The sequence below is a fragment of the Rhea pennata genome, chromosome 11 (genome assembly GCF_028389875.1).
Source record: "Rhea pennata isolate bPtePen1 chromosome 11, bPtePen1.pri, whole genome shotgun sequence".
Classification (NCBI taxonomy): Eukaryota; Metazoa; Chordata; class Aves; order Rheiformes; family Rheidae; genus Rhea; species Rhea pennata.
In genome coordinates, this window is record NC_084673.1 from 16429182 (window position 1) to 16708048 (window position 278867).

A 278867-nucleotide genomic window follows, 5' to 3' on the forward strand; every position below is an offset into this window, starting at 1 on the left:
AATGAATGCATACTGAAATCTGCCTTCTGTGGCACTGTGAACCCTTCTGTACTCCTTGGGGATGGCACTAGCACCCTCTGCTGTCACTTAGCAGCACAGAAGTCTGCTTAAAGCCCAGAGCCGCTACTGTACACAGGGAACTTCAGGGACAGCTTTCCAGATCCTTCACTGAAGACCAAACCATAAAATCTCACAATGATGTTCTGCAATGAACTCTGCACTTCAAAGCAGCTTATTTTCAAAGACAGTGATTGTGTCTGGAAATTATAATGATTTTTTTAATTTAATTTAATTATTTGCACTGATAAAACACCTAAAAGCTACACATGGACAACTGGAAGTCAAAGCCATTCTAATATGGCTACCAGCTTTCATAAAAGGATCATTAAATCACTGCTGTTTCAATGTTTCACTTAAAGCCCCAGTTTCTAAAGTCTTGTGATTACATGAGACTCAAGTTTTGATTTTTCCTCTGTATGTTTTTTGTCCTCTTGGTTGCAGAGAAAAACTTGAAAATATTCACTTCCAAAGTCCAGAAAGCAAGTGAACACCAAACGTAGTAGTACACGATTCTCATATGCTTTTTTTAAAGCAATCTCCAAATGTCTTAGAGCAGCTGGTTAGCAATACTGAAACACATTCAGAGGAGTGTCTACAAGGCTTTCTGAGACACAGGAGTGCTGGCCTTCAAGCCAAGTCACAAACTGTAGGAGCAGTAGCTCCAGAACAAAAGGAGGGCCATCAGCTCATATGACGGCTTTTTAAACTCCCACGGATAGATTTAGAAAAGCTCTCGAGTTTGTAACCACAGCTTCTGAGCCGCTGTGTTGATCAGTCCTAGGCCACACAGATTAAATTGTCTCAGAGTAAGATCTATGCAGTATATCCATACAGAATGTCTATTACGTCCAAGGCCTTATTTTTTATTCTCTCCTTAGTGAATGAGGAGAATTACTCTTATTTTCCCAGAAATTATATCACCATCACTGATAGCAGTGTTTAATAGTAAACCAAATACAGGAATGGAATACAAAAAGGGTTCCTTCAAGGCAAGATTTAAAAAAACATATATACATATCCAACATAAAAGGAACAATCAATATTAAAATCAAAAGCAACAAAGGAAAGAGATATTTTAGTATCATCTGCAGCACTTTAGGTGATGGATCACAGTCCACACTAACAGAAAGAGAAGAAAATTTGCAGAATATGGGAAAGCACATGTTTTACAGAGGGTCAGAGAGCTTGTGATGGGATGTCAGGTGTACAAAACTTCAGGAATCAAAGTTTAGTATGTTCCTTTACATTGCACTCATAAGTTTCAGAGAAATACAAATACTTTTGTCCTTTGCAAGAGAAGATATGCTTCTTAAAATAGAGAGAAACAAGTAGTAATATAGGCCTAGATTACCAAACTGATTGTGAAACCCTTAATCTTTCTGGTGTTAATATAGATAAACAGAATCTATAGCTTCATAGGACCTATATGAATAAGTTTTTGCCTACATAAAGAAGTTTCACAGTCTAGCTCCTAATTAATACTATGTTCAAATTTCAAGAGCTATATCTTTAAATTCAGGCCAGAATTATAAGATTGAAGTCCTGTTAATGAGCTGGTCTGAAACCAAAATTTTTCCTTTGTTGCTGAACTTATCAATATTCCTTAAACATACCCACCAACTTGCTAAAAACAGTTCATCAGCCAAGTCAGCCTTCAAAGTCTGCCTTGACTGTAAATAAAATCTACTTTATAAATGTGCAATGCTGCAAACAATGAAAAAGGACCAGTAAGTATCACTACCATTTAAATCACTACCATTATTTTCCAAATATCTTTTTCAAATGTCTGCTCCCCTCAAAGTCAATGGCAAAATTCCTGTCGATTCAGTGACCGCAAGGCTAGGCTCCGAAAGAATAATCCTTTCCCAGATGAACATTTTTATATAGATATTTAGTTTTTGGTTAAAAATTAATGAGGCAAGGAAGAAAGCAGATGACCTTTTCATCACTAACAGTAAATATACCTGTCTAAACACACAGCAACATGATCATTGACAGGAGTGGTGTTTGCTGCAAACAAAGATACCACCTTCTGGAATGCAATTATTTCCCATCCCTAACACACTCTTTAGGAGAGAGAACTGGTTGAAGAATTTCACACAAAAAATAATTGCCTTTTGCCATAATTAAAGAAAAGATTTATACACACACATACACACATATATGGCCCAAACTCAAATTATCCCAGATTTCCAAAGGTGTAACTAAGAGCAGAGTGTACCCTAGAGAGTGGTGATTTTCTAGTGTGTGGAAGAGAATAGGAGAAGGGTGCCTCTGGGCCATTCCAGCAGCCATCAGTGTACAAGGCCCAAGGCCCTAGGCCCTGACTTTACACCACTTGAAAAACAGAATCATTCCAATTCACATTGCTCCTTGGATCCTATAACTGTCACAAAAGAGATCCACGAACAGTCAGAAGCAAGATCAGGCTGCCCATCCCAGAGCATCAGATAGAGAAGTGTTATGACATCAATGCCCATGAGTCATGATGTGCCAGTGCAGAGCACTAAATCTATTTTACAGCACATATTTTCCTATCCAAAGCCAAATTTCACAAAATACTGTATGGTTTCTGGAAACTTTATAAATATATTTTGAAACAGAAACATTGAAAAAGCCTGAAGCATGTCTTCTTAGAACATTGGTGTCTTTTAGTCAAACATGTAAGTATATAACAAATTGATAAGGTATTTGGTAGTGGGAAATGCTCAGCTTCCTAATACTTTAGATTAAGCCATCAATGGTATTTCTTCATTGTGTATTTACACGTAACAGTATGGTCAGAAGTTCTAAGGTTCTTATTTCTCAAAAATGGTCACAGTAAAGAATGATTAAAAGGACCTAATGCAGCTATTGGCAATACAAAGAAGAAGGCTCAAGTCATTTGCTATTGTACAATCTGGGGCATTTCACTCCATGCTTTGGCTTTCTTCTTGGCCAAGGATAGCCATGGTGGTTCAGCAGGGTTGCATGATGTTATTGGCAAGTTAGAGGAGTGTCTTGTTTCCTTTTCAATAGCAGGAATCATAGATGCTTCCTGAGCAACAGCTCCAACTTGACCTGCCAACAAGAAGATATCCATCATTCATCAGAAGGCTAAACAGTTAAAACTCAATTTCTGCCAATAATTTGTCCCTCTCTTTCAAGCAATCATTCTATAGTCCAGAATGTCTGTGACTCAAAAGTCAGAGGAACTGCTAATTTGGTATGACTAGCACTAGTTGGTCCAGCTGCAACAATGGCTAGGACTAACTATTGCAACAGAAAAGTTGATTCTAAACTGTCAGTGAATAATCTGCCCTTAAAGGAATCTCCTCCTGAGGCCCAAGAGATGAGCAAGTATCCGATTTCTGATACATGAAGTAATTTCAAATTCTTCAAATGTGTGAAGATTATAGCTCCAGATATTCTTGCTATTCATATTCTAGGCTAATTTCTTTCTTTCTTTTCTCCTTTCCTCTCACACTTGGGGCTGCCACGACAGCACACAGCAAGGAGTTTCACAGGCTTATTCTGCTCTGTGAGTGCAAGAAGATCTAGAAATGAGACTCCTGAGCATGCAGGAAAATGAAAACTGAGTATCTGCAGGGTAAGGCTCACTATAGGGTTAAATTAACTGGTGTATGTCTTTCAGCATTGAGAAGTCTAAAGATTTATTTTTCAGTCTTTGCTGCCAGCGCAAATATTCTTATTCCAGCAACACTGTTAAGTACAAGGTCAAATCAATGCTTTATGTTCTTGGCTCTGTAAACCAAGAAGGTGGGATGCTTGTGGGGCTAGATGTTACTTTTCATGCAGCCTAACACAAGCCTGTCATCCTCAGAAAGGAAGGAGGAATGCAGATAACATTGCTGGCCTCTTCCACCCATCTTGCTTGAAGATTTTCAGGCTTGATGTCTTCAGACAGACTGCCTGCGATGGGGCTTTGCAGAATGCAGCTCTGAACAAATGCAGCTCTCATCTCTTGCAACACAGTTCACAAGTCGGTCTATGTTGTGCATCCTCTCTCCCTCCATTCCAACCCAGGTGGTATTATATCTCTATGTAATAAAGCCAGAGCCTGGGAAAAACCCAAACATTTTCTCATACCTGATTAATCTATGTGAGATATGTGGCAGACAAGATGAAGCTGCTGTGCTCCAGCACAAGAAGAGAGGCCACATGGCAACTTAAGCATTGTCAAGTTCATGAAATTAGATCCTGCTTGAATTTAAGTTAGTGAAAAACACCCATCAGCTTTGCTAGTCATACCCCTGGGCAAAGCCATAGAAGTTCCTACCTCCACTCAGGAGGTCTCTGGCTCATTGGTAGTTCTTTAAGGGCACAAGCTACACTTAGGACTACTGGAGAAACTATACTATCCAGTAAGAAAAGGCTGCAGCTCCCCATATGCAGTACGTTCTTCAGAACTGAACTTATTTCTTACTGAAAATCTGATTTTGGAAATGGATTTGCACACTTTGGGAGAATTTCTTCCTTGTAATTAGCAAAAGTGAGTCTCAAACCCTTCTGCATGTTTTCAACAGCTCAGGGTAAAACAAAACCCAAAAATGGTGGCACATGCAAATTTGAGGGAAGACAGGCTTTGTGACAAGCTTCCCCGTGCTTAGGGTGAAATGAGAGAAAAAGAAGAGACAAGCTAAGTTATAACATGGGTTGCTATGCAGCAATAACAAAACAGACACACTCAGTAAAGTAAGGATTTGATTTCTTGAAATTCTCTTCCAAACTTAGCTGACCTTGGGTTGTCTTTCCTCTTTCCACTGTGTGCATCACACACAAAACCTCAACTATACATCAAGGGAGAAAACTGCTGACAGTTCGCATGAACAAAAAAGATCCAAGTTAGTATCTCCTCTGGATAGTACACCTACATCCTTCTCATCACCAGCATCTTCACCTAGACAAATTTCTGTCCGCACTAATAGGAACAAAATCTGAGAGAAGAGTTTACATTTGGGATTCCTGCTTTCCTGTTCATGTGCTGACAGTGCTGAATGTTAGCTTAGCAATAGGGCATGATTTTCTGAGTAGCTGAAGAGAAGTGATATTCTTAAACATCAGCACTGGTCAGACCTGTTGGCAATATTCAAAGCGTGGAAGACTAGAATATCTCTATAAATTCTACCCCTGGAGGGGAGGAAACAGTCACTGGATGTCAGGAAATTAGGCCAGTTCTTGGGAAGAGGTGATACAGAAAAATTTTCAATGCTGCTGCAAGGCTCACAAGTGGTACGAGTTCTAGTAAATGAGTAGCAGTGCAAAGCCAAATGTCCCCGCAGTACACAACTCCACTTTGGATTTCCACTGGAGGCTACTTGGCCTCCAAGGTTTAGATGATTCAACACAGAGAAGTACAACTTGTTTGTGCCAGCCTTCCAAGGAAAAACTTCCTTCTAATCCAAGTAAAAATGTTGGCCTGTTTACTCTTCATCCCTCCCTTTGTGCTTGAAGCCATAATATGAAGCTGGCCTGTAACTAGAACTATTTAAAAAAATGTATTTTAATCACATACACACACACAGTTGGGCTGGCAGCTGATATTAGAATCTTTCTGGTGATGCACATCCTCAGCTGGTCAGCTATCTGTAGTAAGGGGAGAAGGTTTATTTCATAGGACCTGTAGGTTCAAAAAGGGATGAGACAATAAGTCTATAAACAGATACTACAGGGAGCAGGTAGGGATGTACACCCCCCCAACATGCCTAATGCAACAATTCTAGACACTGGTGGATTATAAGGAGAAAGGTCTGCAGAAAGTGATCAGAGGCAAGTGCTCTCTCTAGACAGCATCTCTAACTGCCAGTGTCAGAGACAGGAACCTGGATTAGATAAGCCACTGCTCTGACACAGTGGATCATTTCTAATGTTCTTAGGGAGCATCTGAAATCAATAGCTTTCAGCTAGCACAGTATGCTTTTACAGCTGAAGAACTGACTTATCTGTACCTGTTGGAGCATGTCTCTGAGGTTTGGCACCACACTGAGTACACAGGGCAGAATAAGCTACAGCACAGCAGTAGCCTTGGAAGAGGCACCTGAGTCACGATGTCTGAGTCACACTCTTACAGTCACAGAGAACAGGGCAGGAGAGGGACCATGCAGTCTGTCTGTTCACCTGAGGATGGAGCTTATCCCACCTGAATTATTCTTGAAGCATGTTTAACTAAACTCTTCTCAAAAACATCCAGTAATGAAAACTGCATGCCTTCCATAAGCAATCTGTGCTGCACTTCACCACCCTCACTGTTAGAAAGTTTTTCCTAATGTTTAAGCTAAACCACACTTAGACATTTTAAACCCACACCAGGCATAATGACTACTCTCTTCCTCTTTGCAGCAAATTAAGTCTTCTTCTCTAGACTAAATAACTCCACTCCCATCAGTACTTCCTGGCTGACTGCAGGTCTAGAAGACCTGACCTTTTTCGCTGCTTTCTTCTGGACAGTCTCCAACTTCAACTGCTCCCTGGAAAATACTCTTTAGTACTGACCTCTACCAATAGTAAATCACCATACTGTTTATATACTCCTTCATGAGCTGACAGTAGAGATAAAGTTCTTCATTCTCCTTCTCTGGCAAGCAAGCAAGGCAGTGCATTGCCTTATACGGAAACCACTGTCTGAACAGGCCTTCTGTAAAAAATATGCTGATTACCAAAAAGGCAGCAATCTGCCCCCCTGCTGCCCACCACCTTCACCACTTACTGGTGAAAACTGTAGCCACTATGTAAAGACATGGACCAAAGAGAATACCTGCTGCAGTGGACACACTGGTCTTCATTTGCAATTTCTTTTCCTGAGAGCTCAAGCTTGGAGGTGTGCTCTTCTTCAATATGTTCTCACTAGCTTGCTACAAGAGGGGGAAGAGGAGAAATGAATGCAAATGAGGAACCCATCAGCCACTTGCACTCAGAAAGTTTGCTCTCAGAGTCCTGGCAGCACGTTCAAAACTAACTGTACGAGTGCACCAAAATCCAGTAAAGGATGGCTGGGAACAGCCTGCAGGAGGGAGGGAGAGGGGGAGAAAGAAGACAGCTGTTATAAATACAGGGTTACTGTACATGCAAGTGGGTTATCCTCTCCATCTCACAGATGAGGAAACTGAAGGGCTTGCCCAAGCTGCACAAGAAATCTATGCAAAAGCCAATGGGAAGACCAAACTGTGGGTACACAGCCTCTGGGGCAGTGCATTGTATGCTGTCTGTAAGTCACCAATAGTGGGAAAGCTACTGAAACTCACAGCAGCTCTCAGGTTGCCTGAACACATGCTGGGCACCAGTCAAGCTCTGAGAAGGCTCGGCTCTGAACAGTGCAAGGGAACAGGTAGAAGGATCCAGCTCTGTTACTAACAATTGATTTGCACACCACAGTCATGTTTGTTAATTCCTTTGCATCAGCTGTCTGCTACAAAACACTTTAGAGCTCATCTGAAAATCTGTCTACGAGTAGTGCTAATAACCTGCCCAACATAAACATCATTTTGAGCAATTTGCGCAAATACCCAGGCAACCTGGTGCAGGATTCACATCCATGCAACATTAGTCTATACTCTACCTCCTCTCGATCCACTTTGGTCAAAGCTTTGTCTTCAGCTTTATGTTCTTTGGCAAGAGGGTGGCCCTGGAAACCCTTTTGTTTTAGTTTTGCCATGGAGACCCAGGCTGGTTCAGATGAAGCAGTTTCCAAATGTGGAGAGAAGATTTTTTCTATTAAAAAAAAAATCTGAAGTGAAGAAGGAATTTGGGTCAAGTCAGTCTAAAGCTAGTATTTTGTGTTTTAAATCCTTCAGCATCTGTAACATCCTTTGAACAGTGTGGAGATAAAATTACCTTCCCTGATGCTTCTGTCCTTGGCAATAACTGTTTTTCTGTTTATTCTGGAGTTTTTGACCTAACCATGCTCCCCTTTTAGTCAATGGCAGAACTCCCACTGAGACCACTGTGAACCAGGTTTTGCCTTTGAAGTAACATCCTTACATTGCAGATTAAGTGAGTATGATAATCATTATTTTTTCGTGTATGCAATAAAATACAGGCTGCCTTTTCACTTTTCAAGTATTTTAACCCAAATGATTGGAGAAAAAAAATACAATTCCTATTAAGTTTTCAGCTGTCACAATCTGAAAAAATAGCTACAAAACAGCAGCAAGTTTTAAAAAGTGACGTAAAAACTCTAGTTGTATGTAGGTCATTCCCAAAACATTTCAGATCCCCTCAAGCTATTATTCTGTGGTTATTCATGCTAGAATACACCACTCATTGAGATAAAACTAAGAATTTTCTTGACTGGTCAAATTATTAAGCCAATTAAATTACAGTGCTGATGAACTCAAGACTGAATTTCATCCCAGTTCAAGAGAGTTCCTATCTTTTCTTTGCCACTCTGTCACGGGTCTCAGAAGGCCACTGTTTTCTACAATGTTTGGATAAAAACAGAGTATAAATACCTGGAGGTTTACTGTCATTTTGCTTCTTTACCACTTCTTCAGATTTTGTTTTGGGAGGATTTTTGTCTTCTGGGAAATCAGATTTTTTAACAAATGATTTTGTGTTAACAGGAAGGGCTAGAGATGGCTTCCCAGGGCCAACTGATTTCTGATCCTCATTGACTGAAACAGAAGAAATGGTGGGAGCAGCTGAGGGGATTAGCTTTGGAACCTCCGCACGGCTTTCACTCTGGTACTTCAGTAATGAAGATGTTCTCCTTAGTCTGACCCCAAATGGGTTTTCAACATTTTTTACTTCATGGTCAGCCCACTCCGTGGAAGAATTCAACTGCAAGTCATTGTCCTTACTATCTCGATCAAATCTATTGGAGTTGTTTTTTGCAGACTCCTGTATGACAGCACCAAAATGCGTGCGCTCTTTTGTTATTCCTTCAAACAACTCTGGCCTTACAGGGGAGGTTGGGGAACTTCTGCTATAAGAATCTTCCTTTGAATTTGAACCCCCTGAGAGAGATCTTTGCCATGCTGGTGCAATAGTAAATCTAACTGGTTTAGCAGCAGCAGTCTTTAGTGGAGTTTTTATATTTTCTTCCAAAGATTGCCTCTCTCTCATTGTTTTTGTGTGAAAAGCTGTACTGCTTAACTGGTACTCTTTATTGTCATCACTAGAAGAGAAATTACTCTTCAAGCCAGACAAACTTGAGGAGGCAAGACATCCAACGGAAAGTTTTTCAAAGGTGTATGGGGTGCTGGTTTGTTGACTGCCTTCGTTACCCTTCAAAACAGGACAAGGTATTTCTGCTTTGAAACATACATCCAATTTACTGGGGGGCAGCATGCAATCTGCTTCCAAAACAGATGCAGCAGCATCTGTTTTTGTTTCTGCACTGCCTTTGGATGACTGAAATTCCATAATATCACAAGTTTCTTTATCATTTCTTGTTCCTGAACTGCTTTCAGGATTCAAAACAGCCACTGCCTTGATGTCAAAATAAAACCCTGAATTAGCTAGACCAACCTGTGAAATGTTCAGCGCAGGATCTGATACAGAGTGGATGGAGTGATTTTCACCAGCACCCAGGCAAGTTTCTACTTTGCCAGTACATGGTGGATCCTCCTTTTCCCAGTCTTTGTCCTTTTGGTCCACAGGTTTTGCTGACAACCCTTGTGCAACATCTGCCAATGTATTTTTAGCTCGTGTTTCCATGCCATTGCTAAACAAGTCACCTGTTAGTATGTCTGGTAACAAAACAGCTTCTGCTTTAATTTGTTGAGATTTTGGAAATGCAGACACTTCAGTATCGGTATTTTCCTGATGTAATTTCAATTCACCAGCAGATTCATCCAAAGTGTACGGCACCTCTGCCCTGTGATGTTCCTCCACATTTAGTGGAGAAGCTGCTTTATTCTGATGGTCCGTGTCTGGAAGGCATACATCCTCTTGCAACAAAGCACAGAAGTCTTCTGCCATAAGTGTGGAATTGTGAGAGTCAGGAGCAGCATCACTGGGTCTTGTTACAGCCGGTGTCTCCTTAGAATCATTTCCCCTTGCACCATATTCTGCCTGGGCTGATAAGCCTATATTAAATAAAAGAGAAGTGTGCACTTTAAGGTTACAGTTTAACAACCACCTATATCAGTAATTCCTTCTAGACAGTGTGGTCATTTAGCATGAGTTACCCCTATTTGGCAGCCATTACAAGGCTGTTAAAAGTGTATTTAGAAATGACCTGTCCAGCTGAGGAGACTAATACCTTGTAGATTGAATATATCTAAGCCTAGGAATGATTGAATGTTGCTGTCTGCTGAACTTGCATCAAATCAGTTGATCAGCTGTCTGCTGAACTGGTATCAAATCATTTTCAGGGCTGCTGAACTTCTGGACAGCTGAGATGTGTCCGCACACAGTAAGTCTGAAGAGTTTGTGGAACAGCCTAAAGGACTACTGTGGTACAGGTGATTTGTATGTGCAGAGTCAGACCAGCATCTCATCTGGGGAGTGGGTTTACTCTACCTCAACAATACAGTGTATGTACAGTGAATGTAACTCTTTCTAGGCACCTGGATCCAATGAGCTGCACAGATTTCTGGCTGGGAAATTCAGGATAGAAGTACAACAGCAAGTGACAGTCATAACTCACACCTTCAAGGGCACCTCAGGTCTGTGATATCTAGAATGGCATTTCTTGTTTTTTCATGGAACCTTACCTGAAGAACTGTACCTTTCAACACTGAACTCAATCTATGTTAAATGTATTGGGAATCACAGGTAGTACTGCACACATCTTATACAGATCTTTCCATCAGCTGATCTCGAAGCCCTTTGTGAATGAGCCTTAAATGCCCAGCTTCCAGATAGATGATATTTGTGTGCTCCATTTGTCACTCACTCCTCTGAAATAGCAAGAGTCCTCAGTGTCCAGCTGCTTCACATACAAATAGCAGGCACTAATCTCCTGGATTTGAGACCCTTAGTATCTTGGAGTACCAGGTCCCAAGTCTGCCTTAACAACAAAGCGCCAGCATTCCCACTATACTGTAGCATTACTCTATAATGCAATGCAAAAGATAAAAGTTTGCATGTCATTTTGGAGAAATTTCAGTTGTTCTTAAAATTTACAATTACAATTGTTTTACTACTGACAATCAGCTATTATTCAAATAATAAGTGAGAGAGGTAGCTGTGGAAGATACAGTAAATATACTAAAGTGAAATTACGCATGGAACAGATATAATGCTGAAGAGTTACATTTCTGAGTTTCAGTGAAGTCTGGCCCCAGTCAGTGAGATCTAGCTGCCTCTGTAGCACAAGAACTTCTGAAAATACTATCGTCACCTAATTTCTTTTTTAATGCTGCCCTCCGAGTTCACCATTCCGACACCACTGTGTTGACTGGAGCACATGACTTTTTCCTGCTTACACTTCAGCAGGCAGGATTGAGTTTATGATATAAAACCAAAAAGGTGCCTAGCTTTATAGCATTTTCACTGTCAGCCATACGTAGAAGAGTTCAAGCGATCAACTTAGTAATTCACAAGTCTGCATTACCTTCCCAATCACTTTTATGCTGGTCACTCTCAAGAAATTCTGTTGAATTTCGCTTCTTCTCAGAAGCTGCAGGAAGACATGCTTCATTTTCCAGCTGATCCACCTAATATGGTGCAATAAGATGTTCTAGTTAAAGAATTATGAAAAGAACTTGTATTTTATACACACACACACACACACGTTTATGAATACACAAAATATGTAGACATAAAATCCCCATACTAGAATTTACCAACACTGTGGGTAATGTGCTATTCCAATTAAGAACTTAGAAATCACCCATGTTTTAAAATGTCAAAGAAAGCCCACCGATCTCTCTTGAATTTCTGAAACATTCTGGGATTAATATATTTTGAGGAAATGAGCATGTTTTTAAGGCACAGCCCAAGTTACCTGGCTGCATAGAACAGAGCAAGCCAGACACACTATCATCAATTCTAGTATCTGTGATTGCCACTCCACAATTAGCTTTTCTCCTTCAGCACTATGGTTACATCAGCTGCAGCACAATGAATATCCAGCCCAAACTTTTAAGAAAGCCTCATTCTGTATTTCACTCATCCTGAGTTTTCCTCCCTTCCTTCCTCCCAAAGTGCAGGATTACATCCAGGGTACTTCTAATTCAAGGAAAGATTTTCATACAGAGGGGGACATACAACATAGAAGGGTTACCCCTTATTTCTGCTTGACACTCTCTTCCCTCTGGCAAACTCTGTTTCCACAGTGTACTTCTAAGAAGTGCTTCACCCTAATTTCTTTCTTCCAGAAGGCTCTTCATCCATTACCACTTAGATTTTCTCTCTTAGGCCCCCAAAGAGAGCACAAGTCTTCCTCCATTCACTACTTTAATTCATCTGAACAACAGATTCCCATATGGAGAGCTACATCACTTTCCAAGGCTTTTTGCTCTTTTCTTTGGTATACAAAATACTAAACTAAAACTAACCTGAAATTAGAAATAGGCTGAGGCTTTTTTAAACTGAAAACTGGCTTTTCAAACAACAGGAGTATTTTTACAAATGAAATGTCACCTAGAATTTTTTTGATCAATAATGAAAAAACAAAGTTGCGCTTTAACACATCTCTGGTGAAACTGAAGCAAGTTTTCTGGTTTGATGGAAATAAGGCTGTTTCCTCTCTTCCAAAAGAAGAAGCAAAAAAGTACAGAAACATGGAGAAGGAACAGAAGTGGACAAAGAAATATTTTTAATTAAAAAAAAAATCACATCCATTTCCTTCTGCACAGTGTTTCTTCTCCAAAAAAAGACTTACCTGGGTTTGCTGGTTCTTGCTAGCAAAGCCTTTCTGTTTCCGGGGGTTTATGGCAATCCTGTGCCTGGCTGCTGAGGTGTCCAGGCAGCCGAGGGGACTGGCAGGAATGGTGAAGTCAACAGGAAGGAAGCTGCGGCCTCTTGAGCCTGGGGCCCCTAAAACAGCAGAGGATGAAGGACTGATGGGCCTAGAGGAATCTCCAGAAGTTATCTGTAAAATAAAAACACATCACTATTCGTTTTGCTTGGCTTCCCCACACTTCTGAAATGGAAGCTTTTGCTAGCTCAATCCATTTCAAAAGCCTGAAACGGCTCTATTTCTCAATATAAAATCCTCACGTTTAACAGTCATGTCTAATGTCACCTCTGCAGAGCCTCCAACTCCATTTGGTGTGTTTAGCTGTAGGTTACACAGAAGAGGGAAATTCCTCTCCCCTAGTAACAGCCTCAGCTGTCCTTCCCAATTCTCATATGAAAAGTCATTTGCAATATATGTGTGCACCAGCAGGAGACACTGGTGCAGTTTTTGTAACTGCCTTTTCATCCTGATAATGAGACACATTGCAGGAATGAGTTATTAAAAAGCCACAAATGTAGGATGGGTATTTGCTCCTCATTAGTTCTAAGAAAGTTACCATAGCCACTTTGCTCTTTGAATACCAACTATCCTAGAAAATTCAAATGCTTCTCTCCAACAAGTAGCCTAGAATCATCTTTTAGACAAAGTGATGTGGCTCGCACCCTTATAGTCACACTGCTCTGAAGAATCAAACTGTTGTAGTCTTAGAATACTCTATCAAAATAAAGAATTGGCAGAAATGTTTGAAGAGAAATCCCTAAACGTGCAGTTTGACTGGTTTTGTTACTGGTTTGAAATGTAGACCAGATTTGCTGGAACATTTGCAAAATTACTCAGACCTATCAAACAAGCTTCATTCAACACAATATATTCACTATTTTTCATGGCTTTGGCCATGAAATATATTAGCTGTTCACAGCTGTTCAAATATGCTTTGTATTCAGATTTTGGCTTTGTTTAAGCTTAAGATGTAACACAGGGTTTAAAATATATACAAGCTGATGAAGTTTCAAAGATAACAAAAGTGTCTCCCCATCTGTTCTACAAAAATTGTCTAAGTACATCGCTTTGTGTTTAAGAAAACCAATAATTAATTTCCTTACACTCTATTCATTTTTTTAAGTTTCTAGATCATAAATAAATCACAACAGAATGCATTAGGCCAGATACAGATCTCTTTTTCACAGTATGTAATTTTTTCATGAGATGAATGAAGAGCATGTTTAATAAATAAGCTAACTATAATTCTACAAAACTAAGAATAAACTTGTAAGGATCACTAGAACTTACAGAAGTAACAACAGTGTTCCTTATCTCTATATATAGGTTCTTCTGATTTCCAATTTTAAAATAATAGTTATTTAATATAAAAAGTATCTAAAGACATATCTGAACTACTGTCATATACAGATGGCAAAATCAGCTGTTATGTTTGCTTGTATAACGGTACCCGATTTTGCAAGCTGTCTGAACTAGTACCACCTGCATGAACTGCGTTTCTGCTTTATATGTAGGTTTCATAGTTCCTGCTTATTTTAATCCTGCGAGACCATCCAGTCCTTTACAGCCTCTGGCTTTCATTAAAGCCTGGAGAGTTTAGGGTTTACACTACAGCATTGTATAGTGCATGTATACCAGCTGAAGATCTGCTTCTTGGTGATAGTAAATCTGTCATTAAAGGAACTTAAAGTAGAATTTTCCCTTAATTTCCCTTCTCTACTGAGGATTCAGGAAATTTTTCTCTCAGCACTAACCGAAAATCAGTATCTTCTCTCAAAGTCAGTGATGCAGAGACAAACTCTCCATCTTAGTGACTGAATATAAGATAAATTTGGGATTCGTTGATTATTGTGCAGTTACTAGAGTCTACACTGGAAAATGGTACAGCTAAGAGGGACATTTCGTAAAGTGAGTTTGTGCTAAGAAACTTTCTTCAGCCTCACACGATGAGGCTCTGCTTTGTTTTTAATCAATCTGTGCTGAAGATGCCAATACGGGAGTTAGATTTTGGTAAATGCTATCTGGTAAAGGTAGTGTAATGCTGGTTAGTGTCTCTGTAAAGTCACTTGGTGCTGTCTTTGAGTGACAGCCTCACATTTATCTTTCTATCACTCAGAAACTGTGTGTTTATAAATGTGGAAGGCACTGAGAAGTATTGAGTGACACATCAGGGCTTCTCAGACACAGCAGCAGCATGAAGCTCTTGGAAAACTCAGAGAAGCAGCACAGAAAAGACATCAAGTTACTATCATCTGCAGCCATATCAGTACAGTGGTAAAAAGTAAACCACTACACTGTGTGTAACTTATGATTAAATCCACTTTTTCATTTACTTAAACAGCATTGTTAAATAGAACAATTAGTGTCTATTTCTTGGAGCTCTTCACCATTTTCTTCATATTTTGGAATGAGGTTATTCAGTTTAACAACCCACATTCTGCTAGTTCGAATCCTGGTATTATACGAATAGTTACAAATGTTATTACAAAAATGATGATTATTTAGGATTTTTTTTTTAATCTTGGCAAGATTTCCACTAAGCCAATCTGCTGACTAAGAAAAATATTTGGGTAAAGGAAAAAATGTCATAGAGACTAGCCAGACTCCTAGTGAGTTGGGGAGAACAAGGAAGAGCTTTTAAGTAGGGGAATTCTATGCAACATGGAATAGAAAGAAATCTTCCTCCTGTCCTTCCTTTTCTTTCTTACAGAGGATGAGGACATAAGACAGAAAGAGCTCAAAGACTTCAGAACTGGGAAGAAAAGGGCTGCTTAATATTGTAAGGAACAACTAGTATACAGGTTTGGAAAATGGAATATTTCACTCAAAACATACAATAGGAGATGAGTTAATGATAAAATATGTATAAGGAAGTTATTAAAAATAATGGCAATGAAAGTTACCTAAATCACTTAGGCCTCTAGAGCTGTCTGACTAACTGTCTACTATAAGAAGGAATATACTACTATATCTTTCTACCCCAAAAGCAACTGAGCTAAGGATGACTGAGCAGGACCTCAGCCACAGGAAAACTGAGCTGGTCTTGCCCAAAGGCTGCTTTCTCACTTCTTAGAGACTGGCCAAAAGGCGAGGGAAGGAAAAGCCTTGTTAGGAGAGTAGTTGCTGCTAATAGTTTGACCCTCAGGATGTGGCCCCTGGTTATCAAGAGGGAATAACCTAGGTACCCTGCTACCTCTCATCTCTTTACTTGCAGGCTCCTCCCTGCTTCACAAAGGGTTAATTTGTCCTCTCTCTGGTGAGTTTCTCAGACAGGGAAGCTGTATGGAGGACAGTAAAGCTTGGACCAAGATGACCCACAGTTGTTCTGGACCCACAACATTTCCACTTCTCAGCTAAATGGCAGGTTAGATTGCTCATACAATGGCAAGTGCTACCCTTTGAGTTGAACCAGCTTTGTCAGAGTGGTGGCTGCCTTTGGCAGGGGCATTTGAGGTCCCCATTGGCAGAGCTGTGGTCTGATGAGTCTTTCAGATATTATATCAGTGTTGGAGAGAGGGGGCAACAAAAGCAAAGCTCACAGGTCTGCCTTGAAAGCACAAGGTAGACAGGAGCTCAGCTCAGGTCCATGCAGCAGAGACAGTCAAGGTGAAAGGTCTTCTATGCTCTTCTCCAGAAGCATCACCTTTATTAACTGTTCCAGCTTGGTCAGGGAAGAGACTGTTGGACTGACAGCAAGACCTGATGTTTCTGAGGATCTCTCATAATCCAAAGCAAACTGCAAATTAACCCAGGCTCTTTGCCCATGGAATACCTGGTATTGGGAAGGGCTGATCCTGCAATTAGTTCCAGTGCTGAGAGTGAAGCAGGGCATTACTCAGCAGCCACTGCTGATGGGTAGGTACTATTAAGCTATAACTACTTTGGGCATTTGGGTCTGGAGTACAGAAGAGAAAGTGAATTGCTTTCCTGTGTTTGTGTCCTACTACCTTGTAGGTCTGTGACACCATGTCCAACTATTTTGGTTGTGTAACTTTAGAGTCATATTGCATTACAGAGCTGGCTATGCTATTCACACAAAGCACTTACCAATAGAGTTCTGTCTCCCTTATGTCACCCACAAAGAGGTTTCAGTTATTTTTTGGATTTTTATTCAAAATTCGAGAGGTACATTTCAAGTATCCCTGTATCTACTACAGACTGTTCATGAACTGTTTGCTAGAATATATTCTACCCAGAATAACTTAAAAAAATGCTGTATTGGCTCCACACAAACACCACACATACTGTCTCAGGAAATTTTATTAGGAGGAGGAATAGCTATTTACCTGTTCATCTTCACTGTCTGTCCCGCCTAAACTCAAAGAGCTATGACGCTGAACAAGGTTGGAAGACTGTGGGATAAAACAAGGAAGAGGGTAAGTCAAGGGAAGTAACACACAGCCTTATCTGGGACTGAATATACAGTGATAATTATGAGAAGATACAAGAGGAAAGATAAAGGGTCATTGCAAAGTCCCTGCCTCACAGAATAGTTTCATTCCTTCATTGGATCAGACATAGAAAAGAGGAGTTTTATCCTGCTAAGAGATACACCACAAAGGTTGACTACAAAGAACAAAAGCTCTGTGCTGATATATACACCACAGGACAATATACTTTAATGGGGAATTGAGCCAATGTATTTTTTAAAGTTACTTTAGCTTGTTGTTTTAAGCAATTCAAATTTTTAAACGCCATCAGTGCAATCAGGACCTGTTTTCACCGTACACGTAAGACTGTCACTTTCTTGCTGATTCAGCTAAATCGCTCTGATTCTGAGCTATTTCATTCCAAAAAGAATAATTGTTTCAGATACTCCTACAGCCCCCACTATTTTTGTTTTCTTCACTAGCTTTTAAAAACACTAAATCTCTTCTATTTTTATGGGTGTAGGAAACTGCCAACCTCTCCACTTTGGAGCTGGAAGACATGGGAAGTTTGTCTGTGCAGTGCAGGTACCTCAACTTCTGGCACTGGAAGCAGTATAGTCACAGTAACACCATACTCACCCCTGGATACTTCACTTTTTGTGCCTTCTGCCATATGGACCTGCCTGCTGAGACTAACTTGACCAAAGGCACTCAGAGTTGCCATAACAACTGACCTTCCTCTTCCTTTTCCTCTTGGCTTAACGAGAGAGCTCACAACTGCCACAGCATAGTGCTACATAGAGCCATAGAAAACAGTGCTCAGAAGGGGTATTTTGTAAGGCCAGTTCCTAGATAACTCTCTCAGTGATGAGTCCACAGTCCACCTCAGTAATTCATTCCAGTTCTAATTGATCCTCACTAGAGGATCAGTGCCTCTGTGTCTGCCAGACTTCAGGAAGCTTTTAAACCTGAAAAGAGTTCATTAGTGGAAACAGACTTTAATGATCAAAGAATTATGCTCATTCCTCATTGACAAATGTTTATCTGAAGTGGGTAACTCTAGCAGTATTCTACACAAACATCATGTCAGAGTATGGTAGGCTTGCATAAAGGAAACTGAGTAAAAATGTCATTAAAACACATCTTAATGAGTGCAGAGGTTTTATGACAAACAAACAGAAGGATCTCCCCCCACTCCAAACAAATTCTCTTCTCTGTGCAGGAGTTCACTAAAGTGATGTAACACTTATACCTTACGTGCTGAATCTGTCAGAACTTCATGAAGGCTTGAAATATCAGGAGGGCTCCTAGGTAATCCATCGTCTTCAGAAACAGCACCTGCATCTTCCATTTTCCTTCCAGTTATAACAAGAGGAGGTGATCCAAGCCTGATGTTCTGCTGCAATTGAAGCTGCAATTAAAAAGAAATTTAAAATACTGTCTTTCAATGGCATTACCTGTAGAGGACATTTCAGACACCTTTACCCAGTTACTCAATTAACCACACAAAATCTCCTGTTAAAAAGAAGTATATGAAGGAATATGCCATCTACATAAAATAGTCATTAATAGCTTGTAATTAAACTTCATTTAATCACGTTCACTAAGAACCTATCACTAGAGCTTGGTTTCTCTGTAAAACTAAAATAAAACCAATTTTATACAGTAAGTTACCAAAGAAATTTCACCATCCCAGAAAAAATTACACCAGTTTAACTTAGTTTGAACTTTAAAAATTCTTTCAAATATAAACAGTTTTTAAATAATTACATGTACCAGGGTGACCAAATTGTCCCACAAACTATTGCCAGTCAGCAGTTCCCATCCCCAAGTTTACATGGACAGCTCTTCCAAATACTGAGAGCTTGTCACTGGTCTCTCCCACACAAGTAGCTGGGTCCTACCTCTTACACAAAGTCAGTTTAATTCAATTCCTGGTACCCCAACAAACTGCTTACTAATTTTCCCCAGCATCACAGCCTGGTCCTGTCCACAGCAAGAAAGACAATGGCAGTCAGGAATGACTGTTTTAAAAGAACTGTGGAGATTCTTTTCCAAGATTGCATAAAATTGCTCTGGCAGGCCCCTATCCTAGAAAAATAAAACAAAGTCTACAACCTCACAAGCAGCCAGATGTTCTCTCAAACTAAAAAAATCTTACATCTCAGGAAACACCATTACTAAATGTCTTGGCTTAAATCTTTCAGCTATGTCAAAGCTGGAATCTTTGTCTCTCAACTAAAAACAGGTCATCTGAATACTCCCAAGATAAATGTGCAGACCTATTTTTTCCTGATTCTTTGCTTATTAAACCGGATTTGAAAATTCTAGGCCTAATTCTGTGCTGCTCTTCAAGCAATGCATTCATTTACATCTCTGCAAATTAGATTTCAACGGCTGTCATTCTTTCTCAGCGAGACTCACTGTGGAACATAGTTCCTACAGCTCTAACTACACAGGAAGCAAGATAGCACACTGTCAGCCTTTTATCCTCCAGTCTTCTTATTGAAGCAGCTCTCTTGCCCTCTTATCCACAACAATCTAAGAAATATCAGCAATACGATCTGCAAAAGCAGGGCTGATGACAAACTGCACAAAGATTGCAATACATGGTCGAAACAAGTAAGACATACAACATATCTGCACACTTCACAGAAAGCAAAATATAGGAAGTAAAGTTTGCTTTCTTCTCTTTTCACAACTGCCCATCTTTCATTATTAAATTTATTAAATGCAGACAGCAAAGTGTTCTGGGAGAAACTGTTGAATTTACAGTCTGTCTTCTATTGGTAAAGTTAATTTACATTGCTAAGAAAACATCAGCTTTTATTGGTGCTTGGCTTTTAATCTGACAAGACTCAAGTTGTCTTTTATGATTATGGAAATAGTGCTAGCAGTATTATGCAGTGCTAGCAGTATTATGTTGCCATGCAGGATGCTGCATGGTTGAAGAAAGGGTGCATTGGGCTGGTGACAGCATGGAAAGAGTTTCTCCAACATAATCTGTCATGTACAAACATAATTTCTCCTGCTGCTCCTGTTGTTACGCAAAAAATACCCTGAATTGAAGCTTGGCCTATTTTGCAGTTTTATGGGGGAACAAGTCCCTCTGTGCATCTTCTATTACTCAACATGTGATGCAAATATATTTTGCAGTAAGAAGTTCACACTGAGCAAAGAAAGAATTTGAATGGTCTTTGGCTGCCTTATCAACAGTTTGTTCCAGTCCCTGGAAAAACCTTAAACTTTTATCTCAGTGCTCTGAGCTGGGCAGCTATTTGAATGCAATTAATATAACCAACAGTTGATAAACGAGCTGTCACAAAAAGAGTTCAATGTGTGCCTTGGAAGAAGGAAATGACCTAGCAGAATACACTATCTGCTGCTGGCAGAGATCAAAAAAATAATGATATAAATAAAGCTGTCACTAAGAATGCCCTGATATAACTGTCATCCCACACACTTACACAGCCCTGGTGCTAGCGTGTACTGTGAAAACATTTCAGCCAGAATTGCAAGAAACAAATGCTTTTATAAAGAATAACAGTGTAAGGGACACACTGAGGTATAAATAAATGGCCTGCACTCAAAAGCCATAGCTATGAAGTAAAAAATGGGAATCCCAGTGGAAGAGGACATATTTATTAAGGAAAGAATCTAGTTCATGGACTCCTGGAGACAGGTCACAAGCACACTGTGGGACCTTGGCCAGGCTGAAAGCACCAGGAATATCCAAAATGTGGCTTCCAAGAGGCTGAATAGATTCAAAAGCAGCAAATTTAGCTTTAGACGCATCAGTCAACAAAGTCTTAAGGCATATGGCAGAAGAATCAAACAAGAAACATGGACAGAGTTTTCTAGGAGATAGCTAATAAAAAGCAACAGCATGAATGAGAGAAGGTGTTCTCACCTGTAAAGTTTTCACTCGTCCAGGTATGTTTTCCTGAGATGATGTGTCAGCTGACACACTTCCTGGTGAAGATTCAAAAATGAAGACACTGTCATGGGACAAAGCTTTGTGTCCCATGCTTCCTTTGAGCCTGAGATGGAAGGAAGAGTGGTCAATGTACTAGGTACAGTCTTCCAAAACTTCCTTTTACCACTTCACTTGGGCAGAGGGATCATAAAGAGACCGAGGTCAGATGCATCTCATTTCATTTCACATTTCTGTAGATTAGATATCTGAGCTAGTCACTGCCCGCTCCCTTTACACTCAGAAAGGAGGACAAAGCACTTTTTACAAGGGTGATCTAATGTAGGTGTCTGTTTTAAGATGGACTTAGTATCTGCGTTGAACACACAGGCCAATCTCTGTGACTATAGAGGGAGCCCAGAGTGGTTAGGTCAGATGCTGAAGTCATTAACTGGATGCATCTCCCAATAAAACATGCCTACCACACAGTGGAAGGAAAGTGAAAAGTGTCCATGCCACAAGCATCCCATGCCCTCCTTTGGTAGCAATTTGCTCAGCATGGGATGTTCATAGTATGATCTCTATAGCCTGATGAGAGCTATGAATTTCTTTTTCCCTTCTTGCAAATGCAGGCAGAAAATGTAATTCCACCACATTTGCAGACTTGATTCAAATCTTCTCAGGTCCAGCAACAGAGTTTTGCCCACATTTATCACAAAGTACATGGCTGGATTCTGAGCACATAAAAAGAGGCAGACAGGACAAGTGTCCAAGGTCATAGTTACATGCCTATCTATGACCATGTTAGAGAACCCAGGTAAGAGATTCCTGACCTGTTTCTATGCTCTCTGGGTGTTCAGCAGAGTCCAAGGGAGATGAGTTCCCATTATAGCCATTAACCAAGTTGTAATCAACTGAGATTAACTGGAGTTCGACTGTTAGGTTGTGCAAAGCAAATTCTGCATGAGGAGCATAACAGAAAAGACTCCAACTCCTTTATTCACAAAGTTGCACCAGCGGTGTCTGTGCACTGCTTTATCCAAAAGATCACAAAGATAGCTTATATCAGGATTTTAAGCTAGCACTTAACTGGAAAACAAAAGGGAGTACTTTCCTGTTGTTGGCTGCCAGCTTTGTAACTCACAAGTTACAGGGATTCCTTTGCTCAGTTGCCTTGCAGGCAATGCTCATTGCCTCTAGAAGTTTGGCCCAGGATAACAGAGAGTGATTAGGAACGAAATTCTGGCAAGAAAATCCTAGTAAGTCTAACATTTTTCTTCAAGAAATACAGATAGATGAGGTCTGTTATTTGCCTAGCCTCAGATTCTCTCTTTAATTTGGAAGCAAGCCCTGGAAGACAGTGAACTTTCAAAAAAGAAATAAACCATGTAAAACAAACAAACAAAAAAACAAGTCTTTTTTTCCTCCTGCATCTCCCTTCCTTATCTCTTTAGAGACATCTCCTTTGTCTGATTGACCAACCCTCCTTTTACCACAAAAGTGTTGGTCAATGAGCGTACAGTTACATGATGAGTCATAGTAAGGTAAAACAGTTTTGCTCTACAATTACGTCACATTCCAAGACAATCTGAGCTCTTTCTCTCGCTGCACAGGCCACAGCTCATGCTTCCTCCCATGGTACATGGGTTAATTCCTGTGTTACTTTACAGGGTATTAGTTCTACACACTGGAAAACATACGTCTTATTTCATCATTAGAGTGAATGGAACCATCCCATCTTTTCCTGTGTTTGATTTTAAAGAGCCCTTTCCAGCATGAAAGGCACTCTATACAGGCAAGATAACATGGAAATAATTTTACTGCATTCAGAAAGACAGCGTCACTTAAATATTTGTCACAGCAAATAAGTTATGTTCACTACTCGTTCACGTATTTTTTTTACTTATTGCACAGAATGATTTTAGCATTAGCAAGTATTAACCCTTTCAGTTGGGGATTTCCTCACTCCACTTACTTAGAAGTCTCTAGCAATAAGAGCTGAGGTTTTCTTGCTCTTGAGACTGCCAGTACAAGAGCTCTTTCTCTCTTGCTGTCCCTCCCTGCATATGTATCATATACATTTGCAAGAGAATTACTGTATTTTCTTCTGGCAGTGGTAAAAATAGAATTAGATCAAGTCTGCAATTAATTGCAGCTTTAGCACAGATGAGCCTCCTACATACATTCATTCATGTGTAACTCCAGGCAGTGTATTTATATTTTTGTTGAAGCTAAAGATGCACTGTTAGCCAAAATCCCAGATGTTTTAGCCACTGTATTTCCACATTGATTTCGCTATACAAATGCTTAATTCATCTATGTGCAGTAACACTCAAGCTGCGGTGACTGTGGAAATAATGGGATTCTAAATCCAGCCATAAAGCCCCTCCTAAATGCATCGAGGCCTCTGCTATCTTCCCCTTCTCATTGCTACAGCCCCACTCCTTCTCCTAGTATTTTACTTTTTTTCCCCCTGACTCAAACAGTTCCTTCAAGCAGCCACTCTCCCCAAAACAATGATAGCCTGCAAGAGCACTGAGTGTATATTACAAAGACAAGGACAATTTACATATTAGCCCCACAGCTTTTTAACTGAAATAAGATTTTGGGGGACTAAATTCTCCACCACGTCAGTTCTTCTACCCATTTAATAACATAGAAAAGAAGCTTACAGCACATGCTTTAATTTTGTTATCTAGGAGATTTTTCCAGTTCTGTTCAAAACTCATGCCTCTCTGAAGACAAAGAGGCAATAGCAAATAACGCTCGCTTGCCCTTCACAGATACCCAGTCCCACTGATTCCCTGCAGCACCATGATATCTGGGCTTCTGAAGAAGCCTGCCAGCCCTCTGGTTCCCTTCATATCTCTTTGGCTGTTACAAGAGCATTGGGCACATCTAGAAGTTTGGTCTTTGGTTAGCATTTAGAAAATTTAAATTTTAAAAAGCTTACATAGTTTTAAAGAAAGAAAATCGGTGCTTCTGCCTCAAAAACAAACAAACAACGGCATTGTTTTAGAATTGGTTTTGGTATTCTGCATGTCGAGAATTACACAGCTCAGTGCTACAAACCTTCACAAGTTATATTTCCACTGGCTTCCAGGATCAGGTCTTCCAAAGGATTAGATTGTTTGATCTCTCTAGGAATTTACAAAGCGTGCTCATGCCATGCAGGGTCTGGACATGACGGTGTTTTCAAATAGCATAAACATACCCTTGGATTTTTTTTGGATAGCCCATTCAACTTTACCTCTAAGGGAAAAACAAGAAGGGTTTTACTAACTTCCTGGTCTCTGGTCTTGCAAAACAATTAATAATCACTGGAGGATAGTGTGGAGGTAAACAGCAATTGGACTTGAAATACTTGGTTAAGGGTAAGAGAAACAGTTCTCACTCACACTGCCTCGGGAGCACACAGCTGATTTTATGCCAGATCCCTCCTATGGGCTCATGGGTAAGGTTAGTGGTTCCTAAGCTTTTTGGACTGGGTTAGTTGAGTCACTGTAATTCCCCCTTGCCCCAAGGGACTGGTTGTGTGGTCGGTCATTCTGCTAGTGTTATGCTAACAAGCAAAATAAAAAGATTGTTGTTTCCCTAAACCCAGATCATTTTCACAATACAGTTACATAAACACAATAGAGAGGGTAGTGAAAGGTGGGGCATGAAGTCACAAGCACCCTTGAGAAAGAAAGATCTTTAACCTGCTCCACCAGAAGAAACATAGGGTCCAGTCACACTGAATGCCATATTCATGATGCATCACACTTGGCAGCAACACTGATTTCAGCACCTCCTACCTCAGCCACCCCTTTGTGCTCTATACCACAGGGACATACCCATCAAACATGCCCTCCTACAAATCACTGCGAGCCCTAAGATATGGCCAGTGTACTGTCACAGTCAGTCAGTCTGCAGCCCCACAACAACCTGAGGCCTCAGCTATTCAAGCAAGAGACCATGCTAACATGGGGGAGTGGGAGGGAGAGGCTCAGGAAGATCGGAAAGCAGCCAAATTATAGGCTGTAAGATACTGCTTCATGACAGCCTGTTTCCCTAGCTAGAAATAATACCCACACCCTTGGCAAGGGACATTCAGAGGGTCATCCCACCTCAGATTCAGTCAGAGATGTGTAATGAAAGTATTGCTGTAGCTTGATGGTCTACAGTTATGAGTGAAGCAATGTTAGCAGGGCAAGCTAATAGTTTTTATTACTCTAATTTAAAAAGGTTTTTGAACAAACATCATTCAGGAACCAGAGAATTGCTTTGAGATTTGCAAGGTTCCTTCTGCAAAATCTGCATGAGTTGCAAACCTCAGTCATATGCACAGTCCTTCTTGGGTACCTGGTACAAAACTAGAGGCCTTCTCGTGTAACAGATACCTAAATGACTACATAAGCAAGTTAAACTAAGTAGCAATCTCATACCAGGAACATACCATAAACGCTTTCTTTCCCTTTAATCCAGCCATGACAGAGGGCACCGATTACAGTAAAAACCAGCAAAACTTCACATGTATTCTGTGCTAAGACTACTCAATCATTTCTTTCCTGCCAAGCTGCTGCTGGTCAGACCTGCCAGGACAGATTTTTAAGCGCTAAAACCAATCAAAACAATCTGGGCTATCTGCAGTCTTACAGACTAAGAGGTTGTTTCACCCCTGCCCTTAGCTGCCCTCCCCCTCCTCTCCATACTGGCTTTTGAAGGACATAGCAAAGAAAGGAAATTCCTCAAATTCCTTCATCAACATTAGGGCTTGTTTTGCACAAACTTGGACAGAGGTTGCTGCTAAGGGGCCAGCTCACGCTTTCATCCTACTGTGGCGAGAGGTCTGCTTTTATTTATTTATTTTCCTTCCCCACTAGCTTACCCAGCCTCCTTTGGTGAATGAAGCACTGTGCTGTCGAGCACAGAGATGCTGACATCGCTGCTGGACTGGCTGGGTTTTAAATTACTCTCACCCCTAGGAGCTGGAGGCTCTTTCCTTTTCTTCTTGGCAAAGAAGTTCTTGAAAGTCTGAAATTTGGACTTTTTCCTTCCTGCAACATGAAAAAAAATGAAAATTTATGGAAACTGGAGGTGTTGCTTAGCTTGGAGAATATCTCCTAAACTCTGGAGAAAGCCTACAGACAGTCACGGGCTAGAGCAACCCATTCAGTTCCACTCAGCTGCTTTGTAAATAATTCAATGCTGGAGTCCAGTGAAAGGTGAAGCAGCAATTCATAGATTTGCTGCCCACAAAGCAACATAACCATTAAGCTGACAATGGTGGTGCTTGCTTAGGTACCAGTTTATTAAAAAAATACATATAAAGAATGTATCTATCTACAACAGTGATCATGCAATTCATACTTAATTCATTTTCAGCAAAGCAATTAGTTTAACATCTTAATGTCTTTAACTCTTAATATCTAAGCTTGGTTTAGTTCTGTTTCTTTCTTTATTCAGTGCTATAAGGAGTCAAAATTTGAAGAATATTCAAAATTTGGCAAAAAGATTCAAACTGGCAAAACTCTAAAACCAAAAGATCTGTTTCCATACTAAACTATTATTCTAAAATAAAATCAACAACTCCCCCAAGGCCAAGGAGCGAGCTGCTCTTAAATTATCATACTCCTCTCCAGGACATGAAACCTTCAAGTAGGGCAGGCCTAAGAACACAGCTATAAATCTGTTAATCTGACTTCAGATTTTTCATTGTCCAAATGAAGAGAAATGCAAATAGAAAAACAATCAGAAACACAATTGACTTCTTTCATGTTTAATAATTTAAGATACCTTACATTTTTATTAATATTTTTTTCAGCACACAAGAGCTCCATATTATTTATTATAGACATTGAAGGGTCAGTTTGGAGTGGTTTGGGCCAAACTGTTGGACTAAGACCCTCGTGACTGACACACACACATATGCAGACCAGTAACATCACTGGGTACCAGAGCCAAAGTCATTGTTCAATTAATATTTTAAGGCAGATGACATAATAAATGCCCACAGCTGGAGGATTCCTTCATAAGCAAGGCATTATTTCAACACAATTATTGTCTTCTCCAGCAATGATTTAGTCGTCAATGCTCTGTCTTAATGTATGCCCTGTACGTGTAGGGATCTCTGCCAAAGGGCCTTATCTGGGCTGAAACCACACCACAGGCAGCTGCACTGTGCCTCGGACAGTAGCCACTCTGAGAATTAAACAATGATGCTGAGATCTGCTCACCCGGCCTCCACTCGCTCTCCGGACCCGCATCAGCACAGGCATCAGGGCACGCAGAGATGCTGCCGCACTGTACAGCAGGCACTGACGAAACGGCTGCCCTCTGCAGAGCAGTAGCAACCACAGAAGAGCCGCACGATGCTTTGCCAGTGACTTGGGCTGTCACTGCAACCGAATTATCTTTCAGACAGTATAGAGCAAAATCATCCATGGATGTAGCACTCCTCTAGAGGGGTTCATCAATTTATCAGCTGAAGATCTCAAAGGTGTTTACAAGGCAGTTAAATGAATTAATACACTCATAGAAAACATACAGGATAAATTGCTTGCCTCAGACTACAGAGATGAGCTCAAAGCTTTTGGGTTTGCCGAGACCCACATGGGGCTCAGTGAGTTTCACAGTGAGCACTCCGTAAGAGCTGATAAGAGAAGGCAGGTCACAGAGCAATCAGAAGACCATACTGGCTCTCAAAGAAATCTAGTGTGTTGAGTGTCCTTCAGAGAGTCTTTAGAAATGCCTCCCTACAACTACAGCCACTCACATCAGCAATTAGACATCATAAACAATATTCTTCCAACAAACCTGACAAAGCTGAAGTAGTTTATTTTAGATGAGCAAAACAAAAAATTTAGAAGTCTCCTGAAACAATGCCCCAAAATTATCAATCCAGTAACATCTGCTACAATGATTCAAAGAACAAAATGACAGACTTTGTGCATGCAGAGAACTTTTCAATTTAAAGTTAGTCTAAATGAAAAACAAGGACATTATTATGCACCCTGGGCAATCATCAGTGATATAGGCAGCAAACAAGTTTGATTTTAGTGCTAGTATAACTGATGGACTTAATCAGATACTGCTATTTCCAGAAGAAATGGGGGAATGCTCACAAAACAAACAAAAAACAGAAGTGTCCCTAAGGACATTTAAGAGAAACAGCCATAAGTCTTACCACACACATACACAAAAAAAAAAAAACAACAAAAAACAAAAAAAACAACAATAAAAAACTTTTTCAAGGTACTACTCTGAATACTTTCTGGATCGAAAGTGTTGCTAAGTTTAGAATGAAGACCACTGCAAGGATGCGCAAAGAGTGCCAGCGAGTAAGCCGCAGCTGGCATGGGACAATGCTCGAGTATCACTGTGCAGCACGCGGTCCTCTAATGCAGACACACCAGCTACTTGAGTGCTTTCTCCAAGCACTAATTCATTGTTGATGTGCAGGGCATATCCCCTCCAGCAGCAACTCCTCCTCAGCTGCACTCTGCCCAGCTGCATGCCTTCAGCTGTTTCAGATGAATGAAAAACAGGAGGTTTCCCTGCAGCTACAAAAGATGGGCAGTTGCCATATTATTACGCAAAAAAGATAAAATATCACTACGAGATATTTTGTGTTGCAACCAGATGAGAACTGTGGAATCATTTCTGCTCTGTGCAAGTACTTGGCAGTAAAGACGCAGTTCAGAACCGCGGTGCTCATAATAGTTTACTGCTGCAAATAGTTGTGCACTAGCTTTGTATGCTGTTAGAAAGATGCCATGTTTCACATAAAAGTGCCTATGTTTCAGTGCACTGTGAGGTACCCACCATAGCACAAAATGGTAGAGTGCCCTATGATGTTTAGGCTAATAATATAAAAGATGATTTTATTACTTAAAGCAGAAAAAAATTCCTTAACAAAAATCCAGTCAAAACAAAGAGAGAAAATCCTAGCTCAGGCAACTATGCCTATTGTCCATTCTCCCACTGATGAATGATGGCTCATAATACTTGAACACTTATTCTCAGTTTTAAGGCATTCAAAATTAAAGGCCACTGCCTTTAAAAAGCAAAAGCCTTCCCAAAAATGAGTTGCTTATTGTAACTACAAGTTATCCCACTATAACAGAAAAGGAGTAAGAGTAGGTATTTGTCTCTCTTTTTAAAGTTTATTAATCTGTGAGGGTTTTTTTTAACTGATTTAACTGTTCGTGTAATGTACACAGGGAAAATTAGCGTATGCCTTTTTGCTCATAGCATGGTTCCTTCCTATAACAGGATACGAGAAAGATGTTTTCCAGTGCAAAATTGAGATTGTAAAAATAACAAAAACTGACAAGATTACTCTAAAACAGAGGGAACATCTGATCTGGGAGCTCAATAATCATTATTTAAATGAACTAGTTCATTTAGAGATCTTCTATACTTTGACTTCCTAGAGGTATATTCAGGACACATTTACAATGCTTTTACCAATAAAAATGCATAATTAAAAAAAAATACAGACAAGATTCTCAAAAAAACCCACAAAACACGATTCTGGATGAACAAGCTTCATAAAAGTATTCAGTATTGTCAGATGGGCAATAAAATCATAGAATTCAGCAAGGCTAATGTTGGGTGCCGACAGTTTTTGGACAGTGAGCTTGGTCACTGCCATCATGAAGGAACAGCATGCACTCTAAATACTCTACTGATAGTAAGACAATAAGGCAAACCCCAAGAAATCAAACTGACTGAATTGTGAAGACTAGGAATTTTTGCCTCCAAAGGCCTTTGAATTCCAGGCCAACTAAACCTATAAAGAGGATGATATGAGGTAATTCTATGTTGCATGGAAGTTAACAAAAGGTAACTCTGGCTTCCAAATCAGCTATACATTTAGACAACAACTGCTTACCTGTGCATTCTTCAGCTGTATCTCCCGTTTCAGGCAACTGTACGACATCTGCTGGTGCTGTAGCCATGATATGGTCACTGAAATAAAGATGACAGCATCAGTTAACTTTTAGTCCATCTTCCCAAAAAGCTATGGTCCCACCCAGCACAAAGAATGAACATCACTGGATCTCTTCTAAAACTGCCTTCCCAAATGCATATCATAAACAAGGCTTGCACACTTATTTTGTTCTTCAGTCACAGAGCTTTTCCTCGTTCTTCAGTAACACTTATTTATCTAGCCAATACTAACAAATCACTCTCATTTCTCACCAGCATCTCTTTCTTTTTAGGAAATCAGGATCAAAGTTTGCATTAAATGAAAGAAGCCATTAAACACATCCAGAGACTGTAATGCTTCCCAGTCCCAGAATAATGAATCTTTATGATTGCTATTTGCTAGAGTGACAGCTCCATGCTACTGTAAAAAACATCTTAAGTAAGAGCTGCACTGCTGAGAGTTCACATAGTACAGTGTCCTCACAGCAGGCACCAGACTAGTCTGTCAGCATTATAAAAATGAATTAAGCATCAGCACTGAACCATTATCCTGAGCTACGCTACATTTGTGGAAGCCAATAGATCAAATTTATTTTGGATCCAGTGCAATCAGCTTTTAGCCACAAGCTTTGAAACCTTATCGCAAGCAGGGCTATTGATCAACCAAATTAGCTGATGGCATCATCTTCCTCCCTGATGAAAACAAAAGTTCAGTCTAATTTTAAAATCATTCAATGTTAACTGGCTCCACTTTGTATTTTCCAGGACTCCTAAATGGGTGCCTGTCAGAGACAAAGGAATTAAGCTACCGACCACAGGAGTTACAACAGAAATGTCAAGTTACAGTGGAAACGTGACAGTCTAGCAGGGCAGCTCACAAACACTGCACTTTGTTACGGGAGATAGCCAAGTGATACATTTACATAGTTAGCAGCTCCAGGATGCTGTGCCAGGATTTAAAGAGTAAGAAATCTTTATTAATAAATGAAAACACTCAGAAACAAGTCCTGCTCCCTTTTCTGCATACATTCCATAATAATTTTCTCCTAAAAGTAGTGTAACAATACTGAAAAGGTATCTCAGCAGCAAGTAGGATTACAATTTTATATTAATTTGGCCAATCAGTAAACTCCTGTATTTTCTTCTGTATCACCCACACCTCCTCTAATCTGCCATGCCCAATGGTGCTAGTACTTCGGTATGAATCACAGATATCCCACATGCTCAGATAACCTTAAATCATAAGGTGCACAAAACCAGTTAGAGGCAAAGGAACTGTTGAAATAAAGGCCACAGATGTAACAGAGACAGGGCTCCCACAGAAAAAGAGAGCCTGGAGTAAGCTTTCCCTCTACTACCACCACAGACATACAAATTGCCACGTTGCTGAACTATAGATAGACCAGGAGGAGAGGGACTGCTGTTCCCTCCTGTTTTAACAGATCATCCACGAGCTGTGCACATAGGAGGGCACTAATGCACTCTACTTCCAAACAGTCTCATCTCAACCTGCTGAAATCAATGAAGGAGTCATTACAGAGACCAGGACTGACTATCTTTTCTAAAAAAGGTGCACTGAGGATGTTTTTGGAACAGTTGTAGACAATACTGATAAGCAATAAGAAATAAAGCTTTTAAGATTTTTTCTTTGGGATAATCATTATCATTCAGCTCTTCTCCCTCTTTATTCCATGTCTCATCAATTATGTCTGGAAATATAGATATTTCCTGCATATTTTGATTAAAGTGGTCATCAGAAGATTTTCACATTGGCTCCTTCTCTGTATTAAAAAGAAATCTGGTTCAAGTTTTTTCCACTCAACTTTATGTGCCATGCGCAGTGGTTACATTAGACTTTCCCTCAGGAAAAGAATAGTGTATTTGAAATGAAACATCAAGAAAATACTCAACAAATTTGCAACGGCAAACTGGCAAGTCCCCAGACTTCAGCTTATTGTCACATAATACACACAGGTCTGACATTTGGCTCATTTACATCTCTAATTTCTGCTTTGCCCACCTTAAATTAAATCAAAGCCAGGCACAATGTTGATTTTATATCCATCTTTGTTATCACTGGCTCTATGTTTATTTAAATTGCTCCATCATCTCAGCTTCTTACTCGGAATCCTTCCAGCCCTTGGAGAGATTTTGACTGCTGTGTTTATAGCTGTAAGCATCTATTTTCATTTGATATATCTTCTTAACAATTAACTATAATTGCAAAGCCATTCAGCTCCAAGGCAGTCTCTTTAGAGTCAAATCAGCTCCTGCATTAACTCGGTTTTATAGTTGGGCTTTCTGAGGCATATAGAGGTCAAACATCATTTGCAAAAGTGCATCAGGAGTCTGTGAACGTGGCCCTTTTAGGGCCCAATGGCTTGGTGCCTTTTTGTACATGACAACAGTGCCATTATTGTCCAGAAAACTGAAGAGTGACTTGAGTAAGGGAAGCCATCACAGAGTTTTCTGAGCTTTAAGTCAACAAATATTAAAATGATAAGGAAAAAAAATACAACAAAGTGTAAGTTCCACCGTTAAAAGACTAATGAAATACCTTAAGAAAAGTTAATATTCACACAATGTTTAGACTTCAAATGCTGGTTGCAGCATCTTGCACTTTACAGAAAACAGCTAGTAAAAGTTCTGGGTAACAAACTCTAGACTAGAGATCAATGTAATGGAGAGAAAGAGGATGAAAAGCCATCAATAGAAACACATGTGAGTGCACAGGCATGAAATGATCGAACTCTCAGGCATTCACCAATTCCAACCCCTAATGACAACTGACAGATGCAGCACTGCACATGGTCAGCGTGTATCCATGCCATGTTTGCTCAGTTCAATCAGCAGTACAAACCATGTGCACCCTGCAAGTTTTCCCATAGCACTACACCACGAGACAAAATCTTAAACAAATACGGTATGCGTATTGATTTTTATTGATAAAAATATCAGGTCAAATAAATGGCCTTTCGCAGCAGCATTTCCAATATTCTTTGAGCCAGGAGATGCTCAAGGACATCTGGGAAAAGGAGCTCATGGAGGGATGAAAGAGATTCTCTCCCTCGGCAGGGAGCAGTCACAGGAGAGCAGTAACAGATTGACAGCTACGGCCCAGGCAGCAGGCAGGGTTGTCAAGTCCCAGTTGCTCTTTGTCTCCCAGTAGACGTGCAACGGTAGGCACATTTGCCCATTCCACAACTTTCTAATCCTGCTCTTACTCCTCCTTCACACAGCATTTGTGATCTCTGCCTATGTACAGGCCTCCTACTGCTGAGATACTGTACTGCTGAGTCTCTGCTAAACACCTTAAAAGCCAGATCTAGCACTGCCCAGTAAGTTCCCTACTGGAATTCCCATGCAAGGCTGTGGAAAAGACTGAAAGCTTCCTAAGAGCAGCAAGGATTCTGAACACAGTGCTCATCTCTCTCTGCACAGGCAATGGGCTAGATTATCCAACCTACAAATTAATGCAACACTTGCAAATAGCAGAGTTTTCCTGTACACCTGCAATTAAAACAAGCTTGACATTATTGGATCTAATTAGTCAGTGGAATTTGCAATGCCAGGAAGTATCTTAAAGCAATAAAACTCCTACAGAGTTGCAGGGATTTCTTTGTTTTTCAAAGCAGGCAACAGGAGTAAGTTAGCAATCAACACTGTGCTCATCTGATCTGATGGTTTAGATATATGCTCCCTGCTATCCCATACACAACTTTCATTAATAATCCTACCATGTTGCACTCAGCTGGAGCTCTTCACTTCATTAGAGGAATTAATGAGTCCTGGAAATACTATCCAGGAACAGGGGAAATAATCTTGTCTCCCTTTTACAAACCAGGGCAGCTGGACAGGTACCCAGACTGTCCCACAAGTACAGACCGTGATATGGCTAACACCATACAATCCCAGCACTGTGCTCTGACCATTCCCCCCTGCTCAGCAGAGTACAATACTTGAACATGTATATCATGTGTTGAACACAATCTCTAGAAAGAGAAGACAACTTCCTTTCACAGCTTGGTCTGTGTATTCAAAGATTCCTGCGAAGTTAATGTTAAGTGCAGAAAACTGAGTCTCATACAAATGCCCAAGACTAAAAGAAATGTTTCTGCTCAGCCTCAGAAGACACACAGCCTTCTTGAAGACTATGTAGGAAGAAGATGAAGCAGAAAAGCTGGAGACTCTCCACAGTAAGCAAGCCTTTACACTGCCTTTAGGGTTTCTTTTGTCTTAGTCTTATCCTTCTGCATGAGCCTTCTGGAAAATCCTGTGAGAGAGAGTTCAAAAGAGATGCTGACCTCTGAGTAGCCTTCTCCATAACAAATAAATGCTTGAGGAAATAAGGATTTTGGAATATGTAGTACTGCATTTGGTTAGCGTCCTGATAGCCTAAAGAAAACAATTGGCCAAAGAGGTGACATTTTGCCTGGAGCTTTGAAAGACCATTTTCCTTCAGGCAACAAACATCATCTGAATGCAAGCTTATGATGGATCAGCACAGGGAGAGTCACACCACTCATCTGGTCCTCTAGGTCACCACCCTGCAGCCAGCCTCCCCCCCAAACACACTTCAAGTTGCAGCAGGATGCCAGGGAAAGCCCTTCTATTTTTCCTGAGCACTGAGTTTCATAAAAACGCAGGATGAAAGAAGCTTTACGATTCCTATCACATTCTTCAGGAGAAGTGGACTGACAGGTTAAATTTTCACTTAGTCTTATTAAAACACGTTAGAGGACTTTGTTCTGACAAAATGTGGTTGGTTGCTTTCCTCCCTGGGAATCCTGCAAGCTAAGGAACTATCAATAAATTTATTACTCCAGTGACAATAACTGAGCCAAATTCTGTCTCTGCAAGTTCTCCCTCTGCAATCCCACTTCAGAGACAATTCTGAAACGACAGCAGAACCAGCAAGATTCACATTCAAATTTCAGATCCCTTGAGCTTATCAGAAACTGAACCAACAAAGCTCCCATTGCTCTCGGTGCAAGGAGCCGAGCACGCTGCACTTCAAGGCCCACATTCAGGGCACGCGCCGAATAGCACAGGATCCCGCAAACAACTTCCCTGAAACACTACTGTGCAGCATGACAGCGGGTGCTGGGATCTGACCTTGCACAGCTGATCTCATCATACTTGTCTACAGCACAGTGTTTCTGGGACAAAATTTCCACAGTTTTGACCAGCTGGTCAGCTTTACCGGGGCATCCCTGCTAGATCATAGCTGTTTTAAGCAGGCATAAGCAAATGGTGCAAACAGAGGTTTACACTAGGACTCTCCTTGTCCTCACTGGCAACAGCGAGCAGGGGGTGCTTACAAAGTTAATGAAGGTTGGGTTTGTAACCTCCACAGCAAGAGGGAGAGTTTAAGAGAGTTTAAGGCCCTTTTCCACAGATTGCAAATAATACAGTAGCTATCAGGCAGTCTGGATAAGCAGCCTGATGATATTTAATATCAATAAAAATACTCTCTCCCAGGATCAAACAGCGGTCATAATTCCCCGTAGCATCAAACAACACTCAGCTCCTACCCTTGCAGAGATACCCAGAGCAAACAACTGCTCACGTAAGAGACTTACTCACAGCTTTCGCGCTCTGCGTTCAGACAACATACCCTCAGCCCTCCGTCCCAACACCTTCACTTCCCAGAGGAGGCTCACCAGAAGACAGGTCTCACTGTGTGGGACTCCTTTTACTCACAGTCAGCTGAGGAGCCTGTCTGACAGCGGTTCTGAAGGATTTCTGCTATTCAGCAGTGCCTGAAGTATCATATGCTGCCCTCCCAGTGAGTGTGTGTGCAACGCTAATGGAAAGCAGCTGGTGGGCTGAAGCAGACTTAAAAAAAAAAAAATGTAACAGGAGGAAATGCCTTTCATACAGTCACACAGGCTCAGTCTGTAATTGTGCGAGAAGCCAAAAGGATAAGAAGGGGGAAGGGAAAATGAGACCAAAAAAAAAAAAAAAAAAAAAAAAAAAAAAAAAAAAAAAAAAAAAACATTCGCAAGCTACCACAGAAAACAGAGTGGTAATGCATATGCTGTTACCAGTCCAGGAACTGGGAGAGTAAATGTCCCTGTCCCCTGCATCCTGCCCCATCTCCACAAGACTCGCTCCTTCTCAGCAATTGTGTCATTTGCTAAATCACTGCAGAAAGGTCTCCCTGCATGTGGGAACACGACCACAGAGTATATACGCAGACTCATAGTAACTTAACCCCGGGGAAGGTACCAGAAGCAGAGTAACTGTTAGTTCATATTCAGCTGGCAAGACTGAACTGAAGTCCAAAGCACCACGGCTTTGCAACACTGGGCACCCACACCAGACAGATGCTATTCCGGGCTTGCTACCTCAAGCAGCCCTCATACCCCGATTAGTCTGCAATGCTTCTTAGCGTGACCTTGTGCAGTTCCTGTCAGCGCAGGGATCCCTACTGCAAGTTTGCATCTGCCCAGACAACATGCAGAGCAAATATATACCTGTAAATAAAAGGGTAAGTAAAATGCTTCTGATTAGCCTACTTCCAGTAACAATTTATAGCTTAATTTTTTCCATGCATTTCCTAGTCTGCATAAATCAGGAGAAACATGACAGAACCTTGCTCAAATCAAGATTGGTGCTAATATAGTCAGCATGTAAGCACAGGCAAGAGCTCAGCCAGTATTTTGGGCCTAGACAGCCTCCATTGTAAAGCAATGTATATTTATTGACTTCGGTTCAGTTGCATCATTTGGCATCAGCATAGGAATAAGTCAGTGCTTTTCCTACATAGTAATCCCTTTTCTTTAAACTACCACACTAGAGAAATTTCAGGAAACAGCTGGAATGAAGTTTTCCATGCTTCCTAAAAAGAATTAAAATAGCAAAGTCATCCAGTAACCATACTAAGGAACTAGTACATTGCCAGCATTAGGAGACTCTCTCAGACCTACTTGACATGGATATATTTGGAATAGTTGGGGGCTGGGAGGAAAGGGGAACATGCATTTAAAATTAACATGAATATAACCAAAGACTGCCTGTGTCAGTTAGGGAGTTACACCCAGTAAGCATTACTGCCTTTGGAAACAGTTTCCAGAGCAAATCAACAGGAAATGTCAAGCCACTATCTCTAAACAACAAACATGCCCCACGCTAGCACAGTCAAGATGCCAGAGAGTCAAGCAAGGGAATAAAAATAAAGCTTACTGTCTCTGCCTCGCCATCTGTAAATTTAACAAATACTCTTCATCTTCCATTTCAAACCGGGGGGGGGGGGGGTCAGCTTATCTCCCCACTGTTTTCTAAATTATATGTGCACTTTCTACCTTCTCTCCAAGCCCCTAATTCCTATTGTTCCACCTGTGGCCTCCCAGGATAAAGGTGAATTACTGATGTTCAGCCTACAGTATTAAAAGGCCCCAGGAGTTCATGTGCTGCTTCAACAGAGTCAGTGAAAGGTAGCTAAGAAAAAAAGTCTACTGCCAGCTGGCCTCAGCATGCTCCACAGGAGCTTGAAAAACTGCATGTTTGAGAAAACGCTATGGAAATTGTCAGTGTCTGCAAACTGTGAAAGAGTAAATCATCAGTTTAGACTACGAAGTATTTGAGACAGAGCTCACCTTTTATATATAGCTTAGCAGACAGAGACTACTGGACTGGTACTCAGCAGAACTGGCTATTTTCCTTGGCTCTGTCACTGGATAACAGGGCAAATTACTGGACTACTGAGAGCAGGCTTATTTAGTTATTATCGCTCAGCTTTGAGTTTCCTCACTTGTGGAATTGCAATCCTTGGAATATTTGCAATCCTTGGAAAACCTGAAGAGCCCTACAGAGGAGCTAAGCACTACCACCCAAGGAGAGACTATTACAATAGAGTCCTACCAGTTGACACTGCTACCAAGGGCTACCACTGTACAAGTAATAAATAACAAAAATCATAAAGTTTTTTAAGAGTGGCCTACATACCTGCCATGGCCCTGTATTTGAATCTCAAATTGATTTCCAAGATCTTATTCACACAAAATCAGAAAAATCATTGTATCCTAAGCCTGAAAGAAAGACTCTGGAGATCTTTTTAGCAAACTAAGCTGTCTGACCATTGCAGGGAAGATGGAGCTGAAACAATAGCAAGATGAATGCCAGAATTGAAATGTGACCTCAGGGTATGTCAAAGCTTTTATTTTTTTATTTATTTTCCTCCACCCCCCTCCGAAATGGTCACTTATCCCTCAATTTATGGGTTAAATAATAGCTTTAGGATAGGAAAAAATAAAAAGCTTCAGATAGATCAAACTGTTCAGGTCACATCTGATTCCAAAATGATTTAATATAGACATTTAGCACTCAAGAATTCAAATTGCACTGAAAAGACAAGAGGCTAACAGAAACTTTAAGGGCTAACTATTATAGACGTTCACTCTGAGGATCAAACTGTCCTAAAAACAGTCAGACATCTTTTGGCTTAAGAAATCAAATAAAATGCAAGCTTTGTGGTTTCAGAAGCTGCCTTTGGCAGTGAGGTTGGGAAATCTCTCTCGTCTCCAAATTCTGCTAGGGCAATATCTACTGCCTGTACATGCACAGAAATAAAAGCTAGGCCAGCTCCCTCCTATGTTGAAATACACTGTGTCTGGAGGGAGAAACCCCATGAGCTTCCACTGCCTGTGAGTATTTCTGGAATTCAGACCCCGTTTGGCTGCTGATCTTAGCCAGAGCCACAAGAAGGTCTAGGGCAGCTTCTAGGCTTACAAAAGCAGCTCTTCTTTCGAGCTTTCTTGGAGTTTTAAGAGTCTCACTTCTTTGCTCTTAGGGAAACCTTCTGCTGTCCCTGCTCCCCTTTCCTGGCTACTCTCTCCAGAGCTTCAAGTTAGCAAGCTCCTGAAGTGCACACTTAACTTGAAGCACACAAATCACTGATCACTCATGTGTTTAAAGCAATGCCCAAGTCATTTCTCTACTGGAAGTATTTACTGACTTGTCTTTTTAGTGTGAGCAGCCACTTAAGTGGGATTCTACTTTTCTGAGATTCCAACTACAAATACCTCTCTGCAAGTCATGCAAGCCTCAGCATCCCCAAAGATGTTGTAAAAGAAACACGTGGTCCACGCTGGCAACTTCATGTTCATTGTGTTTAGTTTTTCAGACTTCAGAGCAGTCAAGAGAGACATAGAATCTCAAATCCCTAATCCCCAAAACTGAGGGTTAAATTCAAATAGGAATTATAATGCCTGGGGGGGGGGACATTTAAGCTGGCAAAGAAGGAAGTAGGGGGTTGAATTCGCAGAGTAAGTGAATACAGCTGAAGTAAGAACATCTGAGCTATTGCTGGTTTGCACCAATGGAGAATCAAACTGTGTCAAACCTGTGTTTTGAAGGAGGCAAAAAGCACTAGGGAGCAGAGGGGTAAGTAACAGCAGAAAGTCCCAGGAAGAAGACAGAAAAGATAATAAGGACTGCAAGAAGGGCACTGAGGCAACAAGGCACTGAGGAAAAAAAAACATATGGGAATAGACATCTGTAAGGTCTTAGCAGGCCAAGAGATGCAAGGAAGGAAGAGAGCAGTAAGACAGTTGGCATTTTTGAAGGAAAACAATGAAATTTCAACTTCTGGAATATTCTTTTCACAAAGCTGAGAGGATCAAAAGTGGTTTAATTGCTAGAGCAAACCAGCAAACAAATCCTCTGTACCTCCTTCAGATCTACATTGTTCCACATATAGAGCTAGTTTGATGATTAACACCACGTCTACATCATATTCTGAGCCAGAGTGTTCAAAATACATCCCATTTGCATCTGAACTACCACGTGGAGCTGAACTATGTTTTTAGATGAGTGATCTTAGAAGGCCTGGCAAATGCACACAGTTACATATTTCTTAGAACGAATAAGCATAAGTGAATTCGTCATGAATAAAAGTCAAACATTTAGTTCACTAATTAGCACCAGACCCCTGGAGCTCTAAGGCCAAAAGCAACAACCACCACAAATACGAAGCTGGAATGCTGCCTCAGCTCCAGCATGGATGGTTAAAAGGCAAAACCAGGCAGTTTTGCCTGCACAGCAAAGTTATCCTGCTCTGACTGAAATTACTTTCCCCTCTAACAGCAACAAAGATACCAGGGGGCTACAACAGGATTACAGAACACACTATATACCACAGGATACCTGAGTACCAGTACATCTGCACATATGCACCAGGATGCACTGATGTAACGACATGATGGTATGCGTGGCCCAGGCCTCAGCTTTTCCACGTAGATCACATTGCAAATGCTGAGCTGTTAGCACAGTCCTGACTCTTAACACAGTGATGAGCTGTGACAGCTCAGCATCTGCAAGCAAACTCAGACAAGATATTAAATGACTGACTTTGTTCAAACAGTGACTCCCACAATGAAGCCATGAAGGGCCACCTGCTCTCTCAATACAAATATTTATTAATAATAAAATAAAAAGATACAAAAAGATCTGCAGTTAGTATTTGCTGTATTCAAAACACTGGCTATCTCCTTGGTCCATAATAGTTTTACCAACCTTGAAAGTGCAACAGATTTAGCTCAGACCTGTGAACACACATGATTTGAGTGCAGTCTTTGGTAAGCATCTTTGCAACCTGTGCTCAACTGTTTAAAAGCACTAACCCTTAAGAGGAAAATAAATAAATAATAATAAAAAACAACCTTCCAAATTACCTCATGTTTTTTGTCTGTCTCCCCACAAGCAGATTCATCTCAGAATTACCCAAGTTTGGTTGATAATCAGCTCCAGCTCCCTTACACCACTTAGGTTATCTACTGGAAGCACAGCTTGGACCCAGTACATTTTTGTCATAAGTATACATAGCCAAATTTCCGCTTTTAAGGCCAAGTCTAGGTCTTCACATCACAGCTTTAAACTTTCAAGGAACCTTTGTACAAGAAGGAAATGACAAATTAATCTCTCCAGATGGCTGGAAGGGTACAAAGCTAGAAACTGATCAGTACAAGTTTCTGCTTAAGGAGAGAACAAAAGGCAAAATTATGACAAGATGTTTTCACGGCTCAGTCTGGCAAAGTAAGATAGACGAAAAGCTGACAGCCAAATGTCGTGTAAGAGTGAGAATCACATTCAAGGGATTGTCCAAAACTGAGAAGTTTCTGCTCCAGTGCAAGAGAAGCAGCACAGGCAGTATTACAGGTGCTCATAGTCAGAACCTTGATGGTGGGGAAAGGGCTGCTCTGCTGAAGCCAACAGACAGGCACGCCTGCTGGGAATTCCTGTTTTCAGCCAGCAAACGCACCACATCACTGTGGCTGCTAAAACAAATATGGTCCAGAGAGAAGCACAAACGGAGTGAGAAGAACTGAGAGATGTGGAGTGACTCTGGCCATGTTAAACCTCGTCTGAACTTCTCACACAGAGATGAGTCAAATGGAATGAGTCAACGCACAGGAAGAGCTGATCTTTTGTTAATAATACAACGCCATTGTACTGACCGTGCCCAACCATCTGCAGTACCATGGCTCCACCACCTCCTGACTGTTTTTGTTCACTTTCTCCATTTATTCTTGTCTAAGAAAACAGAGTTTAAGTTTGTACACATTTAATACCAGGCAGGGTGGTGAACAATCCCTGTGGGCAGAAGACAGAATGCCCACCAACTGCCACATACAGGAACAAGCTCAAAGGTTGTGTATTCAAAGATTACGAGAGAGAGTCATAATGCCTGGGGAGTCCTTTCAGCTCAGCTCACCCTCTCTGACTTGGCTCCAGTTACGAGAACTCACACCCCTTCTCCCATCCAACACTTCGCCCTTTGCCCTCTGTAAGCCCTTTCTTGAAACCTGCTGTTGTCACCTCTGTCTGGATCCAAGGATTCTCTCTGCTCTGGTGAATGTGCTTTCCTGGACAGAAGCTACCTTTTATCCTCAGATATTTTCATCTTTTCATCTCAAAAAAAGAAAGAAAAAAAAAGAAAAAAGCTGTTAGTGAGTGACTCTTGTCTTCACTGGGAAATGTGTTGAAGAGGTGTACAAAAAAGTCAAGTAAACAAATATATTTCAGAATTTCAGGACACCTAAGTGTTCATGGCAAGCATTTCATCTCACCAGAATGGGTCAGCTGCACAAACAGACCCCAGATCACCACGGGACCGCAACAGTAGCTCCAGTAGGTACTGCCAACAGGTGCCTGCCCCAGCTCTGGGGCAGCACCCACTGACTCCAAACTGCATTGCATCCTGAGACCTGCCATCCCAATTGAGCCTAGGGGCTGCTGATGAGCCAAGCCCAGGTACGCAGGGGGACCCTGCAGATGGGGATGGCCAAGGAACTCCATGTCTCACTTTAAATGGTCCATGAGCCCTGTGCAGATGCTCTCAGGGCTCCACATCAGAACACGTGCCCAAGAGCAGAACCTCGTGCACTGCGGAGAGTCAGCAGATGCAGCTACTTGGGCCCCGCTGCGATTACGCAGCTCCAAAAGTGAGAGATGCTACAGGAAGCGAACGAGCTGCTGACAGAGTAGAACCAACAGTTTTGAACTGCCCCTCTTCCACACGGTGCCAAGTTGCTACTTCAGTAGCCATCAGCAGTGCTTTAAACCCCTTCCAGTTCACTTGCTGGTGTCAAAACTAAAACAACAGCTGTTTGCTATGGATGGGGAACCAAAGGCTCTAAGGAGCTTTATGAATATAAAAGCTGTAAAAAAGTTTATTATGCACCTAGGATGGAGGGTCCCCCATGAGTCTCTCCAACAAGCAGGCTGGAGAGCAAAGCCTCTCTCTCCAACAGAGCAGGAGAGGCGGGAAGAGTACAGAGAACAGTCATCTCAGCTTAGCTCACTATCAGTCAACTAGGCAGCACTATCCTATCTTTGCAATAATCCCAGCAAACTCTGAAGTCTCTTTCTGACATTCACCTGAATAAGCAATAACACAAGGTATAGTAATAAAGCAACAGCACCTTATCTAGTAAACAAATTCTACAAAATGTCTGGTCATAACATCACTTAAAATTTGCAATGTCTTTCATCTCAGAAAATATAAAAATGTATTGAAAATGACACTGATACACCTTTGATCAATTGTTTTAACAAAATGCTGAATTTGCCTACAAGGTAAGAGCGCATATCAGCATTTCTTGATAATTTTGGGCTGTAAGTAAAGAATACAATATCTCATTGGAAGTGCAGAGATTGGCACAGTAGAACGTACTCAAGTTGAAATACATCCTGCTTGTGAAAGGCACCATGAAGTCTTGAGTGACCACATTAAGTACAGTCCAGTTAAATACATTTTCTTATAGTCTGTTACAGAAACCATTTCTGAGCTGGCATGCAAAGTCTTCAGCCAAATATTTTATAACTTCTAACACACTGTATCTGTCTTTGGAAATTGGCAGTTTGCACTGACCATCAGTGAACCTTAGTATTCAAGCAACCACATTTTCAGTTCACAACTATGCATTTGGCTGGTATCAAACGCTGAAAACCATTATGAATAGATTTCTCTCAAAGCTTTAGCCAAGCACTTCATCGCGGGCCACGACAGTCCTTCCTGACATCATACTAGGGCCAAGCACAACGAAGTTTTGCAGCAAGGATGAGCTATGAACTTTTTAGAACAACCACCACCTGGGGTTATTCAGGTTGCAGGTGTTCATTAAAGAGAACACAAAAGCAACCTACCACATTTATTTCAGTGGATTGGCAGCCAAGCTTGGGGCTGCAGTGAAGAATTAGCTATATAAGGCTTTTTATTTTTTTTTTCTTTTCCCCCTATGTGACATTTCTTAAAAGAGCATGAGCAAAGCACAGGGGCAGGATTGACTGTGGGGGAGTGCAGATAGATGCGACAGCAGCACAGCAGAGAAAATACCCCAGACAGCTTTTAAAAAGCCCAGGTACTTTAGCTACGTCCAGCAGCTCATAGCCCTTGATGGACCCTCCCCCAGCTGCTATGGCAGGTTTTACAGCTTGTGCTGAGCTCTATGCTGTTTTGGCTAAATCGTTACTGGTACCCAAGCCAAGTTTAGAATATGAAAGTCACTTCATTCCAGAGTGATTTTCATTCACAAAACCAACTAGCTCCTCCTGGCAGAGCATCCTTGTGCGGATGCAAGGAAGCTATTCCAACGACCCTTTCGTCCAGGAAGACAAACTCTTCATGTCAAATTACCAGGAAATCTCACCCAAAATGAGGTGCCAAACACCACTTTTAGCAAATGTCTTCGATTTGTTTTAACTGCCAATAATCACAGCCAAAGCAGAAAAAAAAATCTGTAAAGGCCACCAAGTATTAATAATTGCATTAACCAACCTGGGAACTTATCACACAGCTGAAACAACATGTTGAGAAATATAATCTGAATTGACACCCAGTGCTGAGACCTAACTGAAGATTAACGAGAAAGAAGAATTTGTTAGAGAAAATAAAATGATCCTTATTAAACAGGTAAAGATCCACCAGGAAAGAAGTGATCATATGCCTTATGAAAAAAGTATCATCTACCCATCCTTTACAGCTTCTCCCACCTTTCCAAGTTTGCTTTAATCTCATTAGATGCTAGAAGATATTGGAGAAAAACAACTTAGCTAAATGAAACAATGTAAATTGATTTTCTCTGTCAATACAATAAAATACAAGTGCCAACCTCTCTGCCTTTATCGGGTCTCATTCTCAGCAATTTTTTAGTTGTGATCACATCATATCCCTCTTTCCAAATATTTAGAGATCTCTCATACTCTTCAAAATTTCAAAGGAGAAGAGTCAAAATGGGATGGAAATGCTAACTGAAATACAAGGGAATCGAGTGCCTTTGAAAATCTGTATTTCCATCAAAGTAATATGAGTCAAATTGTTGGTATGAAGGATACAATCTTTACATGAGGGAGAAGGAGAAAGAGTGAATTGACAGCTTCATTTTTGAATTGGAGTATTTTTTCCTCTGCTAACAAGGACTTCATCCACCCATTTAAATATCATAATTCATATCTTAAGCCCCAAGATACTATTTTGAAAGTCTTTTTCCCTCTCTTCAACTCCATAGTGTATGCAAGAATAGAGCCCTCTACAGTCTGCTGATGCAAAACATTATCAAAAAACAGTGCTCAGCTTTTGCAGCCGAGAATTTCATTCCACTCCTTAGCAGTGAGAATGTCAAAGGAAAAACAAAATGCATCTTCACAGTTGTTTAAAGCACAAATACAAATATGCATTGTCCCATCCTCTTCTCCCTTTGCAACCTGCTCCAACAGAACATGACAGTGAAGCAATCAAAATATTTATTTTAAATAAAACCAAATCTTTCAACAGGGAGCAATTACAGAAACAAACCTCAGGTTGCTTATACAAAAACTGAACACATCAAGATCTCAGAGAGTATATAATGCCAGATTTGTAGTGGAACATTTTTAAAAGTCAATGTGCATTTCTGTATTTCTCTTTTTATTTGTCAATATATAATCAATGCAGCTAATCAGTAAGGAAGAGGATATTTTTTTCTCTTGCTATAATTAGACAAAAAATGGTTCTTAATTCCTTTTACAATATTTAGTGTTTGCCACTGGACTTACACCTGTGAAGGAAAAAACATGCTCAATTTTCATTAGTTTGGTATTTCAGTCAGAACTGATTTTTTGCACTTTTGTACTCAGGGTGGTACCTCGGGATCAAAGCAGGAGCACTTTGTTCAGAGCTGCTGATGCAGTAGAACAGAGACAGAATTTTAAAGTACTCGCTAGACTCAGCTCACTTTGGGAAGGTAGAGGGAGGGCTTAGCATGGCACTTACTTTTTACTTTTCAGGCAACTGTAGAATCCAGCCATGGTCCTTCCTGGGAGGCGTGCGGGCATTTAATTCATCCCTGTGTGTGGATGCCGGCACAAAGACTCTGCAGCTTCGTATCCTGCTCCCCAAATGCCCACACACACACTCAAGAAAGCCAGCATGCCGATGCAATCACCAGCCAGATAAAGTTCCTGATCTGAGGCCCTCCGACTCTGCTGAACTGGGTCCAAGGAGGGCTGTGCTTGTTCCATAAATGGTTATGAATTGTTAACTCCCCCTTTTCCTGTCTCCTTCCAGCTCTTGGTAAGCACAGCATCCTAAGTGTAAAATACCATATGGCATTTGATTCTGTCTCCCTGTGGGACTAATGAGAGGCTTGGTTGTAATTATAATGCTAAGAAGCCCTAAGGAGTATACTGTTATTTTTAAACAGAAAAAGGCTACAGAAAACACTTGCATTGTCTCCGAGAAAACCATTTGAATCTGCAGTCATTCCCTGCACATAAGGGGTGCATGGGACCTTCCAGAACAGTCATTATCCAGTCTCACTGTAAATCACTATCTATTCTAACAAGCTACTCTGCACATTAACAGAAATACTATATCCCTGCAATATTGCAAGGGAAGAAGCTATGGTCTTTATAGTAGCCAGCACACCTATATTAGAAAAATACTGCCTGGTGGTGCCCTCTGATGATGCACATAACGGTACTGTTCCCTTTTTACTCACGACCATAGCTAAGGGGGCTCTCATTGGCTGTGGGGGGGGGGGGAACACCTGCCACTTAATGCTGGGCAGCAGCTACATTCATTGGGGTCACCCAGGCCTTGGAGCCAACATAGCTGCACACATTTCTGACATTACATTGCATTAAATCTATATGCAAATGAATTTGCATTGTGTTTTATCCATTTGCAAAGAGCAGTTAACAACCCCTGGTGAGGAAAAAGCAGAGAGGTAAGGCAAGATACTGCTTGTGCTCCCTGCACTGGGGAGCATCAGCAGCCAGCAATAAAGTGTTAGCCTGTTCCTGCTGCATGCCTCGGTAAGAATCTCAGCTTTTGATTAATATTTGATTAATATGCATATATATATATATAATATATGCATATTTTAATGCAGTAAATTTGTAAAGGTAAGGTACTGATTCCTAAAAGATCAGAAGAAAAACATTCCTATTTCTCAGCTAGTACATGATATTTGAATACTTGGATCTGGCAATACAATAAGAAAGAGTATTATAAGAGCATTTCTAATGAGTTCCTCTTAAAAGTGCTGACTAGCAGGACTAGATCTGAGGAGGACCAGTTCTTCTGGAATACTAGAAAAAAATATTTTATTTTAACAGCCCAATCAGAGGCTGTTAGCCTTTTCCTCAGAGAAACATGACATTTGAGAAATGCACCTCTGGAGGAAGTCTCCTGCAGCCTGGCTTAGGAGTTCCATAGCCCGCTCTGTTAGGGCAGTTTTATAATGGTGTAGAAATTTGAAATCTATGAAAGGACAAATGATAGTAAATATACGGCCATCATAAACAGGAATAAAATCATATTCAAGTCTAGTTCCCACTTAGCAGAAAAGAGAAAGCTTCTACCTACAGCCAACTTCAATGTTTTCCATAGAAGAATTGCAAAACAATTTGACCTCAAGTGGATAGTTTCTTCTGCCTCTGGAAAAGACAAAGCAAAAGTGCAATAATAATAGTTTCAGTTTTACCCAAATGAGTTTCATTGTTGTCCTGAATTACCGCATTTGACAAGATGACACCATGCTGAACTCCTAACTCAAACAGGCAAAGGCTAGCTAGAGAGCATTAGACTCCACTCAGCAGAGAAAGCCCACAAGAAAAGGTCAAAATCAAGACTATGGTTACAGGGTAACAAGCACGAAGAAGGAATTCCCAGAGACTGCTAGGGAAATGTTCTGACTGGCTTGAGGTACAAAACCTTGGATGTAGGATTTAATCTAAAATCTGACTGGCATTTAGTTCAGAAAATGCTGCCAACAGAAACATTTATAGTAAAAAATAAAGGAAACCTCATCAGAAAATCACATTTGGATTTAAAAGCAAGAGAGATCAAATGGCACAAAATCCAGTGGGAAGGCCCAACCCCTAAATCCAGTGGTAAGATGTAATCCTCGTGGCTTTGGAAGAATTTCATCATTTTAACTGATGTAGAATGGGGCCCACAAGCTTCAGAAGATTGTATTTTTTGCTAAACATGAAAGAGATTCCCCCCTTCTACCCACTCAAGATATGAGCTTCACTTTCAGAATGTTTCTTTTCTTTTCTTTTTTTTTTTTTTTTTTTTTTTTTTTTTATTTTATGTTTTTGGTCATGAAATTACTTACTTGAACATGTAAATCTTCATCTGTTAGTTTTCGTTTAGGCCAAACACAGCCCCATTCCCAGGAGCCGGCAGTTTAGCAATACACATTGCACCATGTAGAAAGACCCTTACTTTCCAAGAAGCACAGACTGGTAAACAATCATTAAAAATAATTACCTCATGTTAGGATTTAATCCTTTTTGATTCTCTATCTTCATATCAGTCTCAAAGCCACTTCATCGTAGCATTTATTATTTACTGCTCTGATTCCTCACCACTAGCACAGCTCCACGTGGCTCCACACTGAGCTTTTTGAGTACCGATATGAAACCCTGCATGCTAGCAAATATCGCACCTCTCAGATCAGTGGTAAAGCAGAGCAGGAAAGCAGTGACGTACCCAAAGTTGTGTAGCCAAACCGGGCAGAGCTGCCATTAGCTCTTCTGCTTGTGAAGTACTAAAACAAGTGGGCTGCTCTGCTGCCAGTTAATTAACTAAAGCTGCCCTCAGTTTGGAAGGTAAGTGAACACCAAATAACCACAGAATGAAGACTTCAGCAAAGCAGAGATGGTTCCTTAAAGATATGGAAGTGGGCAGGTTTAGACACCTGGATGCTGAATCAGATCTGGACTTCCTCTAAAGTCCATGGCTTGGCTTGATTGAAATAACCCAGTTTAGGCCCGTTTCTAACTGCAGATATGGACTTCTCCTTTACCTCTTCAAACTCACTATCACTGCTCTCTCTCGACAGCCCAGTATCGCATTAACCCTCTGGTGGTCACAGTGCAGACAAACCTGCCTTGCTTTGTCTTATGAGCCTGCATGCAGGACCAGCAGCCCAGGCAGCAAGCTGCCGTTCCTCAGGGGAACTGGCACAGACGAAGGGGCAGCGGCACAGCTTCCAGTGCCTGTTAAGTTTCCCAACAAGTTTCTTAATTTCTCCAAAGGGAATGAGGGAGGCAAGTCTGAGCAAGGCTCAGCAACCTATTTTTTGAGTAATGCTTGCGTTGAAATATACGTCCTAACTCTGAGAACAAGTTATTTTACAGGTGCTTTTACCTGCATCACTGCAAAAACGACTTTTTCGAAGTAACCAATGACAATCAGCAATCTAACGAGGGAAACTCAAAATGAGCCAGAAACACTGGCATGTTTCCACAGTCACTTCCTACACATATACACGTACACAGGGTACATGCCAGCAGCCTGTCAGCAGAAGTGTTAGGAGCTACACACATCATCAGCGATTCAGAATATGTTTTGTGTCCAACAGATCTATTGCTTTTCTTGCAGTCTCTTGCAACTAGATCTCTAAGGAATAACCAAATCTTAGCCTCCTCTGCTCTCAGCTAGCAAACACTTCAAACTCCTCAAAATGGCCATTTGAAGCTGCTTGTGGGTAAGTTCAGGGCACATACACAGTGCAAAGCAGCAGGGACAGACCACAAGATGCCACTGGGAAATCCCACAACTTACCAGTCACTTTAAACGTGGCCGTTTGATTATTTATCTATTTATTTTCAAAAAAGGACTGAAGTATCATCTGAATTTTTCAACAAGTAAATATGGGGGCAGAAGTAAGAAATCTACAGTAAATTGATAGACCCTAGCATTTCAGGTTTCCAGTATATTTTGCCATCTCTAAACTGACTTCCTATTCAAAGGGCAGACTTTGGTCTCTCATTTTTAGCCATTAGCCTCTGTAAAAATCCAGGTTAATTCCCCCTCTCCCAAACACTAACAAAGTCTTGTTTTGACTGCATTCTTCTACTAAGTTTTGCTGCTATGAAAAACATGGTTATCTAATAGGAATTAATTCACTGGAGGAGCTTTGTAGCCCCCCGTCGCCATCACCATGGCCATAGGGTGAGCTGTCTCATGCACCTATCTATAAGAACGTGGATTTTACGCAATGAAGATCCTGCACATTTCTTACATGCGAGTTGCATTTGGACCCCTGCAACATTTTGCACTTAAAGTGTGCCTACATTGCACAAGGACACATCAGGTAGGGATCTCCTAGGAAACCTTCACAGCATCAGAGCACACACCGCACCACACCACACAGACCCAGGAGTGGAGAAACACTCTGGTGTGCATCTGTGCAACCTGGAGAGCAAGCTGGCGTGAGCACCACAGCTTGCACATCAGCAGTTAGTCCACCCCCCAACAAGGTGGGCTGTCGATGCTCCCTGTCCTGGGGTTACATGAAAGCCTCGGGTTGTAGAGCAGGCGATGGGGCTAGATAAGCTGAAGTAACTAATTCTCCTCCTCTCCACCTTTCCCAGCCATGGCCTGCCTGAGCACCACCTGATGCCCTCCTGCACCCCTTCATGCAGCTGAAGCTATGTAGCTGCACAGATCCTCTGCTCCTTTTACAGCAGGACTACTCTACCCTTAAACAACTGACATTTTCTATTTATTTGTGTATCTCTGAAAAAATAACCTTGCCCACCGTCTGGACATCAAATGAGGTATCTGAGGTAAATCCAGCAGCTGAATTCAAGTCTAGCTTCCAGTCCTCATGTCTTCACCAGCAGGCAAAGAAGTCAATGTTAATTGAGAACTTTCAGACCAGATTTTACGCTTGATCTTGCCTAAGTATTTTTATAAATGTGACATTCCAGCTGAAGTGCATGTAGAGCACTCCTTCCATTATAACCTGTAATAAATCCTGTATGAAAGAAATACTACAAGTCACTCTCTCTGTAAGTCATACCACGGTTCTCTTTGGATTCAGAGGATTGCTTTACTGTGTGCTAACATAAATGTGACTATAAGGAAACACGTTTCTGAAGCAGAAACAGATTCAGCTTTGTTTCAAGTGAGATTCCCTGGCTGGCAAGTGAGCCTGGCTCAGGAATTTTTAAGAGAAAAAAGCCTTCAATACTAAAGAAACAACTAAACATGCCTCACTTAAAAGCTGCAGTATCAGAGCTTTAAACAAACTGGGTTGGAATCAAGCACAGTATTCTGTGGAAAACAAAGAAGTGGAGATAAGAGGATTTCTGCCTTTGAGAGTTTATACATCCATCTGTGATTAATATTAGGAAGAAAATGAGGGTAAAATCTATCTCTGAAAGTAGAGAGCATAGTCAGGGGCCCATCTAACTTGTACTGTACCAGCTCCTAATTCATGTATATGAGCCTGAGGAATTTGCCACAATACTTGCTCAGGAATCTAATTGCTGTATGTTAATCTAATTATATCTGTTTTTACACTTTGTCTGCAATGTCTGGGGTTTGGAGTTAGTTTTATTGTTTTGTTCTTCACTGTTAGAGGAGTTTCTGCAAGATCCTTCAATAAAAAGAGTATTTTACAGAAAGCAGCAATACATATGATCTCTTTGATTCCAGTGTTTGGTAATTCTGCGTATGAATCATTTTTTTGCAGTTTACCACAAACACACTGTCTCCATCTCTGAGGAAGGAGTGAAGATAAAATTCAGCATGCCATACCCAGTGCATTACTGAATTCTAAAATACAGCCAAAAAGATACTGGTATTCTAGATCTGTCCTCTCTAGTTTGTGCCTCCGTTGCATCTTCACAGTCAAACATAAACTCTTCCTAGATTATGTGGAGATGAAGGTCAGGCCATGTGTCATTCAAAAGGTAATTTCCCCTAGCTTTGCAACAGGATCACAGATGTAACCTCAGACCCTGGAGTCAGAAAACATAAATTGCCAAACAAGTAATACAGAGAGAGAGAGAGAGAGAAAGAGAGAGAGAGAGAGAAGTGTTTGTTCTACATTTTACAAATTTCCAAGGATTGATTTGCATATAAATATGTAACTTATTTACAGAGAAAATACCAGCATCTCTGTATATGCAGACAGCATAGCCAGGATGCACTCCCTCTGACATATCTACTTTTTTTTTTCCCCCTACACAAATCAAAGTTTTTAATGCATCTGAATGAAAAGTGGAATACTTCTGACAGAGTGGAAGAGCTTGGTATTTTCTATTAAAATGCTAGCATGGTCAATATTTTATATACTGGGAAACTGTGGCTCTTTTGCCTAAGACGGATAGCACAGAAGTTGAACAAAGGAGCACTATTTCCACACATTCTGACTTAAGAAAATAGTATATTAAAAAACATTAATTTCCAACAGCACAACTTTTCCTTCTCAGTGTCCAGGCAAACACCAATATGCAAGACCATCTGGAAAGAAATGTGAGAACACAGTATGTAGCTACAGACACATGGATCATTGCCTAGTCTAGATGAAGAACATCGGAGGTAACAGTTCCTGAGTCTAAATAAATATCCTAAGGCAACTTGAATAATGAATTGCATTCCTACACCTCATTCTTTCCAAATCCATCTCTAGAGACAGATTCAGTCAATGTCCTTGCAACACTCCCACCAAGCTCTCTTGGAGACAGATCAGACCTGCATTGCAACTAATGCCTGTGCTGTGAATAGCAATCAGGTTTAATGACTTCCCAGGTATATTAGTTTTCCACTAACATAGACCTACCTCTTCAACAAAATTACTCTCGATTTATTTGTATAGGTATAAGCAAGAGGCATATCAGGGACTCACGCATCCGGAATAATATTGCTAAAACCATCAACATCCTGAATTTCAACTGCCATTGAAATAAAAATTCAAAAACAAAGGTCATCTCAGATACCATCTCACTGCCTGTCAGCTGAAGTAATAGTAATAAGGGAAATCTTGAAAGTACGGTTCTGGGGAAAAAGCTGCCAGACTCCAGTGCTTACAAACACCAGGCTAAAGATAAAGTGACCATCAACCTCCAGAAAAGGGCAGGGAGGTCCCAGAATGTCCTGCCTGCAGGTGTTATTGCTCTAAAGGGAAACGAACAGAAAAATAAGAGTGAGGAGTGCGTATTATCGACATTTAATGCAAATTTGTAGACAACAGTAATATCTTGCTTTCTTTGTTAGTTTCCGTCTGTATAAAGACGCAAAAGCGTTGAACCTGGTTCATTTCATAAACTGCAAAATTAAGCAGTACATCTTGAGTAATAACAAATTACCTACCAGTACCCAATATCTGCAAGATTAATTAAAAGTATCAGACTCTGTACTCTTCTGCATAGAATATAGTATTACTCCATTCTGCAGATACAGCTGGGAGAACTGAGGCAGAGTAATTCAGTGACTATTCCAGAAACCATAAACTAAGACTGCAGTCAGAGTTCCTGGTGCCTAGAACTGCATTTAGACCATGAGTCTTTCCCCATCCTATCCCGCTCAATAAGGACAGCCAGAAAGAAACTATAAGAATAGGCACTCTATAAATATCTAAGATAATTTTAAGTTTACTAACCAGCCTTCTGCCGTGGGAACTTTTAGGATCACCAGCATCAAAACTTTGGGTTAAATTAGAAATCAATAACTCCACCACACAATTTAGCCCCTTCTGTCCAGAGTTTTAAAATCATCACATAATAAAATATACCTCATACTGAGCCAATTTCACCAGAGGAGTCCCACACCACAGCAGAGTTTCTTGCACAGCAGCCCGATGCATTACTCATATTCAAGTTCTGGGAATCTTTAAATATCCGCAGTTTGTTCCCAGTTGTCTCTTAAATATGCTGGCATTGTTCCCATCATAATGGGAAGGGAAAATATCAAATAAATATCCAGAGACAGGAAATATGCTACTTGCGGAAGAATTGTACCTAAAACCGTTGAATAAACTATGGTTCTGAGTCACCAAGTCACTTAATCATATGCTTAAATTGGATCTCTGCTTGGTCCTTCCCGTTCCAAAGGGTATAACCACACATCGGGGCATATACCTAAGCAATGTGCTGAGCTGACAGGTCTGCCTATCATCTCCAGATGAGACGTATCTGAAAAAGCTGCAGAGTCACTGACAAACTTAAGTCCATTGCCTCAGTATCTTTGTGCTTTACCATGGAGATTAGGTGATTCCTACAGTTTTCCTAGCACCTACATAAGAAAACAAACTCAGATCATAGAGACTGATGTAACTCATATTGTCTAGCATAGCACCAGTTACGTCCTCAAGGGACTCTGTAGCACCCGGAGACAAGCTAGTGTGAAGTCCAAAGACTAGGTATGCTTGTTCTGTCCTCACAGACAGCTCCCCTTCATCAAAAAATAATAAACAAGCCTTCTGTTTATTAAGGACTGTTTATATAAATGCAAGTTACTGACTACATAGTATTTAAAAGCAACAAAATGTTGCTTGAACTAAATTACAAGGTGAATTTACATTGTTTCTAGATCACAAAATACCTATATTGCAATATTTTCTTACTGTCAATGAGACTTAATATGTCACTAAGACAACTATAACCAAGTACAACTATTTATGAGACTTCTGAATAATTTCTCCTAGACTGTGCAAAGCTTTTTCACCATAAATTGTTATGTAATTGCTTAATATAATGGAACTTCAGTAAAAAGACATACAAACAAAATACCATTAAATGCTGCGGAATAATACTGATCATTCATAAAAACAATATTATTGATGATACGACCATATTTTTATTCTGAGTGGAATCAGTTACAAAAATAGCAAATATGTCATCTTTGAAGAGATATGTACACATGTAACACCCCTCTCACCAAAATAAAAAATCCCTTCAAAATCCAAACTATTTTCCCTTTGGAGAAGTGAGAGCACAATGACTGTACTGATGCCGTGTAGCATGTAGTAGAACAAAATCCAACTCGCACCCAATGGCTGTGTTCATCCCTCCTGCAGGATGAATAGTAGCAACAATGGCCACAGTTTGGAGGACAGTGGAGAGCAAGAAACGTAATCACCAGAATAAAAGCATATAATTTTCCCTGTATTCATTTTTAAACCCATTTACATCCACAAAAATTGTGGTGATATAGCTTATAATACCATTTCCTCAGACTCACCACAATAATAATGGGTGGTTTTCTCTTTCTCTCTTTCCCTCTAACATAGTTTTACACTACTCCTAATTAAAAAGATAACATAAAACCATTTACATTGTCTAGGAGCTTGACAAATCAACTAAAGTAAGAACTTCTGAGATAAATGATAGTCTTTCCTAGATTCCAATTTCTTGCTTTATGCTAATTTATTGTAAGAATCTTAACATTTTAATGTGTTTTCTTGTATAATAAGACATCCCTTTAACTACTGCAGAACCCACAGCTTTAGGAGTTTGACACTTACTAAATCCACTCTTCAGTCATCACAGTAGCAACAAAGTAATAATACACAAAATATAGATCCCCAAAAATAAAATGTGCGTTAAAAAAATAAATGCTTGAAGAAACACATGCTGGCAGTGAACAATGTGTGTATAAACAGTCTAATGTACATCTGCTCATGGTATTGTTATTGCTCCTGAAGTCTAAAGAGTAAGCAAATATGTTGCGTTGTAGTTTTGCAGTTCACTCTCTGACATGGAACTGCTGCATGCTATGTCACTTTCAAAAGGCTCAAGTCCTTAAAACTTTAAAAGCTTTATGCTTTTAAGTATAGATAAGGTCTTTCTTAATACAGCTGTAATGAAAGACTGAAGGATTTTGGAAAGGTCTTTCATTGTGTACAATACAGAAGGCATTGCTGAAATGGGATCTTCAGCTGACTTGACTTTTCTAATGGGAGGTTTTCAACATGCCCCATTCTCTATAACATCACATTCCCATCTCCCTTGTTTTAAACCAAAATTTAAAGACAGTTATATATATCTACAAGCTCCCCATGAGACATTAAATCATCTCAGACTCAAACATAATACACAGCTTAAAAAAGCAACAGAATCAAGCAAGCGCCTTTCACACACACTCCCAGTTTGTGGCGTGTTCCTGGATAATTATACCATGGGAGTATAGTTAAAACTCACAGGGAAGCTCTTAGACCATCTCTCAGATGTTAAGTAAACCACACAAGCTACCACCCTTGCTTTCTTTTTCTCACCTCTTTCACTTCCCCCTAATAACACAAAAAAGGTAGCATTCAAAAAACTGGATATAGGGTAAATTCAGGAGAATTCAAAAATCCTACTACGAAAGGAAATAGGATGAAGTGTTCTAAACCTTGCTCCTCCTTGTTGTTACCAGTGATTAGGAACATACAAATGATCTCTTAAACTATGTCAGGATAAATCTTATCCTGACATAGAGAGGAAGAGCATTAGACCCCTGCTACCTGGCTGCAACCATGGGCAGCGAGTCAGCAAAAGGCCTGAAAAATCACCGGTTTGCTAGATACCATGGTCCAGCGCAAGACAAACGCCCCCAGACCACATGGTTTGGGCCACAGCTACAGCTCTCTAAGTTAGGAAAAAAAGCACTCAAAAAAGGAAAGATTGGCAAAGTATCAGCCAAACTACAGCAGCACTGACCCCCTGTGTGCTGACAGGTATCTTTCCCATTTAACCCAGTGAAATACAAAAATGTTCTTGTAAAGTATAAACTAGGGGAAAGGAAAGGTCACACTCTGCTGTATACTGTAACCTTTTCTGGCAAATTTTTGCAATGATATTTAACAGACATCTACAAATAATAGCAACCTCCTTTATTAGTAAATATTGATGAACTTTAATGAGATACATGTTTTGCATAAAGAAGAAAGGGCTGAACAGCAGACAAAGATCAGGTGTTTTCAAAGAAAAGCTGGGAAAGCAGGAGAGGCTGTGTAACTCCTTGACATACCATCTTGCTGACATCAGCTCTAAGGATGGTGTCAAAACTGTAAGCAAAATGAAAGTATGTACACTAACCTCCATTTTCCCCCATAGGCTTTTAAGTAGCAATATAAAAAGAAGTTGTGAAATAAGACTCTCGTTACTTCCTACAGTTTTAAGGATTCAGAATAGTGCAGTCACTATTCAACGCTCATGAGCCAGCTACGCTATGAGATGGCTTGAACAAGTGGGTATATTGCATATAATAATATCTGGGGATCTCTTCAGTTTTTAGTGAACACTGAAAGATCCTTGTTTCAAACTTTGCAGTTGAAAATGTATTTTAGCGGTTTTGCCAGTTTTGGTTGGTTAGTTTGTTGGAAGAATGTTTACAGTCTTGCAGAGTTGCTTGGGTCCGTGAGCTAAGACCTGAGGAGGTCTCATGAGATTTATGGGGGATCTGCAAGAGTTAGCAACAGTGAGGGAGAAATATTAATTAAAATGATCCTTCTTATGACTGTCAGCTGCAAATCTCAGTGTCTGCTGCTTGCCAAAGAGCTGGTTTCAAGCCCTAACCTGCAGCACTCCCTCCATTGCGCATATAAGCTATCAACCAAAGATGTGGAGATAAACATCTCCAGCTAGAGAAAACATGTTTTGGGTCTGTGCTTAAATTATACAATAGACTGATCTTAAACAAGAAGTGACATTTTTCAATAAATGTATCAGAGGAAATGATGGGGGGACAGGACTGCTTTTCTCCTAAAACCAACGGCAAGTAACAAGTGCTCTGATGAAATTCAAATGGCATCTATGCTTGTGGCATTGGCACTGCTTTTGAAAGCTATTTTAGATTTTAAAAGTAGAGATATGTACATATACATGACTCAACATGATGCTGGTGCCATTCCAATAGTCAAGCCACTGATCCTGGGCCATATCCAAAGCTCACTAAAATCAGTGGTAGTCTTTCCACTGAGTTCAGCTCTTCACAACTTACATTCGCAGTCTGATGTACAACACAAGCTTCAGTCACACTGCTTTGAGTCCCCTCTTTGACTCATTACACAGCTTGATGTTCATGTTATGTAACTAAAGATATTCAAGACCAACCACGTCGCATACACTGTCTGTAGTATAAACACAAGGATTAGTGAAAATCCTCAGGAATAATAAAATAAATCAATCTCTCTAGATTGCTAGACCACTGTGCACTTTCTTTTATCTTAGAGTTCATACATATATGTGCACCTTTAACAAAATTCAGCAGTATCAGATACAGTAAGCATTCTGATCAAAGTTTTAGTGGCATTGAAGCAGAGATTAGGCAATAATGATTAAAGAGTGTTTGTAAGTATTAAATATATTAGACTTTCTCCCATGTACACATGGAATGATAATACAATATTGTTCACTATATGCTCATTTTCACAGCTGTTAAAACTAACCATCTTAGCTGTTCCTGCATGATCCCAATATTTGCATTTGTAGCTTGTGCTGTCTTGTGGAGCATTCTAAATAAATGGATTATAAATAAATGGACCCGTATTAAAGCACGGGTCTTTGGACAAAGCACAAGTTCTCATTTCTTCATTCACTGCCACATAACTTTTTTTGGTAAAGGGAAGAGTAGCTATGCCTTTTTCTGCAATAAATTCTCTGACTGGTAAATTAAGACGTATTTCTATTGGAGACAAAAATTTTGAAATGGAAGCCAATTCCACTAAAACTTTTTATATTGTAAAACTTAACTTATGCTGGTAATGTCTCTGCTTACGTGCTCGCAGAAAGACTAGAAAGAACAGCTAGCTACTTTCCAAATATCTGAAGACAGACAAAACCCTGTATTATAGATTCCAAAGGACAAATAGTTTTGAGCCATCAAATCAGCACTGGGCATGTCTCCGTCTCTTTGGTCACGGAAATCTGAGACACTTCCCTTTCAGAAAACTTCTATCCCTTGTTTTATGAAAACACAAGCAAACAAGAGGAATAGTCTTTCAACTGACAACTACTTTCTACTTTTAAAACCTGAATTTAATTTTGGTTCCTGTAACATCAAAGTTAACTTAGTTTTGCATAGTGGAAAAAGTATGTTGAATGCATACTTCTAACCACATCAATCTGTATAGACACTAAACTTGAGTCACTTCCGAAGTCCAGGTAAGAGGAAGTGCTTTGTACCTTCTTATAACACGGTGAATTGGAAGTGAGCCCACTGAATTTTGCAGATACAGGATAGCTCTGTGAGGCCTATGAGCCTTGCATTCAGTCTCTGCAATGGGGCTGCATTTCTCAATGAGCACGTAGGAGCCCCGTCCAGAGAAGTGTTACTGTCTTGATCTGCTGGCAAGTCACTGACAAACATTCTCCAGAAATGTGAGCAATTTCACTAAGTTAGCAAGACTTTTCAGGTGCAATGTTCTTCAGGAACTGGCCTGAAACACTACTAATGTATTGGCATATGCATTATATGGCTAGAAATCCCAAACCAATCTACCGAGCAGAGAGTGATTCCATATGTATGAACTGACTGGATTCATTTTTCATTGTATTTGCTTTCCAGCAGCAAGACTAACAGATATTTTATTTCCCATCCTGTAACATATCTGCAAACATGCTGGCATCCTAGTTATCATTTACTGTATGGTGAGCGTGAGAGAAAAAAGGAAAGAGAAAACTCACGTGCATGAAGGTTTTAAAGGCTCCTAGCAGTACCGGCAGCCTTCTGCAGTTTCCACCGAAGGATAACAGGCAGGGTGAAAGCCCCGCAGTGACACCAGTCCCGAAGGCATCAGCACTCGCCTTTCCCGAGCGCCCCCGGCTCGCGCCAGCACCGCGCCGGGCGGCGCACGCTTCGCCCCCGCTTCCAGCAGCCTGCGAGCCCCAGCTCCGCAGCCGCGGACCGCACCAGAAACGCCGCCAGGGCGGAGGGCGGCACCGGCCCCGCGCCGCGGCCCCGCTCTCGCCTCCCGCCGCCGCCGCCGCGCGCGCCCCCGGGCGGCTCGGGACGGGCCGCGCGCGCCGGCGCCCGCGCTGCGCCTCGGCCCCGGCCACCGGGACGGGTGCGCGGCTGCGGAGCAGCAGGAATCCCGCACCGGGCACCGCGCAGCGCGCCCCGGCTCGGCGAGGATTTGGGGAACGGCAACACGCGCCGCTTGGGTAACTCCTCTCCGGCCCTTTACCTGTAACAGCTGAGTGATGAGCCCGAGGGTCTGAAAGAGCCTCCTGTTGAGGGCGTGCATGACTCGAAGGAAACAGCCAGGGTGGGAAATCAATGGAGTGCTTCCTTCACATGTGTGTGGAAAACTGGATTCCTCTGGATTCACTACCTGGAGAAATAATTCTGTGTCAAAACCAAGAATGATGGAACTATCTTCACATGTTCGATAAAATCAGACAAAGATAAAAGGAACCATTTGCGGAACAGACAGAACTCTGGCTTGCACCTGGAAGTGTATCTTATCAAACTAGACATCTAAGATGATTTAGGAAAAAAAGCAAGAGATATTCCTTCCACATGTCTCTCTTCCCACTGCTGCTTTTTTCTCTTTACTCAGTCCACCACTTTGTCTGTAATGCTTTGGGTTTGTCAGAGCAATCCTCATAATCAATGAGGAATGTCAGAAGCAGATTTCAGCTAAATAGAAACATCACTCTAACTGAGATGAGAATCCATGCCTATCTTGTTGCATTTCCTCAACTGAAAAGGTGCAAGTTTACACAGAGAAAACTCTGCTATCATAGTTTATTCTTCTAAGCTTTAAAACGATTAACATTGAAGTTGGTTAGTCAATTCACATTGAAGCAGACTGATCCGTTCTGAAGCGTAACTGGCACTCCCCTACAGTGGCAGGGAAATAACTTGTGCCGTAACGCCTCAGGGGAGTTGTGACACAAGTGAAGATGGCTCACACATTCAGAAGTGCTAGGTGAACGTCTACAGTGCAAGCAAAAATCAGCAAAAAAATCAACACACTTACAAGCACTGGGTATCGCTTCCCCAACCAGCACTAAGGGAGAACAGTTGTTAATATTTTCTACTCTCCCTAATAGTGCTACTGACTTGACTTGATCTGTGAATCATAGATTGGCTTAGTTTCCTTCATGTTGTCCAGTTATTTTCCATATATAAAACCTGGCTCATCTGACCTCCAAGCAAATCCAAGAAGCTATTTTCAGGAAGTGCAGGGATTTTATTGACCCTTTCACTATTAATCAGTGTGTTTTCTAAGGATACAAAGGCCGTTATGTTGCAAGGAGCACACACAGACTTTGTTTTCTTTTTTTCCCGTCTCTTCCAGAAGTATCTACAGCTTATCTAAGTTGTTCTGACATCTGCTGCCTTTCATAAAAAGAGCCCATACTGAGACTTCATACCAGAATTTCCACCTGTAGTTAAAAGACAGTGAGATTTCTCCAAAACTTCCCAGTGTGGTTGCTGTACATACTGACCAAGCAAGTGTTCCTGTTGCAGAGACTGTTGGCCCTTTTGGCGTGACTGAACCAAAAGCCATGGCCCTTGCAGCCTGCTGGACAAGTCAGTAAGAAAACTCATGGCAGGTGTGGCTGGGGAGAAGATTTGGGTTGCAAGCTTGCATCAGTCTCTTACAGGGGCAAGAAGTTCTCCAGGATGCTTCTCTAGTTGAGGGCTTTGCCTTTACAACTCCCCTTTTACATACTTACAGGAATGACAGGATCTTGATAGCCTTCAGCATAGTGTCATCTTCACATTGCAAAGTTTTATTTTCTGGCACTTATCTTGAAGGGGGAAGAAAGCAGCTAGAAAGTCAAAAGATGCAGCTGAAAACAAGCAGAAATGTCACAGAAATGGAGTAAATAAAATAAAAAATAAAATAAAAAATAAAATAAAAAATAAAATAAAAAATAAAATAAAAAATAAAATAAAAAATAAAATGTCCAACACAAAGACCATCTAGATGGTCTAGAGGACTTGATGCAATTTAGAGCATTCCTAGGCCAGATGCCAGCTCTCCACACTTGGAACAGATGCACTCTATCAACTGCTTAATATGATGTCTGCTGCCAACCTTAGGAGTATATTTGACCTACTAGACCTCTGCAGATTAGGGAGTGGCTTTGTTTCCTTGGTGTAGGTAGATACTGGTGCATAAAGGGAGAGTGAGATTACAGCTCCTCATCATTCCTTTTTCCTTGTTAGTAAGTTAAATTATTACCAGGCAAAAGAACAGGATTCTCCCATGCCTGCCCAGTACTTTAAGAGCTTTTTTAAGAGCTGCAAGGCTTGCAGGGACATATAATACCTCTATTAGACCAGCTGTGAGAAAAAGGCAGATACAATGAAGCTTGTCCATTTAAATGCATTAGATGGTCTAATAAAACATGTCTCTAGAAGGCTTGAACTCCTTATGTCCTCATACAGTATATTCAGCCTTGCTTTTCTTAGTTTCTTTCCTCCGTTTCCAGAAGAATCTACAGACTCAGAGAGGCCATTGGGCCACAAGGCAACAACCCCTCTTTATGGCTCTTGATGCTACAAACTGTTTGTAATGCACTTCTGTGCTATTTTACTGAAGTGGCTCAAGTTGTTGGTGGAAGTTATGGATAAGACTTTAGATTGACCAGAAAAGATTTAATTTGCCAGTAGTTTTTGCTTGTCACTAGTTCTCAGCAAACTCAGAGCCAGATACACCTCAACTCTACTTCAGAAATCCTGGGTCCTTGCAGATCAAATTAAAGCCAGGAACAGTCCTGACGACTGGTAGGTCCAGGAATCTGTTCATGAACAACACAAACTAGGCATCAGTGTCATTGCAAACTCCTGAAACCTTTCTTGGCAGTCACAGTTTGAATTAAAAATATCAGTCAGGTCAGGTCAAAGAATTATGGTGGAGGACCATACAGACACTAACTTTTATCATGAACACAGCTGCCTTTTGCAGAATCATTAAAAGAACTCTTGCAAGTAATAAAATTGGTAAAGTGGACCAGATATCATTCTTTGCAGTGAGAGAACATGAGGAGCAAAACCAGCTGGCAACAATGGTGCTCACATACCCTGGTTATCTGAGCCCTACCGTGGTAAAATACATCATGGGCAACCTAGGCAAAGCATGCTTTGTTTAGAATCATTAAATATGCCCTGAAAGATTCCCTAGATCTAATTCAAGTTCCAAAGTGCAAACAGATAAAGCAGTAAGGTGAATGCTGGAGTACAGTAGAGCTAATTTGGCTTTACCACTACCAGATTTATGCTGGTTTTCAAAAAGAAAAAAATAAGCAGAAATATTTAAAAATTGTTTAACTACCCTGATTTGCAAGGAGATAAAAGTTATCTGAGTTCCAATGCTATTTTCTTTGATTAGTATGAAGAAGGTTTTATATTAGCTCTCCTTTATCAGGTCATCTCATGGATGTTGTTAACAGAATGTCTCTATGGAGAAAACTATTATTGTTTGTAGAATGGCAAGAAAAATTGTGTGGGAACATAATTAATGCCTGTGGTATTTAACTGGAGCAGAGGTTAACTCAGTTCTGACTAGAGCCTCCATTTCACTTAAAGGAATTGCCAAATAAGCCTGCTAACAAGAAATGTATTGCAAAAGATCCGTGAATGTAAATAAATCTGACTGAGGTATCATAATTTTTTTATGCTCACTTCTTTTTAAATATTTGTTCTTACCTTTTTTTTCCTCTTAAATAAGATGCAGTTGAAGCATATGCATATTTCTGAATACGTTGTAAGGTTAAGAAAATGTTTGAAGTTGTGCAACCATAGGTTGTAGTACTGGTGCTTGTGCAGCAGATAAGTCAAAATACTATCAATCTTGGCAATATTTCCTGGCCCTTCTTTATCTAAGAATGAACTGTTCTTGCAGAGTTTCTCTAGGGTACTCAGCATACACATAGTTGCTTTTCCCTCCCTTCAGTGTCTGGTTCAGGGTCAAATTCAGGGTCAGGGTTACTTGTTTCGGAGTTTGGGTTCTTTCTCTCGAGCAACACATGTTGTAAAGAACGAGAGAATACTCTCACACTGTATTTCTGTTTGTACTGTGTCTGTCCCTACCATGGCACAATGAAGCCTGACAGTGTCATCTCCACACCGCCCAGAATTAGGTGCTATCTGAATAATACGGTTTTTGCTTTGCATAACTCTAAAAGGTAGGAGATTTATCTAGTATCCTGCATAGAAACAAGATCCAGACCTACCTTCTTACCAAATGCAAATCTCAGGTCAATGAAGCAATGAGTTTCTCAAGCTACACAGCAGATGGAAGCAGACGCACGCAACGCAAACGGACCCATCAAGATCCAAGTGCTGGTCAGTGGAAACGGGGAGCTTCCCCGGCCGGAGAGCGGGGGGACGGGCAGGGCGAGGACATTTGAACCTGTTCCTGCCGGGAGGCCTGGGGTGTACCCCACAAGGCGCAGCTCTTCTAGCGGCAGCCCTGCGGGCCCACGGGGAGCTTAGCTCCTTTTCTAACGCTGAAAATTAGGAAACAACTGAAATGCACTGCTTTGGGTTTCACTTAACTAACTGCCCTGAGGGCAGGTCCGTTTAAAAGGGCCCTTTTTTCCCTGAAGCAACCCCGTGAGCCTAAGCTCTGGCGTGGGACCGAGCTCGGCGGGGCTGCCCGTCCTCCCCGGGCGCCCTCCCGGGAGAGGGCAACGGCTCCACCCCACGGCGCCGGCCCGGCTCTTCCCGAGCCGCGGCCAGGCCGCGCTCCGCCGGGAGGCCCCCTCAGCCCGAAGCACCGAGCCGCCCGCCGGCTCGGCACGGGCAGGCTCCGGCAGTGCCGACACGTTTAGCTATGGAGGGGGGGGGAGAGGGGGACAATGAACACCGTGATTAAATAGGGGGAGCGAGCTCCCGCGACTCCAAGTTTTCCTTAATCAAAAGCTCCCGCTCGTTCCCCTCCCCCCGCGCCCCTCAGCGCCGACCGCGGCGCCCCTCAGGGCGCTGGGGGGGGAGGGGCGCGCGGCCGCCGCCCGCCCCTCACGGCGCCGCCGCCCCTCCGCGCGCCGAGGCGGCCCCGCCCCCCCGCCCGGGCCCCGCCCCCCCGCCCGGGCCCCGCCCCCGCGCCCCGCGGGCCCCGCCCCGCCGCGCCGCGCTGCCGCCGCGACTCGGAGCCGCCGCACCGCGCCGCAGCGCAGCCGAGCCCATGGCCCGCGAGGAGGCGGCGGCGGCGGCGGCCGGCGAGGAGGCGGCGGCGGCGGCGGCGGAGGGGGGCAGCCTGCTGCTGGAGATCGTCGGCTCGCCGCTCAACCTGAGCCTGCTGGGGCTCTGCCTCTTCCTGCTCTACCAGATCCTGCGCGGCGAGCGGCGCGCGGCGCCGGCGGCGGACGCGGACCCGCCGCCGCCGCCCAAGATGCGGCGCCGCGACTTCACGCTGGCGGAGCTGCGGCCCTACGACGGCGTGCGCGACCCGCGCATCCTCATGGCGGTCAACGGCAAGGTCTTCGACGTCACGCGCGCCCGGAAGTTCTACGGGCCCGGTGAGGGCGGCCGGGCCGGGCCGGGCCGGGCCGGAGCGGAGCGGAGCGGAGCTCGCTGCCTCGCCGCGGCGCCGCGCTCTGTTGCCGTAACGCGTCGTTACTGCGCGGCCGGCGGCTCGGGCGCTGGCGGCCGCCCCGTGCCCGCCTCGAAAGCTGCGCGGGGTGTCTGATGTGGCGGCTGCCCACGGGCTTGTCACGGTGTCCGGCTCGCTGCTTTTCTCCAAACGGAGAAGCGGGACTTGACGTTTTGTGGAACAGCTTCCCCGGGAAGCGCGGAAGGGGCCCTGCTCTTGATAGATCCCTTAGGAGGAACTTCTAATGTCAAGCTGCAACATGGGGTGTCTCCATTTTCAGCTTGCCATGCGAGCAAGTTACTAATTAATGAAGTTTAGCAAGAATCTGCCTTGGTATCTTTGATCTATCATGAATTGCGTGTTTTGGTCATCTGAGTTCATCTTGCATTTTCAAAGCTGCTGCTCCCAAATCGGTAGTTTTTTGTCTCTTCCATGTTCTCAACGCCAAGTCATGCTTTAGGTTTAGGTGCTGCTTGAATGGCTCAGTTCTCTAAGTCAGGAGCAACTCCTAGAAAGCTTCCATTTCACCCCCGATTTACAAATCCTTCCGCTGTTCCCTTTGCCACGGACACGGCTCCTGAACTACGTACATATTCTGCCTTTGTGTTCCACACGCTGTTGGGTGGATGTTCTGGCAAACTCAGTAGCTCTTTCTGTGATTTTGTTTCTTGCCCTCTTCCTGTTTTTCTTCTTTATTACCAAGCAGAATAAAACCTAAAAATATTTCAGAAGTTTGAGACACTTCTTGACACTCAGCTCAGGGTAGGAACGTGCCGTCTGTTTTGGTTTGGGGCCTCTCATCCTGGAAGATGATAAACATCTGTCACTTCTGTAATCATGCTGCCTGTATTTTTATTTTAAAGAGGGCCCGTATGGGATTTTTGCTGGAAGAGATGCATCCCGAGGCCTTGCCACTTTCTGCCTGGATAAGGAGGCTCTGAGGGATGAATACGACGACCTCTCTGATCTCAACGCTACACAGCAAGAGACCTTGAGGGACTGGGAATCACAATTCACTTGTAAGCAATTTAAAACCTATTTACAATGAAGTAGCTAACTAGTGTGTAATAAGAGAAGCAAAAAGACTGTCATCAATTTGGAAACTTTTCTTTTGATTGAGTTAATGATTCAGTATTGCTTATTATCCTAAATACTAGTAGGATTACTGCAATTTAAAAATCTAAGGGAAATGTCATGTTTGCTCTCTGCTCTCCCTCCTTGCCCTCTTTACAGAACAGTAGGAGAGACAGAAATACTGTTATAGGAGAAGATTTGTAAGACTACCAAAATATTGGCAGGAATTGGAAGCTGAGAGCATGCCTCTGATACTATCTTAAGATTCCATCTATAAAGATAATTCAAATTTACTGTTCCAAAAATGATGATTATGTCCTGTTTAGCTTCTCAGAAATTAGAGTAACATTTTATTTACTACTACTTGTTTTCCTTTGAGTCTTGAAGACTGTTTAAACTAATCCTTTTCCCCTTTGAGCTCTTCATCTATAATATTTTTATTCCAAATAAATTATTCTGCATGGCCTGACAGGTGGCTGGGTCAGGTCCACAAACAACTGTATCCAGTTGACTTTCTTCCCCTAGTAGGTAATCAGGAATAGACAAATGCCACCTCTGTGCTTGCAAGCAGCCTGATCACTACCATACTAATGACAGCCAGGCTGGGAGAGGGAGAAAGGCAACTTTTATGCTTGAGATGATTGATCTAAAATTAACAGGAAAAAGCTACTTTTACAGTTGCCTTTTTTTCTATGCTTAGTATTAAAAGCTTAAAGAAAGGCAATTCCAACTGTTCTATGTGGTATGTCTCAACATGTATGTGTATAAACATATTCTGTACCTGCTGCTCAAAAAAAGATATATTTTAAACCACAGTTCTGGGGAATTTGCTGTGTTGAGCAATTGTACTGAGGGTATGTGCATAAGGTACAATGGGGGTGGTGGTGGGGAAGTACCTATTGATTGAAAAAAAGCTCCTCTATATCTCATGTGGCCTTTTAGGCCATTTAAGGCCTAAATCAATTGAAGGGATTATTTCCACTCAGATGAGACAGAAAATAAAAATAAAATAATTTTAAAAAGTATAGTGTGTATAGCTTGTATAGTGGGAATCAGGGTCTTTTTGTTTTTAAATCTAGTGTCCAGTATTAAAGATTGAGTATCAGTGGTTGGAATGGAGCTTTCCCCCACATAATGGCATTAGCGTCTCAGTCCTGACCTGATGTGCCCCTACTATTTTGGCTCTCCTCTTGTCTTGAACAAGGCTGGTAATCATGCCACACTGAATGGTTATGATGCTAACAAGTATGTCCCAGAGACCAAAACTTAGGTCAGAAACCAAGTATCTGACCTAAACTAGGATTCAAATCTACCTTTCCAAGAGTCAGGCGCAACAACTTCTAGTGAATGCATTCCACTCATTGTGTTCCTAGCAAATTCGACAATTAATTGCTTTAAATTCTTACTAATTGCAGTAACAGTAGTAAGATGCGTATTTTAGTTTTGCTGAACTTGACAGATGGGCAACAGCATAGCTTTCAGTTCTTACATGTATATAATCTTGGTATTTTCAAATGTTCAAAAAGAGATGCGTAAAATAAGGCAGAAGGCTTACCAGTTGCATAATTGGATAACAGACTCATCTTTATCTTTGTGAGAGTTTTTTTTTTCCTCACTGAATATTTACAACATACATTGTGAAAAATACAAACCTTTGAAAGCACTGTGTGAATGTATGCACAGGTCTGTGTGTGTGCATGTGCAATATATAACATAAATATTCTAAAAATGACATACTCAGCAGACTAGCCTTGACATTGACAAGAGAAATAACGTACTCCATTATTTTGTTTCTTTAGCTGGCTGAATCACTCATTTTAGATGTGTTTTTATTCATTCATCTTCTGGCTTAGGCAATAAACTGAGCGTTATATTGCATTCACTTTGCATATATTTTATACCTGTTGCAACGTGAATAGTAGTTCAGGTAGTTTGTTTGCTTTTTTTTTTCCCTGTTCTCTCCCATTTGCAACAAGAAGCTCAGAGGTGTTTTATTACAATGCAAGCATTTTGTTAATCCAGAAAACAGATATGAAGGGTACAACAAGTATGTGTTCACAGGAAAATGACTGGGATTCTCTCTCTCTCTCTCTCTCCCTCCCTCCCTCTCTCTCTTCTTTTTTTTTTTTCTTTTTTTTCAATTATCAGTTAAGTATCACCATGTTGGTAAGCTGCTGAAGGAAGGGGAAGAACCTACTATATACTCTGATGAAGAAGAAAAAAATACTCAAGATGGAAAGAAGGAGTAGAGAATGTAGTGAGGAACAATCCATTTTTGTATCTTAAATGATCAATTGTAACATTCTACTTCTGTTTTACAAGTTCCAATCACAAGAATTACCTTACAAAAGGTCCAGGGTTACAGCAAATTGTGTTTCTTTTCAAATGTTTCCTTTTCAAATTCAGTGGTAAACTGGTCAAAATTAAATGTCTGTCTTCCTTTAACCCTGCATAATCTGAAGTATGCACAGAAATTGTTTGTGCAAAAGTAAACTGCAATTTTTGCAATAAAGGACTATTACTGTTTTTCTTCTGCCACAATTTGTGCAGAGTAGGTTGAAAGCCGAAGCTTTTTATTAACAACCTAGTACTGTGGCCACAAGCACAAGAGGATCTTCACATACAGAACCCAAATTCCACTAAATTTGGTTTAGTGTTAGCTTTTCCAGGATCTAGGCATTGGGTCCTAATTCTAATTTCCTTTGGAAAGAGACGCTATATTATTTGTCCGTGGAGCATCATACTCATTTGTGGTACAGTATAATTCAGTATACTATCAGATAATTTGGCTTTTTAAGGAGTTAAAAAGAGGCTTAAAGATGAAACACTAACTGCTTTTTAAAAAGCTAGTGATTTTTGAGAGGCTAAATTGCTTGGAGACTTACAAAATTAGTAAGGACTGATGAATACTTGATGTATTCAGTCATGCAGCTGGATTAACATTCTTTGTTTACTTTTAAAGCACAGCTAAAGTATTACAAAGGTTTAGACATCGAGTGTAACTGGGCATCCCCTCAAAAAAGAGATACCATGAAGAGTGACTCAGGAGGATGACTATCCACTCACATTTACTCTTAGCAAAACTCTACTGTGAATTTCAACAAAATGAAAATAAACAGTGAAAATCACCTGCTATTGATTCTTAGGCCTACTGTATGGTCTATAAAAAGACTTGCTGGTATGGCATGATTAACAAGTGCTCTTGTACATACAGCTTTGACCATAAACATTATTCTGCTAGTTAATGCAACATGTATAAAACAAAATAACATAGCATAAGCTGTTTCTGTGTCAAGGCTTTTGTTACTTTGGAATATTGCCGTTAAACAGAAACGGCAAAATCTCACGCATAACCAGCAACGTTATACCTGGGAGAGCTGATCTTTGAATTACTTCTTACTTGCTCTCTTAGCTTACATCCATGCTTAATAATTGGGTTTGTTCTGACTCTGTAACCAAGTCTGATACCATCTGGGTAGATGATTTTGACCTAGGAAAAATGTAAACATTATCCCTCATCATACAAAATATACCTGCAAACCTTTAGCAGGAATTTTAAGGAGAGAACTAATGATTTGTTGATCTCTTGTAAGTGTGTTTCTTGTCCAGGTGATTTGTTGTGGGTATCTATTTGGTATAGTTCCCCTTATCTGGTTTCTCTGTTCCAGCTTTTCTGCTGAGTCACTTCAATTTGGCAAGAAGACCAAAATGATGAACTGCATCCTAAGAGGGGAAGCGTGTGAACTAGGCAAATTTGTTCAAAAGTAGACGGTATTCCATAATAGCAGCTCTCATAAATGAGTTAACACAATATGTTAAAGTGCCTGAGACCATCTGTGGTGAGAACTGATAACTTTCCCATCAGTTCTAACACTTTCATGGCATTTTGTCTTTTGGTCACACTGGGCCTTCAAATGAAGAGTGCAGTTGTTTGGGCCAGATAGCTTGCATAAAGTGTTACTGTACGAACTACCTAATGAAGGTCTAGAGACAAAAGTAAAACTAGTCATAACCTTTGTGTTGCTATTTTACTTTTAGAGACGTTTATACTCTTTGAAAACTACTTCTAATGGTTTTACCTCAAATCAGAAATGTGCTTTTATTTGTTTAACGCAGAAAATAAAATTAGTCTTGCATACTGGTCGCGTTTGTTTTTATTTATTGCAACTAAGTGTGATGCTTAATCCTCTCCCACTGTTTCAGGTTTTAGATAGTCTTTCTCCAAACTATTCTGTGTGCATTATCCAAAGCATAGATTGAGTATATGTTCATGCTGAATGCCTGCAAATGTGGTTCAGTAGTATATACTAACTTCAAACTGAACACTAAATATAAAACTTGATCAGTTTCTGTAAGTAAATGTTAACACTGTGGAGCAAAACCTAGAACTTTGGAAGGCTGTGATGTAGTGGAACAAAACTAGGCTGTTATCTACCCTTCAGTGGACTAAATAATCTGGATCTTAGTCTATAGCATATCCTGAGGAACTGAACATTATTTTAAGCAGTGATCTGTGTATTGCCAAACAAAGATTGTTATCCATCACAAAGACTAAAACAATTTAAATGGCAGAGTGCTCAGAAAACTGTGTACAGTAACACAAGACAAAGCTTAATGTTAAGCACACATTCCTCCTGGGGAAAAAGTATTGTGCTTTGGATAAGACCACTACTTTTTTGAGAAAACAAAATTTATTGTGAAGGAAGGTGCGAGTCATTTCATGAAGTAGCAGGCACACTTTTTTTCTAAAATGGTGGAAAAAAATGGACATCTTCTACCTACTTTTACTCTTTGTTCATTGCAATGTGATCCCTTTCTTTAACAGTGACCCGCTGCAATGACTAAGCACAAAGAACTATGCCAGGTAGTTTAACGGATTGTACATTAACCAAGTAGGACATGATGACAGACTAAGAGTAGAGACTGTCAGCAGTCTCCCACAGCTGAAGTGCCAAACACCAGTGACTGTGCATGTTATGTAGGCATACGTGAGGAGCTCTAGGACAAACGAAAACAATCTCATTTCCAACCAGTTGTGGCTTACTGTGAACTGCTTTGTAAAACTCAGAAGTGTCCTTAATCTGGACTCTACCTGCTGTTAATTACCTTTACTAGCTCTTCTATCTGTTTCAGTTATGTAAGAAATAATTCATTAACAAATGATTACAACAAGAGGTATGTGAGTGGTTTTACTAAGGGCGAGGTAAAAGGTGAGGTATTTCAATGCATTGTCTGGAATCACTGGATTAAGAAGAAAGCTTTGTTTTAATTGTAGTATTCTTGTATTTCAAGCAGACAGTCCAGTATAGTACTGGGCATTGTGTATTTCTGCTTGAAAAACAACTTAGGGGATTTTAACTCAGGATTTTACTTCAGCATTCTGAATAAGGTACAACAAACCAACTAAGTACTGCAGCTAACAAGCTTAAGTTCAGGCAGCTCTCCTGAGAAGACTTACGTTCTTACTACCTCTGCTAAGCATTTTCGTTAGTTCTGTGCATAAAGACAGAAAAACAACAATCTCTTGAAATAGCAGCTGAGTACAACAGCGTAAGGACAGTGGAAATAAGAAAAGATGTGAAAATATGCAAGGAATATTACACATTTCTGATACTGAGCTATTTGCTTCTTTTAATGTATCTTTTCACATAATAAATGTTTGAATTATGTCTGATTTTATTCTTTACATTTGATAATTGAGATGTGATGTTTATTCCTGAGCACTACGGAAGTTTAATCTACGAAGCTATGTGTTTAAGGAGTTCTACATCAAACTGTTAGATGCATCTTTAAAGATATGCCTTCAGTATAATAGAACAAAATTGCACCAAACAGTCCAGCAAATGGAAGGATGGGGCTCAAATTAAGTGTACAGGTAAGAAAAGTGAGGAATTAATATTAAAATACCTGAGAACAGGTTCTAAATAATGCCACCTATAAACAGAAAGGAAACACAGAAGTTATATTTCAGTATGAAGATTACACTGGTATCTCACATTTTAAAGTGTTCATGTTTTATTCACCAACACAAGGTTTTACACTGGATGAGAACTTGGAGATAGAGGATTTGCTTTATTAATTTCAATCAATATAGGTGAATGCAAGAAGCAATTACAGAATCAGTGTATTTATTTGTTACTGAATACTGTGACAACATGTTGGAAAAAAAAAAAACACCGGAAATTTACAGTGAAGGAAATTTTTAGTTCCTGCTCCCTTAAATAAAGAAGAACCACTTCCTCACCTGCAAGTGAAAGACCGTCTCATGGGAAATGCGTATTTATGCACACAGAACTGTCTAGAGATCAGAGGGGGAAGTTCTGTCATTTTTTTTAATCTGTAAATATTGCATAGAGAAAAACAGCCTTGGTATGTCATATCAGTGCAACTGACACATTTTACACGGTCAACAAATACAATAATCGATCTTCATTACAACTGTATAAAATACTAAAAAGCAGACTAAAGACGGGCATAGATGTTCTCCAAAATAGTCAGAAAATATTTTTGTCATGAAAATAAGATCTTTTTAGATAAAAGTAACAGATTAACAGTACTTTGTCTAAGTAGCAACCATTTGTCATTCATGATCCTGAAAAGGCACTCAACGTCTGAACATGTGAACAGAGAAGACAGATAAAGCCTGGCATAGAAGCCTATATAAATCACCAATATCGAACACAGTAGGGGAAAACCAGTCTACCATGAACAATTACAAACTTTTTTTAATTACTATTTATTAGAGCAGAAGTCACAAACATGGGTAAGATATGGTATAATGAAGGCAATATCATCACATTAATTCAGTATATTGACATGTAATAAATAAAGCATACTAAATGAAAGCTGAAATAATCAGTGTATTCAACTTAGAACTGGTCCATCTATATCTTCCTAAGGGACTTTGTCCAAAAGCAACGGTGGCCGTTCTCTAAATATAGCCAGCTGAATAAATACGGATATAACTCAAGCTCTTAAATTGCGTTTTCACATTTTTACCTCCATGCAGCAGAAATTTAACAATATTCGACATTTCCTCTGGAAATTATTTGTTGGTTAACTCATACTAAATAGCTATCTCACTGCATGTACCTTCGAAATGGCACATTTTTGAAATGTTGTGAACAAACTTTCAACCTGCATATATGGGTGGGCTGTCAACATGCTGACAAGCATTCCCCTTTCACTGTCCAACATTCAGATCTTTGCTTAGAATATCCTCACTCAGATTTCCAGAAGCACTAAATCCAGTACAAGTTTAGTGAAATCAACCCTCCCAAAGACTAGTAATCTTTTGGAAACATCTCTAGAATTGTAAATTGAAAATAATTTTCCAGTGTGGGTTTTACAGAAGATGTTTTTTTTCGTATTTGGAAATCTATTACTCCCCGAGTGCGTATAAATGTCCCCCACATTTTACAGTCCCACTACTGTAACAATCTGATTGAGGCGGCACTTTTTATGTTTGCTTTAGGATTTACATATCTGTGTTTCTTCCAATGACTCATTGCTACCAAAACTGTAACTTTGATATATACATTGAACCCTAGATTTAATCTGGGTACAACTTCAAGATATCAAATTGTTACTTTTCAAATTCTTAGCAACTGGTCCACAAAAGTTAGTCTGGCCATGGGGAACTTTTTGGTCCTTTGTTTTCCAGAAGGCAGATAAAAATTCTCGTATTGTGGCTCACTGCACCAGTCAAATTATTCTAGTCCTCCATACAGAAGGAATTATCTAAGCAAAAAAGCCCCGATATTTCAGATAACTTTTAATGACTAAAGGACTTACTTTCTCCCACATCCGTGGGTAATTACATAGCAGCTGTTCAGCATCCTCTTCCAGGTTCTGCTCCACAGAAAGTATCTGAGCAGGGGTTGGTCTGAATTATCTCAAGAGGAAAAAGAGGGCATCCTCTGACATCAGCATCCATCTCTCTTCTCAGTATTAATTTCCTCTCATCTCCTGTAGATAAGTATGTGTAAAAGTTATTTGAAATGAGTTTTTTAGGATGGAAAAAGGAAAAAAAAAAAAAAAAAAAAAAAAAAAAGGAGGGGGGCATAGGCAAATAGCTGCAAGGTAGCTGCCACTGAATTGAAAGCATAGTAAGTTGAGACAAGGCTATGAGGAGGAACAATATCCAGAAATGCAGTAATCCTGGATAGAGATCAGATGACTGCCTATATAAAAACTCACTCATTTCAGACAGTACTTCCCACCCAGAAGTACCACATACTGAATTGCAATCTACTAATCTTTTCCAAAGTTGCTCAACTCCCAAACAATACATTAACTCAGCATATTATTTTGAGTATACCCAGGCATGTATTTTGCCCTTTTAAAACATGCCAGATTGTTAGCATGCGTGTTATTAACAGAATAACCACCCATCTGTCAATGCATATGAGAGGGGTTTCACTGTCCAACTGCCTGGAAAAAAAAAACTGAAGCTGCTCAGTATTTCTTGCTAAACTGACGATTAAAAGTTTTGTAGAGCAGTATACCCTTTTACACCATGTTTACATGTTCTGAAACTTTTTAGAACACTTACCACATATCACTGCAAGAACTGTGGCAACTAACCTCACCTGCCAGAAACCTATGCCTAGCAAGTTCAGTAGCCTTGGCTCTGATAGCTCTCCTTCTCACCTGCCCTCTGGAGGGTCCCCTGAAGTGGTGAGCCATCACTAGGGGTAACGTCTTCTGGTCCTGCTGTCACTGCGGAAAGCGTTTTGAATTTCATTTTGTTGTTGAACATTTTGTTACATTTTCTTTGTATCTTTCTGAGTGACTCCAGTTGTATGCAACTGTCTGTCTCTGAAAAGCCATATTCATCAGATAAAAGATTAGAAGAGAGCTTTTTTCTCTTTTTCTTCTTTTTGCGAGCATTTCTCTCCTCTTCCCTGGATTGTCTCTCATTTTTCTGTCCTTCGTGTCTTAATTTACTACTAGAGCGCTTGCATGATTTTTTAAGCTTGTGTTCACACTGCCTTGTCAATCCCTCACGGGCAGAATTAGAACAGAAGCTACATTTGCTGCATTCCTTTTCTTGACCTTCCAGGGCTACATTTTTAACATAAACCAGTAATTTTCTCTCCCCCTCTCCTGGGAGCAAGCACCCTTTATTACAACTGCTGTGAATTTCTTCACACTTTCTCTCTGTTCTCTTCACTGAACCACTATGTGCCTCACCAAAGTACTCTGAGTCACTGAACTCGTCCAACAAATCCTTTAATCTGTAAGCAGATCTACACATTTTGTATGGTACAGTAACTTCATCTCTACTGTCTTCTAGTTTGAATTCCTTATCATGACTAACAGTAGTGCCATCCAAGAAACGATTCAGTCCAGCGTGTGGTAAGTTATCAACAGTGAGTGAGTCATTCCTCTGTACTTGTAATTTTTTTGCAAGCCCACTCGCACAGGTCTTGTTTTTCAACACTGTGTCTGTTGATTCAAATTCCCCAACTGTGATCACCAGTCTATAATTATCATCTTTACTACAATTTCTCTGGTTGAGGTTTTGCACAAGACTCACTTCTCTGAAGTGCTGACCATGTTTGTTACTCAAGCTGATCTGAAAACCACTATCATCATCAGACACCACTCTCTTCCACCAGGACTTGCTCGCAGTGCTTTTTGGCTCTAAGCAAACACGTGCATAGCTCGGTGTCTGATAGTAGTTTAATAAATAATGGATAAATTCATCAGTCTCATAGACCTTTTGCTTTTTGCAGCCGTCTTCATCAGACGCTGTCTGCGTGTGAACTACATTCAATGTTGGGTAGTCCCTTCTATCGAGAGATTCGATGACCTTGCAGTCTTGCGTAACTGTAATCAGTAAAGATCCACAGCCAAAGGAGTTGTACGCGTCTCTGCCCGTCAATCTGTCAGAACTCAGGGCTCTAGCTGGATCATTTAAAATTGTCCTGACTATATGACAGGTGGACGCACATAAGTTAGTCACATCCCCTTCCTCACTACATAAGGTGCTACCTTTTTGGGTTAACTGACACGTAAACTCTTCCTTATGTTTCAACTCTTTGTGCGTATGGCAATGGGAGTTTATCTCTTCCTGATGTATGTCTTTTAATGTTGTTTCAGGAAAAGAATCGTCCTTCCTTAGGCCCAACGAAGGATCCACTTTTTGACTTGCCAACTGTGCAAAATCCTTTAAACAAAAATCAGGAAAAGGATTATGTACATTTATTGAGAAAGAGAACTATAAAGAGCTAAACTGCAAACTCATATATATGCAGCTCTACAATCAGAAAAAATATACCAATATAATTGAAGGATAAATCTGGCTTAATTCAGAGCTTGATCATACAATTTTGCTATTCCTAATTCAGGACTAAAGACATCGCCTCAGGCCGCAGTATTAACTAAGATAGTCGTCCTTTCAGCCAATTCATCTATCTCACTGCAATTGTATAAGAAAGTATTTACTCTTTATTTGATTATAGCATCACAATGTGTTGTACACAACAGTAAAATTACTGTACTTTTATAGCTAAAGTATTTTATTACGAATAATTAAATTGTTTTATTATACACTGTTTTAATGGCTCCAAATACAACTAATCTAAAGCTTTCTGACTGATGAAACCATGGAAATAAAAGTTTATTAAACACATCACTTTCACAATTAAGATGTCCCATGTCAGATGTTACGAGGCCCTGAAATTCATGCAGAATGGCAAAGACAGCCTCTGACTTCAACTTGTCATGAATTACAGTCTTTTAAAAACTGTAAACATTAAGGATTAGGGGAAAACACCTGCTTGTTAAAAGCTGCTAGCAAGTTTTGCTTTAGCAAATAGTGAAAACAAAGTCATGTTAGCACCCCTGAGCTTTCATTTAAAACAACTGTTTTTGTTTTGTTTTGTTTTTTGTTTTTGAGTCCAAAGGAGTAAAACAAGCCTCCAGTCATGAATCTATGTGCAAAACACTCAAATTTTTATCACTCTTTTGCTGAGTCTTTCTCACTCTTTTGCTGACTCTTTCTCAAAGCATTAGCTGAATGCAACTGAGATACTGTTGGCCACAAGAGAGACTACTAGAAATGAAAATGGCATAATTTGTACCAATTTAATTCTGTTACTTGCAGTCCTGAGACAAAACCAGTAGATACTGTTCTCCTGCATCTCGTCCCCTAAACTCCCTGTTTGCAACGCTTGATCAAGACTAATACAGTCGATACAATTCTTCCATTCTTATTTCTACTCAGCAATGACAAGCCCTCCAACATGCATCAAAGACAGAATTTTCTGGGCGATATCTCAGTACCTTTCCTCTCAGGGCAAGCTGTCCCAAGACTTAGACCTCAGGCCTTCTTAGAGTTCAGTCAGCCCCAAGGCATTCTTTTTACTAGCATCAAGCCATCAAAATCTGGTGATTTCTTCAAGCTTTAATAAATATCCTTCAAACTTAAAAATAGTTAAAAAAATATTCTTACTTTCACTCGGTTTAACAGCACTGTAAGCAGTCTGAGAGACTCCACTCTTCTCTGAGCTAGCAGAGATTTCCTTTCTTCCCATTCAGGCATATTCTCTGACCACTGTTGTTCTTCAGCTGGTACCTTCTGCTGCTTTGGGGGATGTTTTTCATCTCGATCTATCTGTCTCTCTTCTCTCCTCTGGAGCTTAGCTTTCTCTTTTCTCTCTTGAATCTTTTTTTCATCACCACGTCTTTTTCTAGGTAATTATCAATACGGGACAATTTAGATGACACTTGTTTTACATTTTGAGCCTTGGGGGGATCAGATGTAGGTGTCTGAAATGCTAATAGTAAGCAACCAGTCACCAAGAATTCGTATGCCGCTAACAAGAAATCTTGGTTTCTAGAATAACATGATAAAAAAAAAAAAAAGGCAAACATGGCACACAAGTGACACACATCCAACCAATGCACACATTTAGAAAGTTCCTTACTTTCTCTCCAAATGCGTCATACTCCAGGGTTTTTATTACAAGCATTCTCAAGAAGATAGATTTAATCATTATCTTTTATCCAAGGACACAACTAGAGACTGATCATTTGGACCTAATTCTTAAGTTAACAAATTTCCCCTACAGATCAGCATGAGGGTGTCATTTGAGAGATTATCTCCACTATCCTAAAAATTCCAGCTGAAGCTGTTAAAAGCCTTGCCTTGCAGAAAACAGATATACTATACAACCAACATGCCACATCACAGAAAATTCCAGGATATTCAAGGCACAAAGTGTTTACATACATGTTTAAAAATATATGTTTTTGAAGTAGCTGAATATATAAAGGAACAGCAGAAAAATAGTATTACTTTCAGAGATTTAGCATTTGAGTTGGTATGTGCAGTATTGTAAAATTTTCAGTTTGGGTTTTTTTTTGTTTGTTTGCTTGTTTGTTTGTTTTTAAAGAGATGTAGATGTGTAACTCAACTGATTACTGGTGATAGTTTAGGATGCAATCCAAACATACTCTCTGTAGAGTTAAAACCTCAACATACTACTATTACTCAAATACAAAATTTTAAAACACTGTCCTGTGCTACAACAATAATGAAAAACAACATGTAAAAAGGGACAGAGAAAAAGATGGAAAAGCATTCACTTCAAACTTTGGACCTTCCAGTCAACTGGGAGGCACATAGAAAGGTTTATCACGTTAATTTTACTTCAGGGCATAATGACATTAATTTTTCATGTTACAGCACAGGACAATACAAAAATCCCACTTCCACAATCTTAAGCAATCAAGTCTCACAGCAGTTTGAGAGCAACAGCTCTCAGATTTCACTTCAAGTCCGTAGAATAATCCAGGCCGGAAAGGATCTCAGGATGACTCCAGCCCAGTTTCTTCCTCGTAACCCCTTATCTGATGCCTTATTACTGAATTATCATGCTGCTTCTTTTCTTCCTAGAGTAAAATATGAATTAGGAACTATACACAATAACACTTCAGGTTCTCTGACTCATGTTTCCTCAACGCCTGGATTTTTACAGTAGCCATACTTTTGGATTTTACTGGCAATGGAACAGCGTAATAAATCCGAAGAAAATGGGTCACTAAAAATACACTCTCACCTTTCAACTACCTTTCTTTCTTTTCCCCCCTTTCGTTTGTGCTCTTGTTCTTGCAACTTAAGTTTTTCCAGACTTCTCTCTTCTATGCTCCTTCACTAAAACGTCTGGTTCTATTGAAAGTCACCTGTCACAGAAGAAACAGAATCAAACTTACCAGTCCAGTTTGGCATGTATTTATACAAGCACAGACAACCTACAGAGATGAGAGGCTGCAGGTGACTAACCCATATTGCTACATCCACGTGAAATTCCTGGTGCCTGGGCACATAAGAACATGTCTTCTGAAGTTCACACCAAGAGCTGCCAATCAAGCTCAAACACCCCACTCACAAATGTCACCTCCTGCTGTGACTTTGGGGCTTACAAGCTGACACTATGCCTTTGGCTACAACCTGTTTCTGGCATGCTCTTCTGGGGACTCAAAGTTCAGTATTTTCAGCAGAGAGTTCCTAGATTATGAATTTATGCCGTTCTTCTGCCAAAACTAGAGTTCACTTACTTTCAGAGCAGTATCTTTTGAATCAGATGTTTGCTTACATAATAAAACCGACTGATAAATGCAGCACACATTGACATAATCCATTTCAAATGCTCATATGTGAGCACATTAAAAAGAAAAAAAAAAGTATTCTAGTAAATTGCATCTTGGTGCATCTACCCTAGAACAAGTAACGCGAAGCATTATTTTCAGCACAAAGATATTTTTCAGTGTCACAATTTAGAAAGTACCCACTGGACAACATACTGAAACAGGGTACATCCTAATAAGTATTTATTAACAATTATGCCGCTGAAATGAATTTTTCAGATTACAAGTCTTTTATATAATGTCATAGTAAACATAGCAGTTAAATGGATTCATTCCTCAACAAACTTAAGTACATAAAATGCTGAGAAGACAAAGGATATCCTTTACTAGCTGAGATCTTATCACCTATAAATTAGGTGATTAAGTGTTGCTGATACTTCATGTTAAACAACATGAAAAACAAAGTATCTTTCAAAGAGTCTCTCCAGATCCTGAGCCTCTTTCTCAATTTCAGTGCCCATCAAACCAAAAAGATTTACAACCTTTAACTTATGCACAAGAATTTTTCAGGAAATCATAAAGTAAAATGCCATCTTCAGATTAAAGGACTGAGAACTTCAAAGTTTGCAGTGAGAGATTAAAAAAAAAGCAACATACAACCCAATATTGGTACATACAAATTGAAGTATTTACATAAATAAATAGACCAAATTGGTGTTTCATAACCTTTAAGGTTAAGAAATATGCAATCCCTCATCATGACTGCGGAGCACAAACACACCACAGCTTTGTTGACTAAGTAGTGCACCAAAAGAGTGCATAGTTTCTGAAGCAGTGTACCCACATCCTATCCTAAAGGACACCTTTCAACTGTAAATTCCCAAAACAAACATCCATTGCTCAACTATCCTACTCTAGTTAGTAGATCACATAGTTTCACTAAACAAAATCTTCTGTCACTTGTTTAAGTAGCTTCTGAACATGCAGGACACCCACAGGGTTCTCAAAGACTTATTGAATTAGAGACTTTTTGGCTAGAATCTACCCAGCTGTTCCTAGCCAGATAAAAAAATGATAGTTTTTATTATGATACACTTGGAAAAAGAAAATCAAAAGCATCTAAATATGTAACTTCTAATGCTTTTTACCTTTGTGTTACAAGTCGATTTTTCCATCGTCCCCCTTAAGCATCATTCCTACAAGTGAGCACATAGCTTTCACAAAAGCTGCATACTCTTGGAGGTCTTTTAAGGCCTTTGTACAGTACCAAAAGTGGAATGATGTACACTTCCTCCCATTCTTTCTTCTCTGTAAGGTTCAAGCATAGAATACCTATGTTCTTAATGTTTCCAAAGTATTCAAATACCACCTTAAAGGGATCAAATAGTGAAAAGCCAAAGGAAGATGCTTTAACACAAACCATTTGCCGGGCAGCCCTTCAAAATGAAGGCAGTCAGGAATATCACCACTTCGTTCAGTATTGTCTTTACCCATCATCCCTCTTTTACTCAACAAAGATGCCCACTCTTACTCAGTTTAAGGGTCAGCATGTGCATCAGGAGCCATCACTTTCCAGCCATCTGTAAAACCATTTAGTTTTATCACCTTTCAGGCAGTTTTTCCTTAAGTTTGAAGATCAAACTTTTAGTTTCTGCCTCTCTCTCAAAGTGAATGAAATCTGGACAAACCATGTTCTACAGCTTGTCCATTGCTCCCCGCCCCAAGAGACTCTGGACAACATGGAAACACCACACTGACAGGCAGTTTGGCTACTGGCTCAAGGTACAGATGCTGAGAACCACAAAGCTCCAAAGTTTTGGAGTTATCACACAAGACAGTGATTGCCATCGTCTCCAAAGCCCTTTAGGAAAACAATTAAATCTCCCAAAATAATTTTACTTAAACAAATTCTGAACATTTGGTCATATTAGTTTTTTTAGTTCTCATACAAGCAAAGCAAATACTTTCTTGTTAAGACATCCAGGGTATTACAGACCTGAAAAATTCAGACCTCTTAAGAATCATTTCTATCCATTGTTCTTTGGGATAAAGAGCTACTAATGCTATCTGTAATTATCACATCAAGATTTGAGGTGCAGCAGGTTAAAACATCTAGGACACCACTGCTGAAATCTGTAGAAATAGACATGAAAGTCAGAACGAAAAAGGTCTCGTGTGCCTAAAAGCTTGGTCTTTGCAATCACATCTTCTGCTGAACCCAAAAGGTATTATCCTGTCCTCATAAATCTTCCTTCACTTACATCCTTGCACCACAATGGCTACAACTGCATTCCTACTGCTGCAATAAACTATCTAAAAGCAAGTCCAAAATTCTCTTCACAGAATCGCCTGTAAATAAATGGCAGTGGTTTGGCAGTGCAGTACCATTACCACTTTCAAGTATCAGAAACATTTCTCATCAGATGACTGCGTACAAAGCAACAGAATTATTTACTGGCTGATCCACTGAGGCTTGCTGCTCAGCAATATGGCCATTTAGTCAACCCTGACACACTAATGCACTGCTAGATGAATTTTATATTTTAACTGTGCCAGTTGATAAGCCACAGGGAATGTGACATTCTGCCCCCCTACAAAATAATTATCTCCTTATAGCCCTTCTGTTGCACTTATAACATTAGGGAGACATTTGCCTTTGCACTACTGTTTACTACTATGATAACTGAAGACTCAACTGTCCTTTGTTACCTGTGAGTCTTTCCTTGCTGATCACATGTTCTGATAACCCTGATATTTACTTTAAAACAAGGTGTTATTTAAATGCTGAAGAAAGAATCAAAAGCAAGCACTACAAATACATGGAGTAAGAGCACCAAAAAATGCTTCTACATTCAAGATACAGACCTGGGACACTACAGATCTGTCATCAGTTCCCAGCTCTGTTGAGGAAACCCTATGAAGCCCAATCTTTTTTTTATGCTTCAGGATCCTAAAACATTGCGGTATTTTAGAACAGATTCAAGCTGATTAGAAGCGGAATAGAAAACCAGCTCACTTGTGCTGCCTGTACTGTATTCCACACTGATCTTACCCTAGGTACATGGTACTGAACCATTGTATTTGGCTAAAGCATCTCCTCCAAGAAGGCACCTGGTCTTCATTTGAAAACACCAAGATACGAAAATCTGCCACTTTCTATGGGCAGTCTGTTCCACTCCCTACTCGCATTCACCCTAAAAAAGTTCCCTATTTTCAATTTGAAATGGAAGCCATTTCTAGTCATTGACTCTTCTTAAGTCTTCCTGTTAGATTCACACCCATAAGCATCTACGTTTTGTTATATGCTGTAATTCAGCACATAACCTCTCAACTATCTTTTGATATAAAATATATGGCTTGAGCTCTTTAAGAGCTCTCTTATGGTCTCTCATTGCAAGGCGCTTTCTCCAGCCCCTGAGTAATTTTTGTCACAATATTCTAACACTCTCCAACTTTAAAACATATGAACCCTAAAGCCACACACAGTATTAATTTGATCAATGCCATACACAGAGGAGAATTAACTCCTTTCAGCCTACTCCCTCTTCCATTCCCACTTTAACGTTCCCCCAAAACACTGCAGTGGAAACTCAAGTTGTTGCTAACATATTACAGTAACCCTTTCACAGCCTCAAGGAAAACCACATAGATAAACCAGTAATTCATTTGAATATGAAACTGATTTTTCTAAATATCTATATAGTCCTTCCCATATGCAATTAATTATCCTTGAATCACCCTAATATGTCACCTAGGTTCACGCTTTAAAACAAAATTAGACTCCAAGGAATCATTAACATCTTGACAATATTTAACATAAAGCACAATATTTAACACAAAACCCATAGAGCACATATGTGTAACACGCAGTTAGTAAGAATAACTCAATCGCGAAGGAGCCACTCGTGTTTTCTCGCGGTACGGCTAACTCGAGCGGCCCTTACCACCCCCAGCTCCCCGTCCGGCCGCTCGCTCCACGCCCGGGGCCACCGCAAACGTGTTCCGAGGCTAAGCCATCCACCGGGTCAGCAGCGCGGTCCGGCTGGGAGGAAAAAGAAAGAAAATATATGTACACACACGCGCGCGCGCGCGTATACGCGCAGAGAGGACGCGCGTCCGTCCCGCTTCGCCCGGCGAGCTGCCGGCGGCCCAGCGCGGCCGCGCAGGCCTGCGCGCCCCCCCGCAGCAGCACAGGCCCGGCGCTCGGCGGCCGCTTTGAACGCGGCCTGTAACGGCGGCGGGAAGGGTCTCGGGAGGCCCCGGGGCCGGGCGCGCCGCCGCCGCCGCTCCGAGCGCCGCAGGGCAGGGCGGCCCCAGGCCAGCGCGCGGCGCCGCACGTGCGCGCGAGCCGCGGCGGCGGAAGGCCGAGCGGCCAGGCCGGCCCGCCCCGACGAGGAGCCGCGCGCCGCCGCAGGCCCCGCCGCCGCCGCGCTCCCCCCGCGGGCGCGGCGGCCCCTCCCGCCGCCGCCGCCGCCGCCGCGCCCTCCCACGCTGCCGCCGCCGGCCGCCCCGCAGGCCGCGGCGAGCGGGCCGGCCGCCCTTACCGCTCCGGCCGCCGCCGCTGGCCGCACACACTTCCGGGCGGCCCTGCCCGCCGCCGCCCCCCGGGGCGGAGCGCGGCGCGCGGCGGGCAGCGGCGCGGCGCGGGGGGAGCCGCCTCTCGGCGCGGCCCCCTGCCCGCGGCGCGGCGCGGCCCGCTCCGCCCGCTCCCGCGGTGCTGCCGGAGGGGCCGGTGCGGCCGTCGCGCGCGGGGGGCGCCGGGCGCCATCTTGTGCCCGCCCGAGGCGGCGGGAGCTGCCCGCGGCGCCCAGGCCGCGGCGTTGCTCGGGGCTGAGGGTCGGTTCCTGAGGGAAAACTGATGCGGAGAAAACGGGCCCTGGGCTGAACCGCAGCAGCGGGGCCGGTGAGTGGCGCTGCCGTGGCCGCGGGTGTCCCCAGGGTGCCCCCTCCGCTCTGCCCGCCTGCTGCGCGGCGCCTCTGGCCTCTGCTTGGGGTGTATATTTAATATAACACAGCGAGAGAGTCGTTCCCTCTGCAGGCGCCCGTCCCCCTCGCTCAGGTACTGCGTGGGCCTAGTTACAAGGTTTCACGATGCTATCCGTAACAGAAGGTGTTTATCCTCATCTCTGAAAAGTGCAGGGTTTTAGCCTGAGCGATATATACGCAGCAATTAACATCTGCTCCCCCTTCCCCATTTATTTTAGTACTAGTTTGCGCACGTTACTCCAGTGGGAACGCGATGCCTGTATCTACCTGTGCAATACTACCGTCCCCTCCCCACACAGAGCAGCTCCAAGGGATGCCGATTCTCTCAGGTAAACAGGTTAAAGAATTTTCCAGCACTTTTTTATTATTCCTTTAATGCCCCCGAGGAAATTCGCTTTTGTGCAGTCATCAAGTATACTCTCAGTTTTTAGTTTTTCTTTTTTTATTATTATTATTATCTCTTGCAGTTTTCCAAATGCAATTCTAAAATAATACGGTGTGTTTTTTTTCTCCCTATTTTTAAAAACAGATATTATTTCTTTTCATGTGAAACAGCTGAAGCACAGCTGTAGGTATGACCTTAAGACATGCACAAGATTAGGGTTGCAGGTAGAGGTGTGCACCAAGAACCTCCTTTCTCAGATGATCTAATTGCTAAGTATCAAATTACAACCTGAGAACAAATGTTAAGGGTGTATTTAGCGTGGGAGTCTGTCTCTCAAACTTTGTTTGCCCAAAAGCGTATCTGCATATTCTCGCTATACAAGTTCATGTAATAAAGAACACTATCTTTACCCACAAAGCTTTATTTGGTCTCGTTCTCTCCTTTGTGGTTTTGCATCCCCTTGCATTCTGAAGATTTTTGTGGGAATCTCTATTATACAGTGACATTTGCTTGCATTTTTCTTGCTCCCTTAAAAGATAAAGCTGTGTTTTGATAGTACAAAAGGTTAAATTTCAAAGATGGTGTCTCACGGTTGTGTACATTTTTCCTTTCTACATATACTCCTCCAAAACTAAACAGGCAAATTAGAATTTGGTAATAGTTTGCAGCTCATATTCATTTATTCAGTACCTGCTGTTTTTCCAAAGATGTGATAAATTGAGAAGCTTTTATGTTTTAGCACATAAAGAAATACTTAATGCAGCCCAGCAAAGTTATTTCTTACAAGATCTGAGTGTGGGGTAGAGAAATAAGAGATAAGAAAATATTTACTAATTTAGTAAAAATAAGCTGTTAATATTTTGGTTTTCCTAGTGTGAAGGAATTACAATTCAGTTTTCCAATTTCTTTGGCAATTATTTTGTAACAATGAAATGCTAAATATAAAATAGCATTTTTTTTTCTTTTATATTTATCACTATTGAACTCTGCCACAAATATCTATAATTCTTTTGTTGCTAGCCCAATGGTTTTGAGCCTTTCAGTATGCCTTTCTTAGGCTTATGACTGATAAAAGAATACAGTCTTCTCTCTTAAGCACAATATATTCCAATCCAAAGTTGTCACATCTTAGTATGTCTGCTACCAGACTTACCCAAATTCATACAATGCTTGCTGATTGCATAAAAACAAAATTTCTTTCCTGTAATTATGCAAGTTATATGTAAATGTATTTAATATTCCATATTGCAGAGGGCAAACTACTGGAAACTGTGGTCTTTTGCCATTGCAAAATAATCCTGTCTACTAGAATAGAGCATGTTGCGGGAGAAATATGGTGAATGAACATATCAGAGGTGCATGTCTCCTCTGTGAATGAATAGTATCAGAGGTGTGTATCACCTCTGGAAAAGGAGAGCATAAGAATTGCTATTAGGGAAACTATTCTAGCAGCATTCTCATGTTGAGAACAAGGCCCGTGTAATTTCACCTGAATCTGCCACATCTGATACAGGCTGATAAAAGGAAATATTTCTGCACAGATAATACGAACGTGGAAGTCATTGCCCCAGCAAGTCTGTGAGACTAAGCATCTTGCTTCAGAAGGGGATCGGATGTTTATAGAGGCAACAAGAAAATCTGGGGTTGTTTTGCAAATACAATTTTGAGTCAACATTAACTATTGTGTTTTATTTGCAAAGCCCAATGACTGAGAAGTTACAAAGAGATCTTGAGTAGTCGTAATTATCCACCATCTCCCTCGTGCAGAATAATTGTACTTTTCTGTGCAAGCTGCTGTTTCAGGCTCTGTACCATCTGTTACCTGCCCAGATTGTACGGGCCCTGGATCTCTTCTGTTCCTACAAAAATTACTTAAAACTGGACACCTAGGAATGAGGAAATCCTGCCTGCAGAAGTCATGCAGTTTAATTTAGAGTGTCTTTTAAGATCATTCTAGGTAAAATAGTGCAAAGGATTGTGTAGAGACAGCTCTTTGATTTAGTCTCCATTTATTCCTGTTTAGCTGAGGTGGATCAGAGGCACTATGTGAATCATCTTTAATGCACAAAAGTGTTCATACAGAGATTGCAACAACATAACCTACTAGGTTTCAAACATTCAATTTAAAACTTTGCAACCAGTGCATGTAGACTTCAGGGATGGGCTAGGGAAGATAATGATTTGGGAAAGCTTTGGCCATGGAAGGAATTTAGGTATTCCAAGTAAAGATCTTGGATGTGGTTCTGCATGTGGCTTGGTAATGTCCTTCCAGGAGCTATGGTTGAAATGTTACATACTGCTCAGGTAAACAAAGAACTAAGATAGTTTTCCGTTATTGGACTATATATAGCTACTTTTTGATTGTAGAGTCTTTAGGAAAAATCTAAGCTCCATCCTGTATTTAATGTTGAAATAAAACAGTGAAACCTGCTCCCAGGGACAGTAAAAAACACTTACATAGTTTTGGTTCATAAACAAACGTGATGAAACTTTGTGTATTGCAGATGGCTGTCATTGCAGTTTTGACTCATTACACTAATTTGTGGACTGTTGAAACTTTTCTCCCTAGATACTGATTTTACCAGTTGTGGTTGAGAAGCACTCACCTGCTTTAAGTACTATGTTGCCAGAATCAACTGAATGGTGTGTGGAATACTGCCATCCACTGGTTGGCTGCACAGAAAACTCATTGAACTTAAATTTTATTTAAGGGAATACCTGAAAGGTATGATATTTGTGTCTGTGTGTGTGTATACTTTTTACATGTTAACATGTTTACATGTTAAGCGACATGCCAGGACTTTCTAATCAGTTTATTCCACAACAAGGTGGTCTCAGAGATACTTTGTATATAGGTGGGTGAGTTTTACTTAGGAAAAAAAAACACCCCCCCCAATACTCCTTAGTCCAGCAAATGAGTTTTGATTGTAAGGAGAATTAGTTTGCCAGACCATGATCTGTCCAACTTAAGAAAATGTAGTAATTGTACAGAAAGCCCATAATGCACAATCTTACTTGATATGATTGTTTTATAACAGTGTAATTTTTGAGCTACACTTAGAATATGTATTAGTGCTCATAATTCTAGCATGAGTTTTTTATTGTAGCCATAGAGATTGTAGAAGATTCTTAGTTACTTCCTGTTGAAAATCTGCTTTACAAACAGCAAAGCCAGCTGTCACTGTTAGTTGCTGTTAGTATGAAAAAACAGGCTTGTGATTAAGTCACAGGAGTGGGAGTTTGAGCGCGAGGTTCTATTTCTGGCTCAGTCACAGACATCCTGAGTTATCATAGGCAAATCTGATCATTTTCACTATCAGTCATATGGACAGGCTAGTCTGATTGCTGGAGGGGCTTGCTGTCCCAGCCCTGATGAAGGAGTGGACCCAGAGCATGTTGTACTTCAGCAATTGCCAGTGACTGCCAGGAAAGCGGTGCCAACTGAAGACTTCAAAGCATTGCAAAATTTAGAGCTGTTCTAACTAGTACTCAGGGATGGCACAGGCAGAAAAGTGGGTTTCTGTCAGCCTTATTCATTCTCCCTCTCTGATCTGAGAAATTTCATGACAGATTTTGATCATACGTTTGTTAGGTACTGAAGTACCCAAGGAAAACAGTTCAAAAGCAGAATGTAATTTAACTTATAAGAAAACAGGAAGCTGCAACACCACCTTGACTAATAAAATTGGAGTGTGACAAATTTCAGTGTCAGGCGTGATCCTGATCTTAGCCACACCTACATTATCCTGAAGCAACTCATTGATAATGACCAAACTATTTGTAGAATTAAAAAAAAAAAAAAAAAAAACACTAACTGAAAAGACTTGATGATGTTTGCTCTGCAAAGCCTATGTTGAGGCAAATTTCAAAGGCTGAATGAATGATTAAAATATGCTTATATAGTAATTCAGAATTATACTGATCTAGGAACGAGAAAAGTTAATTAGTAACTACTTTAAAGATAACTAATATACATTTTTCTTTGTTAACTATAACTATGCAAGACAAGATGTAAAGAAATATCTAGTAATATTCTAGTACAGAAAAGCTGTTTTCAGGATAGCTCTTATAATGGACTTGATTGCTTAAAAAGTATGTTAAATGAAATTCTTATTCAACTATGGTAAGAATGTGTCTTTATTTTAATAATGAAAGAGAAAAAAAGCAAATCAGTTCCCTTTGCAAAAAAACAATACAACAGTGAATCCTCAATGATTGCAGCATTGCACTGGTTTGAGAGATACAGAAAACTAAATAGCACAAAAACAGTATGAATTTGATTTGGCTGTCAGAAATGGCAAAAAAGGCACAATTTAAAATATTCATTTTTAGTAATCTCAGATCTCGCTGGTGACATCCCTTTATGGTTGTTTTTTTAACATGACTGGTTTTATTTTGGCAGGTCCCTTTACAGAGAAAAAAAGTACAACGGACAACCACCATCTTCTCCATGGATTAGATTGTACTTTGAGAGGCTGAGGTCATCTGCTGATTCATTTTATCAGCCAGAACAAGTATGTAAAAGCTCAACCAAAAATGAGTAATGGAAACAGGAAGATGATTTGGGGAAAAAAAAACTGTGCTCAGGAGGAATCTTAAGTTTGTCTTGTGTAAACTAGCAAGGAAGGCAAACCGCCAGAGGAGACATCACCCTGTTATAGTTGGAAGCCTTCTGTTTCCAAGTGATATTAATGCATAGCAAGTTTATACTCATTTATTCTTGTTCTGAATTTGTATAGCTGAGCTTTCTCCCCTCTCTGGTGATTAACCACTTTCCTCCCGCTAAGCTGTTATAACACCCTGTAAAACACAACACCATAAATAGTTGAGTGCTCTGGCAATTAGAGAAATGTCTTTTAGCTCTATGGATCATCAGCAGAGCATTCTTACCAGAGGTGGGCTGAGGGACACCTCACACTGGAAAAAAAGGTAACAAATGTAGGCTAATTAACTTTTTTTTTCTTTTTTAACGATGAGAAGCAGAGCAAATGTCCTTTTTTGCAGCAAATCTCGGCAATTGCCCTTTTACCAGCCACTGCCAGCTCATTCCCCAGGTCAGTGCCTGTATCTCCTTTCTACCGTCTTCCCTCCCCTCCCCATGCGTGTTTTCCCCTTTTCTCTGGTAGCGCATCCGCAGAGCGAGAGCTAACAGACCTCGCCGATACTATTAGCTGAGGATCGCTGTGTTCCTCGCTGCCAGCACCAGCGCGCGGCGCTTCAGAAGCAGCCCTCGCTGTGTGGGAGGCGGCGTTTTGGGTGGGGAAGGCGGTAAAGGTGTCGAGCGGGTGCGTGCGATACCACAGGCGGGGGAGGCGCCGCGGGCAGCGCCGGGCCGGCAGGGCGCGGGGGCGCGCGGAGCCCGCGCCGCGGCCACGGCGGCGCCTCGCGCCACGGCGCCCCCCGGCGGCGGAGGGCGGCGCAGGGCGGCGCCGCCCCCGCGCTGGCCGCGCCCAGCCGGGGCCGGGGCCGGGGCCGGGGCTGGGGCCGGGCGCAGCGCGGCGAGCGCCCGCAGAGCCGCCGCGCCGCGCCGCGGCCGGGGGCCACGGCGGGGGGGGCTATGGCCACCTGGAGGCGGGACGGCCGGGTGACGGCTCTGCAGCGGCTGGGCTGCGCCGGGCTGGCGGGCGCGCTGAGCCTCAGCCTCACGGCGCCGCTGGAGCTGCTGACGGTGCTGGCGCAGGTGGGCACCTGGCACTGCCGGCGGGGGCTGCGCGGCGCCGGGCGCTGCCTGTGCCGCGCCGAGGGCCTGCGGGCCCTCTGGAAGGGCAACCTCACCGCCTGCCTCCGCCTCTTCCCCTACAGCGCGCTGCAGCTCGCCGCCTCCCGCCGGTAAGCGAGGCCCCGGCCCCGCTGTGCTGCGGCCGGGCGACCCGGCTCCTCGGAGCCGCGGGGCTGCGGCCTCACTTCTTTCTTTCAGTTCCATCTGAAAAGAAGAGGGAAGGGAACGTGAGAAACTTCGTCGTTTATATATGTATGTTATTAGTCTCTGGCTTGGCTCTGATTTCGGGTTTGTTGTGTGTCCCCTCTTTTCAAAGACACGAGCCCTGGCTAGTAACTTTGCTCTTTCGTTTATGTAGGTTATAGGGAGCCTAGTAACTCTTGCTACTGGCATTCTAGTGACTGCATGTAACGTCGTGTGTGTACTTCCAATGATGAAAGCTTGGTAGTGCCTTAAATCTCTTCCACTCAGCCAGAGATTCCTCCAGAAATGAAGTTACAGTGCTATCTACAAATGTGACTGTGGCATCTCTTCTTTGCAACCTATTTGCTTTGTTAACTTACAGTTTTTCAAGCAATTATATCAAATGTGTTTTTATTCAAGAAAAGAATAGCTTAACAAACTCATGATTTGAGTCTTTTTCCTGATGTTAGACAGCTACTGTTGTGCTATTTTGGTAGTTTTGAAGTTGATATATGACATTATTTGTTTTAAAATCTCCTTTTTGGATAATACACAGCCATTTGATTAATGTAAATGATAGAATGACTGCAGCAAGACTGTCTGATCAGTGTGGAGCCTGAACTGTTTCTCTAGAATTGGCTTTTTGCTGCTGGTATTTTTTTCAGGCTTTGAAAAGGTGCTCTGACTATTTGCACGCACCAGCATGTTTTGCCAGTTTGAGAGGTTGTGGGGTGTTTTGTTTGTTTGTTTGTTTTTAAGGTCAGCTGTGTGCCTGGTGTGCTCTTGACATTTCTGCCCAGCTGGCAGATGGGTTATTCTAGTTCGTGGGTTGTGCGGGGTGGGCAGAAGCATGGGCTCAGCCTGTGCTGGCCAATCAGGCCCGCGGCAGCTCTCGCCTGGGCTGACGCTGCACGCCCTGCTGAAGGGTTTGTAGTTCGTGTGGCTGAGCAAGAATCATTTTCCCAGCGCTGCCTGTGCTGCCCAGGCAATGATAGACAAGGCTATCTTGGAATCAGGAAGCTCTGTTGTTTCCTTCTGCTTGCAATAAGTACAGTGGTCAAAAAAGGGCTAAGGAAAACAACGGTGTGGAGGCAGAACCAGTAGTTTAAATATACTTACTTAAGTTCCCTAAAAAGTCAGCGTTGCACTAGTCTATACAAGCCAATTTTGAGCAATGAATTTTGAGCAAAATAACTTGATTGTTTCTTCAACTTGAAACGCTCTATATTCGCTTTGCAAGATCATGGTTTATGTCTCTAGTTTGCTCAGTGAGTTCTCTTGAGTTACAAGTAGAAGTAGGCTAGCTACCAGGAAAATTAAGTAAAAGCTACTTAGGCATGTTCCCTGGTTTGTTACTTGCTTTTTTTTTCCTAGGGGAAAATTTGTATACAAAGGCAGGAAAGGCAAGTGAGAGAAGTGTTACACTGTAACTTAAATGATAACACTAACCTCGAAAAGATGTGGGATGATGAGAAAGTTAGTAGACCCTGGAAAGGCAGCATAGAGGGAGCCAAACTGGCTGTGAAAGGGGTAGAGATTAGCTTACTTTGCACTCTTCCTGCTGCGGTTACTGTGTGTAGGCCCAGTCTTTCCTTGCCACTTTTAAATGTTATCTGGGTAGAGCTCAGAGGCACCCCCCCACACACACAGAAAAATCAGAATTTGTTGACTCTAGAGAATAAAAAAGACACTTAGTACAAAAAAAAATATGCGCTTTGCTTCTGCTTGCCTGGTGTTTCTGCTTTGCACTCTGTCCAGGGCACAGGACAAGTAGATGCAGGGATCTGTCATGCAGTAGAAAATGCACACTTGGATGCGAAGAATATCAGCTGAGCAAGAAGTGACATATAAATCTTTGCAAATTATTTTGTTCTAAATAGTTTAACATTACGTAGCCAAATGTGTATCTGCTGTTTAGGCAGTTTAGCTAATGCTTCAGAAGTAGAATAGTAGGTTTCTTTACTTGCTGAGACTTACCTCTCAACTCTTTGCTTGCTTTTTGCTGCCTCTGTGACGCTTTTCAATGATTTAGGAGTCTTCTACATATATGGAAAAGTCTTTCTGTGAATCACAAATGGATGAGTTGTAGCTTAGCCTTTAAAACTCTATGCTTTACTCAGTAAATTCAAATTAAGATTTAACCTCCAGAGCATAGTAGTGCCTACACACAAGTCTTCTCTAGGTGAGTATCTTTGTGGGTCCTCATGGTCTAATATAATGAACAGAATAATGTTCGGTTCACTTCAGCCCCTCAAAAAGGCTGTGAGGAACTTATCTGTGTATTTCTTGTATGATTATGTTGACTAGAGGATGGCCTTGTAGAAGACTGGGTCATTTCTGTGATCATCAGAGCATTTCTTACAGGTATTTTTAAGTTACGGTGATTTTCATCCTGTAAGTAGAAATATAGTTGAAGATTCTACAGACTAAAATGACTTTGAAGTAAAAATCTTTTAAAGGGAAGCAAATAAGTAAATCATTTGAGCAAATAGTCTCCAAATATTTGAAGTGGGTTTTTTTGTTTTGTTTTGTTTTGTTGTTGAATTGATGCTCTAGACCTCCAGCAAGGTACTGGAATTTAGGCTGTGTGAGTTCAATCTGTGTTGTGAACTGTGCTGCAGGTAGAGATATGCTAGCTGCCTCTAAAAAAGCTAGTTCAGATACTGAAAGTATTTTAGGTCAGTAACACTAAAAGCTAAGTAAATTGCATTTGCAGGCATCTGTATTCCAGTCGCTGACCTAGCTGTTACTCTAACTTTCGCGTTTCTGCACTTCACTGCAGAGTGGCTTTACCTTGTGCTCAGTGCCCAAATCTCTCCGGGCTCTTAGCCATGCCATTCTGACTGTGCTCATGTTTGCACATCCACCTGTTCTGTTTCACGGAGGTTCTGATGCTTGTACGGTGTTATACAGTATAATGAGGTTCTCAGATAAAATACGTGTTGAAATTTCAAGTCTTACTACTGAAGAAGTTTGTGGAGAAGAGCAGAATAGTTGCATCACAAATGAACTGCCTTCATTTTTTCTTTTTTCTTTTTCTTGGTACTGTGATTAATAGTATCTCTTGTATGTGTTTATTCTAGACTTGTTACGCTTTTCACGGATGAGTTGGGTCATGTCTCCCATTGGAGAGCCATCACAGCAGGAAGTCTGGCTGGCATGTTTGCAACCATAGTGACTTACCCTACTGATGTAATTAAGACACGGCTCATTGTACAGAACCGACTGGAACCATCTTACAAAGGGATTTTTCATGCTTTTTCCAAAATTAATCATCAAGAAGGATTTCTTGCACTCTACCGTGGTGTTTCACCAGCTATATTAGGTAAGATAATAATGAGGAAAATCATATTTTTGAGCATCATTGCACATTGTTTTTTGCAATTATGTAATCCATGTGTTTAATTTAAAAAGTGAGTAGTAATATTGTTCTGTAGAAGGTATCTAGATTTACAAGCACAACAATACTAATTACCCTTGCTGCAACTGTATTGTGTCAAATTATGACTGAGTGCTTAACATTTGCATATGCTAAAGAGTTAAACAAAATGTTCTTGTCCATCTTTTACAGATCTAGTTGTACTCAGCAGGATTTCCTCTATTTAACTCTTTTTAAAAAATAAATAAATAAAGCTTCCAACTCCTAGGCACAAGAGTGTCTCCCTGGGTGTTTGGTGAAACTTGTGTAAGCAGTACCAGTGTAAGCAGTAACATATAAGTGATGTGAAAGACGAAAAATTAACATTTTTCTGTCTTTAAGTGACTTCTTATTTATTTATTCTCTATAGCTTTTAAAAAATACATAGCAATGTATAATCTCGCTATAAAATTGATGAGAGCATGAAACAAGCAAGAGAGGACAGAAGCATCCCTCATCAGTTTGACTGTAGGTGCAGCTCTGTTTACCTGTACGGCTGCTAGGATTGGGTTGGGCTAGAGAAAAACTGTGACCTGTCTTGAGACCAAAGCAGTAAGAAATTCTGACCAAATATGCAAATTAAGAACCTTGAATAGATGCTGAAATATGAGTGTTTGAGTGAACTATGTGTTAGTTTGGTTTGTGCAATGCAAGATGTAAACTGGCAGTGGTTCTTGCCATCTGTTCAAGTTATGTGATTAGCACCTGATTTCTTACAGTACTGTGTGCTCATGTAAGCCTTCTCTGTCTCATTTGCTTTCTAGGTGCTATCCCATTTTCTGCTGGGTCATTCTTTGTTTACATCAATCTGGACAAAATCTGGCAAGAACCCATAATTCATTTCACACCTCTTCAAAACTTTATAAATGGCTGTGTAGCAGCTGGTGTGGCACAGACACTTTCTTTCCCCTTTGAGACTGTAAAGAGGAAGATGCAGGTACAGAACATCCTGGTTACCAGTACTTTGTTATATATACTTGTTTCAGGTGTTTGGGGCAAGACTAGCCAGATGATCTTGACTTCCATTCTGTTTCTCTTACCAGTGGACTACAGAGGCTTGGGGAGGGGGAAGGGTTGGGTTTTTTTTTTTTTAAGTCTGAAAATTCGTTGTTACGCATGTGCTGTTGTGTTTTTAATATGAGTTCAAGTACTACCATGGGATATATATTTTTTCTTGGACTCTGGGTCTTCAACTTTATTTCTCTTCCTCTTCGAAGCAATTCCATCAGATCCTCGCAGCTGAGAACTGGCAAATGTTCTGTGACATGCAGGAGTTCTTGTCCCCTTGGTGGTAGGCTGGATGAAAGAGATCCATCTCATCTCCAGGATTTTTTGTGTCTGCTGTTTATGGCTGATGTGTGTAATGGCAGCCACAGGAAACTTGCACAGTTATTAATTCTGCAGGGTCAAAACTATCCTCAGTCGTCTTACCTTCAACTGCTCTGATTAATGGGCAACTTTCCAGTTGCTGGTAGTGTCGCTTTGCTGGAGGATCAGCGCTGTTAGAGTTGCTACATCATTATATATAATTTTCCTGCTTCTTTCTCCTGAAAGATTAGTAATAATGATTTTTAAAAAGAATATTTCTGTCTTATTGACATAATTAATTTTGTATTTTCTTATTTTCATTCAAACTTCTTCGGCAGTGAACAGCTGACTGCTCTCTGGCTATGGCATATGAATTAGTTCTTTCAGTGCAGTTGATGAGATGGCAGGTTTATGGGAACCTTTCGTGATCACCTCCTGAAAGCAGTTATCATTTGCTATGGTAGCATTATAGATCTCTCCATCAAGTGCCAGCCTGGTTCATAAGTATCAAGCTAGCAAAAGGTCAGGGAAACTCTGAATTCCCCTCTCCTACTCCCAGGGTTCTCGTTCCAGACAGAGCTCAGCCCCAGTGGCACAGAAGCATCCATTCATTGCCCTCTGCTCAGGTGGTAGCACAGGACCTAAGCTAAGGAGAAGAAATGTCTTGTGTTGGACCAACTCATATAGCTGGAAGCAAGATAAGCCATGCTTTAGACTGAGCTCTTTCAGCAGGTATCTCATAAACTGCCTTAGGTGATGAAGAAATTTTGAGCATATAAATTTGAATCTCTTTCCAGCTATATTAATTGATCTAAAAAAGCAATTACCTCTTGTTACAAGTCCTCCTTTTCTTTATATCTTTAGGCTCACAGCAACACTGCTGCCCTAGAGAATAAAGAAAAGAAATACATTTACTACGATGTTTCCCTTTTAATTTTTTAATTTCATTACATCAGTTTTTGGACATTTGTTTTTTGTAGTCAGTTTAAAAGTAACTTTCAGGTAACCAACGCAATGTTGTAAAGCTCTGTGTCCAGGTTTGTCTGGCCAGGTAAGTGAAGACATGAAACAAGCCTAATTTTTGTTTTCCTGCCACTAGGCTGTGCTATTTCACCAATGGCATGCTTAAAACATCTGACTGGGGCTCAACTGCATTTAGCGCCCAAAAGTATAGGAAATGGATCTATGGAAAAAATGTTCTGAAAGGCAAAAAGGTTAAACAGAGTTTTTTCCCCATAGGTGCACTGCAACAATTGCATAGCGATTTCCCAAGCAGGGAGAGACACCCCCGTTGAGTAATTCATTCTGAAGGCATAAGACAAGGCAAGGCTATTTCAAAAGAAATAGCTGCATAGGTATAAAAACCCATAATTCTTGGTTTGGTATTGGAAACGAGGTAATTCACAGAGGCTTGTCCACAAATGAAACCTCTTGATGATCCCACCCAAGCTGATACTGAGGGGTCGTTAGAACTCATGCGAGGTAATCCAAGAAGTTTGGTTTTTGCTGTTATCGTCACAGTATGGCCCAGCCTTACAGGGATCAACCCTGCACTGCATTCACTTGCTGGTCTGTTTGACCAGCAAGTTTGTTGGAGGCACTGCAGTTTGCTGTGGGAACAGGCTCAGCAGAGGTGGTGGCTGAGGATGCTCTGAAGGCAGAATGGGATGTTCAGTTCACAGGGTGGTGTTCAGAAGAGAGAAAGAATAGCACCAGAATGGGTATCATGAAAGAAATACCTAGAATACCTAGAAAGAAATAAAGTAAAGAAGGAGAAAGTGGAGCTTTAAGACATCTTGGTGTTCTGCAGAAAACACAGGAACAGATACCATTCATCAGAGGTTTTGTTTTGTTTTGTTTCTTTAGCTATCTTGTTCTGGTGAGCCTCGACTTAGTGATTCAGTTTTCTAGGTAATAAAGAGAGGGGCCTGCTGAAGCCTTTAACCCAGTGCAAGTGCACTGCAGTGCATGTAGGGGAATGCTGACTTTGTTTTGAAGCTCTGGACATGAGTTTGGTGAGTGAAGAGGAGCCCAGAATGCTGTAGAGGTCAGTATAAATCCTCCTTCTTCTCTCTCTTCCATCTCACTGTTCTGACAGATGGAGATGGTATATTGCCAAAGAATTTTCTTCCTGTGAACTTACTGGTAATGGGGAACTAGGGAGTTGTAAGGCAGTCCCAGGAGCTTCAAAACGGAGAGACTAGGTCATAAAACAGTCTTCTCTGATCCCAGGATTAAGTACAGGCCTATGCTCAGAACACTCAGATCCAGATCTTGGCCAGACGTGCTGGGCAGCCTTGGGCAAGTTAGCTCCATCCATCTCTTTATCTAGACAATACTTGAATATGTGTTTACTTGATAACATGTTTACATAGACTAGAAAATAAATTCTGCTGTGGGAGGGGAGTAAGGTGTTATTTCTAACCTCTGTCGTAGTCACTTTTTTCCAGCCTTTCTCATCTTACATAGTTGAGTCCTACACTTCTGATGTCAGCAGCTTCTGTCATTGACATTTGTTGGGAGTAGGAGTTAACTATCAGTGAACAATTCTTCCTCTGCATTTTGGTGATGATTTATGATGTCACATTTATTCTGTAATCATGGCTTCTTCTCCCTCTGGTATTAGTATTATCTTTACCATGTTTACATTTTTTACAAAAATGATACGTTTGCTAAATATACTTGAACAGGTTTCTCTAAAAATGTTAATTAAAATGAATGAATCTTAACACGTATGTGAGCCCTCTTTGTTGTGATTATCCTAATGTTATTCCTTTGTCTTCCTTTTTCCACTTTGCTCCTGATTGGCATGTTAGAGAATGGAGAGGTACTGTATGCATGTTTTGGCATGGACATATGGCTTTTGTTGTGCATCTGTAGAAGGGGATTAGTGAAGGAGAGGGTTGTTCAAGGGGATATTCTATATTGAATGCTTTCCTGACTCACTTTCATGCTATATCAGCTTTGGAACAAAAACTTACTGATCATTATATCGTTCTAGCTGCTTGTTATTCCTTGGCTTTCCTTCCTCAGTCACAATATTATGTTCTTTGTTTAACCCAATGTCTAAGCAGTATTCAAATACTGTACTTTTACATTGCAGACTTATGCATACAAGAACACTCTCTTTTTACCTTTTTGCAGAGAAATTTCTGACTATAACAGAATCTGGATCTAAGGGAAACATTGATATTATGCTCCTACTTTCCCACATCATCTTATTGCCTGTGATTAGCTTCATAGATCTGCCCTGGCATTTCAGCAAGGAAAGATGAGTTTGGGGCTGTTGTATGCCGTACAGAAGGTTATAATTAGCTTGATGCTGAACCTAGGCTTGTGCAGAACTGGAAATCTATAAACATACAAGTGGTCAGTGCAAACCCAGCACTTAGGTTTGGCATTTCCCTTTCTTCATGTGACCCTCAGTGTTGGGCTCAGGGCTGGGAACTTCTTAGCCTTCATTCCAAATTGACATTTGACTTTGGCAATTTTGTAAGGCAAAATGTACCAAAATGGCTCTAAAATTTTGCAGATGCTTAGTCTACTGTACAGATAGTCCTCACCTCCTTACATGAACAAACTGTAGCTGTGTTTGCAGAAGCTCACTCCTGTGCTCATATTTTGCTGTTACAATTTATTTTAATCAGTGTAACTAAAATTAGCTGAAAATCTTCCTTTCCAGTAAATGCTACTCAGGGATAGCTTTACTATGAAATGCTTGTAATCTAGAATAAGGATACTTTTGCTTACTGCAGAATGCAGCATATTTCTGGTGTTGACTGCACAGCATCCTTATGTTGTGAAGGCATCTCTCGGGGGAATATGTTGTTCAGTAGTGTCTGATCTCTCTGTTTTAAAATCCAGGCTGTGTATTCCCTCCCCTGCCATGAACAAACAGGCTCTCTGTTCTTTGTTAGTGTGGGCTGTTGTCATGCATCACCCAAGAAGTGGTGTTTTTTCAGTGACAAACTGAATTAGGCTGAGGCTGCCTATCTTCAGTGTGGGTTTGGGTTTTTTCTTTGATGCTTTGAGACACAAAATGCTCTGCATGTGTGAAATTTGTTGTAAATGATGTAAATGTTTTGTGTTCTCAGTAACCTTGAGAAAACTGAGCAGTCATTCCCTCTGTGAAGTCTCTTATTTAAAGTAAGCACATTCTTGTGCTCTATATGACACGTTTGTAGTCTGAAGTCAGTTAAAGGCAACTTTTAAGTCTTAATTTAAAAGCAGTCTTCTAGCTGTGTTTTCTGCATGATAAAAGTCACTCTAGCAAGAACACAGTGGCTAGGTTATAAACAAAGCTTTGGAAAAGAAAATTATGTATGTTCATTAGAAAAGTGCCTTACCTCTGCTGAAATAAGGAGACTGCTCCTGTGTTGCTTCAACATGGAGCAGAGTGCGCTCCATCACCGGAGACAATCACTGATGCTGGCGTGGCAGCCTCTGAAAGCTCCCATGCTGTAGTGTCCCTGCTGTTTGAGAGATTTGTGATCTTGTCAGCTGGGAATATGAAAGTTATTAGAGTCGTGACCCCATTTAAAAATAAGGAATCCTTTTTTGGGTCATGTGGTTCACACGCCATCTCAAAAACATACGTGCACAGAGATTGTGCAGGGAAAGCATTTATTAGTGAACTGCATGGGAGCCTGAGTATTAAAAACTTTCAGAGGTGAAGCCATTTGACCACACAGTAAGGCAGATTCCACAGTATGAAAGCAAATAATGAGCAATATGACTACTTTTACTCTGATTTCATGTGGAAGTGAGGTTTATGTTGTTACTAGCTGTCTGTCCCTGCTCCCAGTAACTTTTGATCCTGCTGCCAGCTTCAGCTGAATTTGACAGAGAAGCAAAGGTTTCAGAAATATTAAGTTCCTTCAAGTTTCATGAAACAAGTCCCCACATAGAGAAGAAACTCCAGAATTAATTTGACTGAGAGGGATTCTGTAGGGTGAGATCTTACATTAACTGACACTAGATAACCTATTTGGGGAAGAGAAGTTGTCATGTGCCAGACACAAGAAAAATTCCAGTGCAAGCTTGCACCTTCCAATGCCTGGCTCAGTCAGCTATGAGGGGCAAATCCATAGGAAGCTCATGTTAATACTTGTTGTGCTCATGGGGCTAATTGTTACCTTAACATACTGTGTAAAATGGATTACATAAAACATTGTATTTTTACTAAGAAAATGGCTCACCAAGCAATCTTTTCTGTTTGGTCCCATCCTGTTCATTTGTATACCCCACTCTGTGTATTTCAGCTGGAGTTGGACTGTGCAATTCTGTTTCCATATACATGAAAAGATACTGTCATCTTCCAACCCTCCCTTGCCCTGAGATGGGGTAGAAAGGAGTTCTGCATGAAAGGTCTAGTTGCCTCCTGGTGTGTCACAGCATGCTTCAGGGTACGTACCTGAAACATGTTTGCAGTGTTATTGGAAGGACTGCCCGATAAGCACTGTGTTTTCCTTCTTCTGTGTATTTGCAAAATGATAGAAGATATTCTATCAATCTGCCTCTTCTGCCTCCTTCTTCTCATGATCTCATTTTTATCTTGGTACTTGGGGCCAGGATCCTACATTCTGGCGTACTTAAACTTGGAGTCAGCTTGACTTCTTTGATTACTGACAAATATAAGATAGATTTTGGAGTGTATTTTTGGTGAAAACATTTCCTTCCTCTTTTCTATTAAGCTGTTTGCATTCAGCTACCAACATTCTTTATTATTTTGTTGATGTTACTGTTAAGATATTTTATACTGCTGTCTATGAGGCTACTTTGGGAAGTTCCCAGTACAGTGACCAGTCAGGACATAATGCCTGACGAAAACTACCTGAGCATAATGTGAGCTTTGCCTTCTGTAAAAGCTTGGATTAGTTTTTGTCTGTCTGAACAAATCTCAGAGGCATTTCTCTTAGATCCCCAGTTTTGCACAGGAAAGAATCACGGAGGCTGACTGCCCATGGAGTTGAAACACTGAGCAGTGCCACTGAAAAGCTGGATGAGACAGAAGTCATAAATTAAAAATCAGTGGTGAAACTGGGCTGATCTAACAGTCAGGTCTGCCTTGTGACAGCTTGTGCTACTACTAGTGATCTTTAACCGTGTTCATCCAAGGAGCTGTGGTGTGATAAGTGTGTAATACTTGCTCTGCGGTAGATTAAGGCAGTAGTTTAGCACTGCAGCGTGATGGTCTTTGGAGAAGAAGCGGCAAAGCACACTACCCATTTGAAATGCAGGAGGGATGGAGGAGTGCGCAGTGTAATTGTTGCTTTCCCCAGATACTGAAGTGCAGGCATGCTCCCATTCCTAGACCTGGTAGTGCTGGTTAAGTGTAACTGCTGGACTTTCACAGCCCCCATGGCTCTGTGAGTAGTAGTACAAGTGAGAGCTCTCTAATCTTCTCTGAGGCAAAGGAGATGGGTTATCTCAGCTCACCTCTTTTAACTGGGTAACAAGTCCAGGTGGCTGGGCCTGACGTGAGTTAGGGCACACTACTGTGCAAACACAACTGTTACAGCATAACTTTCAGCAGAGAAGCAGTAATGCTTCCAGAATGACGACTGTCACTGTTGTTTCCTAACACCATTGCTCCTCTGTCAGCTACGCAGGAGATCCTTGTATCAGTTTGGAACATGTCTATGTTTGGAACAATGCTCCTGTGACATATGAGATGATTAATTGTGTATAATACTGCATAAGTAGGAGCTTAAACTTCATGGACACTCTCTTCTTTTATATCAGGTTTATTTTGATTTGATGTAATTCTGTACCTAATCCACATAAGGCCAATGGAATTAGGTCCATTGTAAAGCCCCAGTCCTGTAAAAATAATAACATTTGTCTCAATTCCTATGCAGTCTGCAGGAGATGTGGGAGCTAGTATTGCTATTCCCAGTGTGGAGTGTTGGACCAAGCATGCTCTGCCTAAGGGTTCACACCATTAAACAAACCAGTGCTAACGTGCATGAAAATGGTGTACTTGTTTGTAAGGATTGAGCTGAATCATCTGGCACCACACAGAAGTGTCCATGCAAGGGATTTGCGCTGCCTTGAGGAGAGAAACATCCATAATCCATATTGAAGATACCTTCATACAACAACTGTTAAAAGCAAAGAAAACTTAGGTTCAGCAGTAAGGGAGAGATTCTGGGACAGACCATGAAGTCAGAGGATATAGCAGGCCTGGTCATAACCTACTTAAAGGTAGGAGTTAAACTTGTCCTTTCTGGTCACTCAATGTCATTGATTTCAGCAAGGCAAGAAGGATTTGGCCCTAGTTCAGGTAACAGAGGAAAGGACACAGTTCTAGAGTGCAGGAACCTGGAGGTCAGCTGCTCTACTGTAATGCTCTGGAAACGATTGCCTCCTGAGGCCTCGTCATCATTTACCTTCCTATGTGCCTGAATACCTTTGGTGGACTTTATGTTCCAGTCCAGGGGTAAGTCAGCATTACTAAACCACTGACACAGGAAAGACAGTGGCTACCACTTCAGGCTGTCCTACAGGAGAAGGGCTTGATTTGGACAAGATTATGCATGTATTTTTTCAATATTAATCCTTATTTATATTTTAATTATTTCTTATTTGAGTGGAATGAAATATTCTTTTAAGCCTTTTGTTTTTGCTTGGATTAAATGTCTGTTAAGCACAGTGGAGTTACCTGGAAAAAATCTGTAGAATTTGTCCTTGAGATTCCTTTGACCTAGTTAGCCTGTTGGATGTGTCCTTATAAACCCAGACTATAAAGACTTCTTATTTTAGATTCCAGATTAAGAGAGTGAACTCTTGAGCTGTGTTGTAAAGTGCCTTCCTGTGCTTTTTTAGAATTGATCAGAAGGGCAGGATACCTGAATTTATTGTATTTGGAAATAACAAAGAGCACTTGTAAGTAACAAGTGATTTTATTCTGTCTGCCCATCAGAATAGCTTATCTGCTGTGGTAGCTATCTACTGTTAATTGATTTGACATACTCCCCATGTCAATAGTACTGCATGATTAAAAATAGCAAAGCTTTGTGTCAATAGGGATTTTCTGAAAAAGAAAGGGGAGGAAAAAAAACACTTGAACTGAGAGGGAAGTATTTCCAAATTAGCCTCTGATTACCTGTAAACTTAAGGAGGAATTCAGATAGTTGTAAACCAAGATGTCCTGAATTGCAAGTGGGGATTTTGTACCTGCAAAGCTCTAGACACATACTCAAGTGGCCCAGCCACTATGGCTGCGGGTCTGAATCCTGCTGTCCCTGTGGGACTACTGCGAGCCTTGGAAAGATTCAAATGATCGATCTTTTGATGGGCACCATTCTCACTACAGTGAACTATATTCATCCTTCAATCCTAAGAGGAAGAGGGTAGGCATTCAGGGCTAGAGGAGGTCATTAAAAGGGATTACTTCCCCAAATGGCACTATGTTGTTATGGCATTCACCTCAAACCGCAGGCCATAGCAGAGATGGTGTTTGAAGAATCTTCACATAACCACTAACTTTTTTCCCTTGAAAAGAGTTTTGTCCTGACACTTCACCCTTGTTTAAATATCTTGTTAATATATAAAAAAGTGAGCTAGACTTCAAGTTGTTTTCTGGTTATTACCCGGTCCATACATAACTTTATCTCTTGGGTTTGGATGGTCAAAATAGAAGAGACTGCTAACTTTTGGGATGTATCTGACTAGATACTGACTAGATTCAGTGGCCTCTGTGTACTAAAAAGGTGTTTGTATTTATGAGAGAGCAAATAGAATTAATTCTATGTCTGATGTGCTTTAACCATTTAGAGGACTAATCACCCATCAGAAGTAAAAAGAAGATTAGCAACTTAAACACACTGCTGCTGTGACTAACAACTTGGTGCTCTGTGTTATCAGTGCAGTGAGCTGTGCAATATCTCCAGCCTTCCGCAGCATGAGACAGCCGTAACTGCAGGAGAAAGGAAGTCCTTAAAAATGTTCATAACATACAGGTTTCCGCAGCCCATAGTGTCAGGTGGTGTCAAAACAAAGAAGTTGAAGCTGCTCTGAGGTGCATGGTGTGAAACATCTCAGTCATAAACACAATCTTTTTGATATGAGATTAGCCATCTGATTTGTATGTCACACTAGGTTTCTGCCAAACCAGGGCAGAGAAACTAGTCCGATCGGTTTGGTTAGTTCCATTTTCTGGCTCTTGCTTTGTAAGGCGGTTGCAGGCATTCCTGCATTGCAGACATGCTTAGATGATACAGAACCACCCAAAACCCACAACCATTTTTTCATTAAAAACAGTGCCAATGAAACACCTTCCTATTTTTTTCTTTCATTAATACATTCTAACTTTGCTTAGTTGTGTTCCAAAAGACTCAATTTTTAACTTCTACAAACTGATATACTTTTCACTTTTCATTTTACAATAAGTGATTCGGAGATTTTATGGACAGTTATTCAAATATTGTGTCTAAGGTCTTAGAAACGAACTGCTCCTGTACAGCAGAAAGGTCAGCAAAGCATATTTCACCCCACAGACTGAAATCTTGAAAATGGCTGTAGCCATGGTGAATGTTACTATAAATAATCTTTCAGTAAATGTCTTAAGAGATCAGTGTCTGTGGGCAAATTAGAAATACGGGTTTTCAACTTATCTGCATCTTTTTAATATTCTTCTGGATATTTTTGCTATATGCAAAATCTTACTGAAATCAGCAGTGTGCTTGTAGCCTGTGTTTGTGTTGTATGCGTGAGTGCTGCAATCAAAACTCTTTGATATGTGCCTTTGCAAAATATGTGCAGTAACTAAGGGGATTAAGTTAAACTCTTGCAGTTAATTCTTGCAGGTCATGCCCTGCCTATCACAAAGAGACTTGAAAAAGGAAGGGAATCATATGTTCAGCAGCATTTCTGCTTTTCTCGAGCATTTGAAAAAGTTGTCCTCCTTCACTGCTTGACTGCTTGTAACTGCCTTTACCAAAAAGGCTGATAGAACCTGCCTGACAGTCCAGAAGCAGAACAGTGCTTTGAGCCCAGCTCTCCTGTGACTGGTGGTGTGTTTTTAAGGGTGCCTACATCATCCAGGTACTCTTCTAAGCATCCCTGGTATTTATATCACCATTCTCAGTGGAACTGGCCCCTGAGGTCTTGGTGGTAGCACTCAGCTTCTTTTCCAGTACAGTCGTGAGAGTCTTTATACAGGAGTTTCTCAAGATGTGAAAAATGATTTCTGTCTTTCTCGCTACTTGATTTAGCTATTGCTTTTTAAACCCTCATACTCCTTAGGTAACAAAGTCAAGCAAACAGCTGAGCTTCCTATCCCTACAGCAAAGGACCAGAAGTAAGATGTGCATGATTATCAGCTACCAGACTAGCATCATTATTGTAAACTTTCTGTAAAGGCAGGGCCAGTAATACTGCAGAATAACAAATCCAGTAATGTCTGTCTCTCTGAACCCTAAAACAAGACTATGTTCCATAACTATGGGAGCTTGCACCACAGGAATTATGGAAACAACTTCAGCCCTGTGGAGTTAGCGAGATCAATATAGCCACAAAGGGGGAAAGCCATTAGAACAATTAAACTTCTTATTCCCCTCAGCATATGAGCGCTCACTGTTACAGATCAGATGCACTGGTGAACAGAAGCAAATGCTTCTGTTTTTTTCCTCCTTAAGTGTAGAAGACCTTGGATTAAATCCTAAACTCTACTCTTGCTTGGAATAAAAGAGCCAGGGCATGATAAAGGGCCAATGATCAAGAGGGTACTGGATCAGGATGTGCTGGAAGTCCATTACCTTCTCTCCCAGTGCAGACAGCTGCAGATTGCTCTCCTCAAATTACTTCCAAAGTCCTGTCAGAAGGAAACCATATGATTTTACCTGCAGTCAGAAGTTTATCACATGCACTATGTTCATGCACAAAAAATGTGAGAAAAAACATTTAAGAGAAACCAGATATTTGCAATTAGTTCGAGGTGGATTTGTTTCTGTTTTTTCTTTTAGCTTTAAATTTTAGCAGTGGATTTACCAGTAATACAAGGGGATACAACAGCATTAAGCCCAATGTACTTCCCCCTTGATACTGACACCTTACATACTGGAGCATCAGTTTTGGTCTGTTTCCATTTCCACCATCTAAAACAAGCTGCCAAATATTTGAAATGTTATAGCTCAGGCATCTAGAAAATGTTACGCCAGTTGTCAGTTTATAAAAGAGGCTTGTCATAGGCTTAGCACCTTTGAGAAGCTGTGGGTTACTTTGGCCAAACAGAGGAATAGTGCAATGACACGTGATGTTTTAGGTGAGTGAGGGGATAATGATATCCATATTCACCCATCAGGTAACTGTACAACTCCTTCTCTCTCTCTCTCTTTCTCTCTCTCTCTCTCTCTCTCAAAAATTTCTGTGCTGTTGTAATCTAGTTTACACATGCAAGTTATCAGTGTGTCTCCTGGGGTCCCCTCACACTCCTCCCAGAGAAGTGTCACTTGCCATGTGTACGAGCCAAGCCCTGGTTTGCTCATGCAAAGTGAACCTGTGGCTTCATGTGCTTAGATGGATGAGGATGGGATTATTCAAGGTCAGGTTATCTTGTCCATCCTAACACAGTAGGAGATTAATGAAGGATTTTGCTGTTAAAAATGATCCACTGCACTTGCCCCATGTGAACAGAGACTGTCTATAATGCAGCTGGAAATGTAGCTGCAGTCCAGCAAGATGTCCCCAAACTGACTTTAATCTGTCTGGATTAACTAACTACGTAGCAGAGGTATGGGAATGTGGGCCCAGCTGCTCACCTACTGTCCTTGTGGGGTTGTACAGCCCGTGCTGAAGTCTGGGCTGTGCCATTGCTGCTGTGCTGTTACCCTCAGCCCAGAGTGCAGGTTGCCCTCCTTGCTGCAGTGTGGATGCAGCCTGAGCTGCAAGAATCAGGTCAGCACGCTCTCACATCAGGATCGGGATTACAGGAAGGCACTGTGGTGTCTGGGCAAACCCCAGGCTTCCCTCTCTTGGGTGCTCCACTGCCCGTGACGTGAAATGCCTCTCCCCAGCCATGAGCAGCAGGCAGACTTGAGCCTAACATGTCTTGCCACTCCGCTTCTGGTGGTTTGTCTGTGCAAGGGCAAGATTTGTTTCTAGTAATGAAGTGACACAAAAGGAAGCACTGTGTACAGTTACTGCTCTCTTGCTTTCTCCTACCTGTCAGGGACTGGATTCCTTCTCTTTGCTGATTGCATTTAAAGGTGGAATAGTTTATTATTTTGAAGTATAATTGATTAAAGCACGATAGGTTGACAAAAGAATCCAGATCAAGCCATTGAAACCTGGCATAATGTAAAACATTCCTTTCCTAACAGAATAGAGGAAATAATTATTTTTCTTTACTTGATTTTTCCTTTGTTAGTTTTAAATCCCCTTGGGTGTCTCTTGAACAGGCACAGAGTCCTTGGCTTCCCCACTACGGAGCAGTTGATGTCCATTTTACTGGCATGATTGACTGTTTCCACCAAACTGTGAAGAACAAAGGTGTGCTCGGACTTTGGAGCGGACTCACACCCAGTCTGCTCAAGGTGAGGTTTTGTTTTCATCCCAAACAAAGACTGTCCTGAACTAAGCAAGACATACTGTCTGAGGGCTGGGGTTATAACATATATGACTTCTCTCCCTACTTATTAGCAGCTTATTGATGGCAGAGTCTGTGACAAAACTGGTGTAATCTCAGGCAGGTTATAAACCAGATTTATAATATTTTTATAAACCGGAACTTAAATTTGATCATATTTTCCCTCCTGCAATCTTGGCTTCTAGATGTCACTACTTCCATCAAATTCACTGGAATGCCTTTAGAGAAGGGAGTGCTGCTAACACGCAAGCTGGGGAAAGGATGAGGGATTGCAAGTGATCCACTTATAGTAGCTAAACACGTTCTGCTTTTCAGCTGATCTCCAGTAATTTGCCATGCTTTTTCTGGCTGTAAAGAAAATTGCAGTAGTACAAACCACTTCCATGGGAGTCCAGACTAATACTTTTGATCTGTTGTTTGTAGTGAGCTAAGAGGACATGCATATCAGTTACTACAACTCGTGACCAATTAAAAGTGTGAAATAAAACTTGGTGGCCTAAACAGGAGACAATTTACGTAAAACACATTTTAGAGTGCAGCAGAAGACAATTGCCACCTGCAAGTCAGCTAATGAGTGGTAGGGGAGTAACATGATTGATCATGCCTGGCCCTACCTTGGCTTGTATAAAGCCACAAAGCAGCAGAACTGCTGATTCTGCATGGGGCAGAAGAAAGAAACTGTTAATTCTACTGCATGCAGAATAAATCCCAAATTCCATATTAGAGTTTGCTAAGGTTACTAGGATTTGTCTAGATATTTTAAAAGCTGTGTTAATTTACAGGCTAGCATAAACCTTATGATATTGTTCCTTACAAGATCACTGTAATTAGTTATGTATAAATAGTGAACTCCTACTTTTAGCGTGCTGCAGGTGCCAGCCTAATTTGAGATGAGTCTCTAAGTTTATATAAATCAGCACAGCTCTGTTAAGAAACTGGATTAAACAGGAAGCTCTAGCAGTTTCCTTTGTAAAAACATTTAAACTAAGAACACTGTTACTGATTCTGACATGCATTATTATGTTTGTTTTTTTGTATCAGATTGTCCCATACTTCGGTGTAATGTTTAGTACCTTCGAATTTTGCAAGAGGGTCTGTCTGTACAGAAATGGTTATATTGAATCTCCTTTAAGTTACAAACTAACTCCCGGAGTGGATCAGAGTTTACAGCCTCAAGAACTGCGGGAATTGAAGCTCCTCCGCAGAGGAAACTTTGAGCCAAGGAAATCGGCTTTGGAAAACTGAGATCAGAATGTCCATTGCAGATATGATTGCCTTTTTTCATCAAGACATGCTGAACTACAGGTACCAGCATCTCAGATTATATGGTTTTAGTATTGAAACACTAGCATCAGGAATGAATAAATCTTGCATCTCATTTGCTGAATAGATACAAGCGATATGAATATGAAATGTACCTTGAAGAGGAGAAATGCAAATAGTTTGAAAACACTATGTTATTGGAATTTGAAATGAGCTTATTTTAGGTGCTTTTCAATGCTGAATAGTTTTTTTTAAGATAAAACCACTTGCAGAGAGCAAGAGAACTGAGATGAGAGTACAAATTATATCTTCAAAATATTAGAAAAATTCAAATACCTTTGTTGAAGTAGTTTGAGATACGATGTTGGCAAAAATTGTAAACAAACTAGAATACATGCAGTGTGTGAGCATTTTTACTAAAATCTCTGTTAACGATATCACGTGGACAAGGCATTCTTCTGCAGATGGAGAACTAGCCCCAGTTCATTCACACTCCAGAATCTCTTGGGAATAATAATTTAGTATAAGTCTTGGTATAAAGATAAAGCATGCTGCTGCAGCTGTGCTTTTGCTAAAAGAGAACTGTAGTATGTGAAGTGAACTCTAAAACACTGGAATGACAATCTGAAAGACTTAAGTGCATATTAGAAAGTCTTTCCCCCTTTCTCCTGCACTGTTACTGCATGTAGGTGAATTATTTCAGGTTAAATTTTTGTTTTTCCTGAAATCCTTTACATTAATTATTTCCTGAAAAAATGCAGTTCTTAAATGTGTTAGATATTTCAGAGCCAAGACCTTGTGATGTTTTTTTTCAGTATTTGTTCTTAAAGCTCTATTTTTATATTAAACTATTACTTAGTTCCTGTGTGCAGACCTAGGCCTGTTGTGCTGCTCAGACCTTGCCTGTAGAATAGCACTGTGCACACAGCCAGGGATTTTTCCACTTCAGCTATTGTGATCTCAGAGTCACAGCACTGATGTAGATACGAAGCGCCCTGCAGCACCACTAGTTGATTGCCTGTGTAAATGCAACTCAAGCTTCTAAAATGTCTAGGGAGCTCTCAGGCAAAAAAAAAAAAAAAAAAAAAAAAAAAAAAAAAAAAAAAGCATCTTGGTGTTATTTTCTACAGAAAGTACAAACTTTCTCTGTGCACTGTTGCACCCAGCTGCCTCTTCCAGAGCCTCCCTAGCTCCACACCCCCTCTCCCTGCCTTGCTTTGCATTTGGGCTCTGTTAGGCGAAGAGGAGCTGAATAAGAACAGTGATGTGGACCTCTCCTCTCCAAAAGGGGGAAGTGGATCTCGCATGTAGAGATTTAGACAGGGCCAGAAGTATCTCTCAGGTTCATTTGTAGAAATACAGCTAGGGAACTGCATCACTGTAGTGCCTTCTGATAGAAGATCTTTAAAATTCTGTGGCCATGTGAGCCCATGTGGACCTTGTGCGACACATCCCGCTGGCCCGAAGCCTGCCGCAGGCCCCTCTCCCCACTACACTCTTTCTTAAGAAAGAAACACCCTTTTAGCATCCTGCTGTGTGGAAATAACTAAATCCCATGAACTGCTTGGTTAGGCCAGGTCACAGCAAAATGAGACTGTGGGAGCAGTCTGTGACTGTGTGGAGAGGTTTGCAGGAGGATTTGGGCCTAGTTGTGAAGACTGACTTGCACCTAACTCTCGATGTTGATGTATCCTGCAGCTGAGATCTTGCAGTATCCCTGTGGCAGGCTTGTTACATGTTCTGCTATGCTGGCATTTCGTGATGGTTTGCTTCTCAGAGAGAAATACAGTGATAGCAAAAATCTAGATGACAGCAGACCTTGTGGCTCATGCATCAAATTGAGGCTGTAAGTACTATCGACTCTCTTTTCAACCTACTGTGCCTCAGTTTCCCTGTCTGCACAATGCAGACAATAATGCTGAGATTTTTGGTTGCATGAGTAAGAAAATGAGATTTATTTGAGATGTGCAAATAAGGAAATGTGACTTGGGTCACTACTAGAATGAATTGGGGAGGAACTGATTTATTGAAGTGTGTCCTTACCTGGTGCAAGCATACTGATGTTGCTGATGTTGTATTTCCATGTAGATTTTTAAGTGTTAGTGATATGAATGTTTGCTCAGCAATTCAAACCTGATCAGAGTTAAGTGGGTTTAAAAGTTACCTCTAACTTGCTTCTGATGTGCTAATGACACCTTTGTATTGTAATGTATTCCTAAGACCTATAAATCACTTATTAACTGTTTATCAACCGAGCCTCAGCATTGTGTAATAATATCTACTCATGTGAACCCCCCCAAAGTATAACAGTAGAGTGTTTAACGCAAAGTGCTGAAACAAAGTGCTTCAGCAATGCATCGCTACCACAAAAATGTAAAACGGTGCAAGCGGTGGTGCATGACTGATCCCGACTCCATGAGTGGTGCCCCCGTGACGAGCAGCGAGATAACGTGGCTGAAGTTCAGAGACAGCTCATAGGTAGGTGAGCTGTAGCGTCAGGTGGGGTTTGGTTGAGCCACCCAGTGCAGGAGCTGGGTGAGCTGGGGTGGGTTATGTATCGTACCATCTCATCGCGGCCGAGCGCAGCCGCCTGACGGGCTGCCTGGTGCCGCGGATCCCAGCGCCGTGATCCCAGAGCCTCCCAGAGCCCCGCGTGCGGGGCGAGGGCGATGCCCAGAGGCCTCCGAGAGCAGGTCCCTGCCTGAGGTTCAGTGTGACTGCTGGGTCGGGGCGGACCCCTGGATCCCGCCCTGCGCTCTGCCCGGAGCCTCGGAGGGCGCCGAGTGTCTGTAACTCTCGCCTAAGCCGTGGCCTCGCTGCCGGCCCTGCCGGTGCGGCACCGGCTTCTCTGAGCCCCCCGGGGGCTGGATGCGTGAGGGCCCCCCGGGGCTGCCGGCTCCCCCCCTCCCTTCCCGGGGCTGCCGGCTCCCCCCCTCCCTCCCCGGGGTGCCGGCTCCCTTCCCTCCCCCCCCTCCCCGGGGGTGCCGGCTCCCCCCCTCCCTTCCCGGGGCTGCCGGCTCCCCCCCCCCTCCCCTCCCTCCCCGGGGTGCCGGCTCCCTTCCCTCCCCCTCCCTCCCCGGGGCTGCCGGCTCCCCCTCCCCCTCCCCGGGGCTGCCGGCTCCCCCTCCCCCTCCCTCCCCGGGGTGCCGGCTCCCTTCCCTCCCCTCCCTCCCCGGGGTGCCGGCTCCCCCCCCCCTCCCCTCCCTCCCCGGGGTGCCGGCTCCCTTCCCTCCCCCTCCCTCCCCGGGGCTGCCGGCTCCCCCTCCCCCTCCCCGGGGCTGCCGGCTCCCCCTCCCCCTCCCTCCCCGGGGCTGCCGGCTCCCTTCCCTCCCCCTCCCTCCCCGGGGGTGCCGGCTCCCTTCCCTCCCCCTCCCTCCCCGGGGGTGCCGGCTCCCTCCCGCCCCCCTGCGGCGGCCCCGCCTCGCGCCCGCAGCCAATGGACGCGCGGGACGCGGCGGCGCGGCGCTGGGCCCCGCCCCCTGCCCACGTGGCCTCCCGCCCCTATATAAGGCGGCCATTTCGGCTGCGCATCCGTCGCCGCAGCGCCGCTTCCCGCCCTGCCCCGGCCCGTCCGTCCCGCTCCGCTCCGCTCCCGCCGCCTCGCCCGCCGCCACCGCCCGCCATGACGGATGCGGCCGTGTCCTTCGCCAAGGATTTCCTGGCCGGAGGGGTGGCGGCCGCCATCTCCAAGACCGCCGTCGCCCCCATCGAGAGGGTCAAGCTGCTGCTGCAGGTGAGGGGCGGCGGCGGGGGCGCGGGCGGCGGGGGCGGGCGCGGGCGGGCGGCGGCGGCGCTGACGGCGGCGGCGGCTCCCGCAGGTGCAGCACGCCAGCAAGCAGATCGCCGCGGACAAGCAGTACAAGGGCATCGTGGACTGCGTGGTGCGCATCCCGCGGGAGCAGGGCGTGCTCTCCTTCTGGCGCGGCAACCTGGCCAATGTGATCAGGTACTTCCCCACCCAGGCGCTCAACTTTGCCTTCAAAGACAAATACAAGCAGATCTTCCTGGGCGGCGTTGACAAAAGGACCCAGTTCTGGCGTTACTTTGCGGGTAACCTGGCGTCCGGGGGCGCCGCCGGCGCCACCTCCCTGTGTTTCGTCTACCCCCTTGACTTTGCCCGAACCCGCCTGGCCGCTGACGTGGGTAAAGCGGGGGCTGACCGAGAGTTCAGTGGGCTCGGTGACTGCCTGCTCAAAATCTTCCGCTCGGATGGCCTTAGAGGCCTTTACCAAGGCTTCAATGTATCCGTCCAGGGCATCATTATCTACAGAGCTGCCTACTTTGGCATCTACGACACTGCAAAGGGTAGGTGGACTCAAATTAAATTGAAATAGAGATGCTGGACTGCAGCAGATCTGTAACGTATTTCAGCATGTACTGCTGGCTCACCTAGTGTCCTCATGCAAAACCTTCTCTCCCCTAGGCATGCTTCCTGACCCAAAGAACACCCACATCGTCGTCAGCTGGATGATTGCTCAGACAGTCACTGCTGTCGCTGGCTTGACCTCCTATCCTTTCGATACGGTTCGTCGCCGCATGATGATGCAGTCTGGGCGTAAAGGAAGTAAGTTGCTGCTCCTTGTGTAGGGAAGTGTAGGGCATCCCTGAAGAAACCACTAGTGGTAGACTTCAGACAAAAGCAGAATGGTTTTGCTTTCAGCAAGACTTATAGGTATCCCCTCTGCTTACAAACAGTACAGCATGAGAGGGGCTGCAGAAACATAGGTAGATGTTAGGCAGGAGGAACAAATGGATCAGTCCACTCTGAACTGCTGTAAGGTTGCATGCACAAATAAGACTTCTATCAATAGGCAGTAACAGCAAAATTTGCCCAAGGATGTTGCAAACTAGTGTCTCTTGGCCAAGAAGTTTCTCATTGCACAGCCAGCCAGGCCATGCCTGCAATAGGTGCTGGGTCTGGAGGTGTTGGTGTCTAGCATCCTGCTTGAACAGGTCCTTCCAGTGTCTCTTAGGGGTGATGCAGCTGCAGCGTATATCCTGGGACAATATCCTCTAGTGAGATAATACTGGAGAGTGCAAGTCAAGAAACAGGATTTACCTGAGGCTGGCAGATGCATTAGGCCATTTCTCATTTGAATTTGAGGGTCACGGGCATCAGACTCCTAACAATCTCTGTCTCCTGCAGCTGACATAATGTACACCGGTACGATTGACTGCTGGCGGAAGATTGCCCGTGATGAGGGTTCCAAAGCATTTTTTAAAGGTGCTTGGTCGAATGTACTCCGAGGAATGGGTGGTGCTTTTGTCCTAGTCCTGTACGACGAAATCAAGAAGTACACATAAGTTATTAACTGTTATGAACTGGCATGTTGTATTATGTAATCTATGACCATTCATGGACTGTATCAAAACCGTCTAGTTACTAAACGGTGGCAACTGGTATTTATGCAGGATGGCCTGGGGCAGGGGTGTGACTGCCTGCTCTGTCTTCACGGAGTCATTCCCCCGATGGGACTCAAACGTGGTTTCTATTTCAATCATTCCAACTTAAAGAGTATGATGAAATAAAAATCTGAAACTAACTTCCGTTGTCTTGTGCTTGTTCTCCCAGCAGCTGCAGTGAGAGGGCTCTGCACAGTGATTGTAGAGAAGGTAGGATCCATCCTATGTGCCTTGCTCACTGCCAACTAGGCAAATGTAATGCTGCCTGCCAAGAAAGCTGTGTGCTATTGCCTCCTAATGGAGGCTTAACAGTAAATGCTGGAATCAGGACTGGCAGCTCTGATGCGCTTCTTCCAACTGTCCTTGCCAGAGCCCCCCAGTAACTAGAGGTGATGTACTGGCCATACCGGTGCCTACCTTTGGCCTAACTGCTCCCAGGTACTGATGCAACCTCGCCCTTCCAGCTGAGCTAAACCCCTGAGAGACTAGAGAAATGTCTAAGGAGTATTTGCTGTTGTCTGGAAGAGCAAGGAGCTGGGATTGTGCGCTCCAGCTTAGAAAGTGAGCTACCTACTCAGGCATGTTAGAACCTAGCCAGAGAAAATAAGTGCAGGTAATTGCTACTGTTCTGTAAATCCCCGGCTGGCCTTACCCATATGCAAGGTGTTGGGCTGCCCAGATGCAGTAGCTGAGCAGATAGCTGGTTTCTGCGTCCGTGCTGGCCTTAACTAGGCAAGGAGCCAGGTCTCTGGGAGCTGAGCTCTCCCAGTCTTGAATTTGTGTGTGTGGGGGGGGAAATTCCTTCGTGCCACTGGAGCAATTTGGGGAAAATACTGTAAGCCTTGACAATGTGGGTGGTTTGGCTTTTATCCAGGCTACTCCATGGCTCTGGGAGCTGCCTGAGTAAAGCTGTTCGGTGCCTGTCTGAGGTGGGTGAGTTGGAGGTTCTCCTGGGCCTGGCTCTCCGACCCTTCTTACGGCCTCCACTCCTTTGAATAATCCGCTCTGGCTGCTCAGTCTTGTTTGAAGCAGCCTGAAGCTGAAACTGAGCTCAACCACTCTTCGAGGCGGACAGCGAGCGCTTGGGTTGCAAAGGGTGGTCGTTGCTTTTGTTACTGAAATCAGCCCCAGGTGAGCTATACATGAGAGCACAGCAGTGTCTGACGCAGCCAAGGCTGCGTAGTCCGGTCTGCATGGACAGACATCTGCGCCCCTCCTGGGAGATGGTCTTGTTGGTCGGTGCTACTGTTGGTTTGGGGGCTCTGCAGGTGGCTGAGGGGCTGTGAATCCACCTTCCTCTGCTGCGCAAAGTGCCCTCAGTGACACTAGTGGGTGCCAGACAGGCTGCCCTGGCCAGGCACCCCCACCTCGACCACGCCGTTGAGCTGAGAGCCTTTGGTGCTTTCGTGTAGCCCTCGGGCTCATGCGACGTTAAACCCTCTGCTACCTGCAGCAAGAATAAAAGGGCTGAAAGTTTCCCAGCGAGAAGCAGAGCAAAGGCACAACCGCAGGCAGCACATCTGGGATGGCTGCCCGCTGGGATGCTGCCACCTTGTCACCCTTGTCTGGGAGCCCCTCGCTGCTACCCAAGTACAGGTTAATTAATTCAGGGTTCTTTGCTCTTACTGCCTTCAGCTGCTGAGCTCTCCTGAATCGCAAAGGCCTTCCCGAAATGCTGCTGATTGCACCATGAGGGGCTTTCTTACCTGGCAGGGGATGCTGCCTGCTGCTGGCTGGGTGAGGATGATGAGGGTAAGTGCATGGTCTCTCTCTGCAGGTTGTGGTGGGTGAGGGAGCGTTGAGCCGGGCTCAAAACCTGGCTCTAAAACAGTTGAGCCAGGGCGCCGAGGGGGCTCAGACCCACTGCTCTCTGCCAGGCAGTGGCCAGGAGAGGAGGGTCTTCCTGCGTGCTTTCTCCTGCATCGCTAAAGCAGCAGTGCTACAAAAGAAATCCACACACATGCCCCCTCACCCCACGCTGTGCAACCCGCACCACACTGAACAAACGGAGCAAGTGCTGCATGGAGCACACTAATGACTGCGTTTGGGGCTCGGGAACCAGCCTGACGTACGTACCTACTTTACGGAGCTTTTTTGTTTTGTTTTATTTGTTTGCTTTTTAGCTCTGGTGCGTGGGAGCCATGGGGCAGAGCTAGGCCTGAGTTTCCTCTCTGCCTCGCCTTGTCTGGGCAGCCATCCCCTGGCCTGGGCCTCTGCGGCTCCCTTGGGGATTTAGCCTTCCCCTTCCGGGAACTCTTCAGGGAGCAGCTTTAGCTGCAGAAGCAGGCTCATGAGTTCACTTCAGGCTTGAGGCTTCATGAGTTTTGCCTGCGAGCCTGAGAGCACATTATAAAAGGGTTAAGGGGACTGGTTTGGCCACGGCCAGGCAGCAAGCTGAAAACTGCTCCTCCAATGCGAGTGTTTTGTCCGCTGCACTGTGCTGCCCCAGGGGTGGCAGGATCCCAGGGGAAGGGGGAATTTTGTTTTAAACAGAATTTTTCTGTGCAAAATGGTGAAAATCTATGTTGCGTTTTACCTCAAAGGGGCTGTGCCAGGTCCAGGCGTATCTGCCCCTTTGCTGCCTGTTAAGGGGTTAGCAAATTCCGATGACGCTGGTTTGCTCTCGCTGTGCGCACTGGCCCTCTTGGCAGCCCGGCTGCTGTAAATCGTGGGCTCACGAGCTGTTGATGCAGCAGGGCCGCGCACGGGATCGCATTAAATATTTGTGGTGGCTCAGGCAGGTGGCGAGCGGTGCCAAGCGCCTGGGATAGCTGGGTTCGTGCCAGCTCCGTCTCTGTTGCGTTCGCTCCAGGCACTGTGAGACGTCAGCCCTTCGGGCAGTAGTAGTGGTTTTAAAGGGCTTTTTTCCCGTGTGCGGCTCACCAGGGATTCTCCCAGGGAAACACCAGGCCTGCTGCATGTGTCAGCCCTGGTGGCAGGGGCATCCTTCCTTGGCTGCCTTTCATGGAAGTAATTCACAGGCTCCAGAGGACTGAAAATCCCCTGAGCTAATTAACGCCCTGGAAAAGTATCTAACAAAGTGCACCAAGACGGCAAAGGGGGTTGGGGATGGCATTGCAGCCAGAGCGGGGGACCCCGGTTCAGGTGGGCAGTCGGCAGCAGTGAAACCAAACTCTCCAGGGTCCCGCTCCAGCCCTGGCCTTGTTGCTGCCTGAGTACTAAACGCAATCAGCAGCGTGTGCAGAGTTCAACCACCCACCGCAGCGTCTGCACCAGCGCTCACCTTGCTTCACTGCAGAGGTGAACAAGCCTTGCAGCCCTGTTACCCCGGAGAGTGCTGATCTGACAGGCTGCGGCATCCCCCCTGCTGCCCCATCCTACTGCCCCAAGGAGGGGACAGCAGGGGTAGGGAGCATGGTTTCCCATGCATACAAATCATTAATTAATGCCCTGAAGCTAATAACAGAGCCACAGCGGTCATTGAAGGGTTTATTATGTCCAAACGATATATTCATTTACAAGCAGGAATGTACTACAATGCACAAACTCTTACTTTAATAGTTACTGGAGGCCATACTTGTGAATAATAAAGTAGATGGACTTTCACAGGGTAAGAAGAAAGCAATCTCTAATTCCCCAAATCCTAGCTAATTCTGGGGAAACTGGATTCTCGTTTTGGACAATTATTTCCAGCATGAAAGTGATGATGCTGGAGTTACCTGGTGGTTTCATGCCCCCCTCCTTTACCTAGCTTCAAGCCCGTCTGGCTTGACTTTTTGCTGAGCAACAGCCAGCTGTAAACGAGGCCCCCCCACGGAGGGCCTTGGCAGGCTCCTTGCAGCTTGCTCGGCTCAGCTCAGCAGCGCTCTTCTTTCACTGCTGAAGGAGTGGGCAAAGGGCTCTGCCAGTGTTTAACATGCTCCTGAGAGGGACTGTGCCGACTGCCCACGGCTGCTGCGGTCACCAATGCGCACAGGTAGCTGCTGCAACATGTTTCTGCCTGTGCACCACGCCTGGCCTGCACACAGGGCTGGCGTCAGCGTGCTGAGCTGGCGCCGCTCTGTGTGCATGTGATGAGGCTTCAACACAGCTGTACTGACCCTCAGGACACTAGTAACCAGCCCAGAGCTCAGGCAGAGCAGGTGAAAGGTTTATGCCAGCTTCTGAGCAAGTTCCAGGGTTACCAGCTACCTCTGGGCCACTGCGACAGCATTAGCGGGGGGGGGCAGGAAGGAGGCTGTTGTACTGCTCCCCAAGGACACCTACAGTTTTCGTAGGTGAGTTCCAATTCACTGCTACTACTCTTGTTTAGCACTTAAAAACTATGTGCGTTTTACAGGTTAGGAGGAACAAGGCAGTTTTGAAACACGCAAAATTATTCTGACACGGTAATCGAGGCTGCGCTGTTCTGTGGCTCTGGGAAACTGGACTGGGCGATCCAACTGAAAGAAACATGTACTTCTGGTAAGACCGGCCATGTTGGCATTATTTTTGGAATAGATCTCCTCTCCTACTTTTAATCCCTTCGTTACCCTACTTATTCCAGCTCAGGACAAATTCTTATGTATGTAATAGTCCTCCTTTGGTTTGAACACTGTTGCACATTATCCAGTTGCTACCAGGGTGTTAGAAACTGCAGAATGACTAGTTGTATTTATTATTATAGGACACTCTACTTTAAACTAAGGATTTCAACTAGAAGCTCCTGCTTTCTATTGCTATAGTCAGATAACATCTTTTAATTCATTTACATTTAGAAATTAAAAATCTAAGTTGATTGCGCTAGATCTCACATGGTAAGAAATATGTACTTAATGTTTTATATAAGATGCTCCGTACCAAAGGTGTTTCGGCCACAAACTGCATACCTAGACTATATTAAAAAGATCTAAGAGATGGTTATCTCCACAAAATCCTTCCTCCCCTTTCTGACTAAGTCCATCACTGAGACAAATTAGGCAGATCTCTGTTTGCAAAACTGAAAAACACTTGCTGTATACGGTATTCTAAAAGCCAAAAAGAAAAAGTGCTTTTGCTGTGCTGTACTGTTAACATTGCCTCAAGGCTTGCAATTTGCAGCTGAAGTTGTAAATGGTGGCTGGTAACAGCTACTTTGGACAACTTGTACTGAGCTGTGCATTTATCAGGCTTTCTTTGTGCTTTATCAGTCTAACTGCACTGAAGTTTCTAGCCACATTTCAGCTGGAGCCGTATGTGTTTTTGCTCCTAACCTTAGCTATAACCCTAACCGTAAAGCTAAACCTTACCCTAACTGTTAGTTGAGCCTTAGCCCAAGACCTGCAGCCATAGTGGTATTCAGCAGGTTCTCAGGTGTTTCCTTGGGCAGCCTGGCTCCAACTGGAGCACTGGCTTTGCCACTCCTCCAACGCCAGCCCTTAGCCTGAGCCCAAGGTCTAGCAAGAACCTGGTGTGCGTGTGTGTATGCACGTGTGGTTAGACTTGGTACCAGTGCCAGCAGCACACACAAACTGTTTAGCTTTGGTGTCTCTGGAGAAAGCTGCTAGTCATATTTTCCTGGACTGAGCTTTTGTTCCAGATGTTACTTGAAGCAGGACTATGGTTCACCCTTTATGACAACTGCAGACTAAGTACAAGTCTGCCTCCCAGTGGACCTCAAACTGTACAAAACCTGTTTTCAAATTCCAAAGCTATTCTCTATCTTTGGCTCCTGCTTGGAAAAGAATTTCCTGATTTTTTACAGAGAAATTTAAATACAGGTATGTTAGCTACGAAGTACATCTCCCAGTTCCAAAAGAACAGGCAGCTGAATTCATCAGTATTTTGCATATAAATGATGTCTGTCTGCTGCCTTTCCTCTGAGTCCAGGGAGATACACTGCCTTGGGTGGCAGGAAGACAAAGCTCAAGGTTATTCTGGGTTTGGGTAGCTCCCAACAAGAACCGTGAGGCCCTCACGTGGCTGCACTGCGTTACCACATTAGGAAAAGGAGCACACTCCGTTGGATGGAGTTGTACCCACTTATTTCTCTTGTCCTTCCCAAGTATTACACACAACCTTACAATCACTTAACTGACAAACCTCTGGCAATAAGCTTCAGCTTAGTGCAAGATCAGCCCTAAACAAGATCAGCACTGCCTCGTATTCACTCGAACACATGCTTACCGAGGCCAACACTAAATCAGCATGCTGACCTCTGCTTTCCAGAGCTGACATATACATACCAGCCTGCCAGCTCTGGAAGAGAGTTGCCCCTCTCTTTTACACCTTATTTTGCCAAAGAAAGGACACACCCTTAGTCTAAGCAGACCTTAGTTCTCCAGTTAGTTAATTTATAAAGGCAGACAGAAAGTCTTTACTGATCATAGGAACTTCTTCCGTAAGCACTGTGGGGGATGCTTCATCTTGTACATTGCTCACAGATTATTTGGGGATAGTTGGTAAAATAATAAAAAAAAACATGGAAGTGTGTTTAGTTCAAACCTGTAATATGTCATTTAATTCCAAGTACAGAAACATGGACTGTAGAGTACCATTAGACTGTGAGAGATACAAAGCAAAACTACTCTTGCCCAAACAAGGAGGTACAATGGAGTCTTAATGTTGTTCAGGCCTTTAATGGTCAGTGCATTCAAAGGTTAGTTCAGAAATTAAACTATATTTTAATTTAAATGATCTCCAGTTTTATCAGTGAAGTTTCAGACTACTTAGCTGTACTCATTAATGGCCTAATACCTAGGCAGTTTTTGTTTTGGGTATTTTAAAGTAGGGTTGGATTTCACATTCTTGTATCTGCCAGGTAGCTGTTGGTGTAATTGTGGAATTCTGTAAAATTTACTGCTTTCTGTTGTTCAATAGGAGCTAAGACTTAGAAAGCTACTGCCAAGCCTAAACTGCTACCTCTGCCAGCCTGTCTGTTGACCAGGGTGAGGAGTGTGACTCCTAAACCTTGCATCTAAGTTGCTCCAGCCTGTGCTGAAATGGCAGATCTCTCAGGGTGTACTGCATGATTTGGACACACTTAAAATAACAGAAAGAACAACAGGCACATAGCTTGCTTCTTCAAGGATTTCCTTGTTGCATAGTTGACCTGTTGCTCTAATACATTTATGGAAATTTTACACGCATCTGAAAATTATTAAAACAATAGGATAAGTATCTAAAGGTACACTGACCCCACGCAGACACCCAGTAAAGCATTTCCCCCAAACTAACTGTTCTGACTGGAACACTTCGGCATAACACCGGGTATGTAAAAAAACTGCAGTTTCAGAGAATTTTCCAGTGCTATTTCAGTTATTACAATATCAGAGCATCACCCTACTAGGTGTGCTAGGAGAGACTTGATCTCCAAGCTGTTTGCAGTGCATTGCTCTGGAATACTGTCTGTTATTTCTGCTATGCTGACAGAGCCACAAGAGTTCCTGGTAGTTTTCTCCTGTCTCCAAATACTCAGCGACATGCAGCATTTCATTTGAACTGGTTATCGATCAGGGTTCCTTTCATCTTGGCTTTCTTGGCTTCCAGCTCAGCCTGATTAATAAAAATAAGACAGAATGAAATAATGTCTGGGAATGTTTCTTTTCAGTGTTCAGTAAGGTCTGGTCTTATAGGACCACAGGAAGCTTTTCACACTAGGAACAAGAACAGCTCAAGTTCTTTACTGACTCGCTCCTCCCCTGTGGTGCCAAAAGGGGAGCACCTTTCAAGTTACGAAAAGCCTAAGACTAACTACACAGGAGACAGTTTCATCCTCACGCAGGAGCTGCAAGTTTTCCTCCCTCTACTGTCCTGTCACAGCAGGTAGGATCAGCTGTGATGTGCTTGCCATTTAATCTTCAAGTGCCCCAGAGCTGGCAGATCCTCCACTACGGCATTAGTTCCCACTAATGCTCACAGCAAAGACCTGCTCTGGTAAGCAGGCTTGAGAGCACAGCATTGGGGTGCTCTAGGGTGCAGTGCCTCTGCACGGTTCTCCCCTTCCACTTTTGCTGTCTGACAGGTCCTGGAGAGTCTCCCTGTAAAAGTTCTGCTGGCTGCTCCTTCATTAGCTCAATAGGTAGTTGTGTATGATTTTAAGCTCAGGAGGACCAGAGGAACACCTCAGTATAACCTGTAAAGGAAAAATGGTCCTCACAAAGCTACAGGTTACCTATGACTGTACCATGACCTCTCTATACTCTGATATGCTCAGTCTGAGTTGCAAGATAACTTCTGTTTACAAAGCCAAGAGATCTCAGGCATGTGTATTCAACAGTGAAGGAAACACTCACCAACTCCTGTAGCCTTCTTTTGCTCATTCCTTTGCGTTCCAGTTGCTTCTCAATCACTTTTGCATTCTGTGCATAGGAGTCTGCAATCTCCCTCTGAAACACACACAGTGTCACTTTGCAACAGTAAACCCAAGATTGGCAGCATCTCATCCAACTGGTGAGGTAATCATCAGCTCTGATCCAGCTGCCCAACTCAGATCTGACTGGCAGTGAGGGCAGAGAAAACTCACCGCTTCAATCTCTTCCTCCTCTTCATCAATTGTGGAGACTGTGACCGAACTGAACTTGCCCATGTCTTTGGTTCGTTTGGTCATCATCACCTGCATGAGAAGCAGAGTATTTTGTTAGACTTTGGGAACAGTTGAGTCGCTCTGTGCTCCCCACCCCAAAGCTTTTAAGGCCTCTGTACAAGTCATTAAGATTACATGAACTCCATGGGTGGCACAGCAGAATCAACCCTAGTGACTTCCATGCTCAAAGCTGTCATTATCAGGAACAAACTCATCTACATTTTGAGAATCACATGCTTGGTAACGCAGACCCAGAGGTGAATATCAACCTGACCTATTTACAAATGGAAACCTTCTGGTTTCCCAGAGCCTAAAGATCAGACAAAGTACAGATTTCCAAATTTATTTTGATTTCATTTAGTCCTAGGACTCCAACCTCCTGTAGCCTCTGTTAAGGAAGACTAAAGGCACACATGGAGAATACAGAGCTGAGTTATCTAATTACAGACCCTTTTCCTCCCCCAAATAAGGTGATTTTATCCACTGCACCTTTCTGAAAAGCAGAGACAGCTTTGTTACTGCTCTAAAGCAGAATACCTTTTTGGGAGGCTCTTGTTTCTGAGTATATATGTTTGTTTTCCCAAAGCCCTGGCCAAACTTGACCACAGCACCATCAACAATGAAAGTCACTGGGGCATTTTTCTGTTGGTGTTGATAAAAGAGCAGCAGTCCACACCTGAAAACAGAAAACAGAAGTTGTGAGAAAACCCAGATTCCCATAACTACCTAACAGATGGACTCTAGAAATTACTAACAAAAATCACCACCATCATGTTCCTGTTCTTGCAGCAATTAGGGGTTGAAAGATACTTCAAAAGGTTGAAGCTTTTTACAAAAGCATGTTATACCAGAATAAATCATCAGCTATTAAAAATTAATTAGTTACTTCTGATTTTGATTATGCTAGTGTTCTTATTTTCCTTTGCATTCAGTGGCACATGCTTAGCTCACCCCTGTTTTCCTAGGTCACAAAAATAAGTAACACAATAAAATAGTGCTGTATAGATATGACAGGAAGTGTCAAATAATATTCTAGTTTTAGATTTGACATGAATCAAGGTTACAAAACACTATAACAGATCCTTCTCAGGAGAAGAAGGTTAGTTTAGTTTCTACTAAACTAACTAAAACTGGGATAAAAATGCTATTTCTAAGGAGGTAGAGCAAATCAAGGCGGATTAAGAAAGGAAAAAAATGTAAACAACCATGCACAAATATTGGTTTCTGCCATGTTACAACTACTACCTCTGTAGTCACTTACTTGCCACATTTCTTTCTGTACTGTCGCTCTATACCTTCTGGCCTGGGGAAGAGAGAGCAAAACCATTTTAAGAGAAGTGCACAAGCACCAGACATAACCACTTGGCTATAAAAGGAAGCAACTCTAGCAGGATAGTAAAATGAAGGCCAGGATGTTCACCTTTCCCAGATTATGAACGGGCTTTGAATGATCACAGCTTTCACAGACTCACAGAATGGTTGAGGTTGGACGGGACCTCTGGAGATCATCTAGTCCAACCCCCCTGCTCAGGCAGGGTCACCTAGAGCGTGTTAGATAGGATCATGTCCAGGCAGGTTTCGAACATCTCCAGAGGAGACTCCACAACCTCTCTCCACAACCTGTCCCAGTGCTCTGTAACTCTCACAGTAAATAAGTTCTTCCTTATATTCAGGCAGAACTTCCTGTGTTCCAGTTTGTGCCCATTGCCTCTTGTCCTGTTGTTGGACACCACCGAAAAAGAGTCTGGCCCCCATCCCCTTGACTGCCCCCCAAGGTATTTGTAGACATTGGTAAGATTCCCCTCTCAGTCTTCTCTCCTCCAGGCTGAGCAGGCCCAGCACTTGCAGCCTTTCCTCATAGCAGAGATGCTCCAGTGCCTTAATCATCTTTGTGGCCCTGCACTGGACTCTCTCCAGTAGTTCCATTGTTACAACCTCCCCATTTGGGATAACAAGGCAAACGGACATGCCAGATGGGGAAAACAAACGGGGCAGACACTGGGGAAGAAGAGAGGTGCCATAAACCCCAAGATCCTTCACCAGCCCTCATTAACCCCTATTACAACAGCGCCCTTCCTCAGGCTCAGCACGAGTGTGTCCTGCTGACCCGGGTGCCGGCCCACCTCCGCAGGTAGACGCTCTCCTCCTCCTCGGCGTTGCAGAACTTGTGGGCGTGCTTGGCGGCGTCGATCACCCGGGCGCGGTCCCGCGGCCGCATGGGCAGCTTCTCCAGCTGGCAGTCTGCGAGGACAGGGCGGGCCGGCGCCGCTCAGGCCTGGGCCGCTCCGGCGGCGCCTCCCCGGCTCCGAGCGCCTCGCTCGGCCTGACGGGCCGCGCCGCGGAGCTAACGGCCGCGCGGGTAACGGCCGCCGCGCCACCCCCACCCCCCCGCGCGCTAACGGCCGCCGCGCGCCCTCTCCCCTCCCCCCCCACCCCGGCTAACGGCCGCGCGGGTAACGGCCACCGCGCGCCCCCCCCCTCCCGCGCGCTAACGGCCGCCGCGCGGCCCCCCCCCCCCCCCGCGCTAACGGCCGCCACCCCCCGCCCCGCTGAGGGGAAGGGCGCCGCGCAGGGGCAGCGGCGCGGCTCACCCAGCACCAGCACCATCTGCCCGCAGAGGCAGTAGTAGACGTGCAGCGGCTTCTCCCCATCGTCATACTCCTCGCGGTCGCGGGTGTCGGAGCACACCACGGAGCGCGACACCACCTTCGGCATGGCGCCGCCCGGCAGCGCCGCCCCGGCGGGCGGAGCCGCCGCTCCGTCACGGGGCGGGGAAACTGCCAAGTGCCAATAAACCCTGGCACCGGGGCACCCGTTCCCTCAGAGCCAGCGGGTGGCATCGACAGGTCGGGGCCGATTCTCCGGAAATCGGGAGGCACAGGGCACTCCACAGTCTTCGGCACTGAAGGAGCTAAGTGAGCCCCGGATCCCCTTTCTAACCCCAAGACCGTGCTGCCTGACTGCACGTTGAAAGCAAAGCAGATCAGCTGAATTCAAACCTTAAGCAATTTCTCTTAAAGCAACAAATAAACTAGACTCATCTGGGCCTGAACTCAGCACAAAGGCACTCCAAGTTGTGTGGAATGAAAAAACAGCTAATTTCCTCTCAAATAGCTCCATTCAACTTTGTCCAGACTTTCAGTCATCTGCAGATGAATAGCGATTCAAGTACCTGAACACAGGAAATGGAACAAAGTTTCTTTGACAAAAATCAGTAGCTCATCTGTTTATTATCATACAACCTGAGTAAAAGTAGGAAAAGTAAAGACTTTTTTTTTTTCAGTGCAGCCAAGCAGGCAATATTTTCAATGTCTGATAAGATTTATCAGATTCTTTCTCCTACCTTAAAACTTCTGTTAACAGTAGTCTTCCTTCCCATGTCTTCTCCCCACACAACTATATTACATAAATCACAAATGTGGATACATGACAAAAATAGGCTATGCGGCCTACCCAGTCTATTCTAGGCAGCAGCAGAGAGAAATTCTTTACTCTCAAAGACTACAGGAAAGGTAGGAGAAAGATTTTCTCTTAGAAGACTCAGTGAGTGCAGAAAAGGTACCATTCAGGTGAAAGAGCAAAAAGATCTCCCTTTATTGTAATTATCAGTCAAGATACTAAAAACCTCTGATTTTCCCGCACTAGTACCAAGTCTTAATGGAGGGTGGATGTTGGCCCAGAAACAATTTAATATAAAACAGAAGATGACACATGGAAACTTTCAGAAGGAACACTTAAGTGTGATTAAATGAATCATAATAAACCACGGGTCCAAGAGATACATAAAGTTACATACTGCCCCCCCCCCGAAAATACAAAACAAACCAGCAAAAGCTGACTGCATTTACCACTGTTTTGCCATCGGAAGAGGTTCAGGCAGCAAGCTAGCTGCTACAACTGCCGTTACGGCAGTGCTACTTCCAGCATCACCGCAGCGCCAAGCCTGCAGCCTCCTTCCAGCGACACGACGCTACGGGCGATGCAGCCCAACGTCCTGCTATCAGCACAAAAGCCCCCCGGGGCCCTCCTCTGCAGCAGCTCTCCTTTTACATAACAGACCAGCTGGTGCTTCAGGTACACACAGCACGCCGGAGCAGGTGCTGCGCCGGCACGGGTATTCGGGCGGCGCGAGGAGCACAGCGGCCTCAGGGGCGCCCGGCACCAGCCTGGCCACCCCCGCCGCTGACCCTTCCGCGCGCAGCAGCTTGCTGAGGCGACGTTTTAAGGAGCAAACGGCGCACAGTCACTAATCGCTCCACCGCTGCCCCTCTAGTCCCACAACCGCGGCTCCTGCTTCCACGCTACCCTCGACCGCACTCCGACCACTCCCTGCCCCCGCCGCCATTTTCCGTGCTGAGTGGCGCCCGGGGGCGGGCCCGCCGCGGCCTGCCTGTTCCATCAGCAGCGCTGCCGCGGGGGGGAGGGAACGTGCGGCGCAGCGCTGGGGAGGCAAGGCAGCCCGCCCTCTTCCCATGACGTCAGGGAGCCCATTCCGCCTCCGGCTGCCCTCATCCGCGGCAGGTGGTGGTACAATCCCCGGTGCCTTAGGCCCCGCCCCTCGTCCCCTCCGCCGCGGTGGTAGAGGCGGCTCAGCGACATCCGGCTCCGGCCCCCCGCGGCAGTTGGTACAGCCCGGGATCGCCCGGCAGCAGCGCAGGAGTCGTCGCAGCCCGCGGCCTCCCCCCGCGCTGGCCCAGTGGTAGCGGCCGCGATCGCTCCTATTCTCCAGCGCCGCTGCTCCCCCAGTCGGAGCTCGCTGCCGCCGCCGTCCCTAGGCGCCGCGTCTCTCCGATAGTGTATGAGTGATTTATAACCCTGCGCCCACCATGTCCACTCCGGCCCGTAGGCGCCTCATGCGGGACTTCAAGAGGTATCGAGGCCGCTGGCCGAGGGGAAAGGGAAGGGCGGGCGGGAGGAGGAAGAAGGGCTCCGCTCCGCCGGGGGAGGAGGGGGCCAGCACAACATGGCGGCGGCGTAGGGCGCGCTCCGCTGATTGCGTAGCAGCGGGCCACGCCGCCTGGCAGCGGGTTACGCTGTTTGCGCAGGGGCGTGTAGCTACCTGCCCGGGTTACGCCAAGTGCGCAGGGTCGGGGCCGGGGAGGGGGCGGCTGTTGCCGTGGGGCGGGGGAGCCGGGCCAGGGCCGGGCGCCTGAGCCCTCCGTGTGCCCCGCAGGCTGCAGGAGGATCCCCCGGCCGGCGTGAGCGGGGCCCCCTCCGAAAACAACATCATGGTGTGGAACGCCGTTATCTTCGGGTGAGTGGGGCCGGGGGTGGCGGGGCGGGGGCGAGCCGAGCCGAGGCGCCGCGGGGTAACGCTGTGCTCTGCTTCTTCCCTCCTCTAGGCCCGAGGGGACCCCCTTCGAGGACGGTAAGTGTGGCCGGAGGGCTGCGCTGCTGCTCGGGCCTCTCGGTAAAGGGTGGCTTGGCGCAGCCTGGGCAGGGCCCCACTATGCGCCCAGCAACAGGTGTGGGCCTGGGGTGGAGAAGGGACCAGTGCGGGGCTGCCTGGCAGGGCTCTGTCATGGGAGCCCGCCTGTGTGCAGCACCCGCGGCTTAAGTGAATCTCCTTCCTTCCCTACTTGTAAAACGTGGGATAGGTGTAGACTGCTGCCTTAATTTACAAAAACAAGTAAATTAGCCTGTAGACCTTGATTTATGAAAATATGCAAATTAGCTTGTAGAGGCTTGTTCATACTCACTAAATTAGACACTCAGTCTTATCTAATGCTCTGTTTTAAGGATGTCAGGAGGTTTTTTTTGTTGTTGAATTCTGAATTGTGTTTTTAGAGGTACATAGTTGGAGCACTATCAAAAATCTGGTACCGATCTATTGTCATTATGAATGATTTATCTTGAGTTTTATCTTTTTTGACGCTGAAAATGATTTACAAGCAAGTTCCAGTGTGAGTCAGGTAACAAGGAAATGGACTGGGTATTTGAGGAAGTTCAGAACAGAAGTTTCTCTTTTTGCCATCTACTTTACTCTGCTACAGTCAGTATCCTTCAGGGTTACTATTTGTACGCTGCTTATTTCTGTCTGGCTTACTCTCTTTTATAGTTCCACTGATGCTGTATGAATGTTCTGGCATCTTTTTAAAAACTTGTTAGACACAAAATACTGTCTAACTGAAATCAGTATTTTTTAATATACTTTTGGTGCAGAGCTATAATTAATCCTACATCTTGTCATGACTCATGACAAAAGTATAGGAAAAGCTCTTTAACTCTTAAGTTGTTCTTGACTGACTCCTTTGCCTCTGTTTATTCTTAGAGATAGTACCTGTAGGCAGGCCTGCAAATTCTGGGTCTTTTGAATACTTTAAATATTTCTGGGCCAAGACTTTTTAAGTATGTGACTATAAAATAAATTTGCAGTAGGTGCTGCTTCAGAAGTCTTAATGTGGTTTGGAATTTGAGTATTCTCTAAAAAATATCACAGAAGTGGCACAAATGTCTTCTGTAATCTCATCTTGGAATCTTAAGAGGACTTCCTTAAACTTCTGTGAGGGTTGCTAGAGCTGCCTGGGTTCTTGGTACACAGCCACTAATAGAGTGATTTGCTCTTTGGAGGCCTTCTCCATCCAGTAAATTGCAGGTTGTTTCTATGTTCAGTCACTTCCAGTTCAGCATGAGATAAACAGACATAGTAAGGACTTTCTTCCATATGTATCTGTTTATTTGCTGGAGACTGGAGACTGCTTCTGGTGCCCTGACATATTGATTGTGTCTGTGGCTTTCCATTATGGGCAGTACAGTGCCTTTATCTCAGATACTTAGAGCCTCTTGCACATAGAGCAGTTTGAAGTTTAAACTGATCCTTGTGTTGGCTACAGTTATCCTACTGCTTTCTTGCTTTAATGGTGTAATCTTGGTGTCTGATGGATTGCTCCTTTCATAGCAAAGTGTGTGTGTTTTCACAGCACATAGTCAGGAAAAAAGATACGTTTTGTGCTGCAGGATATACTTATCTCCTTTTCCCTGGCACATATCTTACATTGTGCTAGATAACAAAATACTAAGTGGTGGCTAGAGATATGGATGTAGTGGTCTCTGTGTGCTTTTTTCTTCTTAACTGAGAGAACTAATGGTGGCACAGTTTAGATGCAGTTTTACCTTAGTGTGGATAAAATGAAAGGACCTTTTATTTCACAGTATTGCGATGCTAGTTCGGGCTTGTTTTGTAACTGTAAATCAAAGCCCACCGTGTGAATCAAAGGTGCAATAGAGTTCTGTAATCCTTCCCATAAAGCCTTTTCAGGGCTTAGTTCTTCAAAGCTCACTTTATATTTTGTTTTTGGGCTCTGTCACTTCCTAGTGATACTGTTAGCCTTCAAATATCTGTGCTTGTGTGAAAGTAGCCCATGAAAATTTTGTGCTTAAACTAGAGCTATAGTAATGCCAACACAGTGAAAATTACAGTTTGTCCGCATTGCTCTGATGAGACCCTTCTTGAATCTCAAGTTCTAAAGTTTCTGGTTTCTTAGGTTTGTCTGAATTGAAAATTCGAAGTTCTTCCCCCCCCCCCCAGCCCCGACTTGCTGTGCTGGCTTACTTGTTCAATGATGCTAACAAACTCTTTCCCTCCACCCTCAAACTTTAGAGGGGATTTTCGCAACTCAGTATGCAGGCTGACCCTGCCTAGGAGCAAGTACTAATTTAGGTCAGCAGCATGTAACTTCCATCTTCTGGCTTAAGGCAGTTTTATTGTAGATGTCTGCAGTAGGATCCTGGGGATATTTGTGCTATTCTTTTACTGTATTTCTAAGATTTTATGTTGTGTGGTATTGAAGGTGATATAGTGCTCTCACTGTGATGGAAGCCCAGGCTCTCCCAGTCTCTCAGGTTTGTTTCCCTGAAACTGGGTTGTGATACTGTGGTTAATGTAAGATTCCCAGTTTAGAGAGAGTTAGGAAACCTAGGTGTTACTGTATTGTCATTGTGCAGCAGGTCTGAACAGAGAAAGCAGTGCGCTTGCCCTCTGTATGGTTTCTTCCTTGCTTAAGGAATGTGGATTTTGTATCCTCATGCTGGAGAGGAAGGACTTGACTCTGCTTTATGACACTGGACTTGAGGGGGGCCAGTCTTGCTCCCTGCAGCTAGAAGGGTGAGGCTGGGATGTTCTGGCATGCTCTGGGCAGGGGTTATACAGACCAGCCCACAAGTCATGGGGAAGCCTCCCTTTTAGACATACTGAAGTCTCAAACCCTAAGATAGAAGAAGCAGAGGTACAAGATAAGTGCAAGACAGAAAAGAGAATGCTCTTGTAGTATCAAGTGTTAACTATCATGACAGTGAATGCTATACTTTTTGTTTTAAAATTGGCTGACTAGGGTAAGTAAGTTGAAAGGATCACCAGTTGAAAGCTATATATAGCTTGTGGGCACTGAAGGCTCATCCTCCCTGTTGTGTCGTGGCACCTGTTTTGCTTGCATAGGCTTTAGATGCGAGTGACCTGAAGTTTGGTTCAGTGAAGCTCTGGAATTGTCCTTCAGGAAAGCTAGATGACAAGGTGCTTGGGCACTGTGGGAGCTCTTGAGAAGAACCATTCCTACTCTGGGTCTTGGCTTGGGAATCTGACAACCTAGTTACTCCAGCTGGAAACTGTCTAGCTACTCATTCAGGTCTGTGTTGAAAGTAATGTACTGTCCTTAGTGGGACAGGGGGCTTCCCTTTTTCTCAGTAGTTTTTCTAAGACCAGACTGCGCTTGATACTACTTTTTGGCCATCTTCTCTCTCCTCCTCTGCTCCTGCTTCAGTCACTGTTCTGGAACAACTTTCATTTTCTCAAGTGTGCTTGTTGACCTCTATTTGATGGTTTGTACTCAGTTTTCAGCCTGCTGCTTGCCTAGTCACTCTTCCACAGGAAAAAAAAAAGTGTCTGCTTTAGTGGCTCATAGAGGAGGATCCTGAGCCCAGGACTAGGGCAGAAAGAGCTGGTGAGTTCTCTAAGCATCTGATTCTGCAGTGCTGATATTGCCTGCCCTTGTCACCATGTAGGGAAGGAAGGGTAGTCTTAAACTGATTGTGTGCAGCTGGCAGAAGTTGTTACTAAACTCTCCAGTGTTGGCTTTCAAGCTGATCTAAAAGGACCAAGTCTCAGACCTGCCTCTGGATTAGTCAGAGTAAGACTTGAAAGCAACGCTGCAGACTTCCATCAAATTGAATGATTTTAGTGCACAGACTTTGCTTGATCAGTAAGCTACACTATCCTTGTTTGCTTTACAGTGAGATGGCATGCTGCTCTTATGTGGTGTTAGGCTAGTAATAAACAACTAGCATACAAAGCTTAGTTTTAGGCTGTCTTAGAGCTTTCTGTACAGCAGTGGAAAGCCTCAACATCTGTGCTCTGTTTCTTGCATGTACTGGAATGTCAAAGCAAGGCCTTTATTTCTTACAACTCAACATTGTAGTTTCTGCTTTTAAAGAAAACTGTCCCAAAAACATGATTTCATGAAGGGAAAGGGGTTAAAAATCTGTTTTCTGGCCACCAGTCTGTTTTCTGGCACATGTTTGCCAGTGAAACGAGGGAATACCTTAAATTAGACATGTGCTGGAAAACTTTCTGACAATACCAAGCAATGATGAGCTTTATATTTGAACCCCTGAGTTCTAATTTAGGCATGGCATATGAGGTGGAGGGGGGGGGACCACTGTCCTTCTTCATGAAAGAAGGCATCTTCCCTCCCCCCCCCCATTATTGCTTTGTGGCAGTTCTTAAAGCTGTTCCTATAAGGTACTTTCCCTTTACAGGGAGGTATTTGTAGGAAGGTACTTCAAACATTCTGTCCCTAGAGTATTAGAATATAAAGCATCCCAGATGCTTTATACTGTTTCCTGGCTGGGTGACTCTGAGGTGACAGCATAGTGAACAGCACCTTGATGTTTTGGAGTGTGTATCGTTCTTCAAGTACTGATCTGAATCATTAGCGGTGCTAAGTGCTTGGACCCATATTTCTACAGCCTGCTTGACAGATTCTTTATCCTCAGATTGTCAGAGCCTGAGGAGAAGGATTAAAATAACTTACAGTGAAGGTTGTTAACAACATTTGGACTGGAACTTAACTGTACAGTCCTCCTCTGGCCTTTCTCTGAGGAAAAACTAGTTAGTGTGGAATAAATGTTGAGTTTTTCTTTTTCTTTTTTTCTTTTTTATTTTTTTTAAAGTTATCTGATTTGGGTGTTGCTGGTGTTGCTACTCTGCTATGATATTGTCTGATTGCCTGAGTTGATGAAACTTTAAAAAATGTAAGTAAGAATAATAGCATATTCCAGTTTGCAGCACTTACTAAATCATGGCCTGTTACATAGGTGCTGTTAAACAAGCACTTGCTTGTTCTACAAAGCACTGGAATTAAACTTTCCAGAAGAGAACTTTGGGGTGGATTTATTTCCTTACATGCGTCTTTTGAGTAGGGCAGTAGTTGCACCAATTAAAAAGTTGCAGAAGAAACTCTTCCAGCAGTGCTACCTAGAACAACAGAGTTGACTGATTACTCCAGGATCGAGCAATCTGAATTTTGTATCCAGAATGATGTATGAGCATAATTGTACCGGTCTGTACTTACAGAGGGACACTACTTGTTTATCCATCGTGTAAATTTATTCCAAATAAAATGTTACTTATCTCTCTTTCAACTCCAGGAACTTTCAAACTTACAATAGAATTCACAGAAGAATATCCAAATAAGCCACCTACTGTTAGATTTGTCTCTAAAATGTTTCATCCAAATGGTAAGTACTTGCATAATGCTTTTTTTTAATATATATATATATATACAAATATATATTATATGTGTGTGTGTGTATATGTATCTTTCCATAGCTTTGTAGAAAAAGATTATTGTTTTAAAAGCTTTCACTGACTAATAAGCTAGTAAAATTCCAGTGTGGTTCTGTATAGGTTCTGTGAGGATAGATATGTGATCAGTGTTTAGACTTTAAATGAAAGGGGAAGTCAAAGAGGCTTCTTAGCTTACAGGTGTTACAGCAGAGTATTGATCATATTCTTTCCTCTCTCAGCTGTCTGTTAAACCTGACAGAAGAATACTTTGCACTTGTTTCAATAGCAGATGTGGGTTTTTTGTACATACTTAAACATATATATTTCATATAGATATCATAACACTTCTGAATGTAGTGATCTTTTAAAAACAAACAAAAATGACTGCCTCTAAGAACTTTATAGATGGTATACTTTGAAATGCAGTACTGGTTTCCAGCTGCAGGTGGTGATAATAAGATCACTTCATTAATCACCTCCCTTGGTAATTAAAGGTTGGAAATGTACTCCTTGTCACCAAACATATCAGCTTTGTGAAGAAATTCCTGAAACTTTCCAATGTAGCAAGTAAGCACTTACGGGTTAAGCTGAGTAGAGGGAAGAAAGGGCAAGTTCTTCTAGAGCTTGTCCTTAAAAGAAAGTTGACTGGACATTATTATTTTTTTTTTTTTAGATACTTTATGGGGAAGCCTTCTATGTAAACAGCTTTTTGCTATTTTTCTGTTTGTTTTCTGTGTAGGTACCATAATAACTTAGGTTTTTGCCTTAAATCTATTCATACTGGTTTCATCCTTTCCATGGCTGTAGTTAGTCTCACAGAGAAGCCTGACCTTTAAATTCAGCTCCTGACTATTTTTCAATATATCTTAGGCAGCTACCAGTGACAGGCCTCATTTGTTCCTACCTACAGTGTTGGCTTTCAGTCAGTCAAACTGACTTTTTTCGGTGTTTGTCAGTAAACAGGTTTTCAAGAGCAGGTAACGGTAGGAAGAACTGAGTAGTTCTGCAACTTCTGTTTTAAGCCATTCTTCTTGAACCTTTTCTAGTCTATGCAGATGGTAGTATATGTCTGGATATTCTTCAGAATCGTTGGAGTCCTACTTATGATGTCTCCTCCATCTTAACATCCATACAGGTAAAGAGATAACTCTGCATGAAAAGGCAGAATTAGATTAGGATGTTTTGACAAACAGCTCATAAGAAGTAGGGTTTTTTTCTTCTGATAACAAAGATCAAAGTGTAGCTGCTATGCTGGCTGAAGTATGAATACTTACCAGATGTAAATTGACTGGACTTATTAACAGTAGGTGGTCATTGAAGGCTCACATCTAATGATTGCACTGCTTCGATCTTGCCATTTGGCTGTCAATTAAAACATGTTCACTAGACTGTTAAGAGTAAGATGAAGAGAAAAAGCTTCTGGTAACTTAAAACCAGAATAATACAACCGTTAGTTTAAACGTTAGTCTTAAGGATTTATCATATATATTAGATGAACTGGTATACTCTTATCAGTATGGATACTTTAAAGAATGTTGGACTTAAACATGCTGCAAATACTTTTTAAGTGCCTAAGAATCTCCTTCTCTCTTTGCACAGTCTCTATTGGATGAGCCAAATCCTAACAGTCCAGCAAACAGCCAGGCAGCTCAACTATACCAAGAGAATAAGCGGGAATACGAAAAACGGGTTTCTGCAATAGTAGAACAGAGTTGGCGTGATTGTTGACCCAGGATGATGCAAATGAACACTCTGGTGATGAGGAAAATCATATATGAAGTGTCTGAGTCATCTTCCTCCTCCTAGCATCACTGCATTTACTTTGAAAGCAGAATAGCTGTTGTGCTGTTGCCACCCTCCCTTGCTGAAGCTTCTTTTCCTTGGACATCAGAAAGCACCCACTTTGAAGTCAAATGTACTGTACTTGGGTTACTTGCAAAAGAATTACTGATGCTGAATTCATTTCTGTGGTCCCTCTCCAGTCTTAGGGCAGTATTGTGCATTTCTGTAGTGTACACTAAGCTTTTAAGTGTAATTGTGTTATACACAGTGATGCTTATGTGTAGCTTGACAAAAGGGATGTTTATATACATACTTTTTTTAACTGATATTACTAAAGTGCTGATCTGTCCAGGCTGGTCATTTACCTCTACTATTGGTTTAGACCCCACTGCATTTGTAAGTAGTGAGTAAAGAAACACCTTCTTGTTTCCCATCTATACTGGTTTATCAACTCCTTACCCATGGAAACTTCTTAAACTCCAAAATTGATTCCAGTTCAACTGAGCAGTAAGACCATGGGATGCTAGTCACTTCTGCACTTAGCGTGCAAGATTTATGTATAGCTATACATAAATCACTACAGTTATGGTACTTTGATCTTTGCTTAGGGTGAGAAACAACCCCCCCCCCCTTTTTTTTTTTTAATTTTAATTAGCATGTTAAAGCACATGCCCATAGAGATTGCTTCAGGAAGTTTCTATAGTCCTGTCACTGAGGCATTACAGGTCAAAACCAGGTAGAACTGTGGTACTCTGAGTAAAAGACCTTCCAAATTAAGGAAGAAGTAAAACCTAAAGTGTTCCAAAGATGGAATAACTTTTGGTGTCTTTCTCCCTCCCTCCCCTTATCTTTATCTGCAAAAGATAAGTTTGTTGGGATCCAACTTTGCTTCTTGGAAGTCTGAATAAAAAAGTATGGGGTAGGCACTAGAGTCTCTGCAGTTCCTGCTCTTTGTAGATTACTCTGTGGTTTGTGTGAGCTACTGCTGCATGCTTCAGTTATTTTCCTTCAATTTTATGAAAGTATTTTTTCAGCCCTGAAAAAAAACATTTGTAAGTCCAGACTCACTTTTTTTGTAAGGCTAAGTTTGTACATTTGGATACAGTACCTTAAGCAGCAACAGCGTGGGATGAGACCTACAATTGTATTGTCCACTGTTCCAGTGTCTTGTGTGCACATTGGTCTGTTAGTTGAGAAGTATAACTTTGCACAAGTAACCCATGTAAGAAACTGTACATTTTTCAAAACTTGTAAATAAAGTGTAACCTTAAATGCTTATTGTATAAATAGGCAAGAGATGTATAACTGTGGTTATTTTAACTTGGATGGTAGACAGCTTAAAAAGATATCTTCAGGCATTAAGTGCCCTGTAACTGTTTAAGGCAGGATTGGGAAATCCTTCCTTCCAGGTGGGTGGTAGTGTAGCTGGGGCAAGCTATAGTCTGTGTGTGTGTCTGTGTGTGTGTCTGTGTGTGTGTCTGTGTGTGTGTCTGTGTGTGTGTCTGTGTGTGTGTCTGTGTGTGTGTCTGTGTGTGTGTCTGTGTGTGTTAAATCATTCCAAAGCCTGAAGGTGGCTTGGGGGATGGGGAGGAAGGAAGGAAAGGCCAGGACAACTAACTACTAGAGAAATGGAAAAAACGAACATGGCTTTAGCAAGGAAAACACTTGGAGGAAGCTCAGGACAGTGATGCGGTGGCACTGGTATGGCTTGGATACATAGCAGATACAGGTATCATTTCTACTTTCCTCCTGTCCTATGCTTTAAGATGACTGGTGCTTAACAGGAGCTGGTACCGCCCCCTAACTCTACTACATGGGTAGAAGCCACCACAGCCTTTAAAGTGCGACCTGTTCCTTTACTGCTGAAGGCCTGCGAACAGGCTCTGGGAGACTTGCGGCCAGCACAGGTTTTTACCCTTGAAGACTTGCCTAAGTTATACTTGCTCCTTTTCCTCAAGGACAGAGCGTTTCAATTGGTGGCTCATAACAGCCGCTTATGTCACCCACAAAAAAGCTGACTACAGGAGCTTGGTGCCTGTGGCTAGGCTTAGCCTCAGGACAGGACAGAGCACTCCTAGTTCAAGCGATTACCTTTCTCGTTCCTTATGGAGGCCCTGGGCAAGGGTCCACCCGTGCAGCTAGTCCTCTGCTTCCAGCCCACCTCGAGCGCTCAGGTGCACGCACAGGTTACAGTCCAGCACTGGGCCTTCCGGCAGCAACCTCCGCCCAAGGTCTGCATTGCTACAGAGGACTGAAAGGCAACAAAACACTACGGCTCTTACCCATTTCCCCTGTGCCATGTTACTATTCCTGCACGTTATTACAAACGAGCCTTTCTCAATGAACTGATCCTAGCAGCACAGGAAGGACTTAGCATCGATCCCTCCATTTTTACGTATCTGCTAACAGCTACAAAAAAAATAAATAAATAAATAAATAAATAAATGGAGTGGGATGTAAACCAGCCAAAAACAAGAGCAGCAGAGAGATGCAAAAATCCTGTCCTTACACCTTCATCCACTGACTTAATTTCAAGCCATATAGTGCTGACTATATAGTTTATATAAAGGTGCAGGTGCCCAAGAGAACAGCAATTGTTTAGTTCTGGCAGATAGCACCCAATCATCCAAACCCACAACCACCAATGAGCTAGGAGGGTGACACAAGAACCACGCACACTAAGGTACCACACTGGGCAAAGATTTATGGACAAGCATCAAGGCTGCTACCCAGGACACGGAAACAACCCCCAGCACGGCTCACCACCTCTGCTGAGGTATCATTACGTTTACCCAGCCCCACCGCTGTCAGAGGAACGTGGTGTTTCTCATTCCTCTTGCGAACTTGTGGAGGCCAGCTACCTTTCAGACACTGCAGCGGTGTTCTTACTACCTTCCTTGGAGCCACCAAGTTTTGAAGACACACTGAAAACACAGCAGTGAGGGAAGGGAAGTGACAATCCTACTTGCAGGAATAGCTGCATAGATATAAAAGTACCAGGTTCTTCTACTCCTACGTTACCATCTGCTATTGTCCAGAGCCCCCAAGAGCAGAATTCAGAAGCTCAGAGAGGGAATAGTGCACAAATAAACAGAAAATGCTTCCAAAATTACTGCCAGATTATTTCTCTCCAGAGACAGTATCAGCTTGCTTCTATTTGAGAGGATCAAGCAAAGCAGAAGCTGTGCAGAAGCCATCTAATTAGAGAGGAGGGAATGTTTGTTCCTTCTGGAGCAAGTCTTACCTGTAACTGCAATTCTTCCAGGACATCCTCTTCCTTTTCACACTGGTGGGATGAAAATGGCTGCCACTGCACATCACCAGGATCTTCTGGTTCGTGAGTAAAGGGTCATTTACCCTCTCTTCAAAGCAAAGAGTATATATATATATATATATATATAAAAAGCAGTACAGGAGGTGGAAACAACTGAACAAAAGCAATAGCTGGGATACAGGCCAGCAGGAGAACAGAAGAACATTTCATCAAGGTTGACTTCACGGTTGGCTTTGTGCTAAAGATTCATTAGCAGGCCCTAGCAGTGACAGAGAAAACCCCTAACATCCAAGTTTTCCACTTGTCTCTTCCAAGGTTGATTCCTGACCTCCGCATTTTCGAAGCAGGAAGCCAGCTTTCCTGCAAGGCCCACGAGGGTCAGCCCTTCCCGTGGCACCGCCGACGGAACGGCACAGGCACAGAGCCGGCTTTCGCGTCCCAGGGCGAGAGGACTGGTCCAGGCCTCCGGCAGCGCGCCAGTCCTGGAGAGACGCCACACTCACGCTGCAGGTCAGAGCAAGAGCAGAGAGTTCACTTGTGAATCTCCCTTGGCACACACAACACAGGTACATTAACGGAGCAGAGAAATAATTAGGCACAGATTGGATTTTGCTAGTGATTAAAGAGCTTATATTCAAAGTAAAAAAATAAGTTACGTAACAGTCCCCACAAGCTACACAAGCATCTTTGACGCGTGGGTTCTGCATTTACCTCCAGTTTTTATATTTCACACTCCACTGTGTTATTTGCACATGTCAAGCAGCGCTTCAAGGTGAAAATCCACTGGAATTACCTAAGTCCAATACACTGATGATTAAGGCGCATTCTGTAATTCTCAGTATGGGAGATTCAAAGTAGAAATTATGAATAAAACTGTATTGTTAAATTGGTTAAGGACATCTCTCTACATATATGCACAGCAGAGATGAGAGCTTGCTATATATTTCTCAAGAGTAAATACAGTTTCACACAAAATTTGTACAAAATGTGACAAATCCTGTTTTTTTTTCCAGAAATAAAACTGTATTTTTATTGTCATTAATACCCATTTTACATACAGGTTTATTCCTCCAAACTGCATTTCCTTTGCCTTTCTTCTTTTTCTTTTCTTTTTTTTTTTTTAAGACTTTTTTTTTCCTTCCCTGATCAAAAAGAATAAGGGATCTATAATTTTAAATGGTGTCAAATGCTTTCTGTTTGGACATGTGTTTTTGGTATTACAAAACTATTAAAATGTGAAGGAAAAAGTAATATCAAAGACACATACAGTAACAACACTATTGTTTTTTGGGCTGTGCTACAATACTTGAGCAGAACTTTGTCAGTTCTAATTGTCTAGTAACATTTTAGAAATTACATGAGCAAAGTAAAACATCTTAATGTTAATATATCCCACAACAAGAAAATGCAGCATCTCCTCCTTTAATTAGGGATCTAGGAAGTTCAGACTCATCATACTTTCACCTGTAGAATTGGACACGATAACCTCAGTTTGCTTGAGGCATAATAAGCTCATAATGCCCAACCTGGCCTTCTTGCTTCAGCTGGTCTAACAGATCTTCCTTGCGCCGCTTCCTGCTTACCACCAAGTATCTATCATGGCCCTGCCCATGAGATTTACTTTTAAGACCGTATTTTTGGGCAATCTGATGTATCTGCTTCCGCTCATCATTGGTAAGTTCTGTAGAGAAAGTCAAGTCAATATGACTTTCAGAGCGTGCATAGTTTCGAATGATCTGTTCAATATCTCTTTTAGCGATTTTGTTCACCCTTTCTACATCAAGCCCAAGTCCTTCCCTTTTGAACTGCTCCTTCACTGAAATAGGCTCTCTAATTCCTTCGCCATCTTTCCCTAAGCCACCACCTGTCCAGCCCATCTTTCTTAAAATTTGATTCCCAATGTTGTCTTCTTTGATCTTCTGTTTGAAGGCCTCTTCTGCTGATCGACCCTGAATCTCATTTCTGGAGATGACATCTTCAATGGTGCCTTTCTTCAGGTTATTAACAACAGTTGGCTGAGTCTTTTTGAGGATTTTCACAGCTTCCTCTGCTGCCTCATGCTTGACGGATTTTTTCACTCCAACTGCTTCTGCAATGAATTCATTTTCAAGCAGCACCTTGCATTTCCATCGCATACCAGTCATCCTTTCAAAGACATACTCCACCGTCATCTTGTTGAACTGAGCAGTGTCATTTAGTGTACACACAGGATTGTTGGAGTTCTCATAAACCACAAGGTCCTTCAGGTCCTTCTTCCTTCCAGAGCCCCGTGACGAGCAACCCACCTTCTGAACCTGGGTCACTTTGATGGCTGTCATGTTCGACTGTGTCTTCTGCAGAATTTTCAATGCCTCATCAGCTGCCGCATGCTTGCTGGTCTTCTTAGTGCCAAATCCCTCTGCCAAGCAGTGATCCTGTAGATACACTTGGCAGCGCCACGTGCGGTTAGGCATTAAGTCATATTTATATTCAACAGACATTTTGTTATATGAAGCAGAATTGTTAAGTATCCCTATTGAATCGCTAGCATTCTCTGTGAGGACAAAACTAGTCCAGTGTTTGCTGGTATTAGTAGAAGTTTTCACGGTTTCAGCACCAGGCTGCACTGGGACGCAGTCCCTGTTGGCAGCTACAAACTCATCATGAAGTTTGAGAGCAGGAGGGAAATCTGGGCGACTCACACCTGCCTCACACACCACCAAGTCTTCGTGATAGGTGTGTTTGAACTTCCGCTGAATAACTCTAACTTCCACAGACTTCTGGAGCAGCTTGACCGCCAACTCCGTGGCTCGATCCCTGGATCCATTTTTGCTGCCAGCATAACCAGTGGTCAAGTAGACGTTCTGACATCGCACTTCACAAGCAAAGCCATCTGTTAAGAGCTTCTTACTCTTGGGGAGGTCAGCAGGGGCAATTTCTTTGAGAGGAGCATAAATATATTCAGGATTTGTCTTGCACGCCTGAATGGAACGTGTCAGTAGATATGTATAGTTAATCTTATCAGTCCCAGTGTTTGCATCTGGGTTAGCAAGATTTTTCCAGATAGCTGCTGAGAGTTTCTCAATAAAAGCCTGCTTCAGTACTATAGCTGATGGGGGAAAAGTCTCCGACGAAGACTGGACAGTAGAAGGGGAAACAGAAGGTTGTACCCCGCCACCTATGGTAGTGTCCATATTGTTCATAGCCTTATTGGCTGTTGCTGCTTGGCCTGAAAAGCCCAGCCCAGCTGAGTTGGAGAGCTGGGGATCTACCTCTTGGGTGCTCTCAAAAGGAGAACTTGTACAATTTTCAGCTGGCGGTGCTACGCTGTTCGCATTTGCCTCCTGGTTCACCTCCTGCATTTGGTTATCAGAAGGATCTTCTTTTTTGTCATCCCTCTCAGCACTGGTTACAAAGTGTATGGGTTCAAAACGTGGTCGCACCCGAAACTTGGGGACCATCTTTTTGGGAGGCTCGGGAATCTCTTCTGGGTCTGGACCTGTGGATGGAGGAAAATTACAAGATTACCAATACACACTATGATAGGGAGACAATGCCTTCAGAACGATCTCCAGGAGGAGCCTGCAGGCTTTGAACACAGGATTCCCACTTCTTAGCCACAAAATGAAAGGCTTCTTTCTGAAGATACTTGCCATTGATCAGATAGAGCATTCATGCCTGTAAAAGTTACTACAGAGAAATGTCTGACTCCACAATTGCCATGCAAAAATCTCTGCATAACTAGTAATGAAGACTTCAGGTCTGAATCACCTGCTCTGTCTTCCAACATTGCCCACTGCACTCCTTCAGTCCTTCCTGAAGCAAATCCATTAAAAGTGGCTAAAACAAGAAAAAAACATGGCTAAGCAGACAGAACACTCAAGCAGGACAAGAGCCTCAGTTCTGGCTCCACCACAGAGCTGTTGACTCTGCACAACAGAGAGCACAGGGCTGTTAATGAAAGCATTAACAGAAGCATATTTTCTGTAAAAGCAACGAGTCTTGACTAAAAAAATACAAAACACGGAGAAATCCAGCTGAACCCCAGAGACAGCTGCAGTGGCTGAGGGTAGGCCTCATTACTGGTAAACCCTGTTTCTTAACCAGAGGATATGCAAATAAGGCACTAAGCATAATATTCTGATATATACCACTACTTCAAAAAATCAGCTGATAAGCATATATGCTACATCTAAAAGATGGCTATACAAGACTTCTACTTAAACTTTGACAAAAATTTAGCTCACACATGGCAAAGTACTACATGCATGTGATTTCATCAGGGAAGCAAAAGGCCACACAACACCTTAGAATGAACTGCCTAATCCAATGCCAATGTGTGGAATTGTAATATAGGTCAGGTAACTACATCTGTCTAGACATCATACTGCTGTAGCATATTCATCATAACCTACTTCACTGCAGATGAAAAAAGCACTTCAATTACAGCATAAGCAGGCATTGATATTTAAATCTGGTGACAACGCTCTTGCGCGTGGGTTAAATCCTTCAGTCATCACAGTTTTGATAATTATGGCAAGGTTTACATTTCCTTCTCAGTTTTGCTATTTTGATGATTGCACTGCAGCAGGACCTAAAAGTTCTCACCAGGAGAAGAGCTCTTCACAATGCTTGTATAGCATGCAATAGAAAGCCCTTTCCCACAGAGCTGCTGTCTAAAGAAGACAGCCAAAGCATAGGAGAAAAGTAGTATTTTTCCCAACTTTGCAAACATGACATAGGAGCTTGGAAAGATTACTGAGTATGAAAGTAAGAGAAACAGCAGGAGAAACAGGGATTACACCTAGGCCTAGAGAGGACTCCTGTGCTGTCTGACCATTTGTTTTTAACTGCCAAACTATTAACTGATGTGATTAACACTGTGAGTGTGCCTCACAAAGGTCCTGCACACTCATGCATACAACCTGCACACGTGAATGATTCCCTCACCCACTCCCGAGACACAGCAGCCAGCCCTGAAGCTCTGCAGAGGAGCCAGTGGATGGAGCTGCTCAACAGCCAGCCCTGTGCTGCAGCTGGTCAGAGGTGGCCCTGTGGTGTACGTGCTCTCCCCAGACACCCAGAACATCAGAAGTCAAACAGCAACAGAGAAAGGTGCTTCTCTTGACACACAGGCAAATATACTCACTGTCAGACGGAGAGAGATGTCTTTTTAGTTTCCTAGTAGGGACCAACTCGAATGTCCGCATCTCCCCAATATCAATGCCTTCGGCCATCTCGAGAACCTTCTCCATGATCTGCGAGTTGTATCTGTGTTGAGTTCAAGGGCAGACAGAGATAGAACTGGTCCTGCAGGGGCATGAGGCCAGACGACCAAACCCTTCCTGCACCCACTCCCACACCTAACATCACACACACAGTCTTTTTGTCAGCTAGGATCTCCCCTTATTTACCCCCAAGTGGACAGTTCAGCCTCAAACACCCCACAGGAACAATAAAGGCCTTTCAAAAACAGACTATACGATCAACGGTAGCTTTCGTTACTCAAAACAAGGACTAAAGCTGCCTGAGACAAAGTAAATAAAATGTTAGCCCCAAGGAGGCCTAGTCTGTGTCCAAGGGAAACCCCACACCGGTTTTACTAGAATATTAACACAGGCTCTGACCACAGACCAAAGCTCTTCCCTTAGCTAGATCAGCACACGTGGGCTGCAGCAGCCCCTGGTGCTGGCACAGCCTGGACTGCAAGACTGGGGCTGGATGCCAGCGGACAAGTTACCTGGCTCAGAACAAACCTGTCTGTAAGCAACAACTAGTGCAGCCACCACACTGATGGAGGTTAAAACTTAAATTTAAATGCATTTGCTGTTACAATCTACAATTTGATAACAGCTACTAGGAACACCAAGTAATCCAGGGGTGAGGAGAAGGAGGAGTCTCCGCAGGCATTACAGCAGTGATGAAATAAGCACAGGAATGACTCATTGGCACCAAACTTCTCGTCTGGGTCAGCAGCCACCAACCATACATCACCAATACTGAAATCACAGACCTCAGAGGACAACAGCACTCTACAGCCTTTATTGATTACTCTTCAGAAAGCTGTACTTATTTTTAGCACGGTAGCCATAATTGAACAGTTCAAATATCAGAGTAATGAGGGAGATGAGGTGACTGTAATTAGCTCTGTGCAAACCCTGGACCCTGCTGCAGCTTGTAGTTCCACATAAGCAAGACATGGACTATATAGCCCCAGTTTTCCACTGGTCCTGGGATCTGGTACATCTTTTCAATCCATTTGCAAGGCCAAAGCTGAACGAAGGAGAAAAAAGAAGCCTTTCTAACCAAGAATAACCTACAAACATGGCTTGAAACTAGACACTGACAGCTTTGCACTTTGGCTCAGGAAACAGGGAAAAAAATGAGGATTTGTAAAACATTCCATGATGTGCTCATCTTCAAAAGACAGAGAGGATCAGGTCACTGCTCACAGACTAGAGTCTAAGACTGTCACAACCGCTAGTGATAGAGTAACTTGAATTAGCTTTTAAATACTGCTGCTACAAGGGCTTTGGAAATTACTCACTCTTCACAAAAGAAACGTCCTCTTCCTGATCTAGAGGGCCAAGCAGAAATTAGCCCCTATTTAAAACACAGAGAGCTCTGAACACATACTAATGTGGTCCTTGCTTCACCTGCAGATAGGCCAGCTCAGCTTACAGGAGATGGCAGTGGGAAGAGAGACACATGGGAAAAACACGCCAAAGGGCCAAAGGGAAACGGAAAGCAGTGGCACCTCTCTTCCCCCCGCAGCCAGACAGGAGGGGAAGGGAATCTCTGCTCTTCTCTCTGCCTTACAGCGAGAAGAATATGCTGAGACATGTTAAGGGCTCAGATCTCTGCCCAAGGGGCAGATCAACCAGCCCCAATGTGCATTTGTCCAACCTGGCCTTCGAAACCTCCAGTGGTGGAGACTGTACATGGAGGAAGAAGAATCCCATGCCTCCAAATGCCTAACTTACATCTCCCCCGTGTGATTTATGTTTGTTACCTCTTGCAATCTGATCTCAGCAGTTGTGGAGAATAATGCATTTTCCCCCATTTTACAGGTACCTTTAATATATCTGAGAACACACACATCCTCTCTCAGCCACCTCTAGACTTAAAAAAAAAAAAAAAAAAAAAAAAACTCTGCTACTTAACTCCTTTTTCACAGGCCATGTTTTCTATCCCTCTGGACTCTCTCCAGAGGATCCTCCACCAGAACTCCCCCATGAGTTACATCAGCAAAGACTGAATTATTTCTGCCAAAGAGGTTGTCTTCAGCTAGCAAGTGACAGATGTCAAAAACATGGACTTCAAAAAAGAAACAACAAAAACTCCCAAACTTCAATGCTAATCACTTGATACAACAACAGCTCTTCCTAAGCACAAAAAGGCAGTTCCAGAGAGAGCTGTGGGTCCTCTCCCTTCCCCAAACCACAGCAGGTAAAGCTTCTGAATTGCTCTCTCATGGTGCAGAGTGTTCACATCCATGCCCAATGTGAGCTTTTGAAAACCTCCTCACAAGTATCGTCTCTGTGCCACATCATGCAAAAAATCATTGCCTGCATTTCCCCTGAGAGCTGCTAGTAAAGATGTGTGTTCACCAGGGAAGGTATGTACGCCTACAGGCTTAAGGTGCATCATTTTTTAGGATTTGAGATTTTGCCACATGGTTCTTCACTTCTGTTACCAGCACCTCGAGACCATATTATTGCATTGCAGTTCCTAACGGCCCAGTTACGAAGACTCATCATATAAAACCAAAGATAAAGACATAAGATGATAAGATAAAAAGCCATAAAAACTATGCTTTAAAATGACACACACAACTTTAACAGACTAGTCACAATATAGTTTTCAGACAGCTTCAAATGTTATGTTCAGTTTTGATGCTTGGTGAAAACATTTAGCATTTGGACACAAATGACAGAAAATATTCCCCAGTAAGACTTTGGGACAGTAATATTACGGAAAAGATCAAACCATATGCCCTTCAGCGTTCACAAGTTCCTCTTTCATCACTGTACAATTTACTGAAGTAAGTCATTAAGTAGTTGCTTCCGCCTTTAAAGGCTTACATCCAGTTAAAAAAAATAATCACAATAATTTGAAAAAAAAAAAAAAAAGATCATAGTTGGGACGCGCATTATGTTTGCAGGTCTCCACAATCTTGATAGTTTTGGCACTGAGTTTTCCACATGTTAACAGTAGCCCTGAGGAGGTAGGGAAACCTCTTCCATTCACTGGGCCCTATTTTCCAACAGAACTCCCAAACTGAGCTTTAAAGGGATCGTAAAGGCTGCTTTATGGCTAAAGAGATACCTGCTTCTTAAAAAAAATTGCAGAGTACCGTAGCACGTGCTCAGGGCACGGCACCAAGAGCTGCTTTCCAAAAACATTCCCTATTTCAGCACCACGCTCCCCTTTCCTGCGGCCCTTGCCACATTCACACGGGAGGAAGAACAGCCCAGCACCGACGGCCACCTGCCTCAGCCCCCGCTCCTAACGCTCCTGGGGCGATTTCTCGGGGGCGGCTCTGGCCGAGGCTCAGCACAACGCGCCGGGACGAGGATGCCAGCGCCGGGCCTCCCCGGCCAGGCCCAGGCCCAGGCCCAGGCCGGCCCCAGCCGCCCTGCGCCCCTCCAGCGGCCTGGCTCCGGCGCAGGACGCCCCGGCCCGGGCAGCGGGGCCTCCCCCAGGGCCCCCCGGCGTCTCCCCCAGGGCCCCCCTCTGCCCCCCGGTGCCTCAGGGCGAGCTCAGCCCCCCCTCCCCACCCCTCAGGACCCACCTCAGGGCTCCCCAAGACCGCAGCCCCCCCACACCCCTCAGGACCCACCTCAGGGCCCCCCAAGACCGCAGCCCCCCCACACCCCTCAGGACCCACCTCAGGGCACCCCAAGACCGCAGCCCCCCCACACCCCTCAGGACCCACCTCAGGGCACCCCAAGACCGCAGCCCCCCCACCCCTCAGGACCCACCTCAGGGCCCCCCAAGCCCACAGCCCCCCCTCACCCCTCAGGACCCACCTCAGGGCACCCCAAGACCGCAGCCCCCCCACCCCTCAGGACCCACCTCAGGGCCCCCCAAGCCCGCAGCCCCCCCACACCCCTCAGGACCCACCTCAGGGCCCCCCAAGCCCACAGCCCCCCCTCACCCCTCAGGACCCACCTCAGGGCCCCCTAAGCCCGCAGCCCCCCCACCCCTCAGGACCCACCTCAGCGTCCCCCAAGCCCGCAGCCCCCCCACACCCCTCAGGACCCACCTCAGGGCACCCCAAGACCGCAGCCCCCCCACCCCTCAGGACCCACCTCAGGGCCCCCCAAGCCCGCAGCCCCCCCACACCCCTCAGGACCCACCTCAGCGTCCCCCAAGCCCGCAGCCCCCCCTCACCCCTCAGGACCCACCTCAGGGCCCCCCAAGCCCGCAGCCCCTCCCCACCCCTCAGGACCCACCTCAGGGCACCCCAAGCCCGCAGCCCCCCCTCACCCCTCAGGACCCACCTCAGGGCCCCCCAAGCCCGCAGCCCCCCCACACCCCTCAGGCCCCCCCGGCCTCCCCCTCTCAGACCCCCCCCAACGGCGCCGCCCCCCCCCCCCCGTCGCCCGGCAACGGCCCGCGCGCGACCCCGGCCCACGGCGGCGGCGGGTCCCGCTCACCTGCAGCCCATGAAGACGTGGTTGGTCCAGAGCACGGAGAGCGAGAGGAGCCGGTCGATGGCGGCGCCGGGGTAGCCGTGCAGGTGGCGCAGGATGAAGCGGCGGCGCAGCGCCCAGTGCCGCTCGCTCTCGTTGTACTGCCGCCACTGCTCCAGCACCGCCTCGGGCACCGCCTCCGGCTCCGCCGGCGGCGGCGGCATCGCCGGCGGCCGATCCTGGGGCAGCGGCGGCGACCGCCGCTGCCGCCGCTCCTCGCGCTTGGGCGCCGCCGCGGGGGAGGCCCCGCCGCCGCCGGGCATGGGCGCGGCGGAGGCGGCGCGAGCCCCGCCGGGCAGCAGGCCCCACGTGCGGCCCAGGCCGCGGCTCGGGGCGCGCCGCCGGGCAGCAGCAGCAGCAGCAACGCCGCCGCCGCCGCCGCTCCCGCCCGCCGCCGCCGCGCGCCCCCTCCGCGCCCGCCGCCCGCGCCGCCGCCGCGCCCTCCCCCCCTTCGCCCCGCTCGCGCGGAGCGCCCCGGCGGCCGCCGCCTCACGTGGCCGCCGCGTCACGAGCGCGCGAGACACCGCGAGACGCCGCCGTCCCCCGCCCCGCGCGCGGCGCCCGCGCCCCGCGGCGCCACCTGGCGGCCAGCGCCCGCGCCGCGCCGCGCCTGGCGGGGGCGGAGCTTGGGGGTGGGGGCGGGGCCCGCGGCGGGGCCCGCGGCGGGGCGGGGCGGGGCGCGGGGCGCGGGGCGGGGCGGGGCGGGGCCCGATGGCGGCGGCGCGGCGGGCGAGCCGCTCCGGGCTGGCGGTGAAGGAGCCCCCGGCCTCGCCCCGGCGCTCCGGCCCCAGCCGCCCCGCGCCCCTCCAGCGGCCCGGCCCCGGCGCAGGGCGCCCCGGCCCGGGCAGCGGGGCCTCCCCCAGGGCGAGCTCAGCCCCCCGGCGCCTCAGGGCGAGCTTCGGAGGGGCCAGGAGCTGCCTGAGCAGCGCCGGGGCGGCAGACCGCACCTCCGGGACGTCTTCTCGGCGAGACGGGGAGAAGCTCCTCCGGCGCGGCGGCGCGGCGCGCCAGCCCCGGCGGCGTTTCCTTCAGCGACCGCGGGCGCGCCAGCCCCGGCGGGGCGCACCTCGAGGGCTGGGCAAGTTTCCTCAGCGCCAGGCCAGATACTTGAGCAGAAAACACGACAGCACACGCACAGGCCTTTATATTTTTTATTTAAAATTTACATTAAAGTTAGAAAGGTATCAGGCTAAACAGTGCTGGTTCTTCAATGTTCGTCATGTAAATATTATAACTCAGTGCAGTACTTACACACTTCCATTTGTAAAAAGGGAACAGAACTAAGAGGGGAGACAGCAGAACACAGCTCGGAAAAACATGCAGTGAATGTCCGAGGGCAGGACGAGACGAGCAAGAAGTGCTGGGACTGGCTTCAGCGCGTTTTAAGGACACTGCACTCTCCTCACATGAGATTTGGATGGAGTACTGTTAATACTATACCAGCTGTCAACATCGCCTCTCCCTCCTGATACTGCTAAGAATAAGACTATTTTCTAATTTTAAAGAACAGGAGGCGATGAAACTATCTGCATGTTTTTAATGCAATTGATAGTCTAGTTAAAGAAGAAAAAAGTACCACTCGACCCACGTTGATCAGGCAATGGAGCTTGTTTAGTAAGGTGATGAGACACAGGAGGACACCAATGAAAACACACATCTTACTTTATTTCTTTGTTAAAATTAAATATTTCGTGGCTGCCAACATAGCAAATTGCACCGTGTTTATACTTCCTTTGAATGTAACAGTTTCCAAAACCAATCAAACAACAGCATATTGAAAATATTCCTTAGGCTTCAAACCTTATGGAAGCCCATGACATTTTTATCATTAAAGACAAAATTAGAAAAAAAAATACTCATAACAATATTTGAAAATGTATTCGCTACATCATTAGTCCAGACATCACATTTCTGTTGCTCTTCAAAATTTTAGGTAAACAATCAGTTTCTCCCTATATTATTCTGTCTTGTCACACAAATTACAAGACACTTCAATTTTAAATACCATGCAAGTCAGTAAAAGAGCTTCTTTCCAAGACACTAACACTGAAGATTTGTTTCCCCTCCCTCCCCAGACATAAGATCCCTAAACTCTTCTAGAAGTGGCAGTCTTCTCCCTCAGACCCAGTGCAGCTGGCGAAGACAGATTAAAAAAAGCTACAGAGAGAGAAAGGGGAAAAAGAGAAAAAAACAGAAGATTATCAAAAAAGAGAAAGACGTTCAAAAAGCAGGAAAAAAGGGATGCAACACGAAAACAGCTGACAGAGAAGAGATGGAACCTCTTCTGTGAGGCTGTGTATCTTGTGGTGTCTAGTACCTCAAGGAAATCACATAACTACCCCCTCCTCTTTTTTTTTTTTTTTTTTTTTTTTGACTTTTAATAACATTCTAATAAGGCATATGGTTAAGAAAGATGGTCAGTGACCTGCAGCATGGGAAACAAAAGCCAGATTAAATGCTCCTTTTAACAAGTAACCTAGAAAACACTGAGAAATTGATATTGATTGGTTTTGGGGAGCAGGCCTGCCTTCAACGGTAACAAGGGAAGTAAATACTCAAGTTATTTTAAATCGCATAAAAAAAAAAAAAAAGGAAAAAAAGAAAAGAAAAAAGAGCCAAAGCATTTTAAGGGAAATAAAATTGCATTTACAGTGAAACAGGATACCTGAGATCATATATATACATTGCAATCAAGAGTTTTAACTACCTGGATTGCTGGAGATGGAAGTCACACCTCAGTTTGACAGGAGTTACTGCACAAGGTTTGCTGCTGGTATGAGCAGCCAACGGGACTAACAGTGCGTGGACCAGAAGAGCTGAGAACTGTTTTGAACTTTGCTCTTCATTTATGTTACAATGTGTACCACGGAATACAAAGTTTTCATTTTGTAGCACTGAGCCAAGCTGCTCTGAATGCCATCTATCAGTGCAAATGAAAATACTTCAGAAGTAGAGGGTCTGAAGCAAAATTTACCAGCAGATGTGGGCCAGGGAGCTGCCCGAAAACCATGTCCCTAAATATCAAATTTTGCAAGGCAATGAAAAGTTCACCTGCCTGGGAAATATTGTCCTACACTCACAATAAATGTTCTGGTGGTCAGAGCTTGTCTGATCACCCCAGCCCGCCGGTGATTTACAGGGTGTTGGTTTGCAGACAGGGAGGAGGGGAGAAGCTGTTCATGAGGTTTGAGCATTATCCAGACTACCTCTCTAGGCAACATGCTAAAGTCTGAGGTATGCTCATCCTCCAAAAACCTAGGACTTGAGGAGCCTTGTTGAAACTACTTGCCAGGACATCCTGACCTTTCAGCAGGGTCGGGACAGGAGGATTCCTCCACCTCCACGCAGGGACAGCTTAGCCCGCACACAGTGCAACTGAAGCATCAGGGCCAAAACAAGCAAGGCTGAGATGGCAACAAGAATTAAATGCTGGTTTTCAGGTAGCATGAATAAGCAAAGGGAAAAAAAAGCAAATTAAAAAAAGATAGATGATGTCACAAAATGACACCAAGTATAAAGAGAAAAGGGTTTTTAATCTCTCAACTATGCCATAATTAAACTAAGGTGGTGTTGTCATCTTAACGTCACCAATAAATACATTCAAGCTGCATCGTTATTTTGCCAGCAAAAATAACTCACAGAACTTATTTCCACATCCCTTATTTATCTGGGTGGAGAGGGGCCAGGAGAAAGGGGAATCCATTAATTGCAGGGAAAAAAATTAGATTTAAAGTTGCAGTGTTCAAAATCTCATTACGGACTTACTTTACATTGTTTAACAAAAGCAATAACCGCCAGTACATAGTAGTACAAAGACAGATTCACAATGAGAATACTGGATATAGCAAGGGTAACACCATGGAAAGGTCACAGCTGAAATGCTGTCACGTTTTATTAGACCCTCCGATTTAACAAGTAAATGAAGGTCCATTCCAGCCCATTGTATTCAGGGGTAATTACTCAGTACAGAGCCATGGGTTACTGTAAAAGAAGGGCAAAGAAAACAAAAAACAAAAGAAGTAAATGTTAACCAGAATTCACTGTCTGAGGAAGACTTTATTTTTTTAATTTTTATTTTCTTTTTTTATTTTTTTTAAGAATTTCCTCATCCAGAAATACAGAGAAGACACCTGCAGACAGACCACAGTTGTACCTGGCCACAGAGCAAATTCCTGGCTCCAGTGAAACACAGAGCAAAACACCCTCCCTTTTAGTGCAAATCTTGCATTTAAAAAAAAAGTATTTTGGCGAATAGAAAAAGTAAAAAGCAACCTAGAAACATCTGTACATTTCTAAACAGATGTCAAATAATAATAATAATAAAAGAATTAGATGATACTTTTTGCATTAAACCTGAAATTGTTGGATTTACTGAGAAGAAAGCTAAAGAAACATCATCATCTTTCTTCACAAACACTGATACTTTGAGCAAGGTGATCAGTCTTCCCTGAGATCGGATCCAGGATACGCATCGAGCCCAGCACAGTGACAGAGAGCCAGGGCAAGAGACCCCCGGGGACTCCCGCAGCATTCAGGGAGAGCTTAGCTGCAAACCATGGATCCGTGTCTGAAAATCCCCCAAGCCCGGGGAGGGGAGGACTCAGGCCCACGCCTTGGAGGGTGTCAAGTTTTGCAAAAAGTCCTTTAACACTATTTGAGTCACACACCTAACAGCACAGCTGGGTAGCGATGGGTTAGACAGGGCGAGCTCAAAAGGCGAGGGGGGCAGCGGCTCTGCGGAGACGGACAGCACGCCCCGCCGCAGCGCGGCACCGGGTGGCCCTCGCCGCGGACCCTCCGCAGGCACGAGGCGCACCGAGCAGCCGCGCTCTCTTGTCACGCACCCCTCACACCGAACGGCGGGGAGGGCCAGAAAGTCGTAACAATTTAGAAGAGGGGACACTAGTACTACAAGCACTGGGCAGCCTGCTACTGACCAAAAGAGAAGAGACATTAGCAACTAGCATCTGTTGCCAGTTCCATGTGGGTTACTGCTGAGAGTTCTTCACAAAAAGTAATAACCCAGAACAGCCGGCAGTGCAGGCTCTTGCTTAAAAAAAATGGTGAGCAGAGTAAGGGAGTAATGAGTAAAGCGAGCAAACAGGCACAGTGGCATAGCTGCGTGTTAACCGAACGCGGGGGCACTCGCTTCTGCTGTGAAGGGAAGGGTTCTACAGGAAACCCGAACTGAAAATGAAAGAAAAAGGCAGATTAATGGCTTTATGGATTAATGACAACAAAATAAAACAAGAACATAAATATGTTTCCTAACACACACAAAAAAGGAAGTGTTGCTAAGTGTTAATAAAGTTTAATTTTCCTACAAAACATGCTTTATGCAGGCACACGCATGCAAACTCGCACACACGCTCAGCAGTGGGATGAACCAAACTTCGTTTTTAAAACAATCCCTTCACAGTTTTGCAAGCTACAAGATTCATCAACTGTGAGTTATATATATATTTGCAAAACAGTGAAGCCCTGGAATACTTTATGGAACAATATTGAGAGATTTTTTTCTAAATTCTGAAAAAGTACCACATATACATGTTTAGTTTAGCAAGGACAAATGCCCATTGAAAAGGCACTGTCTGCATTTGTATACTGGGAACAAAGAACTTTATTCGATTCAAAGCCCAGCACACAAGAGTGTACAGTTACAAGGATTGCCAAAAGCAATCCAAAACCAACAAAAATCAGTAATGTTCACTCTAACTGCACTTTAGCAGCGCCTTTGTACTCAGCACCAGAATGAACACTGTTATTCTTTGAGCTTATTTTCCACATTCGGGCCCTGAAAAGCGAAGGATTGTTCTTTCCATTGTTTTACAGTTACCGTTAGCAGTAGAGATATTCATTCTACCAGACTGCTCAGGACAACTGCGAGCTCCAGCTCGAGTCAGTGCAAGACCCTTCTGAAGCTCTTGTGTTAAGTGGAATGTCCCATTGAAATTAAATTCAAATGCTTCTCGCTGACAGCATTAACGTTTACTTGCTTTTCCATTTCCCTTGGTGGGGCTAAGGAAGGAATCCTAGAATCGGCTTTTCTTTCCCTATTTAGCGGCAGGCTGTAAGTTATTTTGAAATCGAATCCTAGAAAGAATGTAAATCCTATGAGGTTTGTCTGCTGGGAAGGCTGGCCTAGAGCCTGAGTATTTAGGGTGATTTACAGCTAAGGGCTGCTGTTCCATCAGGCCCGCTCTCAGAGGCCTGTGTGTCTCTTGGCTCGGGGACGCTGTCTCCCCATACACACACACACGCTCGCATGCATGCACACACACACGCACAACATTTTACGATTCTCTGGTGCTTTGGGGCAAATGAAAGCTCCAGGTTTGGCAGGTTTTACCATCCATTAGTTTGTTAATGGGAGAGATAAACTAGTCTTATATCTTTCACCTACACTGAAATCTCTATTTAACACTACAACTTGCAGTGAGAGGGGAAGAAGAGAAAGAGAAAAGAACTTAATTTTCCATCAGCTAGCTGGTTTCTGTCATCACCACCACATTACCATAGCAATTGTTGCCATAGTACCAGCATGGCCTACGTGGTTAAAGAACATCATTTACTTCTAAGCGAGTGGAATAAAGAAGGCAGAGCCAACAAAGTGCAGAAAAGGTTTAAAAGGAAGAGGCCCTAATCATTATTTTATCTGTTTAATGTCCAAATATTGAATCTCCATGCAATTTACTTCACAGAATCTTTAAAGACACACTTCACTGCATCCTTCTACAACTACAGGTGTAGTAGGGACAGACTGGTGGAGCATCTATAGTAAGGGTGAAAGCAGCAGGTAGAGACAACACTCATGGGCTTCAGGCCTTGCATGGGGTCTGCCTTTTTTCAGAACTGTGACTGATCCCACTGTGAGGTCTATATTAGTTAATGACGCTTACCAGGACAATGTGCTTCATGCACCATGCAGCCAAACAGCAGTTAACTGTAAAATAGCATACATGTAAGAACTAATGACGATGATGGTGATGGTGATGATAATATGACAATAAAAAAAGAAATCAAGTCATGATTAGTTCAAATTATAGAACTTGGGTTTAAAAGAGTCATCTATGAAAGAAAAAGGCTAGTTTACCGCCAGTCAGTATTAAACAAGATACAATTAAGCTACAGCTTATGAAATTCATGGATTGTTACAGAGATTTATGATCTAAATATTGAAAGGCATTATTAAGGACAACAGGAGAAGTTACGGAGCAAGGCGAACATCACTCATCACAGTTGTTTCACTGGAGGAGACAGAGGCCTCCTATTCTTCCTAAGCCTGTTTAAGCACTGACCTACAGCTTTCATGGAGTTTTTTGTGCCCCAAACTTAACTGACAAAGTGTTTTTCCACACAAATGTGCTCAGTGTCAAGGAGTGCTTCTGAGATCAGAACTGCTTTTGGGAACAAGAGTGTGACTTGGGCCATAGCTACTGACTGCAGGGCATATCATCTCTCTTTCTTCATTCCTGACCCCGACTAATCTTGGGGCAAAAGTCTGCAGTTCTCAGTGTGCAGATGTCTGCAGGCTCTAAGCATGAAAGGAGCTCAGCTGTGTATTCCTCAACAGTGCAGGCTGGGGAGAGAAATCTGTCCTCAGTCAGACTCAGGCTCCTCAGCATGAAAAGATACTAAAAATCCCCTGAACGTGATTCAAAAGAGCAAATCAAAACATGCAGTGGAAAAAGGAACGGACAAGCAAAATAAGAGCAGGAGCGCTAATTGCTCATCACAAAAGAATTTTGACGTGGAAACAATTCCAGCTCTAAAGTAAAAATACTAAAATGGGTTCTGATTCTAGCTACTGGGTTTTCTTCTCCTGATTCATTTGACTGCAAGCTTAACAGTCATCAGCTATTTTTCCTGAAAAACAGTCCTGTCACCTCTTTGGGCACTTGCCATATTGTCCATATCAACAGCACTCCTCCTTGTACCTAAGACTGCCTAGTGTGGACCAGATTTATTTTGCATTTGCTCCAGGGTTGTGCAGACAGGGGATTGTGCCAGCAGAATAAAAATAGACCCTAGCTTATCTGTACAATGCTGTTTGTACACATGCTAAGGTGGCACAGGACTCTGTTGCAGATAACATAACCGCAATGAGAAGAAGAGGAACTGCTCATCACTAGGTGAAACTGCCTCAGCATGTATGGCTGGTTGCTCTTTAGTGACTATGCAGCAGTAAGAGCCTGGTGTGGGCACTGCAGATAGCCCAGATCACAGGATCCCAATGAGGGGCTGGATCCTGTCTCATCCGTCACAGCCATGGGGAGCCCCCACTAAAACTACGCTTCAACTCTCACTGTTTCTGTGCAGGGCAAAATCTGATTTAGGCCTGGAGAGAGCACTAACAAGAAACTGAGACTTATGCCCTGCATTACCTCCCCTGCCATAATTCAAGGTTATTGGGTTTCCTGGATACTTTCCACAGGATAAGCTTTCTCCTAACTTACACAAGTAAGATCCTGAGAAAATAGATGCTGCTCTGTGGGGAGTTGGACACCCCTGTTACTCACACACTGTCCTTGAGGTGCAGCATTCCCAAGCAACTAATTTTGTCCCAGTCCCCTACCAGCACTGAGACATAAAGGGAGGAACAGGGAATCTCAGGGAAAAGAAATGGGTTCACCCTCTCCCATGCTGCCAGTGAGCAATAAGGGAGGTTAGCACACTGTTCCCTGCTCTTCAGGATGACAGATAGAGGTAAAATGCCTCCAGCTCCTGCTCAGCGTTACTAGGGATTGAATCTGCCTGCAAAACTCCCCCTGATGAGGACTGGCTAGGCTGGGAGAGAGCTATGGACAACCAGGAAAATAGTAAAAGAGAACCACTACTGAGAAGCAAACACCAGTACGTTAGCAACTTACTTTTTTCTCTCCTTGTCTCTTTTAAGAGTTTGCGATCCTCCAGCCTGCTGAGCCTGAGATTGGAGCAATTCAGCTGCTGTCTTCCTTTGTTTAAATGCATTTACTTCATCATCCAGAGACTTCTTCTTGTCCTCTAGCTTCTTTTTTTCATCCTGATGTAACTTCTTCAGACGATCAAACTTCTCGTGCAGCTGGAGGGAAAGGAGAAAGGTGAGCAGGACCAAGCACTACCAGATACTCTGTTTTCAGGAAAAGAGAGGTGGAAGGATTCCATAAGATCTGTGGCCTGGAAAGAGTCTCTGTTGATCTCTATACTGATGCTAGGCCCCCCACCCCAGGGTGACATTGCGTAGACAAAGGGGAGGAAACAGCCTCCTTCCAAAGAAGCTTACAAACCAGGTAATGTTTGAATAATGCATCATTGCACAGACTGAGGGTGGAGGAGTAGGCAATTGAAATAGTAGAAAAACATTTTAATCCATCTATTGTTCTTTCCAGGGGGTCTCCACCTTATTCCTCCTTAAGAGGTCAGTAAATTACTGGATTTTGGTGCAAATGCCAGCAACTGGATTGCAGCTGTATCATGCCTTTAATCTTACATCACAGGATTTACTTCCCTTCACAATGCCAGGGAAGTTGCATGTGTATATTTTTCATACAATAAGCTTACATGACAGACTCTGTTTCTTTCCTTGAGTTTTGGCATACTGCAGCCGTCCAACAAAATCAAAGAATGTGGCACTTTCCTGCTGCAGTAAGTTGTACAGCCTGAAAGCACTGCAGTCTAGTTCTGAACTACAGGATGTACATCTTAATGTCCCCATGATCCAGAGTTAAATGTTTGACTCTGATGAGAAATGCCTAAACCATACTCTGCAGAAAGTGCTTCAGCAGCAGCCACCTACTTGGAGGTGAATCTATAACTCACAACCATGAAGAGACAAGAACTGCAGTCTTCACCTCTTTTTCGGCCTCCTTCAGCTCTGCTTCCTTTTCCTTGACCCTCTGGACAAACATTTGCCTCATTGCCTCTTCCTTTTTCTGCAGTTCCCCCAGAAACTCATTTCTTTTGGCCTCATAAGTTTCCTGTAAGCTAAAGAGAAAGGAAAGTCAAACGATGTGACTTGTAACAAAATTTGCTTTCCCTATGCATCTCTTTCCTAATGAAAGCATGGAGTGTCCATGTGTGAATGAGTGAATTTAACAGTCCTGCTTTAGTGCTCATGGAAGGAGACCAGCTGAGTCCCCCAGTGCTTTGAATCCCAAAGAAGCTCAGCTCCAGCACCATCATTTTTAGCTTTAGCCCATCTTGTTTGATAGGCTTGGAACAAATATTCAAAATTGACATCCCTGTTGCCTCCTCCTCCATTTGGGCTCACCAGGGCTGCTCAAAACCAGATAGAACCATGGTGATTCATGGAGGGCTTCTGAAGCAGCTCATGTGGCTTGTTCCTCCTCATTCCCATTCTCATTTCCCCCTGTCCAAATAAGTTGTATCTCATGGCCTGTAACAACATTAACGGGAGTTATTTCAAATCAGGCCCTCAATACAAAAACCTCTTGCCCACAGCAGACTTGCCACTTACCCAGTCATGTGTCCCCAATGGCTTCTATAACCATTCATTTCTGAGGTCTGTGAACTATTGCACTTTTCCTGTATGTTAAATGTTGGACAATTCAAAGAGACCAACTGTCAACAAACAGCAGTTCAGAGGGACTCTGCTGTATCTCTGAAGCACATTTCTCCTCCTGTACCTGCCTTTTCATAATCAATCCTGCACATAGTCTCTGTGCTTTCACCTTCTCTCATCCAGCCTGCACCTTTGCTGAAGTCTGGATTTATCTGACCTGGCAGGTTTTCTTGCTGCATTGGTTCTTTACATGCCCTCCCAAGGACACACACACGTGCACAGTGCATCCAACAATGCCTCCCTTGAGCTTTTCTGTCTCCTCCAGAGATCCCACCTGAAGGGCTTGCTGTCTGGATCGGTGTCCTTGAAACCCATCTCTTCCAGTTTACATCGTCTGTACAGCTCATAGTGGCGTGTGTGGGTTTGTTCACGAAGGTCTTCCATGTTCACACGGATCAGCATCTCCCGTAGTTTCACAAAGTCACAGTGAGTCTCATTCTCCACTGTAAGATGACACAATAAAGAGTGAGATGGAGGCAGAGACAAAAGTCTCTCCCCACACTCTTCACCTGTCTATTCCTACAGAAGGTTTAATAGCTCTTACAACCAGAGGTAACTATTAGTATAGGTCTGACACAAAGATTTAATGTGGAGAAACTGAAGTACAGCAGGACCCAAGTCAACAGCAGTGCCATAAACAGGATCAAGGCATCCCTTGCTCCTTTTATGAGGGCCTACTGCCTCCTTGCAGAAGCGTCACCATTATGCCATGGGCTCAACTCACCCTGCACTGTGCCCCAGGGGTACTGACGAGCCTTCATCATTTTGTTTCCTATTTTCAGCTCCTCCGTGCTGCCGATCACTGCAAATGGCAAGTGGGCCTGGAACACATTTAATGCAACCCTCGTTAGTCCCTCTCAACTCTGGCTGACTGGATGGCACACAGAGATTAGCACAGCCACTTAGCAAGACAGTCATTATGCACATGCTAATCTCAGGGAGTCTAGTCACTGATCACTAGCCCAAGACAAAGCATAGGAGGAGAAGGAAGGATCCTTTTTGGAAACCTTTTTAGCACTACCACTCTATATCCTCTACCTGGCTGATCCTTCCAGCCACAGGGTCTCAGGTGAGATGAGCCAGTGCAATACTAGCATCAGAAAGACAGCTCGAACAACACGCTGCGTGGCTGTGACTGTGATGGTGTCCCAGGGACTTGCCAGGGCTGAGGAGAACATCTGCACAAGCACAGAAGCTGTAAAAGAGGTCTTTGAGTCTTCTTCAGTTTTACCCTCTCCACCCCTCAGCTCACACAGGAGCACAAGACAGCTTGCACTATCACATCAAGAGACCAAAGTCCCTTCTTCACCCCCAGAGTAATGGTTCTTTCCTCTTTCGCTTGCTTCGGCCCTGGTGAGGAAGGGCTAAACACGTCCCTGCAGCAGGCCAGCCTCCACATCCACATGTGCCCTGATGTCTGCCCCAGGCTGGGCAGGGGCTGCGCTGAGACTGCCCTGTGCTACCGCTTCACAGTTCCTCATGCATCCCATGGCTTATGTTGGGGTTCACCTGCGACACCCCCTCTCCCAATCCCAACAGCAATCCTTTATCAAAACTGAACTTCTCAGAACCAGAGAAAAGACCCAAAGGGACCTTGATGGCTTTACAAAATCCTCATGATGGTGATGCTAAGCATGGATGGCTGCACAGCAAGAGGACAAAAAAGGCAAAATTTAGGCACACATCCACAAGGAGGGTCTTAGGGAAAGCAGAGCATAGCTGGTACTGCTAGCTCAACTATGCCACCATCTCGCTGTGCTCTTCAAATCTAGACACACACTCCACAAAGTGCAGTTGTTACAAGTACCTGAAGGATAACCAAGAACAGGAAGCATTTACTTTTCCAAAATCCAGAAAAGCAAAATAGTTACTTCTTAGTAAAGAAGGTACTTTTTGCCTTCTGCAGAGAGACTAAGAGATTTGCCCAATGCAAGCTGAGCAGAGTTGGAACAGTGATGCTCCTGACACCCCTCCGAGCTCACACTTCACCTTGTACTCCCCCCACCCCACAAATTCAAGCAGCCAAGCAAACCTCTCAGATGCTGCTATCTTACTTTGCTGCATTTATCTGCTGTGCAACAAGTGAGATCTCTCCCCACCTCTGCTTGCTCCCAGGAACTATACTGTGTTCTGCCAAGCTGCAAAGAAGTCAAATGCAAGGTTTCAACACTTAAAAATGAGGTCACAAGCTCCCTACACCCACCCCTTATGCTAACATTTGTCTACTAGAACCTTTAAATCGCACTGAGTTCTGGGCAATTAAAACAGCTCCAGGATGCCCCTGGATTGCTCACAGGAACAGGTAGTGAAATTTTAATTCCATCTGGGTGAATGGGTGACAGTTGGTTTTCAAATATGATGTTTTCCAGTTTCAGAGTGCAGCTCATATAGCCAAACTGGGAATACAGCAAAACTGCTTACAAGCACTCAAAGAGCAGCTTCTCAGCTTCTACTCCAAGGCTTCCCAGCTCTGCATGGACACATCAGATCAAGCAGGGATGGTGTCAGAGGGGGCTGTGCTGGGCCGTGCCGAGGCTCTGAACACAGAGGCCTCCTGGATCATTCTACATGCAGAGCTACCTTTGCCATGATGCCTACGTGCCAGAGAGACGTGTGTCAACACAGAGCTGGGCCTATTCTGCTCAGGATTAGTTCCCTGCAGGAGAGGCCAAGCAGCAAAAATAGAAAAGTGGTCTCCCAGTTAGAAGGAATCTGATCTTCAGCAGAGGGCTGTCTAATTGCAAAGGGCAGGGAGTAAAAATTGCTTGAGGAGAAGAAAACAAACCTGACCCAAATAACATTCCTCCACACATGCATAAGCCTTGAGGGAAAACCCCTAGCCAGCTTTCAAAGAAAGAATTTGCTCCCTCTTTTCAACAACTTGTAGCTTTTCCTGCCTTCAAAGAGTGAATGAAAACAAGCAGCAGCATTATCCACAAACATCTCTGCTCACAGTGTCAAGCAGCACCATCGGTTGGCTGGCTGGTGCCCACGGAGCAGGCCACTGGCCCTCCTTGAGCTGCAAACAGGACTTGTGTGTCCCATGGTGTTCTCTTGTCCAGCTGCTCCCAGACATCCTCATGGGAGAGAGGGCAAGGGGAGACCTCATGTACTGTACTCTGCCTTCGGCTGCTCTGCGAGGAACTGGAGACATCCCACCACAGGGACTTGAGGAGGGCTGCCGACCACCAGGCTCTTCAGCTACCATAGATAGGGCTCCTTGCTACAGGATGCACTATGAGATGCTACTAGCCCTTTCAGGCTCAGGCCAGCCAGCACATGGGCTGTTTCCACTCCTGGGTATGGGATCATCCTGACTCTTCTGGTCTCAGTCCCTCCACAAACTAATCTCTGACCTGAAGCATAAGGAGATTTTTCTTATGTTGCTAATAAAACCAATATTTGGATACAAGTTCTCTAGGTCCACAAAACAGCCTCAATCAGATTCAGATTCCTGCCTGCTTGGTTCCTATAAGCCTGATAATTATGATTTATATCAGTTCAATAGAGGATTTAAAAAGACGATCTCTCTGTTCAGTGGTTGACACAACCCAAAGTGTCTACAACCTGAGACAGCAATTCCTGCACAGGAGAGGAGGAAATGGCTGAAAGGAGATGAGCAGAGGCTTATGTCCACCTTCAGAAGGGCGAAGGGGAGAGATCATTTCTTCTTTGCCATCACATCCTTTCAGTTTCTTGGGAACCAGGGAATGTTGTACCTTCATTTCCAGACATATTTTTTAATCTTATGTAGTGAGAGTGTTAAGCACTGAGTAAGACGCCATCACAAAATCACCCTGACCAGGAAACCACCCCACAAAGCTCTTACAGTAGGACAAACTTAACATTTCATTTAGACCTCTCCACAACACTGTGCAACTATTAATATTAGATCTAACGAGAAGATGAAAGCACCTAGACCAGGACCTGTACTTCAGCAGTAGCACTTAAAACAGCAACTTCCTCTGTTTCCTCTCCTGTAAAAGGTCTTTTCAAATATGGGGGCAGAATACACTCCCAGAGGGCCAAGGGACAGCTTGTTCCATTTGCAGGGAGCCACAGACGGGCACTCCTGGTGCTGGATCACTCAAGCCAGAAAGTGCCCCCACAGGCCCCCCAAGATGTGCGTCTTCTTTTTCACACACTGGTGGTTAGGCTGTGCAACGAACAAGACGCTGGGCAAAGACAGGTGCCACTGACCTGCATGGACCTCTGGCCCAACCCTTGTGTTCTACAGCTATAGTACATATTTTCCACATCAGCACTTGGACATAGTCAAAGTGTTTTGTGGGAAAGGAAGTTACCGCTCTAACCAGCCTTGTTAGACTGCCCAGCCCAGCCCTTCTGGCCAATGCCAGCCCAAGGACCCAGCTACCTAACTAGTTAAATCAGGCTACAGCAATACAATACAGAGAAGAGTACCAGAGCCAGCTAGGGCTCTGCTGCAAGGACAGCCACACACAAGAGGGGACCCCCAGCGGACAGCCACAGAGAAGAGGAGACAGCTTCACAAGCAACATCAGCCTAGGAGAGCAAAACTGCTTGGTGAAACACAGGGAGAGAAGTAGAAATCTATGTGTCCATAGACAACCTGCCCCTCACGCTGGACAGTTAACACTCATCTGATTAGTTCATAACCCAGGACTGCCCTGGCTTTGCACAATGAGACCTCACCATCTGCCCAATTTCCTGCAGGTCCCTCAGTACATATGCCTTAGGAGAAGGAATGGGTTAAAAGATTGTTAAAAGACAGTCTGTTTTCTGACTAGGAAAGCCTATTAAAGAGGCAGTAGCCTACAGCAAATCTCTGCTAGTCTAGGATGATATTACATCCTAGTAGATCGATATCTCTGAAAAATCCTGTTTTTAAGAAGCAGAATAAACAGGAAAGTGGATTGAATGAAACACCCCCAAATGAGCCACAAACTCCACAGTGACAGAGAGGAGGAAGCACCAAATCACTTACATTCATTGTCCCATTTATCTCTGCCACGGATTCATCATCTGTTGGGAACTGGTAGATCTGAACCCCGTTACTGACCAGTTCACTTGTGATTTTAATTTTAAATTTGGTCAGCTCACTCTTGGAAATGGCATCAGATTTGGCAATGATAGGAATGATGTTGACCTAGAAAGAAACAGAATCATAAAAAGTCTTGAGCTTTGCTCCAGGCAGCTTTTCCAAGTTTGCATTGCAACTTATGAAAACTTAAAGTGCTCAGTAAATCTACAGGATTTATCTGGCAACTGTCATCCCCCCTAGCATAAGGGGTACACAGCGCGTACAGGTGCACTCTAGAAAAGCAGCGGCATTTCCACCACATGCGAGAGGACCTGCACAGTAACAGTTAAACATTCCTACCTTGCTGTCAAGCTTCTTCATTGTTACCAAGTCCAGAGATTTCAGTGAGTGGCCTGTCGGAGCAATGAAATACAAACAAGCGTGGATCCGGGTGTCATGGTAGTTGTGCAAGACTCTCTTTATCTTCAGTTCTTCTTGCAAATAGGCTTCAAACTGAGCATCAATGAACTCGACAATGGGCTTATAGCTTTAGGGAACAGAAAAAAAGTTATACATCTCACAATCAGAGAGGTAAACAGACAATACTCCTAGCTTGCTTTTTAGAAATGAATTGCTTGTTAGATCTCACTTCCCAGGACCAGTTCTCCTCCGAATCTCCCCCACTCCTCCATTGTAAGAAATTTAAATGTTGCTCTAGTGACAAGAAGATGTGGTCCTACATCAACTTCTAGCAGCCTGTCCGACAAAACACATTATTGGAGATTCAGCGGAGGATAAGAGAAACACCATCAAAAGACCTAGCTACAGAGTAATCTCTTCCAGGGAAAAGTGGCCACTGATACTTTGAAACATGAGAGTGAGAGGTTTTTAAAAGAAAAGATAAGTCAGTCTCATTCACAGCAGTGAGTAACCCTTGCTTCCTTTCAGGGAGCGAACAGCTTGCTGCCCTCACAGCCATACGTCATGCCAGTGAAGATGCACCTCCATTCAGCGCTACCTTTGCCCAGCGCTCCGGGACAGCAAATACTTGCAAGTCCCTTGCAGGGCAATTTGAAATAGAGACTGTCAGACTCACAATGTAAAGCACATCAGTGTGTCTTAAAATAAATCTAAAAGGTTTGCAACAAAGTAAACCCCATCTGCAATGCCTCTGTGAAGCTGTGGGGGGGTCTGGTGCAGAGGGTCTGGTGTAATCACACACTCTTGCCTGCCCCACACCACACTCCAGCCACACTGGGACTTGAGCTGCCAGAAACGTTTCCCCAGGGTATTTCATTAAGCATTTATCGTGCTTCTGCTTCCTTTGGCAAGACAGAAGAGCCATGCCAAAAAGCAGTTGTTAAGCAAAACGGTCACTAGACCACACTAGTGGTTTGGTGAGCAGCTTGTGGTCAGCACAGCACAAGGAAACAAGCACAGAAGTACCCTGGAGCTCTCTGCTCTCCCCATCAGATGAATTTGGGAAGCAGGCTGCCAGTAGGGCAGATACTGCCCTGATCACATGAGGAAAACTGGTTTGAGCTGGGGCAGTGCTGACACCATGGGCTTGCTCCTCTCTTCTCTCTGACCCATTCCCCAAAAAGACGATTCATAAGAAGGGGAGAGGAGAACTTTATTATAAACATAGTCTGGGCCAGCTAGGGCACAAGAGGAGACCTGTAACAGAAAATCAGGTCATGATATATCCCCTCTCCACCTTCACTCACCTGTCCTCTTTGTTGATCTGATCCCCAAAGCCCACTGTGCTCACAATAGTCAGTTTGAGGTTGACATTGCTCTCCTGCAGGTCATAGGTATTAGATTTCAGCTGGACCCCGGGCTGTGAGTGAGATGCTAGGTCACCTTCAAACTTGGTGTTAAAAAGTGTGTCCATGAGGGTGGACTTACCAAGGCCAGTTTCCCCTATTAGAGAAAAAGACAGTCAAAATGTTTTGTTGAATATTAATATAGCTTGGCTTTTCACCATACAGACTTTAACATGGGTAAAATTGTAGCAGAGGAAAGCAGATCTCATGCTCCAAAGAGATCGTCTGGCAAGCAGAAAGCCATGTACAATGGGAGGTCTGTATTCCGGGCAAATTACATTACACAGTCTAATGGCCATTAATATCGTTACAAAATAGAGATGGAAAGAAAGAGGCGAAAAGGCAAATGGGAAGGCCTCATTCAGATCCTGCACAAACCCATCACTACACTACAGAAGAAGCTGTTTCCATTAAAATGGGGGGGTTCATCGCCATATTCATAAAAATATGATCCAGATGAACTTTTCTCTGATAAACAGTCACTGAAAGAGCTTCCTTCCATGCAGGAACACTGCAATGTGGTTCCAGTTCTACAACAAGTTGTGCATTTGGTTTCTGGTACCTACACCACATAGAGTTGGAGATCAGTTTTCTAGTCTGGGAAGGGACTTTTTCTGCAATATCTGGTTTCTACATGTTAGCAGTTTCAGAAGTTGTATAAAACCCCCAAATCTGCTTCCAATAGTTTTGTAGCATTGAACTACTGTTCAGATTCCATCTATCAATGAGAGGCTGAGGCTGTATTTCCTCATCTGGAAGGAAGAGACAAATCTCAGAGACCAATCTTAAGTTTGTTTTAGATACGTCCCAGGGAGAACAAAACAAAATCCTCCATGCACTTATTTCATAGGTCAGGCTGACAACAGAGCTAGCTTTCTAAACTCGGAAGATCTGACTTCATGTTAAATCTGTAAGCAGTCTGCTTTGCTACCCTGCAAGGACTGCTGTATTTTGGGGAAATGGAGATTTCGGAGCTGCCCAGCTGGCTTTTGCTGAAGCTTCAGCAGCCGGCTGAACCGCACCCATCGCAAAGGCTGCCTGGCCAGAGCACTCCAGGACCACAAGGAGACTGTGTCTTGCTGGAGTGGCCTCCTCCTCCCTCAGCTCCCAGCCAAGACAACTTCATCTTTTCCTACTTTGCTCAGAAGAAAAGAGCTTCTGATTTTTCTAAGCTTAGAGCACTGCAACAGATCCAAACTTGCATGAAATGCCCAATTCAATAAGGGGAAACTCCTCCCTTTCCTCCCCCTTCCAAATTTTTGTGCCTCACCCCTACAAGCAGGCAAATTCCTCTTTCTTGGCCCTGGAGGAGACTTCCCCACCTCAAGGCTGAAGTACACAGCAGGCAGAGCAGGGCAAGCATGTACTGCCCTGGGGGACAGAGCAGTCTCTGGTTGCCAGGATCATATATCAAGTATCTTTCCAGAAGTCAGCAAGATTTGCTAACATTTGAAAGTCAATGTACACCTTGAGCTGCGAAGCGGCATGGGAAGCCAGCTACTAGCTTGTGCCCTATCATTAAGAAATGCCAGCCAGAGACAGAACAGCCACAAAATGAGTTGCTTTTCACACCAATCTTTGTGCCAAACGTTGTCTGTGACCTGAGGGGGAGAAGAGAGTCAGCACCGTGAGCTGGCATTGCTACAGTCCTCTGTGCTACGTTAATACATCAGCCATGTTTATACCACCACGGATCGGAGCCTGCCAGCTGGAGAGGAAGGGAGGGGGCACACACTTATCCCTGTCAATGAGGAGACAAATCAGACCGACTGGGAGAGGGGGTAGGAGCATCTACAAGACTGATGGCTCATTACAGACAAGCCGTTTATTAACTTGGACTCCTGCAGCACAGGCTGGTTGGGTACCACCTGCCCCAAACAGGGAGCAGGTGCACAGAGCATAGCAGACCAGAGCACCATCACGGCTCGGACGGGACAGCAAGAGTTAAGGCGAGCCGTGGCAGAAAGCCTGCCACGACCCGCCAGGCCTTTCTCAGGGATTCCAGGAACACGGCGGTTTAAAAAAAGACAAAAATCTAAACAGCCTGAGAAGGCTGCAGCATTTCCAGAGCCCCTGCCAAGGGTTACTGCCTGGATGGGTAGGACGAGGCAGGGAATCGGCTGCAATGCCAGGACCCCCAACGGGACGTTTTGGGACAGGCAGCCCTGGGTGCAGGGAGCGGCAGCAGCTCGCCAGGCTGCAAGCACCCTCCTGCGCCACTCACCCGCGTTCTCCACCCCACAGCCCGCCCCAGAAGAGCAGGGGAGAAGAGCCAAGGAGATGCAGGCAATTTGTTACCACAGGGCATGCTTTTATACCGCCTCTAATGGAAGCTACAAAGGGCCACTAAAGACAACTTCGAATTCACACACTAGGATTTTCTTTTTGAAAAAAAGATCTAACCTGATTAGACTTGACTCCATAGGTGAGAATTTCCCATCCAAATATCTACAATTATATGCATAAAGAAAAGAAAACACAGCCACTAACACAGCATCACAAATCTGAAGTTTGCACATAAAAAATAGATTTGGCCAGCGTATAAACCATCCTCTGCATCGTTTCAATGCCCTGACGTACCAGGCATTATAGCCTAAAGGGAAAAGGACAATGGAGGAGCATGAAACGACTGTTTCAGCTCAAAGAAATATGGTATTAACACTAATGGAATGACTTCAAATGGTCACAGATTGAAGGCGTTAATTAAGTGCTTTGCTGTGTTAAATATGACCAGAGCTAGGGAGCAGTGCTACTTTGAAGGGCCAAATAATACAAGGGTGAATTTCTGAATCTCCAAGGAGTTTTTGCCTGACACAGGCAACTTTCTGCTGGCTAGAAGATGTAAATGGTGCCAACTGCTTCTTGTAAGGACAGTGGTCCAGACGGAACAGACGGTCTGATGAAAAGGACATCAGTGCCGACAGCACTGGAATCTTCTCCAAAAAGCAGAAACATGAATGGGGATTAAGGGAGGCAGAATTGCCATGGAAAAAGCAGTGGTGTACACAAATTGAATGAGAGGCGTCCTTGGCAGGGAGATTATTTCCTGATGTAAGGCTTATATGCACACACGTGATTTAATCTCCAAAACTGTATTTAAGGATTATGCAACTCTGCAGTGGTCGGCTCCCTGGAAGCAGGGATGACAATGTGCCATAGAGAGGACAAGGTAGGAACAGAGACCTTTATTGTTAGATTTCTGCACCAGGAAGCTCAGACAGCTATTGAAATGCAATAGCATTGTGTCTTAGAGCATGAGACGGATTTTTGCTTTTAAATCTCCTGCTTTTTGGAGATGTGGAAAAAAATAGTAAGAAACACTACATCAGTGAGACTCTGGATATGCGGCAATACTAAGCCAGTGTCCTGAAAGCACCATCTACTCTTAACACCTCACAGCCTACCAGGGTCTAGAGGCTATACCGGGCTCCCTGCACCTCCTCACAGCTTCCCAAGATGTGCTCCCTGCTCACGCTGCACTTGCTCTATGGAAATGGTTCATCAGATTACTTTTTGGTGGAGTGGTGGCATCATTTGTGAACACTCAACTCAAGCACATGCAGTAAGGGTTGGGGGAGCCCCGCTCTCTTCCCCTCAGCTAATGCATGTGGAGGTCCTCTGTTCTGCCTCTGCTTTGGGACCTGACTGCCTACCCTTGGCTGCCTAGCCAGGACCTTGCTCCACTCTCCAGGTCTCTCTCGATGGGCTCTCCAAAACTGGGGACGACGCAGAGTCCGCACCAAAACATGCTGAGCATCGCTGCTGCAGGAACGAGCGATCCTTGCCATCGGCTGGTATTGCAAGGAGGCACACGCAAGGTGTGTGGGCAAGCACCAAGAGGGCTACATAAGCTGACCATTCTGGGTGAGATGGAAAGGCCCCGCTGTCCCGTTACCATAGCCTGCTGCTGGCCCTGGGCACCAGCTCAGGCAAAGGAGGAACAGAAGCAGCTGCACAAGTAGTGTATTCTCTCTCACTGCATTCCCCACTGTCCCAAGCCCAAAGAGGTATCTTGGTGTTTAATATACCTCAACGGTTTCTTCCTTCCACAGAAGTTTTGGCACTCAAAGCATCTCATGGCAGTAAGCTGAATTATACACTGTGAAAGCAGTACTTCCTTTTTATTTTCAAGCCTGGTGATTTGATTTGCTATTCCCTCATATATGTTATGTAGAATAACAAACAACTGCTCGCTGGCTAGCTTCTCCACATCACTCAGGATTTAAGAGGTCCCAATCAAACCATCCTTAACTGACTCTTTAAAAGGACAGGGTAGGGCTTGGTATATTTAGATGTTCAGAGGCAGGGAGCAGTTCTTGAAGGGAGTCATTGCAAGAGGGAGCAACACCTGTCCTTCAGGAGATTAACAACCCATGGCTCCAGCTATCAAACAACTCAAACTTAAATAAAATGTATATGCATGCACAGCCCTTTCATGTGAAGAAATCGGAGATAATCCAATGTAGCAGGTTTGTCAAGGCAAGCCCTGAGGCAGCGCAGCCTGATAAGGCTGTCTCTTATGGAGAGAGGGAAAAATAGCTCCTTTCATCTGACAGGTGTACAGAGACGCTTGTGATTCGCCCATCACAAGGCAAAGGCTGGGCTTCGGACGGCAAGAAGAGGAACGAGGGTTCACAGGAGATGCTTAAGTGCCTTGGAGGACTAGACATCCTCTCGGCCTCTGAGCAGACGTACCGCTGCCACCCTCCACGGGGACCAGCGGCAAAGGGACTGCAGAGACAGATGGCTTTTTGGTTGGAGAATCCACATTCCCTCCTCGACTGGCCGCACCAGTGACCATGAAACCGATCACCCGGCAGCTTCCAGGCACTACAGTTCATCACCCCACTGAAGGCAGCCGGCTGGAGGGCAGACGGCAGCTCTGCACGAGGAAACCTGTACCCATCCTTCCTTTCCCCAGCCGATGAGAGCTCCTGCATGCCAAGCAGCTCCCTCATCTGGAGCCCAGCACGAGGCTAAGCTTACTTGCATCTTTACAACAACCCAGTTGGTATAATACCTCAAAATTTATTCCCATCATCACTGAATCCAGGGTATTCCAGTACAAACTGAACGCTGAAAAGCCAAAAACCTTTGGGTACAGTTTGGGAGCTGCTGAATACATGTGGGAAAAAAAATATTCCCCCCTTCTCCCCCAAAACAGAGGCCATTCTTTGTGAGAGTCCTCAAGCAGATTTGGTACAGCCTCCAGCAAAAGGGAAGGCACTGCAGCAAAAAAGCGGTTTTTCATTGCGCTGAATAGGCTGCTTAGGACAAATCCCCTGCAAATCCTGGAGGAAGGAAGAGGGAAATTCCTGCTTATAATGGAATACCAGTCTAATACAGCTATAATCTACCTTGACCAAAACTGAGAAAGTTCACAAAAAAATTCTCAGCCTACTCTACCTCTCCTTCCTCCATCTCGCTGAGCAATGCAGACAGCACAAGCACTGTCTCAGCCATTAAATACTTCTCCAGCCTTTATACCGAACTAAGAGGCAACTAACACTTAGCACTGAAGCTTTAGGATAAAACAATTATGCTGAGGGATAAAATATAAAAGAAACCATTCACAATCCCTGACTTATTCTGGGAGGTTTGTTCATTTACTCCATCCTTGGCTCCTGTCTCAAAGGGGAGACAGCTTTCAGCATGAGAACAGCTAAAAATTGCTCTAATCTGGACATACCGCTGAGCCATTTCTGAAGCTTTCCTTGGCTCTGCTGCCAGGAACCAGAGGAATTAGTGGCTCAGATCCAGTATGGTGCAGAGTAAAGTTGCCACTGGATTTTTCCTCCAACAAATGCCACGCATAGCTGAAAAATGGGGAAAACTGAAGTGCATTTCTATAACGTTCAGTGGCCTGACTACAGGATCAATTCACTTGTTTGCTGTTTTGATGGCTTCTAACACCTCTTGTACAAGTGAGATCCAACAGACCAAATGGCAGATGGATTTGTGGTCTTGTTTTCTTTCTCCAGGATGTTTAAGAGTTCGACTTTCTTACCAGAAAGTAACAGAGGCACCAGAGAAGACATTTTAAAGCCTGATGCCTTCAACCAAAGATTTGGAGATCTTTTTCTAACGAAACTTACTAAGATTTTCTACAAAGTTTCTTTATTTCAAGATCAACCATGTCTAGGTTGTTACCATTCATAAAAGTCTGACATTAATGATGAATGCACATTAATCCTGGTGAGCTTTGGTTATGCACACTAACACATGATTAACACATTCCTCTTCTATTCTGAAGAGAGGAAAGTAGAGGTATTCAACTGCTTTCTACACATTAAGGTGAACATATAACCACAAGAGGTGTGTGCTGCTGCATGTGTAACTTCTGGGGAAAAAAAAAACAAAAAACATAGCAGCTCAATAAGCACAGAAGGAAATACTGTAAGACTTCAATCTTTAGGACAGGAGAGTTTCACTAGGTCTTATCACATTCACGTACTGTGGAAATCACCTAGCGACTCAGCCTGACAGTGACCTCTACTTGTCAACAAAGTTTATCATCTCACAGGAATGCTGTCGTGAGGGAAAGTTTTCCTCTCAGCTCCATTTAACAGGGCTCAGTTTTCCTTGCTCTCCTCCTCTTGTCTCAGACTTAACCCCGTCCTGGGCGAGCGCCAGGTCCGCACCACGTGCTGCATCTCTCATGGAAAGGGAAGTGTAACTTCTCTGCAGCTGGAGAGCTGACCCCCAGGTGAGATGAGCCCCTGGGAGGCATCAGCCGCTGCCGCTCCTTCACATCAGGCACCGCTGGGAGCATCTGCAGACGTGACTTACTCCGAGCAGCCTCAGCCACACAACAACCTTCTGCTCCCAGGGACAGGGTGCAGGCATCAGCAAACCAAAGTCATCATCCTGTTAGATTCCCTTATCCATCTTACCAAGATATCATGCAAAATCATACTGCAATTACCCGGGAGTGGCTCTGAGGAGGGACCATTTGGGATCCTAATCCTGGGAAAGACCTGAGAGACTGGCAAATGCGGTGGGGACAGACAGCAAGTCCTACTGCAGCGCCAGGGCCCCCCCTGAGACGCACTACCACATGGCAGCCTGGATAACCGCCTGACCAGCTACAGCTTGGCCAGATACTATTTTAATTCAAGTATGCACAGAAGGGAGTAGGAAAAAAATAGCTTTTAGTGCTTCAAGAGGAACATGACTGGTATTTTGTTTAAATAACAGTAATAATAGTCATTCAATATCTAATCAAACAAAATCTCCGAATAAAGCTCTCTGGCATGAATACCTGTTTTCTTTTAAAAACATTAAATTGAAACATACTAGGAAAATAAAAATCATAATAAAAGCCTGGGATTTCAGGCATTTTATTTCTGTGGTTCACTGGTTGGTAGAATGCCATACTGCATAACCCCAGCAGAGATTTCCCAGGACACCAGTAAATCATATTACTGAAAGTAGACAGAATGGAGGGAAAAAATTTAAATCAAAGCTAACAACCTTGTTAACTCTATTACCTATAAGCTACATCCAGCTGCAAAGAAACTCTGTTCAGCAACAAAACTTCCCAAAATGGAAATACTCACCCACACACAGGATGTTGAAGCAAAAACCATGATTAACTGACTTATTAACCAGCTGGTCCGGCAAACTGTCAAATCCTACATGTCCAGAAAGGGGGACAGTGCGACAGCCTTCACCCTGAAACATCATGAAAAATATACAGCTTGTGTTATGTGCAAACAAAATACACTTATCTGTATAAACCCTTAAGACCTCCCAAGTAGAATCAAATACACTGTCCAAGCACTGATCTGTACATAGAGTGTAAATCTTGTCAGCATACTTCCCTCTTCTCCAAGATAAACCCAGACAGCACAAACTATTTGCCTCACATTAGAGGGTAGCCTGGGTGACCAAAATCATTAAACTGTGCAAAACACATACACAAACACAGCTGCTGAAATAAAGAGGTGGTAAAGCATTTATTTCTTGGGAAATTATTTAGACACTCATCTCACTTTATATTGAAAACAAAAAGTTACCTCCTATATGCCTAATCCAAGTCATGTTAAAGCGTCAGTGATGGAAACTACATAGAAACGATTAGGAAAACTGACTACACCTAGTAACTGAACAACCCAAGCATGCTGCATCTGCAAAGCTCAAGTATAGTAGGCACAGAAACGGCAGAGTCTTTAGAGTTACCAAATGCAGCAGCATCTCCCATGTTGCTGCAAAGACGAAAGTCGCAGATCACAAACCGGGGTCTGCCCAGATCTATATAATGGTCATCAGCACCAGAAAAAACAGGAATCATCAGAGGAAACTGCAAGGAGGATATTCACAGGGGCAGGTGGCCAGATCACGCAAGGCAGCATCTGCCTGCCTCTTGGAAAGGGTTTCAGAAACTTCCACCTGGCCACTGCACAAAGGACGTGCCACTTCGGATGCAAATGAGGAACTTGCACAACAGATAGCAACAGACTACACATAGAGGTTCATACTTGGAAAGAAAGAGTCAAGAAAAATGCAGAGTTGGTACTAACGTTGTGTTTTTGCGTGTACTAGAGCTAGGAACAGTTCTCCTCCCACAGCACCCTAAGAAGATATTTCTCTGTATCAAAGGCTTTCCTTAATAATACATTTTGGTGCCAAATGCAGAAAATTCGCCTCTGGCTTTTTAGGTGCATCATCAGTTTGCAAGAAATACTGCAGCAAAAAGGCAATAGGTCCCAGTTTATAAGGGTGTAATCTTTATCATATTTTTTCAGAACAATGTTTTCTTATACGCTGAAAACCTGTTATAAGGACATCCTGTTTTTCCTCTCCTGTTGAGGAAACTTGTATTTTAGACTAGGCAAACATCCTTGCAGACTGCATTTACTACAACAGTCTGTCAGACTATGATTACTTGTGCTGTTATTGTTTTGTGGGTGCGAGTCTTTTTTCTCTGAATGTGAGGATCCAAAAACACTTCAGCCATTAATCATATTTACAGCCCTGTGATGTGTAAATATGTTTCCTCTTAGCCATATTTTGTGTATCAATCTGATTCTTCCTGCCAAGATGTTCACCAAATATGGTGCTTTATTAATTCCAAAGCACCTTGCCTCCAAACGACGTTAATCAGGAATGCGCTCCACTCACCCAGCAGATTCTGCTTCTGCCTCCTGAGGATGCTTCTCCCAGGCCCAGTAATTCAAGGACAACTAAGTAGAAAGCAATACTTTCTATACAAAGTAGAAAAACAGGAGAACCAAAGCTGTAACACACAGATTTTGCAAGGACACGTCTCAACTCTCCTAAACTGCTTTCACCAAAACGAAAACCCAGCAATGGAATATCCTATGGCACTGTCCAATCTCCCATGAGAGAGCACTCCCGTCCTCAGAAAAAACAGATGGATGGACAGTGTCAGCAAACACAAGACACAGAACCACAGACCAAATTCTTCCCAGGGAAGGAGAAATATCAAGTGTATTTTTAATACGAAGCCTTAAAACTGCACTGTTGGAACACTGTTTGAACACTACTCTCTCCAGGAAGTGTGGGTGGTAGTGTAGGCTCTCATTAAGAACAAATCTTCTCCTCAGCCCTAAATATAAGCGTGATCCAGATGGAATAAAATGAAAAGTTAAGTCATGGTAGGCTAGAGGAGGCATTTGCCAACACAGAGAATTCAGTCTACAAGTCATTTCCTGTAGCCTCCTTTTTCTAGTCACCTGTGGTTTTATAATGCAGTTAAACCACACTTCACATTTGTTACGGGCCAGGAAACAAGTACTGCAAAATCTGATTTTCAGTCACAACAGCTGAACCTCTATGTTAAATAAGCAGCCATAAGGTGTATTGTGCTATACTGCCTAGAAGTCCAAAGCCTGCGCAGCCAAATAACTGAGAGATCAGATGTGGTGAAAAAATATGAAACTATGTTTTAAGCTCAGACTGGTTTTGATGCACATCAGCAAGTTATCACCAACTAACAAAGCTATAGTGAGAAAAAAAAAAGATTTTCTACCTGATTGACTAAGAAATGTTGCAAATAAGTCTTCACACGCCAAGTGGTGTCCCTATAGGCATAATGATGCTGTATATAAATAGCTTCATCATAAACAACATATGAACACATTAGTCATACTGCCTATACATTAAATGCAGATTTGGATTACCTTGTTCAAAAGCCTCTGCAGCAAATGGTGCTAGAAAAGAGCGTTCAAGAGCTGTTCACCACTGTTTATCATCAACAGCAATTTTTGGGGTCAAATGCATAGAGAGATCCCAAGGCAGATAATGTTGATTGCCCATGTGAAGGCTTTTCCACTAACATCACCGAATACTCAATGTCTGAGTGTCCTTTCGTGTTCTCTGTTTCAAAGTTAGCATCTTCTCGGAAAAAAGACAAAGCTGGGAGTATCTTGGAAGCCAGCGTGAATACTGGCAATATACCAAGCTACCAGATGCCTTTTTTTTTCCCCATATATGCAGAGTGACCCCCTAGGATAGAATGAGCTGTTGTTACTGGGGAAGAAGCAAAGCGTGTTTGCCACAAACAAGATTAAAAGAACAAAAAGAGCAACACACTGCCTTGCGGCATTGCCAGGTGGGGCTATTTCAGAGCAAAAGTATGGCATAGCCACTTGGGGCTGTTGCTTTTTTTTTTCCATATCTTTGGGGGATTTACAGACCTTTTCTTAGGCCTTCTCCATGCCACAAACAGCGCTGTCTACCTTAATTCTCACATAGAAAGATTTGAAAATTATACAAGTGTTAAAATAAATAATCTCAAATCTGAAAGCACTGCACATTAAATATTAGTTTAGTTAAACTGGGCCAAAAGAAAAATCTTGTTGAATGTGCATCTCTGCCTTTATCTTCTCTACATGAGAAGTAGGTACAGTGCTGCTGGCTCCTGAGATGACCTTCGAGCACCGAAGGGTGGTTACTGCTTCGTGGAGATGAAGTGGAGCCTCATCTCTGAAACGAGCAACGCCGCTGCTCTGTGCAAACGTCAGTGCGCCATGTTCACAGCACTTTCTGGAGGCTTGGGCTAACAGGATCACTGACAAATGACACTGTGGCAAGAGAAAGCCTCCGCTTGGCAATACTTAGGCAGAGCATAGCAATTAAAAAAAATAATAAAAAAAATAAAGCTCTGAACCCAGAGGAGCTGGTGTCCAAACGAGGCCTGCATAACCATGAAAGAATTCAAAAAACTGCTGTTCTAGAGGAAGCAATACAATCCTTTCTTCTGCATCTAATTTAAAAGAGCATTTCTATTTAGGATACCGACAACTGACATTAGTACTTCCGCTATGGTTTCTCATCTGCCCCGAGTGAGAATCATTTCAGACTCTGAGGCCTTGGAGACCCCCTTTGGAGGACTTCTAAACAGCCAGAATGAATATAACAGCAAAGCCACCCGATGAAAACGCACCAAGCTACGTTCACAGAGCTGCTGGCGCTTGCCACAGCCACCCCCGACCCTCTGTCACCCGGTAAAGCCAAGACCCAGGCGGTTAATTCCTGCACCTGAAACAACTGTTCACGAGACATCAAGTGTCAAACCAGAAAGCAAGCCAAACCCTCAATTCAGATTTCTGCACTACAGTTTTTTAGACGATCTTTAAGCTAGAATATCCTCAGATCCCTCATCCTGACCTCGGCGCCCTGGCACCCACTTCCCCGGACTGCATTTGGCTCTGATTAAACAACGATTTAGAGCAATGCTTGTAGCAATTACTTTGCACATGTAAAAGTGTGTAATCTGCCTATGCAATGAGTTATCCAGTAGACGGCATAAACATCTTATATGAAACAAACGCAATGCAAGAATGTAAATCATAGATACTTTGTATTTCCTTTTCTTGCTCAGTTGATAACAAATCAGCAGCATTAATTTACAAGAAAAGCAAGAGAAGAGGAAGAGAAATAGTTTTGAATCAGCTACCAGCGAAAGCAAGAAAAATCTCACCCCAACTGCAACCATTGACCCCTCTCCCTTCAGGCACGTTGCATCATGCAGCCATTCAACATTCAGAAACGCTCAAGTGCTTCCGAAATCTCAAACTCTGACAGCTCTTAAGATTATGTTTCTTTATGCCCTTGCCAAAGGGTTACAGAAACACCAAGCTGTTTGGACGTGTTCCCAGGAGAAGTCTCCTCAAGCAATTAAAAAAATATATATGCGCTCAGCATTCTTCATGATTTTTCTAGCTCATACCACAAAGATCGAGAGCTAGATCCTGCTCTGCAAGCTGATCAATCTACCGCCATATCCGTCTTCCACCCACAGACCCACAGCAGCGTGGGGAGCAGCTGAGACCACGTTCATTTAAAACTTGTCCCCTCCAAGCCACCCGGGAGGACAGGAGAGGCGCCTGGGCGGCGAGGGTCTCCCCTCCACGGCCCGGGCGCTCAGCGGCGGCCCCAACGCCCCCCGGGCAGCCAGGCCCCCGTTTCTCGCATGCGGGTGCCCCCGCCGGCATGCGCGCAGCAGCCCTCCGTGCCGCCCGGGCGCTGCGACCCACGGACGCGAGCGGATGCCCAGGACCCGCGCCCACAAGTCGCCCGTCTGCACAAAGACGTTTGCGATTTGTGGCGTGGTTATTTCTTGTCCATCCTGCCACTGGTTTCCACTTTCGCCTCCGCAGAGAGGCTCTGCTGTATCACAGCTCACACCAAAGTACTAGCAGATGGCTGCGAGCCCCGTACGCGGTCTCGGGGAAGCCGGGCGCTCGGTTTTCTTTAGCAGACGGGGGAACAAGCGGGTTGCTCGATACACCTGGGCAGCAACTCACAGGCTAGCGGGTGGAGGAAACCACACCACGAACTGCCCAGGCACGGCTACACCCACCCGCGCCGCAAGACCTGGTCCACGCGAAAAGCCCTCGCTCTGAAAACGAGACCACAAGCGCCCGTCCCAAGCGCTACGGCTGCGCGCACACACGGAAACCCACCAAGCGCCGCAGCGGGAGGCCCAAGCGCCCCCGGGCCCGCCTCGGGGGCCCTGCCGAGGGCCGAGGCGGCTGGGCCCCCCCGCGCGCTCCCGGCGGCCGGGCGGCGCGCCCCGCCCGCCCGGGGACACGCGTGGGGGGCGGGACACGCGCGGGTGAGCGGGACGCGCGTGGGGAGGGGAACCCGGCGCCCCGGGAGAGCCGGGCGCCACGGCGGCCTCTGCCCCCGCCTCGGCCGCGGCGCCCGGGCGGCGGGGCGAGGGCCCCCAGGGCCGCCGGCCGGGCCCCGCTCCGGCCCCCTGCGCCCCGGCGGCCTCCGCCGCCCAAACCGCCCCAAGCCCGCCGCGGCCGCCGCCCCGCTCCCCGAGGCCCGCCCGGCGCGGCCCCGGCCCCGGCCCCGGCCCCGGCCCGCCCGCTCCCACCTGCCGCGCCACCTCGGCCGCCGCCATCGCTGCGAGCCCGCCAGCAGCGCCCGCCCCGGCCGGGCGGTGCCGCACCGGGCCGCGCCCATCGCCGCGGCCGCGCGGGGGGAGCCGCGCCCCGCCCACGCCGCCGCGCCCCGCCCGCGCCCCCCCCTTCCCTGCGCCGCCCGCGCCCGCCCCCTCCCCAGCGGCGCGTGGAGCGCCCGCCCCCCCCGCGGCCCCTCGCGATGGTGCGGCCCGCGCTGCGGGCGGCGGCGGCCGGGGCGGCGCGGCTGTTACGGGGGGGGCGGCTGTTACCGGGGGGAGCTGTTACCGGGGGGGGGCGGCTGTTACCGGGGGTTTCTCCCCAGTACCGGCCCCAGCGTCGCCCGTCGCGGGGGCCCGCGCAAACCCGCCGGGCTTCGCGGGGCGGCGCGGGGGCCTCGCCGCCGGGCGCCGGCCGAGCGGAGGCACCGGCCGGGCCCCGTTTCGGGCGGCTCAGCCGGGGCGCGCGGGCTGCGCGCGGCCGCGGGAGCGGGGAACCGGCCTCGCCGGGCCCGGCCGGCGGCTGCGCCCCGCGCCGAAGGACCTCGCGGCTCCGGGCGTCGGCACGCGACCTGCCCCTCGAATAAAACGTTTGCGCCTTTCGCACGCTTCCCCCGGCCGGACGAGCGCGGCTTTCCTAGGACCCGGATCACCGCCGCGGCGCTGGGCGCTCCCCCCGTGCCCGCGCAGCGCGGCCGGCGGGCCGGGCGGGCTCTCCCAGCCCGCGCTCCTCCGCCCGGGGCCGCTCTGCGGCTTCCCGCCCGCGCTTAGCGCGCTGCGCTCCGAGCGCGGAACGGACCCGGCGGCGGGAGCAGCCCGGCGCTGCCGCGTTTGGGCCGCGGGAACCGGAGCTCCGGGGGCTGAGGCAAAGCCCCCAGGAGGAGCCGATGCCACCTTCCGACGGCCGCGAGACCGGCTGCGGACGGCTCGGGTCCCCGCGGCCCCCCGGCGGCTTCGCGCAGCCCCGCTCGGCCCGGGCGATGCCGGCTGCCGGCGGGGCGGGAGCCAGCGGGCAGCGCGGAGCCGCCGGGCTGCGCCGCCCCGGCGCGGCCCTCCCCCGGCAGAGCCGCCCAGCGCCGCTCCCCGGCGCCGCGCAGGCAGGAAACCGCGCCACAGCCGCCGGCATGGCCCGGCAGGACGCCCGCGCGGCCGAGCGGGAGCGCGGGGCCGGCGTCGCCGAGGCGCTCGCCTCCCTGGAAGGCGCCCGGCCCGGCAGCCCGGCGCCCAGCCCCCGGCTCCGGCCCGCTGCCGGCAGCGCGGGGCTCCGCCAGCCGCAGGCAACAGACCCCGGCAGGAGCGCCAGCCGTGGCAGCCGAGGCCCGGGCAGCTGGGCCGGTGCCTCGGGCCGGCTCTCCGTGGGCCCCGGCGGCGCCCGGAGGAAGGGGCTGAAGGAAATCCTCCTGCAGAGCAACGGCCCCGGCAGCGCCGCGTGGCTCGCGGCCGCGCAGAAGCTCTCCGACGGCGGCCTCCTCGGGGGGCCGCAGCAGGAGCCGCAGCCCGAGCGCAGCCCCGAGGTCCTGTCGCTGGCCCTGGACCCCCTGGAGCACGAGTGGCTCCTGACGGCAGCCCAGGGCGACGCGGAGAGCATCCTCCGGCTGCTGGACCAGGACCCCAGCCTGCTCGCCCGGAAAGACTTTGTGACGGGCTTCACCGCTCTCCACTGGCTGGCCAAGCACGGCCACCACGAAAGCTTCATCCGAGTCGTCTCCCACGCGCAGAAGAAGGGCTACGCGGTGGACGTGAACATCCCCGCGGCCAGCGGTGGGCTCACCCCGCTGCACCTGGCCGCCCTGCAGGGGCACGAGATGTTCGTCAAAGTGCTCGTCGGGGCTTACGGGGCGGACAGCAGCCGCAGGGACCACAGCGGGCGCAAGGCCTGGCAGTACCTGCCGGCGGCCGCCTCCCGGGAGCTGAAGGAGCTGGCGGGGGCCTTGGAGGAGGACTTGGTGCAGCTGGGCACCTGCAACACCAACAACAACTGTAAGTCATCCCGGGAGGCCCAGGCTGGCGCAGGGGGCCGCGGGGACGCCAGGGCTGAGGGGAAAAACCGGCAGCGCCGGCGTCTGTTGACCCTCCGGGACTTTGTCAGACAGGCGTTTGCTTTCTTCCAAGAGCGCTGAAGCGTCCCCGGCCCACGTTGCCTGGAAACCCTGCGCTGAACCGGCGAGGGCTGGCGCCTGCGGCCACCAGCCGAGCCGAGCCAGGATTAACCCCCGGCACGGGGCGCCGGGGCCGGCACGGCTGCAAGCGCCTGTGGGGGTGCGCTGGGCCGTGGGGAGCGCTTTCCGGGCTGGAGAGGGAGAAGCAAGTGAGGCTTCAGCACAGCCTCCCCTTGCTTTTCTTTTCCCACACGCGTCTCCGCCGGCAGGGAGAGCAGGCACGGAAAAGCAGACCGGCTCGCAGACTGCACGTGCTTCCCCATCGCCAGGCGCAGGGCGGGGGCCGCCGGGCCCGGTCCCACGTAGGGATTGAATCCAGAGCCTGCTCCGGGAAGGTGATGCATTGCCTGGAAAAGTGGAAGAGGCCACCACTGCCGGGCTGCTGCTAGCGTGTCCCGCTCCCCGGGGACCCGCAGCGGCTTGCCTCTTGCCTTCTTCATGGCCTCCTCAGAAAAACAGCTGCTCCTTCCTCTTTTTCAAAAGCACGAGGCTGTTTCTACCCCTGAAAGAGAGAGCCTGTTTTGAGAAGTGATTCTAAACTCGCAGAGGCAGGGAGTTTCGGTTCCTCCTCACGCTCTCCGGGGCCGGGCCGCCGCGGCAAGTGAGCCCCCGGCACGCCTGGTGGCCCGCGGATGGCCGCCCTGCACGCAGCCCCGGGGGGGGGGGGGGGGGGGACACCTCAGGCCGTGGTTTCCCAGGCCCTGTGCGAAGCCCCCGCGTCCTCAGGCTATGCTCGGAAACGCGCCTCGCTGCCTGCAACGACGCGGTCCGCAGCGGATGGCGTGCGGAGATGGCTCCAGTGACTCTCTCTCAGACGCGCCTGGACATCTTTTGAAGCCAGCAGCCGAGACGTACCAAACGCACTGGGAACAGATTCAACGCCTGATCTACACAGGTCTGGTAACGCTTCAGCTCCAATAAAGTGTTTTTAGCTCCATAAAAGAATATGGCAACACAGCTCCTTCCATCGCTGCCCCGGTCATGTCCGTGCGACGGGGCTGCAGCCTGGCTTTCCACAAGCTCCAGCAAAACGAGCACAAGCTGTTCCAGTAACTGAAGCGTTGTCGACAGGATCGGTGGGTGCGTGTCTGATGAAGTACTTTCTGACCTTAGTCCTCTGTCACCATCCTTTCACAGCAGCGTGCCGCTGGGCAGAGGACATGAGATTGCTCTTACGTCCGCCCTGACTAAGTCACAGAGTAAACAGTGGAATTACTGTGAATGCCCTTGACAGAGCCGTTTTCTTGGCACCTGTGACTGCAGCTTAGTCACACGCCACCAGGAAACCTGGACTTGGATTCTACTAAAATTAAAATTTAACCAGCAAATGCAACAGCTAAATCCAACTAAATGATTTCTTATATTTGTCTCTCCTTGACAGCTAACCAAAACTCTCTAAAGGCAGCTTCTCCCCTCTCTTCTAGTTGTAGCTCTGTTCTGCTCCGACTGTATTACTCATGGCTTTCAAAAGGAACAAGACCAGAGCTCTGTTTGCTCTCAGTGATACAACATACGTGTTGTTGCCAAACCTTGGCCTTGCCTAACCTGCAAGCGTTCCTCACCACAGGGGAAAAAAAGAAAAAAAAAGGAAAGAAAAAAAAGATCTTCATACCACAGTGCACTTTCTCCTATTTGTTTGCCCAAAACACCGCACCACTTGCAGGGGCCCACCCCTTTTGTGTGGTTTATTCTGACACCTATAGAGAGGTAGTTGCTTTGTAAAAACAGGAACGTTAAAAACAAAAAATCCTCACGTATACAATCAGCTTTAGGTGTGCTTCTCACTTGGAAAAGAATGCACAGCCAGTTTCTGGCCCCTCAGACATAGCTCTTCAGAGACATCTGGAAGAATCGAACACTTACTCTCAATGAAAATTAATGAAACAGAGTATCTAAGCTCTTTGGAATTCTTTTCCTTAAAGCCTCTGTGGGTATTTTGGTTAGCACAGTTCTGCAGAGATTTCTGATCCCTCCAAATCTCACAGGGAAGAGAAGGGCAAGGAGAGCTGCTACAGGAACAACAGGAATCGTTCTAAACCCAGAGCTGTTTGTTGGTTAGGGTTCTGCAGAAGTTTGAGTTTAACCAGATGTTCCTCACGTTGCCCCTTAATGTCTAATTTGAAATGCAAATTCAGTCAAAGCAGCTCCTTGGTAGAAGCTTCTATCATTTGATAAAAACAGCACAGTAATGATAGTGATATACCAGCCAGTAGTTTAAGCTATTGCCCAGGAAAGCTTTCCCATAAATATTATCTAGATAGACTATTTTGTTCCACTTTCAAGATCGTAAAAATGACTTTTTCCCTCCTCAGCCCAGTCCTAATGGTCGCAATCAGAGAACCCCTGCAAGCAGCTTTGCCTGCCAGCAGCAGCTATGGGAGACTAGCAGGCCTTGCAGGGCTCATCTCCCACCTTCCTCAGTGACCTACCTTCTAAATGCTTGCTTCAAAGAGAAGAGCACATCCTTCAGGAAACGTAAATACAGCAATAAAACTCAGAGGCTGAACAAATTCCAGAGCAAATAAACGAATGCAAAGCCATCAAAGCCAGTCAAATATTTGGGGGAGAGGGGGCTTTCATTGCAGGGCTTTTAAATAGAAAAAAGCAATTTTAAAAGCATGGGGTAAGAGTGTTTGGAGCACATGTACCTCTGTTGAGACATCTCTGAAGCATTTTGAAACATCTCTGGCAATGCTCTTATGCTGCTTTCCTGTTGCAGTGACTTACTGCTTCCCCTGATAATGAAGCAGAAACTAATCTCGTACCACACAGGAAAAGAAACTGCAAGACACCCCTGAAGTGTCTTGAGGCTTGTAAAAATCCCAGCCTTGTTTTCTTGTGCTCTCAGAAATATCTAGCATACCTTTGGGGGGAAGAGACCATCACAATGGACAGGATTGGTAAGGCACCTTTTCAACGTGCACTTACACATACTTGGCACATGCTGCTGTCCAGCATCATTTGCTACAAGTTGCAGAATGAAGGTGATAAATCTATTTACCTTCAACACGACAAGCTCTTCTGTAGGTGTGGCAGCCTGAACTTCCTCAGGAAGCTGCCCCAGGACCTGAGCCACCACTGCAGGCTGAACCTAGGAGATAGCCCCAGAGCACTTTGCAGCACTCACTGTCAGGAAAGGCTTTGCCGCAGCCACATCCGAGAGCAGCCACGCACTTTATTTCCTGCTAACTAGAGCATCTATCTGAGGCCTGCACTGGGAAAGGCAAAGGAGTAGCGGCACCAGGCTCAATGCTGAGCCATAGCCTCCTTCTCTAGTTCCCTCTTGTAAGGACAGGCCATGTTTTACAGGCTCTAGCAGAAAATGCAGGCGTTGGGGAGCTGGAGTGTGGACTACTCAGTTCAATTTAACTCCTTTAACCTCCTCTTTTCTAAATAGCTGCAAAGTCTTCCTTTGAGCAGCATCCTGTTATTGCCCTTCTGCCGAAAATGCTTTAAACTAAACTGCACCTGTGGCTGGCATCAGGAACAACTTCAGCCAACAAAGAGCTCCAAACAAAGCTTAGAAGCAGGCTGTTACATATTCTCCTCGAATATGCGGATGATGTATTGTATAGCCTACCTGACTATTTTACTTTCTGGGGAATAAATCCATCCACCTATCCTCATCATACTCTTCCCTCCCTTCTTCTTTTCCAACTTCATAAGCGAAACTTTCTTTCATCCCATTATTCCGCTGCATCCGCTCCTCAGATGGGATTGTAATCCCAAACATCACAAGCTGCCGTGCTCCTGTCCTACCCGAGAGCAGAGCCCAGCACTGCAGTCACAAGGGCTACAGCAGTAAGACTCTTCTCCTCAGCTGAGCAAGGCAAGGCTTCACACAGTCTCCCAAGTCAAAGACAGACAGACACCTCTTCAGCAAATTCTGACAATGCTGCTTGCTGAGTAAATAACTTCTAGATTCTTCCCTAGGACTAACTAACCAAAAGCTGACAATCATTGCTCTGAAAAGTTAACTGTAGCCATGGTGGTCTACGAAGATCATAAAGTGAAGACTGTCCCTTCTTTTTCAAACCTGAAAATGCCTTGTGCCTCTGAGAGACTGTGTCTTTACTATCTGAGTTTGTCTAATAAACAATTTTTCTGTTAGCAAACTCTGCTCTAAAATTAGTTATGTTTTCTTTAAAAAATCTGATAAGCTTTGCTCTCAACAAATTACAAAAAGTGAAAAGGAAGACACGGCCTACTCTCTATTTGCAGAGAGCCAAGTTTCTCACACTAGGTATGTTCACATTAACATTAGTTGTTATTCTCCATGTTGCTATCCCACCATATAGTTATGAAGTAATTTCAATTAGATCATTCAGGTGCATATTTATTAACAAGCCTGCATACTGTCAATACATATGAGCCCTGTACAAAAGAACACTAATAGAACACAGTCTTCTTGTTTCAGATACAAAATTACTTTACAATTTTCTCTTAGCATCATAAGCTGGCCTCAGATGTTAAGAAATGGACACTGCAGTCCAACACGACAGAAGGAATTGCTATGAAAGCCACTGAACAGTGTGAGGGATGTACCAATCTGATGCAGAAAGACAAGTGTTATTAGAGTTCCCAGCAGACAGTCTCTCTTACAAGCCCAGTTTGGTCCTTCTCCAGTGTCTCCTTTTGGAGTTGTACCTAGGACAAAAGCAGTGTAAATGAGCAAGACTGCAGTCTTCCTTATATGTTGTACTGGTAAACTGTCAACAATAATCAAATTCATACTCTTTTTTTTATTTTTTAAAAAATCTCCAGCTTACTTTCTTCATTCACTAACATACTGGCTTGTTGCAGCAACAAAACCATAACCTTGAAGAGGTAAAAATGCCTACAGAGCAATGCACTACCACTCAGCAGATGAACACCCTAACTCCTCCCTTGGAGGAAAGACCTGCGATCTGGCACTGTCCTATGATAACAAAAGGAAGCTACCACGTGAATGTAATTCATAATAGTATTTAAGCAGCACAAAAAGCTTAAACAGTATTTTTGCTGAGAATGCAATAGAAGAGCTATGTATGAAAAGGGGCCTAATCCAGAAGATATATCCATTTGTGAGCCACAAGCTTAATACTTGTACATGTTAAGGACAAACGGTTTCACCGACAGGCAGGTAAAACCAGACGACATTAACAGAATTGCTCTCAGCAGGAAAATGACAGTACTCCCACGGAACGAGCGAAGCACTGTAATTGCAGCCTGCTTTCGCACAGTGCGGGGTGAAACCAAAACCCCAAACCTGAAGTGCTGCAAGACGAAAATTAATGATTTTGCCCCATAATGAAGTACTCCCGTAGCAGGTGAAGCACTGCAGTACGCGAAGCACTGCAACTGAGCTAAACCTGAACTGCTTCCGCGGTCGGGACGCGGAGGCGGCGGCTGCCGCCGGGGCCCGCGGCGCGCTGCTTGCACAGCAGGGAGCCAGGCAGCAGGAGCGCCGGGAACGGGCCCGGCCCCTCCGCGCCGCCTCGCCGGGTCGGGAGCGGCCCGCCGGGTCGGGAGCGGCCCGCCCGGCAGGCTCGAAGCACCGGCCGGCTGCGCGGCCGGGGCGGAACCGCGCCGTGCGCTACCTGATCTTGTTGCCGGTTTTCATGCGGATCCACTGCGGGATGGGCCGGTTCTGCTTCTGCTTCTTGGCGAGGAAGCGCTTGATCTTGAACGTCTTGTGGGACGACTGCAAGAGACAGCGGCCGTTACGGCCCGGCCCCGCGCCCGGCCGCCCGCCGGGCCCCCTGCCGCCCGCCGGCCCCGCCCGCCCGCCCGCCCGCCGGGCCCCCTCAGCCCCGCGCCCGGCCGCCCCCGGGCCCCCTGCCGCCCCCCGGCCCCGCCCGCCCGCCCGCCGGGCCCCCGCGGCGGCCGATGGCGGCCGATGGCCTCACCATGGCGCGGCGGAGCGGGCGGCGCGGCGATGGCGGCGGCGGCAGAGGCGGAAGGGGCGGGCGGCGGCGGCGGGCGCGGCGCGGCGGCGGCGCCGCAGCGGCCCCTGGCGGCGCGGCGGCCCCGGCGGCGCTCAGCGACTCACAGCGGCTCCCAGAGTTTGCGAGTTTATTGGGTTTAGTACAAAAGAGCTATGGCTAAAATTCGCTAGCTGAAAGGAGCTGCTATTGGTGAAGTCTCTTTCTGGGCTGCAAAACAACATTCCAGATTATGAGGGAAGGTGAAGCGGGTACTGAGAGGGCAGAAGGCAGGAAACAGTCCAGAGTGAACGAGGGAGAACGCTGGAAAAGAATCAATACAGCTCAATACAGCTACGTTTGAATCAAACAGACATTTCAGTGTAGGTAGACTTTACATGACAATTTGTCAAGAAGTATCCAATATTAGCCAGCTTATTCATACACTCCAACTTGATCACCTCATCCAGAGAACCACTTCTCAAGAGGATGGGTCTCTGCCTACCCACATTTACTTCAAGATTTGCTGCAATTCTCCTCCTCGCACAATCACAGAGGACGCCCTAGTTCACTGGTACACAGCAACCACAGCCTGCTTATCCCTCTCAGTGCTAGGGTGATACAATGTAACTCTCACTGCTTCAGGCAGGAGCACGGCAAAACATAGCAATACCCACGTTAAATCTGTGCAACTTCAAGCTTGCCCTGCTCAAGTGCATCAAATACTGGCTCATGATTTCTTTAAAGCTCTCGCTTTAGATCCAGGTGTCATCTCCTCCTGACTGCATGACTCATTTATTATCATACTTAAGGCCACAAAGTCTTTCTGCTTTGCAAAAATTCTCTTCTCTGTTGTAGTTATTTGCTGGGAAAATAAATTCAATAAACTGAAAATACAATGAGAACACATTTCAAATTCTGAATCTACAACTGAGGTTCTTTAGCCAGAAACATCCAACAGCACAATGCCCCCTTTTCTTCCTTTGTTCCTTCTTCGCTTCGAAGGCACTTCTGGATTGCGTAGTACATGCTCTTTGGCTGCACAGACAGTCAGAACACATAAGGCATGCGTGCTAGTCACTCCTCTTCCTTTGTACTACTGGTCTCACTCTCTGGTTTCTTATCTGCTCCCTGATCTGTGGGCTTTGCAGCACTGTCTTCATACTGACACAATCTGCTTCGGCTTCGGGCTCCTGGTTGGTACAATTGCATTGCTGGACGATCCTGAAATAAATCAAAACTACTTAGACTCTGATAGCCCTAACGCCAGCACACTTATTGTGGCATCAGTGACATTAAAAACTGCTCAAATCCTATTTTTTTCAAAATGTCCTAAGCTAAATTATTTCACCACAGCAACAATGAAACTAACTGGCTTGAACCAAGGTCATCTCTGTCACAATGCAATGTCCCTGTTCAAGCCACAAAGAGTACTGCACATATTTGAAACCATTCTTAGAAAGGTTTGTTTTTGAGACACTAACTCAGTTCACTCTCTCTCAAAATAGAGGCCTACTTCAAAGCTTCCTCAAAATGTCTGAGTATCATTTGTATCCAATAATATCTTCTAAGTGACATGGAAAACTTTTACAGTAATGCTGCAAAAATGCATTATTTGCAAAGTGCATAAAAGTGAACTCAGGACATCACACCATGACTCTACATGGCAGATCCTCTAACATACTCTCCATGTAGCAGAGCATGTTTTGGAGGATTTTGTTCAATCACTCTGCCATTTAGAGATGTACTTTCAGGCAGAGCATCAGAGCTGCACCAAGAGACTACTCAAGCTCTACTGACAAATTTAAGGTACAGGCTATGGGTATAAGTCAGCAAATAAAAAGGAGCTAGAGTGCTTACAGTTTGGTCTATGCTATCTCAACGTAAATCCTATACAGTAAAAAAAATTATCGCAAATAAACAGTTTGGCAAGTTTAGTAGTCAAAGGGACAAACTTTGTAGTAATGTTAAAGCTTGTTACTAAAGAGAGGAGAGGTTTTAAGAGAAAAGTCACACGGTCCTTTCCTTAAGGTGTGTTTATCCTAAAACCCCACAAATTGGTCCTTATTAATTAACATATTAAAGAGAACCAGCACCTTGTTTCTGATACGATCCCTCTTAATTGTATCCTCTTTTTTATCGTCTTTGGTTACTTTCTCAGGTTTGTCTGTGTTGCTGGTAAAGTCTGTAAGATCACTTTTCTTCCCCTTTTCTCTGAGCAAGTCTCTCTCCTTTTTCATCTCTTCTTCTTTTCTTCTAAAAACCTTCTCTTTCTCAAAGCGCTCTTTCTGCCTCCGACGCTCCTCTTCCTGGCGTCTCAGTTTCTCCCTCTGTGCTCGCTCATATTCTTTGTCTCTTTCAAAATCTCTATCTCGGTCCCTGTAGTCCTTTACACACTCATCTTCTGACCTGTATGAAAACAAAACTGAAAATTAAGCTCAAAAGATTCATCAAACAGAGCCGGGAGATCAACGTAATACCACTGCAAATCTGCAATATGAAGATGAGCAACTGCTGGGTTCTAGGGAGCTTTCAGGAAGCTGTCCTAACCAGAGCCATGCACGATAACTAGAGATGACACTGGGTGCTAGCACTTCTTAGCCTTCTACTCACAGATTTGGCCGAGTCTCCTGCAGCTTTGGAAAGCACCTAAATTTCTCTGCCTCATCTGTTTGTCACGAGGCAGAACTGAGCCTTGAGTAGATCACAGAGCTGTTGAGAATTAGACTTTCCACTTCAACCCGTCACAAGACTTAAAGTGACTAGTAACCGGAGTATTCTTTTCCTCATGCCACAGTTAGAATTCTCCAATTGCAAAGGTAGTGCCCACAGCCCACTGTAGGTCACCTACACCCGGGCTTCCACTGTAAAGCTCCTACAGTGAGCTGCAAAAATATTAAGATTTATCCATTTGTGAAGAAGTATCAGAAAATTCACACAGCTTCTTGTTATCACAGGATGTGCACTGCCACAGACAACACTCCCCATGCATTGTATCAGAAAAAGAATTTGAAAAGAATTTCAAAATATGGTCATGGCAGAGCAGCTTGAGCCTCAGCATGTTCAGGAAACAAGTTACACATACAAATATATATATATATATATTTATAGCAAGTACTAGAATACTTTTTTGCCTTCTCTTCTTTTGTCTCCCCATCAGAGCGTTTGGCAGATGCACTACTCGCACTTTTTTCCTCCCTTAGAGTCTCTTTTTCCACTTTCTTGGATTTTTCCTTTTTCTCCAAGTCTTTTTCATCTTTTTCAGGCTTCTTAAGCAGCTACAAAGAAAACAGAAGTCTCAACTAAAAAGCTCACTCTAACACATATTGTCTGGCACAACACCGAAATTGCATCAAATCAAGGGAACCAGGATCCAATAAGAAATAAACATTAAATTACTGCAAATATTAATACTTCTAAAAGCTGGAGTGTATGAGTAAGCATAATCCACACTGCAGACTAGGATATTTCTCCTATAACAGGCCATGTTAGAAAGCTTAAAAATAGTCTCCATTACATAGTAAATTCATAATTCTGTTCTCCACAGCATGTACAAAAGTCAAATGACAGAAGCTTTACATAATACTATGAAGCACTACAATATGCAAACCTTTATAATGCCTAATGCTGAATATTACAAAAAAAGTGCAATTTACTAACATCAAACTCACGTGATTCTTCAAGCAATATTCATAGCACATTTTGAAATACTTATATACAAGTAACAGGAAAAGGGAGCGTAACATCTTATAATAAAGAACTGTTCTAGACCTTAATCTTTGGCTCTTCTTTTGATCTGTCCCTTTCTTTTTCTGGACATCTGTCTACCTTCTTCAGTTTTTCCGCTTCTTTTCTCTTCCTTCTCTCCTCCTCTTTCCATTTTCTTCTTTCTTCTTCCCTTTGTCTTTTTCTTTCCAATTCTCTCCTCCTCCTCTCCTCTCTTTTTTCTTCTCTCAGCCTCTGTGTGCGCAAAAGCAAAAGAGAAATAGTATATTCCCATACTAAAGATTATCCCTTTAAGCCTGACAGGGTACCCTGCTACAAAGCGATGCAATATGCCATCACAAAATAACCCATCTCAAAATCACCACTATTGTTTAAAAAAATTGTCCTGTTGCCTCTACGTACTGTTATGAACCTGAACACACTCCAGCACAATTTCAGTACATTTTTTTTTTAGGTTGTGCAAGCTCAGGTTTATGAAAGTGAGAAAAAAACCCACTAACCTTAGCCTATCTCATTCTAATTTTAATCAAGTCTGCCTCTTCTGTGATTTTCCCATTGCTAAAAGTTAGAACATAATCTTGTTTTAGGAGAAGGATTAAGAACAGAGATCATCTACAAGAATCTCTGCCATAACTGCATTAAAATGAAAGCATTAAAGCAAAATCTGTTTTGTCAGTGCCACAGATGTCTAGCATGGTGCTAGATGTGAGCAGAAAGCACATAAAGCATCTGGATTACTATAACTCAGGCCACTTTTCTACTAGTTTAATAAATGTGAATACACATTTTTAAACAAGAAAGTTAGGTCAAAACCTCAAAAAAAACCAAAAAAACAAAAAAACATTCTAAGGCTCATGAATAGCCTGAGGGTACATTTTTTACATTTCTCTAAGTAACACCAAGCACACCATAGAAGGTCTATTTTGTCGCTCAAAACATCTTGTGATTCTCTTAAATCCAATAGTAAAGAGCAGTAGATTTTTCCTTTCTACATTCATAGTTACCTTTGTTTTTAAGGGAAAAAAATGAGGGAAACGATACGAATACTGAGACAGCTTAGAGAAAAAATATACAAAATAATAAACCCTCCCCCCCCATGCCTAACAGTAGAGTCCACAATCTCTTCAAAAAGAAAAGCAGAAACATATCAATATACAAGCTACAATATACCTAACCCATGCTCTATATGAGCAAATTATTGCACGTATAAGTAACAAGAAGATTCTAGAGAAAAATCTCACCTGTTTATTTTTCAGGAAGTTCAGTAAGGGAGTAGTCTTTTTAGCTAAAGGATACATGAAAACAAATGTTAATATTTTGTCTTACTCAGTACTGTAATACCTAGAGCTAAACCCTTACATGAAATGAAACGGCTTTATGAGATTATCTGTCCTATCTCCTCACACAACCAGCAATAGGGCAATAAAGCAAGTATTCCAATCCCATCTAGAAATGATGGTAACAATTAGCATTCCATAATGCTAAATTCCATTTATTTAGGGTGCTATTATGGTATCCAGTACATCTATGTGTAAAGGAACAGTCAGTCTGCATTATGCTTTTCTTAGCTTTCCTCTCTTTGAAACAGATACCTTTTACGTGCTTAAAAAGAATATTCTCATCTATTTTAGCCAGTCAAAATACAGTTTAACTTCTGCCTGTATGCAATTTTGCTGCCCACAGCATTTTGTATTAAGTATCAGTGCTATCATGGAAAAGGAGCCACTGCATGGCCTAGTCTGGCTAACAACTATTCAAGTTTGAAACAGGAGAGAAGAATACCATAACAAATTTAAACCAAGAAAGGAATGGGAGAGCACGGGAGGCAAAATAAAGAATACGGAGTAATATTAGTCTAAAGGTTTAACAATATCAAATATCGAACTTTGAGGAATATGCATTCTTCTGTATGAAGTCCTGAAAACATAATTTGAAATCATACTACAAAAATTTCTCTTTGTGCTCTGGGAAAAACCTAACTATAGTACACAAGTTTCCATACCTATTAGCTCTTTGTTTCTTGCCTCTATTTCCTCCAACAAAGTTTCAGGAGTTGAGGTTAATTTTTCATCATCTGCACTGTAACTTTCCAGAAACTTCTTGTACTCAGGATCTACAAAAAAAAAAAAAAAAAAAAAAAAAAGCCAGAAAGATGTGCTATAGCATGAAAAAAGGATTCACATTGTACAAGCTTCCAGTAGAGCCAAAAATTTGCATAAGCTTTCAACTTATGAAAAGGCAACATATAAACAACATAATCCTCAAATGAGTTGCTGCATCATGTTTATCTTGGAGAATAACATTTAACAGATTGGTTATATTGCAACTGGGAAAGCACAGCTAATAAGCTTCATATATAATTAAGCAGATATTCTATTGAAATGCTTTAGTACCACAGCAAAAACATTACATTCAAACTATTGTTAGGACATGGCCTATCAAGTCTCTGTGCACGCACTCTAACACAAACAAACTAGCTAGCTGTTATACCATCTTCGATAGTCCCAGTTTTGGCATCCTTTTTCTTACTCTTCTTTTTTGCAGCTTTTTGGAAAGGTGCAAACTCTACTATGGCAGCATATTCCTGACCTGTCAAAAAGAGAGGGAAAAAATAAGTTATAGACGAAGGGAATATAAAATAGCACATAATGTGCATCTCTAAAACATGAAGATGAACCTCATAGGAAATATGCAATACTAGAAAAGGCTACTCAGACAGCATAAACAACATTTTTTACATTTTGAAAGCTGTTTTATCAGGAAGTATTTTAGAGATAGCAGATTTCATGGAATAAACTCTCTCACTCTTTTAACCAACTGTGAGATTCACAGACCAGGCACAAGAAGGAAGTAATAAGAGTTAAGATCATCAATAACAATCAGTTGTATAGTGCCATAGAGTATCCTCATCCTACAGACTATGTATTCATCGGGCAAGTACAAGAGAATATTTTAAGCTAAAGATACTGAGGCAAATCCCAGTTTTTGGCAAAATGCAGTAGAATGCAACATCCATGCATCACAGGCAGGCTTTCAAGTTATCATCTGACAAGAAGACTGCAGCTACAGCTGTGCAAGTCTAATGCAGTGAGAAAGTATGGAAACACAGTGTGCTGTTACACTGTAAGCCAGCAGCTTTAGAGAATCTAGGCATTATTAGAACCTGGCCATGCAACCCTCCTAACTAAGGAAATCCTTTGTGGGCAGAGCTTTACATCACAAAAACATCTGAATGGAAGAAACTAAAACAAGTGTACTTGAAACAAGGTTCAGCGTGACATTTTTGGCTTATTGAAGCCAACAAGATGACACCTTTTATGACTTTTATTAAATATGCAATTTCTAAGGACTATGAGCGAGAGACTAGCAAGTCTTAGTGCTACCAATGTAAACAGTTTTGAAATACGAATGAAAAAACATAAGGTATACTGAACACCCAATATGTGTTTAGAGAAAAGATGAGCAGTAATTAAGCACATAGTTCTTAAACAAGTGAATTAAACAAAATATTTGTTTCCTACAGATTAATGTCTTCAGAACGGCCACTTCCACAACTTGGACTGCAAGAAACAAGCTCATACTAAAATATGTGCTGTTTTAAGATGGCTTGCTCACTTATGAAGTAGAACAAGTCTGAATAGGACTAAAAAAAAAGTGAGTCTCATTGTTAGGAATGTATAACATGGGGGGAGCTGCAGGAGCTGGGAGTCATTAACCTCAACTTCATTCGTCTGGACACTTTCACTTTTCAGACTATACTCAGGCAGGACAGGGCATGATAAAATTATTGACTTCAGAAGCACAACTATGATTGTCACGTTTCTAGCAGCATTGTCTTAACTATGCTTACCTGAAGTCTCCAATATAATGCTGAAGATTAACACAGATTTGTTTCCGCAATGTGGAAACCAGTTCTAACAGCGATACCCGCATCGCGGCCAGTTAAGACGCTAACGCCACAAGCAGAGCGCTAGGCAGCTCGTACGCGTCCCTCTGAAACCCGGCTAACGCCCCGCATACGCGCACACCAGCGATCAAGCGTAGGGCTCAGCGCGGTTCACTTGCCTTTGTGATCGACGAATACGTAGCCGTCGAAGCGGTCCCTGAACAGGACGATGTCCTCCTGGTTTTTGAAGTTGATATAGGCTCTCGAAAACATGTGAGGGTACAGGCTGCAGGAAGAGAAGATCAGCGGGGAAGCAGGGCTGGCGCGGCGCCGGGCGCGGCCCGCGGGGCGGCGGGGCCCTACCTGGAGTCGTTGGCGAAGAACTCGAAGTAGTCGTGCTCGGGCAGCGGCTGCAGGTGCTCCTCCAGCTGCTCCTTGGTGAGGCTGGGCGGCAGCCGCCGGATCACCACCTGCGGCACGGCACGGCGCGGCACGGCGCGGCGCGGCCGGGCGGTCAGGGCGGCCGCACCGGCCCGGCCCGGCCCGGCCCGCCCGCGCCCCGCGCCCCGCTCCCCGCCCAACGGCCGCGCCAGGCCCGCCGCCGCCGCCCGCCCCACCTTGCTCAGCGTCTCCTTCTTGTCCTTGGGCCGCTCCAGGCGGTCGGCCTCGCCGCCGCCCCCGCGGCCGTCCGGGCCGGCGGCGGGCCCCGGCGGCGGCGGCGCGCCCAGCCCCGGGCCGGCGGCGGCCCCGCGCCGCTCCTTGGGCCTGGTGTTTTCCTTGTCCTCCTTCATCGCGGCGGCGGCGGCGGCGGGGCAGCGCGCCGCGCCCCCGCGCGCCCATTGGTCGCCGCCACCGCCTCCCCCGCGACTGCGGCTGCGCGCCCGCCGCCTGCCGCTTCCACCTCCCACACCCCCGTTTGCCTCGGTAGCAATGGCGGCCGGCGCGGGGCAGGGCGGGAAGGCGCGCGCGGGGCAGGGCGGGGAGGCGCGCGGGGCAGGGCGGGAGTGTCCCGGGGCGCGGGTCGGGGCCGGGGACGGCGGGGAGCGCGGCGCCGCCGGGATGTGGTACGAGATCCTGCCCGGCATGGCCATCATGGGCATCTGCCTCAGCATCCCCGGGCTCTCCACCATGTACATGCACCGCAGGTGCAACGGCGGCAAGGTCAGCGCTCCGCCGGGCCCCGCCCCGGGGCCCCCGGAACACCCCCCCCCCAAGAGCCTGCCTTCCCCCCGATCCTCCCTTGACCCCGGGACATCTCCTCTTCCCTCCCTCCCCCCGGGATCCTCCCTTGACCCCAGGACACCTCCTCTTCCCTCCCTCCCCCCGGGATCCTCCCTTGACCCCGGGACATCTCCTCTTCCCTCCCTCCCCCGGGATCCTCCCTTGACCCCGGGACATCTCCTCTTCCCTCCCTCCCCCGGGATCCTCCCTTGACCCCGGGACATCTCCTCTTCCCTCCCTCCCCCCGAGATCCTCCCTTGACCCCGGGACATCTCCTCTTCCCTCCCTCCCCCGGGATCCTCCCTTGACCCCGGGACATCTCCTCTTCCCTCCCTCTCCCCGGGATCCTCCCTTGACCCCGGGACATCTCCTCTTCCCTCCCTCCCCGCGGGATCCTCCCTTGACCCCGGGACATCTCCTCTTCCCTCCCTCCCCCGGGATCCTCCCTTGACCCCGGGACATCTCCTCTTCCCTCCCTCCCCCCGGGATCCTCCCTTGACCCCGGGACATCTCCTCTTCCCTCCCTCCCCCCGGGATCCTCCCTTGACCCCGGGACATCTCCTCTTCCCTCCCTCCCCCCGGGATCCTCCCTTGACCCCGGGACATCTCCTCTTCCCTCCCCGGATCCTCCCTTAACCCCAGGACATCTCCCCCTCCCTCCCTCCCCCCGGGATCCTCCCTTGACCCCAGGACATCTCCTCTTCCCTCCCTCCCCCCGGGATCCTCCCTTGACCCCAGGACATCTCCTCTTCCCTCCCTCCCCCCGGGATCCTCCCTTGACCCCAGGACATCTCCTCTTCCCTCCCTCCCCCCGGGATCCCCCTCCTTCCTCCCCGGATCCTCCCTTGACCCCAGGACATCTCCCCCTCCCTCCCTCCCCCCGATGCCCCCTTGCCCCGGGACACCCCCCAGCCCCCCACGGGCTCCTCCCGGTACCTAGCAGCCCCCCCCCCGTGCCTGTGTGCAGGAGAAGAGGATTGCCCGCTACCCCTTCCAGTGGACCCTGATGGAGAGAGACAGGCGGCTGTCGGGCGTCAACAAGTACTACGTGTCCAAGGCAGGTGCTCGGGGACACGGGTCGCCTGGCTGCGTCCGAGGCATTTAAGGACTGTAGTTTGAAAAACTGCATTGGGCTACGCGTTCTTGCAAAAGAAGGCCGGGGTCATTACATGTGGCTTGCGGGGAGCGATACGTGGCCAGGGGGACGGTATGTGCCTCGCGGCAGGGGGGCGAGGGAAATGCTTGCCCCCGATGAGAAGCGTTGTGTATATTGTGTTGTTTGTTTTTCAGGGTTTGGAGAACATAGACTAAGAAGAATGCTGTCTGAAGAATTCCTATATCTCTACAAAATGATCGAACTCTCTAATAAAGATAAATACATGTATTTAACTTGTATTTGTATTGCCCATAAACTTTGAATAGAATTACTTGCCTTACTTTGTGCTATGCTGTAGGGTGGTAGACACTGCTCAGGTCTTAGTATCTTCCTCTAATTCCTTGTACAGGTATTGAAAAAGTAGCAATGCTGCAGAAAAATAACCAGAATTATTCCAGATTTCCATAATATGAGTAACAGCAAATTCAGACCCAAAAATTTGCATCTGAATTTCTCCCTTGATCAACAGGGCTATGACCAAGTGATTCCAACTGGGCTATCACTGATCTTGAACCAGAAGACACACTTTGTGTCACTGAGCAGAGACAGAGAAATCTGACACTTCTCTGGGGACACTTTGAGTCCAGAGTGTCAGCTGGACTCAACCCAAACCAGCTTCCCATGGGTCTCGCTACCTTCTTCCATGTAACTTCAAGCAGTAAGCATCTCTGTCAGACCATGAGGAGTAGGATCTATACTATGCCAAGTTACTCCTGTAGCTGAATTACTGTAATGTCCTCTTGTCCTCCTTGGAACAGCATCTGCTGGGGGTTAGCACCCACATGCTGCTAAAACATCTCCGGCCTCTTTCAGTTAGCATCAGCGGGCCTTTCTCTAGACCTGCCCTCCGCAAGGCTGCGTCCCACGCACAGAGCTCTCTTACAGCACCTCTGCAACAGCTGGAACCGAGCCTGGGTTTTACAGAGAACGAAACCAAAGGCAGGGTTAATTCCCAAATTCTTGAGATGTTATAATCAGAAAAACAGGCAGGATCCCGCATCAGCTTTCCTGCTAATATCCCTTCTGAGAGCCTATCCCTGCGGCGAGGGATCTGCCCAGAGGCCCCCCAGCCCGGTGGCGGGTGCTCTCGCCAGTTGTGTTGGTGCTCCCACGGACGCCGGGCATCCGGGTTGCCATGGCAGCGCCGGCGCAAACACTCCCTGCGGAGCTGGGCAAGGGCAGCCGAGCGCTTCGCTGCTTGCCCAGGGAAGGCGCAGGGAGGGCCGCGGGACGCCTGCGCTGCACAGACCGCTAGGGAAGGACGAACGCCGCGGCGCGGCCGGGGCCCTGACAGAGCGCCCCGAGATCGCGCTGGCCGCCCTCATCGCCGGGCTCCTCCCCACTACCATCCCCAGACGCTGCTTCCCGAGGAGGGCGTTCGGCGCACAGCGCTAACCATCTTCTGCAGCTGCGAGACTGCTCAAGTCAGATTTGAGGGGAGCTGCGTTCAGGAAACACGGGAGCAGCAGATGAGCAGCCTGGCCCGTTGCTGGTCAGGCTGTTTCAGCACCCCTCTCCAGACCAGCCCAAAGCTTGTGGGAAGGATCAGAACTACCGTACGTCCCTTCCTCAGCTCTGAAGAGCAGCCCTCTCTCAGCCAGTCTGTGTGTTTCTCTTTCTAAAGGTGACGACAATGGACAAGGGAGAGGAAGATGCTGCCATCAAGGAAGCAGCACGCGTTTTCATTGAAAATGTGATAAGCAATGCAAAAGAACATCTTCTAGGTTTGCCAAAAAAAGGTAGTGAGCTTGCTTTATTTGCAATGTCTTGGCATCTGTCAGAGCCTTCCCAGAAGGCTTTTTCAGCATTTTATCTGTTTTCAGAAGCTGAATATGCAATCAAAAATATTCAGTGGACCACATGCAAGAACTTCACAGTGGAGAGAGGACAGCAGCAGATTGAAGAATACATTTCTGTAAGTAATAGTTCCATCTGCTCATTTCACTGCAGCTATAAATATGAACCTTTCGAAAACTTCAGTTAGATCACACCCTCTCACCGTTGATTAATGTGAAAAATTACATGAGAGCAACTCAAATTGTTTTTAGCAACTCCCTGAAGTGCTCTCTGCTAGAGAGAAGGAATCTTACTGTGTGATATGTGTTCAGCAGACATGGGAGTTTCATGAGAGCTGGCTTCACTATCTGGAATTTCTCCAGGAAGAGGAACTGAAGTATAGCAAGAGGTACCACTACAGAGTTTGCTGGAGCGTCCCAACACGCAGAAAACCTATCCCACGAGCCACAGCAAGCATCTATTTCATTATAGAGGTCTCCAAAATCAAACCAGCTGTAAGTATTCAGAAATGGCACACAGCAATCCTCCAAGGTACAATAGTAAAACTCCTGTTTCACTTACCTTGAATCATAGAAAGCAATAATTTCAGCAGTTGTAGCCCATAGCAGTTGACATTGAGAGTTAAAGTCCATAACTATACTCCAAAGGGACTAATTTTATCATCAAGTTCACATTGATGTTTCAAATCTTTGCCTCTATTACCAAGCATATGTAGTGTTATGCTCCAGAAAAGCCTTGGGAATACTAATGCACAAGACATCCTATCCTACAGATATCTCCTCCTTTTCACTTTTGCTTAAGTTTCTACTGCACTTGCTACTGAAATAATTAGTCATACAGTCTATGCATCCAGAGTTCCAATATTCATCTGTGCAACAATATTTTGCAGCTCCAGGGGAAAGTAAAAATTGTAAGCATTTTTTTTTCCTCCAGAATTGACACTTGGTCATACTGAACCTTAGTTTTTCTACTTACTGGCTATGATTCCCTGAGTAGCAGTCTCACAGCCACTGGTTCATAAATCACATCCTAGAATAAACTATTAAGGTTGTAGCATTCTCTTCATATCAGAATATTCACAGATGCTTTAAAACAAAACTATTCCAACCTTTATCAGAAGTGTTGCACAAATACACAGATAGTTTCTTAAGAAGTGAATAGGAGTTCTCACCCAATTTAAATGTCTGCTTTTTGAGGTCCTGTAGTTCAACGTGTGAACTCTGCCCTGTCCTTCTCTTGCAGACCTTGCCTGTGGAGGTATTCTTCATTCTGGAATCGAGCAGGCTGATTCACAGGTACATATTAATTCTATTCCATCACTGACATGACTCAGGAGTTCTAGCAAGCTTCCCCATGCCAAAAAAAAAAAAAAAAAAAAACCACCCAGGGAGCTTGATGTAAATAAAATGTTTACGACAGAGGTTCATAATCAAAATCTTGCTTAGCAAGATTCTGAGCTTCTAATCTAAACTTTGCTAAGCAAAACCTATTACTAGCTTTACTCCAACCATAGGATTGACAGCCACCCCATGAGCACTTGCCTTCTACATAATGAATTTGCATTGGATTTATGCAGGTCTAGAAGCTTGAATTCAATAGTGTTCTTACCATTTACTCTATTATTATTCCCTCCCCCAGGCCAGAACAGTGTCGATTTAGAGAAAAATGGCTTAAGGACATCATTGAAAATAAAATCATCCTCATGGAAAGCCTTACTTTCTAAGGAACAGCTCTAACTCACCGTCACCAATGTGATATCTATCAGTATTTTATGGATAATGAAATACACATTAAAAAGAAAGCATGGCACTTGCTTCCTTAAGAGTTTTTCTAGCTGCATGGATACATAACAAGCATTAAATCTGTGGCAAATTAACAAAAAATCAACGAAGGCCCGACCTGGTGGCTGCTTTTACATGGCAGTCCCTTGCAGGTATGGTCAGGTGAGACAAGACAGCACCAGGTTCTATAGAGTGCAAACATGAAGAGGCAGCTGGGCTGGACTTGCTGTTTGTCAGAACCAGGTTTGCAGAACTCCAAGACAATCATCATAAATGTCCTAGGGTTTTTCATTTTTTCTTTTAAATACAAAAATACAGTATGTTTGCTCTAAAATGCTAAAATTACAACACTGAGATCTGGACTGAAAAAAAAATCTCAACAAAAAAAATTTTTTTTAAAGCATTTGAAGAAAGTCAGAGGGAGTTACTTTTTGAGAATATGCAGTTCACTCAAAGATAACAGTCACATAAGCATTAAGTGGAGTAGGTCTCCAGGAACAGAGTTTAAAAGAAGCTGTGTAATACTACTGAAAAAGACCAATTTTAAGTACTACAAGAGTTAAAACGAGGTTTTAATCTAGAGCACTTCAATAGACAAAATAACAAAATTAAAATAAGTTGATACATCCTTGTTACCACCTGCGTACATCCAGGGGTTCCAGTCACTGCAGCCCACTGCTCCGATACCTATGTATAACATAGTAGAAAAAGAAGCAAGCAACTTAGTTCTTCAGCATAGGCTCTGGTAGATTCTAGATCAGACCCTGCCATTACTACTGTAATTTTATACCCCAATTGCAGTCTGCTTGCTTTAAAGCAATTGAAGCTAGTCTGTATTAAATTACAAACTCATTTCTATTTACAAACATATTTGGAACCACAAAACGACTCATCTGTTTTGAGAAAAAACTGTAAAGGACTTAATGAAAAAAATACATAAGTGGACAGTCTTGAAGCCTATACAGGAATTCCTTAACTGCTACTATTATTACTAGTAGCTTGTTTGTGATGGCCAGTCTATGCTTATTAGTCAAAATAAATGGAAAATAGCACGTATCAGCAGCAGGTAAAAAACCTCCCATGGCATCCTTCTGCATGTCCAATTCAAAGCAAACACAGAGCATTCTGACCTTAAACCTTCCCTGCCTGTTCCTGAGCCTTGCAGCCTTTCACTTTACAGGGATTCTCTGGAGACGGTGAACAAACTGCTCAAGAAAATCTGATAAAGATAACTGTTTCCTTGGTACAAGTAATCCATTCCTGAGGCTTGGCCCCATTGGGTGAAAGGCACTGCAGCACTTGCAGCTGTTTTCAAATCACGACTGGAACAGGTTAGCTGCTCCTTGCTAGAATCCAAGCTGTATAGTTCAAAAAATAATTATTTGTCTTCTTTGCCCTTAGTCTTCCTATAGACCATCTCTCGAAAGCTGGCAAGGATCTTATTCTCTCGTTTCCTTCTCTCCTCCTGGTTGAAGGATGCCAGAGCTCTCTTCTCATCTGCGCTGTAAATCTGGTTCTCTTTACGCAGACGCACAGCTTCCATTCGGCGATGTCTGTGGAGGAGAACATTGTGTTCCTCAGTATGGGCAGAGGGATTCAAGGCCCCCTCTGCATCAATCCAACAACTGACCCAAACGTTTTCAGCTTATAAGGAAGATAGCTAATCACTGCACACAAGCCTCTTCAGGAAGGAGTATGGTAGTTAGAAACTGATTTCTGAGGTGTCTGCCCTCAGGTAGTCAGGAGGGAGCCCCTTCTGCCCCAAAGATGCTAGCTGTTGGCTCTCCAAAACATAAGTGAACATGGAAAAAGCACGGCCAATCTCTGGCATTTTGATTTGTCTCACTGAAGAGCCAGCACATCACCACTGCTGTACACTGCTGTACTCAAAGACACAGGCTTTGAGTCATCTGACTTGAGCAGCATTTCTCTTGGAAATACAATGTAATTAGAACTTGGGTTAGCTGTTTTTTGTTTTTTTTTTTTAAAAAAGCACTCTTTAACAAACCTTTAATTTAGCACCTTTAACAAACTCACCATATAGCTGTAGCAATAGGGAGTTTAGCACAGATTATTGCAAAAACCCAGAGCACCTTTTTGTCTGTACTTTCAGCTAGAGTTTGGAAGCAGTTTTTCCACTGTCTAACAGAGGAAGCAGTTTCAGAAACATTACTGAATTCACTGAACCATTATCATCATGAAAACCATACCTGCTACCGCTCATTACATAGCCAGAGCTCTCAAACGATGCAATCTCTTCACTGGTCAAACCGATTTCACCTCTCCGGGGTATACGTTTCCCTGCTTTTACATACTCTGCCATTGCTGCGCCTTCACCAGGCAGCAGGGCATGTCCATAGCTTTAAAAAAAAAAGGAAGTATTTTAATCAGTTTCAAAGAGGGAGAGAAAGCCTGAGCTAAAATATCTAACTTCCCTGTTCACTACTTGCTACAGCCACACTTTTAAGCATTTCCCAATTCTTTCCCACAGACTGGCTGCTAGGGATTCATGGCAATCCCTAGTAACAACAGCTTAAGTTACTGGTTTGATCAAACTTGTTAGCAGTAATGAAGGCTGTACAAAGTCAGAATATAGACAGCATTAGAATAAAGTGTATCATGGGTACCCTACTAAAGAAAAGAAGAATTAATTTATCCAAGAATTAAGGCTAAAAAGTGTAAAACAGACTCTTTTAGCTGAATTCAGGTCAAGGTAAAGACTAGTATCACTAACTCTTCTGTCTTTAAATTTCTGGTACAGCACCTTTCTATGATACATGTCATATTATTGTAACAGTCCCTTTGGACAGAAATCTTCATGGCTGATTTACCTGATTTGATCTAAGTAATATCAGAACTGGCTACTCACTTAAGAGGTCTGTCATCTTGGGACGCATGTGTTTTAGGAGCTTCTGGGCCAATGAGGCTATCAGCTTCTGTATTTTCTGCAACAACCAAATAGTGAGGAAGATTAATACCTTGCCCTTTATTCTTTGTTATCAGATTAGATACACAGGTCAGCAACACCCAGCAAACAAATTAATGAAAATAGCACCAAGGACTTTCAATGTAAGTTTTAAAGACATGTGAACCTACTTGATCTCTCAATCCAGAGATCTTCTCCTTGAAATGTTTCATCATCAGAATCTTCACTACTTGAATCACTAGATTCCTTCCTGCTCTTTTTATTTTTCTTTTTCTTATACTTCTTTCTGTGATAAAGTCAAAGACAGACATGCTGCTCACAAAAATTTAAGAGGAATGAAAGCACTAGGAATCAAGCTCAACTAATTTGTTTCTCAAGGCAAATCTCACCTATGGAAGGATTGATTATATAGATACAAGTTGCTCTCCTTTGATAGGAAATACCTTATGTCAAAACAAAAACAATAAATCCACCGTTATGCTTTCCATGTAGCATTAAAAGCTGGCTCCCCAGCTTTCCTGAGTCCTCTTTGATCCAGGATTCTGTACATTTAAAGCTGATAGGTCACATTAAGACTGATAGTATTTATAGTTTTAATTTCAAGAGAATGCAGTCTTCCTCTTTGCCTGCCAAGAGAGTGGTGATACCCTCTAGTGACAAGCAGGTACAACTACACATAACATTTCAGAAACTTACTTTCTGTGCTTCCTTTTCTTCTTTTTGCTTTTCTTCTTATCTTCTTCTGAAAAATTAAAGTATAAATCACTAAAAAGAAATGACTAATCTGAACAAAAATTGATTTATTGCACTCTGAACAGGTAAACATTGCCTCCACCAGAATGTTTTAGTTCAGAGGTTCTTGAACATAATTTGCTTCAGTACCAAACATTATGGAGAAAATATTAATAGGAAACTACTTGCATTATTGTTCAATATACTCGTGAGTCATATGGCACGAGGTGCCTAACAGAGATCCTGTTTCCTGATGTAGGACTGTAAGCACTCATCAAGGAAAAAACATTGCAAATCCATTAAGATAGCAAAAGAAAAGTGCATATGGCTGACGCGGAAGCTCTGGAGTTTCAAGGTACCAGAAGCTGGAAGCTTTGTGTTCTGAGGAGTGCAAGGGGAGCTCTCAGACCATGCAGATCAACAGCAACTGTCTTTCTTACCACTAGAGTCTGACTCCGACTCACTGTCACTGTCCTCAGAATGTTTTCTGCGTTTTCTTTTGGATGCCTTTTGCTTTTTCTTCTTTCTTTTCTTCTTCTTCTTCTTTTTCTCTTCTAGAATGTTTTAAAAAGACAACATTAGAGAGATATAGATTATCTTGCTCTACATGTATTTTAAGATCTTACTATGGCAGCGTTCTCATCTGAAATGGAGCCCATCATGCTCACTTCATCCTAACAAAGTGAGTTAATCCTTGCAAGTCACAACAGCAGACAGCAGTTTTAGGGACCTCCAAGTTTTGAAAAAAAAGCTGTGCAGGCAAAACTAAATACCTTCTGAACTGGAATCCGAAGAACTACTCTTAGATTTTGCCTCTTCATCTTCTACAGGAGTATGTTCATCAGAACTGAGTAAAAATAAGAAGCTTATTATTCAAAACATATTTTATAATATTTAGTAATTCAAGGTCAGATATACATAACTGACAAACACATGCTTGCACATATTTTGAGTCAATATTTGCAATTAACTATTAAATAGCCAATCCGTAGCTTGAGAACTGCTTTGCGAATCACAGCACAAAGGGGAGTTCACCTGGTTAGCAATATGCTTAAATCTTACATAGTCATTACGTTAGAATTATTTAGAAGAATTCATAATCTGGTTATGACAACTCAGAAGTGACCTTCTGACACAACATGAAGTGTGGAAAAGAGTAGTGTGGGGATGAGACAGTGTTGCAAGTTAACTTGAGGTACAGCCAGTATCAGAGGAAGAGGAGGGGAAGAACCAAGACCAGCCCTTACTCCGGGTCAGGAACCTTTGGCGAGAGCCCCCAGACCTCGGGCGCCCCGAGCTCTCCGATCCTCTCCCTCTCGTTCAGCCTCCTGTAAAGGAAAACACCGTCGCTGGAGCCCGAGCTGCCACCGTTTGGCGCCTCTCCGGCCTCAGCCCCGCTCGTCAGGGAGAGGAAGCGGGGAGCGGCCGGCGGCCCGGCCGGGGGGGGGCCCGGGGCCCGCGGGGCGCTCGCCTCTGCCGCAGGATCTCCTCCTTCTCCTTCTCGTAGTAGTCGGGCCAGGCCTTGCCGCCGTGGTGGTGGCCGTGGTGGGCGGCGGCGCGCGGCCCGCCGGGGCTGCGCTCGCGGGAGCGCGACCAGCTGCGGCTCCGCCGCGGGCCCGCGCGCTTGGGGCCGCCGCGCTCGCGGGACCGGGACCGGGAGCGGCGGCCGCGCCGCTCGGGGCTGGCGGCCCGCGGCGCCCGGCTCGCCCGCGGCAGCGACGGGCTGGCGGAGGAGCCGCGGCTGCCGCTGCGGCGGCGCCGCGACGCCGGCGACTCGGGCGGGCTGCGGGAGCGCGACACGGGCGCCATGGCGGCGCCGCGGGGCCCCGGCCGCTTCCGGCTTCCGGCGGGGCGGGGCGGGGCCGGCGGGGCGGGGCGGGGCCAGGGCCGGGCGGGGGCGGGGCCGGGCGGGGGCGGGGCCGGGCGGGGGCGGGGCCAGGGCCGCGTGCCCCGGCCGACGCCGTCCGGCCGCAGCGGAAGCGGCAGCGCCGGCGGCGCAGCGCAGCGCAGCGCCCCGCGCCAGCCCTCCCGGGTGGCAACAAGGCGCCGCGGCGGCGGGTTCCCGGAGCCGGCCGCTGCGTGTCCCCGGGGGCCGCGGCGGCGGCGGCGGCGGCATGGAGGAGCGGGCGGAGGCGGTGCCAGGTAACGGCGGCGCGCGGGGGCCGCGGCCGGGCGGCGGCGGCGGCGGCGGGGGGAGCCTGGCGGGGCGGCGGGGCCGGGAGCTGTCCAGGGCGGCCGGAGCAGCACTGCCCGGCGGACAGCTCAGGGCGCCGCCGCGGGCGCCTCCGCCCCGAAGGTTCAAGAACTCGGCGCCCCCGCGGCCGCTCCGCTGGTGCTCGCCGCCGCCACGGTAGCGGCAAGCTGGGAGAACCGAAACAGCGGTAATCTGGGGGGAGGCTACGCAAATTCCGTGTGTGATGTGCCCCGGTGCCCGCGTCGGAGCGCCCCTTCCCTCGCGGTGCCATGTTTGAGCACCCTTCGGCGGCGCCGTCTTGAAAGAGCCGCTCCCGTCGCCGAGGGCGCAAGTTTCCGCGCTGCCCGGGGAAGTGCGGCGAGACGCTGCGCGGCTCGGGCGGCGGACCCGCCCGGGGGGCTCTGCTTCTCCGCGTACGGCGTGAAAGATGTGCGAGAGTGTCGGTCTTTATTTTAACAAGCAAACCCGTATTTCAGTCCCCAAAGCTATCGTGCACGGCGCAAAAACATCTGTAAGTAGCGGGAAGGCTGTTTGAATTGCGTCCGCGCTCGGCGCGGGCAGCCACGCGCAGAACGGGGACGAGGAGATGTCACCGGAGGCTTGCGTGTGCGCGCGGTGTGGCTGCGCCCGGTGCCCGGCGGGGGACAGCCTGGCATCCCTGCAACGCGCGGTTTGGTAATATTTCCAGTAGCAGGGAGCGCCGCTTGCCTGCTGCTCGTTGCTGACCTCCTATTAATTTCGATCAGGGCGTCCTTTCAAGCAGTGTTGTTTTGATCGGCGGTAGGGTCATTTGAATGAGACAGGCGGAAGCCTGCAGCGGCTGTACTTTTGCCAGCTCAATCAGTACCGCATGCGTTAAGGCTCGGCGACTGCCTCCCCGAGCGTCGCGCCCAAGGGGAGCCCGCGACCGGGAGACGTGGCTCGCTGTGCCCGCGCCAGCCGGGCGGGCGGCCCGAGCGCGGCACCGCCGCGGTACGGCACCGCCGGGAGCGGTGCAGGCCGCGGCGTTCCCCCGGCGCGGGCTGCGTGAGGTCGTGTCACCTCCCGAGCAGACGCACGGGAGCCGCCGGGCCGGACGCGAGGCGGGGGGCCCGTCCCGGCGCTGAGCCAGCGCAGCTTGGGGCGCCCGGGGGGCCCGCGGGGCTCGGGGCTCGCCCCCGGGCGCGCCTGCGGCCTGCGGCCTGCGCGCGCCGCGCACGCGGCCCCCAGGCTGCTCGGCTGCCTCGAAGGCCCTGGCGCGTGGCCGCTCACCTCTGCGCCCCAGCGCCCGGGCCGGCAAACCCCGGCCAGACCGCCTGCCTCGCAGGAGCTTTCCGAGCCGTCGCTGCGTAATTCTTGAAGCGCTTTGAAGCGCTTTTACGCACAAGTTATACAATCCGTATATACATGGCAGGTACCGGCATCCGTATCAACTGCTGATGTCAAAAAAAGCTTCTCTGGCGTTTAAATTCAGTTATATCAGGATTTATGTAATGGGACTGACAAAAAAAAAAATACTGCCTGAAAATACTTCAAGGCATGAATGGTGGAAATTAATATTTTTGAATCCTTCAGAAGCAGTGGTGTTTTAAGCATTCCTCTACCAAATAATATTTCTGTGCCTAGAAGCAGTTTTAGGCAAGATAACTTGAGTTTTGATTGTTACTGAGGGCCCATTTCCTAAATGGCCTGTTTAATAAGTTTTACTCATTTTAAAATAAAACACTTTTTTTCATGACTGGGAACATTTCTCTCTCTCTTGGATCTGTAAAGACTTTAAAAGAGTTTTCTGTTCCCATAAATTGTCTTTTTTTTAAAAAAAAAGGGAGGGAAAGAGCTCTTCAAATTGCTTAACTGTAAACTTGTTGCTGAGTCACATTTTTTGTCTTCTCCCCAAACACTGCTTCTTTACACCTTTACTTTGCATTCTCAGAGCCTCTGTCCCAGAGTTTCCTTGAGTCACTTCTATGCATCAAAATAAAAGTTCCTGTTGTATCTTTTATTTACTTTTTCATTTCCAATGAAATGAAACAAATCATTTCCATACTTAGTTCTACGTTCTAGCCTGCATTCTGCCAATGCAGAAAAGAGCCAATGGTTCTTTTAATTAGTCACTGTATGAGTTTTTGTATGAACCAAATCCCCACTTTCTAGGCCTATCTGAAAGTAAAAGATGAGAAAAAAAAACAAAAGGTATGGGCTGGATAAAAAATACTCACGTTGAAATTCTGCAGTCAGGTGAAGAAGGAATGAGTGGCAGCTTCACTTAAATTTTTCAAGTTAGCCAGAGCATTAACTCTGTCCTGGTCATAGCAAGATGACAGTGATGTTCCGATTTTATACTGAAATATGAAGTTGCCATGGCAAGAAGCTTCAACAAAAAGGGAAAAGTCATGGAGATGGTGCAGCTCTCACAGCTAGGCCAACGTGTCTTAATTTGGCCAACAGTTTTGTGCCTGAGGTAAAGCAGTTTGAACCTGACTTTTGAGAGCTGATGATGCTTCAGGAGCAGGACTCTTTCCAAATCAGTGCTCATCTTCGTCTGTAGAATTTCCCATTAATTTCAGGAATGAGATCGGCAGTGGGGAGAAGGAAATTCCTTAAAGCAGAAGTGTGAAAGGCAAAGAAATGGTCTAATTTCAACCACTGGACATTTTTGGAGGAAGAAAAGAAGAACAGCAGATGATATGTTAAGAATTAAAATAATTATAGTATTATTTTGATTTAAGATAAGCTCCTATGTAAAAATTGCTAAGAATATTTATCAAAGAACAAAATTCAGTTGAAGGGTTATAAAAGGAAAAAAAGGACTTTTTTTTTCCCCTCTGATCATCCCTTTTTAGTATTTACTCTTCCTCACTCAGCCCTCGGAAAGAGCCTATAAATAAACAGCAATCAGCTCTGTCACATTCAGATCTGAGAGCTCTCTTCAAAGGGCCTCTTCTGCTACCAGCTGCACAAATGCAGGGAGCATTGCAGGTGGTTTTCCTGCTAGAGAGGCTCTAAAAGCTGGGCAGGACCATTTTATTGCTGATACATGCGCTAAGGGAGCTGCAGTCGTCTGCGCCAGTGTCTGTGGTGGCCTGCTGATGTTGCTGGTTGAACTTGACAGAAGGACACTTGGTCTTCGCGAAGATTTTTCAGTCTTGAGCAAGAACCTCTGTGATTCAAATTCACAAAGTCTGCAGAAAGGAAACGCTGATCAGTAACCAAAGACGGGAAAAAATTTAAGATGTTGCAGCCCTTCGAGGGTTCGTGAGCAGCGACGTTTCGGAGACGCGTGTCGCTGATGACCAGAAGTCAAAGGTGCCGGGAGGTGCCGGGGCGGTTTGTCAGCGTGCTCGGGTCCCTGCAGCCCCTCGCAGAGCCGAGCCTGACACGTGCCGCCGCGCGGCGGACAGCGCGGGACGCGGGTCCCGCCAGCGAGCGCGACGGGCCCGCGCCCTGCCGCTGCTCCCGGCTGCAGGCGCGAGCTGCTGGCTCGGCTCGGAGCGCGGCGGCGAGCTGCCTGCTGCTCCCGCCTCGCTCGGCCCTTGGCTGCCCCAGGCAGGGCCGCGCCGCCGGGGCCGCGCCCGGGGGCTCCCGCCGCCCCCCCCCCCGGCCGCCGCGCCGGCCGTGGGGCAACGCCAGGCCCCGCCCCGCCCCTTCCCGCCCCCGCCCCGCCCGGCCGCCGGCGGGCGGCCCCGAGCGCGGCCGAAGGGTGCCGAGGCCGCTCGGGTCGCGCGGCCGAAGGGTGCCGAGCGCGCTCGGGTCGCGCTCGGCCGAAGGGTGCCGAGCGCGCTCGGCCGAAGGGTGCCGAGGCCGCTCGGGTCGCGCGGCCGAAGGGTGCCGAGCGCGCTCGGGTCGCGCGGCCGAAGGGTGCCGAGCGCGCTCGGGCGGGGCGCCGCGGCCCGCAGGGGAGGGCAGCGCGGCGCAGCGCCCCCTGGCGGCCGCGCGGCGGGGGCGGCGCCCGAGGCCGGCGAGCGGCGGCGGCCGGTGCCCGTTGTGCGCGGAAGGGCGGCGGGTTCCAGCGGCCGGAGCACAGGTAACGCGGGCGCTTGCCCGCCTCGGCGCCGCGGGCGGCCGCCCTCCGCCCTCCCCCCTGGAGCAGGGAGCGGCGGCGGGCACGGCCTGGCCGCGCGGCGGCGCGGGGCCGCCCGTCAGCGCCGGGGCCGGGGCCGGGGCCGGGGCCGGGGCCGGGGCCGGGTGTGTCCCTGCCCGGGGCCGCCGCCGCCTCTCAGCGCGGGCGCCGCGGCGCTGAGGCAGGGCCGCCCGGGCGCTGCCCTCGGCGGAGCCCCGCCGCGGCCGTTTAACGGCGGAGCGCGCGGCCGGGCCGGGCCGCGCCGCCTCTCCGCGCGCTGGGCCGCGCCGTGCCGCGCCGTGCCGCGCCGTGCCGGGCCGGGCCGTGCCGTGCCGTGCCGTGCCGTGCCGGAGCCGGCCGGCGTCGGCAGCGCGGAGCGAGGTGCGGTTTGCCTGCCGTGCTTTCGGCCGCTACCTGGCCGTAGCGGGATCCCCGCCGCCGGCACTGGGTCACCGTGTGGCTCTCTGGCTGCCGCCCTGCCGATCCAGGCTGCCTCCAAGTAGCATTTGCTACGCCAAGGAAACTTTCGTGAGGAAGAGGAAGACCTTCTGAGCGCTGATTGCCAAGTCACGCATTTTGATGCGTTTTGCGTTTTGCTGGGGCACGCTGAGCTGGAAGCGACCGCAGATCCATCGGTTTGGCCGTTCACAGCTTCGTTATGAACGTGCTGCCTCAGCGTCCGCGCTGCAGACACCAACCGGCCTTGCAGAAATAGGAGGAGGGGTAAAAAGTTTCTCTCCTTCCTTTTTTATGGGCAAGGAAGTGAAATATCCGTAGTGTTCTCATTAACCTCACAGAATGGTAAAACACGGGTGCACACGTTTTGTTATCTGGCTAACGTGTAATTGTGATGTTGTCTGGCTGCTCGTAACTATATCTGGAATATTCTGACAATTTAAAAAAAGTTATTAATATTTTAAAACAGGAATATTGAGGAACCTAAATCTTACATCTTCTTTGTTTTCAAATTTACCTTATTTGCTGTTGAATTACACTGATATTTTTTTTCTCTGTTCCTCACCTGGCTATCTCATCTGTTAAGAACAGAGGCTGTATTTGGAATTGCACATATTTCATGCAGAAGGTGAAGGGGCAAATAATAAAAAAAGCAAGTATATGGAGTGCTGTAGCATATAAGCTTATGAATAATAGCTCAGGCTGAGATTCCTTTTTTCCAAAAAAAGGAGCAAACCCAAAAAGGTGGGAATTCTGTCATGCAATTTAAACTGTAAATCTGTATTTTTACTAACTTGATACCTTTTATTTCCTGTCTGTAGGAATGGAGGACAAGAAATTGATTTCTGCAACAGATACACAATATTCTAGTGTGCTCCTTCAGTCTTTGAATGAACAACGTGGCCATGGACTTTTTTGTGATGTTACTGTCATTGTAGAGGACCGGAAATTTCGAGCTCACAGAAACATCCTTTCTGCCTCAAGCACATATTTTCACCAGCTTTTCTCAGTGGCTGGGCAAGTAGTAGAATTGAGCTTTGTAAGAGCAGAGATTTTTGCAGAAATACTTAACTATATTTATAGCTCCAAAATAATCCGTGTTCGATCAGATTTGCTTGATGAACTGATTAAATCAGGGCAACTCTTGGGAGTTAAATTCATAGCTGATCTGGGTGTACTGCCATCAGAAGGAAAAAGCATGCCAAGTGAGGCCAAAGATAGTGCTTCAGAAACTGTAACTTCTAGCCCAGGTCAAAAGGATGCTCAAACACAAGTACCTGCAACACGGCAAGAGAGTCGAGAGGTAACAGGTGGGATGCCGGTTATAACAGAATCATTCTCCTTGCATGGCATACAGTATGAGACTACAAAAATTACAGTAAGTGATTCAGATGATGATGATGATGTCATCTTTTGCTCCGAGATTGTTCCCCCAAAAGAATGTATTAAAGATACCAATGCTGCAACCCAGAACCAGCTTTGCCCAAGCGCTCCTGGAGTTTCTGACCAAAAATCGGGTGGCAGTGGTGGCTCTCCTCTTCTGACCAACACCACAGCAACGCAAAAACTCACTTCATCCGCCAATCAACCAAGTCCAAACCAAACACAATCAAGTGCCGAATCACCTGTCGCTTCGACACCACAGCATTTGACTCCCGATATCATTTTGCTAAACCAGGCTCCACTCAATTCATCACCCAGTGTCAGTTCCTCACATCAAACAAATGTGCCCCCTACAATTAATTTGCTTGAGGAGAATCAGCAGCCATCTAAGAAAGATTCTGTAACTGAAGTGGACACAACTGCAGTTGATGATGATGAGGAAGATGTTGAAGATGATGATGAAATCATTAGCTCTTCTAGTCCTGGTTCAGTCAGCAGTAACTCTTTGGTTCAGCAACCTTCTACACCCAAAGTAGCACCCTCTGAAGGTTCAGGTGTACAGAAAAAACAAGTTGTTACATTTTCACAAGAGCCATCTTCTAAACCTGGAGAATTCAAAATAAAAATCTCAGATGTTCTTACTGGAAACAACAAGGAATTTAATGCAGGTATAGCATCAAAACATGTGGCGGAAGGGCAGAAAATCATAACCTTAGATACAGCAACTGAAATAGAAGGCTTATCCACAGGTTGTAAAGTTTATGCAAATATTGGTGAGGATACATATGACATAGTCATTCCTGTGAAGGATGATCCTGAGGAAGGAGAGGCCAAACTCGATGAAACGCCCAGAACATCTGGCGATGATTCTCCAAGCAGGAAACGCATGAAAGTAAAGCACGATGACCACTACGAGCTTATAGTGGATGGAAGGGTCTACTACATTTGTATTGTATGTAAAAGATCATACGTATGTCTGACAAGTTTACGGAGACATTTTAATGTTCATTCCTGGGAGAAGAAGTATCCGTGTCGATACTGTGACAAAGTTTTCCCTCTGGCAGAATACCGTACAAAGCATGAAATTCACCACACTGGGGAGCGAAGGTACCAGTGCTTGACATGTGGCAAGTCGTTCATCAACTATCAAGTTATGGCCTCGCACATAAGATCAGTTCACAGTCAAGACCCTTCTGGAGATGCCAAGCTTTATCGTTTACATCCTTGCAGGTCTCTGCAGATCAGACAATATGCATACATTACTGATCGCTCCAGCAGTATACCTGTAATAAACGAGGATGGAATTGTTTATCATGTTGACGCAGGAAAGGATGGTGCTGAAGGAACAACGTCTAATCCTCCAGCGAAACAAATGACCTGGGATGATATTTTCATTCCGCAAGGAAATGAAGCAATTTTTAAACAAAATCCATCAGAGGGAAGTACTGAATTTGAGTTTGTAATACCAGAGTCTTACTGAGATGCATTAAATGCTGGGGGACAAAAGCTTCAGTAGAGAAAAACTGCAGCTGTTTTCAATGAACTGTTAAAATCATTGTAAAACAAATTGTTAAAGTGAAAATAAGTTAACTTGTTCTGCCAAGCCATCAAATGGTAATACTCAGATGGATTAGCTGCAAGTAATTTGTAGGAGAAATTCATCTGAAAGTTTACTTGAATACAGAGTAAGACATTTCCAAGGAGCTGGCAGTGTTTTCTAGTACATTAATTTTGATCAAAACATAGGGCTTTGTAGCTTGGAAAGGTACAGTTTCTTCTAAAGAACTAGAAAAAAAAGGCTTCTAAAGTAATTGAGGTATTTCCTGTACCCACATTTATTATGTAAACCCTTTCTTTCATGTTAGCACTTTAATGTTTAATTGTGTTTAGACATTAACCATGACAACAATAAGACAATAAGATTTTTCACTGTAGTCTATTGAATATGGAAATCCCACAGCTCGTGGTCTTTCTGTGAACAATGCTTTACTGCAAGGGTCCAAAATAACTGATCCAATAGTTTGGAGTAGTATATTTTTTGAACTAGCATCTTAGTTCTGCTTTTATAATCAATATGAATGAATCAGTTATCTTCATACAAATATTCTTGCCAACAAGAAACATTCAGTTTGGGCTAACTTGAACAAACTTTATTTATACTTGGCAATATGGTGAGCAGAGAGTATTCAGTGGCTGGGCCATTATATTTTATTCTTTTTGCAGAGGGGAAAAAAAACTAAGCTTAATAGTGAAGAAGTTTAGAACATTTAGGAAGGAGATAATTTTGCATGTTAAAATCTTGGAGAATAATGTTAAGTTTTTTTTACTGCTGGAAAATATGCCTGTAATTTGGAATAAATTGCTATTCCTTTTTTTGCTCTTTATGAGCAAAATGCTCAGCCTGGTGAATCTGGAGAAATGCTTCAATTTGATATTTAAAAAAGAATCCTTATGATACATTTTCTAGCGGAAGGCTTTGAAATTTACTTCCTAAAACTGAGACGTAATGGAAGTGCTGTATCAGCTCAGCAGTGAGACTACTCTGGATCTTTTATGACTATTTAGCTTGATCTTTAAGTGAAACAGGAATTTGGATATTTCTCCTCCCATTTAAAGGGGGTGCAATCATGAAGAGTAAACCAACAATCAAAAAAATAACCCCCCCCATTTCCCATAATATATGGTATAATTTCTGTACATTTCCCATAGCAGAGACATCTATTTTCAGTTTATTATATGGCCCCTTTTTTCTTCTTGCAACTGGTACATGTTTAGACACTTAGAAAATAGTTAGTAAAAGTCCAACTTGAACAAGGTATAGTAAATACGAAGAAAAAAAACACAACAACTGTTCACTGGAGTCATAGTTTAGCATTTCAGATTTAGTGACTTACTTAATTTTTGTAAATGGTAATATGAAAATTGCACAGACGTTTTAGAAATGACTGAGAAAGATTGTTGTGCATAGAACTAGTTAGTTATTGGTAACCTTTCATTACTTAAATTGCAGTTAAAAGGTTTTTCTCCTCTTCTCATGTTTTAAGTAAACATCTTAATCCTATGACCTTCAATCTTAAGGTTTTAGACATCCAGTATTCTTGACAGAAGGCTATTTAAATGGTAAATGATTCAAATGTAGCTTGAGCTATAAAAAAGGGTACCAGAGATCAGTATTTGTAATGATGGGAGAAAAAAAGGAGAATTTGTTTACCTTCTGTATGTAGTACTCAGCACTTATTTTTTTTAGGCAAAGAATGTGATAGACATGGTTATTTTCAGATCATGTTGCAAACTGCTTTGAATATAAAGGGGTATGCTTTCAAATGTTACAGGTTGGCTGTTGTCTGAGATGGCGTTTTGGCACTTAACATAATCCTCACAAGGAATGAATATTCATTGCCTGTATTAGCACAGGTTGCTCTGACTTAACTAGCTGTGTGCTACGTAGAAACTTCTTAGACTTTTTGTCATGAAAAACACAAGGTTTTTTGTTACTGACATTGTGACATATCTGGAATTAAGCGTACATTGCAAAATATACATTCATTAATAATGAAAAATAACAGCTATCGTATTTGCTGCTGATATATTTAAAACTTTAAATTAAACTGTGCCTACTAAAGGTCTCTTTTTGCAGGAAAACTGGAAAATTAGGGCTTTGTAACTGTAATTGTATCTTTGCTAGAAGACTCGTGCTTGCATGTGTCTCAGGGTCTTCAATTTTCCTTGGAAGTGATTTTTGATATCCAAAGTCCAGAGATCATGTAAAGCATTTTTTAATGTCACTTCCAATATTTATTGAGTTGGAACATGTTATATCCCTTCTTTTTAAACTTTTTATGGGGCCATGAGCTTTTGTATTTAGATTTCTGGCTATTGCACTTATAGTTGTTTTTTGTTTTTTTTGTAAACATTTTATTTCCATTTTAATGATAATTGTTATGTAAATATTAAGAAATTGGCTTTGAGATAATGAAAATAAAAAGACTGAATCCAAAAAAGCAATTAGCTAAAAATTAAAAACGTCAACAGAGATTGGTAGCAAAGCTAACAATCATTTATATACATATGAAAACATTACCTGATCTGCTACAAAACATATTAATGATGACTGCATCCTCACTGTATGGTTTCTTTTGGGATTCATACCACAGCATTCCAGTATATGAATGAAACAAATATTGCGATAACAAAATTGATAGATTACTTATTTATTTTGTACTGTTAAGGCATGCAGTGTATAAAATGATGCAAAAGCTGACAACTGTATGCATTGAACATTGGGTCTACAACTGTTACCTATGAATGGTTCTGTGTGAAACACTGATCATTTTTACCAGGTCTCTAATGTATATAATTGTACAGTCTTTCCTTAACACACTTTTTAAAATTGTGTTCTACTTTTCATTAATAAATACTTGATATTAGTTCTTAGAGCTTTCTATGGCAAAAATAAAAGGTTTAATTCTAAAGATGTGTAACATGTTTCTTTTCAATGGCAGTCAACTTTGACAGTCTATTAAAATAGTAATGAGCTCTGACGTTAGGTACTTTTTGCAGCTGAGCACTTTTTTCCGCAAGGAAGTGAATTAGCTGGAAAAATCCACTGCATAAAGTGAACAGAGTTTTGTGATACCTGCTTATTCTCAGAATAGCTGGAGCTGCTGTGGACTAGTCTGTCCAACCACTAATGGGGTTGTAAGTGGCCTAAAAATTAAGAGTAACATGTATAGTGACCAGCGGAATGTATTTCCACTAACTCATTGTTACGGTTCATATTCTTAATTGGGTCGGTAACTGGTTATGACTTGGAATGGTTAAATTCTGTTGAACCTTGACTAACACATAGAAACTTAGGTTACTTCTGATCACAACTAGGGATATGATTATAGGTAGGGAATACAGTTTAATGAGTAACATATACAAATGATATTTTGGATATGTTTAGTTCCCTGGCCTGGGGCTTCCACCTACTTCTGCTAACATCAAATAGCAGTTGAGAAGGTCAAGACAAAAATACACCCAAAGTAATACAGTCAACGTGAAAGTAAGTAAACGAGACGCGCCAGCGTTAAGCAGAAATTGAGCAGTAAAAATCTGCAGTGGCAGCACTGAATAAAGAAAACCGTGAGATTGTGTTTTGTGGTTGGGGCTAAAGCAGGGCCTCGCTGTTGCAGAGCAGCAGTGCGTGGACCGCCTGGCTGGAGCGAGGTGCCCGCTCTGCGGGGAAGCCTGCCGAACTGCGAAGTGCGGGGGCAGCTGGGGCTTTGTGAAACACAACTCAGAGCAGCATGTCTTTGTAACTATTCCTAGGAGAAGCACTGGTTTCCAATATAGCAAATACAGCTTTTTTTTTGATTGTTTTTAATGCATGCCATTATTACACTGAAATTCTGCAACTGCCACTAAAAATGCTTGTAAAAACATAGGAAAGTTGCTAAGATGTAAAATGCAATTTGTAAATGTTTACAAAATTCACACAATTTATTTAACTTTGGTAAAGTAATAAAAGGGTACATGAGTCACAATCTTTATATGCTCATAAGAAATAATGGATACAGTGCAGAATATTGCATTTACACTAAATGTTTAGTTTTACTCAAGCAGAAGGAAACAGGTCATTGAACAGACACCCCCCCCCGTATTATTTTAAACGTAAAAATGGAATTGTCCTTTGAATTTAAAGCAGCAATGTAATGTTTGCTTAAAGAGTCCTTAGAATGCCTTAGATTAGATTGATTAGAGAGAAGAAAAAAAGAATTTGTGTAACTTCCTAAGGTTAGTACTTCTGTCAAGTGAAAAACAATGACAAAACCATTTCCTTATTATTTCCTTGCCACTAAGTTGTGCTCCCCTCAGAAATTCTACTCGGCTTCTCACCAGTATGCTGCAAGTCCTGTCCTGTGGTGTCCTCCTGTCCTTCCAGCCCTATTTAATAGACAGGCACAAATAGTTTAGTGTGTGTTTGTCAGAAGTGAGACAGGACTGTTACTTCCAAGATATACCAATAAAAGGCTTTCTGTTACTAAGAAATTAATGTGCCCTCCAAATTCTAGTTTTTGTGGGGAGATTTATCAAGAGAAGTGTTGCCTATTTTAAATAGCACATAATCTTCTTAACAAGATCTAACTCAGGCAAACGTAATATAAAAAGGATGAAGTTCTAGTATATTAATTATTTCCAGTACCCAAATTTATAGGCACTGTACTTCAACAATCAAAAAAAAAAAAAAAAAAAAAAGCTACTAGGATGTTCTGCATACGTTACTGCTTTAAATCCTGTGAGTTGTATTACTGTCTCCAGCCATTTATTTGTCTTCATTGTTGGAGAAACGTTACACGTTTGCTTCTGGATAAACAGTGTCATCCTTTATTAATACACTGATTTGTATTTGACAGTGGAATGATAAGGTTAACACATAACATAAAGGCTTGCAAATGCACAGGATTAAAAACAGCATTGTAAAGTGTGGGTGTACTTTGAAAAGTGAGATCAGGGACTGCAGTGCTTATTTTTCATTCTGACAGAATCTCAAATTTGTTAGGATTACAAGTACAGAGAGATTGCAATTCAAAATCCAGCTGTTTTTTTCCTAGCATGTAAACCATTTTTAGAATCCAGCTGTTTTTTTCCTAGCATGTAAACCATTTTTAGACTCCAAAAGCCACTTAGTTCTTAGGTACCTTTTTGTCTGTATCAAGGTCGAATGTAAATGTAGACATTTAGCATTAGAGTCAACGATCTGATGCAAAGGAAATCAAATCTTCTGGAAATGAGTGAAATACCAATTTTTAGCCCTGAAGTAAGCAGAGTTGAGAATGCTCAGGCTGAGCAGCTCAGATCTGAAAGCTGTCATCTGAAATCACTTCCTGGAGCAGCACCACACTTTACAGGACACCGTGTCATGTAACAAAGCTGACCTCTTTTTTGTTACGCAGGATGCATGCAAAATCCGTTCGAATCTAGACCAGTCAGCGCAGTCATCAGCTGAAGATTAAATGAAAGTCACAACAATAATTGCAAATTCCTATCAGCTTCATCCTACATTACATGGTATTGAATTTTATCCATGTGAGACTTGCATCCTGGAGAACTAGCAGTGGGAGTTCCCTATGTGCAGCCCATAATATAGCTACAAAAACAGTGCTTATTCAGGATGCTGATTCAATCCATTAAAAAAGTTAAAATTAGTCTTAAAAAAAATTCCCAACCAAATAGAAGGAAAAATAAAGTGTCTTCACTGCATTGTGTTTCAGTGACCTGTGCAGTTCCTGATGCTCTTTATAGCAATACAAGGAAAATTTAGGCAGTGCAACCACCCAAAACATTTGACTTCAGCATTATTTATACAAGAATTCTGAGGAGGACATCTAACCGCATTTCACCTCCCATCTTAGGAAGCATCCTGAAATAAACCAGATTTCCTATTAATGTTTACCCCTCAAAAAAGCAATATTCCAACTGTCCTGCTCTGATACACATGAAAATATCCCATGACGTTACCTCTTTCTGTCAGTAATAGTGCTACAGTTTGAGAAACTGTCCTGGCTCCTACTAGAACCTCCCTGTGTGTGTGCGCAGCCTGCAACCAACAAGCGACCTGAGCTAGGTCCTGCAGCCCCCTCAACAACTGAAAGCCAAAGGTCAAATGAAGCAAGCATCAAACTGAGCTGTCTGCAAGCACCATCACCTTAAGCAGGGCAACTATTTGATCCTGGCTACCCTTACCTCAGCTTGGCTCAAGATGGAGCAAGGCAGACCACAATATATCATGTACATTGTATCACTTTATTAAAAAACGAGAACCTCACTGTAGAACACGGAGTCTGGAATTTAGGTCACTCGTTACTCATCAACACTGAAACATCAGCAATATGTCTCCTTCCCCATATCCAGCTGTTAAACCTCTAAAATAAGTCTTGCAGAAAGAGCAGTCCAATCTGGTATCCACATCTGCAATTCTCTTCTTTATCTATCCTCCCGTTCCCTCCCACAGTGAAATATAAATACAAAATGTTCGCAATTATTTCAATGGCAAATATTTCCTTCTTCTTTTCTCCATTCTTTATGGTGTATAAGGTGGTGGCTTTTCAAAAGGTGGAAAATATGGTGGTGAATAACGAGGCGGTGCATTAGAGGACCACATATAGCTGGGAGATGGTGACACTGACTGAGGGTCATCTGAAAGGCCAGAAGGAGTAGAAGCTGGAAACACACTGGAATGCTGCAGGGAGAAAGCAAGATGACTGTTGTCAACACCACATTTGAAGAAGAGCCTTAAAAGCATTAGGTTTTGCTTAATTTAAAAGGACAGTGGTAAATCAATACTTCATTTCCAAGCAGTAAAATTTTATTAACATTTCAAGATTCAATTCTGGAAAACATATGCACATACAAATAAGTTTACAAATATCTTGCTGTATTTGAGGTAAGCACAGTCTGTAGGTAACAGTTTTGCACAGGATTCCTTACACTTCTGCTGTTTACCTGCTGCATTTCATAGAGGCTGGACAATTGAATGCAGATTAGTTTCACATCTTGGGTTTCACATATCAGCCTGTGGCAACAATGATTAAGCTGCAGATAATTTATTTTTGTACCACCTTTTCTCTTTATCACTAATTTAAAAAAATGCAAGTTAACGACAACAAAATAATGTATTCCTTCAGTTAGCAAAAAGCTTCAAAAGATGGAGAAATAAAATTTGTGTATGCCTGAAAATTAATGTCAGCTCTCCGAAATATCTTCGCTATCAAAAACACCCTAGGTCTGAAGTCTTAAGCCATACGACACCGGCGCTATCAGAAACCTGTGAACACGTTGTACGCTGTCCAGAAACAGGCCAGACTAATGAGCTCTGCATACATAAGGAGACACGGCCTCATTCACTCCTCTGACCGCTACAGCTGTATTTTCACTCCTGACGATCACCCGCCCGAGCCACGGCGCGCTCCCCGCTGCGGCACGCGGCCGCGCCGAGGGGCCGCCTGCGGAACGGCGTCTGGAAGGCACTCGGTCCCACCGCCGGCGCGCCGCGCGGCTTCCGCGCCCCCCTCGGACTCGTCCACCTCCCGCGCTGCGGGCACGGACCGCGGACCCGCAACGCGCCCAGCATAAAGCCTTGACAGAAACGCAGCGGCGAGGAGGATCCGCGCTGCGCCGCCGAGCGCGTGGGAGCGCACGCCGCGGGATCGGCGCCGGAGCGGGGCGTCCGCACGCGCGAGGCTGAGCTGCAGGCAGCGCAGGGGGTGGGAGGTGACTCCGCAGTTCTGTCCGGGGGGATGGGGAATGACTGATTCTGCAGTAATAACAGACTGTTTTCAAACAGCATTTGTGTTTTTTTAAATATGTCACTTCTCTAAAGCTGATCTGTTACAGTTTAATAAGCAGATACCTAATCAGTGAAGGCCTGGCTTGGTCACGTAGGAGTCCAACAGAAAGAAAGCCTTAGAAATCGTTCTCGCTCCCATTTAGATAACAGCAGCCTTCCCTCATCCCCCAACTCCCGCCAAGCCCCGTCGCCGAGAGCCTCCAGACAGCGAAGGCGTCTGGAACGGTATCGCCGCAGCGGGCTCAGCTTTCGACAGCAGGTAGCGAACGCAGCCTTGGGTTTGAAACGCTACAAGGCGCCCGTGTGTCGCTGCCTAGCAACAGCCGCGAGCCTTCGCCGAGAGCCGGCTTTGTCGCCGCGGCAGAGCAGGCCAGACTTGCTTTGGCTTCGGATGGCAGCCTGGTTTATTAATGAAGCTGGCCGCGGGAAAGGCTGCGCCCGAATTCTTCTCTTACCAAAGGGAATAAAAGGCAGAAGAGGCCACTGCTGTGATGAAGCCACTCACCCGAATTCACTTTGCAGTGCCAAACTTTGCTCACTACCTGCAGAAGTCAAAATGTTCGAGGACCAAAACTTTTTCAGCTGATTGTCCCCTGGCCACCAAACCACGCAGACAGAGCAAGAAATAATATACGGGCCACTACGTTCACCAGAACCACCTGCCACGTCCCCGTCTAGGCCCACTGGAAAGGCTTGCTGCCTTTGGCACCACGAACGGTTCTGTTCAGCGAGGTGCCACGTCATCAGCCACGAGAATCCAGGTACCGCACAAACACTAACGGTGTCCGACTCTTTTTCCAACACCAGCCGGCTTGTGTGCCTCCAAACCCACACGGTTGGCTCTGTCATTTTGAAGTTGTGTGAAAGCAAAGATTTTGCACAAGTACAAATATTCCTAGGAATTCTGGAGTTTTTCAGTTTTTTTTTGTTTTCCCCTGGGACAGATGAGTAGAATGACTGGGGAGCGGTGTGAACTGGCTAAGCTCTTGCAAGAGGGAATGCAACCTTTAAAAGGTTGGTTCCACTCAATAAGACACGGGAAGCAACACATGAGAAGGTGGTCAGGGCGGTTCAGACATTGCTAAGATCACAGAGTAAGGCTAAGAAAAGAGTTTCCCTTCCAGAGGCCTCTGTGTCAGCACTCAGAGCACAACCCCCATCTAGGAGTTGGCTAAGTTGAGGAGTTTAGCCAGCTGAGACCAAGGTCAGCTCCTTTGCCGATAAGAGCTGTTGTGAAGACAGCTAAATGCAAGGGCTGGTTTTCCTTGCCCTTGGGAATTGCTTTTACACTCAAGCATTACTGCTGGCCCCCACCTGTGTTAACCATCAGGGAGTGGTGAGGCCCAGCAGCTCCACAAGAGAAGGTGAGCTGGGAGCAGAGTACAATAAGGCAACAAGCAGCGACACCGCCAACAAGGAGTTGAGATGCAGAGCGGCAAGTTTGGGTCAAGATCAGGGCCAGAGTCAGGGGTCAGGGTCAGACACAGTCCACTGATCACCCAGCAAGTTCATAGTAATGATGCAAGTCTGAGGTTAGGCCAGGAAGCCAAGCTGGTAGGTCCAGGTCAGGGTCAGACTCATGGAGGCAGGACCAAGCACAGATGTAGCTGCTGCACAGCTACAATGCAGTGCATGTGGGGACCAGCAGTGAAGCTCAGCTTAAAAGCAGTTCCCAAGAGCAAGGAACGGCAAGTGCTTTCTTCTACCTTTCTTCACAACAGCTGTTACCAGCAAAGACTCTGCCCTTGGACTCAGGCAGCTACAGCCTCTAACTGCGCCAACATCAAAGGCGGGGAGAGGGGGGGAATTCTCTGTGCCCCGACACTCAGTTAACGCTTTCATGCAGGCCTTCATGCTTCCTGGAGCATCAGTAGGGCTCAGACTGCAACTGGCTTTGAAAGTGGAAGTTGGCTACTTTAAATTTTGATTACCTTGCATTACACCCAGCTTTTGTGCCAATTCCCAAGCCCAAACCTGTCTGTTACCACTGCAGAGAGAACAGTGAGAGTCAACTACCTTTTATCCGGCCAGCTGAGATATAAGCACTAGGGGAGCCCTAGTAGTCCGTTTAGTTGAAAAGCAGAGCAGATCCACTCATGCTGAGCTCTCTGCTGGTTCAGTACAGACAAACTCAGAGTTAAACAGTGGTTATTATAAGCTGAGTGTCTGACAAGAGAGCTTAGCAGTAGAGCTTGTTTTGGTACACTCTATGGTTGGCTTCTTTGTAACTGTATAAAGTTATACAACACACTTGATAGTCCCAGGCTACACTAATATCAAAGATAGGTCACGAACCTGTATAAACAAGTCCTGGAAATTCTGACATTGGAAATGTTCAAACCTTTCCAGGAGACCCTGACAACAGTGTTGTCCTGAGCCACTATCAGTGAAGACAGAAAGGTTTAGATCCAAGTTACCCATAGGGCATGGCTCTGAGGAAGGAGCTTATTAGTTTACAGCTCTGTGGCTCTTAGAGATCTTTCAGCTGATGTCCAAGAATCTCCAGCCACAATGGTTGTAAAGAAAAGGTATGATGTGTTAAATCACTGTTACCACCATAACATCCACCTGGCAGAAAAGCTGATGTAGGAACTTGCCATCTGCTTCAAAAAGCAAAATCTCAGAAGCTGACAGCAAAGTTCAAATCACACTGTTTCTAACTGCACTGCTCCATAACTCAGATGAGAAAGGTGTGAATTACAGTTGAGGTTAGATTTGCAGGTTGCTACTGGATCTTTTCTTAGACCAGCTGAAGTATGTGGAAAAAACAGAACTTCTCAATCACATACATGTCTTCAGAAACTCAAAGACCCTAATTCCAAAAGCTTGTCTGTCTCTCAGACACAGCAGCAGAGCAGTTGGTCTCAAAGAAACTAGAACCTGAACATCTTGCTTTGTCTCTGCCCTCAGAGTGCCATGGGTACCACAAGCACTTCCTATTTTTAATGTGGCCTCTACCAGTGAATGACAAGGAAGGCAGGTGGCATATTCTGTTGCCTCCTCCTCAGAGATGAGCTCTCAGGAAAACATTTTCTTAGTAAGAGGGAATGCAGCCAAGGATCAGTGGCTAGTAGGAAAGATTTGGTATTCTCTGCACGAACAGAAGAATTAGCTATGTAAACGACAAGGGAAGTTAGCCCTCTGGAATCTGCAGACCAGGCTATGCTTAACCCTGTAGCTAAATAAGAAAACAACCTGCATTGTTCCATACCTGAAAGTCGTATGCGGAATAAGGAGGCAGATGAGGAGTGCTGTGGTAGTAGGTGTTGTAAGATGTCACCTGTGGCCTTGAATAGTAAGATACTGAAGGATGTGCATTTTCAACCGTACAGTTCAGTGTAGGAAGGGAGGGAGTCTGTCAAAACAAAAAGAGAATCTGAGCTTGCTAAACAGGACCTCTTCAGAGTCACAGAAAACTGACAGCTGAATGAAAGCAGAAATGATTTAAAGGAGCAGTGTGTTTCTTTAGGGCCCAATTCTGCGGAATTAACAACGGGCAATCCAGTCTCCCCTTAGGCAGCAGGCAAGTCCTGAGGTCATTTATTCTTTAGCCATCCGTTGTTCCCTTTTAGACTCTCCAGAACAAGCCTGGCAATAGCCCACTGCATGCTAGTACTGAAACAAAATGACTGTTTATAGAGTGAATTTTCAAAAATAGCAGAAGGAAACAATTGATTTTGATTACTCTGTTATTTACTGAATTTTGAGATCAGCATATTTCAACTCCTTTTGAACACAGACACTTCTGTCCACCTTTTTGCAGTTTCACAGGCTATCTGGTGTGGACCAAATCTCAAAGAACACAATGTACTGCTGGGAACATGTCTCCTATTTTGTTTGGGAAGATTTTGGGAGGTTTGAAAAAAAAGGTAGAAAAGTTCAGAATTATGAAATAAGGCACATTTGCCAAAGAGTCCAGATTTTATTTGTAAGAAAAATATATTATCAGGACAACAAATGTCCTTTTCTGGGCATCTTATTATTCCAAATGAGTCAAAGGGAACTGACTGGAAACCCAAAATTTGTCTATTGAATACTCAATTTTCCCCTGGATTTGTCCTCTGCTGAACAAAAACGTATGGAAGGTAACAGACAGTCTGGCTGAGTGAGAGTATTTCAAAACTCATGTTGTCAGTACAGCATTTCTTTCATCATCTGAAGCTCGAAATCACTTATCTGGTTTCAGCCCCAGTTCAATTCCTCAGATTTTGCACCATGAGGAAACTAGATGGAGAGTTTCAGCCAAACAGGGCTGTTTAAGAATACTGTAAAACTCAGAACTCTACCACTGCCATAAAATCATCAACTCATGAGCACCCACCACTGCCAGTCATTTTCTTTCAAAAGGTCAATGCCATGAAAAGGAAGATCATTTTTTAAGAAACAGCTCATTTTTAATCCTGGCATTGCCAACACCTCTGAGAAAATTCCTTTTGAAAATGCAATTTCCCATTTCTATTCATCTTTCCTAACTGTGTTCAAGTGCTGACATCAGATCAGAAAACTGACTCATCTTCACTTTCTCCTTACAGTTACTTCATGTCCTTCTTCCTGGCCTGATTGCAGTGATGCATAAATGATTTACTTTGAAATACCAAAAGCTGTTTTCATGAGTCCTCTTTAAAAAAAACAAAAACAAAAAACAAAAAACAACTAATTTGCCTATTTTGTTTCCTTTAATGTACAGAGAAACTGGTACCATCTTACCATGTCTTTAAAGCCTCCAAGTATCGCTGCTGTAATGATCCCTAGAAATAGCCCCACTATGTTCAAAATTGTTGCGGACCAAAGCAAGTGGTAAAGGTGGATGATGTCCTGGCAGCTGCTGACATCAATATATTCATAGTAGCCTCCAGAGATCTCTACTCTGCTGGATTTGGAAACAGTAACAGTAAAAAAAAATGCATCACGCAGTAACATCTAAGCAATTGCACTGGACAGTAAAATGCATTCTGTAATTTAGTGATAGCCTGGGCCTAGCTTCTGAGAAAAAGGGATTAGATCCTACTAGATTACATCCTTGAGGCATCTGAGATCTCCTTGCATGACTGTGGTAGAAGAGCTTGATCTGCAAAACAAACTAGTCCTGCAAGCCCTCCAAATGCCAAAATGCTCTTGAGTCTGCATCTGCCTTATTTCTATTATCTGAAATCTCCTTAGAGCCAGGCCTTCATCCTAGAGGCTTCCTAGGTGTTTAACAAATCAGTCCGGGAATTATCCAGGGAAACCAGTCCATGTCCAGAGAAACAGCAGCTGTCCCTTAGGGGCACAACACTGGCAGCTTCTTACAGTGACATCAGCAGCCGAGTGCGACAAGAGTACAGGAAAGCACAGCTGGTCTTCTGGTGCAGCAGGACATGGCCACGAAACACGGCCTTCTTGGCCCTCCGTGCTCCCAGTATTCACCCTTTGCAACTCTATAACGGCATGGACTGCAGGACCTTTGGGACCCTGGTAGAGGTTCCTCTGCTCACACTTTTAAACTTTTCCATATGAAGAAAAGAGACAGAGAAACTCAGCTGAATCATATTTAGAAATGAATCATTATTCTGGAATAGGGAGAGTAGCTCTTGCCAATATGTGGGCCAGAGTCTTAAAAGCTGGATTCTTCACTAATGACTTCTCTCTGATTGCCACTTGGGGAAACAGGCTGGCTTTTAGTGTAATATATCAGATGTAGTGGACTACAGCAAATACACCTTCAGAAAACATACATCTCAGGAACAAACAATTCTAAGGGCTTACGAATGACTTATCTCTCAGCTCACATTTGGAGTGAGGCTCAAACCACACAAGACCTTTGAGAAAACTGAGAACAATTGGCTCATATTTAAGGTCAAGAAGTAGGAGCCTGGAAACCAAGAGATCCAGGCTCAGCTCCCCAGCAGACTCCCTGAAAGGCCTGCAGGAACCTGCATCGTTTCACAAGAGCCATTTTCCTTTCGTCATTACTAAATTTCAGGTTTTTTTTTCTTTCTTTTTTTTTTTTGTATCATTTGTGTAGCACCAGGTAAAATTAAGATTATAACAACTGATGTAAGAGAGGAGAAAGTGAGAGGCAGAACCATGAACCAACCTGATTAACAAAAGAGGATCAATATGGAACAGTTACAAGTATTTCCACTCCTGTCACTCCTGTAACTTCTCTGTGCATTACTCCCTTCACATAGTAAACAGGAATGTGTTCTGTAAACTGTCCAAGGTACCTATGAGCTTTACCTCTCTGTAGTGGTTAGCACAGAAATAAAGTCCTACAGGCCAGAAACCATGGATTGCTCTTCTCAGTGCAGCAAACTATCCTGCCCCAGCAGCATTCTTTGATCTAGCCTCCACCACAGTCAGTGGTGGGGCCAGTCAAACCAAGTGCTATCAGAGATATTAAGGCTTAAGCAGCTCTAGGCAAAAGACAACACTAAGAAAATCAATTTACTAATTGGCTGCTGACACACATTAGAACCTCCAAATGACATGCTGCAGTGCATGCTCCAAGCTCAGTTAGCTTAGGCACATCAGGCAGATTCAATGATAGTGTGATCACCATGCTGTGGTGTTCTACTGGTAATGACCCTCCTGACACCTCTGCAAAGCACTGGTGCACTTTTCACCCTTTTGTGACCATGAAAGACGTTGATGGGGCAGAGAGGAAACTGATTATGAACACGCAGGTCATAATAATAAGTATCAATATGTATCAAGTACAGTAAGTAGTAGCCTGGGGACCTTCCTTCCTGCTACCAGAGGTGGGGGACGATACAGTGATGTAGATGAGGAAGAGTATCCCAGTTTTTATACCTTCAATCTTCTGAAACAAAATAAACCTCAATGAAATAGTGGTGCCAACAGAGAAGGAAAGTGTTAGAACAAGGGACTCTCAGCAGGGGAAAAGCTGGGGAAAACAACAAGAATAGAAGTACCAGGAACTCCTGCCCTCTTCACCCTTCCAGCTAGGCTGGCCTGTAGCATGCTCACATGCAGCTGGAGTGAATTCAGTGTACTTCATAGACCCCTTTACTCTTACTTTCTCACGCTTTGACTGGGAGTCTTGCAGCAAGCAACCACAATGTAAATCCTCTTCCTACAACAGCTGTTATTAATAAATACTTTGTTTGGGCCTTATCCTGTCCATTCAAACATCTGCAAACCAGCATGACCACTGCTTGCTCTTCCCATGGCTAGGAATGGTATTTTCAGCTTACTCACTTTCCACAGTTGTACAGGTCACAACAGAAGCAGGTGTTGGTTTTTATTTTGGGTGTGCAGGGTGCACGGCGTTGTGGGTGACAGATTGCCTGTGTGAATTCAGAAGAAACACATAGGGAATACACATGAGGATACAACCACCACACAGTTTCTGCTGCTATTTGGCCTGCTCGATGTATAGATTTTGCACTGGTATCAAGACTAGCCCCAGGCAGATTTTTCTTTCCTTACCTGGCAATATAGCTCCTATGAAGTACACATTTACATAGGAATAAAGACACTTTTTCCCACCCTTCCTCCCACCATGGAGAAGATGCAAATAAGCATGTACTTGCATAGGAAGGGGGTTGTGCAACTTTTACAAACAGACCAGATCTAGGATGATGCTACCTGAGAGAAAAATTCCCATGTTGGCAAACAGCTGAAGTAAAGAGATCAGTTGTCTGCCTGTGGGTAGTACTGCTCAGGTATACGTGGGAGGGCCCAAAAGAGAACGGACCCCACCCATGTCATTGGACAGTACTTATTTTGCACCTCAAACAGACATTTTAATTTGAAATATAGTGGTTATTCAAAACCTGAGAGAAAAATCTCAGAGGAACTCCCAGAACAGAGCAAAGACGGTCAAAGATGTCCACAGATGCATTATCACTACCTGTCAGGAATGGCTGCCCCTGCCTGTCTTCTTTAGGGAAGCCATTAAGACAGCAGAGGTGTGGATGAAGATGCATGCTCTTTATACACTTAGAAATTACTGTTGTCTGGACTCTCAATTCACCATCCTGCTGCTCTTGTAATGTATGGATTGCTGAAGATCTATATAAATTGGTGCATTTTCCCCTCTCCCATCGCCTCCTCTCTACCAGCTCCTTCATTAGGATGGTTGTGCCAAATATGGAGCAAGACCCACACTGACTTTCCTAGCACTCCCTCCCTCCCAGGCCCTGCTTCCCACCATCTCCTTGATCCGCAGAACTTTGGGGAACTACAGCAACAGCCCAGCAGCTGGTTTCTCCACCAGCAACACAAAGCCAGGCTCTTCAAGGAGACAGAGTAGTAAAACCTGCTCTTACCTCCGGTGGGGTTGTACTCTTGGAATAATACTGACATCGTCCTGCGTAGAGCGGCCTCAGGTCCTGCCAAAGAAGAAGTACCAGACTTAGCGTTGCATTATGATCAAAACCAGAAAGGGCAACCATGCTGCCAGCCAGTCCGTCTAACGGAGATGGGTCAGAGTCAGAAGCGCCCTGCTCTCACACCAGCACCTGAATGCAGTGACTTTTCAGTAACCTGGCAGCCCCTTCCTTCCCCCCCCAGCCTCAGATAATTTTTAACTCTGGTCTTTTGAGACACATGTTTACTGAAGTTAACATGGGAGGAACAGGCTGGCCTCCTTTGGGTGACAGCAGCTACCCTGAACTGATTTATCCTTTCCTCATTCCCCGGGCACATCCCAGAGCTGGCCAACATGTTCCTGGGGGTCCTTTATGCTGACTCATAACAACCTGTCATTAAATTGTTGGTAAATTTGTCTTTCTGGGCTCTTGAGGAAATTATGGGAAATCTCTGGGAGATTATCAATAGTTCAGCCTGCAAAACAACGTGCATTAAAATCTCACTTAGGGGAAACGTGTACCCCAGGCCAAAACCTCAGAGAAAGCAACACTAAATTTGTATCAGCATCAGCAAGGACAGTGGTAGCTGCCCTTGTCCTAGGCACACTGGTTAATGCATCATGGGGACAAACCCTTGCTCAAGGCCCTTCCTGTGAGCTGTGAGACTTGCTCTGTGGGTGCCTGATCCAAAACTTACGGTGGCAAGCCACAGCAGCAGCAGGCAAAAGGGAACACTATGTGCTGGTGTGGCAGGAGCACATCTCGAGTGAGATGACATTCTTGGACGGTTAGGAGGTGAAGCGAGGCCAAATTCTGTTCGTTAAGCAAGAGGCAGAAACCAGAGCCCTTGTCATTCCAACTGCACAGCTCTCGCTGCTGCAGACACACAAACATCCCTGCGGCTGGCAGGGAGGAAGTGCCAATTCATGCCGATACCCAGCCCATGAGGTCAGCATCTAAAATCACAGAGCAAGTCTGCAGAGCTCATACTCATGGCCAGGATCAGCCAGGAGTCAAAAAAAGTTTCCCATTTTTATCAAAGCTAATGTTTCACATGTCCTTGAAATGGGGGACAGAAATGGCCAAGACCTGCTCATCACACCCAGACAGATGGCGACCTACCACGCAGCTGAGCAGAGCTACCCTTTCCCCTGTCAGCAAATTCTGCCTTCAAGTCCATCCTTCTACCATTTGGACACTCAGAGGCAAGAAAGAGGAGTCTCTTTTACTCAGAAGAATAAAGAGCTAGCTGACATATGGAAGGGGTAACTGACTTTTCAAAATTCCTTTCCATTCTGACTATAAATAAACCTCAAATCTATTTTTTAATACCATTTCACTAAAAATTCATAAAACAATAGAAACCAAACAGCAGAAATGTGGAGGAAAAAAAAAATGTTTGCAGTTACACATTTCAATTTAAAACTTGAAATGGAATTATGATTTTTTTTATTTTTATATTAACAGTCTGAGGTTTTTGCATGTCACTGTTCTCGTCATCAAAGCAGTAGTTTTTTGGGTTTTTTAAGTCATTGAATGGAAACTCGGAACTGACTGAAAGTGTTACTCTACTACAACATACAGTGGTTCAATTAGCATTAAGAACCACTTCTACCAAAAATAAGATGAATGTTTGTTTGTACACTGTCATTTTGCAATACTCATAAATCACAGTATATGTTGCAGTTTTGAGATTTACTAACATAAAACATACACAAAAATACTGTGTGTAACAAAGGGTTAACATCTTAATGCTTAATTGCTTATTTAAAAATCTTTCTGTAAAGCTGATACATTGCTCTAAAGTTTTTGATTTATAACCGCATTCAGCATATGACATATATTTGTAAACTGTAATGTGGTCTGATGTAGAATGCAGACACAATGCTTGTCTTCCTCGAGTAAAAGTATTGCAGGACCCTTGTTCTCCTGGGAGCACTTACTATGTGCCTGGCAGCAAAGACTCCATCTACTATGGCACAGCAGAAAGCAGCAATGACGCCAAAGCTGATGAAGACAATCGATGCAACGAGCTGAGAAAGGAAAACAAAGCAAAGTATCATCTGCCTCTCCACAACCAAGTGTTTCATGCCCTTTCCACAAGGATTTATAAACCACAGTCAATAAGCCCTCAAGCAATCAATGGCCCAAATGTTTGCCCAGGCTGCACAGACTTGTCTCATTGACATCAATGGGATCTGTGTCTCAAAGGAAAGTCTGTCCTTAAGTGGAGGTAGAGGCATTGCAGCAGAAGTAGCAGCATCTTGCCAGACAGGATCTCTGGAGAACTGATTCTGTAACATAAATTTACTTATGATTCCCAGGTGCTAACCTTAGGCCGTGGATATACCTCCTCTCCCGGCTGCTGCTGTGCTTAACTCTTCCCTGAAAAGGAGGATTTTTCTCTTCTCCCTCCACTTCAAAGAGCTGCCACGAGAGCTGCTCACTATCTCAGCCCACGAGCCACACTAGCTTCTGCTGAAGCCAGCAAGGGCCACAAAACCTCAGGGACTGTTAGGGCTGAGCTCTAGCACAACGATGGATTAAGGGCAGGAACTTCTTCAGCTGGCAGGGAAAGAGGTGAGCGCACAGCCGTCATACCATAAGAGGGGTTTGCCTCAACAGCCAAACATGAATTTATAGAGCTGGCTCTCATGTTTTATTCCCATGACAAGCAGACTAAAATATGTTCTCTCTCTCTCGTGCCCTTCCTCATCTATAGGTCATGCTGTACGAACACAGGACCTTGTTGCATGGGAACCCCTGTGGTGGGACTGGACATTCAGGAAAGAATGCTTTTATGCAGCTGTATGCACAGAAACGTAAGCCAGCCTACACCCTCGCTGCAGCCCAGCTAGGCTCCTCTGTGCTGCTTAACTACAGCCAGGCCCTGAAGGGTTGCTGCAGGGACAGACCACAGGGCTTACCAACGCGGAGGGACTGCAAGAACAGAGCTCTCTATCTTTAGCTCAAGCAGTAAATTCAGATGTGCCTGATCCTCCTTTGCTAGTCCCATCCTACCAGTTTGTAAAATTAGGGCTAAAGCATCCAAAAAAAAAAAAAAAAACAGGAGTACTCAATCTGCAACCCAGACATGCAAAATGAGAAGAAATGAGAAGCCTCTACTCCCACTTCCCTGCTCTAAACACCCCACCACCACCACGTAAGCAGCAGCCTTCAGTTGGAGGAACCACATATGAATGCTGATGTGACCTCTCCTTGCTCCTGCGCTGCAGCTCAGCCTCTGCCAAAACACTTCAGACCACCTCTCTTCACGCGCAGAGCTCAGTGCCCATCACCACCCTGCCAAAACGTTGCCGAGGGTATTAACAGGCTCGTGGAGGGAAGGTAAGTGTGGCATTCAAATGTGACTCACTTCCAGCGTCTGCGAGGCCTCCTTGGCATCAGCCACTGTGGTACTGCACCTTGTGCTAGGAATGAATGTCCTCTACAAAACATCGGTGTTATGTCCCGGGCGCTAAATATCAGGGGTTTGCCGGAACTGAACAGAAGGGAGACACTGAACAGGGAGACCAAAAAAAGGGGGTCACTGCGGGGCGACAGAATTACTTTGTCAGCAGCCAGCTTTTGCCTTTCAGACAATGCAGCCCCATAAACAGGTTCACAAGGACATGGCTTGGGAACAGCAGCATCTCCTTTAAAGGAGAAGCTTCCCCTTGAAAGCTTTAGTGAGTTTTCCCCCTGTGGTTTTTCACTCTAGTGATGCAGCCTTCAATTGCTGATCTCTGGCAGCTGTTAAAAATGGCTTCTCCACAAACAAAAAAAGTGATTTTTTTTTTTTTAAAAAAAAGGAGCTTCAAGCAATAGTAAAAAATAATAATATAAACACCACACTAACAACTAGCCTGGCCAGCACTGACAGATACCTTGCATCTCCTGGTATGGGGCATATTTGTTACAGAAATCCAGGTGCTGAAGTTACGAGGCCACTCCAAAAATCTCATTTTCTTTCACTACACAAAGATCAAGTCCTCAGGAAGACAAACCAAAACCCTTGGCAAACACACGCCAGAAAGGATCTAAATGCATTTTTAAAGTATCTCAGGATTTGAAGTTAACCACACCATTTTCACCCAAATCACCTTACATCATTATCTTCCTCCCCTTGCTGCGGGCCCCCTGGTCAGCTGTGCACTTGCAGGCAGTGGCTCAGCAAGCCCCTGCCTGTCAATATGATCCTGAAGAAAAACAGGATATTTCTCTATCTGAAACACCGTTTTTTTTTTTTTTTTTCCTACTGGCTGAAGTGGCTCACAAGGAGAACAGAAGATCCTCAAAGGCCCTAGAGAAGGCAGGGGTGAAGCAGGGGTTTCTTTTTCCCTCTCTGCAGATGATGTGAACCAGCCGCAGGAGGTTGTCTCATAGAGGCATGATCAACTACAGAAACTGAGGAAGCAGCACCGTGGGGAGCAAAAACCCAGGCTGGGGTCTGGACACATTTGTGTCCATCCTGCCCACATGAAAGCAGACCAAGAGCCAGAATTTGTCCATCTGCTGGACCAATATTACCAAATAACAGCTTGCACCATAACCAGTGCTTCCTTGATCTGGAAGAAAGCAGCAAGATGATGCAAATGGCTGCGGTGGAGAGATCCGCGAGCCAGCGAACAGGCAGCCAGCCACAGATCAAGGCGCTCAGGCTGCACCGCAGGGGACTCTGACGGCAGCAGAACAGGGAAGCGCCGCTCGGTTCGCTTTGATCACGCCGCCGAGACAGCTCCGCAGGCAGGGCGCGCACAAAGGCGAGGGCAGGCAGCTGTCACCCCTCTACTCCCAGGACGCAGCCCTGCTCCGGGGAGCCGCTGCCTGCGAGCGGAGTAATGAGCACGCCCCGCCAGATGCCTTGTTAGCCAAACTTGCAAGTGGAGCAGCCTGAGCAAGGCCAGCATCAAAACCCGTAAGGCAGGAGACTGGCAAAGGCAGGACCTGCAGCTGACTCGAGGTGCTACCACACATTTGAATGATACAAGATCAGAGAGGACAATTTAAGAGAAAAACGGAAGGTAATGAGGCAGAGAGGCGTGAGATGGAACAAGAGTGTAAGACAAGGAGAGGAGCCAAAGAAACTGAACAAAGGGGCTCAAACGAGCGCAAGGCAGAGGGGGAAGAGAGGGGAAAGGGGATGTTTCTGCATCCCACAGTCAGCACCCGAGGAACCAAGGGCAGCCCCTGCCAGCCTCCAGCAACATCCACGTACAGACCAGGCCAACTGGAGCAGCAGCAGTGGAGGTGCAGGAGGGCTCACCTGGGGCAATGGGAACAGCCCCCGTACAATCGCTCATTTCCATTAGCTTCAAAAAAGGAGAAAATAAAGCAGTTTTCTAGATGAAGCAAAGTATCCAAGACTTCCACTGCCCCACTGCAAATAAAAACTGCAGCAGCAGTTAGAGCAGACTGTAACATTAATCCGGTGAGCATATAAACAAGTTACTGTCACTAGCAACAAGCTGCTATTGCAGAGTATCAGGTCCTGTGCTGGGAATCTGCTGTTTCTATTAGCTATCAACGCTAGCATTTCCTCCCCGCTCAGATCCATTTCATGCCCTTGTCTGGAATACAAATTGCACTATCAATTATAACAGTTGCACCAATCCACTGCCACAACCAGTGAAACCACAAAATGGGAGAAAGCACAGCTTCTTACAGTCTCTGCGCAAGGAATGGCTTTTATGGCCTCAGTTATTCTGTACAAATTTCGGCCTTCCTCTGTACTTCTTTGTCTTATACATGCTCGAAAAAGGGTCTTCTCCCTAAGTAGCATGACTCCTGGAGGTGGGAAGTGAGCTAAACACCAAGGATATACGCCAGGTTATCTGTTCTGTTTACCCCCCTGTAGACATGAGCTGAGGATATGATTGCATAAAAAGAAACAAAGTTAACGATGATATTTTCATAACGGCTTTACCTGCACTAGAATCTAAGGATCTGGTGTCAGAAATGGGTTTGCAAACTTTACATAAGCAAGATTTTCTCAATCTCGGAGGAAAAAAAAAAGCCTGAGAACCAATCAAACACTGAAAATTTACAAGACATTAAAGAAAATGAGAAGGCAAATTAAAACATACAAACACATGTTAAAAATCCCATATTTTTCAACTAATCTCATGATTTGTCAACCTGATTTTTGACTTGGAGTTGACAAAACTGTTGCTACAAGCACAAGTTCCTTTTAAAAGCCATGTTATACTAGCTATTTGTCTTAATGCATGTAATTCCCACCAAAATCAGTTACTCAGCACAGAATTGAGACACAAAAAGACAAATTGGTTTGGATAACATAAGAACCATAAAACAGAAGTGTTCTGGTCAGAAGTTCCCTTTGGGCCACACTCCAGTAATACCTGGGCTGTGAAGCTGTTGGTAATTACTTTTCCATGGCAGGGATGACTGTTCCGAAGCCACGCAAAACGCTGACTTGTCATGTGAAAACTGCTGACCACGTAGCTCCCGTATAAATCACAACCGCCTGCAACGCCGGCACACAGTCTGGGTTGTGTCTGCGCGGGCAGCCAGCGTCTCTGGAGGAACAAACTCCGCTGAAAACTTTCCCTGGCTTTGACAAATGGGAAGTGCAGACGCATGGCGTGAAAGCCAATACACTGGGGTGGGGAAAGGAGAGAGGTCTATTTCTGTCAGCAGACAGGAGAGAATTAAGAGGCGGCAGTTCAGGTTATTTCACACTTTAGCCAAACGGGCTCAGTTGATTCCTCAGCCAGGTTATGGGGAAAACGTGCATGAGAGCACAGCTGCACAAGTTGCATCTAGCTCCTCCTGCCATCACTAAGGGGTGACTGAGTAACAAGCAACATCCATTTACCGAACTAGTGCACTGGGAAGCTCACAGGAATTAAAAGAGAATTCTGTACTGCCAGTGGTATTATAGAAACATGTAATGGAGAAAAAAATGCCACTGCAAAACTGAGTGCTCCTGGGTAAGAAGGAGACAAGAATAAAGTGAGGAGACAGTCAGCGATGGCTATTCGATGCCCTCTCTGCTGTCAGTGCAGAGACACGCTAGCCTGCAATCCTAGAAGGCTGTGATGCAATCCTCGCAAAGCTCATCATGCGTGCTCTGCAGGAAGGGGCACAAAATGATACAGAGATGAAAAGAATAAACTCTAGATACCCAGGGCTTTTTAGAAAGCAAACAAGTCAGGTCCAAGTCACGCTGTCATTTACAGGCAGTCCTGTGAAGGACGCAGGATTGGCATAATAAGATCACTTCGCAATCTGACCGATATGCTGCTAGTACATGATGAGCAAGAGGCCTGGAAATCCTGCTAAGACAGAAGAAATGGGACAAACAGCCGTTGCACAGCCAGGGAAGAAAAAACTAATAATAATAAAAAAAAAGGACCCCCCCCACCCTGGGCCCTGCCTGACCATGAGAAGAGAAGTCTTCCTCTCCTTCCGAGTCTGCCTCACCCCCTCCCTCCTGCCATTGCTCTGCTCTGCAGGCAGCACATTATTTGAAAAGCAAAGGGCAGAGCAGCACAGCACTGCCCAGCCTCTGCTTTAGCAGAAGCAGGAATTTATCCAGACAACCTCTGCAGCTCAGCCAATTTGTCTTAGCCTCGGTTGGCAGCACAGCCTGCTATTTGATCCCTGAGCCTTTCCACGAAGGCAGCTCCACTGCTGCAAAAGCATGTAGCAGTGCTGGGGGAGCTGGACAGGCTGGAGGGACAGGCAGCTGCACTACGGTCCCCCACCTTGCCCCTGAGCAACCTTCATACCAGGCAGGCTTCAAGAATCTTTGTACCAAAGGACAGGGTAATCACTGGGGAGGAAGATGGCAGCTGCTGTTCAGGGGTGAGCCACGTCAAGACAGGAGCCAGGCAGGTCCACACAGCTCTCCAGGAGCGGGACTGAACATCCCTACACACTGCCTCCAGCCAGCTGAGCAGAGAAGACTGGCTACGAAAGCATAAGTTCAACAGCCTGTGGTAACTGCTAGCTACCAGCCTCTTTCGAGCTCTCTCTGCCCACACCTTTTTTTTTTTTTTTTTTTTTTTTTTAATAGTTTTCCCTCAAAAGCTTTCCCCCACACTGAGCCCTGTTACCAACACCCTCAAGCCACTAAGTTCAGGCATGGGCAGGAAGAGGAGGGGGTTGTGAAACATCTGCAAGATGTTTCTGGATTCATCAAAGACCTAGCCATGTCCACACATCCTCTGTGCTTGCCAAAAGCATTAACCTGGGCCAGCTCTGTCCCTCACACCTCAGCACAAGCTCAGTTATGATTAAATCAAGTCAACAGTGCTGGTCTCATCTATTTTCTGTGATATCATACATCCACTGACCACCTGCTCCCCTCCTGAATGTTGCTGGTCACAACCCAGAGCCAGCCCCCATGGGACGGGACAGCAGAGTCCTGCGTGACTCCACACAGAGCTGCCTAGACAGCTGCTGCCCAGCTCCATCGTGTGAAACCCTCCTCACAGGCTGAGGAGAGAACCAGAGGCAGGGGCAGGGACGTCCGCAGGCAGCGGTGACAACGCCAGGCGGTCGTTCTGGCACCCTTGGGCTGGAGTAAAGGGTGCCAGCACCCTCCTGTGAGCTCTGGACAGAGAGCTGGGCTCTGTCCCATGCCTGCCTGGCAGCTGGGCAGGGAGGCGGGGACAAGGCAGTAACTGAAGCCACCCACGCGGAGCCCCCGGGCCCCTTCCTGGTGATGAGCAGGGCGCAGCCAAGGCCACGGCAGGTCATGCACGTAGCACCCACCATGTGTGCTGCCAACTCCTTCCAAATACGACCTGCTAACTGTAACTGGTGCATAGGCAGAAGCATGCTGGGGGAAGAACGAGTGCAGAGGTGCCGTCAAAGCAAGAACACTGAAGCAACAAGATGTTTCTTTGCCCTAGGGCTGCTATGAGAGTTACGATAAAAGTATCTTTTCTAGCCACCATCTTCTATGCTTTTCACACTCACAACTGCTGCATTACAGCACACAGTCTCTAGGTCTTGCTTCCCATTTCAAGAGGTGTTTGGAAACAAGGACCAGGAACACACACGCTTATCAGCAGTGCTGAGGAACTTTGTTGCCTCCCAATTACACCATGCTTCAGCCTTTTCATCATGTTAATACCTCAGTGACTTATTCTCTAGACACGTCTAAAGCAGAGACCCCTTTAAGTACACAAGTGGCTTTCTGCTGGGCCCTGTACGGACTTTCACCTCCACTCTGTGGGACTGATTTTTACACCACCTGCTAGATCTTTTTTCCTACCCTTTCTTCAAGTAGAAAGTAGCCAAAAGCAATTTTTGCAGAGCATCAAACAGCCAGAAACTTACTTAAAAGGATTTAAAAATAAAAATATTAATCTTATTTAACATATTATGTATCTCATGCTGTAACAGCTCTACACAAAAAGAACTTGGCACAAGCCTATGAAGTGCTGAGTACTCTGGGAATCTCAAACACTCTAACTTGAACCCCTGAAAGATCCCACTGAGTTCAATGAGACTGCGTATAGTCACTTTGTACGTGAATGTTTTTCAAAACTTAAATGTCAAGGTTAACAATCTTGTTCTCTTTGGGCTGTCAGAAACCATCTCTACTTCTCAAGAACTATATCACATCAGCCTGGAAGGATTAGGAGAAAGAACAACACTCCTTCTTTATAAAAAAAATCTCTTTGAGTTATGGTCAAGGTTTTTTTCAAAAAGTCTACATAATTAATGAACTTACCATTTGCCTTTTGTTTTCTATCAAGTTTGATCCAATTATTCCAAGAAATGACCCAAAACCAAGCTGAAAAACAACATATTGTTAGCATTTAAATCAGGAAGATATCCAACATAGTTCACATGCAGACAGAACACAATTAAATCCAGAAGCAGCAAAAGAACATATTGTGAATGTGTGAGCACTCTTCCTTCAGCAAGAAAATCAGTGGAGTCTCTCACTAGCTAGAACTGCCAAGTGTATCACTTATATGACACTAAAAGCATGTGCAAAAACCAAAAGGATAAACTTTAATTCACTCCCCTCCCCATTAATGCTGAGAAATGAGTGATGGATGAAAATGTGTGTTGCTGTTTTGGAACAACTCCACAAACACTCAGAAGCTTCTGCATGTGAACCTAGCTGTACCATAGCACTAGTGTTTGCAGGACCAGCCACTAGTGACCACACCAAGGGCATGCACAACCACTTAATGTCCAGCTCAAGAAAATTTCTTAATGGGAAAAGATTTAGCAATCACTTGCCTCTTCCACCCTCCTTGCATTTACAGGGAGGGGAAGTCCTACCATCAGGGTCTTTTACCGGAAGGATTCACACTAGTCCACTGAACAGAATGATCTTGTCCAGCAAAAGCATCTTTTCTTGCTGCTGTAACTAGCAATTCTGTTTTTATTTCAGCTCAGTGAAGTCAGTTAGGAGCGCAATTTCCCATTCTCTATCTCCAAAATCTTAAACTATTAGCTACACTGGAGATGTTTCTAGGACAGAGTAGACCTCAATCAGGCCAGAAACAAGGATTTTAACCAGGAATCATTGACCACAAGGGAAGCTCTGGAAGTACTTCTGTAACTGTCACAACTAGAAAGGTCTTTGATAAGCATATAGGATATGCATCTCTGCTTCCATGGGTCAGCAAACTGAGAAATGCTGAAGAAGTCCTACAATTGCTGTTGTTCACATTAAGCAGCCTACACATCCATTTGATAAACCAGTAGAGGTGAAGAAGATCTGGATGAGGATGCTAAATAACTGGCCACTTCTAAAGCAGCAGAATAAGGCAGAAAACAAGCTGCAGTGATTCAAGAATGGGCCAGCTAACCTGGAATCGATGTGCTAAGATCCAGGAATGGGAAACAAAGGTTTAACAAATCCAGTATTAACAAGCAAAAACACACACAGATTAGCAGACACAGACACCGTGAGAAGCTGGACTTAAATCTTCTCCCACTCTGCTTAAGCTCTGTGATATCTGGTGCTAGTGCCAAAAGCAGTAATGGGTGTTGACTCAAACAGCACAGGATCAAAGCAGAGCAGCCCATCGGAGCTGCTGCTTCCCAGCTGCTTGCCTTGCACTCCTCTCAGACACCGCTGTCCCCACACCAGGGGCTGTTTAACCACCGTGGTGTGCAGCATAGCAATGAAGCCAGACACTGCTCAACACTGTGGCAGCAGGCAGACAGGTGCAGAGAGCTGGCGGCATTGCTGAACAGTCTCAGATTAATCTGCCAATGCTTCTGGGCAAGACCCTTATTAATATGGCTGATCTTCCATTATTATTCTTTTGCTCAGCTTGGACAAGCAACTATCCCCACCTTCCACAGGTTATGGGATTTTTACAGACCAAAACCTCGGAGATCCAGGCATTAACAGCAACATGGATCCAGGTACTATTTTTAGCCCGGTGGTGTTTAGTAGCAGAAAAGCTGTTTGGCTACAAATGCATCTAAGGCAAACATTGAAGAAAACTATTTTGTGCCTTTTGAGCTTGATCCAACACATTTGGAGAAACTTCCACATAGTGATTCAGAGCAGCACAAATCAAAAGGTGAAAGACAGATAATTCAAGATAAAAGAACTGGAGTGAAACTATACATCCAACAGGAAAAGACCAAATACATCAGTGGAATCATCCTGCATTAAAGGGAAAAAAACATGTGTTTTTTCACTGATGGGACAAAGGGACCTTTGTTATCTGCACCACTTGTATCGCTGCTATCTGTTGGTGGAGATGATCCCCTGAGAAGTCCGTCAAAAGACGCAGAGGATCCAACTGAATGTGCTTTTCCACAGTAAAGCCTCAGGCTGATACATTTAATAAGGAATCATTACAGAAGAGCTTTGCCAGCCACAGCCTAAGAAAGGTCAGTCATTTATACTGATGCGGGAAGCTGAACCTGGAGGCAGCACACACTTCTCATGAACAGCCTTTCACAAGACAACGCAGAGGAGACTTCACTGTGAGCCTTGTTCTGTCTGGGGCCTCCAGAGAGGCCCTGTCCCATTTCTGCATCTGTCTGTACTGCACAGACCTGCACAAAATCTGGTAGTCTCTGCAGCAGCTGGAAGCTCTACTTCCATTATATACAGCAAGAAAAGAGTTATTGAAGCCCAAAGCTATGAGGAAAAGTATTGAAGAATGTTTTTCTTAGACTCACAACAGAAGGAAAGAACTTTTAAGTTATTACTTAAAAAGAAGCAAGATTTTCAAATTAATCTCTCAGTCTGTGAGCCTCACTCCCATAGGGGTGTTTGACCTCTGCGCCTGTTACTTTTGTCTGCAAAGCATCACTGTTGCAGCCTGCACTTCCAGGCCCAGGTCATCTATCCTGCCATAGATATGTTATTTCTCATGGAAGTGCAACTTAGGTGCCCACAGAAGTAGTTGTGAAGGTGTCAGCCAGCAGTCAGGGGGTGAAGGTCTCCCTGCACTGTTTGTACAGATAAATAAATAAATAAATAATCTGTGGAAGGTCTCCAGGACCAGTTCTAAATTAGATTGCTAAATCTTTTCTGTTCATCCTCAGCAACATCCTGGGAAGATGATCCCCAGCATCAGGCAACTATTTCTGCATGTTTCCTCCTTGCATGCCGTTGCTAGTAGGTGTTCACCCAAAGCATGCAAGTCGGAGGAAGAAACAATGGTGCACTAGGCACGACAGCTATAAGACATCCTGGAGGTTTCATGGCCCAGTACGGATCTGCTATTCCCCCCAAGATGGGCCCATGCCAGCTAGGTGTGCAACACAGAGCACCTATGCAAGGCGGCATCACGTGCAGGCTAATCTGCATATAATCCAGATTGCCACAGATCTGCCACAGGACCACAGACCACTATGCCCCTTCCAGCTTTGGGTAGTGATCTGTACAGAGCCTATTGCCCTGTTTACTCAAAACACTTTGAGACCCTTGGCTGAGAGGCACTAAGCTATAGGAAGGGCTGAGCAGGTCTCTTAATGGGTAATACTAGAGTAGCTTCAGGGGAATTTCTGAACTTCCTAGAGAATTATATGAAAATAATACTCCCTCTGGAGAACATGAGATCAGTAGAGTTTCATACCATCCTACAGAAACCAACATGCAGAATGGCAGAACAGGACCACAATCCCTCCACAAGAACAACTGAAATTCTACGAGACTATCCTGTTCTGTGAGTCTACTCCACGCAAGAAGAAATCTTTTCCTTACTAATATGGGGTACTAACAGTAACATCACTAAAAAATCATTGGTGGCCTGACATTCATGCAAACTTTTGGGTGACAATACTCAAATGGAGTTGCTTCTCTGGGGCTGTTCCTGTGTTCAGGCACAACTGTGTACTCGTGTCTCACAGCAGGCTCTTCTTCCACAGTAAAGGGAGAAATCCCAGTTTGTTACAAAACATCAGCTATTTTAAGTACCTGCTGAAGCATCCAGCAGCAGACTGAATTTTTTTCCTGTGCAGGGAGGCAGATGAGGTCATCACAGATTTCCACCCAGCAGACTAACAAACTAATTGCGAGAAGTAATTTGGTGACAAGCCTACAATCGCAAATAGTCAGGCTGACTCTGAAAAAAAGTAAGCAAATCAACACTGTTCCTGAGTCCACAAATTCATGAATTCCTTGAGCCGATTCTGTCTCTTACAAAACCGTAAGCGATGCTGACGTTCTCAGAGTATAAATAGCTAGTGAGATGTCAAGAGGATGTGAACAACAGGCTCTACCCATCTGCATCAGTCTGTGGGATCTGCTCTGAAACATGAGATTCAGCCGAGGTTGGCGAGGCATAGGATAAGTAGTGAGAGTTTGAAGACAGCTTGTCATCCTTCTCAACACCTTCCTTCTGTATTTTCTCTTAAAGAAAAAAAAAAAGAAACCACATATACCCTAAATGCAGGAGGTACTGTGACAAGCCAGAAAAGCAATCCTCTGGCCACAGACAAAACAGTCCATAACGAAGCTTCCAAACTAATGGCTGTAAAGTGCCTGTCTTCAGTCACAGAAGACCTTATCCACAGACAATTATAAACCTCCTTGAGATGAGCAATCCATGGTAAATAAATTGGACAAATGTAAGACAGGAAAACCTTCCACCTAGTGACTTGGACTGGCTTTAAACCTCCAACTTCCAGACTGCAAACCTACGTGCACAATACTCCATGGCTGTTAAACAGGAGCCTCTATCCTGCAGGCTGCAGTTACAGCCAACCTGCTAAGACAGCTAATCTGGCCTGCAGTCGGTCCTTGTTGTGGTTCCTTCTGAGGACTCCTCAGACCAGGACTTGCTTTCCAGCTTGTGTTAGATCTCTGCTAATGCAGAAGTACAGCAGTGCACATGTGCAGAAGGGCTGGTTCTGGGCTGGGGGAAAGGCATAATGTACTTTCTCCAAGTGCTTCTGCAGAAGGTTGTATGTCCAACGGCAGGATGGCTGGGCACCAGTTGTCTTCTCTAATTTAAAGTCATTTGAAGCTACAAGATCTTCCTTTCCCATTTTCACTTGTTAATAAAAATCGATGTGACAGTAGCTTTGCTATGCAGTCTCTTTCAGCAAGTTGCCAAAGCTTTTATTAATGTAGTCCTCCTCAGAGACCCCGAATCATTAAGTATTTCTGTAAGTAAACTTTATGACCATGAACTCATACAGGCTGCATTTCAAGACCTGGGTTCCCAACTGTTCTTGGCATCTATGATCTTTCTTCTCCTTACTTCTAGGCTTAGTCTGATTTGTGAAAACAAAATGTTCTAAGGTTGTTTTGGCTGACATTAAATCAATTTATCTGCCTCACTGCTAGCATGACCAAGCTCAGAGGAAACTGCCACTTGACTGAATGGGATTTTTGCATGGGAATGAGCAGCAGGTGCAAAATAATAATAAATCAAATAAATCAAATGGCAATGAAGTAGCTGAGCAGATGTTAATATTCAGGACACGATCATCCTTTATAACATTTGCAGCATTACAAGGGACTTTGTAGGCAATAAGTTTTCTAGACCTACCTAGGAGTTCTATACTTACAATAACCCCTGGGTAATAACCTCCAACAGTCACATTTTGGGTTCTTGTTGTAGCAGCTAGGCCCACCGTTAGAATTAATACTGACACAATGAGGAGAGTCACAGTTACGTAGAGGGAATTTCTCTTTCTTCTATTGAACGACCCTAAAAACACACATACACAACACAATTTGCTAATTCCATCTGGGGTCAGTCACGGTATCTCAAAATTCTTCTCCCACCGCCAACCACATGATGTTGAATTTCCTTTCTTGTAATCTGAGAATATTTTTTTGTTTGGCTCCCACTTCTCACCTTTACTTATATGTTTTATCAACCTCTGTCAGGGCATCTGAATTCCAAATTATTTATCATTGCTCTGATACGGAATAAGAGAGCCTCAAGAACTGTAAATCTGCAAAGCTCATTTGGTTACAAAGGAGCCTCCCAGGCCCCTCCTGTCTGGGACAATTAAGCCAATAAGAAGTATTACCTAGGCACTTACTACTTTTCTGATCTGTCTGCTTACATCAAGCTAAACAGCCACACTACACACAACTTGTTTTGAGGGGGAAACTTTGGCTTTAACTATATCATATGACATCCATATTTTTCTGTGTAAATAAGACACCACCACTAACAATCACTTCTCCTCCTCCTATGGCATCAATCTCTACTTACAGCAAGGACTAAGTATTTTTATACACTCTCTGAATAATTAACTTGTGGATTAGTGAAGCTGATATACAGATGCCCAATTCTAGCTTTTCTAAAAATCTATTTATAGATCTCCCAAATGAGCATAAATATAAAGTAGCAATTCCATCAGCCCAGAAGGGAAGCTGGCTGTGATGTTACACTTAGCAATATCTTTAGAGGTGTTTGTTCAGTGGATATTTTGTGATCTTTAAATCACTTTGTGAAACAATCCTTTTGATTTTATTTCACACACTATGTAAACACAGCCCAGCACAAGCAAGTGCAGCCGGCAGAATAACAGACTGGAATGGTCCCTCTAACACTCCTGGGGTTGTGCATGCTCCCTGTGAGCTGCCAGGGCTATTCTGAATCCCAGCCCGCAGTTCGTGGTTCTCCAAAGCATCCAAACAGCAAAGGTGATTCCCAGCCCAGGAGTTCCCAAGTGGCGTGCACACTACCAGGCTATTTCAAAGCAGTGCACAGCTGTGGTCCAACAGTAGGAGATGCTTCCACTGCTGTTTAGCACATTCCCTAAGGCAAACTATATTGGGGAACCCCCATTTGAGGCATCCAAGGGTTGACAGTCTATATGTGGCAAGACAAAACATCAGTACAAAGAAACTGCTAACTTTGCAAGGCAAGCATGAAAGATTAGGCCAAGTCAAAGATCATCGCCTTCTCCAAATTTCCCCAAAAGAAGACATGTCAGGCCCTACTAGGCAGCTTTCTGTCTTGAAGATGTACATCCCAGCGGCTCACAGGCTTTTCTTTAGGGTCTGCACACATTTGCAGTAAAGCTATATAGAGAGCTTTTATTTTCACTGTAATAGCTACACTGACACAGTCATACGGACACACATGGTGCAAAATATTTCCCTTCCTCTACAGGGACAACTCTCCCAGGATAAAGCACAAACACTCCTGCTTCCACAGCCTCTCCGGCCTGCCAGCTGTGCCGCTCGCAGGAGCGCTCCCTCGCCGTGCCGGTGATGAACCGGGCTGGCAATCAGCGTGAGGCTGGGTCATCTGACCTGCATGAAGCGGAAGAGCTTGGAAACACAGACAGGTCCTAAACAAGCTTAAAACCCAAACAACCCACCACGAGAGGATAAAAGGCAAGAGAAGGCTTGTAGATAAAAGTAACATCCTTTTAGACTGACCAGTATCTTTAGAAGGAAGGTTCTCCACCTATAAACCTTTTGCTTATGTTCTTGAGCACAGCTGTAACTGCAGTTCAAGGATACCACAAGATCTAAAGACAGAGTCTGCAACTGCTTAGTCAGTTCTCATCTGGAATCGGTAATAGCGAGTTATTAATTTCAAATAAAAAAATTATTTCAAACAACTGCTAGAGTACCCTTAAAATCTAGGCCATATATTGCATCAGCACTCCTTAGTTCTTCATGTAACTTTTTGTTTTACAGGATGGAGATGAATGTACCGAATTGTTTAACGATACTTAAGGTTGCATTTGGGGTTAATCCTTTCATTCTGTTAAATCTGTCAAGTAAGTTAATAATATTAAAGATAAACTTTTAAAGTACTTAATTCATCAAAACAACAGACTGTTCTGCATGTATTACTTCCCAAACACTAAAATATGGTTTGTGCAATTCTCCAGAAAATGTCTCATAAATGTCTTAAGTTCCAAAGCGTTAAAACTTAAGGTTTAGCTGAGCAAAATTCAGGCAATCGGGGGAAAAAAGTTGTCACTCTTTAGATCAGTTTTAAAGGGAAAGAAAGAAAGAGCAAGTCTTGCTTACACAGATGACCTAAATTCTGGTTACTGGAGCAGTCTGGCTGGAAAATGAGCAGAAAATAAGAAAAAAACAGCCATATGTTCCTTGCACGGCTTGAATTCCTTACAGTTAGGCTACGTGGGTGTGCAGATGTTTGTGTACTATGTAAAATAACCCTGCAGAACAAGTCTGAATGAGTGTAAAGTATACATGAGCACTGACTTCACACATATAAACTGATATTTTTTCATTTTCCATGAGAGATGCTTTAAAAATTGCAATGAGTAACTACAAGAAATGCTGTTTTTCTCAGAATTAGCTTTCAGTAAAATGTAAATTTTCTAACAATATTTCTGCAGGAAAATGCTTCAAAATAAGAAACTCAAAATGCTATTTATGTATTCTGTACTTGTTTCAGAACAATCATGTTTTCCACATTCCTAACTTCTGTATTATTTCTTAGCTCATAACTGACACATACCAACATACAATTAAGAAGTGAAACAAAGGTTTTCATATAGAAAATTGATGAGAGCTTTTTTTTTTTTTTTTTATCTTACAAGGAGAGATTAATTTTTTTTTTATTGCAGATCTGAACAAATAAAAAAAAATAATGTAAAATGTGATTACCTCCACTTCGTCTCCGTATCTGGACACTAACCGTATCATTGCTTTTCTTGGAAAACGTGCTTTTTATTACGTGTATGTTAAGAAAGTGCTTTTTGCGCTTCCGCACGGGATCCTGCAGCTGTTCAGCGTACCCTGGGTCTTACTCAGTGTGTCCGCTCATAACCGCTTTAAATAACGTGCTGAACAGCCACCCTCGAAAGTCATCCACCTCAACACTGATTTGTGCCCGAAAGCATTCCCCACCGACTCGGCAGCGCTCCTCTCCGGTTCTCAGCCCGGCGTCGCTTTTCGCACGAAGGAAAAGCCGAGCGACGCTTCCAGGAGGCTGCGGCTTCTGCCGCCTCTGCGCTTACGCGACGCGAGCGGCCCTCCGCCGGCGGCCGGCGCCGGGGCTCGGGGCGCCCGCCCCAGCGCGAGCGCGAGCGCGCCGGGCGCTCCGCAGAGCGGCCTTTCGCCCTGCGGGGCAGGGTCACGGGCGGCAGCTCTGCGGTTAATCCGGCTGGTTACTTCACCACAGCGGCACGCGAACTGCGTGCGGGCGTCCCACAGACCACTTCCACTTCAAGCCTGCTACAGCTGCCGTGCGCAACCCCCTCCAAAACCCAGGCTGCGGCACTTCTGTTTTCCAGAAGACTTCAGAGGTTTGGGAGAGCGGATCCTTTGCTCTGCCCCAGGTTTAACTGCGCTTCGTTCCCACTACGAGGAGACAGGAAGCCAGGAGCACACGCGGACACCGCGGGCTTCTCCGCCGAGCCCGGCGGCGGGAGCCCCGCGCGAGGCACCGCGCCCGCGGCCGCGCCAGCCCCGCTCGCACCCCGCCCGCGGGACGCGCCTCGCCGCCGCCGCCGCCGCCGCCGCCGCCGCCGCCGCAGGCGCCCCAGCGGCCGCGGGCGGGAGCCGGCCGGCGGCGCGGGCTCGCGGCGGCGGCGCCGCCACCCGCGGGGGACGCCGCTGCCCCGCGGCCGCGCCCCGGCAGCGACGCGGCGCCCACCCAAAATGGCGGCCCCGGCCGGCAGCCCGCGCCCCTTCCCCCGGGCCCGCGGCCCTCCCGCCGCCCCGGCTTACCCACGGAGTCGGGCAGGGCGATGCCGCCCGGGCGCTGCTGAGTCAGGGACTGCCGCATGGCGCCGGCCGCCGCGCCCGCTCCCGCTCCCGCCCCTGCCTCAGCCCGCGCCCGCTCCCGCCGCAGCCCGCCGGGCCACGGCCAGGCCACGGCGGCGGCGCCTGCGCGCGGCGGGCGGGCGCTGAGGCGGCGGCGGCGGTGACGGCCCGGCCCGCCCCGGCCCGCCCCTGCGGGCGGCGCCGGGCCCTGGGGGCGGCCCCCGCCGGGGGCGCTGCTGCCGCCGCGCCGGGGGAGGGCGGCGGGGCGGGCGCGGGGCGCCGCCGCCGCAGCGGCCGTGGCGACGAGGCGGGGCTGGCGAGCGCGGGCGCGGGGATGAGCCGCGGATCGGGGCAGGGATTTGGCCCCGGAGCCAGGCGGGCGCGGGGAGTGCGAGAGGCTCCGCGGCCCCCCGCAGCCCGCACAGAGGCGGCGGAGGCCGGCGGCCCCGGCGGCGGGTCCCCCCGCGGCGCCTGCCGCTCGCCCAGGCCGCACCAGCCACCCGCCCGAGCCCGGCTCGGCGGCCGCGGGGACCCTGCGGCCCTCCTGGCGCCTGGCGGAGCCGAGGTGGTGCCTGTCCGGCTCGCCCAGCGGAGCGGCAGCCCTCGTCCCTGCGGGTCCCATAGCTCCGGTTACGCCGCTGGGGAAACCGGCCCCGCTGCCGGCTTCTCGGTGCCCTGGGGCCCCTGCTCGCACGCTAACGCCTGCCGCTCCCCGTGTCGCTGTTGCGGAAGCGCCCGTCGGCCGAGGCAGGCCCTCAACCGCCTGGTTTCTCCCTGTGGCATCTGTAAAATGGGGGTAAAAGCATCTTCCCAGCAGGCTTCGAAATTGCCTGTAAATCACTGTAATGCCCTGGTAGGAGAGGTGCTAAGTGCAAATCATGTAATTATTTCAAGCCAAAGCATATTTCATCAAGGCAAAAGAAACTAATTCTATCTCGACTTCCAAAGAAATGCACACTTTTATGGGGTAATAGCCTAATTACCAGCATCTCCTGGGAAAAAAAGAGAGAGCGTACGCTGGGAAAAGTTGCAGGAGGCAGGTTACAAACGCCCAGATCAATTAACGCCGAGGAACACTCTGCCTCCAGGGGAAGCCGGTTCTTCACCTCAGATGAACCGGAGGAGGTCCTGGCTCACACTGCGTCCCGCCGGCAGCAGGGCCAGCACGTGCCCCGTCCCCCCGCGTCACGGGCACCCCCAAACCCCCCTTCCGCTGACAGCCCCCTCCCCGGCCCAGAGCACGGCGGCACCGGACCGCAGCGAGCCGAACGGAGCACGGCGCCGGCCCCGCGGAGTTTGTGCCGGCCGGGTGAGCCGGGCCTGCCGGGTTTTCCCTCGCTGCCGTGGCCGGCTCACGCAGCCGTGCCTGGCGAAGCGGCCCTGCACCGCCCTGGCTGCTGTCCCAGCTCCAGGCGATAAATATAGACCTGCCCCTCGCACTGCCCGTTCCCTGCAAAAGAGATTTTGCAAGCGCCGAGCAAGGGCCCGCAGTGACTGACAAGCACACGTTGGCCCCTGCCTGCGGCCAGCGAAAGCCTCGCGGTTTGCTAGCGTTTTATAACAGACGCACGGTCCCAGCGCGGCAGCGAGCCCGGAGATTCCCCGTGTAGGACGTCAGCAGGTTTCCGCAGGGCGGCCGTGCCGCATGGCACGCCGCGAGAGCGCTGCAAAGGGCACCGGGTGGCGGGGGCCTCGTGCCCGGCGCGGGATCCTGTTGCGTCGGGCTCGCCGATTCGACGAGAGCGGGTTATTTTTTGACCCGCTCCTCAACGCTGAAGTCTTCTGGGCTGGGGTGGAAACGCGGCGCGTGCGAGCCGGTCCCGACCGCGGCGGACGAGCGCAGGTCTCTGTGCGGCGGCGGCGGCGGGGTGTGCGGGGCGCGGGCTCCGCTCGCGAGCCCGCCGCGGCCCGGGGGGACGGTGCTAACGCTCGTGTCTCCCTGCGTTTCGCACCAAGGCATGGAAGTGAACGCCGCCGCCCGCGGAGCAGAGGGCCAGCGCGGGAGCCCCCACCAGGCGCCCGTAAGTCTTTGGGGGCCGCTGGCCACCCCTGGAGATGCTGCCAGGTATCTCCCTTCATGCCCGGTGGGCAGAGCCGCTTCGCTTTGGGACGTGCTGCTCGGTCCTTTGGCAGAGCGCAAGCGCTTTCCACGAGTCGGCAGCGCCAGAGATAACGCACCTGGAGGGGCTTGCGGGCCAGATCTAGCTAATTTAACCCTTTCGAAAGGCTCTCGGGAAGGTCTTCCGGGCCAACCCAGGCACCCGCACTATCCTCTGTCCTTTCCATTAACCATCTCCCAAGTCTTTCCGAGCGCCCTGGTTTCGTCGGCCCCGAGCGCAGGCTGTGTCCGTGCCGGGCAGGTCCCCGGTGCCAGGCTGTGGCTTTGCTGCAAGAGGCTCTGGAGTTTCTCTGGCAACAGCTGCAGGAGACACGCGGCTCCCTGGAGAGCTGGCGGGGCCGCTGGCTGCTCTCGCTGGGGAGATCAGTGGGGTGGTGCAGGGTTATGCCATTTCTAGGTCCAGCCTAAGCTCTCCAAGGTGCAAATTTGGGGCAGAAAGATTGCTTTAGGCTTTGGAAGCTGTAGTCTTCCCCCATTGCTCACTACTCGGAGTATTTGTGCATCTGAGCAGAGTGTAAACCCCCCTTGATTCAGAGGTACCTTTAAATCAGAGTTTCTGCAAAGCTGTTGGCTGCTTCTTGGAGTCCCCCAGGGCAGTCCTCAAGCTGTGAGGGATTAATATATCATTTGTGACTGCTAGCACCAACAGGTGCCTGCAGACAGCCGGTTCCCCGGGCCCTCGGCACTAGCAAGGCTCCGCACGGGCACTGCAAGGCACCTCTCCCTGCCTGAGCCCGGGGCAGAGACCTTGTCAGGGCTGTAGTGAGGGCCTTTGCTTTAGGGCAAGGGGGAGACGAAGACCCAAATCCCGTTCTCAAGCCTTATCCCTGGCAGTGCTGGACCCAGCAACCCACTGGCAATGGGCAATGGGCAGCACTGCTGCCCGGCGCCGGGGAGCTGGGATCCGCAGCTCGGGCGGCAGGGAGAGGGTCCGGTCCCAGTGGAGCCCGCCTGCCCGAACCTTGGCACTGTCAGCACTGCGGGCCCTCTGTCTAGCTAGGGAATGAGGTTTGCTTGGGGTTTTGGTGTTAAAATAAATAATAATAAAATAATAATAAAAAAAATTAAGAAGATCCTGAGTGAAAGCTGTCTGAATTGATGGGTTTGTTCTGGGAGAGCCCTAGGAAATCATCCTTCTGGCTTCAGCTCCCTCGGCTCTTGCCTCCTGCTGCTCCCTGACGTTTTACCCCGTTCACATTCAGACCCACAAGCAGGATGCAGGCGGGGGCCTGTGTTTGGCGCAGGCTGCTGTCAGAAGCGAGGTGCCCGGATTTTGTAGCTTTTCGTCCCTTCTGATAACTCAGACCTAATTCTCCCACAATCCGACCTTGAGCCTAAGCCTGGCTCTGCGCCGGTCCCGGGCCGGGTCCGCGGGGAGAGGCGCGCGGGCGCCGCAGCCCTGCCGCCGGCGCCCGCGGAGCTCTGCCCTGGCGAGGGCGCGGGTTGCGCCCCGTCCCGCGGCCCGGTCGGCTGTGAGCGGCGCAGAGCTTTCCCAGGCTCCGGGGCTCCGTTAGGGACGGTTGCCATACCTCACCTCGAGCGACTCTTGGCCAGGACTCAGGTACTGAGAATCTTGTGTTCGTGGCCTCCGTTCAAACCGGTGTTCAGCGCTGGGGCCGAGGCCAAAAGCAGGCTCCCTCGCGGGCTGGGGACATGCCTTTCCCTGGAGCTCGGCGCAATTGAAAAATAACTGCACAGGCATTTCTCCAAAGACTAAACATTTGCTCACATGCCAAGAAAAATAACTTGGACGACTTCTTAAATAATGCCACCTGGTGTCATCTACTGTAACGCAGAAAATGGTGCGCTCGAGCTAAGAGGCGTTGCGGAAGTGTGGGAACAGCTACGACTCTCCGGCTTGCAGGTTTTCTTTCAGCCCTGCTCTCGCAGGTGAGACGCGAGGAGTTTCCGCACCCGCCGGGAGCAGGAGGCAGCACCTGGCGCGACTGCAGTGACGCACGCGCCAGGCAAAGACGACCCGCGGGGTCTGCACGGTCCCGAGGCAGCGCGGCCAAAACCTGCCTCTCTCCAACTCAAGAGTGACGATGGGAAAGTGGAAAATTGAAACATCTCCAGCTCTTAAGTGCTTTTGCATTTATTTTTGGCTGCTGAGTCGTTCAGCTTGCGTGCGGGGGGCTGTGTTCTGTAACTCTTCCAGGAAACCAAGGGTGAGGAGAGAGCAGAGGATCCCCACGGCGGCAAGGAAGAGCCCCAGGCTGCGATGGGGAGCAAAACGTGGAGGGAGCTGGTGGGGGAGCTGAGGCGGTTCCTGTGGAACCGGGAGGAGAGGACCTGCCTGGGGAGGACAGCCACCAGCTGGGGTAGGTGCCTCGAGGGGTCTCCTCCTGGGGCCGCTGCCGCTTCTTGCCCCAACGGAGGCGCCTGCCTGCGAGCATCCTTGCGCCCGTCGCTCCCGCCAGCGGTTTGAGTTGCGTTTCTAATGGGGCACAACGCGGCCCTGCGAAAGCTGCCCACACGGGCCGGGCTGGCTGGGCCGGCCCGGCGGCTGCAGCGCTCCCAAAGGGCTCCCCAAAAGGGCCGGGGGGAGGCCAGCACCCCCCGCCGGCAGCGAGCGTCCATCGTGCGAGGCCCCAAGCCCTGGCGGCATGGTGGCCTCAGAGGGAGGTGGCACCAAGTCTGCAGTGTGGCGGTGGCCGGGGATGCATGTGGTAGCTGGGGATGCATGTGGCTGTGGGGGTGATGGTGGCAGCTAGGAACAGCAGTGGCCCATGCAGCCCTGTGCCGGTGCTGTGGGGAGCAAATGGCGGTGGAGGGGACGGTGGTGGAAGGGATGGTGGCGGAGGGGATGGTGGTGGAGGGGATGGTGGCGGAGGGGATGGTGGTGGAAGGGGATGGTGGCGGAGGGGATGGTGGTGGAAGGGATGGTGGCGGAGGGGATGGTGGTGGAGGGGATGGTGGTGGGAGGGATGGTGGCGAAGGGGATGGTGGCGGAGGGGATGGTGGCGGAGGGGATGGTGGTGGGAGGGATGGTGGCGAAGGGGATGGTGGCGGAGGGGATGGTGGCGGAGGGGATGGTGGTGGGAGGGATGGTGGCGGAGGGGATGGTGGTGGAGGGGATGGTGGTGGAAGGGATGGTGGTGGAGGGGATGGCGGTGCAGGGGATGGTGGTGGAAGGGATGGTGGTGGAGGGGATGATGCTGCAGGGGATGGTGGTGGAGGGGATGGTGGTGGAAGGGATAGTGGCGGAGGGGATGGTGGTGGAAGGGATAGTGGCGGAGGGGATGGTGGTGCAGGGGATGGTGGTGGAAGGGATGGTGGTGGAGGGGATGATGCTGCAGGGGATGGTGGTGGAGGTGATGGTGGTGGAAGGGATGGTGGTGGAAGGGATGGTGGTGCAGGGGATGGTGGTGCAGGGGATGGTGGTGGAAGGGATGGTGGCAGAGGGGATGGTGGTGCAGGGGATGGTGGTGGAAGGGGTGGTGGTGGAAGGGGTGGTGGTGGAGGGGATGGTGGTGCAGGGGATGGCGGTGCAGGGGATGGTGGTGGAGGGGATGGTGGTGGAGGGGATGGCGGTGCAGGGGATGGTGGTGGAAGGGATGGTTGCGGAGGGGATGGTGGTGCAGGGGATGGTGGTGGAAGGGATGGTGGTGCAGGGGATGGTGGTGCAGGGGATGGTGGTGGAGGGGATGGTGGTGGAAGGGATGGTGGTGGAGGGGATGGTGGTGCAGGGGATGGTGGTGGAAGGGATGGTTGCGGAGGGGATGGTGGTGCAGGGGATGGTGGTGCAGGGGATGGTGGTGGAGGGGATGGCGGTGCAGGGGATGGTGGTGGAAGGGATGGTTGCGGAGGGGATGGCGGTGCAGGGGATGGCGGCGCAGGGGATGGCGGCGGAGGAGCCGGGTCCGGAGGGGCGGTGGCGGCCGCGCACGGTTCCCAGCGCCGTGGTTCCCAGCGCCGCCGCCCCGGGGAGCGCCGCGCGGGGCCGTGCAGCTGCGTTCTCAGGGCTCCCGCCGCCGCCTTTCTCCTGGGAAATGTTTGCGTTAGGGCTTCGCTTCGCTGGCGGAGCCGCTGGCTGTTAGTCACGGACCGCGCTCTCCGGAGACCACCTAGGCCCTCGGGTGGAGCCAGAGGAAAAATAAACACCGTGGCCTGGACACGGGGCTTGGGCCGCAGCCGGCGGCCCCAGCCCACGGGCCGCCGCGTCCCCGCTTCCCGGGGCCGGTGCTGCCCCGCGGGAGCGGCTGCGCCGGGGCCGGGGCCGCACCGCCTGCAACGCGCCCTCTCCGCCGTGCAGGCTTGATCCTGCTGTTCTACCTGGTTTTCTACACGTGCCTGGCGGGGATGTTCGCCTTCTGCATGTACGTGATGCTGCTCACCCTGAGCCCCTACACGCCCACCTACCGGGACCGCGTCTCCCCGCCAGGTGGGTGCGCGCCCGCCCCACGCGCTCGTTCTCGCCGCTGCTCTCATCACTCCGTCTCAGCAGCCTCGGTGTCGATGCGCAGGCTTCGGCTTTTCATAGCCTGTGGGCAACCATTTCGAGCGCTGCCCCTTCGTACCTTCTATCTTCAAAATAAACTGCAACCCAGAGCAGCTCTCTGCCGCTGTCGGGGCCAGCGCCCGCTCTGTCTCCTCTTCCAGGAGTCATGATCAGACCGTACCTGCACGGCTTCGCCATTGCCTTCAACGCGTCCAAGCGCAGCACGTGGCAGCCCTACGTGGACAGCATGCACCGCTTCCTGGAAGGTGAGCTGCTGCGGAGCGGCGGCGCGATCCCGCGCAGCCCCTGCGAGGCGCTTTTCGCGCTGCAGGCGGGCGCCGGGCCGCCGAGCCTCGCGGGGGTCTCCGGAGGAGCTGCGGCGCCGCGGGCTGCCCCGAGGGCACCGAGCGGGGGGTCGCGGCCAGCCGCAGGAGCCCTGCAGCGTGTGGGTCTCCTCACGGGGCACGAGTCAGCTCTCAGCACCCCCGTCCGGGGAGCGAGGCTCGTAGGGCAATCCCGGGAGCTCCTGCCCCGCGACGCTGTCGAGACGGGAGTTTCCAACTGCCTTGACGCGACGGCGTGCTCGGAGAGCACAGATCCAGGCAAGTCCCCAGCAACACTGACAGTTTCTTGGTTCCCATCAGCTTACGATGACAAAGTTCAAGAAGAAAAGAATATCAAGTGTGTGGCGGGGCGATACTTCATCCAGGGGGGCCACGAGAGCCAGGAGAAGAAGGCCTGCCAGTTCAAGCGCTCCCTGCTGCAGAACTGCTCTGGAATCGGGGATCCGACGTTCGGCTACTCGAAAGGCCAGCCCTGCATCTTGCTAAAGATGAACCGGGTACGGAAAAATCCAGACATCTTAACAAATTAAGACTGTGCATTGACACTCTAATTCTCAGACCCAGAGAAGGGGAACTATAGATTCAAAACCTGCTGGCTAGAAAATCTGCTAGAAAATACAAGCAATGCATGTTTACAAAACTTGCTCAGTTTGGTTTGATAAAGGCCTGAGTGCTCGGCAGGTCCTGTGCCAGCCACTTCTCCCAGAGGAACCGAGCTTAGAGGCTGCATCCTCGACTCCAGTCTCTTTGTAACAGGTACATTTATAGAACAGAAACAGTCTGAAATAGTCTAATATCCTGGCAGCTCAGTGCATGCTGCTGGAAAATAAATGTAAGGGGGATTTTGGGAATCAGCTGGTCTTGGCTGCGGTTCTCCCGGGGAGCCTGCGCTCTGCCCGCCTTCGAGGCTCCCGTCCAGCAGCAGCCCCCTTGCCAGAAGCACAAACTTTCGCCCTGAGGACCGGGACTGGCGCGCACAAGAGCACAAGCCCTGGAGAAGGGAGGCAGCACATGCTTGGCACCACACGCCCAGCTTCGCGTTTCGAGTGAATTCGCGTGAATGTCCTGTGTTTTGCAGATCATCGGCTACAGACCGGGTGCTGGGGTCCCCGTCAGCGTGGACTGTAAAGTGCAGGTACTGCTTCTCTTCCTGTTTGGAGGGTAGAAAATTCAAATATCCTCCTCCAACAAACCCCTCTGGCATCCGGCCTCGTTTTAGCCCGGGGCGCTTACGAGCCCCAACGCTACGAGCGCCCCAAGGCCCCGGTGAGAGCTGCTCTGCTGAGACGGCGAAGGAGGCCACGCGCCTCCCCGTTTCTGCCGAGGGCCTGGCCCTCGAGCGCTGCCCAGCGGATGCAGGCTGGCGGGAGCTGCTGGCTCTGCTGGCCTTGCAGCTGCAGCCCCCGGAGCTGGGGCCCTGGGGCAGGAGCTGCCCACGGCCACGTGCGCCCAGCCAGCAAGACCCTCTTTGCCTGCGGAGCGCCCAGCAGGCTGTCTGCAGCGCGGTCGAGGAAGGACTCCTCTTGCCTGGGGCTATGGCCACGTGGTGCCCTTAGACAGCGATAGAGAAGCAGTTTAGCATCGAGACAGATTTATGGACAGCAAATTCTGTAAGGCTGGCCTGCACCATCGTAGCACGGGTACTTTTTGACTCATTCCGGCAGCAGCTGGTTCTCACAGCAAACCCTGTGCGCAAGGAGGCAGCAGCAGCTCAGCTGTGCTGTGGGCTTGCACACGGGCATGGCGGTAATAAAGCTCCTTTGCGTTACCCCCAAAGGAGATCTAGTGTCCCATGCGCTGTATGTGAATATACATACATACATACATATATATGTATGTATATATTGTTTTTATCACAGAAAGGCAATGAGAGTGATCTTAGATCAGTGGACTTCTATCCTGGAAATGGGACGTTTGATCTCATGTACTACCCCTACTATGGCAAGATCACGCACGTAAGTAAGAGCCCACATCGCAGCAGCTCTGTGCTACGTCTCCTTGGGGACAGGCGGGCAGGAGTCACCGCGCAGGGTATGGCCGCGATTTCTGGCCAGCTCGGGAGGCGGCAGGGAGGCCACACGAACAAGGAGTGAGCAAGGCAGCGGGGCACGATGCTTCCAGGGCTCTATTTCTGTCTCCAACAAGCTGCGGGAGCTCCTTAGGGACTCTGCTTGCCTCTTGCTGGCACAGGAACAACGACATTTTTCTTCTAGAAACGAAGACTGATTTTGCTGATTCCCTCAAGATGGTCTCAACACCAGCATGTTCCCGGGGTGCTAGGGAAGTTGATGGTTATGTGAGAGAAGAAAAACATGGGGCTGTTTTCAAACATAGAACCAAAGCACTTCAGGTTGGGTGGCTTGAAACAGAGTTGTCTAACATCAGTCTAACACATCTAACATGCTGGTTTGGTCCGAGCTGGTTTGTACAGCTCCGTACAACAAACAAAACAGCAGTCTGTAGGGGTGGGAGGTAACGCACATTCACAGCAAAAGCCGAAACGAAAGACGCAGCAGCCTTTCGCCTCCTAGTGCGAGAGCAGCCGCTGCAGGCTGAGCGTGAGCCGCAGCACCCTAACGCTAGGTCTGCCTGTCGTTTAGACGCACTGATCTGAAGGAACTCCACGGACGACGACTTCTTTTTTTTTTTAATCACAAGCTGTTAACTCAACTTTTCAAATGGGCAAAAAGAAAGTATTTGTGACTCTTGTTATCCAGCGGTACTTCTCCTGGCAAACGCCCCAAGGGGCATGTTCCAGTGCCAGACCCAAGTGTCCAAACCCCGGTCACTCCGACAGGCACAAAACAGCCCGGCCTCAGTGTCTGGAGCAACGCCGACAGCAGCGAGACAACACGCTCAGATGCCTGAGAACTGTGAACCAGATACTCCCCTTCTTACTGAACACGATAGAGCACTGCCTGCTTTTCTGATCCCTAAAAATTATACTTAATAGACCTCCCTTCTTTTCAGGTCAACTACACATCCCCACTGGTGGCTATGCACTTCACAGACGTGAGGAAGAATAACTTGGTCCCTATCCAGTGCAGTCTGAAAGGGGAAGGTATCGTCAACAACGTCAATAACGACCGCTTCCTGGGCCGAATCATCTTCACACTCAGCATCGGAAAGTAGCCACTGCGACCACTGGGCACTTAGCTTACGTCAGCCAGAGGCTTTTCCCTTCTTAAAGCCTAAAAGCCAGCATTTCTTCTGTTAGGAAAACGAGACACATGGAAATTTGTTAACTTATTTTTGTTCATATTTAGGAAACAAATGAGATGTAATTGAGCAAGGAACCACATTTTAAAAGATCTAATGTAAATTATTACTAGCAAAAGTTTAAAGATATATCCTAGGCAGAGAACCTGCTATACCATTTCAGTTTTAATTCAATATAAGCCCTAGTATATGAATGCTATTTTCATAAGGTCATTTCAAAAGGGCACACACTTTTCCTGGCTTTATATTTTAATTTTTGCCATAGTCTCATGTACCTTTCTTAGGCAAAAGCTAACAAGGTGGTAGTTTATTAATACTATTTTTGTTAAAAAAAATAAACAGCAAAAATTCTGGATTATGCCTGCAATAGTTAAAAAAAAAAATAAAACAAAATGGCAATTCTTGAAAAACCCTCCTAAGATCTTCAGCACCAGAGACACCTTTGACTGCAACATTGTACACAGCTTGTTCAGTACATGTAAGGTGTTAAACATTTGCTTTAGCATCTTTCCAGCTGTTCCCCTCTGAACTGGGAGGATTACTGCATCTCTCCCTCCTCCTCACTTCAGCAAATCTCTGCTCCCCAGTCCGGGCGGCCTGAAGGGAGCTGTGCTCTCCCTGGCCCCGCTCCCTGGCCGGAGACGCCTCCGGCCCCCGCTCAGACACAGAAGTGCCTGTGGAGCTTGTCAGGCCCCACCAAGCATTTTAAGGCTGGTCTTCCCAAAGGCAGAGGCCACAGTTGTAACGCTCGAGAAAGCCGCAGGAAAACGCGTGATCGTTCTATCGTTAAGGCGGTCAGCGCAGATCTTGGTGTAGGTCATCGGTTTATCAGCCCGGAAGGTCTATGAAGCATGTTCGCTCGAGTGATCTCTCCCCGGAGGATCCCTCCTGGGCCCTTCCTCAGCTTTGTGCCAAGCAGATATTCCCGCTGCCCTGGGTGGAAGTGACAGGCTAACGAACAAGAGCAGCGAAAACCGTCCAGGACGGCAGCATTTCAGGCAACAGAGGAATTGTTGTCGAGAGCAGGTCAAGCGTATGGCTGAAGCAGAGGCCGGAAAGCCAGAAAACTCGTGCTCTAGCTGGGGCTTCCTCCTTGCCCCCCAGGGAAGCCATTGCTTTGCTCCCTTCTTCCCTCTCCTCAGTTGGGTTATTTCAGAAAGGGGTCACAAGGCTTAATTTGTCATCAGTTATCTATAAAATCCTTTGCTACCTTTGTTTGAAAATTCTCTAGAAGAGCAAAGCACTACAGTGATTTCAGCACCTACTACAGTAAAATTCTCAACTTCTAGACCTTTAAGCTATGGACAGTCTAAAGTAGTTTTGATTCTTTATAAAAAGAAATATTTGAGCCACAGATGAAACATACTCTGTGTTGTTAGTTATGAGAACACAGCAGGACACTTCAGGATACTGCATTCATTGGAAAGCACATTCACTAATACTGCTTACTGACTAAACAAGAGCTTTATGGTGTTTGTCCCACATCCCAGCTCAGATACTTAATATGCCATAATTTCTGTATCTATATTAAAGTCTCTAAGAAGTAATTTTTGTATTAAAAATAAAGCTGACAACAGTAAAACCAACTGTATGCTCTCATTCTTAAGCCACTAGTGTAACAGATATAATTGGTAATTTTTGTCCTCTTCGCTGGCCGCTCAGGGGATGGATTTCAAAGATGCATGTAATTTGATCCTTGAATTTTGAACATTTGATTAACTTTCTAGGCCTGAAGAGATCAGAAGCTGAATACAATAAGCTTCACTATATGGCAGGTACAGGAAACAACTGCCTGGCAAAAGCTGCTTTTTAAGAAATATTAAAAATACGAAACAGAGGATATTTATGAACGATTTTTCCTGACGGGCATTGGGCAATGTTATTATTCTATTGACACAACTTACCCAAAAGGGCACATTCCGATCAACAGAAACTGGCTTTTGCCATGAAGACACTGCAGTGGTTGCAGTGTCTCTTCCTTTGACATCAGAAAGGAGTTAAAACCACAGATGTTTCCTAGTCTGCCGACTGTTTTAGCTATTTTAAAACAAGGATCTACATTTTTATTTCTGTAGGATTCTGAACAGAAACAAAAATGTCCGTGCTTCAGGCCATGAAATTAACAACTATCCAGCTGACAACAGGACAAAACTCTATTTGTATCTATTCCGCAGCTGCCTATTAGCAGGATCTGTGAAGCAGCTAGTACTATGCGTTATCAGATACCGGACCTCTGCTTTGATCCAATGAGTAAAGAAAGATCAACTAATTGGAAAGTAAGAGCATGAGCAATTTAGAAGCAAAAGCTTTGGTTTCCACACCAACACCCAGACAAGTCATGCTGACAGCCCCACTGGAAAAGCTTTGAGAAACTGCATGCATGTCTACTTACACTAAACAAAGCTTCATAAACATCATAGTTAACTTTATTGTGTAATACACATATGCTGCTTCCAGCAGATTTGTACAGTCATTTGCAAATTCAGAGAACTGTATATACCATTCTTCATGCCACAACCCTAAAGTGCTGGTTCAATTTTTGACTTCTATTGAAGCCCAAACTAGTACATTTTTTATATATATATGCACTTAGGAAATTGCCACATTTTACTAAAATAATCTGCCAAAGTGATGCAAGACACTTTGATCTAGAACCTGAGCATGAAATCATGGATGGAATCCATCTGCTGGCAGCGCAGAAGCAACACGCTTTGACAGACAGCTGTGATTCAGAAATTGCCAGTGTCAAAATAATCTGCCATTCATCTCTCTTGCAGGAATATCAAGTATTGTGAGAGCAAAGGTACAACACAAAAGGCCAAGACAGCCAAAACTGAAACACACAATCCAGTCCAGCAGCATTAAATTACATCCCCTAAATAAGAGGACTTGGTTCAAGAACCCATTTGCAGTTAAAGTCAGTTATATTAGATTCCAGCAAACCTTAAATTTGGTCACAGCAAGGAGAGAATAATTGAAAGCAGACGTATTTCTCTAACGTCAAAGCTAACTCTTTAGAAATCTCCCTTCCCCAAATTTAATGCTAATGTGATTTAAACATCATTGTTGACTATCTCCTTTACGCACGTGAATTACTGAAGGTGCCCTCCTAAGGGTGTAGATGCAGGCTCAACACACAGGCAGATGAAGTATTAAGTAGCTTTACCAAACACCTGCTGTAAAGGAAACACTCCTTCCACTGCCTGCTACCACCAGCTGTTTGTGGAATTGGCATCTCTCACCATCGCACAGATGAAAAACAGAGTTCGCTTGTTGTGAAAGGCTTTTGCCAAGCTGGATCAAAGAGCTGAAAAGAACAAGAGGCTTCTTTCATCTTACCAACGTGAACCTATTTAGGAATGAGGCAGAATTCAGCTGCAAACAACTAGTTTCTATCTTGCTTCAGTTTAGATATGGAACACAAGATTGTAAAAGGTATATATTAAAGAAAGCAACTTTCAAGAAGTCAGATGCTCTTATTCCTTTGGAAGTCATGTCTTTTTGGCTTAAATTTCCGCTTTACGGTCAGCATTTTTCATGCTAGAAACTCTGTGCTCTTGCATTCTCAATACTGTTTGAGGGAGTCATTAGGATGTTAAAGGCTGATTAATCCTAGCAAAACAAACTATTTTTACCTCTTGGCTTGCATGCCTAGAACACAGCTTTTCAATGACCCTTTGTAAATCCATGAAAGCTTTCCAATGGAACTGCAGGAATCTCTTTAAACAGTCTGTGCTCTTAGTCACTATCTCAGACTCTTCCAAACACTCTTGAGCCTCACTGTATCCAGTGCTGAAACACTGGTGTAGTTCCTCTCATATCCACAGAATCAAAGCTGAAACTCACTGAAGCCACTGAAATTCCACCCTTCTCTCACTTTACAACTAGCCTCAAAAAAAAAAAAGTGTCAAACAAAATACGATACATTTCCTTTAGCAGGCTGTTCGCTCTTCTGAGTAGCGGAAGTTCTTATCTTATGGAAAGACTTATCTTATGGAACAGACATTAAAGACATCATGCTAGTGCAAAGCAATTTTGCATACATTAGCGGTCAGCTTCTCCATACTGATGTTACAACACATTCGTTACTAGAAGAATCAAATATTCCTCCCATGTCAATACATTAGTGAGGTCAGGTAGTACCGTTACATTCAGAAGGAACAGGAAATTCAGACCAACTCACAGGAACAAGCTGGTAAATGATGAAAAAGACAACAGCCAACTTCTCAAATAGAAGTTTGTAAGAGTTTGGTATTATTTTCCTATGGCATATGCATTCACACCTTTAATTATGGTTTTAAGCATCTGCATTATCTGAGTTAAGCTATACACAACTGGAAATATTTTCTTATAAAAAGATTAGTAATGCAAATAAAGTCTCTTAGATGTGTTCTTTAGTCAAAATAATCGCAATTCTCAAATGGACACACATCAGCTCTACTCAAATCTATCACCCCCAAAACACTTTCTCCAAAATCATACAGTAGTTTCAAATAATTCTGCAATTCATCTTCAGACTTATGACATATTATTCTGTTGTGATGTGTTGTTATTTTTCTTTTTTTTAAATAAATTATGAACTCATTTGTTTATACTTCTTTTTAAAGGGGGAAGAGCAGGGAGTCTGGGAAAAGAAGACCAGGAAGGGTGGCAGTAGAGGTGGAATTAAGAGGCTATACAGACTGATAGCCAGTACGACTTTTTCTTCTTCCAATGATATAAGATACAAAGACAAGAATTATAAGGAAGCCAAGTGCCATGCCCACTGCGATGGGAATAAGAAAGTTGAGGTCAGAATCAGCAAAGCATTCTTCAGCTGCAGAAAGAAGAAAAACAAAAAAAGCAAGGGAGAATAAATTAGTAAAGGAAAATAAGCATTAGAAACCAAGTAAAGCAAGGAACAAACATGTTTACAAATTTAAAAACATATCACTGCATTGTATACAATGAAAGTACACCTGAAGTGAAAACAGCAGCGAGCAAAGAACTGATACAAAGATTGACTTCTTCAAATATATGCACTACACATGTAATTTGTACTAGTAAAACACTTCATTTGTGCATGAACCTTCACCTTCCTCTAATGTGCAGTTCACCCACAGGCACAGTAGACACGTCAAACTAGAACAGCTATCTGAGAGCACTTTAGCTGAGCACCTCTCACAGAGATGGTAAACTGGCAAAAAAGCAACATAAAAGACAGACTGGTATCCAAAGATATACATGCTGAAAGCACTGAACCAAAAACACTGATAGACTCTTTTGGGTGGGTAGCTTTATTTATTTTAATCCAAATACAAGAAAAAGTTTATCATTTCAATTAAGAATTATGCACATCTTACTGAAATCAACAGAGCATATAAAAAAAGAGGAGAGACAGCTGTAATGCTACAGTGGTTTTCAATATACAGTTTGGAAAATATGCCATTAATGCTTTTCTGATACAAATACTCATGCAAGAATTAGCATAGGCCTTTCCAGGACAAGCACTCGGAGCCAATTTCAAAACCAATGATACACCTTAAAGCATACATGGAGCAAAACCTAATATTCTTCCCCCATTTGTAATAAGAGAGCAGCTCCATCCAGGTGATGCCAGGATAAAACATTTCTTAAGATGCACAAGTAAGCTCTAGTAAGGGTGTTTGACTTTTATGTGCTTTTAAAAAAAGCCTAACTCCTTAGATTTTTTTTGCTTGATTTCTTACTAGAATAGAGTAACTATTATGCACATATTCAATGCTACGTTAAAATTTCAGTTGCTACTTTATGTTCATATTTAAACCGTTTGAGCCTCTAACTGAATTGGTCTTAGTTATGGGGAATTTACAGTCTGATTTAGCTCAGATATAGTCTGGTAAACACTTACCACTACCTTTTCATTAAAAGCTATGCAAAGCCCTTGGTCAGCAAAGAGGAAGGAAACCAAGAATACATAGAAGTTCAACACCTGAAAATACTAAACACCTGAAAATACAAAACTCAGGCAGTCTGAAGACACCTACTGTCAAGTTGAGCAACACTTGGGAGGAAGAGGAAAGGAAGCATGTACCTTATACAGCGAGCCATTTCAGAACATTACTAGAATGTGACAAGCATTCACGCTTCTCAAAAGATGCAGCTTTGTTTGAATTGCATTGTACTTTTAGCCAGCTTTGACCACTAAAGATCAACATATACTGATTCATTAATGGTGGCTATTGGGTCATTTACACTTCACACGAATTATTTTGCTAAGGATGAAAGGCAAGCAGCAACAAGAATTTTCTTTTTGCCTTCTTTAAAGGAAGAAGATTGCTGCAGTATGTATTATAATATGGCATAGTCACAAGTAATTTCCAGATTAAAAAGGGTAAAGCTTAGTACTATGATCGTTCCATCCTTTACCTCTCTCAAGTTTGCCACTCCTCTATCCACACATCACTACTGAGCAGTGGTGAGGAGCTTCAGAGGCACGTCTTCAGATGGGGAACTTGCTAAATGCACGCCATGACAAAGAATTCCTGTTCAGGCCAACAGGAGCAAGAGCCAAACTTTCTAGGCAGATTCGACTGAACGATTATCAGTTCCAAATAACCTGGAAATTTGGCCCCAAAATTTTTAGCCCCAATATAAAAGTCATCTTCCCTTTTAACTCCAATCATAAGATGCAACCGATACCAAAAGAACAGTAGTATTTGGGCTATCTGTTCTACAAGAGAGACATTCTGGTAAATCAGAAAAAGTTAAATGTATTCATTAACTGAAAAAAAAAATCTCTTGAAGACTATTAGCACAAAAAGCTAAAGAGACCAGCAGTCTGGATATCTTAGAGCATAGATTTAATATTTAGCAAACTGTATATAAGGCACAGTCAAAAATCAAAACAAACTGCAGTGTATGATTGATTATATACATTGATATTCAACACCCAAACACATACAGCATTGGTTAAGTGCTATTCCCACACACTGAAACAAAACCATGTTTATTCACATAATGCCACTATGCATTCTCAAGATTATAAAATTCAAAGTGTAGTACTTCAGAAGAATTGAAAATTTATCAATTGATTATGAAGTGGGACATGCTCAGTGCAAGTCGTTAGGCTCAAATATAAATGACAACATTAAAGTCTGCATCACTTCTTAATCAGGTGCTAGTTTTAAGAGTTTGCCTGACTCAGCATGCAAGTTGCTGATCTGTGTTTTGAGCTCATTTTTAAATAAAACTTTCTCATTTTAGAACTGCTCATATCCAGCATTACGGTGCTTCTTGTGACCAAAAAAGTAAGCCATTAGTACTAGGACAACTAATCCTCCCAAAGCTGCTCCTACTGCTATAGGTACAATGAAGTTGTCCACCTCTGGGCTGCAGTCTTCAGCTAAATAGAAAAAGGGTAAGTTTGAAAAAGAAATCCATTTAAATATAAATATTTAATACTACAGTCTCCCTCTAGTTATTTAAAACAGTTATGCCTTTCCCCAACAGGACACTAGACAGTCATCCATAAAACCTTGTCCTCCCCCCCCCAAAATACAATAGTAATATTCCACCTTCCCAAGCATTGTAACTAACAGACTCTTCATTCTATGATGATTTTGCTGAAGAGTATGAATTAGCATATTAATTAATGTACATTTATCATTACTGTATTAGATTGCACATGCTCCTCCTGTCATGAGACCTACAGACCACACAAGACACACAATAGACTAACAAGAGGTATGGCAAAGGGGAGACTAGTGTCTCTTTGGAAACAGAAAGAAGTCTTGTGATAGTACTGTTAACAAATACGCTGGCAGTGCAGGGAGAATCTATGCAGCTTCTGCCTTAGAGGATGAAACTACTAACCAGATCTCAACAGGCTCCCTAAAGCTTTCCCACTCTTGCTAAACAGAGACTGTTTTCACTTTCCAGGAGCACTACAGGAAGATAAACTGAACTATTCACAGCTGTAATCCAGGTTAAACTGGTAGCAAAATCAGAGTGATAAAAACATCTTGTATGAATAGAACTACAACTGACTGAAACTTTGTAAGCAATCTTCTAACGGTGAATCGGATATCTCGTATCTCAATTAGTTCTCAAACTGTCTTCGGCTAGTGAATTCTAGCCAAGCACATTTCAGAACATGCTGCAAAACATAGCATTAAGACCCAGACAACAGAAGACTCCTCAAAGAGCACCTTCACAAGTTAGGTAACAGAATCTCATATATAGGCTGGTTAAAGTTGACCTTACTCATTTAGTTTATTTTCTAAAATTAAAAAAGACAATACAAGATACCTCTTTCCAAACAGTTAAAAAATGTGAACAAGTTTCCTTAAGAAATAGAACAATCTTTATTGTTTAGAGCACATGTTGAGCAGGTTGACAATTCCCTATGGAACAATACATACAGAAAACTAGTGGTTTTATAACAATAGGCAGTCATGTAAAGTTTAGATGTTTTCTGAACCAGTTATCTGCACATCAGTCTATGAGTACTTTTATCTCTGAACAAATATACTTATAAATGAAGATTAAATCGCAAGTTTTTACAAAGATACATTTAGTTGTGTTGTGTTGAGTTTCAGGAGAATTTGCATCAATCTTTTTATTTTGCCACTTGGAAACTGTGCACAGTTCAAAAATTCATATAGTCAGAGGAATGCAAGTGTGGTAATTATACGTTTTCTTTAACAGAGATGCACAGGTAACTGGTGCCTTTAAACATCAGTCACTAAAACGCTAAAAAAAATCTGTACGAACTTCCGCATTTAAGGATATTTTAATATGAAAGTCCTTAGAACCACTTTTTCCCCCAATTAAAATGGAAAGTGTTGAAGCCTATTCCAGGATTATAGTAGTTCTCCACTTTCATTAAAATGAATTTTAGTAACCAACACAAAATTCAAGCTGTAGACTACATGCTATAGTAAGCATTATCCACCCATTCTTGCTTCCTTAGCCAGTGTCAAGATTAAACTGCTTTTACAGAAAAACCCTTATTACTGTAAGAACGGAAGAGTATCTTATGATTTGTATACAAACATGCCACAGACATCTCTACAACCTTAGAAAACACTAATAAAACATTAAACCAGCATTGATGCAGGCTAAACTCATTCTAAATGTGGGAATGAAGTTATCTTCATTATGTGACTAGCTTTTGCATATCTCATGACATGAGCTGCATAAGAGTTGCACTTATCTTTTAGAAAAGACCTTTTCTACCCTCCATGCAATAAGAACCACGTATTACAGCATAAGGAGGCCAGAGAAGAGTTATGCAGCAAGAGTTAGTTTCTACAGAGCTGCAGTTTAACAACAGTCCAGTTGCACTGCATTTTAAGCTAGTTATACTTTCCACACAGCAAGAAAAAAAAAAATCGGTGTAGGGGGGTCTGTCTCAGACTTGCTTGGCTTTTGCATTATTAACAGCAGCATTAATAAATGCCACATAGCAAACAAATCAAACACAAAGTACATTGAACATTCAGAATGCCAATGGTGGACAGTTATAATGCAAATTTTGATTAGCAGAGAATCATTCAAATGGAGATTTAAAGACAGCTCAAATTGCAGCAACTTATACTGGCTCATTAAATGAAAGCATCTTTAAATAATGGTCATTCAAAGCAACAAGATAGACCATCTCTGTGCAAAGTATGATATAAAGTTAAGTGCACTTTAAGTTCTGGAATATTTAAAAAGATTATTCCCTTTAAACTGGTGCCAGCAAAAAGCCTGCTTTAATTTAGCAGAACTCTGCTTCAATTTTGTATTTTAGGGGATTGCCAAGCTATAATAAGTGAGGAGAATTCAGCAGCTAACAGTATTTTTGAAAACATTTGGAAACTGCGCTGAAGTCTTCCAATTTATCCATCGACTGGCAAAAACAGATTACCCATTTTGTTTGTATAGTCAGGGTATGGAATGGTTCCTGAAACCACCAAAGCAGGAGTAAACTACTCAGGCTTCACCAAATCTAAGTAGGTTACTGCTGCCACTTCGTAAGATCACTTAATCACCAGCCTGAAGTTTAGTTCTACAAAAAACAGTTGTTACTGGGCATCATACAATCCTTGTTAAATACCACATGAGTCACAGTGACTAGTGCTGTCAACTTAACCCACAACTATGACAACAACTAAGGAATGCAAAGGAGAGAAGCAAGTACAAATTCTATGCAATTTCAGGAGTTCCCCAAAGCACAGTTTAGAATGTGTTCTTGTTTCAAATTACAATTTGTAAAAAGCAGAAATAAATCCTAAACATTTGAGTGCTTTTGCAAAATAAAATCTTTAACCTAATAATTTATCCAATAGTGACATCCGACATCTTCAAAACAGCTATGAAACCCACATCTTCTTGGGGAAGGAAAACTAAAACACAGTTCTGCTTCATCTGACAAAAACATCCTTTGTTTCTCAGCTCCAATTAGCTGCAGCTAGTATTTACTCTTAAGATTTTTTTTTGTTGGACTTCAAAACTTGCACTTGCTTCATTTAGAGTGAAATCAGAACAGTGATCACATTCAGATTCACAAAGTTTGATATCCAGCATAACTTTTTCTTCTGCCAATTATGTAAGCAATCACTATAATGACAATCAAGCCAGCAAGTGCAGCACCAACTACAATTGGGATTAGAATGGTGTCATCATCCATCGAACACTCCTGGGCTGTAGATGAGAAAAAGGTTGCAACATGGAATAAATAAAGACAGAATGCTTGCCAAGTGTGGTATAAAAAACTATTTTCCTTAATATGAAGATGCTCAAAATTAAGTATATCACATCTGTACAATAAGAGAAAAAAAATGTAGAGGCTTCATAGGTACTTTTGGCAGATATTAAGCATTTTAGTCAATCGGAACATTTGATGACCTATAGTAAGCTACAGGTGCTATCCCAGTATATGAGCTTTCACATGCGTAAGGTCTGTAGAAGAAAAGGGGGAAGGCACTCTTCTACTTAGGAGTAGGACAGAAGCAAGTTGATCTGTTTCACGCTCAAGGGAAGTCTGGTGCTTTTACTGATTAAGAATAAAGTGACATGGATCTGGTACTAAGAAGCTAACTGCAAGGGAGGTAAGTTAGAAACAGATGAAGTCACTATAACTGGAAGGAGGAGGAAGCAATTAGCTGCAACTTGAACTACACAGTTAAATACTTCTTTAGAAAGTATTATAATAAATATTGTTTATTGTGCTTACATAAGCAGAATTAGCTTATCTCCATCTATCTAAAAAGAGGTTTAAAAATCTGCACCCAGTCCATTTATCTACAAATTAGCATAATCCAAGACTAAGTTGACAGTATTACTGTGAGCATGAAGACAACGCTACGCTAATGGCTAACAATGAAGTAATTTAAGCCAGTCTAGTTTTCCTCAAATAAGATTAGGATGGTATAGCAAATAAACAAAATAAATTTCAGACAAAATTCAAGATTGTTTCTTGAAGTAGCTCTGTCAGCTCATTTTTCCCAGCATTCCTATTTCTTACATTGACAGGTCAAAAGAAAAGAAACGCTATCAAAGTGTATTTCTGCTGAAGTTTCGTCCCATTTTCTTACATTCAAGCTACAAAAAGGTATGTAGAAGATGTCAGAATTTCTGACCCATTCTGCCAAGCAATGCTTCATCTCTCTTCAGTGTCTCTAGCTCCTTCACATTTTATGAAAGAGGACCTACATACCTGGCAGATGTTTTTTTAAAATGGGAACAAATCTGACAGTTTTCCTTGAACTTGAATGTCAGTTTCAGAAGTTCATTACACACCCCACAAAACAAACAAACAAAAAACCCAAAACACTGAAACAATGCTTTAAAAAAAAGTGCTTATGTCCAGCTCTGTTAGAGGCTTTTTAGCAAGTAACAATTCTTTCACAGAACATCCTACAGCTTGATAGATTTACTCTTACCTGTAGAGAACTTATTTTCCTTCACGAGGAATGGCTGAATCCTTAGATTAAAAGTATGTATTTGAAGGTCTTCATTAATCTCAAGAGTTTGCTCTTTTCGGCACATATAGGAACTACCGAGGGAAGCATCCCACTTGCTGAAATTGTTGTTATCTGCACTTAAAATGACTACACAAAAGGGAAAAAATTAACACGGAAATTTGCATGCTCACTTCAAATCTAAGACACATGCTAATATGTTCACAAGGCTAAAGACTTGAATCTAGAGTGGCCACTTTTCAATACTGGCTACTCTGAAATACAAGGTAGTCTGAAGAAAGACCAAACTGCTTAACGGTTAGAACTTCAGTGGCTGGCTTCTTATAGTGCTTATCGCTAACCTCAAAGGAACATGACATCCTTGTACCTCTACTCATCCCAGCGTTGCAGAGGTGCGAGCATTTTAGTTTTAGTGCCCTTTTAATTGCAGCAGCTGTGACAAACACATTAAAAAAAGCATACTTTTTGATTTGGAAAAAAGAATGCTTCAGCTGTCAGAAGGAACATTCTTTTCCCAGTCAGGATTAAATGCGAGAGATGGGAAGATAGAGCAACATCTTCAGGCAAAGGAAACAACAGTTGGTTTATGAAAACAAAAAACTTCAGAGTTGGTACAACTATATTCCATATCCAAAAAAAACTTATGCTATTGAAAATTATAACAAAAAAGCTCTCTTACGCATCTTAATCATTATGTGAGCATAAGAGATCCTGTTGGGGAAGCCTCAAAAAAAAAAAAAAAAAAAAAAAAAAAAACTACACTGCTGTTTGAAGCAACTCTGGTAGCCATTTCTGTTACTTCTGCTTATACTGGCCTAAAGTAGGAAGTCAAAGTAGGCATAATCAGCACAAGAGAGTCAGAAGTGTTTGCTAATATAGACACAGAATAAAAGGCCACACTTTAAGGCAGATATCATTTCTTACCAGAACCATTCATATGGTTGAGCAGTGTAACATTCACCTCTTTCAGATAAAATCTTCGTACATTTGCACTTGCGTTCTTCTGTTTAAGAAGTAAGAACCACTGTCAGTGTGAAATCCTGCATTTTGCAGTTTAACTTTGAGAACATATGCTTTCCAGCGGCAAGCACATTTACCACAGTTGTTTCTCAGAACTTTATCCCAATGGCAGTTACCCAGTTTTACTTCCTATACATGAACAACCAGTTATCAGCAAACTACAGAAGGGTTTTACCATGACTACCCATTGCACAATGCCATTAACGTGGAAAATTCATTTAGACTGAAAGAAGTTACTTACAACAAAAAATGTGAAACCAATGAACCTGCTATTTCCATCATTCAATCTCAAAGTAGCTGTTGTGTTACCACAGGTACCATCAACACTAGTGGTCTTTGGATTGATGTTGATCAGAAGAGGCTGAAATATAGAAACATCATAACAAAGCAGTTCAGTTGTCATTAGGAATCTAGTATGCCAATCAGTAGCAGTCTTAGACTAAAAGAGCTTGTCATGAATGAAGCGACACTAGGAGCCTTGAGTCTGGCTGTCTAACTGAGGCCACTTGAGTTACGTTTAAAAGCTAGTAAGACTGAGGCAAACAAATTGCTCAGCAAGGTCTCACCACCACTTGTTCTAAGAAAAGCAATAATAATGCTCATCAATCTGTGAATCAGGGCTTTTATTTTATGTACCTAATAAAACAATTTAGCTTTGGCTCCCTCTGCAGGAAAAAGAGGGGACCTGCAGGGCTCAATAGCCTTAAAAGCAAAGAAAGTTCCAGGCTTTTAATCATGTTAGAGGTATTTCCAGTAACTAGTTACACTGAATCCATATAAGATCTTGAAGCAAGATACTATGCCACATAACTATTTTGACATCAGAGAAGTGACATGCACAATATTAAGAAGCACTTCTGAACAGTCAACAGTGTAGGAGGCAAATATCTTGTACCTGCTTTTTTATATGAAACTACCTTTCTACTCTTCTAAAAGATGAGAGGTACCTTGTCTTGGGACACATTCAGCTGCAGCCCCACAGTAGCCAGAAGACAAGTTTTATTTCCACTTTTAAGAGAATAGTTTCCTGTGTCTGGATTCTCCACAGGTTTAGGAGCAGTGGTTGGAGCAGGTGATAAAGTGGTGGTCGACGCAGTAGTTATGTTGGCAACAGTAGGCAGAATAGTAGGTGCAGAAGTAGGTTTATCAGCATCACATCTAGACTCTGAACAGAAGAAACTTTAACAACCATTTCACTGCTGAGGCTTTAATAAAGTCTTATGATTGATAAATTTTGTTTAATAGAGAAATTCCATGCTGTTGTGTCCTTTAATTTATATAGCACACATGCTACTAATTATTTCTGATGCTCTGAATTGAAGTATATGGACAAAAATAACTTGAAGTAGTTATAGAAGTGTGATATACATTTGTCGCAGGCTAAGTAAACAGTCCTATTGAAGCTATATGTAGCAGGATGATGCATTAGTCTCTTGATTAGCAGAAGCTTGAGCTGAGTGCTAAGGCAGCAGGTTCTGGACTAGTTAAAGGTAGAAGCAGAGAGTCTACCTCTGAAGAAAGCAAGCAATCAGTTAAAAACCTCAAATTTCAGCAATATTATTATTCAGCAACAGTAAATTTGATGGGCTGTTTTTTAATGCTCTGATTACTAGAATATACACTGTATTAGACTACTGCCTTGACTTAGAAAACAGTTAAATACTACACACTACTAAACCTGTTCCATTTTTTGTTTGATCCTCATTTTTAGGAATAAGACAAGGCCTACCAGAGAATATTTATACCAGTACCAGTCATCACAATTAGCAAATCTTAAGAGTTGGTAGATTTTCTATTATGAGACTTTTCTTCTTGCACTAAGGTGCAATACAAAACAATTCAGAGTTTGAAATCCTCACCTTTTTTCCCAATGGTGCCATTCTGAACAAAAGCCTGCAGAGTGATGTTCCAGAAGAACTGTGTTACATTTTCTGCTTCAATAGAGTCAGTATTATGACACACAAAGACATTATTCAGTTCAACTGGATGCATAGTATCCTTTACAACAATGGTAATTGGCCCTAGAAATAAGCACAAACATTTAATTAGCACTGAAACGCCTCATGACCTGCAAGAATATTCATAAGCGGGTGTTATGTTTTCTATAATTGCATAAAACAAAGAATTAGAATAAACTAATCACGGGAATTAAGTTTAACAACCCTTACCCCTCTTTAATGTTTTATCTATATATCTTGCTCTGAAGTGTTAAGTAATGCAAAGAAGTTAAAGCCTCAAGAACTAGACAAGTCTTTAGAAAGGAGAAGTATTTTACTTATTTTTTTTTCTTTAGGAAAAAAAACTACTATTAGTAGAAAGTCTATTAGTGCACAGAAAGCCTAAAACTTTGTTTTGTTAAAAGCTGTGGAAGTAAGGTAGTGCACCCTAAAATGACTCAAGATACCTGTTGTCTACTAATAGCACTTCACTGACCTCCTCCTTCCACCGCGCTTAAAGGCATCATTAGAGTCAGAGAAGTTAATTAGTCTGTACTCTCATCCAGTAGAGAAGTATGATGAGCAATAGTTGTGCAGTATACGGCACAGAAGTCATTAAATGCTCTACTAATGCTATATATATATATATACATAATCAAGTACAGTAGGGTACCTGAGATATTACACTTGTAGCAGAGACTATTTTGTAAGTGTGATCCTGCTCTGAACATTACCTTTTCTTTTAGCATCACGAAACACAGCACTATCATTGGTATTGTAGGTAAACGTGATAAAGTCTGCCTGGTAAGTTTCATTGGTTTTCGTAAAGTTAACACTCCAAGAGTGACCTTCTTCAAATTGTACTGCCAGAAGTGCAGCTTGTGTGTCATTACCGCAGGTGCTTCCATCGTGTGTCACGTTGGATGGCAAACTCAAAGTTGCATTTTTCTAGAAGAAAGGGTCAGTTTTAGATATCTTCAGACAGCAGTTCTTCCCATGACAGCATTATAAGCCTGCTAGAGACAGATGATTCCCTGCACAAGATTAGCTCCATATTTTAGATTACTCTACAGAATTATGAGAAAGGCTACCTGACATCTGACTCTGAAAGCGGCCATACCAGATTCAAGTACAAAACTACAAAGCTGAGTTGGTTTTAAGTCTTAACTGTGCTGAGTCGTAATTAATGCTTACTTTAAGAACATTATTATACCAATAAACAAATCTCACTAAATTTGACAAGTAAGCCATCTAAATAAGTGAACTGAGAATTTCTTACACTTTATTTTAAAAAAATGTATGTTTAAGACTAAACCAATTCTGAACAGAGGTTAGTTCCAAATACTTACATAATCACCACTGTTTGTTTCATATTTTATCAAGAACCTCATCAACCATTGTGCATATAAGCATGTAGCGTTAGTGGCATCCTTCACATCTACTTCCACAGCATAGGACTGGAAAAAAACTGTAAGATACGATTATTAGCTGTTAATACATTGATTTCACTTCATTTTGTTGAACTGCTTCTAAGGATAGTTCATTACAAAGTAGTAGACAGAACACATTATTTCTGGACTGGATTTCATTTGCCAGACACCGAAAGAATTGCTAGATTTCTAAAAACTACTAAAACTAAGAAGCACACAATGTGTGTTCATGAAGTGTTATCAAGACTTGACAAAGATTCTGAAAAAGATGTTTTGTAGTCTACTTACCTGATGGAAGACTAACAACTTAAATGAGGACTAGCTTCCCAGTGTCTGAAACTGCGTAAACAAAACCACAGGAATTCTGCGACACTTAAGCAAAGTAGTGCTTGTAGAGCAAGAGCCCCTATATTATCTTATCTGTTTCATCAAGCAGCATGACTCAAGTTGACCTCTAAAGGACAAGACCTGTGAGTCTTCATTGTGTTTCCAGTTTCTAGCCTGAAGCACATGTATGCTGAATTCGCTTTAAGTTTTAAGAGAACTTCTACAGGTGTTGGATTTTTAACCCAGTCTGACTCTCAAGAGAGGCATTTTCCCATAGTGAGCTTTCATTTCCTTGTCCAAAATTATCAGTCTGCCACACTTCCCTAGAACAGATAAATTCTGATCAACATAAGCTTGAGATTTATCAGGCTGCCTTCCTTAAATGTACTGTCACCATGATCATGCAGTTCTCTCCCACAGACCATTTAATTTCCTCCATCTCTAACACATGCAAGTCAAGGTACTTTACATTTTGTTTCACGTTTTGCCTTGGCACTAAGGACTTTCACCCTGACAACTAGAGGTTCTCTCCTCTGCCAGCAGTAAAGACATATCAGCATGCAAAACAGCCGGCTGTAAAAATCTACAGCTATAACTTGCCATTGTTCATGCTCTTTTGAATTAAAAGGACAGTCAAAATTGAGACGTTTTAACTGTCATGTCCTCTCTAAGAAGTATCCAAGACAGAGCTTGAGAAACTTGATAGTGTTAACTTTGAAGCATAGGAAATAGTGTTTGATGCCACATTAGTGATTTACCAATGTTATCACCATAATGAAACTATTACATCGGAAAAATTTTGCGGACTGAGGACAAGGCAGTAGGTTAAAGTAAAGCAAGAGGTACAGTTTAAGCACTGCAGAAATACACAAAGCTCTCACAAAGAACAAACTATGCCAGAAGGACGAAGTATCATTCTGTCACTGAAACTGAAGCAGATGTTTTGTATCACATACGACTTCTGTGTGTGTGTGTCTGTGTGTATATTTTAATTTATCATTCTTTCAGACCATCAGTTTAAATAAAAACAATTTGAAAGAACTGGAATCATCTACTCTCTCACTGTATCTTCTAAATTGCTGGAAATTCCTACCTATGTATCTTATCAAACAGCACTGAGATTTGAGGAGACAGTAAAAGCAGCTCCTCAAAAAGCACATGGGAAAGGATGGCTGCATAGAGACAACAGAAATGAAAATTCAGTTTGGTCTTTACTCCTGAAAATACTTGAGGCTATTATGCATTTCAACATACATTCCCTCCTGCAATAGTCTGCCTGACTGTTCTAGCTGATCTATTAAAACCTTTCTATGGAACTAGAAATTGTTCTCCACTTAATAACTTTGCAGATGCTCACTCCTAACTGGAGAGCGTCATACTTAAACTAGAGAAATGACTAAAGAAAAAAAAATCCAGTAAAGCAAAAGATTGTTCTGAATGTTATTTCTGTCTTCTATAGTGCATGCTGCTTCTCAAGGTTTTGTATCATTTACTCACCTCCATCATCTCAGTGAATAAAACTCTGATTCTGGGTAGAGTGAAACCCTTTGGACTGACATTGAATAAGTGGAGAAGACAGTGATAAGAATTACTAAACAGTTCAGGACCCATGAGTTTTTGAACAGTAGGAAAAAATAATACAGCAGAATACATAAACAGCAGCTATGTAGTTGAAGATCCTTTTTTTACCTTAATTTCTGTGCAGCAGAAGATTCTGTCAAGACTTCCACAGTGGCTGTAATGCCCAGTAAGGCAATACCTACAAGGGGAATTCCTTCAGCTAGCAGAATTAGAGACACAAGTAGTACATCTTCCTCCAAAGCAAGGTAGTAAACACTGAGGATTGCTTGCACATTCACAAACAACCAGTTTGGTATGCCTTTTTAGGATAACTT

At 44.8% G+C, this 278867-nt stretch overlaps 19 protein-coding genes, 3 long non-coding RNA genes and 1 other non-coding gene across 51 annotated transcripts in view; 10 read left to right on the forward strand and 13 right to left on the reverse strand.

The window, feature by feature from the left end:
- Nucleotides 1-985: 985 nt before the first annotated feature.
- KIAA1210 (KIAA1210 ortholog) lies at nt 986-61568 on the reverse strand. 7 transcript variants are annotated; one of them, XM_062584894.1, is made up of 13 exons: nt 61502-61568; nt 60001-60147; nt 30069-30145; nt 26061-26229; nt 21188-21317; nt 18530-18688; nt 17194-17259; nt 12830-13039; nt 11558-11660; nt 8508-10085; nt 7616-7767; nt 6815-6911; nt 986-3120 (listed from the first exon to the last, which is right to left on the reverse strand). In XM_062584894.1, exons 3-13 carry the CDS (start codon nt 30133-30135, stop codon nt 2948-2950), a joined length of 2904 nt encoding a protein of 967 aa, XP_062440878.1. In that variant the 5' UTR covers nt 30136-30145; nt 60001-60147; nt 61502-61568; the 3' UTR covers nt 986-2947. The 7 variants fall into 7 exon arrangements, with proteins under 7 accessions (XP_062440878.1, XP_062440879.1, XP_062440880.1 ...); XM_062584895.1 differs by lacking the exon at nt 61502-61568 and having other exon boundaries at nt 60001-60179; XM_062584896.1 differs by lacking the exons at nt 60001-60147; nt 61502-61568 and adding an exon at nt 59501-59672.
- Nucleotides 61569-64951: 3383 nt separating this feature from the next.
- PGRMC1 (progesterone receptor membrane component 1) lies at nt 64952-70579 on the forward strand. The gene is made up of 3 exons (XM_062584426.1): nt 64952-65293; nt 66231-66386; nt 68590-70579. The coding sequence occupies exons 1-3, from the start codon at nt 64960-64962 to the stop codon at nt 68688-68690; spliced, it is 591 nt and encodes a 196-aa protein (XP_062440410.1). The 5' UTR covers nt 64952-64959; the 3' UTR covers nt 68691-70579.
- Nucleotides 66140-84645, reverse strand: LOC134145171 (A-kinase anchor protein 17B-like). Of its 5 annotated transcripts, none has more exons than XM_062584425.1 (7): nt 84585-84645; nt 83985-84082; nt 79512-79635; nt 77903-78140; nt 75094-76615; nt 74236-74409; nt 66140-66169 (listed from the first exon to the last, which is right to left on the reverse strand). In XM_062584425.1, the coding sequence occupies exons 4-6, from the start codon at nt 77990-77992 to the stop codon at nt 74273-74275; spliced, it is 1749 nt and encodes a 582-aa protein (XP_062440409.1). In that variant the 5' UTR covers nt 77993-78140; nt 79512-79635; nt 83985-84082; nt 84585-84645; the 3' UTR covers nt 66140-66169; nt 74236-74272. The 5 variants fall into 5 exon arrangements, 4 of the variants coding, with proteins under 4 accessions (XP_062440409.1, XP_062440407.1, XP_062440406.1 ...); XM_062584423.1 differs by lacking the exon at nt 66140-66169 and adding an exon at nt 81189-81348 and having other exon boundaries at nt 72434-74409; XR_009959552.1 differs by lacking the exon at nt 66140-66169 and having other exon boundaries at nt 72434-74409; nt 75094-75261.
- Nucleotides 84646-84795: 150 nt separating this feature from the next.
- Nucleotides 84796-90124, forward strand: LOC134145345 (uncharacterized). Its single transcript, XR_009959587.1, has 4 exons — nt 84796-84943; nt 85245-85355; nt 87981-88136; nt 89814-90124. It is a non-coding gene; the product is annotated as an uncharacterized LOC134145345 (long non-coding RNA).
- An 818-nt stretch (nt 90125-90942) lies between these two features.
- SLC25A43 (solute carrier family 25 member 43) lies at nt 90943-112142 on the forward strand. 2 transcript variants are annotated; one of them, XR_009959586.1, is made up of 6 exons: nt 90943-91240; nt 94397-94638; nt 95496-95668; nt 108441-108575; nt 109670-109933; nt 111590-112142. XR_009959586.1 is itself a non-coding variant. In XM_062584747.1 (5 exons), the coding sequence occupies exons 1-5, from the start codon at nt 90969-90971 to the stop codon at nt 109871-109873; spliced, it is 1026 nt and encodes a 341-aa protein (XP_062440731.1). In that variant the 5' UTR covers nt 90943-90968; the 3' UTR covers nt 109874-112142. The 2 variants fall into 2 exon arrangements, 1 of the variants encoding a protein (XP_062440731.1); XM_062584747.1 differs by having other exon boundaries at nt 109670-112142.
- Nucleotides 96219-100508, reverse strand: LOC134145346 (uncharacterized). Its single transcript, XR_009959588.1, has 3 exons — nt 100386-100508; nt 96867-96924; nt 96219-96278 (listed from the first exon to the last, which is right to left on the reverse strand). It is a non-coding gene; the product is annotated as an uncharacterized LOC134145346 (long non-coding RNA).
- A 1273-nt stretch (nt 112143-113415) lies between the features above and the next one.
- SLC25A5 (solute carrier family 25 member 5) lies at nt 113416-115434 on the forward strand. The gene is made up of 4 exons (XM_062584748.1): nt 113416-113624; nt 113710-114196; nt 114315-114455; nt 115038-115434. Exons 1-4 carry the CDS (start codon nt 113514-113516, stop codon nt 115193-115195), a joined length of 897 nt encoding a protein of 298 aa, XP_062440732.1. The 5' UTR covers nt 113416-113513; the 3' UTR covers nt 115196-115434.
- Nucleotides 115435-121705: 6271 nt separating this feature from the next.
- On the reverse strand, nt 121706-126554 carry STEEP1 (STING1 ER exit protein 1). The gene is made up of 7 exons (XM_062584749.1): nt 126389-126554; nt 125921-126038; nt 125059-125100; nt 124335-124473; nt 123738-123827; nt 123508-123600; nt 121706-122767 (listed from the first exon to the last, which is right to left on the reverse strand). Exons 1-7 carry the CDS (start codon nt 126510-126512, stop codon nt 122705-122707), a joined length of 669 nt encoding a protein of 222 aa, XP_062440733.1. The 5' UTR covers nt 126513-126554; the 3' UTR covers nt 121706-122704.
- A 1840-nt stretch (nt 126555-128394) lies between these two features.
- Nucleotides 128395-137664, forward strand: UBE2A (ubiquitin conjugating enzyme E2 A). 2 transcript variants are annotated; one of them, XM_062585104.1, is made up of 6 exons: nt 128400-128667; nt 128971-129051; nt 129140-129165; nt 134439-134528; nt 135624-135712; nt 136177-137664. In XM_062585104.1, the coding sequence occupies exons 1-6, from the start codon at nt 128624-128626 to the stop codon at nt 136303-136305; spliced, it is 459 nt and encodes a 152-aa protein (XP_062441088.1). In that variant the 5' UTR covers nt 128400-128623; the 3' UTR covers nt 136306-137664. The 2 variants fall into 2 exon arrangements, with proteins under 2 accessions (XP_062441089.1, XP_062441088.1); XM_062585105.1 differs by lacking the exon at nt 128971-129051 and having other exon boundaries at nt 128395-128667.
- LOC134145532 (uncharacterized) lies at nt 134356-140193 on the reverse strand. 2 transcript variants are annotated; one of them, XR_009959623.1, is made up of 5 exons: nt 139962-140193; nt 139604-139721; nt 138451-138610; nt 135852-135965; nt 134356-135726 (listed from the first exon to the last, which is right to left on the reverse strand). It is a non-coding gene; the product is annotated as an uncharacterized LOC134145532 (long non-coding RNA). The 2 variants fall into 2 exon arrangements; XR_009959622.1 differs by having other exon boundaries at nt 139604-140193.
- A 295-nt stretch (nt 140194-140488) lies between these two features.
- Nucleotides 140489-149505, reverse strand: NKRF (NFKB repressing factor). The gene is made up of 3 exons (XM_062585103.1): nt 149275-149505; nt 144762-144883; nt 140489-143111 (listed from the first exon to the last, which is right to left on the reverse strand). Exons 1-3 carry the CDS (start codon nt 149472-149474, stop codon nt 141121-141123), a joined length of 2313 nt encoding a protein of 770 aa, XP_062441087.1. The 5' UTR covers nt 149475-149505; the 3' UTR covers nt 140489-141120.
- A 942-nt stretch (nt 149506-150447) lies between these two features.
- SEPTIN6 (septin 6) lies at nt 150448-180122 on the reverse strand. Of its 3 annotated transcripts, none has more exons than XM_062585095.1 (10): nt 180051-180122; nt 174259-174373; nt 166601-166796; nt 165234-165420; nt 164838-164999; nt 160596-160692; nt 160146-160314; nt 159141-159273; nt 158181-158371; nt 150448-151467 (listed from the first exon to the last, which is right to left on the reverse strand). In XM_062585095.1, the coding sequence occupies exons 1-10, from the start codon at nt 180075-180077 to the stop codon at nt 151458-151460; spliced, it is 1287 nt and encodes a 428-aa protein (XP_062441079.1). In that variant the 5' UTR covers nt 180078-180122; the 3' UTR covers nt 150448-151457. The 3 variants fall into 3 exon arrangements, with proteins under 3 accessions (XP_062441079.1, XP_062441077.1, XP_062441078.1); XM_062585093.1 differs by lacking the exon at nt 150448-151467 and adding an exon at nt 151474-153291; XM_062585094.1 differs by lacking the exons at nt 150448-151467; nt 180051-180122 and adding exons at nt 151474-153291; nt 174881-174910.
- Nucleotides 180123-181198: 1076 nt separating this feature from the next.
- SOWAHD (sosondowah ankyrin repeat domain family member D) lies at nt 181199-182207 on the forward strand. The gene is made up of 2 exons (XM_062585045.1): nt 181199-181281; nt 181330-182207. Exons 1-2 carry the CDS (start codon nt 181199-181201, stop codon nt 182192-182194), a joined length of 948 nt encoding a protein of 315 aa, XP_062441029.1. The 3' UTR covers nt 182195-182207.
- A 4341-nt stretch (nt 182208-186548) lies between these two features.
- On the reverse strand, nt 186549-188187 carry RPL39 (ribosomal protein L39). Its single transcript, XM_062584744.1, has 3 exons — nt 188122-188187; nt 187813-187916; nt 186549-186880 (listed from the first exon to the last, which is right to left on the reverse strand). Exons 1-3 carry the CDS (start codon nt 188122-188124, stop codon nt 186832-186834), a joined length of 156 nt encoding a protein of 51 aa, XP_062440728.1. The 5' UTR covers nt 188125-188187; the 3' UTR covers nt 186549-186831.
- Nucleotides 187315-187448, reverse strand: LOC134145544 (small nucleolar RNA SNORA69). The gene has a single exon (XR_009959631.1). It is a non-coding gene; the product is annotated as a small nucleolar RNA SNORA69 (small nucleolar RNA).
- Nucleotides 188188-188270: 83 nt separating the features above from the next.
- On the reverse strand, nt 188271-196587 carry UPF3B (UPF3B regulator of nonsense mediated mRNA decay). The gene is made up of 10 exons (XM_062584816.1): nt 196366-196587; nt 196112-196218; nt 195928-196034; nt 194353-194451; nt 193865-193975; nt 193104-193147; nt 191908-192096; nt 191263-191414; nt 190233-190545; nt 188271-189360 (listed from the first exon to the last, which is right to left on the reverse strand). The coding sequence occupies exons 1-10, from the start codon at nt 196537-196539 to the stop codon at nt 189214-189216; spliced, it is 1443 nt and encodes a 480-aa protein (XP_062440800.1). The 5' UTR covers nt 196540-196587; the 3' UTR covers nt 188271-189213.
- Nucleotides 196588-196744: 157 nt separating this feature from the next.
- On the forward strand, nt 196745-198353 carry NDUFA1 (NADH:ubiquinone oxidoreductase subunit A1). The gene is made up of 3 exons (XM_062584670.1): nt 196745-196909; nt 197937-198026; nt 198260-198353. The coding sequence occupies exons 1-3, from the start codon at nt 196808-196810 to the stop codon at nt 198278-198280; spliced, it is 213 nt and encodes a 70-aa protein (XP_062440654.1). The 5' UTR covers nt 196745-196807; the 3' UTR covers nt 198281-198353.
- Nucleotides 198354-199758: 1405 nt separating this feature from the next.
- On the forward strand, nt 199759-201723 carry AKAP14 (A-kinase anchoring protein 14). The gene is made up of 5 exons (XM_062585046.1): nt 199759-199864; nt 199949-200040; nt 200234-200416; nt 201165-201217; nt 201561-201723. Exons 1-5 carry the CDS (start codon nt 199759-199761, stop codon nt 201643-201645), a joined length of 519 nt encoding a protein of 172 aa, XP_062441030.1. The 3' UTR covers nt 201646-201723.
- A 1249-nt stretch (nt 201724-202972) lies between these two features.
- On the reverse strand, nt 202973-207041 carry NKAP (NFKB activating protein; the record flags this gene model as incomplete). The annotated part of the gene is made up of 9 exons (XM_062584669.1): nt 202973-203256; nt 203914-204063; nt 204573-204648; nt 204800-204915; nt 205326-205371; nt 205802-205915; nt 206135-206208; nt 206609-206689; nt 206833-207041. Coding segments are annotated over 9 exons (1041 nt in total), but the record flags the coding sequence as incomplete, so codon positions are not given.
- A 396-nt stretch (nt 207042-207437) lies between these two features.
- ZBTB33 (zinc finger and BTB domain containing 33) lies at nt 207438-217905 on the forward strand. Of its 2 annotated transcripts, none has more exons than XM_062584783.1 (2): nt 207438-207503; nt 212872-217905. In XM_062584783.1, exons 1-2 carry the CDS (start codon nt 207476-207478, stop codon nt 214911-214913), a joined length of 2070 nt encoding a protein of 689 aa, XP_062440767.1. In that variant the 5' UTR covers nt 207438-207475; the 3' UTR covers nt 214914-217905. The 2 variants fall into 2 exon arrangements, with proteins under 2 accessions (XP_062440767.1, XP_062440768.1); XM_062584784.1 differs by lacking the exon at nt 207438-207503 and adding an exon at nt 211985-212317.
- Nucleotides 217906-218888: 983 nt separating this feature from the next.
- Nucleotides 218889-250315, reverse strand: TMEM255A (transmembrane protein 255A). Of its 11 annotated transcripts, none has more exons than XM_062584786.1 (10): nt 250173-250305; nt 246062-246204; nt 240789-240851; nt 237442-237618; nt 233023-233112; nt 231038-231100; nt 229965-230053; nt 227472-227631; nt 225976-226119; nt 218889-221657 (listed from the first exon to the last, which is right to left on the reverse strand). In XM_062584786.1, the coding sequence occupies exons 1-10, from the start codon at nt 250228-250230 to the stop codon at nt 221499-221501; spliced, it is 1146 nt and encodes a 381-aa protein (XP_062440770.1). In that variant the 5' UTR covers nt 250231-250305; the 3' UTR covers nt 218889-221498. The 11 variants fall into 11 exon arrangements, with proteins under 11 accessions (XP_062440770.1, XP_062440769.1, XP_062440779.1 ...); XM_062584785.1 differs by having other exon boundaries at nt 227472-227634; nt 250173-250302; XM_062584795.1 differs by lacking the exon at nt 250173-250305 and adding an exon at nt 249108-249191 and having other exon boundaries at nt 227472-227634.
- A 1598-nt stretch (nt 250316-251913) lies between these two features.
- On the forward strand, nt 251914-261917 carry ATP1B4 (ATPase Na+/K+ transporting family member beta 4). Of its 2 annotated transcripts, XM_062584470.1 has the most exons (9): nt 251914-252051; nt 252165-252229; nt 254486-254648; nt 256583-256711; nt 256930-257034; nt 257413-257609; nt 258191-258247; nt 258972-259067; nt 260083-261917. In XM_062584470.1, exons 2-9 carry the CDS (start codon nt 252167-252169, stop codon nt 260242-260244), a joined length of 972 nt encoding a protein of 323 aa, XP_062440454.1. In that variant the 5' UTR covers nt 251914-252051; nt 252165-252166; the 3' UTR covers nt 260245-261917. The 2 variants fall into 2 exon arrangements, with proteins under 2 accessions (XP_062440454.1, XP_062440455.1); XM_062584471.1 differs by lacking the exons at nt 251914-252051; nt 258972-259067 and having other exon boundaries at nt 252070-252229.
- A 3669-nt stretch (nt 261918-265586) lies between these two features.
- Nucleotides 265587-278867, reverse strand: part of LAMP2 (lysosomal associated membrane protein 2) — a 15645-nt gene continuing 2364 nt past the window's right edge. Inside the window, exons 2-9 of one of the 2 annotated variants that reach the window (XM_062584464.1) lie at nt 276565-276683; nt 275950-276163; nt 275138-275299; nt 274226-274443; nt 273520-273639; nt 273183-273261; nt 272220-272387; nt 265587-267694 (exon numbers count right to left, since the gene is read on the reverse strand). In XM_062584464.1, coding sequence (XP_062440448.1) covers nt 267552-267694; nt 272220-272387; nt 273183-273261; nt 273520-273639; nt 274226-274443; nt 275138-275299; nt 275950-276163; nt 276565-276683 — 1223 coding nt within the window. In that variant the 3' untranslated portion in view covers nt 265587-267551. Of the gene's footprint in view, nt 267695-268631; nt 270979-272219; nt 272388-273182; nt 273262-273519; nt 273640-274225; nt 274444-275137; nt 275300-275949; nt 276164-276564; nt 276684-278867 lie in introns of those variants that run through there. The other variant, XM_062584465.1, reaches the window with a different exon arrangement.

Excerpts from the sequence above, each read along its gene's own strand:
- KIAA1210 (XM_062584892.1), bottom strand. The coding sequence starts at position 45,922 with ATGCCCGCACGCCTCCCAGGAAGGACCATGGCTGGATTCTACAGTTGC. Across the intron at positions 11,661-12,829 it reads GCAAGAACCAGCAAACCCAG|GTGGATCAGCTGGAAAATGA; the intron begins GTAAGTCTTTTT and ends GCACCATATTAG. Across the intron at positions 6,912-7,615 it reads CCAAAGTGGATCGAGAGGAG|CAAGCTAGTGAGAACATATT; the intron begins GTAGAGTATAGA and ends CCCCTCTTGTAG.
- PGRMC1 (XM_062584426.1), top strand. The coding sequence starts at position 64,960 with ATGGCCCGCGAGGAGGCGGCGGCGGCGGCGGCCGGCGAGGAGGCGGCG. Across the intron at positions 65,294-66,230 it reads CCGGAAGTTCTACGGGCCCG|AGGGCCCGTATGGGATTTTT; the intron begins GTGAGGGCGGCC and ends TTTATTTTAAAG. Across the intron at positions 66,387-68,589 it reads CTGGGAATCACAATTCACTT|TTAAGTATCACCATGTTGGT; the intron begins GTAAGCAATTTA and ends TTCAATTATCAG.
- LOC134145171 (XM_062584425.1), bottom strand. The coding sequence starts at position 77,992 with ATGCCTGAATGGGAAGAAAGGAAATCTCTGCTAGCTCAGAGAAGAGTG. Across the intron at positions 76,616-77,902 it reads TGCTGTTAAACCGAGTGAAA|GATTTTGCACAGTTGGCAAG; the intron begins GTAAGAATATTT and ends TTTTGTTTAAAG. Across the intron at positions 74,410-75,093 it reads GGGGACCCTCCAGAGGGCAG|GAGATGAGAGGAAATTAATA; the intron begins GTGAGAAGGAGA and ends ACTTATCTACAG.
- SLC25A43 (XM_062584747.1), top strand. The coding sequence starts at position 90,969 with ATGGCCACCTGGAGGCGGGACGGCCGGGTGACGGCTCTGCAGCGGCTG. Across the intron at positions 94,639-95,495 it reads TGTTTCACCAGCTATATTAG|GTGCTATCCCATTTTCTGCT; the intron begins GTAAGATAATAA and ends TTTGCTTTCTAG. Across the intron at positions 95,669-108,440 it reads CTGTAAAGAGGAAGATGCAG|GCACAGAGTCCTTGGCTTCC; the intron begins GTACAGAACATC and ends TCTCTTGAACAG.
- SLC25A5 (XM_062584748.1), top strand. The coding sequence starts at position 113,514 with ATGACGGATGCGGCCGTGTCCTTCGCCAAGGATTTCCTGGCCGGAGGG. Across the intron at positions 114,197-114,314 it reads CATCTACGACACTGCAAAGG|GCATGCTTCCTGACCCAAAG; the intron begins GTAGGTGGACTC and ends TCTCTCCCCTAG. Across the intron at positions 114,456-115,037 it reads GCAGTCTGGGCGTAAAGGAA|CTGACATAATGTACACCGGT; the intron begins GTAAGTTGCTGC and ends TGTCTCCTGCAG.
- STEEP1 (XM_062584749.1), bottom strand. The coding sequence starts at position 126,512 with ATGCCGAAGGTGGTGTCGCGCTCCGTGGTGTGCTCCGACACCCGCGAC. Across the intron at positions 123,828-124,334 it reads AACAAGAGCCTCCCAAAAAG|GTGATGATGACCAAACGAAC; the intron begins GTATTCTGCTTT and ends CTTCTCATGCAG. Across the intron at positions 123,601-123,737 it reads AGGAGGAAGAGATTGAAGCG|AGGGAGATTGCAGACTCCTA; the intron begins GTGAGTTTTCTC and ends TGTGTGTTTCAG.
- UBE2A (XM_062585104.1), top strand. The coding sequence starts at position 128,624 with ATGTCCACTCCGGCCCGTAGGCGCCTCATGCGGGACTTCAAGAG. Across the intron at positions 129,052-129,139 it reads TGGAACGCCGTTATCTTCGG|GCCCGAGGGGACCCCCTTCG; the intron begins GTGAGTGGGGCC and ends TCCCTCCTCTAG. Across the intron at positions 129,166-134,438 it reads GGGGACCCCCTTCGAGGACG|GAACTTTCAAACTTACAATA; the intron begins GTAAGTGTGGCC and ends TTTCAACTCCAG.
- NKRF (XM_062585103.1), bottom strand. The coding sequence starts at position 149,474 with ATGCCGCCGCCGCCGGCGGAGCCGGAGGCGGTGCCCGAGGCGGTGCTG. Across the intron at positions 144,884-149,274 it reads CACGTCTTCATGGGCTGCAG|ATACAACTCGCAGATCATGG; the intron begins GTGAGCGGGACC and ends AACTCAACACAG. Across the intron at positions 143,112-144,761 it reads ACATCTCTCTCCGTCTGACA|GTCCAGACCCAGAAGAGATT; the intron begins GTGAGTATATTT and ends CTCCATCCACAG.
- SEPTIN6 (XM_062585093.1), bottom strand. The coding sequence starts at position 180,077 with ATGGCGGCGGCCGAGGTGGCGCGGCAG. Across the intron at positions 165,421-166,600 it reads CAGATCAACAAAGAGGACAG|CTATAAGCCCATTGTCGAGT; the intron begins GTGAGTGAAGGT and ends TGTTCCCTAAAG. Across the intron at positions 165,000-165,233 it reads TGAAGAAGCTTGACAGCAAG|GTCAACATCATTCCTATCAT; the intron begins GTAGGAATGTTT and ends GTTTCTTTCTAG.
- SOWAHD (XM_062585045.1), top strand. The coding sequence starts at position 181,199 with ATGGCCCGGCAGGACGCCCGCGCGGCCGAGCGGGAGCGCGGGGCCGGC. Across the intron at positions 181,282-181,329 it reads GCCTCCCTGGAAGGCGCCCG|CGCGGGGCTCCGCCAGCCGC; the intron begins GCCCGGCAGCCC and ends CGCTGCCGGCAG.
- RPL39 (XM_062584744.1), bottom strand. Across the intron at positions 186,881-187,812 it reads AAAACCGGCAACAAGATCAG|GTACAACTCCAAAAGGAGAC; the intron begins GTAGCGCACGGC and ends CTTTTGTCCTAG.
- UPF3B (XM_062584816.1), bottom strand. The coding sequence starts at position 196,539 with ATGAAGGAGGACAAGGAAAACACCAGGCCCAAGGAGCGGCGCGGGGCC. Across the intron at positions 191,415-191,907 it reads AAGAAGAGCCAAAGATTAAG|CTGCTTAAGAAGCCTGAAAA; the intron begins GTCTAGAACAGT and ends TTTTCTTTGTAG. Across the intron at positions 189,361-190,232 it reads GGGATCGTATCAGAAACAAG|GATCGTCCAGCAATGCAATT; the intron begins GTGCTGGTTCTC and ends GATTTATTTCAG.
- NDUFA1 (XM_062584670.1), top strand. The coding sequence starts at position 196,808 with ATGTGGTACGAGATCCTGCCCGGCATGGCCATCATGGGCATCTGCCTC. Across the intron at positions 196,910-197,936 it reads GCAGGTGCAACGGCGGCAAG|GAGAAGAGGATTGCCCGCTA; the intron begins GTCAGCGCTCCG and ends GCCTGTGTGCAG. Across the intron at positions 198,027-198,259 it reads ACAAGTACTACGTGTCCAAG|GGTTTGGAGAACATAGACTA; the intron begins GCAGGTGCTCGG and ends TTTGTTTTTCAG.
- AKAP14 (XM_062585046.1), top strand. The coding sequence starts at position 199,759 with ATGGACAAGGGAGAGGAAGATGCTGCCATCAAGGAAGCAGCACGCGTT. Across the intron at positions 199,865-199,948 it reads TCTAGGTTTGCCAAAAAAAG|AAGCTGAATATGCAATCAAA; the intron begins GTAGTGAGCTTG and ends ATCTGTTTTCAG. Across the intron at positions 200,041-200,233 it reads AGATTGAAGAATACATTTCT|CAGACATGGGAGTTTCATGA; the intron begins GTAAGTAATAGT and ends ATATGTGTTCAG.
- ZBTB33 (XM_062584783.1), top strand. The coding sequence starts at position 207,476 with ATGGAGGAGCGGGCGGAGGCGGTGCCAG. Across the intron at positions 207,504-212,871 it reads GCGGGCGGAGGCGGTGCCAG|GAATGGAGGACAAGAAATTG; the intron begins GTAACGGCGGCG and ends TCCTGTCTGTAG.
- TMEM255A (XM_062584785.1), bottom strand. The coding sequence starts at position 250,230 with ATGCGGCAGTCCCTGACTCAGCAGCGCCCGGGCGGCATCGCCCTGCCC. Across the intron at positions 237,619-240,788 it reads TAGAAAACAAAAGGCAAATG|AGACGCTGGCTGCCCGCGCA; the intron begins GTAAGTTCATTA and ends TTGTTCCTCCAG. Across the intron at positions 233,113-237,441 it reads CCAACAGCTTCACAGCCCAG|CTCGTTGCATCGATTGTCTT; the intron begins GTATTACTGGAG and ends TTCCTTTCTCAG.
- ATP1B4 (XM_062584470.1), top strand. The coding sequence starts at position 252,167 with ATGGAAGTGAACGCCGCCGCCCGCGGAGCAGAGGGCCAGCGCGGGAGC. Across the intron at positions 257,035-257,412 it reads CATGCACCGCTTCCTGGAAG|CTTACGATGACAAAGTTCAA; the intron begins GTGAGCTGCTGC and ends GGTTCCCATCAG. Across the intron at positions 259,068-260,082 it reads ACTATGGCAAGATCACGCAC|GTCAACTACACATCCCCACT; the intron begins GTAAGTAAGAGC and ends CCTTCTTTTCAG.